Source organism: Podarcis gaigeae (genome assembly GCF_964106915.1).
Source record: "Podarcis gaigeae genome assembly, chromosome: 13".
Classification (NCBI taxonomy): Eukaryota; Metazoa; Chordata; class Lepidosauria; order Squamata; family Lacertidae; genus Podarcis; species Podarcis gaigeae.
The window spans coordinates 43,350,671-43,598,958 of NC_139689.1; the positions used below are offsets into that span (position 1 = coordinate 43,350,671).

General features: G+C 43.0%; 3 protein-coding genes and 2 long non-coding RNA genes across 19 annotated transcripts; 1 reads left to right on the plus strand and 4 right to left on the minus strand.

Annotated features, from left to right (window-relative positions):
* Positions 1 to 103,469: 103,469 nt before the first annotated feature.
* Positions 103,470 to 209,191, minus strand: LOC310829900 (ankyrin repeat domain-containing protein 17). 7 transcript variants are annotated; one of them, XM_083708910.1, is made up of 34 exons: positions 208,475 to 209,191; positions 169,926 to 170,079; positions 168,434 to 168,590; positions 164,262 to 164,409; positions 161,328 to 161,475; positions 155,866 to 156,099; positions 153,698 to 153,792; positions 151,187 to 151,424; positions 149,793 to 149,984; positions 149,431 to 149,540; positions 145,331 to 145,418; positions 144,578 to 144,705; positions 143,561 to 143,704; positions 138,757 to 138,859; positions 136,169 to 136,927; positions 133,299 to 133,447; positions 132,400 to 132,511; positions 131,381 to 131,526; positions 129,671 to 129,813; positions 128,194 to 128,407; positions 126,544 to 126,719; positions 124,831 to 124,993; positions 124,248 to 124,343; positions 122,935 to 123,051; positions 119,843 to 120,014; positions 117,070 to 117,166; positions 115,165 to 115,320; positions 113,722 to 113,871; positions 110,559 to 112,195; positions 108,467 to 108,664; positions 106,960 to 107,211; positions 105,995 to 106,173; positions 105,356 to 105,520; positions 103,470 to 104,055 (listed from the first exon to the last, which is right to left on the minus strand). In XM_083708910.1, exons 1-34 carry the CDS (start codon positions 208,877 to 208,879, stop codon positions 103,996 to 103,998), a joined length of 7,485 nt encoding a protein of 2,494 aa, XP_083565036.1. In that variant the 5' UTR covers positions 208,880 to 209,191; the 3' UTR covers positions 103,470 to 103,995. The 7 variants fall into 7 exon arrangements, with proteins under 7 accessions (XP_083565036.1, XP_083565033.1, XP_083565034.1 ...); XM_083708907.1 differs by having other exon boundaries at positions 117,070 to 117,517; XM_083708908.1 differs by having other exon boundaries at positions 117,070 to 117,517; positions 133,299 to 133,444; positions 208,475 to 209,094.
* Positions 191,070 to 191,496, minus strand: LOC310830364. Its single transcript, XR_014557635.1, has 2 exons — positions 191,425 to 191,496; positions 191,070 to 191,196 (listed from the first exon to the last, which is right to left on the minus strand). It is a non-coding gene; the product is annotated as an uncharacterized lncRNA (long non-coding RNA).
* An 11,453-nt stretch (positions 209,192 to 220,644) lies between the features above and the next one.
* CCDC122 (coiled-coil domain containing 122) lies at positions 220,645 to 230,202 on the minus strand. Of its 7 annotated transcripts, none has more exons than XM_083709868.1 (5): positions 230,179 to 230,202; positions 227,661 to 227,776; positions 224,439 to 224,819; positions 222,564 to 222,680; positions 220,645 to 221,581 (listed from the first exon to the last, which is right to left on the minus strand). In XM_083709868.1, the coding sequence occupies exons 2-5, from the start codon at positions 227,772 to 227,774 to the stop codon at positions 221,432 to 221,434; spliced, it is 762 nt and encodes a 253-aa protein (XP_083565994.1). In that variant the 5' UTR covers positions 227,775 to 227,776; positions 230,179 to 230,202; the 3' UTR covers positions 220,645 to 221,431. The 7 variants fall into 7 exon arrangements, with proteins under 7 accessions (XP_083565994.1, XP_083565991.1, XP_083565992.1 ...); XM_083709865.1 differs by lacking the exon at positions 230,179 to 230,202 and adding an exon at positions 229,746 to 229,919; XM_083709866.1 differs by lacking the exon at positions 230,179 to 230,202 and adding an exon at positions 229,597 to 229,712.
* Positions 230,200 to 242,393, plus strand: LACC1 (laccase domain containing 1). Of its 3 annotated transcripts, none has more exons than XM_083709637.1 (6): positions 230,200 to 230,218; positions 234,606 to 235,209; positions 236,662 to 236,843; positions 238,156 to 238,321; positions 239,909 to 240,134; positions 241,843 to 242,393. In XM_083709637.1, exons 2-6 carry the CDS (start codon positions 234,654 to 234,656, stop codon positions 242,015 to 242,017), a joined length of 1,305 nt encoding a protein of 434 aa, XP_083565763.1. In that variant the 5' UTR covers positions 230,200 to 230,218; positions 234,606 to 234,653; the 3' UTR covers positions 242,018 to 242,393. The 3 variants fall into 3 exon arrangements, with proteins under 3 accessions (XP_083565763.1, XP_083565761.1, XP_083565762.1); XM_083709635.1 differs by lacking the exon at positions 230,200 to 230,218 and adding an exon at positions 230,638 to 230,993; XM_083709636.1 differs by lacking the exon at positions 230,200 to 230,218 and adding an exon at positions 232,538 to 232,651.
* LOC310830304 lies at positions 238,152 to 239,882 on the minus strand. The gene is made up of 3 exons (XR_014557563.1): positions 239,818 to 239,882; positions 239,607 to 239,685; positions 238,152 to 238,288 (listed from the first exon to the last, which is right to left on the minus strand). It is a non-coding gene; the product is annotated as an uncharacterized lncRNA (long non-coding RNA).
* Positions 242,394 to 248,288: the final 5,895 nt, after the last annotated feature.

Here is a 248,288-nt window from a genome sequence, read left to right on the forward strand (position 1 = left end):
TCTTTTTCCGCCGGGTAGGTTGTTGATGGCTGATTTCTTGTCCTGTGATAAAAAGCCTTCTGTTTCGACCGCCAAAAATTTCAGGGAGGCATTTGCAAGCGTTTGGCACCATTTTTGAGTGAATTGCCAAAAGTCAGATTTTTTCTGAAATTGTGACCCCGGGGCTTAGGGATTTTTCAAAAAAATCTTTTTCCGCTGGTTAACTTGTTGAGGGCTGTTTTCTTATCCTGTGATAAAAAGCCTTCTGTTTCGACCGCCAAAAATTTCAGGGAGGCATTTGCAAGCGTCTGGCACCATTTTTTAGTGAATTGCCAAAAGTCAGATTTTTTCTGAAATTGTGACCCCGGGGCTTAGGGATTTTTCAAAAAAATCTTTTTCCGCCGGTTAAGTTGCTGAGGGCTGATTTCTTGTCCTGTGATAAAAAGCCTTCCGTTTCGACCGCCAAAGCTTTCAGGGGATCATTTGCAAGCTTTTGGCACCATTTTTGAGTGAATTGCCAAAAGTCAGATTTTTTCTGAAATTGTGACCCCGGGGCTTAGGGATTTTTTCAAAAAAATCTTTTTCTGCCGGTTTAGTTGCTGAGGGTTGATTTCTTGTCTTGTGATAAAAAGCCTTCTGTTTTGACCGCCAAACATTTCAGGGGATCATTTGCAAGCTTTTGGCACCATTTTTGAGTGAATTGCCAAAAGTCAGATTTTTTCTGAAATTGTGACCCCGGGGCTTAGGGATTTTTTCAAAAAAATCTTTTTCTGCCGGTTTAGTTGCTGAGGGTTGATTTCTTGTCTTGTGATAAAAAGCCTTCTGTTTTGACCGCCAAACATTTCAGGGGAGCATTTGCAAGCGTTTGGCACCATTTTTGAGTGAATTACCAAAAGTCAGATTTTTTCTGAAATTGTGACCCCGGGGCTTAGGCATTTTTCAAAAAAATCTTTTTCCGCCGGGTAGGTTGTTGATGGCTGATTTCTTGTCCTGTGATAAAAAGCCTTCTGTTTCGACCGCCAAAAATTTCAGGGAGGCATTTGCAAGCGTTTGGCACCATTTTTGAGTGAATTGCCAAAAGTTAGATTTTTTCTGAAATTGTGACCCCGGGGCTTAGGGATTTTTTCAAAAAAATCTTTTTCTGCCGGTTTAGTTGCTGAGGGTTGATTTCTTGTCTTGTGATAAAAAGCCTTCTGTTTTGACCGCCAAACATTTCAGGGGAGCATTTGCAAGCGTTTGGCACCATTTTTGAGTGAATTGCCAAAAGTCAGATTTTTTCTGAAATTGTGACCCCGGGGCTTAGGGATTTTTCAAAAAAATATTTTTCCGCTGGTTAACTTGTTGAGGGCTGTTTTCTTGTAATGTGATAAAAAAACCTTCTGTTTTCATCACCAAAGTTTTCAGGGGATCATTTGCAAGCGTTTGGCACCATTTTTGAGTGAATTGCCAGAAGTCAGATTTTTTCTGAAATTGTGACCCCGGGGCTTAGGGATTTTTCAAAAAAATCTTTTTCCGCTGGTTAACTTGTTGAGGGCTGTTTTCTTGTAATGTGATAAAAAAAACCTTCTGTTTTCATCACCAAAGTTTTCAGGGGATCATTTGCAAGCGTTTGGCACCATTTTTGAGTGAATTGCCAAAAGTCAGATTTTTTCTGAAATTGTGACCCCAGGGCTTAGGGATTTTTCAAAAAAATCTTTTTCCGCCGGGTAGGTTGTTGATGGCTGATTTCTTGTCCTGTGATAAAAAGCCTTCTGTTTCGACCGCCAAAAATTTCAGGGAGGCATTTGCAAGCGTTTGGCACCATTTTTGAGTGAATTGCCAAAAGTCAGATTTTTTCTGAAATTGTGACCCCGGGGCTTAGGGATTTTTCAAAAAAATCTTTTTCTGCCGGTTAAGTTGCTGAGGGCTCATTTCTTGTCCAGTGATAAAAAGTCTTCCGTTTCGACATCCAAACATTTCAGGGGGGCATTTGCAAGCGTTTGGCACCATTTTTGAGTGAATTGCCAAAAGTCAGATTTTTTCTGAAATTGTGACCCCGGGGCTTAGGGATTTTTTCAAAAATATCTTTTTCCACCGGTTAACTTTCTGAGGGCTGATTTCTTGTCCTGTGATAAAAAGCCTTCTGTTTTGACCGCCAAAAATTTCAGGGGGGCATTTGCAAGAGTTTGGCACCATTTTTGAGTGAATTGCCAAAAGTCAGATTTTTGCTGAAATTGTGACCCCGGGGCTTAGGCATTTTTCAAAAAAATCTTTTTCCGCCGGTTAAGTTGCTGAGGGCTGATTTCTTGTCCTGTGATAAAAAGCCTTCTGTTTCGACCGCCAAAGCTTTCAGGGGATCATTTGCAAGAGTTTGGCACCATTTTTGAGTGAATTGCCAAAAGTCAGATTTTTTCTGAAATTGTGACCCTGGGGCTTAGGGATTTTTTCAAAAAAATCTTTTTCTGCCGGTTTAGTTGCTGAGGGTTGATTTCTTGTCTTGTGATAAAAAGCCTTCTGTTTTGACCGCCAAACATTTCAGGGGAGCATTTGCAAGCGTTTGGCACCATTTTTGAGTGAATTGCCAAAAGTCAGATTTTTTCTGAAATTGTGACCCCGGGGCTTAGGGATTTTTCAAAAAAATCTTTTTCCGCTGGTTAACTTGTTGAGGGCTGTTTTCTTGTAATGTGATAAAAAAACCTTCTGTTTTCATCACCAAAGTTTTCAGGGGATCATTTGCAAGCGTTTGGCACCATTTTTGAGTGAATTGCCAGAAGTCAGATTTTTTCTGAAATTGTGACCCCGGGGCTTAGGGATTTTTTCAAAAAAATCTTTTTCTGCCGGTTTAGTTGCTGAGGGTTGATTTCTTGTCTTGTGATAAAAAGCCTTCTGTTTTGACCGCCAAACATTTCAGGGGAGCATTTGCAAGCGTTTGGCACCATTTTTGAGTGAATTGCCAAAAGTCAGATTTTTTCTGAAATTGTGACCCCGGGGCTTAGGGATTTTTCAAAAAAATCTTTTTCCGCTGGTTAACTTGTTGAGGGCTGTTTTCTTGTAATGTGATAAAAAAACCTTCTGTTTTCATCAACAAAGTTTTCAGGGGATCATTTGCAAGCGTTTGGCACCATTTTTGAGTGAATTGCCAAAAGTCAGATTTTTTCTGAAATTGTGACCCCGGGGCTTAGGGATTTTTCAAAAAAATCTTTTTCCGCCGGGTAGGTTGTTGATGGCTGATTTCTTGTCCTGTGATAAAAAGCCTTCTGTTTCGACCGCCAAAAATTTCAGGGAGGCATTTGCAAGCGTTTGGCACCATTTTTGAGTGAATTGCCAAAAGTCAGATTTTTTCTGAAATTGTGACCCCGGGGCTTAGGGATTTTTCAAAAAAATCTTTTTCCGCCGGGTAGGTTGTTGAGGGCTGATTTCTTGTCCTGTGATAAAAAGCCTTCTGTTTCCATCGCCAAAGCTTTCAGGGAAGCATTTTCAACCTGTTGGCACCATTTTTGAGTGAATTGCCAAAAGTCAGATTTTTGCTGAAATTGTGACCCCGGGGCTTAGGCATTTTTCAAAAAAATCTTTTTCCGCCGGTTAAGTTGCTGAGGGCTGATTTCTTGTCCTGTGATAAAAAGCCTTCTGTTTCGACAGCCAAACCTTTCAGGGGAGCATTTGCAAGCGTTTGGCACCATTTTTGAGTGAATTGCCAAAAGTCAGATTTTTTCTGAAATTGTGACCCCGGGGCTTAGGGATTTTTTCAAAAAAATCTTTTTCTGCCGGTTTAGTTGCTGAGGGTTGATTTCTTGTCTTGTGATAAAAAGCCTTCTGTTTTGACCGCCAAACATTTCAGGGGAGCATTTGCAAGCGTTTGGCACCATTTTTGAGTGAATTGCCAAAAGTCAGATTTTTTCTGAAATTGTGACCCCGGGGCTTAGGGATTTTTCAAAAAAATCTTTTTCCGCTGGTTAACTTGTTGAGGGCTGTTTTCTTGTAATGTGATAAAAAAAACCTTCTGTTTTCATCACCAAATTTTTCAGGGGATCATTTGCAAGCGTTTGGCACCATTTTTGAGTGAATTGCCAGAAGTCAGATTTTTTCTGAAATTGTGACCCCGGGGCTTAGGGATTTTTTCAAAAAAATCTTTTTCTGCCGGTTTAGTTGCTGAGGGTTGATTTCTTGTCTTGTGATAAAAAGCCTTCTGTTTTGACCGCCAAACATTTCAGGGGAGCATTTGCAAGCGTTTGGCACCATTTTTGAGTGAATTGCCAAAAGTCAGATTTTTTCTGAAATTGTGACCCCGGGGCTTAGGGATTTTTCAAAAAAATCTTTTTCCGCTGGTTAACTTGTTGAGGGCTGTTTTCTTGTAATGTGATAAAAAAACCTTCTGTTTTCATCAACAAAGTTTTCAGGGGATCATTTGCAAGCGTTTGGCACCATTTTTGAGTGAATTGCCAAAAGTCAGATTTTTTCTGAAATTGTGACCCCGGGGCTTAGGGATTTTTCAAAAAAATCTTTTTCCGCCGGGTAGGTTGTTGATGGCTGATTTCTTGTCCTGTGATAAAAAGCCTTCTGTTTCGACCGCCAAAAATTTCAGGGAGGCATTTGCAAGCGTTTGGCACCATTTTTGAGTGAATTGCCAAAAGTCAGATTTTTTCTGAAATTGTGACCCCGGGGCTTAGGGATTTTTCAAAAAAATCTTTTTCCGCCGGGTAGGTTGTTGATGGCTGATTTCTTGTCCTGTGATAAAAAGCCTTATGTTTCCATCGCCAAAGCTTTCAGGGGAGCATTTTCACCCTGTTGGCACCATTTTTGAGTGAATTGCCAAAAGTCAGATTTTTTCTGAAATTGTGACCCCGGGGCTTAGGGATTTTTCAAAAAAATCTTTTTCCGCCGGGTAGGTTGTTGATGGCTGATTTCTTGTCCTGTGATAAAAAGCCTTCTGTTTCGACCGCCAAAAATTTCAGGGAGGCATTTGCAAGCGTTTGGCACCATTTTTGAGTGAATTGCCAAAAGTCAGATTTTTTCTGAAATTGTGACCCCGGGGCTTAGGGATTTTTCAAAAAAATCTTTTTCCGCCGGGTAGGTTGTTGAGGGCTGATTTCTTGTCCTGTGATAAAAAGCCTTCTGTTTCCATCGCCAAAGCTTTCAGGGAAGCATTTTCAACCTGTTGGCACCATTTTTGAGTGAATTGCCAAAAGTCAGATTTTTGCTGAAATTGTGACCCCGGGGCTTAGGCATTTTTCAAAAAAATCTTTTTCCGCCGGTTAAGTTGCTGAGGGCTGATTTCTTGTCCTGTGATAAAAAGCCTTCTGTTTCGACAGCCAAACCTTTCAGGGGAGCATTTGCAAGCGTTTGGCACCATTTTTGAGTGAATTGCCAAAAGTCAGATTTTTTCTGAAATTGTGACCCCGGGGCTTAGGGATTTTTTCAAAAAAATCTTTTTCTGCCGGTTTAGTTGCTGAGGGTTGATTTCTTGTCTTGTGATAAAAAGCCTTCTGTTTTGACCGCCAAACATTTCAGGGGAGCATTTGCAAGCGTTTGGCACCATTTTTGAGTGAATTGCCAAAAGTCAGATTTTTTCTGAAATTGTGACCCCGGGGCTTAGGGATTTTTCAAAAAAATCTTTTTCCGCTGGTTAACTTGTTGAGGGCTGTTTTCTTGTAATGTGATAAAAAAAACCTTCTGTTTTCATCACCAAATTTTTCAGGGGATCATTTGCAAGCGTTTGGCACCATTTTTGAGTGAATTGCCAGAAGTCAGATTTTTTCTGAAATTGTGACCCCGGGGCTTAGGGATTTTTTCAAAAAAATCTTTTTCTGCCGGTTTAGTTGCTGAGGGTTGATTTCTTGTCTTGTGATAAAAAGCCTTCTGTTTTGACCGCCAAACATTTCAGGGGAGCATTTGCAAGCGTTTGGCACCATTTTTGAGTGAATTGCCAAAAGTCAGATTTTTTCTGAAATTGTGACCCCGGGGCTTAGGGATTTTTCAAAAAAATCTTTTTCCGCTGGTTAACTTGTTGAGGGCTGTTTTCTTGTAATGTGATAAAAAAACCTTCTGTTTTCATCAACAAAGTTTTCAGGGGATCATTTGCAAGCGTTTGGCACCATTTTTGAGTGAATTGCCAAAAGTCAGATTTTTTCTGAAATTGTGACCCCGGGGCTTAGGGATTTTTCAAAAAAATCTTTTTCCGCCGGGTAGGTTGTTGATGGCTGATTTCTTGTCCTGTGATAAAAAGCCTTCTGTTTCGACCGCCAAAAATTTCAGGGAGGCATTTGCAAGCGTTTGGCACCATTTTTGAGTGAATTGCCAAAAGTCAGATTTTTTCTGAAATTGTGACCCCGGGGCTTAGGGATTTTTCAAAAAAATCTTTTTCCGCCGGGTAGGTTGTTGATGGCTGATTTCTTGTCCTGTGATAAAAAGCCTTATGTTTCCATCGCCAAAGCTTTCAGGGGAGCATTTTCACCCTGTTGGCACCATTTTTGAGTGAATTGCCAAAAGTCAGATTTTTTCTGAAATTGTGACCCCGGGGCTTAGGGATTTTTTCAAAAAAATCTTTTTCTGCCGGTTTAGTTGCTGAGGGTTGATTTCTTGTCTTGTGATAAAAAGCCTTCTGTTTTGACCGCCAAACATTTCAGGGGAGCATTTGCAAGCGTTTGGCACCATTTTTGAGTGAATTGCCAAAAGTCAGATTTTTTCTGAAATTGTGACCCCGGGGCTTAGGGATTTTTCAAAAAAATCTTTTTCCGCTGGTTAACTTGTTGAGGGCTGTTTTCTTGTAATGTGATAAAAAAACCTTCTGTTTTCATCAACAAAGTTTTCAGGGGATCATTTGCAAGCGTTTGGCACCATTTTTGAGTGAATTGCCAAAAGTCAGATTTTTTCTGAAATTGTGACCCCGGGGCTTAGGGATTTTTCAAAAAAATCTTTTTCCGCCGGGTAGGTTGTTGATGGCTGATTTCTTGTCCTGTGATAAAAAGCCTTCCGTTTCGACCGCCAAAGCTTTCAGGGGATCATTTGCAAGCTTTTGGCACCATTTTTGAGTGAATTGCCAAAAGTCAGATTTTTTCTGAAATTGTGACCCCGGGGCTTAGGGATTTTTTCAAAAAAATCGTTTTCTGCCGGTTTAGTTGCTGAGGGTTGATTTCTTGTCTTGTGATAAAAAGCCTTCTGTTTTGACCGCCAAACATTTCAGGGGAGCATTTGCAAGCGTTTGGCACCATTTTTGAGTGAATTGCCAAAAGTCAGATTTTTTCTGAAATTGTGACCCCGGGGCTTAGGGATTTTTCAAAAAAATCTTTTTCCGCTGGTTAACTTGTTGAGGGCTGTTTTCTTGTAATGTGATAAAAAAACCTTCTGTTTTCATCACCAAAGTTTTCAGGGGATCATTTGCAAGCGTTTGGCACCATTTTTGAGTGAATTGCCAGAAGTCAGATTTTTTCTGAAATTGTGACCCCGGGGCTTAGGGATTTTTTCAAAAAAATCTTTTTCTGCCGGTTTAGTTGCTGAGGGTTGATTTCTTGTCTTGTGATAAAAAGCCTTCTGTTTTGACCGCCAAACATTTCAGGGGAGCATTTGCAAGCGTTTGGCACCATTTTTGAGTGAATTGCCAAAAGTCAGATTTTTTCTGAAATTGTGACCCCGGGGCTTAGGGATTTTTCAAAAAAATCTTTTTCCGCTGGTTAACTTGTTGAGGGCTGTTTTCTTGTAATGTGATAAAAAAACCTTCTGTTTTCATCAACAAAGTTTTCAGGGGATCATTTGCAAGCGTTTGGCACCATTTTTGAGTGAATTGCCAAAAGTCAGATTTTTTCTGAAATTGTGACCCCGGGGCTTAGGGATTTTTCAAAAAAATCTTTTTCCGCCGGGTAGGTTGTTGATGGCTCATTTCTTGTCCTGTAATAAAAAGCCTTCTGTTTCGACCGCCAAAAATTTCAGGGAGGCATTTGCAAGCGTTTGGCACCATTTTTGAGTGAATTGCCAAAAGTCAGATTTTTTCTGAAATTGTGACCCCGGGGCTTAGGGATTTTTCAAAAAAATCTTTTTCCGCCGGGTAGGTTGTTGAGGGCTGATTTCTTGTCCTGTGATAAAAAGCCTTCTGTTTCCATCGCCAAAGCTTTCAGGGGAGCATTTTCAACCTGTTGGCACCATTTTTGAGTGAATTGCCAAAAGTCAGATTTTTGCTGAAATTGTGACCCCGGGGCTTAGGCATTTTTCAAAAAAATCTTTTTCCGCCGGCTAAGTTGCTGAGGGCTGATTTCTTGTCCTGTGATAAAAAGCCTTCTGTTTCGACAGCCAAACCTTTCAGGGGAGCATTTGGAAGCGTTTGGCACCATTTTTGAGTGAATTGCCAAAAGTCAGATTTTTTCTGAAATTGTGACCCCGGGGCTTAGGGATTTTTCAAAAAAATCTTTTTCCGCCGGTTAAGTTGCTGAGGGCTGATTTCTTGTCCTGTGATAAAAAGCCTTCCGTTTCGACCGCCAAAGCTTTCAGGGGATCATTTGCAAGCTTTTGGCACCATTTTTGAGTGAATTGCCAAAAGTCAGATTTTTTCTGAAATTGTGACCCCGGGGCTTAGGGATTTTTTCAAAAAAATCTTTTTCTGCCGGTTTAGTTGCTGAGGGTTGATTTCTTGTCTTGTGATAAAAAGCCTTCTGTTTTGACCGCCAAACATTTCAGGGGAGCATTTGCAAGTGTTTGGCACCATTTTTGAGTGAATTGCCAAAAGTCAGATTTTTTTCTGAAATTGTGACCCCGGGGCTTAGGGATTTTTCAAAAAAATCTTTTTCCGCTGGTTAACTTGTTGAGGGCTGTTTTCTTGTAATGTGATAAAAAAACCTTCTGTTTTCATCACCAAAGTTTTCAGGGGATCATTTGCAAGCATTTGGCACCATTTTTGAGTGAATTGCCAGAAGTCAGATTTTTTCTGAAATTGTGACCCCGGGGCTTAGGGATTTTTTCAAAAAAATCTTTTTCTGCCGGTTTAGTTGCTGAGGGTTGATTTCTTTTCTTGTGATAAAAAGCCTTCTGTTTTGACCGCCAAACATTTCAGGGGAGCATTTGCAAGCGTTTGGCACCATTTTTGAGTGAATTGCCAAAAGTCAGATTTTTTCTGAAATTGTGACCCCGGGGCTTAGGGATTTTTCAAAAAAATCTTTTTCCGCTGGTTAACTTGTTGAGGGCTGTTTTCTTGTAATGTGATAAAAAAACCTTCTGTTTTCATCAACAAAGTTTTCAGGGGATCATTTGCAAGCGTCTGGCACCATTTTTAAGTGAATTGCCAAAAGTCAGATTTTTTCTGAAATTGTGACCCCGGGGCTTAGGGATTTTTCAAAAAAATCTTTTTCCGCCGGTTAAGTTGCTGAGGGCTGATTTCTTGTCCTGTGATAAAAAGCCTTCTGTTTCCATCGCCAAAGCTTTCAGGGGAGCATTTTCAACCTGTTGGCACCATTTTTGAGTGAATTGCCAAAAGTCAGATTTTTGCTGAAATTGTGACCCCGGGGCTTAGGCATTTTTCAAAAAAATCTTTTTCCGCCGGTTAAGTTGCTGAGGGCTGATTTCTTGTCCTGTGATAAAAAGCCTTCTGTTTCGACAGCCAAACCTTTCAGGGGAGCATTTGCAAGCGTTTGGCACCATTTTTGAGTGAATTGCCAAAAGTCAGATTTTTTCTGAAATTGTGACCCCGGGGCTTAGGGATTTTTCAAAAAAATCTTTTTCCACTGGTTAAGTTGCTGAGGGCTGATTTCTTGTCCTGTGATAAAAAGCCTTCTGTTTCGACAGCCAAAGCTTTCAGGGGAGCATTTGCAAGCTTTTGGCACCATTTTTGAGTGAATTGCCAGAAGTCAGATTTTTTCTGAAATTGTGACCCCGGGGCTTAGGGATTTTTCAAAAAAATCTTTTTCCGCTGGTTAACTTGTTGAGGGCTGTTTTCTTGTAATGTGATAAAAAAACCTTCTGTTTTCATCACCAAAGTTTTCAGGGGATCAATTGCAAGCGTTTGGCACCATTTTTGAGTGAATTGCCAGAAGTCAGATTTTTTCTGAAATTGTGACCCCGGGGCTTAGGGATTTTTCAAAAAAATCTTTTTCCGCCGGTTAAGTTGCTGAGGGCTGATTTCTTGTCCTGTGATAAAAAGCCTTCTGTTTCCATCGCCAAAGCTTTCAGGGGAGCATTTTCAACCTGTTGGCACCATTTTTGAGTGAATTGCCAAAAGTCAGATTTTTGCTGAAATTGTGACCCCGGGGCTTAGGCATTTTTCAAAAAAATCTTTTTCCGCCGGTTAAGTTGCTGAGGGCTGATTTCTTGTCCTGTGATAAAAAGCCTTCTGTTTCGACAGCCAAACCTTTCAGGGGAGCATTTGCAAGCGTTTGGCACCATTTTTGAGTGAATTGCCAAAAGTCAGATTTTTTCTGAAATTGTGACCCCGGGGCTTAGGGATTTTTCAAAAAAATCTTTTTCCACTGGTTAAGTTGCTGAGGGCTGATTTCTTGTCCTGTGATAAAAAGCCTTCTGTTTCGACAGCCAAAGCTTTCAGGGGAGCATTTGCAAGCTTTTGGCACCATTTTTGAGTGAATTGCCAGAAGTCAGATTTTTTCTGAAATTGTGACCCCGGGGCTTAGGGATTTTTCAAAAAAATCTTTTTCCGCTGGTTAACTTGTTGAGGGCTGTTTTCTTGTAATGTGATAAAAAAACCTTCTGTTTTCATCACCAAAGTTTTCAGGGGATCATTTGCAAGCGTTTGGCACCATTTTTGAGTGAATTGCCAGAAGTCAGATTTTTTCTGAAATTGTGACCCCGGGGCTTAGGGATTTTTCAAAAAAATCTTTTTCCGCCGGGTAGGTTGTTGAGGGCTGATTTCTTGTCCTGTGATAAAAAGCCTTCTGTTTCGACCGCCAAAAATTTCAGGGAGGCATTTGCAAGCGTTTGGCACCATTTTTGAGTGAATTGCCAAAAGTCAGATTTTTTCTGAAATTGTGACCCCGGGGCTTAGGGATTTTTCAAAAAAATCTTTTTCCACTGGTTAAGTTGCTGAGGGCTGATTTCTTGTCCTGTGATAAAAAGCCTTCCGTTTCGACAGCCAAAGCTTTCAGGGGAGCATTTGCAAGCTTTTGGCACCATTTTTGAGTGAATTGCCAAAAGTCAGATTTTTTCTGAAATTGTGACCCCGGGGCTTAGGGATTTTTTCAAAAAAATCTTTTTCTGCCGGTTTAGTTGCTGAGGGTTGATTTCTTGTCTTGTGATAAAAAGCCTTCTGTTTTGACCGCCAAACATTTCAGGGGAGCATTTGCAAGCGTTTGGCACCATTTTTGAGTGAATTGCCAAAAGTCAGATTTTTTCTGAAATTGTGACCCCGGGGCTTAGGGATTTTTCAAAAAAATCTTTTTCCGCTGGTTAACTTGTTGAGGGCTGTTTTCTTGTAATGTGATAAAAAAACCTTCTGTTTTCATCAACAAAGTTTTCAGGGGATCATTTGCAAGCGTTTGGCACCATTTTTGAGTGAATTGCCAAAAGTCAGATTTTTTCTGAAATTGTGACCCCGGGGCTTAGGGATTTTTCAAAAAAATCTTTTTCCGCCGGGTAGGTTGTTGATGGCTGATTTCTTGTCCTGTGATAAAAAGCCTTCTGTTTCGACCGCCAAAAATTTCAGGGAGGCATTTGCAAGCGTTTGGCACCATTTTTGAGTGAATTGCCAAAAGTCAGATTTTTTCTGAAATTGTGACCCCGGGGCTTAGGGATTTTTCAAAAAAATCTTTTTCCGCCGGGTAGGTTGTTGATGGCTGATTTCTTGTCCTGTGATAAAAAGCCTTATGTTTCCATCGCCAAAGCTTTCAGGGGAGCATTTTCAACCTGTTGGCACCATTTTTGAGTGAATTGCCAAAAGTCAGATTTTTTCTGAAATTGTGACCCCGGGGCTTAGGGATTTTTCAAAAAAATCTTTTTCTGCCGGTTTAGTTGCTGAGGGCTGATTTCTTGTCCAGTGATAAAAAGCCTTCCGTTTCGACATCCAAACATTTCAGGGGAGCATTTGCAAGCGTTTGGCACCAATTCTGAGTGAATTGGCAAACGTCAGATTTTTGCTGAAATTGTGACCCCGGGGCTTAGGGATTTTTTCAAAAATATCTTTTTCCACCGGTTAACTTTCTGAGGGCTGATTTCTTGTCCTGTGATAAAAAGCCTTCTGTTTCGACCGCCAAAAATTTCAGGGGGGCATTTGCAAGAGTTTGGCACCAATTTTGAGTGAATTGCCAAAAGTCAGATTTTTGCTGAAATTGTGACCCCGGGGCTTAGGGATTTTTCAAAAAAATCTTTTTCCGCCGGGTAGGTTGTTGATGGCTGATTTCTTGTCCTGTGATAAAAAGCCTTCTGTTTCGACCGCCAAAAATTTCAGGGAGGCATTTGCAAGCGTTTGGCACCATTTTTGAGTGAATTGCCAAAAGTCAGATTTTTGCTGAAATTGTGACCCCGGGGCTTAGGGATTTTTCAAAAAAATCTTTTTCCGCCGGTTAAGTTGCTGAGGGCTGATTTCTTGTCCTGTGATAAAAAGCCTTCCGTTTCGACCGCCAAAGCTTTCAGGGGATCATTTGCAAGCTTTTGGCACCATTTTTGAGTGAATTGCCAAAAGTCAGATTTTTTCTGAAATTGTGACCCCGGGGCTTAGGGATTTTTTCAAAAAAATCTTTTTCTGCCGGTTTAGTTGCTGAGGGTTGATTTCTTGTCTTGTGATAAAAAGCCTTCTGTTTTGACCGCCAAACATTTCAGGGGAGCATTTGCAAGCGTTTGGCACCATTTTTGAGTGAATTGCCAAAAGTCAGATTTTTTCTGAAATTGTGACCCCGGGGCTTAGGGATTTTTCAAAAAAATCTTTTTCCGCTGGTTAACTTGTTGAGGGCTGTTTTCTTGTAATGTGATAAAAAAACCTTCTGTTTTCATCAACAAAGTTTTCAGGGGATCATTTGCAAGCGTCTGGCACCATTTTTGAGTGAATTGCCAAAAGTCAGATTTTTTCTGAAATTGTGACCCCGGGGCTTAGGGATTTTTCAAAAAAATCTTTTTCCGCCGGTTAAGTTGCTGAGGGCTGATTTCTTGTCCTGTGATAAAAAGCCTTCTGTTTCCATCGCCAAAGCTTTCAGGGGAGCATTTTCAACCTGTTGGCACCATTTTTGAGTGAATTGCCAAAAGTCAGATTTTTGCTGAAATTGTGACCCCGGGGCTTAGGCATTTTTCAAAAAAATCTTTTTCCGCCGGTTAAGTTGCTGAGGGCTGATTTCTTGTCCTGTGATAAAAAGCCTTCTGTTTCGACAGCCAAACCTTTCAGGGGAGCATTTGCAAGCGTTTGGCACCATTTTTGAGTGAATTGCCAAAAGTCAGATTTTTTCTGAAATTGTGACCCCGGGGCTTAGGGATTTTTCAAAAAAATCTTTTTCCACTGGTTAAGTTGCTGAGGGCTGATTTCTTGTCCTGTGATAAAAAGCCTTCTGTTTCGACAGCCAAAGCTTTCAGGGGAGCATTTGCAAGCTTTTGGCACCATTTTTGAGTGAATTGCCAGAAGTCAGATTTTTTCTGAAATTGTGACCCCGGGGCTTAGGGATTTTTCAAAAAAATCTTTTTCCGCTGGTTAACTTGTTGAGGGCTGTTTTCTTGTAATGTGATAAAAAAACCTTCTGTTTTCATCACCAAAGTTTTCAGGGGATCATTTGCAAGCGTTTGGCACCATTTTTGAGTGAATTGCCAGAAGTCAGATTTTTTCTGAAATTGTGACCCCGGGGCTTAGGGATTTTTCAAAAAAATCTTTTTCCGCCGGGTAGGTTGTTGATGGCTGATTTCTTGTCCTGTGATAAAAAGCCTTCTGTTTCGACCGCCAAAAATTTCAGGGAGGCATTTGCAAGCGTTTGGCACCATTTTTGAGTGAATTGCCAAAAGTCAGATTTTTTCTGAAATTGTGACCCCGGGGCTTAGGGATTTTTCAAAAAAATCTTTTTCCACTGGTTAAGTTGCTGAGGGCTGATTTCTTGTCCTGTGATAAAAAGCCTTCCGTTTCGACAGCCAAAGCTTTCAGGGGAGCATTTGCAAGCTTTTGGCACCATTTTTGAGTGAATTGCCAAAAGTCAGATTTTTTCTGAAATTGTGACCCCGGGGCTTAGGGATTTTTCAAAAAAATCTTTTTCTGCCGGTTTAGTTGCTGAGGGCTGATTTCTTGTCCAGTGATAAAAAGCCTTCCGTTTCGACATCCAAACATTTCAGGGGAGCATTTGCAAGCGTTTGGCACCAATTCTGAGTGAATTGGCAAACGTCAGATTTTTGCTGAAATTGTGACCCCGGGGCTTAGGGATTTTTTCAAAAATATCTTTTTCCACCGGTTAACTTTCTGAGGGCTGATTTCTTGTCCTGTGATAAAAAGCCTTCTGTTTCGACCGCCAAAAATTTCAGGGGGGCATTTGCAAGAGTTTGGCACCATTTTTGAGTGAATTGCCAAAAGTCAGATTTTTGCTGAAATTGTGACCCCAGGGCTTAGGGATTTTTTCAAAAAAATCTTTTTCTGCCGGTTTAGTTGCTGAGGGTTGATTTCTTGTCTTGTGATAAAAAGCCTTCTGTTTTGACCGCCAAACATTTCAGGGGAGCATTTGCAAGCGTTTGGCACCATTTTTGAGTGAATTGCCAAAAGTCAGATTTTTTCTGAAATTGTGACCCCGGGGCTTAGGGATTTTTCAAAAAAATCTTTTTCCGCTGGTTAACTTGTTGAGGGCTGTTTTCTTGTAATGTGATAAAAAAACCTTCTGTTTTCATCAACAAAGTTTTCAGGGGATCATTTGCAAGCGTTTGGCACCATTTTTGAGTGAATTGCCAAAAGTCAGATTTTTTCTGAAATTGTGACCCCGGGGCTTAGGGATTTTTCAAAAAAATCTTTTTCCGCCGGGTAGGTTGTTGATGGCTGATTTCTTGTCCTGTGATAAAAAGCCTTCTGTTTCGACCGCCAAAAATTTCAGGGAGGCATTTGCAAGCGTTTGGCACCATTTTTGAGTGAATTGCCAAAAGTCAGATTTTTTCTGAAATTGTGACCCCGGGGCTTAGGGATTTTTCAAAAAAATCTTTTTCCGCCGGGTAGGTTGTTGATGGCTGATTTCTTGTCCTGTGATAAAAAGCCTTATGTTTCCATCGCCAAAGCTTTCAGGGGAGCATTTTCAACCTGTTGGCACCATTTTTGAGTGAATTGCCAAAAGTCAGATTTTTTCTGAAATTGTGACCCCGGGGCTTAGGGATTTTTCAAAAAAATCTTTTTCTGCCGGTTTAGTTGCTGAGGGCTGATTTCTTGTCCAGTGATAAAAAGCCTTCCGTTTCGACATCCAAACATTTCAGGGGAGCATTTGCAAGCGTTTGGCACCAATTCTGAGTGAATTGGCAAACGTCAGATTTTTGCTGAAATTGTGACCCCGGGGCTTAGGGATTTTTTCAAAAATATCTTTTTCCACCGGTTAACTTTCTGAGGGCTGATTTCTTGTCCTGTGATAAAAAGCCTTCTGTTTCGACCGCCAAAAATTTCAGGGGGGCATTTGCAAGAGTTTGGCACCAATTTTGAGTGAATTGCCAAAAGTCAGATTTTTGCTGAAATTGTGACCCCGGGGCTTAGGGATTTTTCAAAAAAATCTTTTTCCGCCGGGTAGGTTGTTGATGGCTGATTTCTTGTCCTGTGATAAAAAGCCTTCTGTTTCGACCGCCAAAAATTTCAGGGAGGCATTTGCAAGCGTTTGGCACCATTTTTGAGTGAATTGCCAAAAGTCAGATTTTTTCTGAAATTGTGACCCCGGGGCTTAGGCATTTTTCAAAAAAATCTTTTTCCGCCGGTTAAGTTGCTGAGGGCTGATTTCTTGTCCTGTGATAAAAAGCCTTCTGTTTCGACAGCCAAACCTTTCAGGGGAGCATTTGCAAGCGTTTGGCACCATTTTTGAGTGAATTGCCAAAAGTCAGATTTTTTCTGAAATTGTGACCCCGGGGCTTAGGGATTTTTCAAAAAAATCTTTTTCCGCCGGTTAAGTTGCTGAGGGCTGATTTCTTGTCCTGTGATAAAAAGCCTTCCGTTTCGACCGCCAAAGCTTTCAGGGGATCATTTGCAAGCTTTTGGCACCATTTTTGAGTGAATTGCCAAAAGTCAGATTTTTTCTGAAATTGTGACCCCGGGGCTTAGGGATTTTTTCAAAAAAATCTTTTTCTGCCGGTTTAGTTGCTGAGGGTTGATTTCTTGTCTTGTGATAAAAAGCCTTCTGTTTTGACCGCCAAACATTTCAGGGGAGCATTTGCAAGCGTTTGGCACCATTTTTGAGTGAATTGCCAAAAGTCAGATTTTTTCTGAAATTGTGACCCCGGGGCTTAGGGATTTTTCAAAAAAATCTTTTTCCGCTGGTTAACTTGTTGAGGGCTGTTTTCTTGTAATGTGATAAAAAAACCTTCTGTTTTCATCACCAAAGTTTTCAGGGGATCATTTGCAAGCGTTTGGCACCATTTTTGAGTGAATTGCCAGAAGTCAGATTTTTTCTGAAATTGTGACCCCGGGGCTTAGGGATTTTTTCAAAAAAATCTTTCTCTGCCGGTTTAGTTGCTGAGGGTTGATTTCTTGTCTTGTGATAAAAAGCCTTCTGTTTTGACCGCCAAACATTTCAGGGGAGCATTTGCAAGCGTTTGGCACCATTTTTGAGTGAATTGCCAAAAGTCAGATTTTTTCTGAAATTGTGACCCCGGGGCTTAGGGATTTTTCAAAAAAATCTTTTTCCGCTGGTTAACTTGTTGAGGGCTGTTTTCTTGTAATGTGATAAAAAAACCTTCTGTTTTCATCAACAAAGTTTTCAGGGGATCATTTGCAAGCGTTTGGCACCATTTTTGAGTGAATTGCCAAAAGTCAGATTTTTTCTGAAATTGTGACCCCGGGGCTTAGGGATTTTTCAAAAAAATCTTTTTCCGCCGGGTAGGTTGTTGATGGCTGATTTCTTGTCCTGTGATAAAAAGCCTTCTGTTTCGACCGCCAAAAATTTCAGGGAGGCATTTGCAAGCGTTTGGCACCATTTTTGAGTGAATTGCCAAAAGTCAGATTTTTTCTGAAATTGTGACCCCGGGGCTTAGGGATTTTTCAAAAAAATCTTTTTCCGCCGGGTAGGTTGTTGAGGGCTGATTTCTTGTCCTGTGATAAAAAGCCTTCTGTTTCCATCGCCAAAGCTTTCAGGGGAGCATTTTCAACCTGTTGGCACCATTTTTGAGTGAATTGCCAAAAGTCAGATTTTTGCTGAAATTGTGACCCCGGGGCTTAGGCATTTTTCAAAAAAATCTTTTTCCGCCGGTTAAGTTGCTGAGGGCTGATTTCTTGTCCTGTGATAAAAAGCCTTCTGTTTCGACAGCCAAACCTTTCAGGGGAGCATTTGCAAGCATTTGGCACCATTTTTGAGTGAATTGCCAAAAGTCAGATTTTTTCTGAAATTGTGACCCCGGGGCTTAGGGATTTTTCAAAAAAATCTTTTTCCGCCGGTTAAGTTGCTGAGGGCTGATTTCTTGTCCTGTGATAAAAAGCCTTCCGTTTCGACCGCCAAAGCTTTCAGGGGATCATTTGCAAGCTTTTGGCACCATTTTTGAGTGAATTGCCAAAAGTCAGATTTTTTCTGAAATTGTGACCCCGGGGCTTAGGGATTTTTTCAAAAAAATCTTTTTCTGCCGGTTTAGTTGCTGAGGGTTGATTTCTTGTCTTGTGATAAAAAGCCTTCTGTTTTGACCGCCAAACATTTCAGGGGAGCATTTGCAAGCGTTTGGCACCATTTTTGAGTGAATTGCCAAAAGTCAGATTTTTTCTGAAATTGTGACCCCGGGGCTTAGGGATTTTTCAAAAAAATCTTTTTCCGCTGGTTAACTTGTTGAGGGCTGTTTTCTTGTAATGTGATAAAAAAACCTTCTGTTTTCATCACCAAAGTTTTCAGGGGATCATTTGCAAGCGTTTGGCACCATTTTTGAGTGAATTGCCAGAAGTCAGATTTTTTCTGAAATTGTGACCCCGGGGCTTAGGGATTTTTTCAAAAAAATCTTTTTCTGCCGGTTTAGTTGCTGAGGGTTGATTTCTTGTCTTGTGATAAAAAGCCTTCTGTTTTGACCGCCAAACATTTCAGGGGAGCATTTGCAAGCGTTTGGCACCATTTTTGAGTGAATTGCCAAAAGTCAGATTTTTTCTGAAATTGTGACCCCGGGGCTTAGGGATTTTTCAAAAAAATCTTTTTCCGCTGGTTAACTTGTTGAGGGCTGTTTTCTTGTAATGTGATAAAAAAACCTTCTGTTTTCATCAACAAAGTTTTCAGGGGATCATTTGCAAGCGTTTGGCACCATTTTTGAGTGAATTGCCAAAAGTCAGATTTTTTCTGAAATTGTGACCCCGGGGCTTAGGGATTTTTCAAAAAAATCTTTTTCCGCCGGGTAGGTTGTTGATGGCTGATTTCTTGTCCTGTGATAAAAAGCCTTCTGTTTCGACCGCCAAAAATTTCAGGGAGGCATTTGCAAGAGTTTGGCACCATTTTTGAGTGAATTGCCAAAAGTCAGATTTTTCTGAAACTGTGACCCCGGGGCTTAGGGATTTTTCAAAAAAATCTTTTTCCGCCGGGTAGGTTGTTGATGGCTGATTTCTTGTCCTGTGATAAAAAGCCTTCTGTTTCGACCGCCAAAAATTTCAGGGAGGCATTTGCAAGCGTTTGGCACCATTTTTGAGTGAATTGCCAAAAGTCAGATTTTTTTCTGAAATTGTGACCCCGGGGCTTAGGGATTTTTCAAAAAAATCTTTTTCCGCTGGTTAACTTGTTGAGGGCTGTTTTCTTGTCCTGTGATAAAAAGCCTTCTGTTTCGACCGCCAAAAATTTCAGGGAGGCATTTGCAAGCGTTTGGCAGCATTCTTGAGTGAATTGCCAAAAGTCAGATTTTTTCTGAAATTGTGACCCCGGGGCTTAGGGATTTTTCAAAAAAAACTTTTTCCGCTGGTTAACTTGTTGAGGGCTGTTTTCTTGTCCTGTGATAAAAAGCCTTCTGTTTCGACCGCCAAAAATTTCAGGGGGGCATTGGCAAGAGTTTGGCACCATTTTTGAGTGAATTGCCAAAAGTCAGATTTTTGCTGAAATTGTGACCCCGGGGCTTAGGGATTTTTCAAAAAAATCTTTTTCCGCCGGGTAGGTTGTTGATGGCTGATTTCTTGTCCTGTGATAAAAAGCCTTCTGTTTCGACCGCCAAAAATTTCAGGGAGGCATTTGCAAGCGTTTGGCACCATTTTTGAGTGAATTGCCAAAAGTCAGATTTTTTCTGAAATTGTGACCCCGGGGCTTAGGGATTTTTCAAAAAAATCTTTTTCCGCTGGTTAAGTTGCTGAGGGCTGATTTCTTGTCCTGTGATAAAAAGCCTTCTGTTTCGACCGCCAAAGCTTTCAGGGGATCATTTGCAAGCTTTTGGCACCATTTTTGAGTGAATTGCCAAAAGTCAGATTTTTTCTGAAATTGTGACCCCGGGGCTTAGGGATTTTTTCAAAAAAATCGTTTTCTGCCGGTTTAGTTGCTGAGGGTTGATTTCTTGTCTTGTGATAAAAAGCCTTCTGTTTTGACCGCCAAACATTTCAGGGGAGCATTTGCAAGCGTTTGGCACCATTTTTGAGTGAATTGCCAAAAGTCAGATTTTTTCTGAAATTGTGACCCCGGGGCTTAGGGATTTTTCAAAAAAATCTTTTTCCGCTGGTTAACTTGTTGAGGGCTGTTTTCTTGTAATGTGATAAAAAAACCTTCTGTTTTCATCACCAAAGTTTTCAGGGGATCATTTGCAAGCGTTTGGCACCATTTTTGAGTGAATTGCCAGAAGTCAGATTTTTTCTGAAATTGTGACCCCGGGGCTTAGGGATTTTTTCAAAAAAATCTTTTTCTGCCGGTTTAGTTGCTGAGGGTTGATTTCTTGTCTTGTGATAAAAAGCCTTCTGTTTTGACCGCCAAACATTTCAGGGGATCATTTGCAAGCGTTTGGCACCATTTTTGAGTGAATTGCCAAAAGTCAGATTTTTTCTGAAATTGTGACCCCGGGGCTTAGGGATTTTTCAAAAAAATCTTTTTCCGCTGGTTAACTTGTTGAGGGCTGTTTTCTTGTAATGTGATAAAAAAACCTTCTGTTTTCATCAACAAAGTTTTCAGGGGATCATTTGCAAGCGTTTGGCACCATTTTTGAGTGAATTGCCAAAAGTCAGATTTTTTCTGAAATTGTGACCCCGGGGCTTAGGGATTTTTCAAAAAAATCTTTTTCCGCCGGGTAGGTTGTTGATGGCTGATTTCTTGTCCTGTGATAAAAAGCCTTCTGTTTCGACCGCCAAAAATTTCAGGGAGGCATTTGCAAGAGTTTGGCACCATTTTTGAGTGAATTGCCAAAAGTCAGATTTTTTCTGAAATTGTGACCCCGGGGCTTAGGGATTTTTCAAAAAAATCTTTTTCCGCCGGGTAGGTTGTTGATGGCTGATTTCTTGTCCTGTGATAAAAAGCCTTCTGTTTCGACCGCCAAAAATTTCAGGGAGGGATTTGCAAGCGTTTGGCACCATTTTTGAGTGAATTGCCAAAAGTCAGATTTTTTCTGAAATTGTGACCCCGGGGCTTAGGGATTTTTCAAAAAAATCTTTTTCCGCCGGGTAGGTTGTTGATGGCTGATTTCTTGTCCTGTGATAAAAAGCCTTATGTTTCCATCGCCAAAGCTTTCAGGGGAGCATTTTCAACCTGTTGGCACCATTTTTGAGTGAATTGCCAAAAGTCAGATTTTTTCTGAAATTGTGACCCCGGGGCTTAGGGATTTTTCAAAAAAATCTTTTTCTGCCGGTTTAGTTGCTGAGGGCTGATTTCTTGTCCAGTGATAAAAAGCCTTCCGTTTCGACATCCAAACATTTCAGGGGAGCATTTGCAAGCGTTTGGCACCAATTCTGAGTGAATTTGCAAACGTCAGATTTTTGCTGAAATTGTGACCCCGGGGCTTAGGGATTTTTTCAAAAATATCTTTTTCCACCGGTTAACTTTCTGAGGGCTGATTTCTTGTCCTGTGATAAAAAGCCTTCTGTTTCGACCGCCAAAAATTTCAGGGGGGCATTTGCAAGAGTTTGGCACCATTTTTGAGTGAATTGCCAAAAGTCAGATTTTTGCTGAAATTGTGACCCCAGGGCTTAGGGATTTTTCAAAAAAATCTTTTTCCGCCGGGTAGGTTGTTGATGGCTGATTTCTTGTCCTGTGATAAAAAGCCTTCTGTTTCGACCGCCAAAAATTTCAGGGAGGCATTTGCAAGCGTTTGGCACCATTTTTGAGTGAATTGCCAAAAGTCAGATTTTTTTCTGAAATTGTGACCCCGGGGCTTAGGGATTTTTCAAAAAAATCTTTTTCCGCTGGTTAACTTGTTGAGGGCTGTTTTCTTGTCCTGTGATAAAAAGCCTTCTGTTTCGACCGCCAAAAATTTCAGGGAGGCATTTGCAAGCGTCTGGCACCATTTTTGAGTGAATTGCCAAAAGTCAGATTTTTTCTGAAATTGTGACCCCGGGGCTTAGGGATTTTTCAAAAAAATCTTTTTCCGCCGGTTAAGTTGTTGAGGGCTGATTTCTTGTCCTGTGATAAAAAGCCTTCTGTTTCCATCGCCAAAGCTTTCAGGGGAGCATTTTCAACCTGTTGGCACCATTTTTGAGTGAATTGCCAAAAGTCAGATTTTTGCTGAAATTGTGACCCCGGGGCTTAGGGATTTTTTCAAAAAAATCTTTTTCCGCCGAGTAGGTTGTTGATGGCTGATTTCTTGTCCTGTGATAAAAAGCCTTCTGTTTCGACCGCCAAAAATTTCAGGGAGGCATTTGCAAGCGTTTGGCACCATTTTTGAGTGAATTGCCAAAAGTCAGATTTTTTCTGAAATTGTGACCCCGGGGCTTAGGGATTTTTCAAAAAAATCTTTTTCCGCTGGTTAACTTGTTGAGGGCTGTTTTCTTGTAATGTGATAAAAAAACCTTCTGTTTTCATCACCAAAAATTTCAGGGAGGCATTTGCAAGAGTTTGGCACCATTTTTGAGTGAATTGCCAAAAGTCAGATTTTTTCTGAAATTGTGACCCCGGGGCTTAGGGATTTTTCAAAAAAATCTTTTTCCGCCGGGTAGGTTGTTGATGGCTGATTTCTTGTCCTGTGATAAAAAGCCTTCTGTTTCGACCGCCAAAAATTTCAGGGAGGCATTTGCAAGCGTTTGGCACCATTTTTGAGTGAATTGCCAAAAGTCAGATTTTTTCTGAAATTGTGACCCCGGGGCTTAGGGATTTTTCAAAAAAATCTTTTTCCGCTGGTTAAGTTGCTGAGGGCTGATTTCTTGTCCTGTGATAAAAAGCCTTCTGTTTCGACCGCCAAAGCTTTCAGGGGATCATTTGCAAGCTTTTGGCACCATTTTTGAGTGAATTGCCAAAAGTCAGATTTTTTCTGAAATTGTGACCCCGGGGCTTAGGGATTTTTTCAAAAAAATCGTTTTCTGCCGGTTTAGTTGCTGAGGGTTGATTTCTTGTCTTGTGATAAAAAGCCTTCTGTTTTGACCGCCAAACATTTCAGGGGAGCATTTGCAAGCGTTTGGCACCATTTTTGAGTGAATTGCCAAAAGTCAGATTTTTTCTGAAATTGTGACCCCGGGGCTTAGGGATTTTTCAAAAAAATCTTTTTCCGCTGGTTAACTTGTTGAGGGCTGTTTTCTTGTAATGTGATAAAAAAACCTTCTGTTTTCATCACCAAAGTTTTCAGGGGATCATTTGCAAGCGTTTGGCACCATTTTTGAGTGAATTGCCAGAAGTCAGATTTTTTCTGAAATTGTGACCCCGGGGCTTAGGGATTTTTTCAAAAAAATCTTTTTCTGCCGGTTTAGTTGCTGAGGGTTGATTTCTTGTCTTGTGATAAAAAGCCTTCTGTTTTGACCGCCAAACATTTCAGGGGATCATTTGCAAGCGTTTGGCACCATTTTTGAGTGAATTGCCAAAAGTCAGATTTTTTCTGAAATTGTGACCCCGGGGCTTAGGGATTTTTCAAAAAAATCTTTTTCCGCTGGTTAACTTGTTGAGGGCTGTTTTCTTGTAATGTGATAAAAAAACCTTCTGTTTTCATCAACAAAGTTTTCAGGGGATCATTTGCAAGCGTTTGGCACCATTTTTGAGTGAATTGCCAAAAGTCAGATTTTTTCTGAAATTGTGACCCCGGGGCTTAGGGATTTTTCAAAAAAATCTTTTTCCGCCGGGTAGGTTGTTGATGGCTGATTTCTTGTCCTGTGATAAAAAGCCTTCTGTTTCGACCGCCAAAAATTTCAGGGAGGCATTTGCAAGAGTTTGGCACCATTTTTGAGTGAATTGCCAAAAGTCAGATTTTTTCTGAAATTGTGACCCCGGGGCTTAGGGATTTTTCAAAAAAATCTTTTTCCGCCGGGTAGGTTGTTGATGGCTGATTTCTTGTCCTGTGATAAAAAGCCTTCTGTTTCGACCGCCAAAAATTTCAGGGAGGCATTTGCAAGCGTTTGGCACCATTTTTGAGTGAATTGCCAAAAGTCAGATTTTTTCTGAAATTGTGACCCCGGGGCTTAGGGATTTTTCAAAAAAATCTTTTTCCGCCGGGTAGGTTGTTGATGGCTGATTTCTTGTCCTGTGATAAAAAGCCTTATGTTTCCATCGCCAAAGCTTTCAGGGGAGCATTTTCAACCTGTTGGCACCATTTTTGAGTGAATTGCCAAAAGTCAGATTTTTTCTGAAATTGTGACCCCGGGGCTTAGGGATTTTTCAAAAAAATCTTTTTCTGCCGGTTTAGTTGCTGAGGGCTGATTTCTTGTCCAGTGATAAAAAGCCTTCCGTTTCGACATCCAAACATTTCAGGGGAGCATTTGCAAGCGTTTGGCACCAATTCTGAGTGAATTTGCAAACGTCAGATTTTTGCTGAAATTGTGACCCCGGGGCTTAGGGATTTTTTCAAAAATATCTTTTTCCACCGGTTAACTTTCTGAGGGCTGATTTCTTGTCCTGTGATAAAAAGCCTTCTGTTTCGACCGCCAAAAATTTCAGGGGGGCATTTGCAAGAGTTTGGCACCATTTTTGAGTGAATTGCCAAAAGTCAGATTTTTGCTGAAATTGTGACCCCAGGGCTTAGGGATTTTTCAAAAAAATCTTTTTCCGCCGGGTAGGTTGTTGATGGCTGATTTCTTGTCCTGTGATAAAAAGCCTTCTGTTTCGACCGCCAAAAATTTCAGGGAGGCATTTGCAAGCGTTTGGCACCATTTTTGAGTGAATTGCCAAAAGTCAGATTTTTTTCTGAAATTGTGACCCCGGGGCTTAGGGATTTTTCAAAAAAATCTTTTTCCGCTGGTTAACTTGTTGAGGGCTGTTTTCTTGTCCTGTGATAAAAAGCCTTCTGTTTCGACCGCCAAAAATTTCAGGGAGGCATTTGCAAGCGTTTGGCAGCATTCTTGAGTGAATTGCCAAAAGTCAGATTTTTTCTGAAATTGTGACCCCGGGGCTTAGGGATTTTTCAAAAAAAACTTTTTCCGCTGGTTAACTTGTTGAGGGCTGTTTTCTTGTCCTGTGATAAAAAGCCTTCTGTTTCGACCGCCAAAAATTTCAGGGGGGCATTTGCAAGAGTTTGGCACCATTTTTGAGTGAATTGCCAAAAGTCAGATTTTTGCTGAAATTGTGACCCCGGGGCTTAGGGATTTTTCAAAAAAATCTTTTTCCGCCGGGTAGGTTGTTGATGGCTGATTTCTTGTCCTGTGATAAAAAGCCTTCTGTTTCGACCGCCAAAAATTTCAGGGAGGCATTTGCAAGCGTTTGGCACCATTTTTGAGTGAATTGCCAAAAGTCAGATTTTTTCTGAAATTGTGACCCCGGGGCTTAGGGATTTTTCAAAAAAATCTTTTTCCGCTGGTTAAGTTGCTGAGGGCTGATTTCTTGTCCTGTGATAAAAAGCCTTCTGTTTCGACCGCCAAAGCTTTCAGGGGATCATTTGCAAGCTTTTGGCACCATTTTTGAGTGAATTGCCAAAAGTCAGATTTTTTCTGAAATTGTGACCCCGGGGCTTAGGGATTTTTTCAAAAAAATCGTTTTCTGCCGGTTTAGTTGCTGAGGGTTGATTTCTTGTCTTGTGATAAAAAGCCTTCTGTTTTGACCGCCAAACATTTCAGGGGAGCATTTGCAAGCGTTTGGCACCATTTTTGAGTGAATTGCCAAAAGTCAGATTTTTTCTGAAATTGTGACCCCGGGGCTTAGGGATTTTTCAAAAAAATCTTTTTCCGCTGGTTAACTTGTTGAGGGCTGTTTTCTTGTAATGTGATAAAAAAACCTTCTGTTTTCATCACCAAAGTTTTCAGGGGATCATTTGCAAGCGTTTGGCACCATTTTTGAGTGAATTGCCAGAAGTCAGATTTTTTCTGAAATTGTGACCCCGGGGCTTAGGGATTTTTTCAAAAAAATCTTTTTCTGCCGGTTTAGTTGCTGAGGGTTGATTTCTTGTCTTGTGATAAAAAGCCTTCTGTTTTGACCGCCAAACATTTCAGGGGATCATTTGCAAGCGTTTGGCACCATTTTTGAGTGAATTGCCAAAAGTCAGATTTTTTCTGAAATTGTGACCCCGGGGCTTAGGGATTTTTCAAAAAAATCTTTTTCCGCTGGTTAACTTGTTGAGGGCTGTTTTCTTGTAATGTGATAAAAAAACCTTCTGTTTTCATCAACAAAGTTTTCAGGGGATCATTTGCAAGCGTTTGGCACCATTTTTGAGTGAATTGCCAAAAGTCAGATTTTTTCTGAAATTGTGACCCCGGGGCTTAGGGATTTTTCAAAAAAATCTTTTTCCGCCGGGTAGGTTGTTGATGGCTGATTTCTTGTCCTGTGATAAAAAGCCTTCTGTTTCGACCGCCAAAAATTTCAGGGAGGCATTTGCAAGCGTTTGGCACCATTTTTGAGTGAATTGCCAAAAGTCAGATTTTTTCTGAAATTGTGACCCCGGGGCTTAGGGATTTTTCAAAAAAATCTTTTTCCGCCGGGTAGGTTGTTGATGGCTGATTTCTTGTCCTGTGATAAAAAGCCTTCTGTTTCGACCGCCAAAAATTTCAGGGAGGCATTTGCAAGCGTTTGGCACCATTTTTGAGTGAATTGCCAAAAGTCAGATTTTTTCTGAAATTGTGACCCCGGGGCTTAGGGATTTTTCAAAAAAATCTTTTTCCGCTGGTTAACTTGTTGAGGGCTGTTTTCTTGTAATGTGATAAAAAAACCTTCTGTTTTCATCACCAAAGTTTTCAGGGGATCATTTGCAAGCGTTTGGCACCATTTTTGAGTGAATTGCCAGAAGTCAGATTTTTTCTGAAATTGTGACCCCGGGGCTTAGGGATTTTTTCAAAAAAATCTTTTTCTGCCGGTTTAGTTGCTGAGGGTTGATTTCTTGTCTTGTGATAAAAAGCCTTCTGTTTTGACCGCCAAACATTTCAGGGGATCATTTGCAAGCGTTTGGCACCATTTTTGAGTGAATTGCCAAAAGTCAGATTTTTTCTGAAATTGTGACCCCGGGGCTTAGGGATTTTTCAAAAAAATCTTTTTCCGCTGGTTAACTTGTTGAGGGCTGTTTTCTTGTAATGTGATAAAAAAAACCTTCTGTTTTCATCAACAAAGTTTTCAGGGGATCATTTGCAAGCGTTTGGCACCATTTTTGAGTGAATTGCCAAAAGTCAGATTTTTTCTGAAATTGTGACCCCGGGGCTTAGGGATTTTTCAAAAAAATCTTTTTCCGCCGGGTAGGTTGTTGATGGCTGATTTCTTGTCCTGTGATAAAAAGCCTTATGTTTCGACCGCCAAAAATTTCAGGGAGGCATTTGCAAGCGTTTGGCACCATTTTTGAGTGAATTGCCAAAAGTCAGATTTTTTCTGAAATTGTGACCCCGGGGCTTAGGGATTTTTCAAAAAAATCTTTTTCCGCCGGGTAGGTTGTTGATGGCTGATTTCTTGTCCTGTGATAAAAAGCCTTATGTTTCCATTGCCAAAGCTTTCAGGGGAGCATTTTCAACCTGTTGGCACCATTTTTGAGTGAATTGCCAAAAGTCAGATTTTTTCTGAAATTGTGACCCCGGGGCTTAGGGATTTTTCAAAAAAATCTTTTTCTGCCGGTTTAGTTGCTGAGGGCTGATTTCTTGTCCAGTGATAAAAAGCCTTCCGTTTCGACATCCAAACATTTCAGGGGAGCATTTGCAAGCGTTTGGCACCAATTCTGAGTGAATTTGCAAACGTCAGATTTTTGCTGAAATTGTGACCCCGGGGCTTAGGGATTTTTTCAAAAATATCTTTTTCCACCGGTTAACTTTCTGAGGGCTGATTTCTTGTCCTGTGATAAAAAGCCTTCTGTTTCGACCGCCAAAAATTTCAGGGGGGCATTTGCAAGAGTTTGGCACCATTTTTGAGTGAATTGCCAAAAGTCAGATTTTTGCTGAAATTGTGACCCCAGGGCTTAGGGATTTTTCAAAAAAATCTTTTTCCGCCGGGTAGGTTGTTGATGGCTGATTTCTTGTCCTGTGATAAAAAGCCTTCTGTTTCGACCGCCAAAAATTTCAGGGAGGCATTTGCAAGCGTTTGGCACCATTTTTGAGTGAATTGCCAAAAGTCAGATTTTTTTCTGAAATTGTGACCCCGGGGCTTAGGGATTTTTCAAAAAAATCTTTTTCCGCTGGTTAACTTGTTGAGGGCTGTTTTCTTGTCCTGTGATAAAAAGCCTTCTGTTTCGACCGCCAAAAATTTCAGGGAGGCATTTGCAAGCGTCTGGCACCATTTTTGAGTGAATTGCCAAAAGTCAGATTTTTTCTGAAATTGTGACCCCGGGGCTTAGGGATTTTTCAAAAAAATCTTTTTCCGCCGGTTAAGTTGCTGAGGGCTGATTTCTTGTCCTGTGATAAAAAGCCTTCTGTTTCCATCGCCAAAGCTTTCAGGGGAGCATTTTCAACCTGTTGGCACCATTTTTGAGTGAATTGCCAAAAGTCAGATTTTTGCTGAAATTGTGACCCCGGGGCTTAGGCATTTTTCAAAAAAATCTTTTTCCGCCGGTTAAGTTGCTGAAGGCTGATTTCTTGTCCTGTGATAAAAAGCCTTCTGTTTCGACAGCCAAACCTTTCAGGGGAGCATTTGCAAGCGTTTGGCACCATTTTTGAGTGAATTGCCAAAAGTCAGATTTTTTCTGAAATTGTGACCCCGGGGCTTAGGGATTTTTCAAAAAAATCTTTTTCCGCTGGTTAAGTTGCTGAGGGCTGATTTCTTGTCCTGTGATAAAAAGCCTTCCGTTTCGACCGCCAAAGCTTTCAGGGGATCATTTGCAAGCTTTTGGCACCATTTTTGAGTGAATTGCCAAAAGTCAGATTTTTTCTGAAATTGTGACCCCGGGGCTTAGGGATTTTTTCAAAAAAATCTTTTTCTGCCGGTTTAGTTGCTGAGGGTTGATTTCTTGTCTTGTGATAAAAAGCCTTCTGTTTCGACCGCCAAACATTTCAGGGGAGCATTTGCAAGCGTTTGGCACCATTTTTGAGTGAATTGCCAAAAGTCAGATTTTTTCTGAAATTGTGACCCCGGGGCTTAGGGATTTTTCAAAAAAATCTTTTTCCGCTGGTTAACTTGTTGAGGGCTGTTTTCTTGTAATGTGATAAAAAAACCTTCTGTTTTCATCACCAAAGTATTCAGGGGATCATTTGCAAGCGTTTGGCACCATTTTTGAGTGAATTGCCAGAAGTCAGATTTTTTCTGAAATTGTGACCCCGGGGCTTAGGGATTTTTTCAAAAAAATCTTTTTCTGCCGGTTTAGTTGCTGAGGGTTGATTTCTTGTCTTGTGATAAAAAGCCTTCTGTTTTGACCGCCAAACATTTCAGGGGAGCATTTGCAAGCGTTTGGCACCATTTTTGAGTGAATTGCCAAAAGTCAGATTTTTTCTGAAATTGTGACCCCGGGGCTTAGGGATTTTTCAAAAAAATCTTTTTCCGCTGGTTAACTTGTTGAGGGCTGTTTTCTTGTAATGTGATAAAAAAACCTTCTGTTTTCATCACCAAAGTATTCAGGGGATCATTTGCAAGCGTTTGGCACCATTTTTGAGTGAATTGCCAGAAGTCAGATTTTTTCTGAAATTGTGACCCCGGGGCTTAGGGATTTTTTCAAAAAAATCTTTTTCTGCCGGTTTAGTTGCTGAGGGTTGATTTCTTGTCTTGTGATAAAAAGCCTTCTGTTTTGACCGCCAAACATTTCAGGGGAGCATTTGCAAGCGTTTGGCACCATTTTTGAGTGAATTGCCAAAAGTCAGATTTTTTCTGAAATTGTGACCCCGGGGCTTAGGGATTTTTTCAAAAATATCTTTTTCCACCGGTTAACTTTCTGAGGGCTGATTTCTTGTCCTGTGATAAAAAGCCTTCTGTTTCGACCGCCAAAAATTTCAGGGGGGCATTTGCAAGAGTTTGGCACCATTTTTGAGTGAATTGCCAAAAGTCAGATTTTTGCTGAAATTGTGACCCCAGGGCTTAGGGATTTTTCAAAAAAATCTTTTTCCGCCGGGTAGGTTGTTGATGGCTGATTTCTTGTCCTGTGATAAAAAGCCTTCTGTTTCGACCGCCAAAAATTTCAGGGAGGCATTTGCAAGCGTTTGGCACCATTTTTGAGTGAATTGCCAAAAGTCAGATTTTTTTCTGAAATTGTGACCCCGGGGCTTAGGGATTTTTCAAAAAAATCTTTTTCCGCTGGTTAACTTGTTGAGGGCTGCTTTCTTGTCCTGTGATAAAAAGCCTTCTGTTTCGACCGCCAAAAATTTCAGGGAGGCATTTGCAAGCGTTTGGAAGCATTCTTGAGTGAATTGCCAAAAGTCAGATTTTTTCTGAAATTGTGACCCCGGGGCTTAGGGATTTTTCAAAAAAAACTTTTTCCGCTGGTTAACTTGTTGAGGGCTGTTTTCTTGTCCTGTGATAAAAAGCCTTCTGTTTCGACCGCCAAAAATTTCAGGGGGGCATTTGCAAGAGTTTGGCACCATTTTTGAGTGAATTGCCAAAAGTCAGATTTTTGCTGAAATTGTGACCCCGGGGCTTAGGGATTTTTCAAAAAAATCTTTTTCCGCCGGGTAGGTTGTTGATGGCTGATTTCTTGTCCTGTGATAAAAAGCCTTCTGTTTCGACCGCCAAAAATTTCAGGGAGGCATTTGCAAGCGTTTGGCACCATTTTTGAGTGAATTGCCAAAAGTCAGATTTTTTCTGAAATTGTGACCCCGGGGCTTAGGGATTTTTCAAAAAAATCTTTTTCCGCTGGTTAAGTTGCTGAGGGCTGATTTCTTGTCCTGTGATAAAAAGCCTTCTGTTTCGACCGCCAAAGCTTTCAGGGGATCATTTGCAAGCTTTTGGCACCATTTTTGAGTGAATTGCCAAAAGTCAGATTTTTTCTGAAATTGTGACCCCGGGGCTTAGGGATTTTTTCAAAAAAATCGTTTTCTGCCGGTTTAGTTGCTGAGGGTTGATTTCTTGTCTTGTGATAAAAAGCCTTCTGTTTTGACCGCCAAACATTTCAGGGGAGCATTTGCAAGCGTTTGGCACCATTTTTGAGTGAATTGCCAAAAGTCAGATTTTTTCTGAAATTGTGACCCCGGGGCTTAGGGATTTTTCAAAAAAATCTTTTTCCGCTGGTTAACTTGTTGAGGGCTGTTTTCTTGTAATGTGATAAAAAAACCTTCTGTTTTCATCACCAAAGTTTTCAGGGGATCATTTGCAAGCGTTTGGCACCATTTTTGAGTGAATTGCCAGAAGTCAGATTTTTTCTGAAATTGTGACCCCGGGGCTTAGGGATTTTTTCAAAAAAATCTTTTTCTGCCGGTTTAGTTGCTGAGGGTTGATTTCTTGTCTTGTGATAAAAAGCCTTCTGTTTTGACCGCCAAACATTTCAGGGGATCATTTGCAAGCGTTTGGCACCATTTTTGAGTGAATTGCCAAAAGTCAGATTTTTTCTGAAATTGTGACCCCGGGGCTTAGGGATTTTTCAAAAAAATCTTTTTCCGCTGGTTAACTTGTTGAGGGCTGTTTTCTTGTAATGTGATAAAAAAACATTCTGTTTTCATCAACAAAGTTTTCAGGGGATCATTTGCAAGCGTTTGGCACCATTTTTGAGTGAATTGCCAAAAGTCAGATTTTTTCTGAAATTGTGACCCCGGGGCTTAGGGATTTTTCAAAAAAATCTTTTTCCGCCGGGTAGGTTGTTGATGGCTGATTTCTTGTCCTGTGATAAAAAGCCTTCTGTTTCGACCGCCAAAAATTTCAGGGAGGCATTTGCAAGAGTTTGGCACCATTTTTGAGTGAATTGCCAAAAGTCAGATTTTTTCTGAAATTGTGACCCCGGGGCTTAGGGATTTTTCAAAAAAATCTTTTTCTGCTGGTTAACTTGTTGAGGGCTGTTTTCTTGTAATGTGATAAAAAAAACCTTCTGTTTTCATCAACAAAGTTTTCAGGGGATCATTTGCAAGCGTTTGGCACCATTTTTGAGTGAATTGCCAAAAGTCAGATTTTTTCTGAAATTGTGACCCCGGGGCTTAGGGATTTTTCAAAAAAATCTTTTTCCGCCGGGTAGGTTGTTGATGGCTGATTTCTTGTCCTGTGATAAAAAGCCTTCTGTTTCGACCGCCAAAAATTTCAGGGAGGCATTTGCAAGAGTTTGGCACCATTTTTGAGTGAATTGCCAAAAGTCAGATTTTTTCTGAAATTGTGACCCCGGGGCTTAGGGATTTTTCAAAAAAATCTTTTTCCGCCGGGTAGGTTGTTGATGGCTGATTTCTTGTCCTGTGATAAAAAGCCTTCTGTTTCGACCGCCAAAAATTTCAGGGAGGCATTTGCAAGCGTTTGGCACCATTTTTGAGTGAATTGCCAAAAGTCAGATTTTTTCTGAAATTGTGACCCCGGGGCTTAGGGATTTTTCAAAAAAATCTTTTTCCGCCGGGTAGGTTGTTGATGGCTGATTTCTTGTCCTGTGATAAAAAGCCTTATGTTTCCATCGCCAAAGCTTTCAGGGGAGCATTTTCAACCTGTTGGCACCATTTTTGAGTGAATTGCCAAAAGTCAGATTTTTTCTGAAATTGTGACCCCGGGGCTTAGGGATTTTTCAAAAAAATCTTTTTCTGCCGGTTTAGTTGCTGAGGGCTGATTTCTTGTCCAGTGATAAAAAGCCTTCCGTTTCGACATCCAAACATTTCAGGGGAGCATTTGCAAGCGTTTGGCACCAATTCTGAGTGAATTTGCAAACGTCAGATTTTTGCTGAAATTGTGACCCCGGGGCTTAGGGATTTTTTCAAAAATATCTTTTTCCACCGGTTAACTTTCTGAGGGCTGATTTCTTGTCCTGTGATAAAAAGCCTTCTGTTTCGACCGCCAAAAATTTCAGGGGGGCATTTGCAAGAGTTTGGCACCATTTTTGAGTGAATTGCCAAAAGTCAGATTTTTGCTGAAATTGTGACCCCAGGGCTTAGGGATTTTTCAAAAAAATCTTTTTCCGCCGGGTAGGTTGTTGATGGCTGATTTCTTGTCCTGTGATAAAAAGCCTTCTGTTTCGACCGCCAAAAATTTCAGGGAGGCATTTGCAAGCGTTTGGCACCATTTTTGAGTGAATTGCCAAAAGTCAGATTTTTTTCTGAAATTGTGACCCCGGGGCTTAGGGATTTTTCAAAAAAATCTTTTTCCGCTGGTTAACTTGTTGAGGGCTGTTTTCTTGTCCTGTGATAAAAAGCCTTCTGTTTCGACCGCCAAAAATTTCAGGGAGGCATTTGCAAGCGTCTGGCACCATTTTTGAGTGAATTGCCAAAAGTCAGATTTTTTCTGAAATTGTGACCCCGGGGCTTAGGGATTTTTCAAAAAAATCTTTTTCCGCCGGTTAAGTTGCTGAGGGCTGATTTCTTGTCCTGTGATAAAAAGCCTTCTGTTTCCATCGCCAAAGCTTTCAGGGGAGCATTTTCAACCTGTTGGCACCATTTTTGAGTGAATTGCCAAAAGTCAGATTTTTGCTGAAATTGTGACCCCGGGGCTTAGGCATTTTTCAAAAAAATCTTTTTCCGCCGGTTAAGTTGCTGAAGGCTGATTTCTTGTCCTGTGATAAAAAGCCTTCTGTTTCGACAGCCAAACCTTTCAGGGGAGCATTTGCAAGCGTTTGGCACCATTTTTGAGTGAATTGCCAAAAGTCAGATTTTTTCTGAAATTGTGACCCCGGGGCTTAGGGATTTTTCAAAAAAATCTTTTTCCGCTGGTTAAGTTGCTGAGGGCTGATTTCTTGTCCTGTGATAAAAAGCCTTCCGTTTCGACCGCCAAAGCTTTCAGGGGATCATTTGCAAGCTTTTGGCACCATTTTTGAGTGAATTGCCAAAAGTCAGATTTTTTCTGAAATTGTGACCCCGGGGCTTAGGGATTTTTTCAAAAAAATCTTTTTCTGCCGGTTTAGTTGCTGAGGGTTGATTTCTTGTCTTGTGATAAAAAGCCTTCTGTTTCGACCGCCAAACATTTCAGGGGAGCATTTGCAAGCGTTTGGCACCATTTTTGAGTGAATTGCCAAAAGTCAGATTTTTTCTGAAATTGTGACCCCGGGGCTTAGGGATTTTTCAAAAAAATCTTTTTCCGCTGGTTAACTTGTTGAGGGCTGTTTTCTTGTAATGTGATAAAAAAACCTTCTGTTTTCATCACCAAAGTATTCAGGGGATCATTTGCAAGCGTTTGGCACCATTTTTGAGTGAATTGCCAGAAGTCAGATTTTTTCTGAAATTGTGACCCCGGGGCTTAGGGATTTTTTCAAAAAAATCTTTTTCTGCCGGTTTAGTTGCTGAGGGTTGATTTCTTGTCTTGTGATAAAAAGCCTTCTGTTTTGACCGCCAAACATTTCAGGGGAGCATTTGCAAGCGTTTGGCACCATTTTTGAGTGAATTGCCAAAAGTCAGATTTTTTCTGAAATTGTGACCCCGGGGCTTAGGGATTTTTCAAAAAAATCTTTTTCCGCTGGTTAACTTGTTGAGGGCTGTTTTCTTGTAATGTGATAAAAAAAACCTTCTGTTTTCATCACCAAAGTATTCAGGGGATCATTTGCAAGCGTTTGGCACCATTTTTGAGTGAATTGCCAGAAGTCAGATTTTTTCTGAAATTGTGACCCCGGGGCTTAGGGATTTTTTCAAAAAAATCTTTTTCTGCCGGTTTAGTTGCTGAGGGTTGATTTCTTGTCTTGTGATAAAAAGCCTTCTGTTTTGACCGCCAAACATTTCAGGGGAGCATTTGCAAGCGTTTGGCACCATTTTTGAGTGAATTGCCAAAAGTCAGATTTTTTCTGAAATTGTGACCCCGGGGCTTAGGGATTTTTTCAAAAATATCTTTTTCCACCGGTTAACTTTCTGAGGGCTGATTTCTTGTCCTGTGATAAAAAGCCTTCTGTTTCGACCGCCAAAAATTTCAGGGGGGCATTTGCAAGAGTTTGGCACCATTTTTGAGTGAATTGCCAAAAGTCAGATTTTTGCTGAAATTGTGACCCCAGGGCTTAGGGATTTTTCAAAAAAATCTTTTTCCGCCGGGTAGGTTGTTGATGGCTGATTTCTTGTCCTGTGATAAAAAGCCTTCTGTTTCGACCACCAAAAATTTCAGGGAGGCATTTGCAAGCGTTTGGCACCATTTTTGAGTGAATTGCCAAAAGTCAGATTTTTTTCTGAAATTGTGACCCCGGGGCTTAGGGATTTTTCAAAAAAATCTTTTTCCGCTGGTTAACTTGTTGAGGGCTGCTTTCTTGTCCTGTGATAAAAAGCCTTCTGTTTCGACCGCCAAAAATTTCAGGGAGGCATTTGCAAGCGTTTGGAAGCATTCTTGAGTGAATTGCCAAAAGTCAGATTTTTTCTGAAATTGTGACCCCGGGGCTTAGGGATTTTTCAAAAAAAACTTTTTCCGCTGGTTAACTTGTTGAGGGCTGTTTTCTTGTCCTGTGATAAAAAGCCTTCTGTTTCGACCGCCAAAAATTTCAGGGGGGCATTTGCAAGAGTTTGGCACCATTTTTGAGTGAATTGCCAAAAGTCAGATTTTTGCTGAAATTGTGACCCCGGGGCTTAGGGATTTTTCAAAAAAATCTTTTTCCGCCGGGTAGGTTGTTGATGGCTGATTTCTTGTCCTGTGATAAAAAGCCTTCTGTTTCGACCGCCAAAAATTTCAGGGAGGCATTTGCAAGCGTTTGGCACCATTTTTGAGTGAATTGCCAAAAGTCAGATTTTTTCTGAAATTGTGACCCCGGGGCTTAGGGATTTTTCAAAAAAATCTTTTTCCGCTGGTTAAGTTGCTGAGGGCTGATTTCTTGTCCTGTGATAAAAAGCCTTCTGTTTCGACCGCCAAAGCTTTCAGGGGATCATTTGCAAGCTTTTGGCACCATTTTTGAGTGAATTGCCAAAAGTCAGATTTTTTCTGAAATTGTGACCCCGGGGCTTAGGGATTTTTTCAAAAAAATCGTTTTCTGCCGGTTTAGTTGCTGAGGGTTGATTTCTTGTCTTGTGATAAAAAGCCTTCTGTTTTGACCGCCAAACATTTCAGGGGAGCATTTGCAAGCGTTTGGCACCATTTTTGAGTGAATTGCCAAAAGTCAGATTTTTTCTGAAATTGTGACCCCGGGGCTTAGGGATTTTTCAAAAAAATCTTTTTCCGCTGGTTAACTTGTTGAGGGCTGTTTTCTTGTAATGTGATAAAAAAACCTTCTGTTTTCATCACCAAAGTTTTCAGGGGATCATTTGCAAGCGTTTGGCACCATTTTTGAGTGAATTGCCAGAAGTCAGATTTTTTCTGAAATTGTGACCCCGGGGCTTAGGGATTTTTTCAAAAAAATCTTTTTCTGCCGGTTTAGTTGCTGAGGGTTGATTTCTTGTCTTGTGATAAAAAGCCTTCTGTTTTGACCGCCAAACATTTCAGGGGATCATTTGCAAGCGTTTGGCACCATTTTTGAGTGAATTGCCAAAAGTCAGATTTTTTCTGAAATTGTGACCCCGGGGCTTAGGGATTTTTCAAAAAAATCTTTTTCCGCTGGTTAACTTGTTGAGGGCTGTTTTCTTGTAATGTGATAAAAAAACCTTCTGTTTTCATCAACAAAGTTTTCAGGGGATCATTTGCAAGCGTTTGGCACCATTTTTGAGTGAATTGCCAAAAGTCAGATATTTTCTGAAATTGTGACCCCGGGGCTTAGGGATTTTTCAAAAAAATCTTTTTCCGCCGGGTAGGTTGTTGATGGCTGATTTCTTGTCCTGTGATAAAAAGCCTTCTGTTTCGACCGCCAAAAATTTCAGGGAGGCATTTGCAAGAGTTTGGCACCATTTTTGAGTGAATTGCCAAAAGTCAGATTTTTTCTGAAATTGTGACCCCGGGGCTTAGGGATTTTTCAAAAAAATCTTTTTCCGCCGGGTAGGTTGTTGATGGCTGATTTCTTGTCCTGTGATAAAAAGCCTTCTGTTTCGACCGCCAAAAATTTCAGGGAGGCATTTGCAAGCGTTTGGCACCATTTTTGAGTGAATTGCCAAAAGTCAGATTTTTTCTGAAATTGTGACCCCGGGGCTTAGGGATTTTTCAAAAAAATCTTTTTCCGCCGGGTAGGTTGTTGATGGCTGATTTCTTGTCCTGTGATAAAAAGCCTTATGTTTCCATCGCCAAAGCTTTCAGGGGAGCATTTTCAACCTGTTGGCACCATTTTTGAGTGAATTGCCAAAAGTCAGATTTTTTCTGAAATTGTGACCCCGGGGCTTAGGGATTTTTCAAAAAAATCTTTTTCTGCCGGTTTAGTTGCTGAGGGCTGATTTCTTGTCCAGTGATAAAAAGCCTTCCGTTTCGACATCCAAACATTTCAGGGGAGCATTTGCAAGCGTTTGGCACCAATTCTGAGTGAATTTGCAAACGTCAGATTTTTGCTGAAATTGTGACCCCGGGGCTTAGGGATTTTTTCAAAAATATCTTTTTCCACCGGTTAACTTTCTGAGGGCTGATTTCTTGTCCTGTGATAAAAAGCCTTCTGTTTCGACCGCCAAAAATTTCAGGGGGGCATTTGCAAGAGTTTGGCACCATTTTTGAGTGAATTGCCAAAAGTCAGATTTTTGCTGAAATTGTGACCCCAGGGCTTAGGGATTTTTCAAAAAAATCTTTTTCCGCCGGGTAGGTTGTTGATGGCTGATTTCTTGTCCTGTGATAAAAAGCCTTCTGTTTCGACCGCCAAAAATTTCAGGGAGGCATTTGCAAGCGTTTGGCACCATTTTTGAGTGAATTGCCAAAAGTCAGATTTTTTTCTGAAATTGTGACCCCGGGGCTTAGGGATTTTTCAAAAAAATCTTTTTCCGCTGGTTAACTTGTTGAGGGCTGTTTTCTTGTCCTGTGATAAAAAGCCTTCTGTTTCGACCGCCAAAAATTTCAGGGAGGCATTTGCAAGCGTCTGGCACCATTTTTGAGTGAATTGCCAAAAGTCAGATTTTTTCTGAAATTGTGACCCCGGGGCTTAGGGATTTTTCAAAAAAATCTTTTTCCGCCGGTTAAGTTGCTGAGGGCTGATTTCTTGTCCTGTGATAAAAAGCCTTCTGTTTCCATCGCCAAAGCTTTCAGGGGAGCATTTTCAACCTGTTGGCACCATTTTTGAGTGAATTGCCAAAAGTCAGATTTTTGCTGAAATTGTGACCCCGGGGCTTAGGCATTTTTCAAAAAAATCTTTTTCCGCCGGTTAAGTTGCTGAAGGCTGATTTCTTGTCCTGTGATAAAAAGCCTTCTGTTTCGACAGCCAAACCTTTCAGGGGAGCATTTGCAAGCGTTTGGCACCATTTTTGAGTGAATTGCCAAAAGTCAGATTTTTTCTGAAATTGTGACCCCGGGGCTTAGGGATTTTTCAAAAAAATCTTTTTCCGCTGGTTAAGTTGCTGAGGGCTGATTTCTTGTCCTGTGATAAAAAGCCTTCCGTTTCGACCGCCAAAGCTTTCAGGGGATCATTTGCAAGCTTTTGGCACCATTTTTGAGTGAATTGCCAAAAGTCAGATTTTTTCTGAAATTGTGACCCCGGGGCTTAGGGATTTTTTCAAAAAAATCTTTTTCTGCCGGTTTAGTTGCTGAGGGTTGATTTCTTGTCTTGTGATAAAAAGCCTTCTGTTTCGACCGCCAAACATTTCAGGGGAGCATTTGCAAGCGTTTGGCACCATTTTTGAGTGAATTGCCAAAAGTCAGATTTTTTCTGAAATTGTGACCCCGGGGCTTAGGGATTTTTCAAAAAAATCTTTTTCCGCTGGTTAACTTGTTGAGGGCTGTTTTCTTGTAATGTGATAAAAAAACCTTCTGTTTTCATCACCAAAGTATTCAGGGGATCATTTGCAAGCGTTTGGCACCATTTTTGAGTGAATTGCCAGAAGTCAGATTTTTTCTGAAATTGTGACCCCGGGGCTTAGGGATTTTTTCAAAAAAATCTTTTTCTGCCGGTTTAGTTGCTGAGGGTTGATTTCTTGTCTTGTGATAAAAAGCCTTCTGTTTTGACCGCCAAACATTTCAGGGGAGCATTTGCAAGCGTTTGGCACCATTTTTGAGTGAATTGCCAAAAGTCAGATTTTTTCTGAAATTGTGACCCCGGGGCTTAGGGATTTTTCAAAAAAATCTTTTTCCGCTGGTTAACTTGTTGAGGGCTGTTTTCTTGTAATGTGATAAAAAAACCTTCTGTTTTCATCAACAAAGTTTTCAGGGGATCATTTGCAAGCGTTTGGCACCATTTTTGAGTGAATTGCCAAAAGTCAGATTTTTGCTGAAATTGTGACCCCGGGGCTTAGGGATTTTTCAAAAAAATCTTTTTCCGCCGGGTAGGTTGTTGATGGCTGATTTCTTGTCCTGTGATAAAAAGCCTTCTGTTTCGACCGCCAAAAATTTCAGGGAGGCATTTGCAAGCGTTTGGCACCATTTTTGAGTGAATTGCCAAAAGTCAGATTTTTGCTGAAATTGTGACCACGGGGCTTAGGGATTTTTCAAAAAAATCTTTTTCCGCCGGTTAACTTGTTGAGGGCTGTTTTCTTGTAATGTGATAAAAAGCCTTCTGTTTCGACCGTCAAACATTTCAGGGGAGCATTTGCAAGAGTTTGGCACCATTTTTGAGTGAATTGCCAAAAGTCAGATTTTTTCTGAAATTGTGACCCCGGGGCTTAGGGATTTTTCAAAAAAAACTTTTTCCGCTGGTTAACTTGTTGAGGGCTGTTTTCTTGTCCTGTGATAAAAAGCCTTCTGTTTCGACCACCAAAAATTTCAGTGAGGCATTTGCAAGCGTCTGGCACCATTTTTGAGTGAATTGCCAAAAGTCAGATTTTTTCTGAAATTGTGACCCCGGGGCTTAGGGATTTTTCAAAAAAATCTTTTTCCGCTGGTTAACTTGTTGAGGGCTGTTTTCTTGTAATGTGATAAAAAAACCTTCTGTTTTCATCAACAAAGTTTTCAGGGGATCATTTGCAAGCGTTTGGCACCATTTTTGAGTGAATTGCCAAAAGTCAGATTTTTTCTGAAATTGTGACCCCGGGGCTTAGGGATTTTTTCAAAAAAATCTTTTTCTGCTGGTTTAGTTGCTGAGGGTTGATTTCTTGTCTTGTGATAAAAAGCCTTCTGTTTTGACCGCCAAACATTTCAGGGGAGCATTTGCAAGCGTTTGGCACCAATTCTGAGTGAATTGGCAAACGTCAGATTTTTGCTGAAATTGTGACTCCGGGGCTTAGGGATTTTTTCAAAAATATCTTTTTCCGCCGGTTAACTTTCTGAGGGCTGATTTCTTGTCCTGTGATAAAAAGCCTTCTGTTTCGACCGCCAAAAATTTCAGGGAGGCTTTTGCAAGAGTTTGGCACCATTTTTGAGTGAATTGCCAAAAGTCAGATTTTTTCTGAAATTGTGACCCCGGGGCTTAGGGATTTTTCAAAAAAATCTTTTTCCGCCGGGTAGGTTGTTGATGGCTGATTTCTTGTCCTGTGATAAAAAGCCTTCTGTTTCGACCGCCAAACATTTCAGGGAGGCCTTTGCAAGCGTTTGGCAGCATTCTTGAGTGAATTGCCAAAAGTCAGATTTTTTCTGAAATTGTGACCCCGGGGCTTAGGGATTTTTCAAAAAAATCTTTTTCCGCCGGTTAACTTTCTGAGGGCTGATTTCTTCTCCTGTGATAAAAAGCCTTCTGTTTCGACCGCCAAACATTTCAGGGGAGCATTTGCAAGCGTTTGGCACCATTTTTGAGTGAATTGCCAAAAGTCAGATTTTTTCTGAAATTGTGACCCCGGGACTTAGGGATTTTTCAAAAAAATCTATTTCCGCTGGTTAACTTGTTGAGGGCTGTTTTCTTGTAATGTGATAAAAAGCCTTCTGTTTCGACCGCCAAAAATTTCAGTGAGGCATTTGCAAGCGTCTGGAACCATTTTTTAGTGAATTGCGAAATGTCAGATTTTTTCTGAAATTGTGACCCCGGGGCTTAGGGATTTTTCAAAAAAATCTTTTTCCGCCGGTTAAGTTGCTGAGGGTTGATTTCTTGTCTTGTGATAAAAAGCCTTCTGTTTTGACCGCCAAACATTTCAGGGGAGCATTTTCAACCTGTTGGCACCATTTTTGAGTGAATTGCCAAAAGTCAGATTTTTTCTGAAATTGTGACCCCGGGGCTTAGGGATTTTTCAAAAAAACCTTTTTCCTCCGGTTAACTTTCGGAGGCCTGATTTCTTGTCCTGTGATAAGAAGTCTTCTGTTTCCATCGCCAAAGCTTTCAGGGGAGCATTTGCAAGCGTTTGGCACCATTTTTGATTGAATTGCCAAAAGTCAGATTTTTTCTGAAATTGTGACCCCGGGGCTTAGGGATTTTTCAAAAAAATCTTTTTCCGCTGTTTAACTTGTTGAGGGCTGTTTTCTTGTAATGTGATAAAAAAAACCTTCTGTTTTCATCGCCAAAGTTTTCAGGGGATCATTTGCAAGCGTTTGGCACCATTTTTGAGTGAATTGCCAAAAGTCAGATTTTTTCTGAAATTGTGACCCCGGGGCTTAGGGATCTTTCAAAAAAATCTTTTTCTGCCGGTTAAGTTGCTGAGGGCTGATTTCTTGTCCAGTGATAAAAAGCCTTCCATTTCGACAGCCAAACATTTCAGGGGAGCGTTTGCAACGTTTGGCACCATTTCTGAGTGAATTGGCAAACGTCAGATTTTTGCTGAAATTGTGACCCCGGGGCTTAGGGATTTTTTCAAAAAAATCTTTTTCTGCCGGTTTAGTTGCTGAGGGTTGATTTCTTGTCTTGTGATAAAAAGCCTTCTGTTTTGACCGCCAAACATTTCAGGGGAGCATTTGCAAGCGTTTGGCACCATTTTTGAGTGAATTGCCAAAAGTCAGATTTTTTCTGAAATTGTGACCCCGGGGCTTAGGGATTTTTCAAAAAAATCTTTTTCCGCCGGTTAACTTGTTGAGGGCTGTTTTCTTGTAATGTGATAAAAAGGCTTCTGTTTCCATCGCCAAAGCTTTCAGGGGAGCATTTTCAACCAGTTGGCACCATTTTTGAGTGAATTGCCAAAAGTCAGATTTTTGCTGAAATTGTGACCCCGGGCTTAGGGATTTTTCAAATAAATCTTTTTCCGCCGGTTAACTTGTTGAGGGCTGTTTTCTTGTAATGTGATAAAAAGCCTTCTGTTTCCATCGCCAAAGCTTTCAGGGGAGCATTTTCAACCGGTTGGCACCATTTTTGAGTGAATTGCCAAAAGTCAGATTTTTGCTGAAATTGTGACCCCGGGGCTTAGGGATTTTTCAAAAAAATCTTTTTCCGCCGGTTAACTTGTTGAGGGCTGTTTTCTTGTAATGTGATAAAAAGGCTTCTGTTTCCATCGCCAAAGCTTTCAGGGGAGCATTTTCAACCAGTTGGCACCATTTTTGAGTGAATTGCCAAAAGTCAGATTTTTGCTGAAATTGTGACCCCGGGCTTAGGGATTTTTCAAAAAAATCGTTTTCCGCCGGTTAAGTTGCTGAGGGTTGATTTCTTGTCTTGTGATAAAAAGCCTTCTGTTTCGACCGCCAAACATTTCAGCGGAGCATTTGCATGCGTTTGGCACCATTTTTGAGTGAATTGCCAAAAGTCAGATTTTTTCTGAAATTGTGACCCCGGGGCTTAGGGATTTTTCAAAAATATCTTTTTCCGCCGGTTAACTTTCTGAGGGCTGATTTCTTGTCCTGTGATAAAAAGCCATCTGTTTCGACAGCCAAACCTTTCAGGGGATCATTTGCAAGCGTTTGGCACCATTTTTGAGTGAATTGCCAAAAGTCAGATTTTTGCTGAAATTGTGACCCCGGTTCTTAGGGATTTTTCAAATAAATCTTTTTCCGCCGGTTAACTTGTTGAGGGCTGTGTTCTTGTCCTGTGATAAAAAGCCTTCTGTTTCCATCGCCAAAGCTTTCAGGGGAGCTTTTTCAACCGGTTGGCACCATTTTTGACTGAATTGCCAAAAGTCAGATTTTTGCTGAAATTGTGACTCCGGGGCTTAGGGATTTTTTCAAAAATATCTTTTTCCGCCGGTTAACTTTCTGAGGGCTGATTTCTTGTCGTGTGATAAAAAGCCTTCTGTTTCGACCGCCAAAAATTTCAGGGAGGCATTTGCAAGAGTATGGCACCATTTTTGAGTGAATTGCCAAAAGTCAGATTTTTGCTGAAATTGTGACCCCGGGGCTTAGGGATTTTTCAAAAAAATATTTTTCCGCTGGGTAGGTTGTTGATGGCTGATTTCTTGTCCTGTGATAAAAAGCTACTGTTTCGACCGCCAAAAATTTCAGGGAGGCATTTGCAAGCGTTTTGCACCATTTTTGAGTGAATTGCCAAAAGTCAGATTTTTTCTGAAATTGTGACCCCGGGGCTTAGGGATTTTTCAAAAAAATCTTTTTCCGCCGGGTAGGTTGTTGATGGATGATTTCTTGTCCTGTGATAAAAAGCCTTATGTTTCGACCGCCAAAAATTTCAGTGAGGCATTTGCAAGCGTCTGGCACCATTTTTGAGTGAATTGCCAAAAGTCAGATTTTTTCTGAAATTGTGACCCCGGGGCTTAGGGATTTTTCAAAAAAATCTTTTTCCGCCGGTTAAGTTGCTGAGGGCTGATTTCTTGTCCTGTGATAAAAAGCCTTCCGTTTCGACAGCCAAAGCTTTCAGGGGAGCATTTGCAAGCGTTTGGCACCATTTTTGAGTGAATTGCCAAAAGTCAGATTTTTTCTGAAATTGTGACCCCGGGGCTTAGGGATTTTTCAAAAAAATCTTTTTCCGCTGGTTAACTTGTTGAGGGCTGTTTTCTTGTAATGTGATAAAAAAACCTTCTGTTTTCATCACCAAAGTTTTCAGGGGATCATTTGCAAGCGTTTGGCACCATTTTTGAGTGAATTGCCAGAAGTCAGATTTTTTCTGAAATTGTGACCCCGGGGCTTAGGGATTTTTTCAAAAAAATCTTTTTCTGCCGGTTTAGTTGCTGAGGGTTGATTTCTTGTCTTGTGATAAAAAGCCTTCTGTTTTGACCGCCAAACATTTCAGGGGAGCATTTGCAAGCGTTTGGCACCATTTTTGAGTGAATTGCCAAAAGTCAGATTTTTTCTGAAATTGTGACCCCGGGGCTTAGGGATTTTTTCAAAAAAATCTTTTTCTGCCGGTTTAGTTGCTGAGGGTTGATTTCTTGTCTTGTGATAAAAAGCCTTCTGTTTCGACCGCCAAACATTTCAGGGGAGCATTTGCAAGCGTTTCGCACCATTTTTGAGTGAATTGCCAAAAGTCAGATTTTTTCTGAAATTGTGACCCCGGGGCTTAGGGATTTTTCAAAAAAATCTATTTCCGCTGGTTAACTTGTTGAGGGCTGTTTTCTTGTCCTGTGATAAAAAGCCTTCTGTTTCGACCGCCAAAAATTTCAGTGAGGCATTTGCAAGCGTCTGGCACCATTTTTTAGTGAATTGCGAAAAGTCAGATTTTTTCTGAAATTGTGACCCCGGGGCTTAGGGATTTTTCAAAAAAATCTTTTTCCGCCGGTTAAGTTGCTGAGGGCTGATTTCTTGTCCTGTGATAAAAAGCCTTCTGTTTCCATCGCCAAAGCTTTCAGGGGAGCATTTTCAACCTGTTGGCACCATTTTTGAGTGAATTGCGAAAAGTCAGATTTTTTCTGAAATTGTGACCCCGGGGCTTAGGGATTTTTCAAAAAAATCTTTTTCCGCCGGGTAGGTTGTTGATGGCTGTTTTCTTGTAATGTGATAAAAAAACACCTTCTGTTTTCATCGCCAAAGTTTTCAGGGGATCATTTGCAAGCGTTTGGCACCATTTTTGAGTGAATTGCCAAAAGTCAGATTTTTTCTGAAATTGTGACCCCGGGGCTTAGGGATCTTTCAAAAAAATCTTTTTCTGCCGGTTAAGTTGCTGAGGGCTGATTTCTTGTCCAGTGATAAAAAGCCTTCCATTTCGACAGCCAAACATTTCAGGGGAGCGTTTGCAACGTTTGGCACCATTTCTGAGTGAATTGGCAAACGTCAGATTTTTGCTGAAATTGTGACTCCGGGGCTTAGGGATTTGTTCAAAAAAATCTTTTTCCGCCGGTTAACTTTCTGAGGCCTATTTCTTGTCTTGTGATAAAAAGCCTTCTGTTTCGTCCACCAAAAATTTCAGGGAGGCATTAGCAAGCGTTTGGCAACATTTTTGAGTGAATTGCCAAAAGTCAGATTTTTGCTGAAATTGTGACCCCGGGGCTTAGGGATTTTTCAAAAAAATCTTTTTCCGCCAGTTAACTTGTTGAGGGCTGTTTTCTTGTAATGTGATAAAAAGGCTTCTGTTTCCATCGCCAAAGCTTTCAGGGGAGCATTTTCAACCAGTTGGCACCATTTTTGAGTGAATTGCCAAAAGTCAGATTTTTGCTGAAATTGTGACCCCGCGGCTTAGGGATTTTTCAAAAAAATCGTTTTCCGCCGGTTATGTTGCTGAGGGCTGATTTCTTGTCCTGTGATAAAAAGCCTTCCGTTTCGACAGCCAAACGTTTCAGGGGATCATTTGCAAGCTTTTGGCACCATTTTTGAGTGAATTGCCAAAAGTCAGATTTTTTCTGAAATTGTGACCCCGGGGCTTAGGGATTTTTCAGAAAAATCTTTTTCCGCCGGGTAGGTTGTTGATGGCTGATTTCTTGTCCTGTGATAAAAAGCCTTATGTTTCCATCGCCAAAGCTTTCAGGGGAGCATTTTCAACCTGTTGGCACCATTTTTGAGTGAATTGCCAAAAGTCAGATTTTTTCTGAAATTGTGACCCCGGGGCTTAGGGATTTTTTCAAAAAAATCTTTTTCTGCCGGTTTAGTTGCTGAGGGTTGATTTCTTGTCTTGTGATAAAAAGCCTTCTGTTTCGACCGCCAAACATTTCAGGGGAGCATTTGCAAGCGTTTGGCACCATTTTTGAGTGAATTGCCAAAAGTCAGATTTTTTCTGAAATTGTGACCCCGGGGCTTAGGGATTTTTTCAAAAAAATCTTTTTCTGCCGGTTTAGTTGCTGAGGGTTGATTTCTTGTCTTGTGATAAAAAGCCTTCTGTTTCGACCGCCAAACATTTCAGGGGAGCATTTGCAAGCGTTTCGCACCATTTTTGAGTGAATTGCCAAAAGTCAGATTTTTTCTGAAATTGTGACCCCGGGGCTTAGGGATTTTTCAAAAAAATCTATTTCCGCTGGTTAACTTGTTGAGGGCTGTTTTCTTGTCCTGTGATAAAAAGCCTTCTGTTTCGACCGCCAAAAATTTCAGTGAGGCATTTGCAAGCGTCTGGCACCATTTTTTAGTGAATTGCGAAAAGTCAGATTTTTTCTGAAATTGTGACCCCGGGGCTTAGGGATTTTTCAAAAAAATCTTTTTCCGCCGGTTAAGTTGCTGAGGGCTGATTTCTTGTCCTGTGATAAAAAGCCTTCTGTTTCCATCGCCAAAGCTTTCAGGGGAGCATTTTCAACCTGATGGCACCATTTTTGAGTGAATTGCGAAAAGTCAGATTTTTTCTGAAATTGTGACCCCGGGGCTTAGGGATTTTTCAAAAAAATCTTTTTCCGCCGGGTAGGTTGTTGATGGCTGTTTTCTTGTAATGTGATAAAAAAACACCTTCTGTTTTCATCGCCAAAGTTTTCAGGGGATCATTTGCAAGCGTTTGGCACCATTTTTGAGTGAATTGCCAAAAGTCAGATTTTTTCTGAAATTGTGACCCCGGGGCTTAGGGATCTTTCAAAAAAATCTTTTTCTGCCGGTTAAGTTGCTGAGGGCTGATTTCTTGTCCAGTGATAAAAAGCCTTCCATTTCGACAGCCAAACATTTCAGGGGAGCGTTTGCAACGTTTGGCACCATTTCTGAGTGAATTGGCAAACGTCAGATTTTTGCTGAAATTGTGACTCCGGGGCTTAGGGATTTGTTCAAAAAAATCTTTTTCCGCCGGTTAACTTTCTGAGGCCTATTTCTTGTCTTGTGATAAAAAGCCTTCTGTTTCGTCCACCAAAAATTTCAGGGAGGCATTAGCAAGCGTTTGGCAACATTTTTGAGTGAATTGCCAAAAGTCAGATTTTTGCTGAAATTGTGACCCCGGGGCTTAGGGATTTTTCAAAAAAATCTTTTTCCGCCAGTTAACTTGTTGAGGGCTGTTTTCTTGTAATGTGATAAAAAGGCTTCTGTTTCCATCGCCAAAGCTTTCAGGGGAGCATTTTCAACCAGTTGGCACCATTTTTGAGTGAATTGCCAAAAGTCAGATTTTTGCTGAAATTGTGACCCCGCGGCTTAGGGATTTTTCAAAAAAATCGTTTTCCGCCGGTTATGTTGCTGAGGGCTGATTTCTTGTCCTGTGATAAAAAGCCTTCCGTTTCGACAGCCAAACCTTTCAGGGGATCATTTGCAAGCTTTTGGCACCATTTTTGAGTGAATTGCCAAAAGTCAGATTTTTTCTGAAATTGTGACCCCGGGGCTTAGGGATTTTTCAGAAAAATCTTTTTCCGCCGGGTAGGTTGTTGATGGCTGATTTCTTGTCCTGTGATAAAAAGCCTTATGTTTCCATCGCCAAAGCTTTCAGGGGAGCATTTTCAACCTGTTGGCACCATTTTTGAGTGAATTGCCAAAAGTCAGATTTTTTCTGAAATTGTGACCCCGGGGCTTAGGGATTTTTTCAAAAAAATCTTTTTCTGCCGGTTTAGTTGCTGAGGGTTGATTTCTTGTCTTGTGATAAAAAGCCTTCTGTTTCGACCGCCAAACATTTCAGGGGAGCATTTGCAAGCGTTTGGCACCATTTTTGAGTGAATTGCCAAAAGTCAGATTTTTTCTGAAATTGTGACCCCGGGGCTTAGGGATTTTTTCAAAAAAATCTTTTTCTGCCGGTTTAGTTGCTGAGGGTTGATTTCTTGTCTTGTGATAAAAAGCCTTCTGTTTCGACCGCCAAACATTTCAGGGGAGCATTTGCAAGCGTTTGGCACCATTTTTGAGTGAATTGCCAAAAGTCAGATTTTTTCTGAAATTGTGACCCCGGGGCTTAGGGATTTTTCAAAAAAATCTATTTCCGCTGGTTAACTTGTTGAGGGCTGTTTTCTTGTCCTGTGATAAAAAGCCTTCTGTTTCGACCGCCAAAAATTTCAGTGAGGCATTTGCAAGCGTCTGGCACCATTTTTTAGTGAATTGCGAAAAGTCAGATTTTTTCTGAAATTGTGACCCCGGGGCTTAGGGATTTTTCAAAAAAATCTTTTTCCGCCGGTTAAGTTGCTGAGGGTTGATTTCTTGTCTTGTGATAAAAAGCCTTCTGTTTTGACCGCCAAACATTTCAGGGGAGCATTTTCAACCTGTTGGCACCATTTTTGAGTGAATTGCCAAAAGTCAAATTTTTTCTGAAATTGTGACCCCGGGGCTTAGGGATTTTTCAAAAAAACCATTTTCCTCCGGTTAACTTTCGGAGGCCTGATTTCTTGTCCTGTGATAAGAAGTCTTCTGTTTCCATCGCCAAAGCTTTCAGGGGAGCATTTGCAAGCGTTTGGCACCATTTTTGATTGAATTGCCAAAAGTCAGATTTTTTCTGAAATTGTGACCCCGGGGCTTAGGGATTTTTCAAAAAAATCTTTTTCCGCTGTTTAACTTGTTGAGGGCTGTTTTCTTGTAATGTGATAAAAAAAACCTTCTGTTTTCATCGCCAAAGTTTTCAGGGGATCATTTGCAAGCGTTTGGCACCATTTTTGAGTGAATTGCCAAAAGTCAGATTTTTTCTGAAATTGTGACCCCGGGGCTTAGGGATTTTTTCAAAAAAATCTTTTTCTGCCGGTTTAGTTGCTGAGGGTTGATTTCTTGTCTTGTGATAAAAAGCCTTCTGTTTTGACCGCCAAACATTTCAGGGGAGCATTTGCAAGCGTTTGGCACCATTTTTGATTGAATTGCCAAAAGTCAGATTTTTTCTGAAATTGTGACCCCGGGGCTTAGGGATTTTTCAAAAAAATCTTTTTCCGCTGTTTAACTTGTTGAGGGCTGTTTTCTTGTAATGTGATAAAAAAAACCTTCTGTTTTCATCGCCAAAGTTTTCAGGGGATCATTTGCAAGCGTTTGGCACCATTTTTGAGTGAATTGCCAAAAGTCAGATTTTTTCTGAAATTGTGACCCCGGGGCTTAGGGATCTTTCAAAAAAATCTTTTTCTGCCGGTTAAGTTGCTGAGGGCTGATTTCTTGTCCAGTGATAAAAAGCCTTCCATTTCGACAGACAAACATTTCAGGGGAGCGTTTGCAACGTTTGGCACCATTTCTGAGTGAATTGGCAAACGTCAGATTTTTGCTGAAATTGTGACTCCGGGGCTTAGGGATTTGTTCAAAAAAATCTTTTTCCGCCGGTTAACTTTCTGAGGCCTATTTCTTGTCTTGTGATAAAAAGCCTTCTGTTTCGTCCACCAAAAATTTCAGGGAGGCATTAGCAAGCGTTTGGCAACATTTTTGAGTGAATTGCCAAAAGTCAGATTTTTGCTGAAATTGTGACCCCGGGGCTTAGGGATTTTTCAAAAAAATCTTTTTCCGCCGGTTAACTTGTTGAGGGCTGTTTTCTTGTAATGTGATAAAAAGGCTTCTGTTTCCATCGCCAAAGCTTTCAGGGGAGCATTTTCAACCAGTTGGCACCATTTTTGAGTGAATTGCCAAAAGTCAGATTTTTGCTGAAATTGTGACCCCGGGCTTAGGGATTTTTCAAAAAAATCGTTTTCCGCCGGTTAAGTTGCTGAGGGTTGATTTCTTGTCTTGTGATAAAAAGCCTTCTGTTTCGACCGCCAAACATTTCAGCGGAGCATTTGCATGCGTTTGGCACCATTTTTGAGTGAATTGCCAAAAGTCAGATTTTTTCTGAAATTGTGACCCCGGGGCTTAGGGATTTTTCAAAAATATCTTTTTCCGCCGGTTAACTTTCTGAGGGCTGATTTCTTGTCCTGTGATAAAAAGCCATCTGTTTCGACAGCCAAACCTTTCAGGGGATCATTTGCAAGCGTTTGGCACCATTTTTGAGTGAATTGCCAAAAGTCAGATTTTTGCTGAAATTGTGACCCCGGTTCTTAGGGATTTTTCAAATAAATCTTTTTCCGCCGGTTAACTTGTTGAGGGCTGTGTTCTTGTCCTGTGATAAAAAGCCTTCTGTTTCCATCGCCAAAGCTTTCAGGGGAGCTTTTTCAACCGGTTGGCACCATTTTTGACTGAATTGCCAAAAGTCAGATTTTTGCTGAAATTGTGACTCCGGGGCTTAGGGATTTTTTCAAAAATATCTTTTTCCGCCGGTTAACTTTCTGAGGGCTGATTTCTTGTCCTGTGATAAAAAGCCTTCTGTTTCGACCGCCAAAAATTTCAGGGAGGCATTTGCAAGAGTATGGCACCATTTTTGAGTGAATTGCCAAAAGTCAGATTTTTGCTGAAATTGTGACCCCGGGGCTTAGGGATTTTTCAAAAAAATCTTTTTCCGCTGGGTAGGTTGTTGATGGCTGATTTCTTGTCCTGTGATAAAAAGCCTTCTGTTTCGACCGCCAAAAATTTCAGGGAGGCATTTGCAAGCGGTTTGCACCATTTTTGAGTGAATTGCCAAAAGTCAGATTTTTTCTGAAATTGTGACCCCGGGGCTTAGGGATTTTTCAAAAAAATCTTTTTCCGCCGGGTAGGTTGTTGATGGATGATTTCTTGTCCTGTGATAAAAAGCCTTCTGTTTCGACCGCCAAAAATTTCAGTGAGGCATTTGCAAGCGTCTGGCACCATTTTTGAGTGAATTGCCAAAAGTCAGATTTTTTCTGAAATTGTGACCCCGGGGCTTAGGGATTTTTCAAAAAAATCTTTTTCCGCTGGTTAACTTGTTGAGGGCTGTTTTCTTGTAATGTGATAAAAAAACCTTCTGTTTTCATCACCAAAGTTTTCAGGGGATCATTTGCAAGCGTTTGGCACCATTTTTGAGTGAATTGCCAGAAGTCAGATTTTTGCTGAAATTGTGACCCCGGGGCTTAGGGATTTTTCAAAAAAATCTTTTTCTGCCGGGTAGGTTGTTGATGGCTGATTTCTTGTCCTGTGATAAAAAGCCTTCTGTTTCGACCGCCAAAAATTTCAGGGAGGCATTTGCAAGCGTTTGGCACCATTTTTGAGTGAATTGCCAAAAGTCAGATTTTTTCTGAAATTGTGACCCCGGGGCTTAGGGATTTTTTCAAAAAAATCTTTGTCTGCCGATTTAGTTGCTGAGGGTTGATTTCTTGTCTTGTGATAAAAAGCCTTCTGTTTCGACCGCCAAACATTTCAGCGGAGCATTTGCATGCGTTTGGCACCATTTTTGAGTGAATTGCCAAAAGTCAGATTTTTTCTGAAATTGTGACCCCGGGGCTTAGGGATTTTTCAAAAATATCTTTTTCCGCCGGTTAACTTTCTGAGGGCTGATTTCTTGTCCTGTGATAAAAAGCCATCTGTTTCGACAGCCAAACCTTTCAGGGGATCATTTGCAAGCGTTTGGCACCATTTTTGAGTGAATTGCCAAAAGTCAGATTTTTGCTGAAATTGTGACCCCGGTTCTTAGGGATTTTTCAAATAAATCTTTTTCCGCCGGTTAACTTGTTGAGGGCTGTGTTCTTGTCCTGTGATAAAAAGCCTTCTGTTTCCATCGCCAAAGCTTTCAGGGGAGCTTTTTCAACCGGTTGGCACCATTTTTGACTGAATTGCCAAAAGTCAGATTTTTGCTGAAATTGTGACTCCGGGGCTTAGGGATTTTTTCAAAAATATCTTTTTCCGCCGGTTAACTTTCTGAGGGCTGATTTCTTGTCCTGTGATAAAAAGCCTTCTGTTTCGACCGCCAAAAATTTCAGGGAGGCATTTGCAAGAGTATGGCACCATTTTTGAGTGAATTGCCAAAAGTCAGATTTTTGCTGAAATTGTGACCCCGGGGCTTAGGGATTTTTCAAAAAAATCTTTTTCCGCTGGGTAGGTTGTTGATGGCTGATTTCTTGTCCTGTGATAAAAAGCCTTCTGTTTCGACCGCCAAAAATTTCAGGGAGGCATTTGCAAGCGTTTTGCACCATTTTTGAGTGAATTGCCAAAAGTCAGATTTTTTCTGAAATTGTGACCCCGGGGCTTAGGGATTTTTCAAAAAAATCTTTTTCTGCCGGTTAAGTTGCTGAGGGCTGATTTCTTGTCCAGTGATAAAAAGCCTTCCGTTTCGACATCCAAACATTTCAGGGGAGCATTTGCAAGCGTTTGGCACCAATTCTGAGTGAATTGGCAAACGTCAGATTTTTGCTGACATTGTGACTCCGGGGCTTAGGGATTTTTTCAAAAATATCTTTTTCCGCCGGTTAACTTTCTGAGGGCTGATTTCTTGTCCTGTGATAAAAAGCCTTCCGTTTCGACAGCCAAAGCTTTCAGGGGATCATTTGCAAGCTTTTGGCACCATTTTTGAGTGAATTGCCAAAAGTCAGATTTTTTCTGAAATTGTGACCCCGGGGCTTAGGGATTTTTCAAAAAAATCTTTTTCCGCCGGGTAGGTTGTTGATGGCTGATTTCTTGTCCTGTCATAAAAAGCCTTATGTTTCCATCGTCAAAGCTTTCAGGGGAGCATTTTCAACCTGTTGGCACCATTTTTGAGTGAATTGCCAAAAGTCAGATTTTTTCTGAAATTGTGACCCCGGGGCTTAGGGATTTTTTCAAAAAAATCTTTGTCTGCCGATTTAGTTGCTGAGGGTTGATTTCTTGTCTTGTGATAAAAAGCCTTCTGTTTCGACCGCCAAACATTTCAGGGGAGCATTTGCAAGCGTTTGGCACCATTTTTGAGTGAATTGCCAAAAGTCAGATTTTTTCTGAAATTGTGACCCCGGGGCTTAGGGATTTTTCAAAAAAATCTTTTTCCGCTGGTTAACTTGTTGAGGGCTGTTTTCTTGTAATGTGATAAAAAAACCTTCTGTTTTCATCACCAAAGTTTTCAGGGGATCATTTGCAAGCGTTTGGCACCATTTTTGAGTGAATTGCCAGAAGTCAGATTTTTTCTGAAATTGTGACCCCGGGGCTTAGGGATTTTTCAAAAAAATCTTTTTCTGCCGGTTAAGTTGCTGAGGGCTGATTTCTTGTCCAGTGATAAAAAGCCTTCTGTTTCGACCGCCAAAAATTTCAGGGAGGCATTTGCAAGAGTTTGACACCATTTTTGAGTGAATTGCCAAAAGTCAGATTTTTGCTGAAATTGTGACCCCGGGGCTTAGGGATTTTTCAAAAAAATCTTTTTCCGCCGGGTAGGTTGTTGATGGCTGATTTCTTGTCCTGTGATAAAAAGCCTTCTGTTTCGACCGCCAAAAATTTCAGGGAGGCATTTGCAAGCGTTTGGCACCATTTTTGAGTGAATTGCCAAAAGTCAGATTTTTTCTGAAATTGTGACCCCGGGGCTTAGGGATTTTTCAAAAAAATCTTTTTCCGCCGGGTAGGTTGTTGATGGCTGATTTCTTGTCCTGTGATAAAAAGCCTTCTGTTTCGACCGCCAAAAATTTCAGGGAGGCATTTGCAAGCGTTTGGCAGCATTCTTGAGTGAATTGCCAAAAGTCAGATTTTTTCTGAAATTGTGACCCTGGGGCTTAGGGATTTTTCAAAAAAAACTTTTTCCGCTGGTTAACTTGTTGAGGGCTGTTTTCTTGTCCTGTGATAAAAAGCCTTCTGTTGCGACAGCCAAAGCTTTCAGGGGAGCATTTGCAAGCGTTTGGCACCATTTTTGAGTGAATTGCCAAAAGTCAGATTTTTTCTGAAATTGTGACCCCGGGGCTTAGGGATTTTTCAAAAAAATCTTTTTCCGCCGGTTAAGTTGCTGAGGGCAGATTTCTTGTCCTGTGATAAAAAGCCTTCCGTTTCGACAGCCAAAGCTTTCAGGGGATCATTTGCAAGCTTTTGGCACCATTTTTGAGTGAATTGCCAAAAGTCAGATTTTTTCTGAAATTGTGACCCCGGGGCTTAGTGATTTTTTCAAAAAAATCTTTTTCTGCCGGTTTAGTTGCTGAGGGTTGATTTCTTGTCTTGTGATAAAAAGCCTTCTGTTTCGACCGCCAAACATTTCAGGGGAGCATTTGCAAGAGTTTGGCACCATTTTTGAGTGAATTGCCAGAAGTCAGATTTTTTCTGAAATTGTGACCCCGGGGCTTAGGGATTTTTTCAAAAAAATCTTTTTCTGCCGGTTTAGTTGCTGAGGGTTGATTTCTTGTCTTGTGATAAAAAGCCTTCTGTTTCGACCGCCAAACATTTCAGGGGAGCATTTGCAAGCGTTTGGCACCATTTTTGAGTGAATTGCCAAAAGTCAGATTTTTTCTGAAATTGTGACCCCGGGGCTTAGGGATTTTTCAAAAAAATCTTTTTCCGCTGGTTAACTTGTTGAGGGCTGTTTTCTTGTAATGTGATAAAAAAACCTTCTGTTTTCATCACCAAAGTTTTCAGGGGATCATTTGCAAGCGTTTGGCACCATTTTTGAGTGAATTGCCAGAAGTCAGATTTTTTCTGAAATTGTGACCCCGGGGCTTAGGGATTTTTTCAAAAAAATCTTTTTCTGCCGGTTTAGTTGCTGAGGGTTGATTTCTTGTCTTGTGATAAAAAGCCTTCTGTTTTGACCGCCAAACATTTCAGGGGAGCATTTGCAAGCGTTTGGCACCATTTTTGAGTGAATTGCCAAAAGTCAGATTTTTTCTGAAATTGTGACCCCGGGGCTTAGGGATTTTTTCAAAAAAATCTTTTTCTGCCGGTTTAGTTGCTGAGGGTTGATTTCTTGTCTTGTGATAAAAAGCCTTCTGTTTCGACCGCCAAACATTTCAGGGGAGCATTTGCAAGCGTTTCGCACCATTTTTGAGTGAATTGCCAAAAGTCAGATTTTTTCTGAAATTGTGACCCCGGGGCTTAGGGATTTTTCAAAAAAATCTATTTCCGCTGGTTAACTTGTTGAGGGCTGTTTTCTTGTCCTGTGATAAAAAGCCTTCTGTTTCGACCGCCAAAAATTTCAGTGAGGCATTTGCAAGCGTCTGGCACCATTTTTTAGTGAATTGCGAAAAGTCAGATTTTTTCTGAAATTGTGACCCCGGGGCTTAGGGATTTTTCAAAAAAATCTTTTTCCACCGGTTAAGTTGCTGAGGGTTGATTTCTTGTCTTGTGATAAAAAGCCTTCTGTTTTGACCGCCAAACATTTCAGGGGAGCATTTTCAACCTGTTGGCACCATTTTTGAGTGAATTGCCAAAAGTCAGATTTTTTCTGAAATTGTGACCCCGGGGCTTAGGGATTTTTCAAAAAAACCTTTTTCCTCCGGTTAACTTTCGGAGGCCTGATTTCTTGTCCTGTGATAAGAAGTCTTCTGTTTCCATCGCCAAAGCTTTCAGGGGAGCATTTGCAAGCGTTTGGCACCATTTTTGATTGAATTGCCAAAAGTCAGATTTTTTCTGAAATTGTGACCCCGGGGCTTAGGGATTTTTCAAAAAAATCTTTTTCCGCTGTTTAACTTGTTGAGGGCTGTTTTCTTGTAATGTGATAAAAAAAACCTTCTGTTTTCATCGCCAAAGTTTTCAGGGGATCATTTGCAAGCGTTTGGCACCATTTTTGAGTGAATTGCCAAAAGTCAGATTTTTTCTGAAATTGTGACCCCGGGGCTTAGGGATCTTTCAAAAAAATCTTTTTCTGCCGGTTAAGTTGCTGAGGGCTGATTTCTTGTCCAGTGATAAAAAGCCTTCCATTTCGACAGCCAAACATTTCAGGGGAGCGTTTGCAACGTTTGGCACCATTTCTGAGTGAATTGGCAAACGTCAGATTTTTGCTGAAATTGTGACCCCGGGGCTTAGGGATTTTTTCAAAAAAATCTTTGTCTGCCGATTTAGTTGCTGAGGGTTGATTTCTTGTCTTGTGATAAAAAGCCTTCTGTTTCGACCGCCAAACATTTCAGGGGAGCATTTGCAAGCGTTTGGCACCATTTTTGAGTGAATTGCCAAAAGTCAGATTTTTTCTGAAATTGTGACCCCGGGGCTTAGGGATTTTTCAAAAAAATCTTTTTCCGCTGGTTAACTTGTTGAGGGCTGTTTTCTTGTAATGTGATAAAAAAACCTTCTGTTTTCATCACCAAAGTTTTCAGGGGATCATTTGCAAGCGTTTGGCACCATTTTTGAGTGAATTGCCAGAAGTCAGATTTTTTCTGAAATTGTGACCCCGGGGCTTAGGGATTTTTCAAAAAAATCTTTTTCTGCCGGTTAAGTTGCTGAGGGCTGATTTCTTGTCCAGTGATAAAAAGCCTTCTGTTTCGACCGCCAAAAATTTCAGGGAGGCATTTGCAAGAGTTTGACACCATTTTTGAGTGAATTGCCAAAAGTCAGATTTTTGCTGAAATTGTGACCCCGGGGCTTAGGGATTTTTCAAAAAAATCTTTTTCCGCCGGGTAGGTTGTTGATGGCTGATTTCTTGTCCTGTGATAAAAAGCCTTCTGTTTCGACCGCCAAAAATTTCAGGGAGGCATTTGCAAGCGTTTGGCACCATTTTTGAGTGAATTGCCAAAAGTCAGATTTTTTCTGAAATTGTGACCCCGGGGCTTAGGGATTTTTCAAAAAAATCTTTTTCCGCCGGGTAGGTTGTTGATGGCTGATTTCTTGTCCTGTGATAAAAAGCCTTCTGTTTCGACCGCCAAAAATTTCAGGGAGGCATTTGCAAGCGTTTGGCAGCATTCTTGAGTGAATTGCCAAAAGTCAGATTTTTTCTGAAATTGTGACCCCGGGGCTTAGGGATTTTTCAAAAAAAACTTTTTCCGCTGGTTAACTTGTTGAGGGCTGTTTTCTTGTCCTGTGATAAAAAGCCTTCTGTTGCGACCGCCAAAAATTTCAGTGAGGCATTTGCAAGCGTCTGGCACCATTTTTGAGTGAATTGCCAAAAGTCAGATTTTTTCTGAAATTGTGACCCCGGGGCTTAGGGATTTTTCAAAAAAATCTTTTTCCGCCGGTTAAGTTGCTGAGGGCAGATTTCTTGTCCTGTGATAAAAAGCCTTCCGTTTCGACATCCAAAGCTTTCAGGGGATCATTTGCAAGCTTTTGGCACCATTTTTGAGTGAATTGCCAGAGGTCAGATTTTTTCTGAAATTGTGACCCCGGGGCTTAGGGATTTTTCAAAAAAATCTTTTTCCGCTGGTTAACTTGTTGAGGGCTGTTTTCTTGTAATGTGATAAAAAAACCTTCTGTTTTCATCACCAAAGTTTTCAGGGTTTCATTTGCAAGCGTTTGGCACCATTTTTGAGTGAATTGCCAGAGGTCAGATTTTTTCTGAAATTGTGACCCCGGGGCTTAGTGATTTTTTCAAAAAAATCTTTTTCTGCCGGTTTAGTTGCTGAGGGTTGATTTCTTGTCTTGTGATAAAAAGCCTTCTGTTTCGACCGCCAAACATTTCAGGGGAGCATTTGCAAGAGTTTGGCACCATTTTTGAGTGAATTGCCAGAAGTCAGATTTTTTCTGAAATTGTGACCCCGGGGCTTAGGGATTTTTTCAAAAAAATCTTTTTCTGCCGGTTTAGTTGCTGAGGGTTGATTTCTTGTCTTGTGATAAAAAGCCTTCTGTTTCGACCGCCAAACATTTCAGGGGAGCATTTGCAAGCGTTTGGCACCATTTTTGAGTGAATTGCCAAAAGTCAGATTTTTTCTGAAATTGTGACCCCGGGGCTTAGGGATTTTTCAAAAAAATCTATTTCCGCTGGTTAACTTGTTGAGGGCTGTTTTCTTGTAATGTGATAAAAAAACCTTCTGTTTTCATCACCAAAGTTTTCAGGGGATCATTTGCAAGCGTTTGGCACCATTTTTGAGTGAATTGCCAGAAGTCAGATTTTTTCTGAAATTGTGACCCCGGGGCTTAGGGATTTTTTCAAAAAAATCTTTTTCTGCCGGTTTAGTTGCTGAGGGTTGATTTCTTGTCTTGTGATAAAAAGCCTTCTGTTTTGACCGCCAAACATTTCAGGGGAGCATTTGCAAGCGTTTGGCACCATTTTTGAGTGAATTGCCAAAAGTCAGATTTTTTCTGAAATTGTGACCCCGGGGCTTAGGGATTTTTTCAAAAAAATCTTTTTCTGCCGGTTTAGTTGCTGAGGGTTGATTTCTTGTCTTGTGATAAAAAGCCTTCTGTTTCGACCGCCAAACATTTCAGGGGAGCATTTGCAAGCGTTTCGCACCATTTTTGAGTGAATTGCCAAAAGTCAGATTTTTTCTGAAATTGTGACCCCGGGGCTTAGGGATTTTTCAAAAAAATCTATTTCCGCTGGTTAACTTGTTGAGGGCTGTTTTCTTGTCCTGTGATAAAAAGCCTTCTGTTTCGACCGCCAAAAATTTCAGTGAGGCATTTGCAAGCGTCTGGCACCATTTTTTAGTGAATTGCGAAAAGTCAGATTTTTTCTGAAATTGTGACCCCGGGGCTTAGGGATTTTTCAAAAAAATCTTTTTCCGCCGGGTAGGTTGTTGATGGCTGATTTCTTGTCCTGTGATAAAAAGCCTTCTGTTTCGACCGCCAAAAATTTCAGGGAGGCATTTGCAAGCGTTTGGCACCATTTTTGAGTGAATTGCCAAAAGTCAGATATTTTCTGAAATTGTGACCCCGGGGCTTAGGGATTTTTCAAAAAAATCTTTTTCCGCCGGGTAGGTTGTTGATGGCTGATTTCTTGTCCTGTGATAAAAAGCCTTCTGTTTCGACCGCCAAAAATTTCAGGGAGGCATTTGCAAGCGTTTGGCAGCATTCTTGAGTGAATTGCCAAAAGTCAGATTTTTTCTGAAATTGTGACCCCGGGGCTTAGGGATTTTTCAAAAAAAACTTTTTCCGCTGGTTAACTTGTTGAGGGCTGTTTTCTTGTCCTGTGATAAAAAGCCTTCTGTTGCGACCGCCAAAAATTTCAGTGAGGCATTTGCAAGCGTCTGGCACCATTTTTGAGTGAATTGCCAAAAGTCAGATTTTTTCTGAAATTGTGACCCCGGGGCTTAGGGATTTTTCAAAAAAATCTTTTTCCGCCGGTTAAGTTGCTGAGGGCAGATTTCTTGTCCTGTGATAAAAAGCCTTCCGTTTCGACAGCCAAAGCTTTCAGGGGATCATTTGCAAGCTTTTGGCACCATTTTTGAGTGAATTGCCAGAGGTCAGATTTTTTCTGAAATTGTGACCCCGGGGCTTAGGGATTTTTCAAAAAAATCTTTTTCCGCTGGTTAACTTGTTGAGGGCTGTTTTCTTGTAATGTGATAAAAAAACCTTCTGTTTTCATCACCAAAGTTTTCAGGGTTTCATTTGCAAGCGTTTGGCACCATTTTTGAGTGAATTGCCAGAGGTCAGATTTTTTCTGAAATTGTGACCCCGGGGCTTAGGGATTTTTTCAAAAAAATCTTTTTCTGCCGGTTTAGTTGCTGAGGGTTGATTTCTTGTCTTGTGATAAAAAGCCTTCTGTTTCGACCGCCAAACATTTCAGGGGAGCATTTGCAAGCGTTTGGCACCATTTTTGAGTGAATTGCCAAAAGTCAGATTTTTTCTGAAATTGTGACCCCGGGGCTTAGGGATTTTTCAAAAAAATCTATTTCCGCTGGTTAACTTGTTGAGGGCTGTTTTCTTGTAATGTGATAAAAAAACCTTCTGTTTTCATCACCAAAGTTTTCAGGGGATCATTTGCAAGCGTTTGGCACCATTTTTGAGTGAATTGCCAGAAGTCAGATTTTTTCTGAAATTGTGACCCCGGGGCTTAGGGATTTTTTCAAAAAAATCTTTTTCTGCCGGTTTAGTTGCTGAGGGTTGATTTCTTGTCTTGTGATAAAAAGCCTTCTGTTTTGACCGCCAAACATTTCAGGGGAGCATTTGCAAGCGTTTGGCACCATTTTTGAGTGAATTGCCAAAAGTCAGATTTTTTCTGAAATTGTGACCCCGGGGCTTAGGGATTTTTTCAAAAAAATCTTTTTCTGCCGGTTTAGTTGCTGAGGGTTGATTTCTTGTCTTGTGATAAAAAGCCTTCTGTTTCGACCGCCAAACATTTCAGGGGAGCATTTGCAAGCGTTTCGCACCATTTTTGAGTGAATTGCCAAAAGTCAGATTTTTTCTGAAATTGTGACCCCGGGGCTTAGGGATTTTTCAAAAAAATCTATTTCCGCTGGTTAACTTGTTGAGGGCTGTTTTCTTGTCCTGTGATAAAAAGCCTTCTGTTTCGACCGCCAAAAATTTCAGTGAGGCATTTGCAAGCGTCTGGCACCATTTTTTAGTGAATTGCGAAAAGTCAGATTTTTTCTGAAATTGTGACCCCGGGGCTTAGGGATTTTTCAAAAAAATCTTTTTCCGCCGGTTAAGTTGCTGAGGGTTGATTTCTTGTCTTGTGATAAAAAGCCTTCTGTTTTGACCGCCAAACATTTCAGGGGAGCATTTTCAACCTGTTGGCACCATTTTTGAGTGAATTGCCAAAAGTCAGATTTTTTCTGAAATTGTGACCCCGGGGCTTAGGGATTTTTCAAAAAAACCTTTTTCCTCCGGTTAACTTTCGGAGGCCTGATTTCTTGTCCTGTGGTAAGAAGTCTTCTGTTTCCATCGCCAAAGCTTTCAGGGGAGCATTTGCAAGCGTTTGGCACCATTTTTGATTGAATTGCCAAAAGTCAGATTTTTTCTGAAATTGTGACCCCGGGGCTTAGGGATTTTTCAAAAAAATCTTTTTCCGCTGTTTAACTTGTTGAGGGCTGTTTTCTTGTAATGTGATAAAAAAAACCTTCTGTTTTCATCGCCAAAGTTTTCAGGGGATCATTTGCAAGCGTTTGGCACCATTTTTGAGTGAATTGCCAAAAGTCAGATTTTTTCTGAAATTGTGACCCCGGGGCTTAGGGATCTTTCAAAAAAATCTTTTTCTGCCGGTTAAGTTGCTGAGGGCTGATTTCTTGTCCAGTGATAAAAAGCCTTCCATTTCGACAGCCAAACATTTCAGGGGAGCGTTTGCAACGTTTGGCACCATTTCTGAGTGAATTGGCAAACGTCAGATTTTTGCTGAAATTGTGACCCCGGGGCTTAGGGATTTTTTCAAAAAAATCTTTTTCTGCCGGTTTAGTTGCTGAGGGTTGATTTCTTGTCTTGTGATAAAAAGCCTTCTGTTTTGACCGCCAAACATTTCAGGGGAGCATTTGCAAGCGTTTGGCACCATTTTTGAGTGAATTGCCAAAAGTCAGATTTTTTCTGAAATTGTGACCCCGGGGCTTAGGGATTTTTCAAAAAAATCTTTTTCCGCCGGTTAACTTGTTGAGGGCTGTTTTCTTGTAATGTGATAAAAAGGCTTCTGTTTCCATCGCCAAAGCTTTCAGGGGAGCATTTTCAACCAGTTGGCACCATTTTTGAGTGAATTGCCAAAAGTCAGATTTTTGCTGAAATTGTGACCCCGGGATTAGGGATTTTTCAAATAAATCTTTTTCCGCCGGTTAACTTGTTGAGGGCTGTTTTCTTGTAATGTGATAAAAAGCCTTCTGTTTCCATCGCCAAAGCTTTCAGGGGAGCATTTTCAACCGGTTGGCACCATTTTTGAGTGAATTGCCAAAAGTCAGATTTTTTCTGAAATTGTGACCCCGGGGCTTAGGGATCTTTCAAAAAAATCTTTTTCTGCCGGTTAAGTTGCTGAGGGCTGATTTCTTGTCCAGTGATAAAAAGCCTTCCATTTCGACAGCCAAACATTTCAGGGGAGCGTTTGCAACGTTTGGCACCATTTCTGAGTGAATTGGCAAACGTCAGATTTTTGCTGAAATTGTGACCCCGGGGCTTAGGGATTTTTTCAAAAAAATCTTTGTCTGCCGATTTAGTTGCTGAGGGTTGATTTCTTGTCTTGTGATAAAAAGCCTTCTGTTTCGACCGCCAAACATTTCAGGGGAGCATTTGCAAGCGTTTGGCACCATTTTTGAGTGAATTGCCAAAAGTCAGATTTTTTCTGAAATTGTGACCCCGGGGCTTAGGGATTTTTCAAAAAAATCTTTTTCCGCTGGTTAACTTGTTGAGGGCTGTTTTCTTGTAATGTGATAAAAAAACCTTCTGTTTTCATCACCAAAGTTTTCAGGGGATCATTTGCAAGCGTTTGGCACCATTTTTGAGTGAATTGCCAGAAGTCAGATTTTTTCTGAAATTGTGACCCCGGGGCTTAGGGATTTTTCAAAAAAATCTTTTTCTGCCGGTTAAGTTGCTGAGGGCTGATTTCTTGTCCAGTGATAAAAAGCCTTCTGTTTCGACCGCCAAAAATTTCAGGGAGGCATTTGCAAGAGTTTGACACCATTTTTGAGTGAATTGCCAAAAGTCAGATTTTTGCTGAAATTGTGACCCCGGGGCTTAGGGATTTTTCAAAAAAATCTTTTTCCGCCGGGTAGGTTGTTGATGGCTGATTTCTTGTCCTGTGATAAAAAGCCTTCTGTTTCGACCGCCAAAAATTTCAGGGAGGCATTTGCAAGCGTTTGGCACCATTTTTGAGTGAATTGCCAAAAGTCAGATTTTTTCTGAAATTGTGACCCCGGGGCTTAGGGATTTTTCAAAAAAATCTTTTTCCGCCGGGTAGGTTGTTGATGGCTGATTTCTTGTCCTGTGATAAAAAGCCTTCTGTTTCGACCGCCAAAAATTTCAGGGAGGCATTTGCAAGCGTTTGGCAGCATTCTTGAGTGAATTGCCAAAAGTCAGATTTTTTCTGAAATTGTGACCCCGGGGCTTAGGGATTTTTCAAAAAAAACTTTTTCCGCTGGTTAACTTGTTGAGGGCTGTTTTCTTGTCCTGTGATAAAAAGCCTTCTGTTGCGACCGCCAAAAATTTCAGTGAGGCATTTGCAAGCGTCTGGCACCATTTTTGAGTGAATTGCCAAAAGTCAGATTTTTTCTGAAATTGTGACCCCGGGGCTTAGGGATTTTTCAAAAAAATCTTTTTCCGCCGGTTAAGTTGCTGAGGGCAGATTTCTTGTCCTGTGATAAAAAGCCTTCCGTTTCGACAGCCAAAGCTTTCAGGGGATCATTTGCAAGCTTTTGGCACCATTTTTGAGTGAATTGCCAGAGGTCAGATTTTTTCTGAAATTGTGACCCCGGGGCTTAGGGATTTTTCAAAAAAATCTTTTTCCGCTGGTTAACTTGTTGAGGGCTGTTTTCTTGTAATGTGATAAAAAAACCTTCTGTTTTCATCACCAAAGTTTTCAGGGTTTCATTTGCAAGCGTTTGGCACCATTTTTGAGTGAATTGCCAGAGGTCAGATTTTTTCTGAAATTGTGACCCCGGGGCTTAGTGATTTTTTCAAAAAAATCTTTTTCTGCCGGTTTAGTTGCTGAGGGTTGATTTCTTGTCTTGTGATAAAAAGCCTTCTGTTTCGACCGCCAAACATTTCAGGGGAGCATTTGCAAGAGTTTGGCACCATTTTTGAGTGAATTGCCAGAAGTCAGATTTTTTCTGAAATTGTGACCCCGGGGCTTAGGGATTTTTTCAAAAAAATCTTTTTCTGCCGGTTTAGTTGCTGAGGGTTGATTTCTTGTCTTGTGATAAAAAGCCTTCTGTTTCGACCGCCAAACATTTCAGGGGAGCATTTGCAAGCGTTTGGCACCATTTTTGAGTGAATTGCCAAAAGTCAGATTTTTTCTGAAATTGTGACCCCGGGGCTTAGGGATTTTTCAAAAAAATCTATTTCCGCTGGTTAACTTGTTGAGGGCTGTTTTCTTGTAATGTGATAAAAAAACCTTCTGTTTTCATCACCAAAGTTTTCAGGGGATCATTTGCAAGCGTTTGGCACCATTTTTGAGTGAATTGCCAGAAGTCAGATTTTTTCTGAAATTGTGACCCCGGGGCTTAGGGATTTTTTCAAAAAAATCTTTTTCTGCCGGTTTAGTTGCTGAGGGTTGATTTCTTGTCTTGTGATAAAAAGCCTTCTGTTTTGACCGCCAAACATTTCAGGGGAGCATTTGCAAGCGTTTGGCACCATTTTTGAGTGAATTGCCAAAAGTCAGATTTTTTCTGAAATTGTGACCCCGGGGCTTAGGGATTTTTTCAAAAAAATCTTTTTCTGCCGGTTTAGTTGCTGAGGGTTGATTTCTTGTCTTGTGATAAAAAGCCTTCTGTTTCGACCGCCAAACATTTCAGGGGAGCATTTGCAAGCGTTTCGCACCATTTTTGAGTGAATTGCCAAAAGTCAGATTTTTTCTGAAATTGTGACCCCGGGGCTTAGGGATTTTTCAAAAAAATCTATTTCCGCTGGTTAACTTGTTGAGGGCTGTTTTCTTGTCCTGTGATAAAAAGCCTTCTGTTTCGACCGCCAAAAATTTCAGTGAGGCATTTGCAAGCGTCTGGCACCATTTTTTAGTGAATTGCGAAAAGTCAGATTTTTTCTGAAATTGTGACCCCGGGGCTTAGGGATTTTTCAAAAAAATCTTTTTCCGCCGGGTAGGTTGTTGATGGCTGATTTCTTGTCCTGTGATAAAAAGCCTTCTGTTTCGACCGCCAAAAATTTCAGGGAGGCATTTGCAAGCGTTTGGCACCATTTTTGAGTGAATTGCCAAAAGTCAGATATTTTCTGAAATTGTGACCCCGGGGCTTAGGGATTTTTCAAAAAAATCTTTTTCCGCCGGGTAGGTTGTTGATGGCTGATTTCTTGTCCTGTGATAAAAAGCCTTCTGTTTCGACCGCCAAAAATTTCAGGGAGGCATTTGCAAGCGTTTGGCAGCATTCTTGAGTGAATTGCCAAAAGTCAGATTTTTTCTGAAATTGTGACCCCGGGGCTTAGGGATTTTTCAAAAAAAACTTTTTCCGCTGGTTAACTTGTTGAGGGCTGTTTTCTTGTCCTGTGATAAAAAGCCTTCTGTTGCGACCGCCAAAAATTTCAGTGAGGCATTTGCAAGCGTCTGGCACCATTTTTGAGTGAATTGCCAAAAGTCAGATTTTTTCTGAAATTGTGACCCCGGGGCTTAGGGATTTTTCAAAAAAATCTTTTTCCGCCGGTTAAGTTGCTGAGGGCAGATTTCTTGTCCTGTGATAAAAAGCCTTCCGTTTCGACAGCCAAAGCTTTCAGGGGATCATTTGCAAGCTTTTGGCACCATTTTTGAGTGAATTGCCAGAGGTCAGATTTTTTCTGAAATTGTGACCCCGGGGCTTAGGGATTTTTCAAAAAAATCTTTTTCCGCTGGTTAACTTGTTGAGGGCTGTTTTCTTGTAATGTGATAAAAAAACCTTCTGTTTTCATCACCAAAGTTTTCAGGGTTTCATTTGCAAGCGTTTGGCACCATTTTTGAGTGAATTGCCAGAGGTCAGATTTTTTCTGAAATTGTGACCCCGGGGCTTAGGGATTTTTTCAAAAAAATCTTTTTCTGCCGGTTTAGTTGCTGAGGGTTGATTTCTTGTCTTGTGATAAAAAGCCTTCTGTTTCGACCGCCAAACATTTCAGGGGAGCATTTGCAAGCGTTTGGCACCATTTTTGAGTGAATTGCCAAAAGTCAGATTTTTTCTGAAATTGTGACCCCGGGGCTTAGGGATTTTTCAAAAAAATCTATTTCCGCTGGTTAACTTGTTGAGGGCTGTTTTCTTGTAATGTGATAAAAAAACCTTCTGTTTTCATCACCAAAGTTTTCAGGGGATCATTTGCAAGCGTTTGGCACCATTTTTGAGTGAATTGCCAGAAGTCAGATTTTTTCTGAAATTGTGACCCCGGGGCTTAGGGATTTTTTCAAAAAAATCTTTTTCTGCCGGTTTAGTTGCTGAGGGTTGATTTCTTGTCTTGTGATAAAAAGCCTTCTGTTTTGACCGCCAAACATTTCAGGGGAGCATTTGCAAGCGTTTGGCACCATTTTTGAGTGAATTGCCAAAAGTCAGATTTTTTCTGAAATTGTGACCCCGGGGCTTAGGGATTTTTTCAAAAAAATCTTTTTCTGCCGGTTTAGTTGCTGAGGGTTGATTTCTTGTCTTGTGATAAAAAGCCTTCTGTTTCGACCGCCAAACATTTCAGGGGAGCATTTGCAAGCGTTTCGCACCATTTTTGAGTGAATTGCCAAAAGTCAGATTTTTTCTGAAATTGTGACCCCGGGGCTTAGGGATTTTTCAAAAAAATCTATTTCCGCTGGTTAACTTGTTGAGGGCTGTTTTCTTGTCCTGTGATAAAAAGCCTTCTGTTTCGACCGCCAAAAATTTCAGTGAGGCATTTGCAAGCGTCTGGCACCATTTTTTAGTGAATTGCGAAAAGTCAGATTTTTTCTGAAATTGTGACCCCGGGGCTTAGGGATTTTTCAAAAAAATCTTTTTCCGCCGGTTAAGTTGCTGAGGGTTGATTTCTTGTCTTGTGATAAAAAGCCTTCTGTTTTGACCGCCAAACATTTCAGGGGAGCATTTTCAACCTGTTGGCACCATTTTTGAGTGAATTGCCAAAAGTCAGATTTTTTCTGAAATTGTGACCCCGGGGCTTAGGGATTTTTCAAAAAAACCTTTTTCCTCCGGTTAACTTTCGGAGGCCTGATTTCTTGTCCTGTGGTAAGAAGTCTTCTGTTTCCATCGCCAAAGCTTTCAGGGGAGCATTTGCAAGCGTTTGGCACCATTTTTGATTGAATTGCCAAAAGTCAGATTTTTTCTGAAATTGTGACCCCGGGGCTTAGGGATTTTTCAAAAAAATCTTTTTCCGCTGTTTAACTTGTTGAGGGCTGTTTTCTTGTAATGTGATAAAAAAAACCTTCTGTTTTCATCGCCAAAGTTTTCAGGGGATCATTTGCAAGCGTTTGGCACCATTTTTGAGTGAATTGCCAAAAGTCAGATTTTTTCTGAAATTGTGACCCCGGGGCTTAGGGATCTTTCAAAAAAATCTTTTTCTGCCGGTTAAGTTGCTGAGGGCTGATTTCTTGTCCAGTGATAAAAAGCCTTCCATTTCGACAGCCAAACATTTCAGGGGAGCGTTTGCAACGTTTGGCACCATTTCTGAGTGAATTGGCAAACGTCAGATTTTTGCTGAAATTGTGACCCCGGGGCTTAGGGATTTTTTCAAAAAAATCTTTTTCTGCCGGTTTAGTTGCTGAGGGTTGATTTCTTGTCTTGTGATAAAAAGCCTTCTGTTTTGACCGCCAAACATTTCAGGGGAGCATTTGCAAGCGTTTGGCACCATTTTTGAGTGAATTGCCAAAAGTCAGATTTTTTCTGAAATTGTGACCCCGGGGCTTAGGGATTTTTCAAAAAAATCTTTTTCCGCCGGTTAACTTGTTGAGGGCTGTTTTCTTGTAATGTGATAAAAAGGCTTCTGTTTCCATCGCCAAAGCTTTCAGGGGAGCATTTTCAACCAGTTGGCACCATTTTTGAGTGAATTGCCAAAAGTCAGATTTTTGCTGAAATTGTGACCCCGGGATTAGGGATTTTTCAAATAAATCTTTTTCCGCCGGTTAACTTGTTGAGGGCTGTTTTCTTGTAATGTGATAAAAAGCCTTCTGTTTCCATCGCCAAAGCTTTCAGGGGAGCATTTTCAACCGGTTGGCACCATTTTTGAGTGAATTGCCAAAAGTCAGATTTTTGCTGAAATTGTGACCCCGGGGCTTAGGGATTTTTCAAAAAAATCTTTTTCCGCCGGTTAACTTGTTGAGGGCTGTTTTCTTGTAATGTGATAAAAAGGCTTCTGTTTCCATCGCCAAAGCTTTCAGGGGAGCATTTTCAACCAGTTGGCACCATTTTTGAGTGAATTGCCAAAAGTCAGATTTTTGCTGAAATTGTGACCCCGGGCTTAGGGATTTTTCAAAAAAATCGTTTTCCGCCGGTTAAGTTGCTGAGGGTTGATTTCTTGTCTTGTGATAAAAAGCCTTCTGTTTCGACCGCCAAACATTTCAGCGGAGCATTTGCATGCGTTTGGCACCATTTTTGAGTGAATTGCCAAAAGTCAGATTTTTTCTGAAATTGTGACCCCGGGGCTTAGGGATTTTTCAAAAATATCTTTTTCCGCCGGTTAACTTTCTGAGGGCTGATTTCTTGTCCTGTGATAAAAAGCCATCTGTTTCGACAGCCAAACCTTTCAGGGGATCATTTGCAAGCGTTTGGCACCATTTTTGAGTGAATTGCCAAAAGTCAGATTTTTGCTGAAATTGTGACCCCGGTTCTTAGGGATTTTTCAAATAAATCTTTTTCCGCCGGTTAACTTGTTGAGGGCTGTGTTCTTGTCCTGTGATAAAAAGCCTTCTGTTTCCATCGCCAAAGCTTTCAGGGGAGCTTTTTCAACCGGTTGGCACCATTTTTGACTGAATTGCCAAAAGTCAGATTTTTGCTGAAATTGTGACTCCGGGGCTTAGGGATTTTTTCAAAAATATCTTTTTCCGCCGGTTAACTTTCTGAGGGCTGATTTCTTGTCGTGTGATAAAAAGCCTTCTGTTTCGACCGCCAAAAATTTCAGGGAGGCATTTGCAAGAGTATGGCACCATTTTTGAGTGAATTGCCAAAAGTCAGATTTTTGCTGAAATTGTGACCCCGGGGCTTAGGGATTTTTCAAAAAAATATTTTTCCGCTGGGTAGGTTGTTGATGGCTGATTTCTTGTCCTGTGATAAAAAGCTACTGTTTCGACCGCCAAAAATTTCAGGGAGGCATTTGCAAGCGTTTTGCACCATTTTTGAGTGAATTGCCAAAAGTCAGATTTTTTCTGAAATTGTGACCCCGGGGCTTAGGGATTTTTCAAAAAAATCTTTTTCCGCCGGGTAGGTTGTTGATGGATGATTTCTTGTCCTGTGATAAAAAGCCTTATGTTTCGAACGCCAAAAATTTCAGTGAGGCATTTGCAAGCGTCTGGCACCATTTTTGAGTGAATTGCCAAAAGTCAGATTTTTTCTGAAATTGTGACCCCGGGGCTTAGGGATTTTTCAAAAAAATCTTTTTCCGCCGGTTAAGTTGCTGAGGGCTGATTTCTTGTCCTGTGATAAAAAGCCTTCCGTTTCGACAGCCAAAGCTTTCAGGGGAGCATTTGCAAGCGTTTGGCACCATTTTTGAGTGAATTGCCAAAAGTCAGATTTTTTCTGAAATTGTGACCCCGGGGCTTAGGGATTTTTCAAAAAAATCTTTTTCCGCTGGTTAACTTGTTGAGGGCTGTTTTCTTGTAATGTGATAAAAAAACCTTCTGTTTTCATCACCAAAGTTTTCAGGGGATCATTTGCAAGCGTTTGGCACCATTTTTGAGTGAATTGCCAGAAGTCAGATTTTTTCTGAAATTGTGACCCCGGGGCTTAGGGATTTTTTCAAAAAAATCTTTTTCTGCCGGTTTAGTTGCTGAGGGTTGATTTCTTGTCTTGTGATAAAAAGCCTTCTGTTTTGACCGCCAAACATTTCAGGGGAGCATTTGCAAGCGTTTGGCACCATTTTTGAGTGAATTGCCAAAAGTCAGATTTTTTCTGAAATTGTGACCCCGGGGCTTAGGGATTTTTTCAAAAAAATCTTTTTCTGCCGGTTTAGTTGCTGAGGGTTGATTTCTTGTCTTGTGATAAAAAGCCTTCTGTTTCGACCGCCAAACATTTCAGGGGAGCATTTGCAAGCGTTTGGCACCATTTTTGAGTGAATTGCCAAAAGTCAGATTTTTTCTGAAATTGTGACCCCGGGGCTTAGGGATTTTTCAAAAAAATCTATTTCCGCTGGTTAACTTGTTGAGGGCTGTTTTCTTGTCCTGTGATAAAAAGCCTTCTGTTTCGACCGCCAAAAATTTCAGTGAGGCATTTGCAAGCGTCTGGCACCATTTTTTAGTGAATTGCGAAAAGTCAGATTTTTTCTGAAATTGTGACCCCGGGGCTTAGGGATTTTTCAAAAAAATCTTTTTCCGCCGGTTAAGTTGCTGAGGGCTGATTTCTTGTCCTGTGATAAAAAGCCTTCTGTTTCCATCGCCAAAGCTTTCAGGGGAGCATTTTCAACCTGTTGGCACCATTTTTGAGTGAATTGCGAAAAGTCAGATTTTTTCTGAAATTGTGACCCCGGGGCTTAGGGATTTTTCAAAAAAATCTATTTCCGCTGGTTAACTTGTTGAGGGCTGTTTTCTTGTAATGTGATAAAAAAACCTTCTGTTTTCATCACCAAAGTTTTCAGGGGATCATTTGCAAGCGTTTGGCACCATTTTTGAGTGAATTGCCAGAAGTCAGATTTTTTCTGAAATTGTGACCCCGGGGCTTAGGGATTTTTTCAAAAAAATCTTTTTCTGCCGGTTTAGTTGCTGAGGGTTGATTTCTTGTCTTGTGATAAAAAGCCTTCTGTTTTGACCGCCAAACATTTCAGGGGAGCATTTGCAAGCGTTTGGCACCATTTTTGAGTGAATTGCCAAAAGTCAGATTTTTTCTGAAATTGTGACCCCGGGGCTTAGGGATTTTTTCAAAAAAATCTTTTTCTGCCGGTTTAGTTGCTGAGGGTTGATTTCTTGTCTTGTGATAAAAAGCCTTCTGTTTCGACCGCCAAACATTTCAGGGGAGCATTTGCAAGCGTTTGGCACCATTTTTGAGTGAATTGCCAAAAGTCAGATTTTTTCTGAAATTGTGACCCCGGGGCTTAGGGATTTTTCAAAAAAATCTATTTCCGCTGGTTAACTTGTTGAGGGCTGTTTTCTTGTCCTGTGATAAAAAGCCTTCTGTTTCGACCGCCAAAAATTTCAGTGAGGCATTTGCAAGCGTCTGGCACCATTTTTTAGTGAATTGCGAAAAGTCAGATTTTTTCTGAAATTGTGACCCCGGGGCTTAGGGATTTTTCAAAAAAATCTTTTTCCGCCGGTTAAGTTGCTGAGGGCTGATTTCTTGTCCTGTGATAAAAAGCCTTCTGTTTCCATCGCCAAAGCTTTCAGGGGAGCATTTTCAACCTGTTGGCACCATTTTTGAGTGAATTGCGAAAAGTCAGATTTTTTCTGAAATTGTGACCCCGGGGCTTAGGGATTTTTCAAAAAAATCTATTTCCGCTGGTTAACTTGTTGAGGGCTGTTTTCTTGTAATGTGATAAAAAAACCTTCTGTTTTCATCACCAAAGTTTTCAGGGGATCATTTGCAAGCGTTTGGCACCATTTTTGAGTGAATTGCCAGAAGTCAGATTTTTTCTGAAATTGTGACCCCGGGGCTTAGGGATTTTTTCAAAAAAATCTTTTTCTGCCGGTTTAGTTGCTGAGGGTTGATTTCTTGTCTTGTGATAAAAAGCCTTCTGTTTTGACCGCCAAACATTTCAGGGGAGCATTTGCAAGCGTTTGGCACCATTTTTGAGTGAATTGCCAAAAGTCAGATTTTTGCTGAAATTGTGACCCCGGTTCTTAGGGATTTTTCAAATAAATCTTTTTCCGCCGGTTAACTTGTTGAGGGCTGTGTTCTTGTCCTGTGATAAAAAGCCTTCTGTTTCCATCGCCAAAGCTTTCAGGGGAACTTTTTCAACCGGTTGGCACCATTTTTGACTGAATTGCCAAAAGTCAGATTTTTGCTGAAATTGTGACTCCGGGGCTTAGGGATTTTTTCAAAAATATCTTTTTCCGCCGGTTAACTTTCTGAGGGCTGATTTCTTGTCGTGTGATAAAAAGCCTTCTGTTTCGACCGCCAAAAATTTCAGGGAGGCATTTGCAAGAGTATGGCACCATTTTTGAGTGAATTGCCAAAAGTCAGATTTTTGCTGAAATTGTGACCCCGGGGCTTAGGGATTTTTCAAAAAAATATTTTTCCGCTGGGTAGGTTGTTGATGGCTGATTTCTTGTCCTGTGATAAAAAGCTACTGTTTCGACCGCCAAAAATTTCAGGGAGGCATTTGCAAGCGTTTTGCACCATTTTTGAGTGAATTGCCAAAAGTCAGATTTTTTCTGAAATTGTGACCCCGGGGCTTAGGGATTTTTCAAAAAAATCTTTTTCCGCCGGGTAGGTTGTTGATGGATGATTTCTTGTCCTGTGATAAAAAGCCTTATGTTTCGAACGCCAAAAATTTCAGTGAGGCATTTGCAAGCGTCTGGCACCATTTTTGAGTGAATTGCCAAAAGTCAGATTTTTTCTGAAATTGTGACCCCGGGGCTTAGGGATTTTTCAAAAAAATCTTTTTCCGCCGGTTAAGTTGCTGAGGGCTGATTTCTTGTCCTGTGATAAAAAGCCTTCCGTTTCGACAGCCAAAGCTTTCAGGGGAGCATTTGCAAGCGTTTGGCACCATTTTTGAGTGAATTGCCAAAAGTCAGATTTTTTCTGAAATTGTGACCCCGGGGCTTAGGGATTTTTCAAAAAAATCTTTTTCCGCTGGTTAACTTGTTGAGGGCTGTTTTCTTGTAATGTGATAAAAAAACCTTCTGTTTTCATCACCAAAGTTTTCAGGGGATCATTTGCAAGCGTTTGGCACCATTTTTGAGTGAATTGCCAGAAGTCAGATTTTTTCTGAAATTGTGACCCCGGGGCTTAGGGATTTTTTCAAAAAAATCTTTTTCTGCCGGTTTAGTTGCTGAGGGTTGATTTCTTGTCTTGTGATAAAAAGCCTTCTGTTTTGACCGCCAAACATTTCAGGGGAGCATTTGCAAGCGTTTGGCACCATTTTTGAGTGAATTGCCAAAAGTCAGATTTTTTCTGAAATTGTGACCCCGGGGCTTAGGGATTTTTTCAAAAAAATCTTTTTCTGCCGGTTTAGTTGCTGAGGGTTGATTTCTTGTCTTGTGATAAAAAGCCTTCTGTTTCGACCGCCAAACATTTCAGGGGAGCATTTGCAAGCGTTTGGCACCATTTTTGAGTGAATTGCCAAAAGTCAGATTTTTTCTGAAATTGTGACCCCGGGGCTTAGGGATTTTTCAAAAAAATCTATTTCCGCTGGTTAACTTGTTGAGGGCTGTTTTCTTGTCCTGTGATAAAAAGCCTTCTGTTTCGACCGCCAAAAATTTCAGTGAGGCATTTGCAAGCGTCTGGCACCATTTTTTAGTGAATTGCGAAAAGTCAGATTTTTTCTGAAATTGTGACCCCGGGGCTTAGGGATTTTTCAAAAAAATCTTTTTCCGCCGGTTAAGTTGCTGAGGGCTGATTTCTTGTCCTGTGATAAAAAGCCTTCTGTTTCCATCGCCAAAGCTTTCAGGGGAGCATTTTCAACCTGTTGGCACCATTTTTGAGTGAATTGCGAAAAGTCAGATTTTTTCTGAAATTGTGACCCCGGGGCTTAGGGATTTTTCAAAAAAATCTTTTTCCGCTGGTTAACTTGTTGAGGGCTGTTTTCTTGTAATGTGATAAAAAAACCTTCTGTTTTCATCACCAAAGTTTTCAGGGGATCATTTGCAAGCGTTTGGCACCATTTTTGAGTGAATTGCCAGAAGTCAGATTTTTTCTGAAATTGTGACCCCGGGGCTTAGGGATTTTTTCAAAAAAATCTTTTTCTGCCGGTTTAGTTGCTGAGGGTTGATTTCTTGTCTTGTGATAAAAAGCCTTCTGTTTTGACCGCCAAACATTTCAGGGGAGCATTTGCAAGCGTTTGGCACCATTTTTGAGTGAATTGCCAAAAGTCAGATTTTTTCTGAAATTGTGCCCCCGGGGCTTAGGGATTTTTTCAAAAAAATCTTTTTCTGCCGGTTTAGTTGCTGAGGGTTGATTTCTTGTCTTGTGATAAAAAGCCTTCTGTTTCGACCGCCAAACATTTCAGGGGAGCATTTGCAAGCGTTTGGCACCATTTTTGAGTGAATTGCCAAAAGTCAGATTTTTTCTGAAATTGTGACCCCGGGGCTTAGGGATTTTTCAAAAAAATCTATTTCCGCTGGTTAACTTGTTGAGGGCTGTTTTCTTGTCCTGTGATAAAAAGCCTTCTGTTTCGACCGCCAAAAATTTCAGTGAGGCATTTGCAAGCGTCTGGCACCATTTTTTAGTGAATTGCGAAAAGTCAGAATTTTTCTGAAATTGTGACCCCGGGGCTTAGGGATTTTTCAAAAAAATCTTTTTCCGCCGGTTAAGTTGCTGAGGGCTGATTTCTTGTCCTGTGATAAAAAGCCTTCTGTTTCCATCGCCAAAGCTTTCAGGGGAGCATTTTCAACCTGTTGGCACCATTTTTGAGTGAATTGCGAAAAGTCAGATTTTTTCTGAAATTGTGACCCCGGGGCTTAGGGATTTTTCAAAAAAATCTATTTCCGCTGGTTAACTTGTTGAGGGCTGTTTTCTTGTAATGTGATAAAAAAACCTTCTGTTTTCATCACCAAAGTTTTCAGGGGATCATTTGCAAGCGTTTGGCACCATTTTTGAGTGAATTGCCAGAAGTCAGATTTTTTCTGAAATTGTGACCCCGGGGCTTAGGGATTTTTTCAAAAAAATCTTTTTCTGCCGGTTTAGTTGCTGAGGGTTGATTTCTTGTCTTGTGATAAAAAGCCTTCTGTTTTGACCGCCAAACATTTCAGGGGAGCATTTGCAAGCGTTTGGCACCATTTTTGAGTGAATTGCCAAAAGTCAGATTTTTTCTGAAATTGTGCCCCCGGGGCTTAGGGATTTTTTCAAAAAAATCTTTATCTGCCGGTTTAGTTGCTGAGGGTTGATTTCTTGTCTTGTGATAAAAAGCCTTCTGTTTCGACCGCCAAACATTTCAGGGGAGCATTTGCAAGCGTTTGGCACCATTTTTGAGTGAATTGCCAAAAGTCAGATTTTTTCTGAAATTGTGACCCCGGGGCTTAGGGATTTTTCAAAAAAATCTATTTCCGCTGGTTAACTTGTTGAGGGCTGTTTTCTTGTCCTGTGATAAAAAGCCTTCTGTTTCGACCGCCAAAAATTTCAGTGAGGCATTTGCAAGCGTCTGGCACCATTTTTTAGTGAATTGCGAAAAGTCAGATTTTTTCTGAAATTGTGACCCCGGGGCTTAGGGATTTTTCAAAAAAATCTTTTTCCGCCGGTTAAGTTGCTGAGGGCTGATTTCTTGTCCTGTGATAAAAAGCCTTCTGTTTCCATCGCCAAAGCTTTCAGGGGAGCATTTTCAACCTGTTGGCACCATTTTTGAGTGAATTGCGAAAAGTCAGATTTTTTCTGAAATTGTGACCCCGGGGCTTAGGGATTTTTCAAAAAAATCTATTTCCGCTGGTTAACTTGTTGAGGGCTGTTTTCTTGTAATGTGATAAAAAAACCTTCTGTTTTCATCACCAAAGTTTTCAGGGGATCATTTGCAAGCGTTTGGCACCATTTTTGAGTGAATTGCCAGAAGTCAGATTTTTTCTGAAATTGTGACCCCGGGGCTTAGGGATTTTTTCAAAAAAATCTTTTTCTGCCGGTTTAGTTGCTGAGGGTTGATTTCTTGTCTTGTGATAAAAAGCCTTCTGTTTCGACCGCCAAACATTTCAGGGGAGCATTTGCAAGCGTTTCGCACCATTTTTGAGTGAATTGCCAAAAGTCAGATTTTTTCTGAAATTGTGACCCCGGGGCTTAGGGATTTTTCAAAAAAATCTATTTCCGCTGGTTAACTTGTTGAGGGCTGTTTTCTTGTCCTGTGATAAAAAGCCTTCTGTTTCGACCGCCAAAAATTTCAGTGAGGCATTTGCAAGCGTCTGGCACCATTTTTTAGTGAATTGCGAAAAGTCAGATTTTTTCTGAAATTGTGACCCCGGGGCTTAGGGATTTTTCAAAAAAATCTTTTTCCGCCGGTTAAGTTGCTGAGGGTTGATTTCTTGTCTTGTGATAAAAAGCCTTCTGTTTTGACCGCCAAACATTTCAGGGGAGCATTTTCAACCTGTTGGCACCATTTTTGAGTGAATTGCCAAAAGTCAGATTTTTTCTGAAATTGTGACCCCGGGGCTTAGGGATTTTTCAAAAAAACCTTTTTCCTCCGGTTAACTTTCGGAGGCCTGATTTCTTGTCCTGTGATAAGAAGTCTTCTGTTTCCATCGCCAAAGCTTTCAGGGGAGCATTTGCAAGCGTTTGGCACCATTTTTGATTGAATTGCCAAAAGTCAGATTTTTTCTGAAATTGTGACCCCGGGGCTTAGGGATTTTTCAAAAAAATCTTTTTCCGCTGTTTAACTTGTTGAGGGCTGTTTTCTTGTAATGTGATAAAAAAAACCTTCTGTTTTCATCGCCAAAGTTTTCAGGGGATCATTTGCAAGCGTTTGGCACCATTTTTGAGTGAATTGCCAAAAGTCAGATTTTTTCTGAAATTGTGACCCCGGGGCTTAGGGATCTTTCAAAAAAATCTTTTTCTGCCGGTTAAGTTGCTGAGGGCTGATTTCTTGTCCAGTGATAAAAAGCCTTCCATTTCGACAGCCAAACATTTCAGGGGAGCGTTTGCAACGTTTGGCACCATTTCTGAGTGAATTGGCAAACGTCAGATTTTTGCTGAAATTGTGACCCCGGGGCTTAGGGATTTTTTCAAAAAAATCTTTTTCTGCCGGTTTAGTTGCTGAGGGTTGATTTCTTGTCTTGTGATAAAAAGCCTTCTGTTTTGACCGCCAAACATTTCAGGGGAGCATTTGCAAGCGTTTGGCACCATTTTTGAGTGAATTGCCAAAAGTCAGATTTTTTCTGAAATTGTGACCCCGGGGCTTAGGGATTTTTCAAAAAAATCTTTTTCCGCCGGTTAACTTGTTGAGGGCTGTTTTCTTGTAATGTGATAAAAAGGCTTCTGTTTCCATCGCCAAAGCTTTCAGGGGAGCATTTTCAACCAGTTGGCACCATTTTTGAGTGAATTGCCAAAAGTCAGATTTTTGCTGAAATTGTGACCCCGGGCTTAGGGATTTTTCAAATAAATCTTTTTCCGCCGGTTAACTTGTTGAGGGCTGTTTTCTTGTAATGTGATAAAAAGCCTTCTGTTTCCATCGCCAAAGCTTTCAGGGGAGCATTTTCAACCGGTTGGCACCATTTTTGAGTGAATTGCCAAAAGTCAGATTTTTGCTGAAATTGTGACCCCGGGGCTTAGGGATTTTTCAAAAAAATCTTTTTCCGCCGGTTAACTTGTTGAGGGCTGTTTTCTTGTAATGTGATAAAAAGGCTTCTGTTTCCATCGCCAAAGCTTTCAGGGGAGCATTTTCAACCAGTTGGCACCATTTTTGAGTGAATTGCCAAAAGTCAGATTTTTGCTGAAATTGTGACCCCGGGCTTAGGGATTTTTCAAAAAAATCGTTTTCCGCCGGTTAAGTTGCTGAGGGTTGATTTCTTGTCTTGTGATAAAAAGCCTTCTGTTTCGACCGCCAAACATTTCAGCGGAGCATTTGCATGCGTTTGGCACCATTTTTGAGTGAATTGCCAAAAGTCAGATTTTTTCTGAAATTGTGACCCCGGGGCTTAGGGATTTTTCAAAAATATCTTTTTCCGCCGGTTAACTTTCTGAGGGCTGATTTCTTGTCCTGTGATAAAAAGCCATCTGTTTCGACAGCCAAACCTTTCAGGGGATCATTTGCAAGCGTTTGGCACCATTTTTGAGTGAATTGCCAAAAGTCAGATTTTTGCTGAAATTGTGACCCCGGTTCTTAGGGATTTTTCAAATAAATCTTTTTCCGCCGGTTAACTTGTTGAGGGCTGTGTTCTTGTCCTGTGATAAAAAGCCTTCTGTTTCCATCGCCAAAGCTTTCAGGGGAGCTTTTTCAACCGGTTGGCACCATTTTTGACTGAATTGCCAAAAGTCAGATTTTTGCTGAAATTGTGACTCCGGGGCTTAGGGATTTTTTCAAAAATATCTTTTTCCGCCGGTTAACTTTCTGAGGGCTGATTTCTTGTCGTGTGATAAAAAGCCTTCTGTTTCGACCGCCAAAAATTTCAGGGAGGCATTTGCAAGAGTATGGCACCATTTTTGAGTGAATTGCCAAAAGTCAGATTTTTGCTGAAATTGTGACCCCGGGGCTTAGGGATTTTTCAAAAAAATATTTTTCCGCTGGGTAGGTTGTTGATGGCTGATTTCTTGTCCTGTGATAAAAAGCTACTGTTTCGACCGCCAAAAATTTCAGGGAGGCATTTGCAAGCGTTTTGCACCATTTTTGAGTGAATTGCCAAAAGTCAGATTTTTTCTGAAATTGTGACCCCGGGGCTTAGGGATTTTTCAAAAAAATCTTTTTCCGCCGGGTAGGTTGTTGATGGATGATTTCTTGTCCTGTGATAAAAAGCCTTATGTTTCGAACGCCAAAAATTTCAGTGAGGCATTTGCAAGCGTCTGGCACCATTTTTGAGTGAATTGCCAAAAGTCAGATTTTTTCTGAAATTGTGACCCCGGGCCTTAGGGATTTTTCAAAAAAATCTTTTTCCGCCGGTTAAGTTGCTGAGGGCTGATTTCTTGTCCTGTGATAAAAAGCCTTCCGTTTCGACAGCCAAAGCTTTCAGGGGAGCATTTGCAAGCGTTTGGCACCATTTTTGAGTGAATTGCCAAAAGTCAGATTTTTTCTGAAATTGTGACCCCGGGGCTTAGGGATTTTTCAAAAAAATCTTTTTCCGCTGGTTAACTTGTTGAGGGCTGTTTTCTTGTAATGTGATAAAAAAACCTTCTGTTTTCATCACCAAAGTTTTCAGGGGATCATTTGCAAGCGTTTGGCACCATTTTTGAGTGAATTGCCAAAAGTCAGATTTTTTCTGAAATTGTGACCCCGGGGCTTAGGGATTTTTCAAAAAAATCTATTTCCGCTGGTTAACTTGTTGAGGGCTGTTTTCTTGTCCTGTGATAAAAAGCCTTCTGTTTCGACCGCCAAAAATTTCAGTGAGGCATTTGCAAGCGTCTGGCACCATTTTTTAGTGAATTGCGAAAAGTCAGATTTTTTCTGAAATTGTGACCCCGGGGCTTAGGGATTTTTCAAAAAAATCTTTTTCCGCCGGTTAAGTTGCTGAGGGTTGATTTCTTGTCCTGTGATAAAAAGCCTTCTGTTTCCATCGCCAAAGCTTTCAGGGGAGCATTTTCAACCTGTTGGCACCATTTTTGAGTGAATTGCGAAAAGTCAGATTTTTTCTGAAATTGTGACCCCGGGGCTTAGGGATTTTTCAAAAAAATCTTTTTCCGCCGGGTAGGTTGTTGATGGCTGTTTTCTTGTAATGTGATAAAAAAAACCTTCTGTTTTCATCGCCAAAGTTTTCAGGGGATCATTTGCAAGCGTTTGGCACCATTTTTGAGTGAATTGCCAAAAGTCAGATTTTTTCTGAAATTGTGACCCCGGGGCTTAGGGATCTTTCAAAAAAATCTTTTTCTGCCGGTTAAGTTGCTGAGGGCTGATTTCTTGTCCAGTGATAAAAAGCCTTCCATTTCGACAGCCAAACATTTCAGGGGAGCGTTTGCAACGTTTGGCACCATTTCTGAGTGAATTGGCAAACGTCAGATTTTTGCTGAAATTGTGACTCCGGGGCTTAGGGATTTGTTCAAAAAAATCTTTTTCCGCCGGTTAACTTTCTGAGGCCTATTTCTTGTCTTGTGATAAAAAGCCTTCTGTTTCGTCCACCAAAAATTTCAGGGAGGCATTAGCAAGCGTTTGGCAACATTTTTGAGTGAATTGCCAAAAGTCAGATTTTTGCTGAAATTGTGACCCCGGGGCTTAGGGATTTTTCAAAAAAATCTTTTTCCGCCGGTTAACTTGTTGAGGGCTGTTTTCTTGTAATGTGATAAAAAGGCTTCTGTTTCCATCGCCAAAGCTTTCAGGGGAGCATTTTCAACCAGTTGGCACCATTTTTGAGTGAATTGCCAAAAGTCAGATTTTTGCTGAAATTGTGACCCCGCGGCTTAGGGATTTTTCAAAAAAATCGTTTTCCGCCGGTTATGTTGCTGAGGGCTGATTTCTTGTCCTGTGATAAAAAGCCTTCCGTTTCGACAGCCAAACCTTTCAGGGGATCATTTGCAAGCTTTTGGCACCATTTTTGAGTGAATTGCCAAAAGTCAGATATTTTCTGAAATTGTGACCCCGGGGCTTAGGGATTTTTCAGAAAAATCTTTTTCCGCCGGGTAGGTTGTTGATGGCTGATTTCTTGTCCTGTGATAAAAAGCCTTATGTTTCCATCGCCAAAGCTTTCAGGGGAGCATTTTCAACCTGTTGGCACCATTTTTGAGTGAATTGCCAAAAGTCAGATTTTTTCTGAAATTGTGACCCCGGGGCTTAGGGATTTTTTCAAAAAAATCTTTTTCTGCCGGTTTAGTTGCTGAGGGTTGATTTCTTGTCTTGTGATAAAAAGCCTTCTGTTTCGACTGCCAAACATTTCAGGGGAGCATTTGCAAGCGTTTGGCACCATTTTTGAGTGAATTGCCAAAAGTCAGATTTTTTCTGAAATTGTGACCCCGGGGCTTAGGGATTTTTCAAAAAAATCTATTTCCGCTGGTTAACTTGTTGAGGGCTGTTTTCTTGTCCTGTGATAAAAAGCCTTCTGTTTCGACCGCCAAAAATTTCAGTGAGGCATTTGCAAGCGTCTGGCACCATTTTTTAGTGAATTGCGAAAAGTCAGATTTTTTCTGAAATTGTGACCCCGGGGCTTAGGGATTTTTCAAAAAAATCTTTTTCCGCCGGTTAAGTTGCTGAGGGTTGATTTCTTGTCTTGTGATAAAAAGCCTTCTGTTTTGACCGCCAAACATTTCAGGGGAGCATTTTCAACCTGTTGGCACCATTTTTGAGTGAATTGCCAAAAGTCAAATTTTTTCTGAAATTGTGACCCCGGGGCTTAGGGATTTTTCAAAAAAACCATTTTCCTCCGGTTAACTTTCGGAGGCCTGATTTCTTGTCCTGTGATAAGAAGTCTTCTGTTTCCATCGCCAAAGCTTTCAGGGGAGCATTTGCAAGCGTTTGGCACCATTTTTGATTGAATTGCCAAAAGTCAGATTTTTTCTGAAATTGTGACCCCGGGGCTTAGGGATTTTTCAAAAAAATCTTTTTCCGCTGTTTAACTTGTTGAGGGCTGTTTTCTTGTAATGTGATAAAAAAAACCTTCTGTTTTCATCGCCAAAGTTTTCAGGGGATCATTTGCAAGCGTTTGGCACCATTTTTGAGTGAATTGCCAAAAGTCAGATTTTTTCTGAAATTGTGACCCCGGGGCTTAGGGATCTTTCAAAAAAATCTTTTTCTGCCGGTTAAGTTGCTGAGGGCTGATTTCTTGTCCAGTGATAAAAAGCCTTCCATTTCGACAGCCAAACATTTCAGGGGAGCGTTTGCAACGTTTGGCACCATTTCTGAGTGAATTGGCAAACGTCAGATTTTTGCTGAAATTGTGACTCCGGGGCTTAGGGATTTGTTCAAAAAAATCTTTTTCCGCCGGTTAACTTTCTGAGGCCTATTTCTTGTCTTGTGATAAAAAGCCTTCTGTTTCGTCCACCAAAAATTTCAGGGAGGCATTAGCAAGCGTTTGGCAACATTTTTGAGTGAATTGCCAAAAGTCAGATTTTTGCTGAAATTGTGACCCCGGGGCTTAGGGATTTTTCAAAAAAATCTTTTTCCGCCGGTTAACTTGTTGAGGGCTGTTTTCTTGTAATGTGATAAAAAGGCTTCTGTTTCCATCGCCAAAGCTTTCAGGGGAGCATTTTCAACCAGTTGGCACCATTTTTGAGTGAATTGCCAAAAGTCAGATTTTTGCTGAAATTGTGACCCCGGGCTTAGGGATTTTTCAAAAAAATCGTTTTCCGCCGGTTAAGTTGCTGAGGGTTGATTTCTTGTCTTGTGATAAAAAGCCTTCTGTTTCGACCGCCAAACATTTCAGCGGAGCATTTGCATGCGTTTGGCACCATTTTTGAGTGAATTGCCAAAAGTCAGATTTTTTCTGAAATTGTGACCCCGGGGCTTAGGGATTTTTCAAAAATATCTTTTTCCGCCGGTTAACTTTCTGAGGGCTGATTTCTTGTCCTGTGATAAAAAGCCATCTGTTTCGACAGCCAAACCTTTCAGGGGATCATTTGCAAGCGTTTGGCACCATTTTTGAGTGAATTGCCAAAAGTCAGATTTTTGCTGAAATTGTGACCCCGGTTCTTAGGGATTTTTCAAATAAATCTTTTTCCGCCGGTTAACTTGTTGAGGGCTGTGTTCTTGTCCTGTGATAAAAAGCCTTCTGTTTCCATCGCCAAAGCTTTCAGGGGAGCTTTTTCAACCGGTTGGCACCATTTTTGACTGAATTGCCAAAAGTCAGATTTTTGCTGAAATTGTGACTCCGGGGCTTAGGGATTTTTTCAAAAATATCTTTTTCCGCCGGTTAACTTTCTGAGGGCTGATTTCTTGTCCTGTGATAAAAAGCCTTCTGTTTCGACCGCCAAAAATTTCAGGGAGGCATTTGCAAGAGTATGGCACCATTTTTGAGTGAATTGCCAAAAGTCAGATTTTTGCTGAAATTGTGACCCCGGGGCTTAGGGATTTTTCAAAAAAATCTTTTTCCGCTGGGTAGGTTGTTGATGGCTGATTTCTTGTCCTGTGATAAAAAGCCTTCTGTTTCGACCGCCAAAAATTTCAGGGAGGCATTTGCAAGCGTTTTGCACCATTTTTGAGTGAATTGCCAAAAGTCAGATTTTTTCTGAAATTGTGACCCCGGGGCTTAGGGATTTTTCAAAAAAATCTTTTTCCGCCGGGTAGGTTGTTGATGGATGATTTCTTGTCCTGTGATAAAAAGCCTTCTGTTTCGACCGCCAAAAATTTCAGTGAGGCATTTGCAAGCGTCTGGCACCATTTTTGAGTGAATTGCCAAAAGTCAGATTTTTTCTGAAATTGTGACCCCGGGGCTTAGGGATTTTTCAAAAAAATCTTTTTCCGCCGGTTAAGTTGCTGAGGGCTGATTTCTTGTCCTGTGATAAAAAGCCTTCCGTTTCGACAGCCAAAGCTTTCAGGGGAGCATTTGCAAGCGTTTGGCACCATTTTTGAGTGAATTGCCAAAAGTCAGATTTTTTCTGAAATTGTGACCCCGGGGCTTAGGGATTTTTCAAAAAAATCTTTTTCCGCTGGTTAACTTGTTGAGGGCTGTTTTCTTGTAATGTGATAAAAAAACCTTCTGTTTTCATCACCAAAGTTTTCAGGGGATCATTTGCAAGCATTTGGCACCATTTTTGAGTGAATTGCCAGAAGTCAGATTTTTTCTGAAATTGTGACCCCGGGGCTTAGGGATTTTTTCAAAAAAATCTTTTTCTGCCGGTTTAGTTGCTGAGGGTTGATTTCTTGTCTTGTGATAAAAAGCCTTCTGTTTTGACCGCCAAACATTTCAGGGGAGCATTTGCAAGCGTTTGGCACCATTTTTGAGTGAATTGCCAAAAGTCAGATTTTTTCTGAAATTGTGACCCCGGGGCTTAGGGATTTTTTCAAAAAACTCTTTTTCTGCCGGTTTAGTTGCTGAGGGTTGATTTCTTGTCTTGTGATAAAAAGCCTTCTGTTTCGACCGCCAAACATTTCAGGGGAGCATTTGCAAGCGTTTGGCACCATTTTTGAGTGAATTGCCAAAAGTCAGATTTTTTCTGAAATTGTGACCCCGGGGCTTAGGGATTTTTCAAAAAAATCTATTTCCGCTGGTTAACTTGTTGAGGGCTGTTTTCTTGTCCTGTGATAAAAAGCCTTCTGTTTCGACCGCCAAAAATTTCAGTGAGGCATTTGCAAGCGTCTGGCACCATTTTTTAGTGAATTGCGAAAAGTCAGATTTTTTCTGAAATTGTGACCCCGGGGCTTAGGGATTTTTCAAAAAAATCTTTTTCCGCCGGTTAAGTTGCTGAGGGCTGATTTCTTGTCCTGTGATAAAAAGCCTTCTGTTTCCATCGCCAAAGCTTTCAGGTGAGCATTTTCAACCTGTTGGCACCATTTTTGAGTGAATTGCGAAAAGTCAGATTTTTTCTGAAATTGTGACCCCGGGGCTTAGGGATTTTTCAAAAAAATCTTTTTCCGCCGGGTAGGTTGTTGATGGATGTTTTCTTGTAATGTGATAAAAAAAACCTTCTGTTTTCATCGCCAAAGTTTTCAGGGGATCATTTGCAAGCGTTTGGCACCATTTTTGAGTGAATTGCCAAAAGTCAGATTTTTTCTGAAATTGTGACCCCGGGGCTTAGGGATCTTTCAAAAAAATCTTTTTCTGCCGGTTAAGTTGCTGAGGGCTGATTTCTTGTCCAGTGATAAAAAGCCTTCCATTTCGACAGCCAAACATTTCAGGGGAGCGTTTGCAACGTTTGGCACCATTTCTGAGTGAATTGGCAAACGTCAGATTTTTGCTGAAATTGTGACTCCGGGGCTTAGGGATTTGTTCAAAAAAATCTTTTTCCGCCGGTTAACTTTCTGAGGCCTATTTCTTGTCTTGTGATAAAAAGCCTTCTGTTTCGTCCACCAAAAATTTCAGGGAGGCATTAGCAAGCGTTTGGCAACATTTTTGAGTGAATTGCCAAAAGTCAGATTTTTGCTGAAATTGTGACCCCGGGGCTTAGGGATTTTTCAAAAAAATCTTTTTCCGCCGGTTAACTTGTTGAGGGCTGTTTTCTTGTAATGTGATAAAAAGGCTTCTGTTTCCATCGCCAAAGCTTTCAGGGGAGCATTTTCAACCAGTTGGCACCATTTTTTAGTGAATTGCGAAAAGTCAGATTTTTGCTGAAATTGTGACCCCGGGGCTTAGGGATTTTTCAAAAAAATCGTTTTCCGCCGGTTATGTTGCTGAGGGCTGATTTCTTGTCCTGTGATAAAAAGCCTTCCGTTTCGACAGCCAAACCTTTCAGGGGATCATTTGCAAGCTTTTCGCACCATTTTTGAGTGAATTGACAAAAGTCAGATTTTTTCTGAAATTGTGACCCCGGGGCTTAGGGATTTTTCAAAAAAATCTTTTTCCGCCGGGTAGGTTGTTGATGGCTGATTTCTTGTCCTGTGATAAAAAGCCTTATGTTTCCATCGCCAAAGCTTTCAGGGGAGCATTTTCAACCTGTTGGCACCATTTTTGAGTGAATTGCCAAAAGTCAGATTTTTTCTGAAATTGTGACCCCGGGGCTTAGGGATTTTTCAAAAAAATCTTTTTCTGCCGGTTTAGTTGCTGAGGGTTGATTTCTTGTCTTGTGATAAAAAGCCTTCTGTTTCGACCGCCAAACATTTCAGGGGAGCATTTGCAAGCGTTTGGCACCATTTTTGAGTGAATTGCCAAAAGTCAGATTTTTTCTGAAATTGTGACCCCGGGGCTTAGGGATTTTTCAAAAAAATCTATTTCCGCTGGTTAACTTGTTGAGGGCTGTTTTCTTGTCCTGTGATAAAAAGCCTTCTGTTTCGACCGCCAAAAATTTCAGTGAGGCATTTGCAAGCGTCTGGCACCATTTTTTAGTGAATTGCGAAAAGTCAGATTTTTTCTGAAATTGTGACCCCGGGGCTTAGGGATTTTTCAAAAAAATCTTTTTCCGCCGGTTAAGTTGCTGAGGGCTGATTTCTTGTCCTGTGATAAAAAGCCTTCTGTTTCCATCGCCAAAGCTTTCAGGGGAGCATTTTCAACCTGTTGGCACCATTTTTGAGTGAATTGCGAAAAGTCAGATTTTTTCTGAAATTGTGACCCCGGGGCTTAGGGATTTTTCAAAAAAATCTTTTTCCGCCGGGTAGGTTGTTGATGGCTGTTTTCTTGTAATGTGATAAAAAAAACCTTCTGTTTTCATCGCCAAAGTTTTCAGGGGATCATTTGCAAGCGTTTGGCACCATTTTTGAGTGAATTGCCAAAAGTCAGATTTTTTCTGAAATTGTGACCCCGGGGCTTAGGGATCTTTCAAAAAAATCTTTTTCTGCCGGTTAAGTTGCTGAGGGCTGATTTCTTGTCCAGTGATAAAAAGCCTTCCATTTCGACAGCCAAACATTTCAGGGGAGCGTTTGCAACGTTTGGCACCATTTCTGAGTGAATTGGCAAACGTCAGATTTTTGCTGAAATTGTGACCCCGGGGCTTAGGGATTTGTTCAAAAAAATCTTTTTCCGCCGGTTAACTTTCTGAGGCCTATTTCTTGTCTTGTGATAAAAAGCCTTCTGTTTCGTCCACCAAAAATTTCAGGGAGGCATTAGCAAGCGTTTGGCAACATTTTTGAGTGAATTGCCAAAAGTCAGATTTTTGCTGAAATTGTGACCCCGGGGCTTAGGGATTTTTCAAAAAAATCTTTTTCGGCCGGTTAAGTTGCTGAGGGCTGATTTCTTGTCCTGTGATAAAAAGCCTTCCGTTTCGACAGCCAAAGCTTTCAGGGGATCATTTGCAAGCTTTTGGCACCATTTTTGAGTGAATTGCCAAAAGTCAGATTTTTTCTGAAATTGTGACCCCGGGGCTTAGGGATTTTTCAAAAAAATCTTTTTCCGCTGGTTAACTTGTTGAGGGCTGTTTTCTTGTAATGTGATAAAAAAACCTTCTGTTTTCATCACCAAAGTTTTCAGGGGATCATTTGCAAGCGTTTGGCACCATTTTTGAGTGAATTGCCAGAAGTCAGATTTTTTCTGAAATTGTGACCCCGGGGCTTAGGGATTTTTCAAAAAAATCTTTTTCTGCCGGTTAAGTTGCTGAGGGCTGATTTCTTGTCCAGTGATAAAAAGCCTTCTGTTTCGACCGCCAAAAATTTCAGGGAGGCATTTGCAAGAGTTTGACACCATTTTTGAGTGAATTGCCAAAAGTCAGATTTTTGCTGAAATTGTGACCCCGGGGCTTAGGGATTTTTCAAAAAAATCTTTTTCCGCCGGGTAGGTTGTTGATGGCTGATTTCTTGTCCTGTGATAAAAAGCCTTCTGTTTCGACCGCCAAAAATTTCAGGGAGGCATTTGCAAGCGTTTGGCACCATTTTTGAGTGAATTGCCAAAAGTCAGATTTTTTCTGAAATTGTGACCCCGGGGCTTAGGGATTTTTCAAAAAAATCTTTTTCCGCCGGGTAGGTTGTTGATGGCTGATTTCTTGTCCTGTGATAAAAAGCCTTCTGTTTCGACCGCCAAAAATTTCAGGGAGGCATTTGCAAGCGTTTGGCAGCATTCTTGAGTGAATTGCCAAAAGTCAGATTTTTTCTGAAATTGTGACCCCGGGGCTTAGGGATTTTTCAAAAAAAACTTTTTCCGCTGGTTAACTTGTTGAGGGCTGTTTTCTTGTCCTGTGATAAAAAGCCTTCTGTTTCGACCGCCAAACATTTCAGGGGAGCATTTGCAAGCGTTTTACACCATTTTTGAGTGAATTGCCAAAAGTCAGATTTTTTCTGAAATTGTGACCCCGGGGCTTAGGGATTTTTCAAAAAAATCTTTTTCCGCCGGGTAGGTTGTTGATGGATGATTTCTTGTCCTGTGATAAAAAGCCTTCTGTTTCGACCGCCAAAAATTTCAGTGAGGCATTTGCAAGCGTCTGGCACCATTTTTGAGTGAATTGCCAAAAGTCAGATTTTTTCTGAAATTGTGACCCCGGGGCTTAGGGATTTTTCAAAAAAATCTTTTTCCGCCGGTTAAGTTGCTGAGGGCTGATTTCTTGTCCTGTGATAAAAAGCCTTCCGTTTCGACAGCCAAAGCTTTCAGGGGAGCATTTGCAAGCGTTTGGCACCATTTTTGAGTGAATTGCCAAAAGTCAGATTTTTTCTGAAATTGTGACCCCGGGGCTTAGGGATTTTTCAAAAAAATCTTTTTCCGCTGGTTAACTTGTTGAGGGCTGTTTTCTTGTAATGTGATAAAAAAACCTTCTGTTTTCATCACCAAAGTTTTCAGGGGAGCATTTGCAAGCGTTTGGCACCATTTTTGAGTGAATTGCCAAAAGTCAGATTTTTTCTGAAATTGTGACCCCGGGGCTTAGGGATTTTTCAAAAAAATCTTTTTCCGCTGGTTAACTTGTTGAGGGCTTTTTTCTTGTAATGTGATAAAAAAACCTTCTGTTTTCATCACCAAAGTTTTCAGGGGATCATTTGCAAGCGTTTGGCACCATTTTTGAGTGAATTGCCAAAAGTCAGATTTTTGCTGAAATTGTGACCCCGGTTCTTAGGGATTTTTCAAATAAATCTTTTTCCACCGGTTAACTTGTTGAGGGCTGTGTTCTTGTCCTGTGATAAAAAGCCTTCTGTTTCCATCGCCAAAGCTTTCAGGGGAGCATTTTCAACCGGTTGGCACCATTTTTGAGTGAATTGCGAAAAGTCAGATTTTTTCTGAAATTGTGACCCCGGGGCTTAGGGATTTTTCAAAAAAATCTTTTTCCGCCGGGTAGGTTGTTGATGGCTGTTTTCTTGTAATGTGATAAAAAAAACCTTCTGTTTTCATCGCCAAAGTTTTCAGGGGATCATTTGCAAGCGTTTGGCACCATTTTTGAGTGAATTGCCAAAAGTCAGATTTTTTCTGAAATTGTGACCCCGGGGCTTAGGGATCTTTCAAAAAAATCTTTTTCTGCCGGTTAAGTTGCTGAGGGCTGATTTCTTGTCCAGTGATAAAAAGCCTTCCATTTCGACAGCCAAACATTTCAGGGGAGCGTTTGCAACGTTTGGCACCATTTCTGAGTGAATTGGCAAACGTCAGATTTTTGCTGAAATTGTGACCCCGGGGCTTAGGGATTTGTTCAAAAAAATCTTTTTCCGCCGGTTAACTTTCTGAGGCCTATTTCTTGTCTTGTGATAAAAAGCCTTCTGTTTCGTCCACCAAAAATTTCAGGGAGGCATTAGCAAGCGTTTGGCAACATTTTTGAGTGAATTGCCAAAAGTCAGATTTTTGCTGAAATTGTGACCCCGGGGCTTAGGGATTTTTCAAAAAAATCTTTTTCCGCCGGTTAAGTTGCTGAGGGCTGATTTCTTGTCCTGTGATAAAAAGCCTTCCGTTTCGACAGCCAAAGCTTTCAGGGGATCATTTGCAAGCTTTTGGCACCATTTTTGAGTGAATTGCCAAAAGTCAGATTTTTTCTGAAATTGTGACCCCGGGGCTTAGGGATTTTTCAAAAAAATCTTTTTCCGCTGGTTAACTTGTTGAGGGCTGTTTTCTTGTAATGTGATAAAAAAACCTTCTGTTTTCATCACCAAAGTTTTCAGGGGATCATTTGCAAGCGTTTGGCACCATTTTTGAGTGAATTGCCAGAAGTCAGATTTTTTCTGAAATTGTGACCCCGGGGCTTAGGGATTTTTCAAAAAAATCTTTTTCTGCCGGTTAAGTTGCTGAGGGCTGATTTCTTGTCCAGTGATAAAAAGCCTTCTGTTTCGACCGCCAAAAATTTCAGGGAGGCATTTGCAAGAGTTTGACACCATTTTTGAGTGAATTGCCAAAAGTCAGATTTTTGCTGAAATTGTGACCCCGGGGCTTAGGGATTTTTCAAAAAAATCTTTTTCCGCCGGGTAGGTTGTTGATGGCTGATTTCTTGTCCTGTGATAAAAAGCCTTCTGTTTCGACCGCCAAAAATTTCAGGGAGGCATTTGCAAGCGTTTGGCACCATTTTTGAGTGAATTGCCAAAAGTCAGATTTTTTCTGAAATTGTGACCCCGGGGCTTAGGGATTTTTCAAAAAAATCTTTTTCCGCCGGGTAGGTTGTTGATGGCTGATTTCTTGTCCTGTGATAAAAAGCCTTCTGTTTCGACCGCCAAAAATTTCAGGGAGGCATTTGCAAGCGTTTGGCAGCATTCTTGAGTGAATTGCCAAAAGTCAGATTTTTTCTGAAATTGTGACCCCGGGGCTTAGGGATTTTTCAAAAAAAACTTTTTCCGCTGGTTAACTTGTTGAGGGCTGTTTTCTTGTCCTGTGATAAAAAGCCTTCTGTTTCGACCGCCAAACATTTCAGGGGAGCATTTGCAAGCGTTTTACACCATTTTTGAGTGAATTGCCAAAAGTCAGATTTTTTCTGAAATTGTGACCCCGGGGCTTAGGGATTTTTCAAAAAAATCTTTTTCCGCCGGGTAGGTTGTTGATGGATGATTTCTTGTCCTGTGATAAAAAGCCTTCTGTTTCGACCGCCAAAAATTTCAGTGAGGCATTTGCAAGCGTCTGGCACCATTTTTGAGTGAATTGCCAAAAGTCAGATTTTTTCTGAAATTGTGACCCCGGGGCTTAGGGATTTTTCAAAAAAATCTTTTTCCGCCGGTTAAGTTGCTGAGGGCTGATTTCTTGTCCTGTGATAAAAAGCCTTCCGTTTCGACAGCCAAAGCTTTCAGGGGAGCATTTGCAAGCGTTTGGCACCATTTTTGAGTGAATTGCCAAAAGTCAGATTTTTTCTGAAATTGTGACCCCGGGGCTTAGGGATTTTTCAAAAAAATCTTTTTCCGCCGGTTAAGTTGCTGAGGGCTGATTTCTTGTCCTGTGATAAAAAGCCTTCCGTTTCGACAGCCAAAGCTTTCAGGGGAGCATTTGCAAGCGTTTGGCACCATTTTTGAGTGAATTGCCAAAAGTCAGATTTTTTCTGAAATTATGACCCCGGGGCTTAGGGATTTTTCAAAAAAATCTTTTTCCGCTGGTTAACTTGTTGAGGGCTGTTTTCTTGTAATGTGATAAAAAAACCTTCTGTTTTCATCACCAAAGTTTTCAGGGGATCATTTGCAAGCGTTTGGCACCATTTTTGAGTGAATTGCCAAAAGTCAGATTTTTGCTGAAATTGTGACCCCGGTTCTTAGGGATTTTTCAAATAAATCTTTTTCCACCGGTTAACTTGTTGAGGGCTGTGTTCTTGTCCTGTGATAAAAAGCCTTCTGTTTCCATCGCCAAAGCTTTCAGGGGAGCATTTTCAACCGGTTGGCACCATTTTTGAGTGAATTGCGAAAAGTCAGATTTTTTCTGAAATTGTGACCCCGGGGCTTAGGGATTTTTCAAAAAAATCTTTTTCCGCCGGGTAGGTTGTTGATGGCTGTTTTCTTGTAATGTGATAAAAAAAACCTTCTGTTTTCATCGCCAAAGTTTTCAGGGGATCATTTGCAAGCGTTTGGCACCATTTTTGAGTGAATTGCCAAAAGTCAGATTTTTTCTGAAATTGTGACCCCGGGGCTTAGGGATCTTTCAAAAAAATCTTTTTCTGCCGGTTAAGTTGCTGAGGGCTGATTTCTTGTCCAGTGATAAAAAGCCTTCCATTTCGACAGCCAAACATTTCAGGGGAGCGTTTGCAACGTTTGGCACCATTTCTGAGTGAATTGGCAAACGTCAGATTTTTGCTGAAATTGTGACCCCGGGGCTTAGGGATTTGTTCAAAAAAATCTTTTTCCGCCGGTTAACTTTCTGAGGCCTATTTCTTGTCTTGTGATAAAAAGCATTCTGTTTCGTCCACCAAAAATTTCAGGGAGGCATTAGCAAGCGTTTGGCAACATTTTTGAGTGAATTGCCAAAAGTCAGATTTTTGCTGAAATTGTGACCCCGGGGCTTAGGGATTTTTCAAAAAAATCTTTTTCCGCCGGTTAAGTTGCTGAGGGCTGATTTCTTGTCCTGTGATAAAAAGCCTTCCGTTTCGACAGCCAAAGCTTTCAGGGGATCATTTGCAAGCTTTTGGCACCATTTTTGAGTGAATTGCCAAAAGTCAGATTTTTTCTGAAATTGTGACCCCGGGGCTTAGGGATTTTTCAAAAAAATCTTTTTCCGCTGGTTAACTTGTTGAGGGCTGTTTTCTTGTAATGTGATAAAAAAACCTTCTGTTTTCATCACCAAAGTTTTCAGGGGATCATTTGCAAGCGTTTGGCACCATTTTTGAGTGAATTGCCAGAAGTCAGATTTTTTCTGAAATTGTGACCCCGGGGCTTAGGGATTTTTCAAAAAAATCTTTTTCTGCCGGTTAAGTTGCTGAGGGCTGATTTCTTGTCCAGTGATAAAAAGCCTTCTGTTTCGACCGCCAAAAATTTCAGGGAGGCATTTGCAAGAGTTTGACACCATTTTTGAGTGAATTGCCAAAAGTCAGATTTTTGCTGAAATTGTGACCCCGGGGCTTAGGGATTTTTCAAAAAAATCTTTTTCCGCCGGGTAGGTTGTTGATGGCTGATTTCTTGTCCTGTGATAAAAAGCCTTCTGTTTCGACCGCCAAAAATTTCAGGGAGGCATTTGCAAGCGTTTGGCACCATTTTTGAGTGAATTGCCAAAAGTCAGATTTTTTCTGAAATTGTGACCCCGGGGCTTAGGGATTTTTCAAAAAAATCTTTTTCCGCCGGGTAGGTTGTTGATGGCTGATTTCTTGTCCTGTGATAAAAAGCCTTCTGTTTCGACCGCCAAAAATTTCAGGGAGGCATTTGCAAGCGTTTGGCAGCATTCTTGAGTGAATTGCCAAAAGTCAGATTTTTTCTGAAATTGTGACCCCGGGGCTTAGGGATTTTTCAAAAAAAACTTTTTCCGCTGGTTAACTTGTTGAGGGCTGTTTTCTTGTCCTGTGATAAAAAGCCTTCTGTTTCGACCGCCAAACATTTCAGGGGAGCATTTGCAAGCGTTTTGCACCATTTTTGAGTGAATTGCCAAAAGTCAGATTTTTTCTGAAATTGTGACCCCGGGGCTTAGGGATTTTTCAAAAAAATCTTTTTCCGCCGGGTAGGTTGTTGATGGATGATTTCTTGTCCTGTGATAAAAAGCCTTCTGTTTCGACCGCCAAAAATTTCAGTGAGGCATTTGCAAGCGTCTGGCACCATTTTTGAGTGAATTGCCAAAAGTCAGATTTTTTCTGAAATTGTGACCCCGGGGCTTAGGGATTTTTCAAAAAAATCTTTTTCCGCCGGTTAAGTTGCTGAGGGCTGATTTCTTGTCCTGTGATAAAAAGCCTTCCGTTTCGACAGCCAAAGCTTTCAGGGGAGCATTTGCAAGCGTTTGGCACCATTTTTGAGTGAATTGCCAAAAGTCAGATTTTTTCTGAAATTGTGACCCCGGGGCTTAGGGATTTTTCAAAAAAATCTTTTTCCGCTGGTTAACTTGTTGAGGGCTGTTTTCTTGTAATGTGATAAAAAAACCTTCTGTTTTCATCACCAAAGTTTTCAGGGGAGCATTTGCAAGCGTTTGGCACCATTTTTGAGTGAATTGCCAAAAGTCAGATTTTTTCTGAAATTGTGACCCCGGGGCTTAGGGATTTTTCAAAAAAATCTTTTTCCGCTGGTTAACTTGTTGAGGGCTGTGTTCTTGTCCTGTGATAAAAAGCCTTCTGTTTCCATCGCCAAAGCTTTCAGGGGAGCATTTTCAACCGGTTGGCACCATTTTTCACTGAATTGCCAAAAGTCAGATTTTTGCTGAAATTGTGACTCCGGGGCTTAGGGATTTTTTCTAAAATATCTTTTTCCGCCGGTTATCTTTCTGAGGGCTGATTTCTTGTCCTGTGATAAAAAGCCTTCTGTTTCGACCGCCAAAAATTTCAGGGAGGCATTTGCAAGAGTTTGGCACCATTTTTGAGTGAATTGCCAAAAGTCAGATTTTTGCTGAAATTGTGACCCCGGGCTTAGGGATTTTTCAAAAAAATCGTTTTCCGCCGGTTAAGTTGCTGAGGGTTGATTTCTTGTCTTGTGCTAAAAAGCCTTCTGTTTCGACCGCCAAACATTTCAGCGGAGCATTTGCATGCGTTTGGCACCATTTTTGAGTGAATTGCCAAAAGTCAGATTTTTTCTGAAATTGTGACTCCGGGGCTTAGGGATTTTTCAAAAAAAATCTTTTGCCGCCGGGTAGGTTGTTGATGGCTGATTTCTTGTCCTGTGATAAAAAGCCTTCTGTTTCGACCGCCAAACATTTCAGGGGAGCATTTGCAAGAGTTTGGCACCATTTCTGAGTGAATTGGGAAACGTCAGATTTTTGCTGAAATTGTGACTCCGGGGCTTAGGGATTTTTTCAAAAAAATCTTTTTCCGCCGGTTAACTTTCTGAGGGCTGATTTCTTGTCCTGTGATAAAAAGCCTTCTGTTTCGACATCAAAACCTTTCTGGGGAGCATTTACAAGTATTTGGCACCATTTTTGAGTGAATTGCCAAAAGTCAGGTTTTTTTCTGAAATTGTGACCCCGGGGATTAGGGATTTTTCAAAAAAATCTTTTTCCGCCTGTTAACTTGTTGAGGGCTGTTTTCTTGTAATGTGATAAAAAGCCTTCTGTTTCCATCGCCAAAGCTTTCAGGGGAGCATTTGCACCCAGTTGGCACCATTTTTGAGTGAATTGCCTAAAGTCAGATTTTTGCTGAAATTGTGACCCCGGGGCTTAGGGATTTTTCAAAAAAATCTTTTTCCGCCGGTTAAGTTGCTGAGGGTTGATTTCTTGTCTTGTGATAAAAAGCCTTCTGTTTCGACTGCCAAACATATCAGGGGAGCATTTGCAAGCGTTTGGCACCATTTTTGAGTGAATTGCCAAAAGTCAGATTTTTTCTGAAATTGTGACCCCGGTTCTTAGGGATTTTTCAAAAAAATCTTTTTCTGCTGGTTAACTTGTTGAGGGGTGTTTTCTTGTAATGTGATAAAAAAACCTTCTGTTTTCATCGCCAAACCTTTCAGGGGATCATTTGCAAGCGTTTGGCACCATTTTCGAGTGAATTGCCAAACGTCAGATTTTTGCTGAAATTGTTACCCCGGGGCTTAGGGATTTTTCAGAAAAATCTTTTTCCGCCGGTTAACTTTCTGAGGTCTGATCTCTTGTCCAGTTAAAAAAAAGCCTTCCGTTTCGACAGCCAAACATTTCAGGGGAGCATTTGCAAGCGTTTGGCACCATTTCTGAGTGAATTGGCAAACGTCAGATTTTTGCTGAAATTGTGACTCCGGGGCTTAGGGATTTTTCAAAAAAATCTTTTTCTGCCGGTTAACTTGTTGAGGGCTGTTTTCTTGTAATGTGATAAAAAGCCGCCTGTTTCCATCGCCAAAGCTTTCAGGGGAGCATTTGCAAGCGTTTGGCACCATTTTTGAGTGAATTGCCAAAAGTCAGATTTTTTCTGAAATTGTGACCCCGGGGCTTAGGGATTTTTCAAAAAAATCTTTTTCTGCCGGTTTAATTCCTGAGGGCTGATTTATTGTCCTATGATAAAAAGCCTTCTGTTTCGACAGCCAAACCTTTCAGGGGATCATTTGCAAGCGTTTGCCACCGTTTTTGAGTGAATTGCCAAAAAGTCAGATTTTTTCTGAAATTGTGACCCCGGGGCTTAGGGATTTTTCAAAAAAATCTTTTTCAGCTGGTTAACTTGTTGAGCGCTGTTTTCTTGTAATGTGATAAAAAGCCTTATGTTTCCATCGCCAAAGATTTCAGGGGAGCATTTTCAACCTGTTGGCACCATTTTTGAGTGAATTGCCAAAAGTCAGATTTTTTCTGAAATTGTGACCCCGGGGCTTAGGGATTTTTTCAAAAAAATCTTTTTCTGCCGGTTTAGTTGCTGAGGGTTGATTTCTTGTCTTGTGATAAAAAGCCTTCTGTTTCGACCGCCAAACATTTCAGGGGAGCATTTGCAAGCGTTTGGCACCATTTTTGAGTGAATTGCCAAAAGTCAGATTTTTTCTGAAATTGTGACCCCGGGGCTTAGGGATTTTTCAAAAAAATCTTTTTCCGCTGGTTAACTTGTTGAGGGCTGTTTTCTTGTAATGTGATAAAAAGCCTTCTGTTTCCATCGCCAAAGCTTTCAGGGGAGCTTTTTCAACCGGTTGGCACCATTTTTGAGTGAATTGCCAAAAGTCAGATTTTTGCTGAAATTGTGACTCCGGGGCTTAGGGATTTTTTCAAAAAAATCTTTTTACCCCGGTTAACTTTCTGAGGGCTGATTTCTTGTCCTGTGATAAAAAGCCTTCTGTTTCGACCGCCAAAAATTTCAGGGAGGCATTTGCAAGCGTTTGGCACCATTTTTGAGTGAATTGCCAAAAGTCAGGTTTTTTTCTGAAATTGTGACCCCGGGGATTAGGGATTTTTCAAAAAAATCTTTTTCCGCCGGTTAACTTGTTGAGGGCTGTTTTCTTGTAATGTGATAAAAAGCCTTCTGTTTCCATCGCCAAAGCTTTCAGGGGAGCATTTGCAACCAGTTGGCACCATTTTTGAGTGAATTGCCTAAAGTCAGATTTTTGCTGAAATTGTGACCCCGGGGCTTAGGGATTTTTCAAAAAAATCTTTTTCCGCCGGTTAAGTTGCTGAGGGTTGATTTCTTGTCCTGTGATAAAAAGCCTTCTGTTTCGACTGCCAAACATATCAGGGGAGCATTTGCAAGCGTTTGGCACCATTTTTGAGTGAATTGCCAAAAGTCAGATTTTTTCTGAAATTGTGACCCCGGTTCTTAGGGATTTTTCAAAAAAATCTTTTTCTGCTGGTTAACTTGTTGAGGGGTGTTTTCTTGTAATGTGATAAAAAAACCTTCTGTTTTCATCGCCAAACCTTTCAGGGGATCATTTGCAAGCGTTTGGCACCATTTTCGGGTGAATTGCCAAAAGTCAGATTTTTGCTGAAATTGTTACCCCGGGGCTTAGGGATTTTTCAGAAAAATCTTTTTCCGCCAGTTAACTTTCTGAGGGCTGATCTCTTGTCCTGTGATAAAAAGCCTTCTGTTTCGACAGCCAAACCTTTCAGGGGATCATTTGCAAGTGTTTGGCACCATTTCTGAGTGAATTGGCAAACGTCAGATTTTTGCTGAAATTGTTACCCCGGGGCTTAGGGATTTTTCAGAAAAATCTTTTTCCGCCGGTTAACTTTCTGAGGTCTGATCTCTTGTCCAGTGATAAAAAGCCTTCCGTTTCGACAGCCAAACATTTCAGGGGAGCATTTGCAAGCGTTTGGCACCATTTCTGAGTGAATTGGCAAACGTCAGATTTTTGCTGAAATTGTGACTCCGGGGCTTAGGGATTTTTCCAAAAAAATCTTTTTCCGCCGGTTTACTTTCTGAGGGCTGATCTCTTGTCCTGTGATAAAAAGCCTTCTGTTTCGACAGCCAAACCTTTCAGGGGATCATTTGCAATCGGTTGGCACCATTTTTGAGTGAATTGCCAAAAGTCAGATTTTTGCTGAAATTGTGACCCCGGGGCTTAGGGATTTTTCAAAAAAATCTTTTTCCGCCGGTTAACTTGTTGAAGGCTGTTTTCTTGTAATGTGATAAAAAGCCGCTTGTTTTCATCGCCAAAGCTTTCAGGGGAGCATTTGCAAGCGTTTGGCACCATTTTTGAGTGAATTGCCAAAAGTCAGATTTTTTCTTAAATTGTGACCTGGGGCTTAGGGATTTTTCAAAAAAATCTTTTTCCGCCGGTTTACTTTCTGAGGGCTGATCTCTTGTCCTGTGATAAAAAGCCTTCTGTTTCGACAGCCAAACCTTTCAGGGGATCATTTGCAAGCGTTTGGCACCATTTTTGAGTGAATTGCCAAAAGTCAGATTTTTGCTGAAATTGTGACCCCGGTTCTTAGGGATTTTTCAAATAAATCTTTTTCCGCCGGTTAACTTGTTGAGGGCTGTTTTCTTGTAATGTGATAAAAAGCCTTCTGTTTCCATCGCCAAAGCTTTCAGGGGAGCATTTTCAACCGGTTGGCACCATTTTTGAGTGAATTGCCAAAAGTCAGATTTTTGCTGAAATTGTGACCCCGGGGCTTAGGGATTTTTCAAAAAAATCTTTTTCCGCCGGTTAACTTGTTGAGGGCTGTTTTCTTGTAATGGGTTAAAAGCCTTCTGTTTCCATCGCCAAAGCTTTCAGGCGATCATTTGCAAGCGTTTGGCACCATTTTGGAGTGAAATGCCAAAAGTCAGATTTTTGCTGAAATTGTGACCCCGGGGTTTAGGGATTTTTCAATAAAATCTTTTTCCGCCGGATAAGTTGCTGAGGGCTGATTTCTTGTCCTGTGATAAAAAGCCTTCTGTTTCCATCGCCAAAGCTTTCAGGGGAGCATTTGCAAGGGTTTGGCACCATTTTTGAGTGAATTGCCAAAAGTCAGATATTTACTGAACTTGTGACCCTGGGGTTTAGGGATTTTTTCAAAAAAATCTTTTTCCGCTGGTTAAGTTGCTGAGGGCTGATTTCTAGTCCTGTGATAAAAACCCTTCTGTTTTGACTGCTAAACCTTTCAGGGAGCATTTGCAAGGGTTTGGCACCATTTTTAAGAGAATTGCCAAAAGTCAGATTTTTGCTGAAATTGTGACCCCGAGGTTTAGGGATTTTTTCAAAAAAATCTTTTTTTGGGGGGGTGCTGTGCTCTCACACAGGTCATGTGACTCGCGCAGAAGCACATGCATGGGACATGTTGGAGGGTATGGTGGCACCATTCACACACACCAAAACGTACTTCTGAAAATGTTGATATCTCCATGGTATATCAACATTTTCAGAAGTACGGTTTCCATGGCTTCAGTGGCGTAGCGTGGGGGGTGCAGGGGGGGCCGGCCGCACTGGGCGCAAATTCTGGGGATTAGGGTTAGGGGGCACAAATCCACAGGTTAGGGGGCGCAAATCCACAGGTTAGGGGGCGCAAATTACTTGCCTTGCCCCGGATGCTGACAACCCACGCTACGCCACTGCATGGCTTGGCTTTTGAAACAGGGAGGTCCGCAGCACTTAGCTAATTGGGGACCAGTTAACTAAAGCATTAATGTATCTAGGCTTGGGAACAGAAAGTGGCCTTCCCAAGTTGTGTTTCTCTTTCACTTTTCTGCTTTGCCAGCAAGAAGGATGCTGCAGAAAAGGATCGAGGTTAAGCTTGCCATCTTGTCTTCTTTATGGGAAGAATAAAACATTCTCTACAACAAAAGCATCACTGTGACTATGACTCAGTAGAACTTACGGTAACTTTTCCAGTGGACCACCTCTTTGGCTCGCTTCCTCAATCACCTGCCCTCGCTCCCAATTTGCAGGTTAGGCTCTGGCCTTGCTATGGACTTTGGTTGGTCGCCTTGGTTGTCCGAGGGGCCTGGTAGGAATTTTTCCATTTGGCAGATTGGCACTGGCCACTTAGTTTTCGCCTACCTGGTAGCAATCGTCACAACTTTGATAGGGTTGCAATTAGGCATTGTTTGACCTTGTGTGGGGGAGGGGAGGTGTGGCCATCACTTTCCCCTCCATGCTTAAGGGTATTTCGCTAAAGGAACCTGGGAGTGTTGATCTAGTCTGAAACCCGGCTGGGGGCTAAGGCCTTGACACAACCCCGACGGGAACACCAGGGGGAGCTTGAGTTGGTACACATCGACAGGGCTCCCCCTACCAGTGGCTTACCCTTACTTCCTGCACAATGGGCAGGAGTCAGATATAGTCGGGTCCAATCAATGCCTAAGCCAATACCACTCACATTCTGTAATTCAATAAAGTTGTGGCCAAAATTTGCTCAATAACATAAACCTAATATTTGTGTCCTGGTGTGAGTTATTTCCCAACGAGGGGGTGGCTGCGGGGTCTCGACATGCAAGCTGCTGTTTCAATTATCATCACAAATCCAATAGGGGGTGTTCCTCTCTCAGCCTCAGCTCACTGTATGCCCAAGGTGGAATTGTTGCTGGCATCTGTTTCGAGAGAGAACAGAGTGCATTTCCGGGGGTGAAGCCAAACTGCTGTGTTAGCAGCTCTGAAGTGACATGCCTGGGCAGTGTGTCTGGAGATCCTGGGCTGATGCGGTCCAAAGGAAAGCAGAGGAATAGGTTTGACACCAGCTTGGCTGCTAAAATTGCCAGAAGGATGCAAGATGCCATCCAACCATCTTAGGGACTCCAGATTTGTGTTGGGTTTACTCCTTATCGACTTTTGATATCCCGCAAAGCAGCAGAGGTTTGGGACCATTTCCCCCCTCTTCCTAGACAGGCCACCTCCCCAGGTTGACCAGCCTTACCTGCCCCTCACTTCCCTCTGCAACACGAAACTGCCTGCTTGACCGCCAGACCCACGTTTGACCTCATTCACTCAATCTGCCAGAGCTCGTCTTTGCATACAGGGGAAGTCCCTAACTCACCAAGGGTTTAAGACCCATCAACTAACCTCACCAGGTTTAGCTGGCCAGCTGAAGCCCTTCCCAGGGTGTGGCTGCTGTCACATACTGACCGTTTCTAGGAGCCACAGGCGAGAGCTGCGTGCAGGGTGGTGTTCAAAGGTGGACAAACTACCCAGCTCTTAAAATACAGTGGACGCTCAGGTTGCAAAAGTGATCTGGGCGGGAGGCACGTTCACAAACCGCAGCACTGCGTCTGTGCACATGCAGGTTGCGATTCGGCACTTCGGTGCTGGTTTTGACCTTTAAAGCCCTTCACGACCTAGGATACTCCTACCTACGGGACCGCCTCTCCCGGTATGCCCCACGGAGGATCTTAAGGTCCATAAATAGCAACACCCTAGTGGTCCCGGGCCCTAAGGAAGTTAGATTAGCCTCAACCAGAGCCAGGGCCTTTTCAACACTGGCTCCAGCCTGGTGGAGCGCTCTGCCTCATGAGACCAGGGCCCTGCGGGATCTGATTTCTTTCCGCAGGGCCTGTAAGACAGAGTTGTTCCGCCTGGCCTTTGGCTTGGAGTCAATTTGATTCCCTCCCCCTCTTTCTTTTTTCCTTTCTCCTCCTGTGATGAGGCTGCATTTTAATGTTTTAATGTTGTATTTAACCTTCTTTTTAAGTAGTATTTCAATCAAGTTGTTTTTATTATTGGTTGTTAGCTGCCCTGAGCCCGGCCTTGGCTGGGGAGGGCGGGGTATAAATTAAATTTATTATTATTATTCTGCACATGCGGAAAGCGTGATTTAGCGCGTCTGCACATGCGCGACTGCCAAACCTGGAAGTAAGGTGTTCCGGTACTTCCAGGTTTCAGCGTGTCCGTAACCCAAAGAAACGCGACCTGAAGTGTCTGTAACCCGAGGTATGAATGTACAGCCTTTCCTCCCATCTCAGCAAGCAGAGTCAAGGAAGCTAAAGCTTCCCATTCTGGCATGTCGATATTGCAATAATCCCAGTGTCCTGCTGACTGGAGCTGGAAAAAAAATCTTAAGTACCTGTCACCAGTCAGCTAGTCAGGGGAGGCCAATGATGGGATCTCAGGAATCGCAATACGCCTGCTCCTCAGCTGCTGCCAGTACCAACCCTGAGATGTGCAGGACGGCTGCCAGGGACCGCATGTGGAATGCCAGTATGTGTTATACAACTTTCGTGAGATTGTTCTTACATGATGTAGGCAATCGGTACACTTTAGTCTGTATAAATAGTATTACTTCACGTGGTTCTCTCCCGCTACGAATTGTGTTGAGCAGCGGTTAATAACAAGTTAACATGGGAAACGCAGAAGTGGAAACTGTAAGAACACGGTTGTGGACGTGGATCGAAAGAACTGTGCAACTCATTCCAAGAGCCCAAGGGAGGTTTTGACTTGTGTTTCTTGAACAGCAGGCTCCCAGCCTCTGCAGTTTGTGGTATGTTTATGTCTGCCATTCAAAATGGAGAAAGCTAAAAACTCACCCCGTCATGCTCAAGTCCCTTAGGTACAGAGAAAACAGCAGGTTAGAGACTGCATGTGGTCTGAAATGCACTTCAGCACACTAGGATTTTAAGGTGCCTGGGTGGGTTTATGAAGCAAGTTCAACCACATTTAGCGTGCTGAGATTTTAAGGAGTGAATTTGGGGCGCCTCTTTCATACACTGAAACAAAACAAATTAAAAATACACCACATCAGCCCTAAATCACATGGGGGAGGGGATTCTGCTTGTACACAGTTCTTGTATGTTATAAATGAATATGTTTTAAAAAATAGAGAAGACCTAGAAGGTCTCAGAGGAGGATGTTCCTTGTTTTTATTGGTCAAGTACGCATTACATTTGAAATATAAAAAAGTGTTCCAAAAATGTTGCTAATACAGACTTCTATCACACCCCCACCCCACCCCAAATATTTTGTTCAACAAGCCTCATCCAGGAAACAAGACACGGGGCGTTGTTCTCCTATTAACAGTTTTGCTTTCAAGTCAATAAAATACAGATAGCTTTAATAAGAAACCACATCCTAAGAAATTAAGCTCAGCGGATTCTGACAATATAGTTTTGTTGTAATAAATACTGAGCATCGACTCCAAACTGAAGGATTATTTCACGTGAGCAGAAATAATCCTAGTTAGTTGTGGAGAGGCATTTTGCATACACTAAAGGGGAGTGGTGTTATATAAAATACTTGAATAGCTTTACTCCCCCCTCCTACGTAGTAAAGTGCTGAAAATTAGTTTCTCTTCCTCTCCTTTCCACCAGTGGCTGTTTGGTTAAGTTAGGCATTCATTTTGCTTCAACCAATTTCAGACATATCAGTAGGAATAGTACATGACAATGGGAAGGTTATTTTTATTTTATTTTAAGAGCACCAACAGAGGGCATGTACACAGATGAACTGGTATTTATTCACAAGCCTCTCAACATCTTTTAAGTTGCATTTAGAAGGCTGCAGGGTTCTTTGGGAAAAGAATTGTTCTTGCTGGCCTTACAGGTGAAGCAAGCATTTTAGAGCTCGAGTTTTGTAGCTGAGAAATTGAGCTGGTTTAGGTAATCTGAGATTTCCATTCATCCAAATCTTGAGTTAGAGCCACTACCTCTGTATGAGAGAGGGCTAATCTGAGTGCCAGTGTAACATTAAAACAGACTTTCAGTTCACTTTCTTCAAACTAGCAAAGGAAAGAGACAATGGACTGTTTGTATCCTAACATGCAATACTAAACATGATTAATAGATCAGTTTATAAATTTTAAAATACACATCACACATTCACAGACATATCAGTTATATGTAGGGTCTTCCGTTAAGATAATGGGCGTCACCAGTTGCCGCAGGCACTTCTAAAATCCCCTCTAGAGCTAAACAGCTTCTTTCTTAATTGGAACGCTGATGCTTTCATGCCATCCAGCTTTCTAGGTGAGGCAAGTAACTAAAGATGGCCACGTTATTAATCTTAGATTGGAATCTTGCAAATCAATACAACTGAGCAACGAAGCCATTTCATTTCAGAATAGATCGTTTTCTTGGCCTAGTAGCCCAAGGTCTTCTGAAGAATGCTTGTATTTGGGACACGCCCGATAGTGAAGTTCCATTAGCAGATGATGCTCATCCAGTCTTCAAAAGTTGCTAGCCTGCAAAACGTTTCACTAGCCTGCTAAGAGTACAGTAACCTGGGGTCTCGTCCACTCAATCTGCCCCGAGTCTGTATTTACATGCAGGGTGAATCGGAAGTCTCCAGCTCTCCTTCACCAGCTTGCTTGACTTCTACGCTGTGGTGAAGGAAGGGGATTTCCTTCCTCTGCGGCTACCAAAGAAACCAAGCAGACAGGTGGAGGGAGGAATAGAAAGAGCTGCCCCTTGTCCACCAGTCTCCTTACTCACCTGCATGGAATCCCTGGTTGCTTATGGCTACCCAGCAAGTTGCTGAATACATGGCTGCTCGCTTCACTGTATTTATTTAAAGAATTAATGAAACTCACTTGAAAATAGATTTTAGGGGCAGGGCGCATAAGAATTTAAAATCCACAATGCAATGTTAAGACATGAATTAAAGGAAAAAGCAACAAAATTGAGAGGAAAAGAACTATTCAGCCAGCTGAAAGCAAGCATTTTAAATGCCTGGGCAAATAGAATCGTTTGAACCAGAAAGAATACTGTGTTGGTGCTACCACTCCTTGCAGGAGAATTTCAAATTCAGGGTGCCACCACCAAGAAGGCCCTCTCTTTTGTGCATGCATAGCGTTGTCCTCCTATAGATGGAACACAGGGAAGGACCTCTCCTCTGACAATCTGAATACACAGGAAAGTTGATATGGAAAGAGACGCTTGTTCTGAAATCTGGGCTCTGAGTGGTTTAGGTAACCACCAGTACCTTGAATTGGGCTTGCTAGCACATAGGCAGCTTATATAGTTCCTTCCCAGCTGACGTGGCTTCTGCACAGTTTGCAGGGCCATTCCCACACATAATACATTATGCAGCAATCCAGCCTGTGTTATCAAAGCACGGACGACTGTGGCTAGGCTACACCTGTTCTAGAAAGGTTGCAGCTGACCACTTGGGCCTCGAGTGACAGCAATGAGATCAAGGAGCACACCCAATCTATGCACCTCCTCCTTCAGGGGGAGCTATCTGTAAAAGGACATATGGCAACAACAATGGATGACAAGAGAAAGCAATGGAGGACTTTGCTCAAACCCACCTTAGGGCATCCTTCACCAGGCTTTATAAACCCACCTTTGGAGGAGATCAGTTAGAGGAGATCTCTGCAGAGCTGCAAAATCACTTAAAAGAACAGCAAAGCTTATTGATGAAAGAAAAAAAAATAGCTTAGAAAGCGCCTACCAGTAGTTGAGATGAGAGATTTGTGTTTGTGTGTTGTGTTGCTCAGTGTTTGTAAAGGAGCAGGGGAACTAATTCCTCATATTTCTGTTACAAAATTAAACAAAACAATACTGAATCGATGTCAAATTCTGTAGTATAAAACTGTGGGGCACCCCACAAATAATGCCCAATTTTATGCTGTATTTAAAATTACACAAGTAGAAAAAAAAGTTATGCTTATTAATAGTTTAATGTATGAAGGAAACATCCAGACTGCTGTATATGTAGATACATCTGTCACATTAAGTAGAGCCTGACATACTGAAAAAATTTACTTTCTGCGTAGCCATTTCTGTTATGTAAACAATTGTACATTTATTTGCCATTCTAAAACTTCGGGATCAAGTTTACATAATTTTGCTAAATTTCTGTGTATGCCCAGAAGCAGCTTACAGTACTAAAAACCAACCAGCCAAAGAACAGCTTCAACAGAAAGTTATGTCCCAAAAATTAATAATAATCAAAGGGGAAAGAAAAATGAAACTAAGAGAGGCTAAGTGGAACCATATGACGGCAGGGAATGGGCAGTCACAATGTTCACAGAAAAGGGTCAGTTAGTACGCTCCTCTGCAAAAAGCCTACATCAGTCCAACCTATCAGAAGAATGATCTGAGAGACGAGGAAAACGGTGCTGCCATGTGCATTCTCCTCCAAGCTGAAAGGAAATCTCCGGGCGATCCGAAGAGAACTCCCCCACTCAACCCAGCTGGTTCATATGCACACTGTTCATATGGGGTGTCCACGTTCCAGTCCATACCTGAAGAAGAGGAGGAGCGGTGGGGTTAAGCTATGCAGAACCAGCTGTTAGGGTTTTATACCGCCTGGCTCTGTATTTCAAGGACAAACTACTGTACGTATCTCAATTTACTTTTATTTTTAACCCTGTGTGAAATAATCTTAGCGTGTGTACAACTATACTTGTAAACTGCAAACTGCTCAGAACCCTATTTCGGCATTTAGTGGAATATAGAAGAAGAAGAAGAAGAAGAAGAAGAAGAAGAAGAAGAAGAAGAAGAAGAAGAAGAAGAAGAAGAATAGTAGTAGTAGTAGTAGTAGTATGGATTTGATATCCCGCTTTATCTTTTTTTATTATTTTTTTAAATATATATTTATTAAGATTTTTAAACATAAATGCAAATATAATGAACAATGTAGCATATGTCATAACATAATTTCTTAACTTCTTTGGACTCCCTCACGTCTCCCGCTCCCACTTGCATCATTGTCAATTCTTGCCCGCAATTTATCATCTTGTTTACATTCTTAGGTCCCATTCATTTAGACTATAATCTAATAATTCTCCCAAAGGTTTATAATTTTTCTTCAATCTCACTTATCATCCTAATTGCATCTAATTTAGTGGTGGTCAATTATTTATGATCTAGCCTCCCTCTTAACATTCAACCAAATTACAGTGCTTTTTTAAGTAAATCTTAAATTTCTTCCAATCTTCTTCAACCTTCTCTTCTCCCAGGTCTCGGATTCTGCCGGTCATCTCGGCTAGTTCCATATAGTCTATCAGTTGCATCTGCCACTCTCCCAGTGTGGGTAGATTGATATCCCGCTTTATCACTACCCTAAGGAGTCTCAAAGCGGCTAACATTCTCCTTTCCCTTCCTCCCTCACAACACTCTGTGAGGTGAGTGGGGCTGAGAGACTTCAGAGAAGTGTGACTGGCCCAATGTCACCCAGCAGCTGCATGTGGAGGAGCGGAGACAAGAAACCGGTTCCCCAGATTACGAGTCCACCGCTCTTAACCACTACACCACACTGGCAGTTTTGGAACTCACAAGAGCATATTTTAAAAGTCTAACAGCCTACATTTCCATGCTTTACTTTGCTGCGTATTTTGCCATTTAAAATCTCTGCTGGGGTTATTTCACCAAAGAATACTTGCCCCTAACTTGGATCTTGGCATTTAACATTCTCCTGTTATACCTAATCCCCCCCCCCCCCGCCCTTAGCCAATCAACACTTTTAACTTGGAAAAAGAGGTGGAATTTGTTGTTGTAATTTGAAAGTTATCAGCACATTGACTACGCAACCCGCAAGCTTACCGTCTGAGGGCCATTATTCTCTGTGGAATTTGAAACCATCTTTATAAGTGAGTTCCAAGATGGGTCAGCAGCATGAGGTCCATTGAATATAGGCCCCCCAGTACCATCTGCAATGGGTGCGACAGGAGGAATCATTGCGTTCCCATACACTGAGAAAGGCATGCCCTGTAAGGGGAAAAAGAGCTAGTTGTTCAACATGCTTTATATTTCTACAGTCACAATAAACATCATTTCATCTCTCAAATTTCGAAAAGTGTATGCGTTTTCATCCCAATTATAAATTCAACATACTTAATCTGCCAAAGAAATTTGTTTCACAACTTCTCTTGTGAAATGATTTTGAATTAATCGTTTTGAATTAATAGTTCTGCGTGTGTCAAGGTGGCCCAAATGTGGCTCCCAGGTCCATTTAAGGAAGTAACTAGGAACAGTCAGGCAAACTGATACTTGCGCACCCTCTGGCTATAAAGAGGTTTATAATACAAGGCCCACCAAAAACTACTAAAAAGGAATGACAAAGGCAATGCAAGCTCCGATACAAAAAGCAAAGTGTGATGTAGCTTTTAAACAGGGTATGCATATTATAAAGCTTCTATGTCTGAGTTTCTAGCAAAAAAACAGTAACATTTGGATCGTTACCCCAACTTTAGGAAATTCCATGTATCCAGCAGGGACATGCTGATGGAATGTACCGGAAGGAGTTACAATTCCTGTGCTGTCTCTCTCCATTGTTTGATGTTGCGAGAATACACCTGGATCAGACATTGGCCTGTGGATCATATGGTTCCCCATTCCACTGTGACACCAATCTACTTTATCTGGCAAGAAAGAAATGGGGATTACCCATTAGTAGCACGCTTTAACCTAAATTATTCCGTTGAGGTAGTAGCAGTTAACGTCCTGAACACTTGGCAGAACCATCTAAACACGAAGTACAGAGCCAGATTGGTCATCGGAAAGATAAGGTATACTTAGCGGCAGCTTCATGGTGAGACTAAAAATAAATTATGTTCTTAAAGCAGGATTAAATCATTTGTGAACTTTAAATTAGTCAATTCATGAACAATGATGCAATGCAGATTTGTCCAGGCTACCATTTGTAGTGGGAATGTTATTTCTGCATTTTAAGTTGTCCTAATCAATTGTCTTTTTAGGACAATTAGGACGCGGGTGGCACTGTGGTCTAAACCACAGAGCCTAGGGCTTGCCGATCGGAAGGTTGGCGGTTCGAATCCCCGCGACGGGGTGAGCTCCCGTTGCTCAGTCCCTGCTCCTGCCAACCTAGCAGTTCGAAAGCACGTCAAAGTGCAAGTAGATAAATAGGTACCACTCTGGTGGGAAGGTAAACGGTGTTTCCGTGCGCTGCTCTGGTTCGCCAGAAGTGGCTTAGTCATGCTGGCCATATGACCCGGAAGCTGTCTGCGGACAAACACCAGCTCCCTCAGCCTATAGAGCGAGATGAGCGCGCAACCCCAGAGTTGTCCGCGACTGGACCTAACGGTTAGGGGTACCCTTTACCTTAACCCAATCAATTGTCTTAGTTCTCCTCTAATAGAAAATCAGAAGATGATAAACAAGTATGTCTGTTCAGGGGCAATACATACCAGCTTGGTTTCCTCCTATCCCTTCAAAAGACCATATACCACTGTGCCCCACTGGAGTGGCCAAGTTGCTCCCTATAACAGAGGGTGTAGATGTTCCAGTTTGTCTGATACGTGCAGAACGCTCTGTTCCAATTGGGACAGGGACCTTTCTGTCCTGAGAGACATTGCTGGGTTTTTCTGACCCCAGGGAAACAGAGGAAGGGGTTGGAGATGGTGCTCGAACTCCAGCAGACACTGGCTGAGCAGGTGGTTCTGGAGGAAAACAAATATTTAAACGAGTTACAGACATCCATCCTAGTATTTAAAGGCAATATGACGGCATTCAAAAATACTCTCTCTACACCAGTCTCAGCAGAAGTAGCAATGCAAGCTCAGGAAATTTCATGACTTGTTAAAACAGCATTAGCTACAAAAAGCCTATGAGAGGTTTGCCACATTGAGCCAGTAGTTTAAACCTTTTCTAACAGGCTTTCTATAATCAACGTACAATGGAATGAATTTTTGTCAGCTGCAAAAAAATCACTGCCAGGGTTATCAGAACTCAATATATTAAAAAGTGATTACTTAGGATATAATGGTCCTTTTTGCAAGTCATATTAAGCCACAGTTAAAAATGAACTGTGGTTTAATGTGAATGCTCAGTGTGCTGTACATACTTGACGAAACGTTCTCTCTGCTCTACTCCTGCTGCTTGAAAACAAGGCAGGGTCTGGCTTGTTGTGATGTTTCTAGTTTGTTTCCTGCAAACAAATCAGGAGTAGTAAGCCGAGAACTTGAATACTGCTCAAGGTTTGTTTGGAGAGAAATTCATGAGCCAGGGTTTGCACATCAGATCTGCAATGTTTTTATTATTATTATTATTATTATTATTATTATTATTATTATTATTATTATCATCATTATTATTAACTGACCCAGACCCTGCAATGAGCATCTCAGGCCCTTCTTCACAAGAGGTCAGGAGGGTGGCAACATGAGAACAGGCCTTTTCTGTAGTGGCTCCCCGTTTGTGGACTGCTTTCCCCAAGGAGGCTTGTCTGGCACCTTCATTACATATATTTAGACACCAGGCAAAAACATTTCTGTACAATCAGGACTTTGGCTGATTAAAATTCTATGGCCTTTTAAATGTGTTTTTTTGGGGGGGTTATTAGTCTCTTTTTGCTTATTATGCATTTTGTGTTCTCATTTTGTATTTTTATTTTGTGAACCGCTCTGTAATTTTGGGATGAAGGGTGATTTAATAATAATAATTAATAATAATAATGGTTTTCTGCTGCAGCACCAGCTGAGCTACAGTGCATGAGACTTTGGTCTATAATTAGGCACATAGCATTAGCGCTTCATAGCAATGGATTAGAAAGAAGTACTTGGAACAAAGCAGAGCAGATCTCCCCGAAAAGGCAACCATCCCACTCTTCCCTGCATCATCCAATTCAGAAGTTGGAACACCCAGAGTTATATTACAGCAACAAAATAGTGTGGTTGTTGTTTTTTAACAGCTTACCATTTGATGCAGAGGAACATGGAGGCAATAGGTTCAGTGGAGAAAAATGCTGTCTGTTAAAATTAGCAGCTGCCGGCGCTCCCCCAAGGGCTGTTCCTGGTGCATATACTTGACTGCTTGAAAGGTTCGAGGCAAAGGTACCCAAGTGCGCAGAAGGTGGTGTTACAGAACCATATGGTGAATCCATACTGACAATACCTATAGAATGATGCGCAAAACGTCAGTACTTTCTGGGAAAATAGCAGCATTCAAAGGAGGGGGTGTAGGGAAGGGACTAAACTTTTGCATCCTGTACAGTTTGCCTCCAGTTTGGATTAAAATAGTTATTCTCTTCTATGGAGCCTGGAAAACTAATTTGTTCCAGACTGCTTTTCTGTAGCCTATGTTTTTATGGCACTGATTCCTGAGACTATGTGCTTCCTTATAATACTGTATTCTTATGGTTTGACCATTCAGATATATCTCAATGGATCAGTGATTCTATTTGAAATTAGACAAGATGCTCAGTAACCCACATTTAAAATCATCTCTTTGAAAATTACACCTCCAGCATACTTTCAAACAATCTGCCTTATCATCTCATGAAGCACAGCACCAATGGGTTATAATTTTGTTCTCATTTTTAATCCACATCCATTTCCATTTGTTTTCCCCCTTCATTCTACACTGAAGCCTCTTTTGCCAGTATCAAGTTGCTCTATAAAGTATAAAAAAACTGCCTATGTTTTGGAGAAAATATGTTATGCAAGCCAAAATCAAGGCATCTGTCAAAATGTCTTAATAATGTTTGCATGGCAGACATGGGGGGAAAGGGCAGTAGAGCAAGTGGTCTCCTGTTTCCAGCTGGGCTACAGGAGAGAGAACCACTCAGCAGCCAAGTTGTTGGACTGATGTGCCCTTGCTGTCCAGTCGGAAGAAGTGGAGATAAATTTTCTATGCCAAGCCTGCCAGCTATGTGCAGAGCAGCTGACTCTGAGAATTCCATCCCAGATTCCCTACAAAAATAAAAATGCATCTTTGACTTTGGAAGTGTGTAGAGAGGGAAGGGATGATTTTAAAGGGTTGGGAAAAAGTGGGGGTGCAGGGGAAACCAAAAGTCAGGAGAAGATGGGAACCTCAAGGGTCTCCAGGTGACCACGGCATCTCCCCCACCACCAAACTGGGCTACTCTGGTCTACAGAGCTCACCCCGTCTTTCAACCAAGAGAAGGGCCCATGCTGGAATGTGGCAACTGCATTCTGGCCATGGATGAGTATAGATAGGAGACTGCACAACCTGAATCTATTCTTGTAAGATGCAAAGAATGCTTGTACAATCTCCCAATTCACTCCTCCATCTATTTTCGCTGTAGATGATCCTCAGTGGGATGACCCATGTCCGGATCAAAATCTAGCATCTGAAGAACTGAATCAAAAAGAAGTGACAAGGCAAGTTCTAGGGGAAACTGAGAGATTGCAAACAAGTCACCTGCCCCAGTTGGCATCCAAAATTCTGTGTCGGTTAACCTAGCAACTGTTTTGTTTAAATTGGGGAAAATAAATCATTATTTAAAAAACCATAGATGCATGAAGCTTACAGAACAACAAGCCTTTCTGGGGAAGAATCACAGCATGCCTGGTATAAAGGGAGGTTCTACCGTGCCAAGCTTTTACTTTGAGAATGTTAACAAGCATATTAATAGATGTGATCCAGTCAACACTATATACCTGGATTTTCAATAAGCTTTTGACAAAATCCCTTACCAAGGGCCCCTAAATAAATTTGGAACATTGTGGTTTCCCTATGGATTAGTAACTGGTAATGGAAAGAGAAAAAGGAACCACGGAAATCTCCCAAGGATCTGAACTGGGACTGGTGCTATTTAACTTGTTCATAACTGGACTAGAGTCAGCAGCGGGGTGACCAAATTTACCAATGAAACCAAGACAATGAATGGACAGCAAAACAGCAGGCGAGGCTCAAGGGTTAAGTGTAAAGATATGCATGTTGGGGCAACCCCCATCCCCCCCACCCCGCCCAACTGCACACACACAGATGGAGCAATCAGACCCGAAGATCACTTTATCCTTGCGGAATATAAAGAAATATTCACCTGAGGGACTCGGAGCTGGTCTCTGAAGTGGGGGCCTAAAACCTGGGGCTTTGGAAGTATCTAACTGGTGCAATGGATCCGAGTTTGGCAGAAATGAAGACTTCCCAGACAGAATGGATTCCGGCGCTGCCTGAGACGACAAGACAGATCCACCCCAGAAGCCGTGAGCAGAGGCAGGGCCGTTCTCAAACAGTGTGCTGAAGGGCCCAAACGGCAAAGCAGCGCTGAAATTGGGAGCCATGGGCTTGTTTGCCGGATGGACAGAATTCTGAGAGACACTTTGCGTACTTAAGGTAGAAGGAAGTTGCACTGAAGAAGGAACACTGTGGGGTCTTTTGATGTGGCTGATATTGAGGACGGCAACCGAAGAACTCTGAACGGGAGCGGAATTCTTGTGCACGGGGTTCGCCCCATGGGATGGCAGCCTGATCGCGGGGCTTTCCATTTTAGCTGGCGGAGACGGCTGAGCAGATCCCGCTGATGCCTGAGGCAAGAGATAGTTTGCTGGCGTACTAGCAGGCGCAACTACCGGGGCAGCGGAACTCGCACTTGCTAAGTTTGGAGGCACGGCCATTCGGGGATCTTGTGACGGAACCTGAGGCTGCTGCAGAGGTGGCCTTGCTTCCTGGGAAACAGACCCGAGCGTCTGCGGCTGAGCAAGATGCTCCGATGGAATCCCAGCAGAGCCGCTATTCGCCTGCCTGTTGCTGGTCAGATTTGCTGCTTCCGCTGCTGGGGGGCTACTGACATCCTGGTCCGAGGAGGGCACCCCTTTGCTGGGAGAACTCGCGACACATTCTGAAGGACTGCTTCTGGAAACCCGGGCTGGCGGTGAAGGGGAGGAAGTGGACGACACAGGGTGGTGCTCTTTGGCAGTAGGAAAAGGGTAGGTGGCGTTGGTGGGCGTTGTGCTGTTGTTGCTGGCCGTGGTTGCAATGGTGGTGGTGCTGGATGTCTTGACCACGGTGACAAAGAGCTGCCTTCGGACGGAAGGGGAGCTGGGGCTGCCATTTGCAGGAGGAACAGGCACAGCAGACACGGCCGGACTTGTGGTGGCCGTTGGGCTGGGAGCCGACGAACCCGCCGAATTCACCTGAGAACCGCTGCTGTTCTGACTATTATGGCGAGGCACCGTGTGAGGCTTAGGTGAGTTAGTAGCTTTTGCAGGGCTCAGAGGCCGAACGGGGAAAGGACCCCAGGTGGACTGAGCCGGCGGGAAAGTCCCTCCAAAGTGGGTCATGGGTAACCTCGGCGGACGGATCTGCTGGAAAGTCTGAGCAGCCAGCAAGGCGTGTGCAAACTGGGGAGGAGGGTAGGCCAGCGGCAGAGAAACTGGAAACCCAGGCCGCACGTTATTCACTGGGTTCTTGACTGCTTTATGCGTCGGTGCCGAAGGGAGGACAGGCACGGAAAGCGCTGTGGCCATCTGAGACGAGGAGGAGATTGCGACGGTGGTCACCTTGCTGCCAGCGACGGAATTGTGGGTAGTCGTGGGGCTGGCGTGCGTCCCTGTTTTGGGATAGGCCGCAGAGCTTCTCAAACGGTTCTTTGGAATGAGTTCGTCGATTTCTTTGTCGGGATCCTTGATCAGAGCGTTGATGAGCTGTGTTGCTTGTCTTGTTGATTCCGTGCCTCCCCTGCAAGAGAATAATAGAATTGTAGAGTTGGAAGGGACCCCAAGGGGCATCTAGTCCACCCCAACCCCTGCAATCTCTTGGCCAACATGGGGGTCAAACCCTGAGATTAAGAGTCATGCTCTACTGACTTGAGCTATCCTTCAGGTCTAGACACATCCTTCGGGAATAAATGCATGAAGACCATTTCTTCATTCGTGGATAAGCTTAATAAGAAATATTTCCCCTTTTCCGGCCTAGGAACCTCGTACCTACCTGACCACCTCTCCCTGTATGCCCCACGGAGAGCCTCAAGGTCCATAAATAGCAACACCCTAGTGGTCCTGGGCCCTAAGGAAGTTAGATTAGCCTCAACCAGAGACAAGGCCTTCTCAACACTGGCCCCGGCCTGGTGGATCGCTCTGTCTCATGAGACCAGGGCCCTGCGGGATCTGATTTCTTTCCGCAGGGCCTGTAAGACAGAGTTGTTCCTCCTGGCCTTTGGCTTAGAATCAGTTTGATTCCCTCCCCCCTTTCTTCTTCCTTTCTCCTCCTGTGAAGAGGCTGAATCCTAATGTTTTAATGTTGTATCTTAATCTTTTAAATTGTATTTTAATCAACTTGTTTTTATTACTGGTTGTTAGCCGCTCTGAGCCCGGTCTTGGCTGGAGAGGGCGGGGTATAAATACAAATTTATTATTATTTATTATTATTATTTTTAGAAAAATGCATGTAAGTGTAAAAACCTTCGCATGAATGAAATTTAGTGGTTTTATGATGCAATGGTTGAATACACAACCGTTCCCTCGGACAGCAAGGTTAGGTGGTTTGGTGCAGGCCGGACTGATTCAATTTTTAAAATGTTAATGTTTCAGCTGCAACTCAGCCTCTGAGAAACAAAAGTGGGGTGTCAGCATATATCTGAGTAAAAATAAAAATAAAAATTGAAAAGCTTGAGGAGGATTGAGCATGCTCAGTGGCTTCCAGAAGCTACAAAACAGGTGGAATAGGAAAAAGCAGACTAAGTGGCTGGGGAGAATAAATGGGCCTGACAGACTTATAGAATCTTGGGAGAGAATATGAATGGCTGGCTGCATTTTAATTGTTTTAATGTTGTATTTTAATCTTGTTTTTAAGTTGTATTCATTCAACTCGTTTTTATTATTGGTTGTTAGCCGCCCTGAGCCCGGTCTTGGCTAGGGAGGGTGGGGTATAAATAATTTTTATTATTATTATTATTGTTATTGGAGTTCTGAACAGGACCAACCCTGCTGGAGGGTAAGGAATCACTGAGACATTCTGATTCATACAAGTCCCATGTATGTTTACAGCTCTGAAGTTGTTGGGGTGGTGTTGTTTTTTTAAAAAAGTAATCAAGCAGTATATAAATTGAAGTAGTACATAAATTGTATAAAATGAATAAAGAAATGTCCATTTAACAGAAATTAGTTTGAAATCTGTTTCCTATATAAACTGAATGGCAAATTAATATGGTGTCCTCCAAACCAATTCAGTAACTTAAGGTAAACAGTGCCTGGATAGGAACTTACCTTATTGTTATGATTCTGTCCCCCGTTTTGTCTTTCTGCTTATCAATGTCTATATGCGCGCCAGTAAACTCTCGGATAGCGTTGATGTTGCAACCCCCTCTTCCAATTACTCTGGAAATGACAGTTGATGGAACAGAAACCTTCTTTGATCTAAGAGACAGAGAAAATTACGGCAATCGGGTAGAACAGATTTAGTATAGTATACTTGTATCATACTTAAAAGTTTGGTAGCGCATGGTCGGAAGCAAGTATGTATGATGCAATGAGATGCGCCAGCGGCTTGTAAGCTTTGTAACACGTGTGCCATGCCTGAAATCAAAGAGGCCCAAAGGCTGGCTATGAATGCGATCCAACGTAGCACAGGCAGGTGTCTGCTTCCGCAACTGGGCTTCTTCTTTCTCTCCTCTCCCCTTTAGTTCCCTGCACCCCACCAAATCCGCTCTGGGGAGTGGGGATCGGGGTGAAAGAAACTGGAAGTCCCATTGCGCAAGCAAGACATCAATAGAATTCACCCTATATTTAGTGGTGAAGAAAGGCATTCTTACGAAACATTCTCCTGTCCCTCCACCTTTCAAATGTAAAAACAGAAAAGCTAATACAGTGGACCCTCGAGTTACATACCGCTCTGGATACGTAACTTTCGGGTTGCGAACACGGCAAACCCAGAAGTGTATACCTCCGGGTTTTGCTGTGCGCATGCACACAGAAGCACTCGATCATGCCATGCGTGTGCGCAGAAGCAGCACCTCCAGCTACAGACTTTTCAGGTTAAGTACGGACCCCTGAAACAAATTTAATTCGTATGCGGAGGGTCCCCTGTACATGGCCTTTGGAGACTGTGGTTAGAAAGCTTTGGTAGTGGTGCCCGCCCTGTGGAACACCCTCCCAGCAGATGTCAAGGCAATAAACAACTATTTTACTTTTAAAAGACATCTGAAGGCAGCCCTCTTTGGGGAAGTTTTTAATGTCTAATGCTGTATTGTTTTTAATATTCAGTTGGAAGCCGCCCAGAGTGGCTGGGGAAACCCAGCCGGATGGGCGGGGTATAAATAATAATAATAATTAATAATAATAATAATAATAATTAGCTGAAACAAAGCACTGAAGAACTCTGCTAACAGTTGTAGCTGTGAAAGTGTCCCAAGTCTACACAAAAAGCTGAAGAATGAGGAGAAAGAGAAAAAGAAAACAGGAAGACACTAGCATGGGGAATGTATTCCTATCCTGCTTCTCAGGTGCTGGCACCGAAAGCAGGCTCTAATGCTATCTCTTGGAAGTTACAGACTTTGACGACCAAGGAATGAAACTGCCATACCATGACTAATTTTGCCAGCAATGCAAAGCATGGTTTAAAGTAAAATATTCAAAGCAGGGACTAGGGGTGGGTGGATGGATGAAGTAGAGAATCACTGGCAATTACCACCATCACGGAATTGGACTTACCTTCTTACAACCTCCTTCCATCCTTCCTCCCTCTTCTGACCACGTTTAGGGCTAGCTAAGGTCAATTTTCCATTAGGAGAAGACAGCGGCGATGGAGAAGGTTTTGTGCAAGTAGATAAGGAATTGCCAGTTACTTCGCTAATAACTTCTGACAACCTTTCAGAGGAAAGGGGGAGGGGAGGGGAGGAAAAAGAGTGCTTGTTAACGTAACTCTCATGAGAAAAACGTAAAAGACAAATGCAGAGACTCTCGTTCAGCCCTTTAATAACATCTTTAGTATTAGAATATTAAATTTAACACCGTGCTAAAGAGTAAACTGATCAATCATAGACAAAGTACACTTGGCTTTTGTGTGCTTGGTTTTGTTTGTAAGCCTGTTTAGAATAAAAGACATTTGGATATAAATGAGGATGAATCTCAGTATCCCAAGATTCACAGTGGGGGGGAAATGAGGCAGACAAAGAACAGCGCCATAGCAATCTATACTAGCAAGACATAAGAAAGTTTTCCACTTGCATTTCATGCAAACCTTTGCTTGAAATGCACCTAGCAACTGATAATCAAAGTCCATTCATATGTAAAAACACAAGCGGTGGAATGCAACTGAGTGCTACCTTCATCACAATCTAACTCAAAATTGGGCCTTTCCCTCTTCATCAGCAGAAATGGGCCGTCTGAAGGCAGAAGTAAAATCTTAAAGGGGAAAAGGTGCATGCACTTGGATAGTCCAGGATGTGGAAACTGTCACAGGACTCTCTTGATTTCAATGTTTGAATGTAGCCCGATTTTCAGCAGTGATTCTGGGATTCTGCTGTGGGGATAGGATCTTGAAAAGCTCCCACCTATGATTTTGGTCTTCTGTTACTATGGTCTCCAATTAAGCAACTTAGAACTAAGCCAAATTAGTTTGGCCACTCAAAATACCTATTGATTATGCTATTTTATCTGCTGCTTCACACGGTCAGTTCTACTGGCATCGTATATTCTGGTTTGTTCTTAATAATTCTGATAAACCACTTTGAGTACCAAAGTTGGAAGAAAGGCAGCAGAGACTTTTCAACAAAATAAAAAGTACCGTATTTTTCACTCCATAAGACGCACCTGGCCATAAGACGCACCTAGTTTTTAGAGGGGGAATGCAAGAAAAAAAATATTCTTTAAAGGGAGCGCTGAGCAGAGCCTGTATGCATCCCAGGCTCTGCTCAGCACTCCCTTTCCCATCACTGATGGGCTGCCCTTCTCCCTCCTTGGGGAAAAGCCCCCAAGAGCTGCACACAAGCTCCACGGGCTCTTTAAAGGGAGCGAGGTTCTTGGGGGCTTTTCCGGGAGGTAGGGGAAGAGACTGAGGGGCTAAGCCAGAAGCTAGAACAGTGAGAGGGATCGCTGCACAACAATCCCCCTTGCTGTTCTGGCTTCTGGGGTAGCTGCGCAGCCTGCATTTGCTCCATAAGACGCACACACATTTCACCTTACTTTTTAGGAGGGAAAAAGTGTGTCTTATAGAGCGAAAAAGACGGTAAATACCGTATTTTTTGCTCTATAAGACTCACTTTTTCCCTCTTAAAAAGTAATGGGAAATGTTGTGTGCGTCTTATGGAGCAAACGCAGGCTGCGCAGCTACCCCAGAAGCCAGAACAGGAAGAGGGGTTGCTGCTTTTTGCTGCGCAGCAATCCCTCTTGCTGTTCTGGCTTGTGAGATTCAGTATATTTTTTTCCTTGTTTTCCTCCTCCAAAAACTAGGTGCGTCTTATGGTCTAGTGCGTCTTATAGAGCGAAAAATACAGTAATAATTTCACAGTTCTGGTCCATGAGGTAACACTTGGGGGAAGAAGATGGAAGCGTTGAGAACATCCCAAGAGATGAGATTACAACTTGTGTGTGTGTGCAAAAGCTAAAGTAGCTTACTTGACTGAAGATTTCCCAGAAACTGCTTTTCGCTCTTCTTTTGGGAAAGTGACCAGCACCGACGGCTGCTTCTTGTTGCTCTGAGCATGAGTGACTGCTGTGGAAGAAAGACTGTCACTCTTGTGGCTGCTGTTACTATTGCTGCTTTCATCACTACAGCTGGAAATCCTCATGTTGTCACTATCACCACTTTCACTGGTACTGCTGCTTTTGGATTCGCCATTTATTTTCTCTGGTTGAGAATAGGAGATGGGGAGCTGATCATCAAAGATGATCTGAACAGTATCCTGGCCAATTTTGTTTCTCCTGCTTTTCCTCTTAGAGCTGCTCGTAGTGACAGTATTGTTTCTTTTGCCATGGGTACCTGCCAAAGTTGTCCATGTTGCAGATATACCTATGGTGGTCGTTGTGGTAGCACTGGGTGGTTCTGTTAGGATCCCTGGCTCATCTAATTGAGAACGAGAAGAAGAATTGACTAAAGTCCACAGTAATCATCTTGCCTGAACAGGTTTTTACTATGCTACTGGCCCATGAAGATCAATGCAAGTCACTTATACAGTACAAACATCCTCTGATACTACTTCATATTTCAAACCTATTTACCTAGTGCATATGGCCTAACACAGGGGATGCAGGTGGCGCTGTGGGTTAAAGCCTCAGCGCCTAGGACTTGCCGATCGAAAGGTCGGCGGTTCGAATCCCTGCGGCGGGGTGCGCTCCCGCTGCTCGGTCCCAGCGCCTGCCAACCTAGCAGTTCGAAAGCACCTCCGGGTGCAAGTAGATAAATAGGGACCGCTTACCAGCAGGAAGGTAAACGGCGTTTCCGTGTGCGGCTCTGGCTCGCCAGATGCAGCTTTGTCACGCTGGCCACGTGACCCGGAAGTGTCTCCGGACAGCGCTGGCCCCTGGCCTCTTGAGTGAGATGGGCGCACAACCCCAGAGTCTGTCAAGACTGGCCCCTACGGGCAGGGGTACCTTTACCTTTACCTTTATGGCCTAACACACACACACACACACAAAATAAAATTCTAAAAGCAGTTTAAATTAATTTACAATTGTAATTTACACATATCCAGGGAACTGGAACACCTGGGTTTAGGGACTGATTGATAAGATAACTTTCCACGTGAAGAGGGTTTCGAAGGATTAAGCTCTTACAGCAACCTATGGAAAAGCGGACAGTCATATCTGAATGGCCTGGGATAAGGGGATTCCAAACACTCTCCATTAGAAACATGCTTACATGGGCACAAATGATTATTTGCATAGGGGGATAATGACATACTGGAATAAGCCACAATGTGTTCACATAAGCAATTTTAGTTAAGTGTTCACAATTGAGAAAGGCTGATTCCTACTTTGATATGCTCTAAGGCAGGCATAGGCAAACTTGGCCCTCCAGATGTTTTGGGACTACAACTCCCATCATCCCCAGCCAACAGGACCAGTGGTCAGGGATGATGGGAGTTGTAGTCCCAAAAATATCTGGAGGGCCAAGTTTGCCTATGCCTGCTCTAAGGGATACCTTCCAGAGGCATAGCCATGTTAGTTGCTTTCAGCAAACAGCAACAACTCAAAAAGTCTCATGGCACAAATTTATTATGGCAACTCACGACATTATTTTGTCCATCTGATAAATCTGTGACATAATAAATGTGTATTTATTATGCCATGAGTCTCTTGTTTTTATAATAAATGCTTATATACTAATATGCAAGTTGAGAACCAACTATAATTAGGACTGAACAGTGAAGAAATGCCTATCACGTTCTGCCTATTGGCCTTTGTATGCAACCTCTTCAAAACCACTCACAAAAAATCATGAAACAACTTCCACAAGTTCAAGGAGTCTCCACACTTATTTTACTTCAAGCAACAACTTTGAGTGCCTTGCGGCAAACTGCTGTTTAGAGAGAGGTTCGATCAGAATTAGACAGATGATTTGGAGGATCAGCTGCTCACAAGGTAGCCAAATGCCCCAATGGGAACTCAATTTATTTGTGTGGACCTAAGCAGCTAATTGGATCCCAACCCAGGTGGTTTATCCAAAAGCTCATGAAAGGCAATGTTTCCGCCACTGCACGTGTCAAGAATGGTAAAAGGTAAAGGTAAAAGTACCCCTGACTATTAGGTCCAGTCGTGGCCGACTCTGGGGTTGCGGTGCTCATCTCGCTTTATTGGCCGAGGGAGCTGGCGTACAGCTTCTGGGTCATGTGGCCAGCATGACTAAGCCGCTCCTGGCAAACCAGAGCAGCGCACGGAAACGCCGTTTACCTTCCCGCCGGTACCTATTTATCTACTTGCACTTTGACGTGCTTTCAAACTGCTAGGTTGGCAGGAGCAGTTGCAGGGATTCGAACCACCGACCTTCTGATCGGCAAGTCCTAGGCTCTGTGGTTTAACCCACAGCGCCACCTGCGTCCCTTGTCAAGAGTGGTAGTCCTTTGCAAAACCAACAAACAAAAAACCCTCCCCTAGTGAAATGCTTATTATGACGGTTGAAAGGAAAAATCCAGTTTCAGCAGATAAACTATGTAACTTGACTGCCATTTATCTTTATCCCATGATTTTAACACTGATCTATCCTATTTTCTTCAATAATTTGTAATTATTTCCAATTGAATATATTCAAGCTGACAGGATTTAATGATTTAACATTCGGTTGTGTTTCAGAGGAGAGATGCTGAAAATGGAAGAACAGCCATCTTTTGTGTTTTTTAGACAACTGCTGAAACCTGCTCTGAGCCCATGGGGGTACAAATCAAATACCTACCTTCAGCTTTTAGTTTTTCCTTTTCTTGAGCAGCTTGCAGTTCAAAATTCTCTTTGTTTTTTGCCTCTATTTCTTCCAGCTTCCTCCTTTGCTCTTCTTTTTTCTTCCTTCTCTTCTCCTTCCTTTTCTCTCTTTTAGCAGCTAATGCCAGCCTTCTGCTTTCTTCCCGTAGCTGTAAGTCAAATTCATTCAACAGTGATGAAAGGAAACTGCCAAAAGGAAACGGCACCTTGGGCAGATAAGGCTGTACAGCTTAGCATTGGGATTCGAGGACCCGATCCCCGCTTGGGGAATAAAGACACGTGGACACAGAATGTAAGGTTAATGGGTAAGGTAAAGGCCACAACTTTATTGATTACAGCATGTGAGAAGGTATTGGCTTAGGCATTGGACCACGGAACATTAGACTCCACCCACTCGTAGAGGGGTGAGTCTGAGGAGGGGTTAAGCACCAGTAGGGGAAGCCTGCTGATGCTAATCCAACTATAGGCTCTCTTCCTGATGTCACCGAGGGTCGTGCCATGGCCCCCCACCACACGGGGGGGGGGAATGGGGCTTTTGGAGGTGTTTTTTTACTGCCCCAGTGTTTTTAATACCCTGGTGCTTCCAATTTTTTAAAAAGGCAAATTGCGGGAGAAGATGCAGCAGTCAGTCACTCTCTCACTCTCTCCAAGGACCCATGCTAGCTAACACACATAGTCACAAAGCACACACACTAGCAACACAAAGTTGCTCTGCCCACACAATCAAGCGATCAGAGTGGCCAAACCTCGTGGCAAGTACTTCCCAGGCTTCTGCTGACCGCAACGAGGACAACCCTGTTGACTCGGAGAAAATGTGTGTGCAATGGTGGGGATGGCTGGCGGGGCTGCGTTTGAGCAGCAAGCCACGCCCCCGCCGAGCTTTCCTATTGGGTGCCCAACCGGGGAGGGGCGTGGCACGCCAGCCCTGGAGTTGAAGCAGGGGGCAGAGCGCCCCCTGCATGACGCAGGAATCGTCTCCCGATCACAACCCCTTCCCTTCCTGGGAGGAGGAAAGGCTTTAGGAAGAGACTGCATGCTGTGCAGCAGTCTCAGCTGGTTACTAATAAGAATACCTAGCCTTCCAAGAGTTCTAAACTAGTTCCCAACATTGTGGGAAGGCTGAGGTTGTGGGAAGAGAAACTTTAGAATCCTAGAATCATAGAGTTGGAAGAGACCACAAGGGCCATCGAGTCCAACCCCCTGCCAAGCAGGAAACACCATCAGAGCACTCCTGACATATGGTTGTCAAGCCTCTGCTTAAAGACCTCCAAAGAAGGAGACTCCACCACACTCCTTGGCAGCAAATTCCACTGTCAAACAGCTCTTACTGTCAGGAAGTTCTTCCTAATGTTTAGGTGGAATCTTCTTTCTTGTAGTTTGGATCCATTGCTCCATGTCCGCTTCTCTGGAGCAGCAGAAAACAACCTTTCTCCCTCCTCTATGTGACATCCTTTTATATATTTGAACATGGCTATCATATCACCCCTTAACCTCCTCTTCTCCAGGCTAAACATGCCCAGCTCCCTTAGCCGTTCCTCATAAGGCATCGTTTCCAGGCCTTTGACCATTTTGGTTGCCCTCCTCTGGACACATTTCAGTTTGTCAGTGTCCTTCTTGAACTGTGGTGCCCAGAACTGGACACAGTACTCCAGGTGAGGTCTGACCAGAGCAGAATACAGTGGCACTATTACTTCCCTTGATCTAGATGCTATACCCCAAGCCCACTGTCATAGGCCCAAGATGAAGTGGCTAATTTGATCATCCTGCATCCAGACCAAGTGGAAGCCAGCAGAGGGGAAATATTATGGCCTTGAATCAAGCTTTGTGGGAAAGCTGTCCATCAATGAGTCCACAGAAGCTGGGATTGCTCGACTGGTAAAGCACGAGATTTTTAATCAGAAGGTCACAGGTTCTCAAGACCCGCATTGGGCAAAAGATTCCTGCATTGCAGGGGGTTGGACTAGATGGCCCTCGTGGTCCCTTCCAACTCTACAGTTCTGTGATTCTATTGGAAGAGCCTCTCAAGTTTGAACATAAAGGCTTTCCACTCATGGAAGAGGTTGAACCTCTGGCCCCACGGTGTATTCAGGGTGATTATTTCAGCTGGGAATTAAACATTTTGGCAACTTTTCCTTTTCAGGGAGAGAGTAGGGTAAGGTTACCAGTTTTTTTTCAATGAATCCGGGACCTAAATACTACACGTTCGGGACATTGATGCTGAAGTGATGGCAGTGGCAGAGGGGCGGCCACCGCCTTGACCTCAACTGCCACGTTTCCCTTTCCTCCGAGGCTTCTATCTCCTTTCTCCATGAGCCTGGGCAGCCCCTGAGTTCTTTGGTGGTGGTGGGGCAGCGGCGGCACGATGGGTCAGGCATGGAAGATGGAGGAGGGCCGAGAGCAGCGGCAGCGGCTAGGCTCCCTTCCCATCAGAGCAGCCCCAATCCCATTCCTACTTGCGTGCAAGCAGGAGGGGGCAGGGATCCCTCAGCTGGGAAGGGGGGCTTCCCCTTGCCTAACTGAGAGATCCCTGCCCACTCCTGCTTGCACGCAAGCTCTGATAGGCAGCGTGAAGCCTCCCTTCACAGCTGAGAGACCCCCGCCCCGTCCTGTTTGCATGCAAGTAGGAATTAGGTGGCTGCTCCAATAGGCAGCATGAAACCTCCCTTCACAGCTTAACTGCTGGGGTCAGGGAAGGTGGGCAGCCCAGAAGCTGCATCTTAGAGCCCCTGCACCACCATCATATAGGGACTTCCAAGCAGCTCCTGAAGCCAGCCAGAGCCAACTGCTCTGGGCTGATGAGACTGCTGCGTTTCCCGGGGGCATTAAATGAAATCCAGGGACATTCCAGGGATGAAATTTGTCCGGGGACTTTTTCGCAAATCCGGGGACTGTCCCCGGGAAACGGGGATGTCTGGTAACCCTACATTAGGGGGATTCCTCAACTCCACAAGGAGTGTTTTTTGATGGCTAATTTTTTTCCTATTCTTGCATGCCCTGCCTTGAGCAACTACAGAAAACCAGCCTATAAAGTGTTTTAAAGTGGAAATCTGAACTTGCAGCGTTACTTACCTTCTCCAAATCCAACTCCTCTAAAAGAATGCTTGCATTCTTGTTTGCTTCAGCAGCCTGCCTGTCTTTGGCTTGAACAATTGATTCTATACAGAGGTGGCACTTCTTCAGCATTTCCTGCGAGGACAATGCAAAAAGAACATCATTTCTGAACTGGCACAAGTAGTTGAACAAATAATGGATGTACCAGCCTCAAACACTGCAATAAGGGAACTGACAGGGAGCGTGAGGGGCTCATTGTGGCCTACAAAGGAAGGGAGGCTGCTTAACGAACAGGCAAGAGTGCAAAAATGAAAGGAATGGATTGGAAGGCTCCTGTGGCATTAAAGGGGCTGAACTGTTAATGACTGTGGATATGCTGTGTCTCCTCATGTAAGAATGGGAGGATGGCTGGAGAGGAGACAAACAAGAGAGCACATTGTGAGAGGGATTTTATTCTGCCAGTAAAAGCTAAAGGGTTGTAATTGCTTTGGGAAGGTTGTGTGGAATGGCAAATGCCACAGGGACAGAATTCTCCAGAGTGGGAGTCAAGAGATTCCAAATGGCAAAACAGGATTCAGAACTGCTCTAGTATTGAAAAAAGTTTGGCTGGGGGGAAAGACTGTATATAGGCACTGGAACCAAGGAAAGGACTTCTTATGCCGAGACCAGATATGAATATATTAAGAAAAAGTGGGAAGGGAGAGGAGCTTTGCAACCTTTGGCTAATTAAATTATTGATGACCTTTTAAACTGTGTGAGAGTGTGGGGTGTCATTGTTTTGTATTTTTGTGTTTTTATATTGTAAACTTTCCTGGAATCCTTGGATGAAGGGTGGCACAGAAATTTAATAATGGTAACTTTGGTCTGCATTTTATTCCCCCCCCCCCTCCTGTGGTATTTTATTGTGTAACATACTTTGGGATTAGGAAGGTTAAATATTTAAACACACTAAAACAAAAAATAGTGTGCTCTTGAATGAAGCCATACAACTGAATTGGGAGTGTAAAGTCAGAGAAAAATACCGTATTTTTCGCTCTATAAGACGCACTAGACCACAAGATGCACCTAGTTTTTGGAAGAGGAAAACAAGAAAAAAAATATTCTGAATCTCAGAAGCCAGAACAGCAAGAGGGATCACTGCGCAGTGAAAGCAGCAATCCCTCTTGCTATTCTGGCTTCTGGGATACCTGCGCAGCCTGCATTCGCTCCATAAGACGCACACACATTTCCCCTTACTTTTTAGGAGGGAAAAAGTGAGTCTTATAAAGCAAAAAATGCGGTAGTCTGTCCAATGCTGTTCAGGGTCAAGATGTGCAGCACATTATTCTTACCTTGTCAGTAACTGTTGCTATGTATCTCATACATTCTGAATCTGATGGGAACTGGTTGACTTCTTTTACTAGGTAGCGTACAACTTTCACATGACCCTAAGAATGAAGGTTTCCAGCATTAGTCCCTTTCACATGAAGGCAGGCTGCACATTGAAATGCATTTAAGTGAAATAACTAAACTATAAAAGACAATTCAGTGAAAAGAGTAACTGCAGCAACCTCAATTCCCCAAAGCAGCAGAAGCTCAGAAGCATACAAAAATTGCCAACCTGTGAAGCTAGGGAAGGAAAAACTCCCATTTTCTTTAATAAAGCAAGGCATTTGAAAATACTCTGAGATACAGAAAAACAGAGAGGGCAGCTTATTCAATTGCAATATTGCACACACTGCCAATATGTTGTTTTTTGCAACGGTTATATAAGTCTCCCCCCTGAAAACTGCAAGCTATGGGAAGCATAACAAGTCCATTTCTTAAATTTCTGCCATGCACTGTGTGGGTGATGCAGTTATATTTCCAAATTCATGCTGCAACAAATTAGTTCTTTTTTATCAAGAGGGTTCAAAGCAAAAGCTTTCACTCTACCTTTCGAAAGGCTGCCATCAGCGGGGTTATCTTTCTGTTATCAGCAGCATCTACATCTGCTCCGGCTTGAACTAGCAACTGGACAACATCTAAATGACCACCGTTTGCAGCAAGCCATAATGGAGTATTTCCTTTTTTGTTCCGGACATCGATGTGAGCTCCCCTACAAAAAAAATCAAAAAGCCTGATGAAAATACTGAATGCATATTTTACCATTTAAAACACACCCAAAAAAAATTTGAACTGAAGGACTGGTTATTGCTACTGGCTTTAGAAAGGTGGTAAAAGTTGGAGGGAGAACTTCTAGAGAACATCACCTGCTCTTCATAAAACCATTTCTAAACAACTCTGAAATACCGTATTTTTCGCTCTATAGGGCGCACCGGACCATAGGGCACATTGGGGGGGGGAATACCCCCCCCCAGCCCCAAGAGCAAAGAAGCCAAGACCTGTCTTGGCTTCCTCTTTAGCCACGCACAACCTCTCCAGCTGGGAGAGGCTGCGCGCGGCTTTGGCAGAAGCCAAGACAGCTAGCAGGATGGATCCCGCTCGCTGTCATGGCTTCCTTTTTAGCCGCGGGGCTGGGCCGGGGGAAGCCCAAGCTGCCCAGCGCCCTAGGTCAGTGTTTTTCAACCACTGTTCCGTGGCACACTAGTGTGCCGCGAGATGTTGCCTGGTGTGCCGTGGGAAAAATTGAAAAATTCAAAAGATTTAAAAATAAAGTATTTTATAATTTTTCATATTTCTGTTTACTTACTATTTCATAATAAAGTAATTATAAAATACTTTCTTTGTGTTTATTTGATTCCTATTCAAGAGAATTACTTTATATATAGTCAATATAGGCACAGAGTTAATTTTTTTAACATTTTCTAATGGTGGTGTGCCTCATGATTTTTTTCATGAAACAAGTGTGCCTTTGCCCAAAAAAGGTTGAAAAACACTGCCCTAGGTACGCAGCGCTGTGCTCCCCGGGCTTCGGGTTGCAATCCGCAAGCCTTCGAAGTCCGGCGGGCACTCCTGCCGCGCTCCGAAGGCTTGCGGATAGCTTCCTGAAGCCTGCATTTGCTCCATAGGATGCACACACATTTCCCCTTCATTTTTGGAGGAGAAAAAGTGCGTCCTATAGAGTGAAAAATACGGTAGTTCATTTCTGAAACATGAACTCCTGGCATCTGCACACCTATCTTAACAGATGCCATTTTCTTCCTATATAATAAAAATGTAATGCTGCCATCATGCAGCTAACATAGGAGGACTTCTAGTGCCACATCAGAACTAGAATTTCCTGCTTTGCTCTATGGTAGTGCCTCTGGAATTTGAATTATGGAATTACCACTCAAGAATGGAACATTATGCCAGACCTTCAATGAAGATGCACAATTTAAAGCACACACAGTTGTTTCCTGAAAAATTCACCAATCGAAACTTTCTCATCAGACCAACTCTTCTACTCTTAACAAAAAAAATTCCTTCCAGTAGCACCTTAAAGACCAACTAAGTCAGTTCTTGGTATGAGCTTTCATGTGCATGCACACTTCTTCAGATACACGGCTACCTATCTTCTACTCTTATAAGTGCAACTTCTGTGTGGGATCAACGAAACTCATTAGTAAACACCCATAGATAGCGTATCAGGATCCTAGAGCCAGTGACATTCTTCGTAACCTAGGCCTCTTGATCCTCCACTTCTAATCATTTCAAATATGGTACCTGCTAATAAGCAGCTCACAGAACTTGTAATGCCCTTTGTCTGCTGCAATGGTCAGAGCTGTGTCTCTTGAAGAAGGGACTGGCGGAGCGTTTACATCTGCACCTTTGTCTAGAAGAACTCTGCCTACTTCCGCATATCCACCAGAGGCAGCTTCCATTAAGGGTGTCAGGCCGGTCTAGGTCAAGAATACATTAGAAACGTGTGAAAATCTATGGCTGCAAGAAGGCAACAATCATTTCTGGTTTATAGAGTATCAGTGACCACTGTTAACTCATAATCAATCATCATAATAATCATAATAATCGTAATAATAATACAATAATTTATTATTTATACCCCGCTCATCTGGCTGAGTTTCCGCAGCCACTCTGGGAGGCTTCCAACAAAATATTAAAATACAATAGCCTGTTAAACATTAAAAAGCTTCCCTAAACAGGGCTGCCTTCAGATGTCTTCTAAAAGTCTGGTAGTTGTTTTTCTCTTTGACATCTGATGGGAGGGCGTTCCACAGGGCGGGCGCCACTACCGAGAAGGCCCTCTGCCTGGTTCCCGGTAACTTGGCTTCTCGCAGCGAGGGAACCGCCAGAAGGCCCTCGGAGCTGGACCTCAGTGTCCGGGCAGAACAATGGGGGTGGAGACGCTCCTTCAGGTATACTTCTCCTTCAGGTATGTTTATTATCAGGCACACTCTACTGCACGGAATATTCAACTATTAACAGCTGAATGAAGAGAGAGCCAACAGATTCATCACTTTATACCCATTCCACTTCTCACCAAATAGAATGTGTTGGGAATAAAGAACTCCCTCCTTTTACTTAGTTTTTAAAACTCACTCCCTCATCCACATCAAACCTGTTTCATCTTTCATAGTGATGATTTAAAACAGAAGCAAAGGACTACAAACCACATGTGCTCCTCGAATGGATGAATAACAACTCCAGAAAGGGCCATCAACAGTCTGAGATAACTACTGGGGCAACCCCAACTTCCCTGGGGCTGCTTAAGGCAAGTCTGTGGGTCTTGAGGAAAGGCTTAAGAGAAGAAACACAGGCGAGGGAGCTAGAGCCAGCATCAACTCCTGAAATTTGCCTGAAAATATTCTGTCCCATTTTTCCATGTTAGGATTTTGCCTAGTACAGTGGTACCTCGGGTTACATACGCTTCAGGTTACACACTCCACTAACCCAGAAATAGTGCTTCAGGTTAAGAACTTTGCTTCAGGATAAGAACAGAAATCGGGCTCCGGCAGCGCGGCGGCAGCTAAAGTGGTGCTTCAGGTTAAGAACAGTTTCAGGTTAAGAACGGACCTCTGGAACGAATTAAGTACTTAACCCGAGGTACCACTGTAAACCTCTTTGGGTGCCTTGCCAGAAGGGCAGTATATAAATGTAATAAATAAATAAGCATGATGAATTTTTTTGCTGTATTTAATAAGCGTATATTCCACCTTTTGCAAAGTTACTCGCAAGGCAGTGAGGAACGATATAAAGTCAACACTCTGATGAAGCAAAAAAAATTTGTTGACCCTGATGGTGGACATGGAACGGCTGTGTACATTCAAGATTGAGCAGACAAGCACCTGGAGTGTGAAAAGTAATGGAAGTACTAACAAATTTAAGCTGAAGACATTTCAACCAAGATCTTCCTACCTTAGCTCTGTGCTCAACATTAGCTTTTCTATCGAGGAGAAGGCTAACCACTTCGGTTCTTCCTTGGAAACAGGCCAGTGTCAGGGCAGTATTCCTATTGGTCTCTATCTGTGCATTAATATCAGAACCCATGTCCAACAGCAGCTTAACAGCAGCAGTATGACCATTCATGGCTGCCAACATTAATGGAGAGATGCCCAGCTTGCTACCAGTTCTGGAAACAAATGAACACAGGTTACATTTTAACTTTATATGGCATGGTGATTTTAAAATTCACATTTACCTATTTCTGTAATATGAAAGTCCACGTACATATGAACCTATAGGTGCCTGTAGACCTCTAAATGGGAGCTGCAGAGGCCGTATACAGTGGACACTTGGATTACGTTACCTTCGGGTAACATAACTTTCGGGTTGCGAACGCGGCAAACCCAGAAGTGTATACCTCCGGGTTTCTGCGCATGTGCAGAAGCGCTCTATCACGCCGTGCACAGAAGCAGCGCATCTAGATGAGGACTTTTCGGGGTATGTACGGACCCCCAGAATGAATTAAGTTCATATCCGGAGGGTCCACTGTACCTGTAAGTGTAATTAGTTATGGTTAGCACCCATTAGTTTAAACACATTTTGTAAATTTACAAGCCAATAATCAGATTTACAAGCCAATATCATAATCATTTCAAGAGCTTTTAATTCAGTTCCTCTTTGGATTTGTTATACAGCAGATTGCTCTCTGTATGTTTATATTTAAGTTTCTAGTTTAGCTATGTCTTTGATCAGTAAGGGGCATGTTTCCTTCCTTCCTTCCTTCCTTCCTTCCTTCCTTTCTTTCTTTCTTTCTTTCTTTCTTTCTTTCTTTCTTTCTTTCTTTCTGTAACAGCATCCACTGATGAATTCTCCCCAGATGGCTGCTTTTAGAGTTTCCCAAAGCAAAGGCTCAGGAAACTGGATAGGATTGCTATGCACAAAAACCTCTCCTATCTATTGCTTCAGACTATCAACTATTTCTCTTCACTGGAGAAGGAGAGGATTCAATCTTCAAGTAGGATCCCTTCACAGTTCATCATTGAGCTGTAAAATGGTAAATAGTGGGTTGTCATATGAAATCAAGGTAAGACTCATAGAAGATGCTTTGACATGACTAGATATGGTGGAGGGAGCATAACAAGGAATCGATTCTGTTACAGGACACATAGCTGCTGGAGAGAAAAAGAGAAATCTATCTCAATAGGATTCAACAGGCACTAGAAGTCCACTAAATTATATTGCAGCAACAGGGCCACCAGGGCACCTGGTCTGGGCATAGATGCCAGCCGTAATTTGCTCTGTTTCTCTTTCTTTGGATCAAGAGCTCAGTCTAAAGCTTCTCTCGGTATGAGATGGGTCCTCCTGGAACCCTGTTGTGAACCTAGGGTAGAATGGAAGAACATAACAAGAAACAAGAGCACCATGAAATAAGATTAGAAAGAGAACTTGCCTTGAATTGATCTCTGCACCGGCATTCAACAGTATTTTGATGATGTTCACATAACCACCAGAAGCAGCTAAGCTTAAAGGGGTGTAGTCAGAAACATTTCTGTGCTCTTTATTTGCCCCTCTAGCTAACAGAAGCTCCACCACCTGAATTGTTGTAAAAATACGAATAGTTACCTTCGAGAAATGATTATCACTCCCTTCCTGAACACAGAACTGCAGTCAGAGGCCCCTCGGGCAGCAGCGTGGAAATGGAGGCTTATTGCAATCTCTGGGTTACCCCAGGTAGAACACACAATTCTGCTCACGTGGCTCAGAGAGAATGTATGGTTATGTGCCATGCTAGTGATATTAAGCCGTGGTATAAACACTTATAAGATCTGCTTTAACCATGCAAGATGATTATACATTGACTTGGGGCTGTAATGGCACTGCATATACAACTGGTGCCTAAATTAAAAAGGTAAAGGTAAAGGTACCCCTGCCCGTAGGGGCCAGTCTTGACAGACTCTGGGGTTGTGCGCCCATCTCACTCAAGAGGCCAGGGGCCAGCGCTGTCCGGAGACACTTCCGGGTCACGTGGCCAGCGTGACAAAGCTGCATCTGGCGAGCCAGAGCCGCACACGGAAACGCCGTTTACCTTCCCGCTGGTAAGTGGTCCCTATTTATCTACTTGCACCTGGAGGTGCTTTCGAACTGCTAGGTTGGCAGGCGCTGGGACCGAGCAGCGGGAGCGCACCCCGCCGCAGGGATTCGAACCGCCGACCTTTCGATCGGCAAGTCCTAGGTGCTGAGGCTTTAACCCACAGCGCCACCTGCGTCCCAGGTGCCTAAAGTAGATATCGTTTATTCATATGTCACAGCAGCTTTGCTACTTAACATAGAAACACAGAGGAAGCTTCCCAAATATATGTTCCATAAGGTAAATGGGGGCAGAGAACCCTGATTTGAAATCAGTAGTGTCACTTGTTGGATTAGATGACCCTTGTGGTCCCATCCAGCTCTGAAGTTGTATGATTTTATATACATGGAGCTAGTCATAAAATTCTTTGGATAACTACTACCATTTTACCTAGTAAACACCCTTGTTGTTTTCTGGCCCTTTGGGGTACCAAGGAAAATCTGAGTAAACAGAGAAGACTTGACAAACTCCTAACCCGGTTCTACCTTAGATATCTTAAGTCACAGTTACAGTATTAAAAAGATGCCAATAGCAGTAATAATAATGAAAAAGAAGACATCTACTAGAGGGTGGTCTTTAGGTAACTTAAAACAACCTACCAAGTTGCTGAAAACAAGAACCATTGTAATTTGCACAATCAAATAAACAACATAAAACAGTAGATTACACTGGTTATAAAATATGGCTAGCAAAAAATTACTACTGTTAATAAATATTACGTGTCCAGGGCTGAGCTGGCATTTTAATACTGCACCTCAGTTTGGAAGTAACAGTTTGGGAGACACATGTTTAACATTAGCCTTCACGAGCCTGGAGGTCATGTGCTCTCCCCTCCCCTCTGGTACAGCAGTGATGAGATGATCAGAAACACCTATTTTTAAATTGATTAGAATTCTGTAAATTCTAACTGGAAACAGCTGAACAAGCTTTCACGGAGTGTGTTCAGACTCAAGGATTAGAGTTATATGACAAGCATTAATCACAGTGAAAGGCTTTCAGTTAGTACGCAGCAATGGGTACTGTTTACTTCACCTCCTGTCTTCCTCCAGAACAAGCTAAAGATAATGGGGTGTCCTTGGTTCTCTCAGACTGAGCTTCAATATCTGCACCGTTATCCAACAAGATCTCAACAACACCGACATGACCAGCTGTAGCAGCCAAAATAAGGGGGGTAAATCCTGGAAGGGGAAAATAGGCACCGCTCAAGGATTTTTGACTTGCACCCATTTCTAAGATAACAACGAATTTTAACAGGAAACCAAAACAACAGGACACCTGGAATGAAATTAATTTTGCAGGTGGAAAATGTTATCTACAGCAGAAACACACATTAGCTGGAGGAGGATCTCCTTCCACAGGAATATAATAATAAATAATCATATTTTTTAATTTGTACCCCACCCTTCCCGGTTTAAAAACCAGGCTCAGGGCGGCTAACAGCAAATATAAAACATTGATTAAAATGTAACTTAAAAACAGCATAGAATACAACATAAAATGCAGCATCAATATCAATAAAATTCTAAAATTCAGGGGTCATTTTTTTGGGGGGGGGACCCCAGTTAAGTAGACACTGAATGATCACCAGGGCTAAGTGGCCAAGTTGGTCCTACTAGGGCCAGCAAGGAGGTGTGTTAACAAGAATTTTAATGTGGGGTCCCAGAAAGGGTTTCTTCATAGAAGAGGAAAGGGAAAAAATTCAAATTGAAGGCCAGGAGGAATAGCTCTGTTTTACAGGCCCTGCGGAAGGAGATCAAGTCCTGCAGGGCCCTAGTCTCGTGGGACAGAGCATTCCACCAAGTCGGAGCCGTCACTGAAAAAGCCCTGGCCCTGGTGGAGGATAGCCTGGCTTCCTTAGGGCCCGGGACCTTGAAGCTATTATTTTTCATGGATGGACCTTAGGGTCCTCTGCGGGACATACCAGGAGAGGCAGTCCTGTAAGTACGAGAGTCCTAGGCCACATGGGGCTTTAAAGGTCAAAAACAGCATATGTTAATCTGTCACCTACAGAAAACTCTGTTTATACCATTACTTTATCAGCAGGCATGTACCTTTTTTGTCCCTGTGTTCAATATTAGCTCCCCGCTCTAGGAGCGTTTGCACCAGCTCTTCATGTCCACCAGCACATGCAAGGGTCAACGCAGTGTCATGGTTACTTTCAGTCTGGAAGACAAAGGCCATTTCAACACGTTAATGGCTTTCCTTATACTTTGTGAAGGAAATGTACATCATTTAACTACTACAACAACAAGCATCATTAAATGTGAAATATTATTGCCTGTAGAGTCTTTGGACGAGACGCTCTGCTTCTAAAGCTGCTTTGTAATAAACACAGTGCAATTTAGGAAATCCATCTAATTCAGTCTCTGATAAAGACTCACCAATTCAGGGAAGTTTTTAATGTGTGACATTTTTGTGTATTTTTGGTCTTTGTTGGAAGCCCCCCCCCCCCCCAGAGTGGCTGGGGAAACCCAGCCAGATGAGCGGGATACAAATAATAAATACAAATACAACAGATAATAAATTAAGAAATAAATTATTATTATTATTATTATTATTATTATTATTATTATTATTAAAACCGCGAGTCATACTTCCCAAAAATGTTCCTAATGTCTCCATGTCAAAAACAAAACACAAAAGCACAAGTCAGAACTGAGTAAATGCACATGCGCATTCCAGTTCCTATATCACAAGCTGTGATCTGATGCAACAAGGACACCCTGTGCTAAACACTGGGCTCGTGTTCTCCCATCTTCATGTGTATTAAGAGTTTTATCGAACAAACCCGGATTATTTTCTCTAACCATGGTTAGGTTCAAATCATAGCTCATGACATTCAGATGTAATAGGCAACTGTGCTTCGCTCAAAAACACAAGAAGCAGCTTTAAACTTCTTAGAACTGGAGGAGGAGTGAGTATGCAAGTCTATGGCTTGTTGCTGGCTTACCTGCGCATCAATATCTATGGCAGGGTAGACTGGTAGCATGGCTGAGGGAGAAATGATAGGGCTTGGAGCTGGTGTCTGAGGCTGGGAGACAGACGTCGCGATGCTGTGGGTAGGGGTGTTGGACACCGCAGATGCTCTTCCGCTCACTGCTATTGGAGAGAGAACAATTGTGCTCATTAGAAGTATGATTAGCTAGAACTTCTGAAAGTTTCTCAAAATGGTCTAATTAAAAGCTGCATGTTAGGCAAGATGGGAAAAGCGGTATTCCTTAGGCTGAATCAATCTCCAAAACATGCCAAGCTCTTGCCTTTCTTTCATTGGGGTAAAAACGTAGCCCAGAAGAGTCAGCTGTATGGGGGCAGATGACAGCATTTGGCCCTAATGAGAGCAGTCCAAAATTTAGCCTGTACCAATTTAATTCTTGTTTGGAATGTACTGCTATGTCGGATAAGAGTTGCTGAGAAATGGAAGGTTTGATAGAACAGAGGTTTGACATTTAAAAAATGGCTATCTGGGACTGGATTGTTAGAACCCAACAGCCATCCTCCAATCCCTCTTAAAATATATCTGCTTCTACCCAACAGTCTGAAAAACAAAAACCACAAAGCTACAATTATGTATGGATCAGAGTATTTAGTGAGAAGAACTATAGGGATTCCTTAACTCAGGGAACTATGCTCAAAATATTTGACCTAGGATAAGAAGGCACTGGCCCAGTTTGCATGTCATACAAAGTCATGCTTTAGTGAGAGAACCATATGTAGGAATTCTTGTAAGTCTTGGGCTCCTGCACTTCCTGCATGGCCAGGAGGACTACAACTGCTTTACTTTCACCTTTCTTAACAGTTTGATTGTTGTGGCATCCAGACCAGAGCCTCTTGTTTAAACTCTCATCAGTTTCAGAACAATCTGACTTCAAATCATGCTTTCTGAAGCTAGTTTAAGCTAACTATACTGTACTTATGCGAATCTAATGCGCCATCGAATCTAATGCACACCTCAATTTTCACAACCTTGAAACCAAAAAAGTATTTGCTATGTCAGTGGTGTTTTTCAAGGTTGCAATCGAATCTAAAGCGCCATCGTATCTTATGCACATCCTAATTTTCGCGATGAAATTTCGCCAAAAAAGGTGCACATTACATTCAAGTAAATGCGATAATTTGTTACAAACCATGATTCCTGGGTACAAACGACGTAAAGGGATTCAGGGAAAGCAGGGGGGGGAACCTGCCCAAATCCTGCTCCCAGAGAAGCCAAGGTTTAGGGTGACATGGGAACCAGTCCTTGAATTAAGTCAATTGTATTAAATATCTTTAAGAAGCTTCTCTCACCCAAAAAAATATCCAGGGGGAAATCAAAACCTTAAGAATTTGATGTCGAACAAGAAATAGCAAATTCAGAGTCAGAGCTCACATTATCTTTATTTTAATTGTCTTAGAAAACATTGATACACACTGAAACAAATCTTAACTGCCAGCAGATAATGAATTTTTTGAGCAAGTAAATTACCATGTTGTGGTCTCTCATACCTTTTATCCTATAATTAAGGTTAACATCTTTATGTATCAGTACATGGCTATAACTATGAGAGCACGGGGCAATAACACCACTAACTGCTCAAACTCAGATTCAATATGACTGATATCAAGAAACAAGCTGTCTACACACCAGAAGATGAAAATTACCAATATTCTATTAGTATCACCACAGAGCTTCTGAAAGGGTGCTAAACAACTTCTTTGTGTAAATGAAATTCCAACTCGCCCCTATACTTTAAAAAACAACCACCAAAAAACAGATTTCTGGCCAAGTCACGGACCAGTTGGAATATTTAAGGGCAAATAACCTAAGAGCCAGATGTGTGTCATAACTCTTTGGGTGGATTTGCCAAATGACCCAAATGAAGGTCTTCTAGATACATGTAATAAAGCCAGCTAAGGCTGCTGAAATGAAATGAAGGGCCTGTGGCAGATGCTAGCTTGACTTGCACAGTAAACTCTCTGGACTGCAGAGTGAAGCTACAATACTTGTAAATCGGTAAAATTTACAAATGGTAGCACAGATCATCTTTTAAAAGCCAGGTTAGGGTGACAACCCTATTTTAACTACTGCTATCTTTCTGCTTCTCGCGTGTTCAAAGGGTTGACCAAAAGATGTCTAGCTGTGAATGGCCAGATGAATCTGAACTGGCAACACCTATTCTGCTAAACCAAAACAACCATGAACTTAGGTTAACAAAGGAATGCCAGTTTAAACCCAGAGTCAATTTGCACAAATGGAGGTCCATGCAGAAAAGGCCTTCCTTGTTTAGCTCTGTTTATGCAATGGGGATGGAAGGGAATGGAGAACTCTGTTGCAGCCATGGAGCTCTGGAAGGAGCGCATTAATATGTCTAGATTGATCTTGGCTATGATCTCTTCAGAACATTACAGTGGAAGTAAAAAAAGTAAAAAATTGAATTTCTTATCCTAGTCCTCCTTCCCAAAGTAATGTTCTTCTATAATTCAAAGTGTTAATTCAAGTCAATTCAAAGTATTTTTCATGTATTTCAGAAACATGAATGGGCTGTAATTCAAAAGAGAAATTAATTCATGGGAGCGGGTAAGGAACACAGCATCCTTTATCAAGGCAAAAACCTCTGACTTCCGGAGCTTGGGACTAAAAGGGACAACGTAACTCGCCAAAAGCAAACTTAAATGTGAATGTTGGTTTCACTTCTATTTCAGGTAATTCTAAAATAAGGGGCCAAAACAACCCAGGCTTTGTAAAGCTGAAAGAAAATAAAAATGTTGGCATGCCTCAACTGCTTTTTTTTTTTTTTTTTTAAGCATACGACATTGCACTTGTATGTAACAAGTTATACACACCTGCCATGATGTCGTCCAGCGTGTCATTGAGGGTCTGGGCAGGGCTGGCTACCATTAACCCCTGCTGTGCGTCTGTCAGAATTCCTTGCCCCAGCCCTGTAAGTTGTGCTTGGCCCAATACTGGCTGTCCAACTATGACACCTTGCAGTTCTGTAAGATTTGCAATAGACCCTGGAGGTAAGGAACCCGCAGAAAGAGGCAAAGCTTGAGCCATTGCAAGAGGCTGGATTGGAGCGAAGCCCATCTGGGCCGCCGTTTGCTGGGGATCGTCTTTGAGCAAGTACGGGTCCACCTGTTGCAACCGTGCATAGTCTCCCTCGGTCAGCTGCTCTCCTACGCCAACGGGAGTCAGAAGTCCTAAGTGCTGACACGACTGTTGTTGCTGCTGCTGCTGCTGAAGTTGAATTCTCTGCGCTTTCACCTCCAGGTATTGCTTTTTCAGTTGCTGCTGGGTTTTCAGCTGCAGTTCCCGCTCTACTTTCTGCAGCTCCTCCAAGATTTTTTGCTTCTTCTGAATTTGCTCCTCTCTCGTTTTGTTCAGCTCCTCAATCTTCTCCTTGGTCAGCTGGTCGGCATGTGCCAGTTCCAAAGACTGCAGCTGGGCGTTCTTCTCTATGGCCTCCTTTATCCTTTGCTCCAACTCTGTCAGCTTGCCCTGAGCTTCCTCAACAATACTCTCTGGAGACTGATTGGCGATGTAACCTTGTACATCTGGGCTGTTTGGTTGCAAATGGTTGCTGGACTTTTGTTTGGAAGTGGCTGTGTGAAAGAGAAACCCCCCTCAGAACCAAATGGAAGTGCATGTGAACAGCATTCTCATTACAGACTTACTGATCAAGAAAGCACAAACACATTGCGGAATCCACAAAAGGTGAACTGTCTCTATGGGGAAAAGAGACATACCTATTTTTCTTCTGAGCATTTTATTGAGGGATTAAGATTGTAAACCAAAAGAGCTTGGTTGCTTCAGGGTACAGATATTGTACAATAGCTGTGCACTTCATATAAAAAGGGTACAAAACTGCAGTCAAGTGCTTTGCAACCTACTTGCCAGTCAAAGAACACACATGCGTTTAAATTGTAGGGTGCAGTCCATATGACCCCATTCCCATGTCCACACTACACCCCCAACCTTCCCGCATTGATTGGGGAGGGATGAAGGAAGAGGCTATGGACATTTGACTGAAAGTGCTTAGAATCTTCCTCGCGATCTGGAAACCTGCAGGACCGAGGTTCTCGGCAGCAGTGAGATACTAAGCATGTTCAAACCAAATGTGTGAAGAATTCCCATTCAGATCACCATACTCAATGTGGGAAGGATAGAAGTCGAGCAGGAAGGGATGCTGGAAGTGGGGCTGGCGTGAACATCGTTTAATGCAAAAACACATTCTTTGAATGCCTCTATGAAGTTTAAACACTATATTGGTACCTTAGTAAAAATGTTAGCTTGTTAGCGCGGGTGGAGCTGTGGGTTAAACCACAGAGCCTAGGACTTGCCGATCAGAAGGTCGGCGGTTTGAATCCCCGCGACGGGGTGGGCTCCCGTTGCTCGGTCCCTGCTCCTGCTAACCCAGCAGTTCGAAAGCACGTCAAAGTGCAAGTAGATAAATAGGTACCGCTCCAGTGGGAAGGTAAACCGTGTTTCCGTGCGCTGCTCTGGTTCGCCAGAAGCGGCTTAGTCATGCTGGCCACATGACCCGGAAGCTGTACGCCGGCTCCCTCGGCCAATAAAGCGAGATGAGCGCCGCAACCCCAGAGTCGTCTGCGACTGGACCTAATGGTCAGGGGTCCCTTTACCTTTTAACATTTGAGGGCTTGTGCACAGTGCCCAATCTTCAAAAATGGAAATCATTAAAAAACCCTACAGTGAGTACACTTCCATGTTCTACCGAAGAAGTGGCTTTGCACATGCCACCAATCTGAGTTTCCTGAACTGAAAAGCAAATAATCCCATCACTGCAGAATAATAACTGCTAGATTACAAGTCTTTTCATGGGTTGTTGTTTTTTTTTAACCAATTTGAGCAACATTACAGTGATTTAGCTGCAGATGCATCGCTAGGGACAGAGTTACGCTTTTATTTTAACACGCAAACAAAAACACAGTGTGAGTAAGATAGAAGGCAACATCCCCTCATCTGAATGCAAGCACCCCAGTTTCTAAATAAGTTGTTGACTCCTTTCTCCCAAATATAGGAGAGTTATTAACAATCCTTTACAGATAAGTGTATCTTAAAAAGGATAAATGTGTTAAAAATTATTTATTTTAATGACAACATTCAAAGTGCACGCATATCAAAATTTATCGGTGTAGTGCTAGCCAGAAATTCTGCCAGAACAATTGTAACATCACAATTATCTCTCAGTTGCACCACCATGAAAAATGTCTCCTTATTAATGTGAAAACCCAAGCCAGCAATTTAGCTAACTTATACATAAAGACGGATTTCCTGGAAAACATCTCGTAATAATTTTGTTTTCCACAAATACCCACTAGAGAAACTAGAGAGATGTTGAAGAATTGAAAGCAATCCTAACATTACACCTACAAAACGTATTTTACTGATAATCTATAGAGCTACAACTGACCTTTATTTCTGATGGGAAGGGTTGTGGCGACGTTGGCAGGGGGTTTGTCAGGCTCTTGGGGAGGGACGACCATGGGAAGTGCCTGCACTGGTACACGAGGAGCCTAGAACAGGGGACACTAAGGTTACATCCTTTGTTGTCCTACATGACCAAAACAAACTGTTCCAACGAAGTGGCATGTGTAAACATCTCTCAATTCATACAATAGACTCAGCACCAACAGTTACAGCTTCAGATGGCTTATGCTTTGATTTGTACTAACAGAAGTAGCTTTCCTAGTATAATGAAAATTGCTTTAAGACAAGTGTGAAGTCACAAAATTGTCCACATACTCATCTCAAGAGAATTAACTGGGTAAAAAGTACCACTGTGCCTACCTGAAAGGTAGATCTGCTTGTCCAATGTAGTATCACTGGGTCGGGTCTTATTGTGCCTCTAGCGGACGAAGGCAGGAGTAGCTTTTACAAAAAAATAGGCTGGCTCCTCTTCAGTTTTGCGTACTCAACAAGCATCAACAGTCCAGAACTGAAATTCGGAATATCATTAATCTATTTCTCACACCAAACCATTAACTGAAAGCTAAGTGCACAAAGAGAGTTGGGAAGAGGTGTTGCGGGCTATGCAAAAGCGTGGCCCCAGAGATGTTACACTAGACTAGCAGATCTACCCTTCAGGTAGGTACAATAGTACTATTTCGGTTGCTAGCGTAGCATCACTGGGTTGGGACGTACAAAAGATCACCCAGCTAGGGTGGGTTTCAATTGCAACAAGTTATTACGGTGGGAGAGCCTGTTATAAGACCCTCAACAAATGCCACTTCAGAGGAAGCAAAGGCATCCAACTTAAAAGTGCCTGGTGAACGTGCTTGGGGACGCTCAGGTCACTGCTCTGCATATTTCTAAGAAGGAGGCATTTGTAGAAAAAGCAGCAGAAGTTGCCGCTGCTCTCATGGAATGGGCGGTCGGTTGTTTGGGAACAGGCAGTTTCTGTGCTTTGTAGGACAGTGAAATGGATGCTTTTATCCATCTGGGAAGCATAGTTGGTGTCACCCTGTGCTCCAGGATGAAGTGGTGAAATGAGACAAAGAGGGAAGAAGTTTGTTGTATGTCCTTTGTATGGGCAATATATACCTTCAGTGTTGGGCAAACATTGAGGGAATGCCAAGCCTTCTCCAGGTTGCGTGACGGATTTGGGCAGAAGGTGGGCAAGATGACTTCTTATGGAAAATGAAACAGCCCCTTGGGAAGGAAGGTGGTACCCAACTGAATCACTCTGTCACTATAGAAGACACTGAGATGCCTTGCTACTGAAACGGCATTGATCTTGAAGACTCTGTGGGCTGTGGTGATGGAACCAGGAACAGGACATGAAAAGAGAGGATCTTCAATGGTACTTGTTTCAGTGGCTCAAAAGCTGGTCATTGGAGAGCTGAGAGCACTTTGTGAAGATTCCAGGAAGGAAAATGGTGAATAACTGGAGGGCTTTGGAGAACGGCTCCACAGAGCAAGTGTTTTACCAGTAAGTGGTCAGAGCGGGCATATATAGCCATGCCAGAATAGAATGATTTTAATATTTTGTTGGGAGCAGCCCAGGGTGGCTGGGGCGACCCAGTCAGATATTATTATTAATAATAATAATAATATTATAGAAGAAATGGCCACCACTTGTTGTTTAGGCGTATAAGTTTTGAGCCCTGGTTGAAGGCCTTCCTGTAGGAACACCAATAAGTCAGGGATGGAGGTGGTTTCCGCCGAAACTCACCTGTGCCTCAGCCATTTAAGAAAGGCCCTCCACATCATCTGGTAGATGTGGGTGAAGGGGTGTCGGGAGTGCACAATTGTGGAAATCAGTGAGAGCTCCTAGTTCTTCAGACATTGCCATTCAAATGCCAGGCAGTTAGGTATTGCTAGGCTGAGTCCAGATGCAGGACTGGTCCTTGTGAAATGAAGTCTGGTCTGGTTAGAAGTGTCCGTTGGGGGGTTTGTTCACTGCCAGGGTTAAGATCCCAATAGGAAGCCAACAGGATCAGCTGTGCCTCCCCCTGCCCCTGTAGTTTGCAAAGAACTCTGGGCAGAATCATTACTGGCAGGAAGGCATAGTGGAGACCCCAAGACCCAGGCTTCCACTCCTGGATCCTTGAACCTTGAGTAGCAGTAAGGAAGCTGGTAGTTCACCTTAGAGGCTAAGAGGTCTATATCTAATGGGCCTGGGACGTACTGAAAGTGCCGAAACAATGCATTGTGTAGCGTCCATTTCCCTGGGTTCAGTCTGGTGCGGTTCAACCAGTCAGTTTGTGTGTTGGACAGCCAGGACATGTGTTCCACTGAGAAGGAGTTCTCAAACCCAGAGCAGGAATAATGTTGTTTCCTGTTACCAATCCACTGCTTTGGTCCAGCCTTCCCTGTTGACATAGGAGCAAACACTTGGGTTGTCCGTTCTGATTAGAGACATGCTGTGGAAGAAGTGCTAAGTGGCCAGCCGTGCTAAAGTTCAAGCCAGTTGATGCTGTGTTGTGACTCAACAGGTGTCCAGTCCACCCGGACCAGTTGCTTCTCGCAATGTGCTCTCCAGCCCTGCAGGCTGGCAGTGTCTGATGTTATGGTTGTCTTTGGGGGAATCTCTAAATTGGGTTCCTTTTCAGAGGTTGCAATCCCTGCTCCAACAGCACATGGTCTCTCTTAGGCATGGAGGGACTGAGATGTAGCAGTGTTTGCTGTGAATGATCAACCACTGGAGTGGTCTCACTTGAAGCTTGGTCCACAGGGAGACTTGTGAGGCTGACATGCATAGGCCCAGGATACGAACCAATAACATGATGCCCATCCTTTTGGAAGATATAAGGAACGTGACTGCTGCCTTGATCTTGACGATCCTTTCAGAAGACAGGTGGCATTTATCAGTGCACAAAGATGTATGGGGAACTACATATGGAGGAAATGGCTCTTCCTGTCTGAGAGTTTGGAGGGTCCTCAAAATGCCATAAAGATGGCGGGCCACCTGGCTCATGGTTGGAGAATGGATGAGGAGGTTGTCTAAGTACTGGTAGTTGTGGTTGCCCTGTTGGTGGAGGTGAGCTACCAGGGCAACCATTATCTTCATGAAGACTCTTGAAAATGAGGCCAATCCAAACAGGAGTGCTATGAATTGGTAATGGTGCAGGTCAATGAAGAACTGGAGATACTTGTGGTACTTGGGATTACTAGGAAGATGCAGGTATGCATACTGTAAGTCTATGGATGTCATGAAGTTGTTGAGATGAAGGGACTGCTTGATGGGGGCTAGGGATTCCATTCAGAAAATTTTGATCACTCAGCAGTTGAGATCCTTCTGATCAAGTACTGCCTTCCAGGCTTTGTGGTCTTTTTTGGGAACTACAAAGAAGACTGAGTAGACACCTGATGAGTGTTCTTCTGAGGGTACTGGATCTATTGCTGACATATTGATCAGATGCTGTACACACACACACACACACACACACACACCCCAATCTGGTATGTAGAGGGTGAGGCAGGGTGAGTGATGAGATATCTGATGAATTCTTTGCAGCAACTGTAGATGATATTCAGAACCCACTGATCTGTCGTTGAGTGGTGCCAACTATGTATGAATACTTGAAAGCGACACACAAACACCCCTGAACTTTATCGCTGATGGAGCCTTTGGTGATTTTGAGGGTTCTTGGTGAAGGTTGGAGGTGCTGAACCTGTCCCCTGCTGTCCCTTCGAAGAAAAACATGTTGTTGTTTTGCCCTGTATTCCTTCATTCTGCCTTGCTGTCTGTAGCCTGCTTGTCCTCTTTTCCTGCCTGTCCACTGTTGTAGGCCCTTGAAAGTGCATGTTTTACATGAGGCCTTACCAAGCTGCGAGGCTCCATTATCATCCATTGGGGCTTTCTGTGGGGCCAAGACTGCCATCTCTCCATATAAGGGAGGATAAAAGCTCCAGTGGTGAAAGGAATGCCACACACAACTGCTATGGGGAAGCCATGGGCCCCCAAAGGCCCAATCTGGCCTGCTTGGGAGCGTTGGTGGGATGCTTTTGTGTCTTGGGAGTCTGGGCAAGGAACGGCCCATATCTTGACTAGTGCTGCCTGGACATGTCTCAAGGAATCCACCCCAGCTGAAGCTGCCTCCGTAAGGGCTGAAAATTAAAGCCTGTGGGGCGGTAGGTCTCAGTATATTGCCCCCACCCTACGGAGGACGATCCAATGCTCCTTGGGATGGGGAGACCATTCACTGCTTCGCCCAAACGAGAAAAAAATTGTAGACAGGCCGCTTGTCCCAGAAGCCAGGACGTGCAGAAGAGGGAAATGAAGGGTTCTATTTTTTTCTTATTTTTAGAAAATACAGAAAAAGAACCGTAAAAAGAGTGAATCACAGAAGAAGTAAATTGCCAAGCCAAGGTGAAGGATTAAGAGGAGCCAAAGGAGAATGTGACTGTTTTGTTGAAGGAGCAAAAGCTGAAGAGGGGCCAGCCTATTTCCTGTAAAAGATACTCCTGCCTTGGTCCACTAGAGGCGCAAGGAAGCCCAACCAAGTGATAAGCAAAATATTCTTTCCAAGCAAAGAGTCCTCTGTAATAGTTTTCTTGCAGATCTGGAAGGCAAGGAATAAACTACATCTAACAAAAGACGGCAGTATTTCCTTTGAATTTTAGCAGTTTCTCACTGAAGATTACCGGGACTTCTACAGTATCTGATGACTACAACACCTACTTTTCAGATGAGAGGCAATAAATTCATCACTAAGGAATTGACTCTAAAACATTTTTAAAGGGGGCAAGCATGCTGCCGCTTTAAATCTTACCCTATTTAAATCGTGAGATGGAGGAGTCAGCTGGGTGGACTCAGGCGGAGGAGCAGAAAGCAGATTGTTAGGGTAGTCCAACAGGTAACAAACCACACTGGTATGACCACCCTTAGCGGCTTCTATTAGCATGGTTGAACCATCCTGGAAAGAAATCATGGGTTAAAATAAGGAGCCACACTGAAAGACGTATTTTGGTTTTAAATTCTAAAAAAAAACCCCAAAAACGGTATGTTACATGATATCTAACATTTTACAAAACATTTAAATTGTTTTTAATTACTCCCAATGTTTAAAAGAGTAAATTTAACTAGTAGTTAATGAATTTATTTTGGCTCCCGCCCACACTTTAATCAGTTTTTGGCTTCCTTAAGCAAGATTCCCTGGCTGCCTGTAAATGGTGCAGTGGACAGAAAGTTTACTAGGAAGTTATATTCAGAGATGAATATAAAAATAGCATAACAACCAATTTTTTCCCTATGTTTCTTACAGATCCCCCCCAATATAAAAAAGTTAGAGGGAAACTTGATGCAAAACCCATTTGTGGATGAAAAATACCCAAACTGTATAATCAAGTCATTTTGATATATTCCCCACTGTTAAAGGTAAAGGGACCCCTGACAATTAGGTCCAGTCATGGCCGACTCTGGGGTTGTGGCACTCATCTCGCTTTACTGGCCAAGGGAACCGGCATACAGCTTCCAGGTCATGTGGCCAGCAGGACTAAGCCACTTCTGGCGAACCAGAGCAGTGCAAGGAAACACCGTTTACCTCCCCGCCGGAGTGGTACCTATTTATCTACTTGCACTTTGACGTGCTTTTGAACTGCTAGGTTGGCAGGAGCAGGGACCGAGCAACGGGAGCTCACCCTGTCACGGGGATTCGAACCGCCGAAGTTCTGATCAGCAAGTCCTAGGCTCTGGGGTTTAGACCACAGCACCACACACTGTTACACTGGTTTATTGCCCTAAAGCACAAACACACACTACAAAATATGGAAAGTAAAACACTGCATACCTTCAGTCTGTGCGTAGGATCAGCTCCATGAGCTAACAGCAACTCCACAACCGACAGGTGGCCTCCAGCACAGGCAAGTGACAATACTGTATGATCATTGTTAGCTGTGGTCCTATTCACATTTGCTCCTGACATAAAGAATAGAAAGAAGATGAAGAGCACTTTGTATTCTAAACTACACCTTTACTTCTAAGGTTAGAACCTTCCCATTGATCTCCTCCTATAAGGGGCTGGATTCCAATCTCATCCCTATCCCTGAAAAAACCCATATCGGTCTGTGGCGGCTCCTATACCATGACTATTTACTACCAAGGCTGCTTAAAAGTTGTACATTTCTTTGGAATTGCATGCTGTGTTGCAATATATTCACCACACTTGCACCCAAATCACATAACCAAGAAGCTTATCCCATTTTATTCTCACAACCACCCTATGAATAGTGATCTATCTACCCACTAAGCTTCAAGGCTAAGTGGAATTTGAACTCTTTTCCATTATTCAAGGCCACACTGGGTCATGTAAGTAACTGAAGGAGACGCAAGTCTGACATAGAAGAAAAAGCATGAGCATATACGACAATTTTTCTTCCTCAACTGAATTACAGGCAAGTGAAAGAAATTAATTTCACCCTTAATTTTTGGAAGACTCAAATCTATGAAATTATACTTTGCTCAATTGTGATTCTGTGAACTGCTGGGCTATTAAACAAACACCTGAAAATCCTTAAAAAGGTGAAACGTTATTCAAACTTACCCTTGCTAATTAAGAACTGAACAGTACAGACATGACCGGCTCTTGCAGCTTTCATTAAAGGAGTTCTTCCCCCTTCAGATTCATGTTCCTGGGGGAAAAGAGAAATAGAATCCAACTTGCAAATCAGAAATTCCTAGTTGTTGTTTTTTAAAAATGTTTTTCATGCAACCTCTATTTTTCAAAGTTGTTTTACCTAATAGTTATGCCCAAATTTCAAAGTGCAGTGTTTAATAATCCGTTCACTGCAACGGAAACTTTCTACGCTTTCAAAACTAAATTTGCTGGGTTAGATCAAGATTTGCCCCTTCACAAATGGAAGGGCTCCTTCTATTCATGGAAGCAACTGGGAACCAGTGGAGGCTCCCCACCAAAGGAAGGAAATAGAAGGAAATACCGTATTTTTCACTCTATAGGACGCACTTTTCTCCCTCTAAAAATGAAGGGGAAATGTGTGTGCGTCCTATGAAGCGAATGCAGGCTTTCACTGAAGCCTGGTGAGAGGCGTCAGTGCGCACCGACCCCTCTCGCTCTCTAGGCTTCAGGAAGCTATCCGCAAGCCTTCAGAGCGGGAGTGCCCGCCGCACTCCGAAGGCTTGCGGATAGCAGCCTGCATCCCGAAGCCCGGATAGCGCAGAGTTGGGCTCTCCGGGCTTTGGGCAACTATCCACAAGCCTTCTGAGCATGGCAGGAGTTCCCACTGGGCTCCAAATGCTTGCGGATAGCAGCCTGTTCTGGGGGCTGGGGTCGGGGGAAGCCCTATATTTGCGCCCTATGGGCCGGTGCACCCTATAGAGCAAAAAATACGGTAGATGGCAGTCTTCATTCATTCCTCCTCCCAGCCATCCAGAGCAGCTTTTCCTAGGGGAACAAGAGGCTCTAATTGGAAAGGAGGAATCAGTGACAGTCACACAGAAACATGCACTTCAATCAATACGAGCACAACTCTTTTGAGGGCAACTCTAGATTCATCACACTTACTCCATAAGAAAAATGTCTGAAAGACTGCATATAGTTCAATAAATGCAAAGAATAATTGGAACAACACACTATGGAAGGATATTAGGTTCTAAAAGTAACTCAGTACTTCCAATATACCTGCTGGAGCTGAACTTGAAAAGATTCAGGAAGGCAACCCAACAAATAAGTAGGTGGCCAACTACAAAGGCATCACCTTGGGGAAATGCAGATTGCAACAGAAACATAATTTCTAGATGGAATTACCAGATTTAAGAGCTTATTTAGCTGCTGCTTGGTCTAAGTACCCAGAGGGTCTCATCTATGCAGCCGCCACACCAGCAGGAAGAAGAGGGTTTCTTTTATTGCCTGCCAAAGCTAGTCAAAAGGAATGGGCTCCTATAAATCACTGCAGCTTTAGAACTGCTGGTGATGAAACCGACCAGAAAGGAAGTGTCAGGGTTTCAGAGACAGAGAGCGAGGGGGAAGGGTCCCAGGGTGATGAGGAGGAGGACGACAACGACACGAGGTTGTCTCAGAGTCCGTCAAGCGATTCGGAGGATTCCCAAAAGGGAGCCCCCCTGGCCAGGCCGAGGGGCGATAGAGGGGGAAGCAGTCAGAAGCAGGAGAGCGGAGGGGGAACCCCCAGTGGGAGTTGGAGATCGGGACCGGCTCCTCTGTCGGAACGGAGTGAAAGGGGTGGAGTTACCAGTGTGTCAGAAAGAGCAGAACAGGAAACAAAGGGGGGAAAGAGTTCGGAGCAAGACGTCCTGCCGGAAGGGGTGGAGAGTAGCACCGAGAGCAGCGTAACTGTCGAAAGGAAGGTCAGAGGCAACGTACGCGCGCCAAGTTCAAATGTGGAGGCGCGCGGAAGTGAGGAGAGTCCTGGGGAGGAGCCTGGTCCCAAAGCGCGAAGGAGGGGGGAGCAGGCGTCAGAGGACTCAGCCTCTGGGGAGTCCCGGAGGGGGGGAACACAGGGGGGCAGGAAGACCCTGCGGAAAAGGAAGGAGAGGAAAAGGTGGAGCAGTACAAGCCTCTTAAACTGGTGCAGAGGCGGGACGGATTCAGAGGGGACTTCTACGATCTAAGAGTAACAGATCCGGAGCCACGGAGCTTGGATGTAATGCCAACAATGTTCTTCAATAAAACCTTTTGTATATAACTTGGACTGGACTTTGGTCTCTTGTGAGCTGGGACCACGGGTGGCTCTGACAGGAGGCAACCCTAGACTTCACCCCAGAGTCATGAACAGGACTTTGGTATACTATAGTAGTGGTTTTATATAAAGATGCGATGAAATAAGCTTTGGCAGGAGCTTCTTCTTCTTCTTCTTCTTTAATTTTCAAATATCTTTATTGAAACTTAACATATATACATAATAACCAAAATTCCCAATGATTCCCTCACATAAAATATAATATCTAAATTACAACAGTTGCATAATTATACACTTAATTATAAAACCCATCACCCACCCTCTACTTCCACCCATCACCTACCCTCTACTTCCCTCCACAGCAATTTGAGTATATTTCTTTCTACCTTTTCCCCCTTGCATTCTATAATAAATTATTTTTGTTAAGTTCTGGTTTTTCTTTCTTTGTTTGTTTTGTTATTGCTTACATTTTTTATCCTAAGCCTATTAACATGTCATTTTTAGAACAGTATTTTGACATATAATCTTCAAAATACTTCCACTCCATTCTTAACTTTTGATTTGATTGATATCTTATAATTGAAGTTAATTTTGCCAATTCTATATACTCACTTAATTTACAAATCCACTCTTCCTTTGTTGGTATGTGGGCAGGAGCTTATTATATGTTCTCTCTACAGGACTGATCTAACAAGTTTCAGGATTGCCTAGGTATTTTGCTCCAAAAATTCAGGACGTGGTTCCCTGATCTGTGTCCTGTGATATTCACTCAGACACTGCACAATTCCCTGGAACCTTGGGAGCTTTCCCACAAATATATCTGAGCTGCGATTAGTGTTCAGACTCGGATGGAATATAACTGAAGGGGCAGTTGACACCAAGCATGCCAGTAATGTCTTTGCTTTCTGGGCAAGAATGACACTGTCAGGGCTACCATTATACATAGCGTGATGAAATCACACTTTAATAACCACGTATTCTCTGCAGAGCTGGTTCTGAAGTGTGGTCAGAAACTACAACTGGTTCAGAATGGAGCAGATCCTATGACACTTGTCCTGTAGAGGTCTTACGAGTTACCAGCTTTTTCTAGGCTCAATTTAAAGTGCCTTAAGATCTGCTGCGGAGGCTGGAAGAAAGTCTAGAGAAGAAGTGGGGAAAGGCCGAGTTGTTTATCCCCTTCTGCAGATCAAGCGGGGCTGTGATGTTACAACAGCACCGGTGGATTCATCTTTGCTTGCAAGGCTAGAAATAAAAGCCACACAGGCAAAAGCACAGCCCATGCACAGGGCTTTGCAAGCCCCTTTCATAGCGCTCTGCAAGTCCACCAGTCGGAGTCTTTTGGAGCACTGTGCCCAGGGTTTCAAAAGCCCCATAGGCCAGCTGATTGTCGAACTCCGTTACGTCAGGTACACAGGGCTTTGCAGTTGCCACCAATCAGCTGAGTGGCAGTTTCTGCATACCCACTTTCAGCTTAGCCATGTCCCTACCTGCCCCAAACCTGATATATCATGTCGGGTGTGGGGCGGGGTATGGAGTTTGGCAAAAATAGTCCAGCAGGCCTAATTAGCCCAACTGTGTTGAAGGCTCCCCACATCTGGTCTAGGGCTTTCTGAGCTGAAGCATCAACGTTTGAACTCTCTTCTCCAGGGAAGCATGTCTGCTTGATTAAGTCTTTAAAAATCTTATTAAGCATGCTTGCCTGTTGTTGTTGTTGTTGTTGTTGTTGTTGTTGTTGTTGAACCTTCCTTTTATGTCCCATTAGAAGCTGTAGCCCCCAGCATTGTATTTTTTAAAGTTTTTGTTAGTGGTGATCAGTTGTTCATTTTGTCTGATCGAATATGCAACTTTCCTCTAATCCGTTTACCGTAATTATACTTTGTTATTTGCCAGTACTTGGGAGAAGTGAGGGTTGGGATGGATCAATATAACCAAGTCCAATAGGGTCCTTACACAATGTAAAATAAGCTCAAAGCTTCTACTGGCAGCTTACCAGATCAGCGTCTGCTTGAAGCAACACATCTGCTACATCGGTATGGCCATTCTCACAGGCGTATGTCAGCGCTGTGTCTCCTGTTGCTGTTGTTGCATGCACGTTGGCTCCTGAAACAAGTACAATAAGCTTAGAAAATATACAAGTGCCTCATCCTCCAGCAAGACATTTCATCACATTTCAAAATAGCCAAGTATTAGGATGCTTGGTTACTATGTTCCAAAGCAACCACTTTACATATATTTGCATGGACTACCAAAACACACACAGCAGGGAAATACAGCCCCATGACAGTACTGCTTTAAAAATGGGTTTTCAATTATAAATATGAACAAATGTGTGCAAAGGGAACAATTCCATACCTGCAGCTAATAAGTATTTAACTAGCTCCAAGTGACCCTCCTGAGCAGCTTCCATCAAAGGCGTTGAGCAGCCAAGCTCTATATCAGCTCCCGCTTTGATAAGAAAATCAGCCACTTCCAGAAAGCCTCCACAGCACGCTAAAGTTAAGGCAGTTTCTTGGGTCTCTTCTGTCTGGGCATTGATGTTGGCTCCTTCCAGAAAGAAACATACCAATGGAAATTAAGCTTAGAAAACAGCACAGAAAGAGAGACAATATTTGTACACGGATATCAAGTCTTTTTCAAGATGAATTACTAAATCAATTAAGATAAATCTTCCTCAGGTTATTGAATGGTAGTTTTTCAAGATCTCATGATGGCCCCTTCTTTACAATTACAGTGGTACCTCGGGTTAAGTACTTAATTCGTTCCGGAGGTCCGTTCCTAACCTGAAACCGTTCTTAACCTGAGGTACCGCTTTAGTTAATGGGGCCTCCCACTGCGCGATTTCTGTTCTCATCCTGAGGTAAAGTTCTTAACCTGAGGTACTACTTCCAGGTGAACAGAGTCTGTAACCCGAAGTGTTTGTAACCTGAGGTGTTTGTAACCCAAGGTACCACTGGACTCCAGTATATGAGTCTGCCAAGTGCACCTATTAAGAGAATACAGACTTTCTAAGGTGACCTTCTAAGGAATGTATTTTCTGCTGTGATTGACATGTAAGGTATTAACAGAACTCATAGGAAGGTTGGCATTCTCTGGAGTCAACATGTTACATTTTAAAAAGGGAGCTTTTATATAATGTGCAGTATACGTTAAATAGGAAAAATGGGCAGAACAATTCGGTCTTGAAAAGATGCTTCCTAAAATATGCAGTTCAGGATATTCAGAAGTTTTCAGTGCCACTATTAGCGTATTTGTTACAGTCATACCTCATGTTACATTTGCTTCATGATACAGTGGTACCTCAGGTTAAGTATTTAATTCGTTCCGGAGGTCTGTTCTTAACCTGAAACTGTTCTTAACCTGAAGCACCACTTTAGCTAATGGGGCCTCCTGCTGCCGCCGCGCCGCCAGAACCCGATTTCTGTTCTTAACCTGAAGCAAAGTTCTTAACCTGAAGCACTATTTCTGGGTTAGCAGAGTGTGTAACCTGAAGCGTATATAACCTGAGATACCACTGTACATTTTTTCAAGTTGTGTCCCGCGGCGACCTGGAAGTACCAGAAAGGGTTACTTCCGGGTTTCACAGCTCGCGCATGTGCAGACGCGCAAAATGACGTCACACGCATAAGCAGTGAATCACGACCCGCGCATGCGCAGACGCGGGTTGCGTTCCTTTCAGGTTGTGAATGGGCCTCAAGGAACGGATCCCGTTCGCAACCAGAGGTACCACTGTATATTGTGACAGTTACCTTGACCTAGGAGTAATGCCACCATCTCCTCATGACCCTCTCGGGCTGCTTCCATCAATGGCGTGTAGCCTTCATCGTTCACCTCTTCCAGGTTGGCCCCTCGCTCTATTAATAAGGCAGCCAGCTCTACGTGTCCACCACAAGCTGCCAGAGTTAATGGAGACTCGAAGGAGTCAGCAGGCATGTTCACTTGGGCACCACTATCAAGGAGCAGCCTTGCAACTTCCACATGCCCATCCTAGAAAGCAAAAACAGACAAATAAAAGGTTAACTACGCAAGCTGTGGAGGAAGAACTTCTTCACTCCCACTAACTTATTTCACACCACTAAGTGAGGCATTTATACAAAGCTTTGGAAAGCACAGTTGGCAGACAGCGGCAAGTTCAGGTTTTCAGAAATTGTTGTTGGCATCCGTCTGTCTCAAGAAACAATGGAGAGCACCTCCGGGAGTGAAGTCAAATGGCCATGTTAGCCGCAGCAAAGTGACCTCTCTGGTGCGCAAGCCTGGGCAGTAGAGCCCTTGAGACTGACCCAGAAACTCCAGTGGGTGCAGAATGCCACAGCGAGACTCCTTACGGGGTCCTTGCCACGGGATCACATTCACCCGGTGCTATACCAGCTGCACTGGCTCCCGATGGAGTACTGGTTTTAACCTTTAAAACCCTATATGGCCTAGGACCCTCGTACCTACGGGACCACCTCTCCTGGTATGTCCCACAGAGGACCTTACAGTCTTCAGATAAAAACATCTTGGAGGTCCCGGGCCACAGGGAGGTTAGGCTGGCCTCAACCAGAGCCAGGGCTTTTTCGGCTGTGGCCCCGATCTGGTGGAACGCTCTGTCACAAGAGACTAGGGCCCTGTGGGACTTGACATCTTTCCGCAGGGCCTGCAAGACAGAGCTGTTCCACCAGGCCTTTGGCCAAGGCACAGTCTGACCCCCTCCTTTGGTAACCCTCACAGAACTCGAGCCCAAGGGTTGCCATTCATTTGATTTTGAATTGATTTTAGAATGAATTGATTTTAGAATGCTGTGTTACTTTTATTGTTGTTAGCGACTCTGAGCCCGGCTTTGGCTGGGGAGGGCGGGATATATATATATATATATATATATATATATATATATATATAAAATATCATTGAAAACCGGTTAGAAGCCCATATTGTGATATCAGTTTCATAATTTTTGACCTGGTAATATGGTGTCTGCATGCAAAAATCACAATATTGGAAAAACCGTGAAGCCAGCCAATGCATCTCTCAATTCCTGCAGCTCTTCTTAAAGGGGGAGGCGAATCACAAGAGCAGTTAAACAAAAAAGCAAGCAATTCTAAAAGCAGAAAGGGGGGGGGGGCTTCAGAGAGCAGTTTGCATAATTGCTTTCTAAAATGACCCCGACCCCCCCCCCCCCCCGTTAAACATTGCCGGACCAGTGTTTCAAAGACTGTGAGATGATCTTCAGAGAGCGGTTTGCCAAACCGTTCTCTGAAGCACTTCCCACCCTCCTTTAAAACGGGTTGGAGGTTTCTCTGAGCTGTGAAGGAATAGGGGAGGAGGGGGGAAAGTGTAAGGGGAAGGACGTGGCAAAAGGGTGGAGAGTTTGAGTTTTGAGTTTCACGCACAGTGAGAATTTAGCTCATGAATTTTAAAATTAGACCCCCCCCCCACTGTGGTTGTAGTTATATTTCATATTCATATTTCTTTCTGGGATTGTTTTTTCACGTGCTATGTGTTACGCATCCCGAGTCATGATCAGATGTACATTTATTGTAATATTGTCTTGTCTAACAAGTGCAAAAATTACTTGGGAACAGAACCTAGGCAGCACATCTCTACCCAGCCAGTAATAGTTTGAGTCCCACAAATGCGCTCTACGTGGGGCTACCTTTGAAGGTGACCCGGAAACTACAACTAATCCAGAATGCGGCAGCTAGACTGGTGACTGGGGGCAGCTGCCGAGACCACATAACACCGGTCTTGAAAGACCTACATTGGCTCCCAGTACGTTTCTGAGCACAATTCAAAGTGTTGGTGTTGACCTTTAAAGCCCTAAACGGCCTCGGCCCAGTATACCTGAAGGAGCGTCTCCACCCCCATCGTTCTGCCCAGACGCTGAAGTCCAGCACCAATGGCCTTCTGGCAGTTCCCTCATTGCGAGAAACAAACCTACAGGGAACCAGGCAGAGGGCCTTCTCGGTAGTAGCGCCTGCCCTGTGGAATGCCCTCCCACCAGATGTCAAAGAGATAAACAACTACCTGTCATTCAGAAGACATCTTAAGGCAGCCCTGTTCAGGGAAGTTTTAAATGTATGACATATTGGTGTATTTTTGGTCTTTGTGGAAGCCGCCCAGAGTGGCTGGGGAAACCCAGCCAGATGGGCGGGGTACAAATAATAAATTATTATTATTATATTATATTCCCCTCCTATCAATTTCGGGAGTAGCAGCTTTATACCAAAAATCAAAGCACAAAAGCAGGCTGATTTCTGGGCATCATATACTGTACTTCTTACCATGCATGCCTCCATTAATGCCGTGTGCATTTCATCTGTTTTATGCTCCTGGTCTGCACCTGCTTCCAGCAAAAATCTCACCATTTCTAAATGACCTGAAACACACACAAACACACATTTTAATAAAAGAAAACGCAGCAAAGATTTATTGGTATCCACTGATGATTTCAGAAAGAAATTATGTTCTCTTTAACGATGCAATCTGGGAGCACTTTTTTTGTGGGGGTAGGGGAGAGAAAGTGTTCGTATTGCTAAAAGCCAGGGGTGTCCAACAGGTTGATCGTGATGTTTTGGTTGATCACGGTCAATCTCTGACTCCCTTTCCTCTGTGTTGTTAAATCTGACTCCTGCCCTGCCCCCTCGTCCTGCCCTCCATTGTTATTAGAACTCAGGAAGGGAAGACGGAGATCCCTCTGTGTGGCTGTTTTAATCCATAGTGATGTTTTTGTGAGTGCCTTAACCCCAAACTCCCTTGCCTTCCTCCCCCCCCCCAAACGGAGCTCCCCTCCCCCCAAAAGCCTGCACCTTAACCCCCCAACCTTGAGCTGAAACCCTAAAAAAATTGGGGCAGATCACTGCCAGATTTTAATTCTGAAAGTAGATTGCAGTCTCTTGGGAGTTGGTCACCCCTGCTATAAGCCATGGAGAAACAGAAGAATACAAATCCAAATGAAATCTCTTGTTCTAAAATGTTAATTTCTATTTGCTCTTGAAACTACTAAAATCAAGGCAAGGTGGATGAACAATACCCAAAACAGTGGCTTTGTCCATATTGACACTCACTGAAATGCTGCAGTAAAAATAGCTTTCAAATCTCAAAAGTGAAACCAGGAACAAAACCTGGAAAAGTGAAAAAGATTGTATCCAACAATGTCGTCCTATCAGTGCTAGGGCTTCTGCCAGTGCAACAGGACTTCTTCTTCCTCTCCTAAAGAAAATCTGCCCTGAAGGGTTGGGCGATCCACCAGAACAGATTAGGCCAGGCATAGGCAAACTCCGGCCCTCCAGATGTTTGGGACTACAATTCCCATCATCCCTAGCTAACAGGACCAGTGGTCAGGGATGATGGGAATTGTAGTCCCTAAACATCTGGAGGGCTGGAGTTTGCCTATGCCTAGATTACGCTATGCACAGGGAGATGAGAGGGCATTCCATTGCACAGGTGTAAGTCCTTGCACTAACAGGATGACTTCACTGAAAAAAACTAAGAAAAGGACAAAGCATTCTTCCTTCGTGAGTCTTGCAGAAAGTGGGTTTTTTATAGCCTCAAATCTTTAGCTGTTTTCTTTCCATATTCTTTCCATATTTCACAGCTTAAAATTGAAATATTAATAATTTTAATATTAATAATCTGCTTTAGAAGTCCTCCACTGCTTCAACCTGTTTTCAGCCCTGGAAAGACCTGCACCTCACTCCTTAGCAGAAAAAAACAAAAGTATAGCATGACTACTGAACACTACACAATGTTCAATACAACAGCCCCTGTGATTTTGCAGCATGTTCCGGTACTGAACTTGTGTAATTTAAGTAGCTGGTTTTTTGGGGGGAGGGGGGCTGGGGAGTAATGAAAACTGCTGAACATCGAACAAAGCTAGGGCTGGATTAGGTCAAAAATTAAAACCATTTACAGTCTCTCTCACTTTATTAAAGGTAAAGGTAAAGGGACCCCTGACCATTAGGTCCAGTCCTGACCGACTCTGGGGTTGCGGCACTCATCTCGCTTTATTGGTCGAGGGAGCCAATACAGTACAGCTTCCGGGTCATGTGGCCAGCATGACTAAGCCGCTTCTGGCGAACCAGAGCCGCGCATGGAAACGCCGTTTACCTTCCTGCCAGAGCGGTACCTATTTATCTACTTGCACTTTGACGTGCTTTCGAACTGCCAGGTTGGCAGGAGCAGGGACCGAGCAACGGGAGCTCACCCCATCGTGGGGATTCGAACAGCCGACCTTCTGGCCAGCAAGTCCTAGGTTCTGTGGTTTAACCCACAGCGCCACCCGCGTCCCACTCTCACTTTATTAGTTTGAACCAAAAGTGCAGAAGCAAATGAGAATGGAGATCTCCAAATTCAATCCTAATAACGTAAGTTGACTGAGGGGCTTTGCAAGACCCGCAGAAGAGTGATGTCAGTTTTTTATCAATGAAAGGCTTTAGGTGAGATACTGTACCTTTATAGCAAGCCAGTGTTAGTGCGCTTTCCTTAAATTCATTGGAATGCGTATTGATTCCAGCTCCGTTTTCCAGCAGAACTCTGGCAACTTCCACATGCCCAGCGCTCCCAGCTTCCATGAGAGGAGTATGGCCATTTTCGTTATGGTCCTCAATACTAGCACCCGACTCCAACAGGGCCTTGACCACATCTACATAGCCTCCAGCGCAGGCATACGTGAGTGCCGTGTTCCCTAATTTCAGAAAAGAAAATACATTGAAGTCAGTTTGGATAATCCTCTCTTGTCCCCCAAATTCGCATTAGCCCTGGCCACTTGCTCCTATATTTCACGGAGCTTTCGTGAGAAAACAGGTGGTCTTGCAGCTAAGAAGCTGAGCTATGAGATTGAAAATCCTAAATTCCAATCTTTCCGCTCATTAGTGGTCCTGAGAAAGTCCACTCTCCCTCAGACCTCATGTGAGATAAGGAAATAATAATAATACTGCTGCCAAGAGAGGGGAGGTACGTGAAGGGCTTTGAACCCTTTAAACTGCAATATCAAAGATGAGCGTTTAATTGGCCTTTTTGAAAAAACACCGCCATACAACAAGAGTGTTATCCGGAGGTAACTTCTACGTGACCCAAGAATTCTGGATTGAAAAAAGCAACAATAGATCACTAATTCATCGGTGGCAGCACTGGCTTTCCTGAGAGTTTCAGGGTACTAATTATAAGCAAAGAAGCCCTTGCCACAGGGACAATCCTGCATTTCTGACATTCCCAACATGAATTGAGAATAGTCAAGGCGGCCCAGGGTTCAAATCTGACCCTGGCAGCCCAAAATCTTCTTGATAGTGGCACAGCCTTTTGTAAGATACTGCAAAATATCTGGCCTGGTGGAACGCTCTGCCTCATGAGACCAGGGCCCTGCAGGATTTGATTTCTTTCCGCAGGGCCTGTAAGACAGAGTTGTTCCGCCTGGCCTTTGGCTTGGAGCCAATTTGATTCCCTCCCTCCCTCTCTTTCTTTTTTCTTTTCCTTCTCCTCCTGCAATGAGGCTACATTTTAATATTTTAATGTTTCCATATTTTAATGTTGTATTTTAATTTTGTTTTTAAGTTGTAATCATTCAACTTGTTTTTATTATTGCTTGTAAGCCGCTCTGAGCCCAGCCTTGGCTGGGGAGGGCGGGGTATAAATAAAAATTATTATTATTATTATTAATATTATTAAAAAATTGTTGTTTTCAAGCAGGCCTTGGACACTGTATATTACTGTGAAGGTCTGACTGATGTATAAATGAGATGAAGTTTTATTGTTACTGTATTATAAGGGTTTTATTATTGATAATTCTATTTTAAGTCACTCTGAGCTTTCAGAGAAGTGAATAGTAAATGTATCCCAGTAATGTTAATAAACCGACTCTTGTTTTCATGATCATTTCTCTTAAACGTAAAGTGGTAGCAGGCATCCCCAAACTCGGCCCTCCAGATGTTTTGGGACTACAATTCCCATCATCCCTGACCACTGGTGCTGTTAGCTAGGGATGATGGGAGTTGTAGTCCCAAAACATTTGGAGGGCCGAGTTTGGGGGTGCCTGGTGGTAAAGTGTCCCAAATCTTGCCAAGCACATCTTGCCTCAGCCCCAGTTTTTTTATTCAACCCAAAGTTTTTGGAAGTGTTTGCTGGAAAAAGAACTAGTTATCAGAAATGAAAATTGATAGAGGACTAAGAAGAATTAGAGAACACCTTCCAGATAACTGGAGAAGGGTACACAGAAGGAAAATATGGCTTCTATCTTTGGGAAAATATGGAGTAAGTTGTACCAATGCAACCAAGTTTTCTTCTTTGAAAAAGAAAGCAAGTTGAAGGCCTTTAACCTAGTCCCACAAGACACCCTCTCAAGAAAGCTTGAGAAAAACAGACCAAAGGGAACCGTAACATGAAACGCTACTGGTTACAACAAATACAACGCAAAGGGTAACAACAAAGAGTCCAATAAGTGGTTTCAATTGTAAGTTAAGCTAGAAAAAAAGATAACTAGAGACATTTCACTATTTCTCATATGACAAAAAGACAACAGGAAGGAAACTACTGTATTTTTTGCTCTATAAGACTCACTTTTTCCCTCCAAAAAAGTAAGGGGAAATGTGTGTGCGTCTTATGGAGCGAATGCAGGCTGCACAGCTATCACAGAAGCCAGAACAGCGAGAGGGATTGCTACTTTCGCTGTGCAGCGATCCTTCTTATTGTTCTGGCTTCTGAGATTCAGAATATTTTTTTTTCTTGTTTTCCTCCTCCAAAAACTAGGTGCGTCTTATGGTCTCGTGCGCCTTATAGAGTGAAAAATACGGTAATCTGTGTGACATGAAGTGAATGCACATCTCACTTATTAAGAAAAATAATGTGAAGCACTGTAAATTTTCAGATAAAGCATGTGAATCTGGAGGTCACTGTTAACTCACTGTATGTAAACTATACGAAGCCGTTGAGCTGCTCAAAGTTTGGTTTTGGCTTCTTTTCAAGGTTAGTCTGCAAATGACGTACAGCCATGACTGTGTGGGATGAGTTCTAATGGGTAGGAGAGGAAATTCATTGCAATTTATCCCTCCATGCCCCCACATGTGTGGGTTAAACAGCGTTTCGAAATCCCATCCTTGGCAGCAAAATTAGAAGCACAGGAATTGGGCTGCAAAGCCTCCTTTCCAGCGAGTTAGTTCACCTAACGAAGAAAGCTGGCTTTCCCCTTCTTCGCCGCTTAACGAAGAATCAGACTACGACCGGTAAAGTAAATTTTAAAATAAGATTTACTTACTTTGTATTCGTGCAGCGGTTCACAGCCGCAGTAGCAGTGAAAGCTATGCAGGCAACATACTTATGTCTACAGTATAATCAGCTTCAGGCATGTGCCTGCAGCTGGAGCAAGCAGAGGCATGTCTGCATCTATCACCGGTCAGATGAAGAAAGAAGAACAGAAAGTACTCTCTGCTCCTCCTTCTCCAGGAGAGGAGGGGAAATGACACGACACTGAGCCCTCCCTAACAATTGTGTTTCCGTGGCCTGAGTATCTGCCTATCAGAAATACAGCCCCTCCTCATGCTAACTAGCAAGAATATGCATCTGAAAGGCTTGGCTGCTCATTTCCCACAGATTGGTTGGTTTCCTCCCTGGCATGGCAGCAGGAATGGGCAATGAGAAACTCAGGAACTTTTGAACAGTAGCCCCTAGCTTATGGTTACCAGATATCCCCGTTTCCCGGGGACAATCCCCAGATTTACAAATCTGTCCCCGGACAAAATCCGTCCCTGGAATGTCCCCGGATTTCATTTACTGTATTTTTCGCTCTATGAGACGCACCTTTTCCCTCCTAAAAAGTAAGGGGAAATGTGTGTGAGTCTTATGGAGCGAACGCAGGCTGCGCAGCTATCCCAGAAGCCAGAACAGCGAGAGGGATCAATGCACTCCCTCTCGCTGTTCTAACTTCTGGCTTAGTGGCGCTCTGTCCCTTCCCCCACCCAGCGGCATAGTGTGGGTTGTCAGCACCCGGGGCAAGGCAAGTAATTTGCGCCCCCTAACCCGGGGCAAGGCAAGTAATTTGCGCCCCCTAACCCCTAACCTGCCGCCGCTGCCAGCTTCTTCTTGCTGCTGCCTGGGCTGGTCGGGTGTGGTTCTCTCCCGCGCTCAGCGCTGTGCTGGGCGGCCGCTGCACTGTCCCTCCCCCAGATAGTCCCTCGCTCTCTGTCCGCACCACACGCCTGGCACCCACCCCCTCCACAGTGGGCCGCGACCCGGCGGCTCGGATCGGATTCGCACAGCCAGCACTGCAGTGAGAGTGAGTGAGCCAGGTAGGGGCAGAGAGCTGCGAGTGCGAGCGCCCCCCCCCGATGTTGCGCCCGGTGCGGCCGGCCCCCCCTGCACCCCCCACGCTACACCACTGCCCCCACCTCCTGGAAAAGCCCCCAAGAGCCGTGCTCACTTTAAAGTGCTGCGCGGGAGCTTTTCCCCAAGGAAGAAGAAGGCTGTCAGTGACGGGCTGCCCTTCTCCCTCCTTGGGGAAAAGCCTGCAAGCGCCGCACACACGCTCCACGTGAAAGGGAGCGCTGAGCAGAGCCTGTATGCATCCCATGGGATGCATACAGGCTCTGCTCAACGCTCCCTTTAAAGTATTTTCTTGCATCCCCCCTCTAAAAACTAGGTGTGTCTTATGGTCAGGTGCATCTTATGGAGCGAAAAATACGGTGACGTCCCTGGGTTTATATTTTAAGTGTTGTAGATTTATTAGTAGGGAATGAATGTTGTGTGATTAGTTCAATGGCACAAGACACATCATATGGGGACTTCTGGAGAGGCACAATGGTGGGCACCACAGCAGTGAGCAGCTCCTGAAGCCAGCCAGAGCCAGCCAGAGCTTCCGCCGCCACTGCCAAGGGGCAACTGGGGACACCCGGCGCAACAACTGGAGGAACCACTGACACACACACGACCCAAATTGAGCCGGGAGCGAGAGCACCCGCCCAGCAGCGCTCCCAGGCCAGGAAAACCCCAGAGCCGAGGCAGGGAGGAGGAGAGGAGAAGGAGAAGGAAGAGGAAGGACAAAAAAGAGGGGAGCCCCAACCTTGCTGCACTGCCACCACCGCTGAGGAGCAGAGGTAGGAGATCACCAGGAAGACAAGGACATGTGGCCGAGCCCAGGCCTGACCCAGTCTACTTCACAGCGGCTAGTGCTCCAAGAAAGAAGTGGGGGCTCAGAGGAAGGCCGCCCGACGGAGGAGACCAAAGAAGAGAAGATATTACTTCTTTTTTAAAAAAATAAATAAATACCTTTTTAAAAATACCCTTTTTTCGCTTTTCAAAAAAAAAAATTGTCCCCGGATTCCTTCTTTTTAAAATCTGGTAACCTTACCCTAGCTTGTATCTCATTCACACTGAGCCACAGATTAAACTAGTGCAAACGGGGCCAGTGTGTACCCTGATGTGATCACACAATGTCTGTTTTTTGTGTGTGCAGTTTTTGCAACAACAAAAAAGAGGAGGGCAAGGAATTGAAATTGAAAAGTTGCCAGCATCGGAACCAAAGTTGCCAGCTCTCCAGAGAAGCTGCTAGCATTCCTGCACATTCTTCACATCCCAACTTCACCTAGTTGTTTTGCACTGTTTTCTGCAAATCTTAAAAATAATGCCTTCTTGACCCAGATGAGGGAGAACAGTGCATTAAATTCCCTTCCCCTTTCTCTGCACTCACTTCTTTTTGAAACACCTCCTTGCTCCAGTGTGGCAACGTCTCTGTTGCCTGCACTCTAGTGCCAACCAATCGCTGCCAAAATTCTTCAGATTGGAGATAACTTAGCACTGAGGAAATTCCCCCAACTGGTATAATATTGAATAGCCAGCAAAATACTGAATTCCTTCATTTTAGAAATGCGGTACAGCTTCCAGGTTGCGACACGTTCCCTTTACATTTAATTGTAACACGTTCATTACCTGTTGAAGACTGTGCATTCACATCAGCGCCATGAGCTAGCAGCAGCTTGACCATTTTGACATGTCCTCCATTAGCAGCAGCCATTAAAGGTGTTACATCTCCTTTGATGCCTCTGTCTTCAACATTTGCATGCATTGCCAGGAGAACCTGTTGACAGAGAGAACAAAAAACTGGTGAGGTTGAAGAGACTGGTTCAGTTAGGTGCCGTTCTTGGGTGCTTACTGTGTCTTGTAAAATAATCTGTGCAAGAACCTTCAAAGCATAAAATGTACAGTAGGTATATATGGGTTCCATGATCACTGCAGATGGTGACTGCAGTTAGGAAATTAAAAGACGTCTGCTTCTTGTGAGAAAAGTGATGACAAACCTAGGCAGCATCTTAAAAAGCAGAAACCATGCTGACAAAGGTCCGTATAGTTAAAGCTATGGTTTTCCCAGTAGTGATGTATGGAAGTGAGAGCTGGACCATAAAGAAGGCTGATCGCCGAAGAATTGATGTTTTTGAATTATGGTGCTGGAGGAGACGCTTGAGAGTCCCATGGACTGCAAGAAGATCAAACCTCTCCATTCTGAAGGAAATCAGCCCTGAGTGCTCACTGGAAGGACAGATTGTGAAGCTGAGGCTCCAATACTTTGGCCACCTCATGAGAAGAGAAGACTCCCTGGAATAGACCCTGATGTTGGGAAAGATTGAGGGCACAAGGAGAAGGGGACGACAGAGGACGAGATGGTGGGACAGTGTTCTCGAAGCTACCAGCATGAGTCTGACCAAACTGTGGGAGGCAGTGGAAGACAGAAGTGCCTGGCGTGCTCTGGTCCATGGGGTCACAAAGAGTCGGACACAACTAAACGACAAGAAGGTATATTAGCATGTTTGTGCTTCAGTTATGCAGTGTTTTGGCTTCATTACGTTACACAAACTGTGTCCCAGGGAAGAAGGAGCAGCTGCTTGCAGTGTTTGCATCGCAGGAATGACAACATTATTAAAGTACAGTGGTGGTTTCCCCCACCCCCAGAAAGATCTAGACAAGCAATCCCACGGTTTCCTCTCCAATTTCCAACTTCTTTCCCATCCCATTCTATGGCTAATTCAGCGATGACTGGGTTACAGAAGATGAACTGGCTAGAGGGAAAGGTAACAGTATTTTAATATTCTTCTCCTTTATGGTGTGTGTGGGGGTAGGATCTAACAGCCTAAATGCTTTTGCAGTGAGCCCTCCATTCACTTGGTTGACATCTGTTGTGATCACCTCATTTGAGGGTTTCTGTACTGGAATTCCTGGGTTCAAATGTCATATTGATCCGTCAAGTGATTGAGTTCAATGGACTGTGACTGAACCTGGAATCCTAGGGGTAATGTTTGCCTGTGTGTGCGAAACTCCATTTCACACCCCAGGAGAAAGTCTTGACACAAGATCATTGTTCTAGTAGAGGTGAAGAAGAGACAGAGATAGGAAACAGTGACTCTACTCAAGCAAAGATGGTCAAAGCAATGTCCTTTAGAAGTTTCTTCACAGAATAAGAGTAGATCAGGAACCAACCTAAAGCAACTGGAGCCATCAGAATCTTAGAGAAATGATAATGTTAAAAATGAAGTCAACCTCCTTAAGATGGAAGAAGGAACTAAATGGAGGCAGAGGGTATTTTTTTCCCCAAAGAGGACTTTAAATAAATAAAGGAAAGAATTTTGAAAAATACAGCTAATTGTGAGAAAATGATTTCTTCAATCTACCACGTAGTGTGCTATCACACAAGTAACCTTGAGCACATTGTTATGTCTTTGCCAATACTGGCAATAAGCAGCCCTAGGAGACAAACAAGGTCTCTTCCCTCCCATGCTGCAGATTTGTGGGAAGCAATCGCAGTGGCCTCCACTTGTCCCTGAAGCTCAAGGACCGATTGCAAGGTTGCAGGGCAGGTGGCTGAAATGTCATTGAAGTCTGAAATTTCAAGAAAGACTAATTATTAAGGTGGAAGAGTTTGTATTCTGGGGTGCAGGGAAATCTACACTTTCCTCATGTTCTAATTAACTGAGGGCATCTCAGTTCATTCTCATCTCACTTAAATTCTAGCCCCCTTTAAGCTTAAAATCAGCTCAAATCAGTTTACAAAATGAAAGCAAAATGAACACAGTTAATCAAAAAAAGCCAGAAATCATAATATAACAAACATCCAGCCCACAAATCCAATAAAACTCCAAGTCTAACCTACTCTAAATGTAGGCGACGCTTTTGGAATATGCATTCTGTAACGGGCAGCTGAAGAACAGAGGGTGGTCAACTAGTCAACTGTAGTCTGGATTTGGTGCTCAAAGCAACTTTAATAATTTTATGGAGGCTCTCCGACATCTAATTTAGGGTGTGAGGAAAGAGAATTGATGCTTTTGAATTATGGTGCTAGAGGAGACTCCTGAGAGTCCCATGGACTGCAAGAAGATCAAACCTCTCCATTCTGAAGGAAATCAGCCCTGAGTGCTCACTGGAAGGACAGATTGTGAAGCTGAGGCTCCAATACTTTGGCCACCTCATGAGAAGAGAAGACTCCCTGGAAAAGACCCTGATGTTGGGAAAGATGGAGGGCACAAGGAGAAGGGGACAACAGAGGACGAGATGGTTGGACAGTGTTCTCGAAGCTGCCAGCATGAGTTTGACCAAACTGCGGGAGGCAGTGGAAGACAGGAGGGCCTGGCGTGCTCTGGTGCATGGGGTCACCAAGAGTCGGACACGACTAAACAACTAAACAACAACAAATATAGCAACAAACAGAACAATTCAGAAGTTTGCTATCCCTGCTCTTAAACACCAGTGAGCTTAACCATCTTAAGTGTAAAAATTAAAAATGCCCCCCTCCCTGTTCAAGATGGGTTATGAATCCAGAAAAGTCAAATGCCAGTGCTCTGTATTTTCTGCCAAAATAGAGCATAAGGTACAAACCTGAGCAAGTTCATAATATCCAGCTGAGCAAGCCAAACAAAGAAGACTTTCCCCTTCTTCAGTGTGCTCATTCACACTTCGCCCTTCAATTAGCAATTTTCGCACGGCATTTACATCACCTTCTGAACAAGCTTCTGCCAAGCTGCGGCTATAAAGAGAAAGAGGAAATTATAGTTATACACCAGTGCTTTGAAGTGGCATCAAATACAGTCCCCATCAAATACAGACCTGGCATGCCACCTGGATACACTGAAATGCAACAGGTAAGCCTTAAAAAGCAAAGGTGAGGATTACTATAGGAGGCATGGTGGTCATCACAATACTTGCCCCTGGTTCCTCCAAAATTAGCAATATAACTAGAGTGTAGGTTAACTTTACTCAATCTGCTGCCCTCCAGTAGCTTTCAATTAAAACTCCAATCATCTCTGACCTCTCATAATCTAATATAGTCATTTACACCAAGGTAAATCTGCTGGTGAACTAAGCAATCCACACAAACTTATTACCGTATTTTTCGCTCTATAGGACGCACTTTTCCCCCTTCAAAAATTAAGGGGAAATGTGTGTGCGTCCTATGGAGCGAATGCAGGCTCCTTGGCTTCAGCGATAGCAACGCGAAGCCTCCAAAGCGCAGAGGGAGTGCTTCCTTTGGAGGCTTCGTGTTGCTTTCGCTGAAGCCTGGAGAGCAGGTCGAAAGGAACCCGAAGCTTGCGGAGCCTAGCGGGAACTCCCGCCGCGCTCCAGAGGCTTCGGGTTGCCTTCACTGAAGCCTGGGGTAAGTGCGCACCGACCCCTCTCGCTCTCCAGGCTTCCAAGGTAGCCGCCTGAAGCCTCCAGAGCGCAGCGGGAACTCCCACTGCGCTCTGGAGGCTTTGGGTGAACGCACCTTGTTTCAGAGGGGGAGAACAAGAAAAAAAAAATCTCCCCCTCTCTGTGCAGCGCCCCTTCAGCGAAGCGGCAGGAGAAATGGAAGGGGATCCTAAGGTGCATCCTATAAAGCGAAAAACACAGTAATGGTGAAAATGGGGGGGGGGGGACATGAGGCTTAGAATATAAAAGCTACTTACTAAAAACACTATAATGCAAGTATTTTCGCCACCCTCTTCTATTTTAGGTAATTCGTATTCAAATATATGCCACATTAGGAAGGGCCATAGGAAGTTCTCTTACACTGAGACAGACCCTTGCTCCATCTAGCTCAGTATTGTCTCCAAGGCTTCAGGCAGGGGACATTCCAGGCTCTAGCTGAAGATGCCTGAGATTGAACCAAACCTGGAACCTTGCTTCACCACAGAGCTAGGGCCCTTCTAACTGTTAACTGTTTAAACCTAGCTCTTAGCTCAGACCCTTTCCTTAAAGGCTTCCTGCAGGAATTCTTTCAAAACACAATCTGAACTTTTAATATTTTTGTCCGAAGCAGATTTTGCAGGCACTGAAGAGGCAAATCATAAACTGTAAACGAGACAGGAAAATGAAGTCCAAGTAGTGTTTTTTATGCAGCACTCATCCACTGGATCTTTCAAGACAAGACAACACACTTTAGCAAAACAAAGTCTTGCATTATCTTTTCGGAGGAAAGGGTCTAGTACACAGGAAGACAAAGGAAAAGCTTGAATGAACATCTTGAAAAATATTCACAATAACTAGACCAATACTATTGGCTACAGTCTTGGAATCTTCAACAAAAGAAATTTTAAAATAGCAGAAATAGATCCTGCATGTGCAGCGATATACATATATATACACGTACACCGAGAGAGAGAGAGAGCGCGCGAGAGCACGCAATTCTATCATGTTAACAGTTTTAGGCCTGTGGATAGGGCTGGCAGTAGCAATCTTCACATACCGTATATACTTGAGTATAAGCCGACTTTTTCAGCACATTTTTTATGCTGAAAAAGCCCCCCTCGTCTTATACTTGAGGCGGGCGGCAGCGGCGGTGGAGGGATGAGCGGCCCGAAAGGAGTCCTTTCTCACCACTGGTCCTGCCACCGCCGCCCACCTCTCGCAAGGGCATGCACAGGAGCCGCTGTTGGGAGAGGTGCTGCGCTGCGCCTCTCCCAACCGTGGCTCCTATACCTGCTCTTGCGAGTGGCAGAGGCGGCAGAGGGATGAGTGGCCTGAAAGGAGCCCTTTTGGGCTGCTCCTTCCTCCTCCTCCACTGCCGCCACCACCAGGTTTGTGGTGTGGTGAACCGGCTTATACTCGAGTCAATAAGTTTTGCCAATTTTTTGTGCTAAAATTAGGTGCTTCGGCTTATACTCGAGTATATACCTCTGCCCCAAATGTACAAACATCTTCCTCCCTCAATTCTCAGCAATTTGCAGAGCACTTGGAGAGAGAGAGAGGTATTTCACTATGCCTGGTATGAAATATTAATCCTGCCTTTGCTGCCGAGTCCTGTGGCACATGCAGAGAACTTGGGGAAGAGAAAGGATTGTTCTCTCTCTTTATGCTGGGTTTTGCAGAATGCAGAAGCCATGAAAGCTATTTGCCAGAGGACATAAGAGTGGGCCTTGATGGTGACCCCAAACAATGCCTGACTATGAAGACATGCCAAAATTTGTGCACTCCTTCTTCTGGGGGTTGCAAGGTTATTCCAAAGTGCACTGCTTTCTCTTCCTTGAGATCCCTAGTGCAGTGTTTCCCAACCTTTTTTGGGCAAAGGCACACTTGTTTCATGAAAAAAATCTCGAGGCACACCACCATTAGAAAATGTTTAAAAAATTAACTCTGTGCCTATATTGACTATATATAAAGTAACTCTCTTTAATAGGAATCAAATAAACACAAATAAAGTATTTTATAATTACTTTATTATGAAATAGTAAGTAAACAGAAATATGAAAAATTATAAAATACTTTATTCAGTGAACCTGTGAGGGCCCGCCCTTTGCGGCAGCCGATTGGCTGCCGCCGTGGGCAGTGAATATTAATGATGTATCATTTTTGTGCTTCATGCTGTGGCCACAGACATGTGATCTGATGGTGAATTTGGGGTGACCCAATGCAAAAATCCTGAGAATCCCTGTGGATCCATGTTTTGTAACCACGTTTTTGCACCATTGCAGCCCCAGGCAACAGTGGGTGTGTGATTTTGGGGGGGCAGGCTGTAGCCATGGACATGCTATGTGATCTGATGGTGAATTTGGGGTGACCCAATGCAAAGATCCTGAGGATCCATGTGGATCCATGTTTTGTAACCACATTTTTGCACCACTGCAGCCCCAGGCAACAGTGGGTGCGTGATTTTTGGAGGGCAGGCTGTAGCCATGGACATGCTATGTGATCTGTTGGTGAATTTGGGGTGACCCAATGCAAAGATCCTGAGGATCCATGTGGATCCATGCTTTTAAACCACATTTTAAGTGGGGAGGGAAGGAAAAACACAGAACGGACAAGGAGCACGAGAGGGGTGTGCAGAGAAGCAGCTGGCTAAGAATGCAGGAGAGGGGTATAACGGGGAGGGAGGAAAGGAAGGCAAAAGTTTTCCCTCACCTACTCACCCAAGCCAGCCAGCTCGCACGCTCTCTCTCTCTCTCCCCCTCCTGCCTGCTTGCCTGGAGGGGAGGGGCTTTCCCTGCTCTTTGTTCCGTTTGAGCAAGCACAGCAAGGAAACAGAGGCGGGTGGGCAGTAAGACCCTGAGGCAAGTGCGGCTTGTGCTTGCTCAGCAGCTTCTTCACGGTGCTCCGCGGAACGGTGTTCTTCATCCCGCCGGCGGCGGCTCCCTCTCTTTCCTCTCAAGCAGAGCGGCCTTCCTGCTCCAGCCGCGCCTGCGCCTGAGGAGTTTCGAATCTACCGCCGCGCGCAGGGTGACGTCACGGCCGCCGCCGGGCCAATCCGCCTGCTCGGCCCCGCCTCCCTTCTTCTCGCCTCCCTCACGAGAGGAAGCGCCTCCCTCGCGCACGGCGGATGCAGCCTGAGCAGAGTCCCCTCTCGCTTAGAGCAGTGTTTCCCAAGCGGCACACGAGGCAACGTCTCGCGGCACACTAGTGTGCCGCGGAACACCGGTTGGGAAACACTGCCCTAGTGCCAAATGGATCAAGTAGGAAATAATATTTGTATTAATAATATGGGTAATTTAGCAGACACTTTCATTTCAACCATCGCAGAAACACAAGGAACAGCTGTCAAGACTGTTAGAACAGGCTCTGGAGAAGCAAACACTCACTTGTCCATCTGCCCTGAATTTGCTGTACTTTCAGCTCTCATTCGGGTGAGCGCAGCAGCAGCCTCATCTAACGCACAGCTGACCGAAGACGTCAATCTGCGAAGCACCTCGGGATCTGCAAAGGCCTTTCCATCAGCTGTGGATAATTTACCTATTCCTTTTGTTCCAGGATCAACAAGCCAGTGGATAAGCAGTTTTTGCACGGGAAAGAGAAGAAAAAAGACCATTTGAGCCCATACAAAATACTAGCAAAATACTAGTTTTATCATATCAGGAAAGGCCAACAAACTTTCAGCGGTGGAAATGTAGTGTGAAAATTCACCGGAGATCAATCTTTTGAGGATATTAAAAGTTACTAGTACATTCTTCCTGGCTTCAATGAGTTTATAGTTTCTTATTTCAGGTTACTACTGATCGCTACCAATCTTCGATTCTGACTTTTGAATCAGAAACCAGAATCTCCACACAACCAAATATGTATAGACCTAATGAGAAAGAAACTGACAGGTTGTGTTTATAGTGTTACTACAATCTCTCCTTTTATACACTGTTTCTAAATTTAAAATACATTTCCAAAGCAAATATCAAATCAATAAACTTAACATTTAAGATATAACAAAAAAGTCTGTCAACAGGCAGAAAATAAAACCAGCATTAGCAATTAAATGAATAGAACCTGCTCATAAAACAACATAAAACAGTTTATGCAAATGTTAAGCAGGTAAAAAACAAGTTTGTGCTTTGTTAAAAACCTAAAAACTCAAAAAGGCACTGGCAAATGTAAGGAAGTATCTAAATTAAGATCAATAGTGTTTGGCAGGCCTTTTCTGTTAGTGGTTCCCCATTTGTGGAATCCTCTCCCCAGGGAGGCTTGCCTGCAGCCTTCATTACATCTTTAGGCGCCAGGCAAAAACGTTTCTCTTCAACCAGGCATTCAGCTGATTAACATTCTATGGCTTTTTAAGTGTGTTTGTGGGAGGGGTTATTGGTTTGTTTTATTATGTATTTTGTGTTCTCATTTTGTATTTTTCTGTTGCGAATCACCTTGGGATCTACCAACAAATAGTGGTACATAAATAATAATATTAATAATGATAATAATGATAATGATGATGATGATGATGATGATAATAAACAACTATGGAATAGTTATTTGTTTGAACTTATTCAGTTGGACATTGTTGCAGTCATGTCACAGGAAACAACGTGGAAGGTCAAGTCCACCACGATAAGGAACAGATGGAACCCCTATCTTCAATGGATAAAAACTACTGGAACAAAAGAAATTCAGTGGAAACTAAAGACGCTATGCCCATGGCTAAGGATAATAGTTTGAACCCTTCCAATGGAAGGGGGGGAGGGAGGGAAAGGAAAAAATTGTACTGGAAATTTAAAATTGGAAGGAGATAATATAATGTATGTAAAAATCCCGAACTCGAATTAAACTAATAATAATAATAATAATAATAATAATAATAATAATAATATTTACCGGCAGCTTCCAGTAAGGCTTCTAACCTAGCTTGGGTTTCTGGATCTACTGTTCTTAGATCAGCACCATCAGCAGTACTCGACAGCAGCAATTTTGAAGCTGTCTCCAGCATTGGATTTTCCAGGTCATCCTGATCCAAAATAAAGGATTCCACCTAAAAGGAAGGAAAACGTTTTAACACATACTCTATTTGCAATGCTGTGACAAAAATCAAAAGACGCTGATGATGTCCTTCAGTATCTAATTGGCTATATTATAGTGTGAGAATAAATGGCAATACAAAGCATTCATACAGACAAGCTTCCAAAACACTGGCCTTATTTCACAGAGACCCTGAGAACCATCTGGTCCAACCCTCTGCAATGCAGGAATATGCAGTTGTCCCTTACAAGGATCAACCATACAAGCATGGCGTTATCGGAACCACGCTCCAACCAACTGGGCAATATTTATGAAAACAACAAAGTTAACCGCAATACTTATTATTTGTCTCTAAATTTATTGGTTTCTTTTGCACTCCTACCTAGAAACACCATGCACAGCTGCTTCTGAACACCCGGCTGACACGCCACTCCATCTCTAGCCTAACAAAAGTTTCCCATTAGTAAGGGACTTTAGTTATTGTGAGGAACGTGGGTGCCGCTGTGGGTTAAACCACAGAGCCTAGGAGTGGCCGATCAGAAGGTCGGCGGTTCGAATCCCCGCAACAGGGTGAGCTCCTGTTGCTCGGTCCCTGCTCCTGCCAACCTAGCAGTTCAAAAGCACCTCAAACTGCAAGTAGATAAATAGGTATCGCTCCAGCGGGAAGGTAAACGGTGTTTCCGTGTGCTGCTCTGGTTTGCCAGAAGCAGCTTAGTCATGCTGGCCACATGACCCGGAAGCTGTACGCCAGCTCCCTCAGCCAATAAAGCGAGATGAGCACCGCAACCCCAGAGTCGGCCTCGACTAGACCTAATGGTCAGGGGTCCCTTTACCTTTACCTTAGTCATTGTGAGCCATGATCTCATCAAAGTGTCTTAGATTAAGACTAATTGAATAATTGCAGGGCTCATCTCATCTTCTGCATCGTTTACTAGCTTATTTACACAATAAGGAGCAATGAAGTCCAAATGGGTTTACCATGTAGAGTAAGGGACACATACAGAAGTCAACACACACTAACAAACCCTAACTTCACATATCCATTGAAGGGGTCTGAACTGGCAGTTACTAAGCAGGAAAAAGATATGATGGTCATGGTGGATAGCCCATGTACAGCAGCCCATGTACAGTACATACTGTCCCATGTACAGCAGCCATGGGAAAGGGCAAATTTCATGCCAGGGATTGGGAATGAACACCCAACTGCTAATATTGTAAAGCTCTTGTACAAATTTCTGGCATAACCACAACTGTGTGCAGTTCTGGCTGCCCCCATCACAAAGAAGATGCTGTAGAGCTGGAAAGGGCATCTTGAAATGAGTTGGGAACATCTTTACAATAAGATAAAGCATTTCTGGCTTTTTGAAAGACAACTAATGCAAACTACAATGAAAGCTTGTAAATTATATATGGAGTGGAGGAAGCAGATAGAAACGTGTTTTCCCCCTTCTCTCATATTATACAATTCAAGCTCATTTTACAGATATCATTTCATCAGGAGGTCCCTTCTGCACAATGTAGGAACCAGGCCTTTAGTATGGTGGCACCTACAGTACTCCCTTCCAATACAGGAGCCATCTTTCCTACCCTTCCGGTGCCTCTTGCAGACTTTCCCTTACCAAAAAGCCTTTTAAGTGGAGACATTTATCGCACTCTGAATCTGCACTGGACCTGAATTGTTTTTATTTATGCTTTTCATTGTTAAAACATCCAAAAGTTATTTACGGGATGTGGTTCATAAATGAATAAAATCAGTAAAATAATCTCAGCCTGGGAATACTCTATTTAAAATATTCACTTCTGTATAAATTACCATTCAAGTAGAAATCACTTATTTTATAGGTCAATAAACATCGATTATGCTTCTTTCAGACACAGAGCTAAGTTCCATCAGCGCCAGTTCCATCTCATTCCACCAGCGCTAGGATTTTCCCTTGTGCAGCAGAACTCCCCCTGCACGCCCACTAAATCTGTCCTAGGGGTTTTCCGGAGCAGATTTTGGGAGGCTATAGGGTACATATAGGGGGGGGGGCAAAGTTCTTATTGTGGAAGCATAAATCCTTATCCTAAGTGAAGGAAGGCATCAGATATTACCCCTAGTATGCAACATCTCCATGAAACTGCTGGGAGAGATTATTCAAGGATTTGGAGTGAAGTGCAAATTAATAATAATAATAATAATAATAATAATAATAATAATAATAATAATAATAATAATAATAATAAATATATACACACACACACCGCCCATCTGGCTGGGTTTCCCCAGCCACTCTGGGCGGCTTCCAACAAAATATTAAAATACAGTAATCCATCAAATATTAAAAGCTTCCCCAAACACTCAGCTTTCTTTCAGGAGTCAGGTGAGGCAGTCAAAATGCTGAGTAACTACCTGGACTCAGTAATGGGCTGAATGAGGGCCAATAAACTGAAACTCAAAGTTGAGAAGATGGAGACTCTGTGGGTAGCTGATCTGCCCATCCAGGGAGATGTTGCTCAACCTGACCCAGATGAAACTGCACTCCCTATAAAAGGATCCAGATCACTGCCTGGCAGTACTCCGAGATCAAATTGCACCACCAGAGGACCAAGTAGTCACCTTGGCAAGGAATGCCTTTCAGCAGTTTATGGCCAGTGTGCCAGCCTCTCCTTCAAAGATACAATGGCCACGGCTGTAGGCTCTGGCAACATCTAGGATTTACTGCTGCAATGTGTGCTGTGGGGGGTGCAGCCTTTGAAGACTTCATAAGCTGCAGTTTGTTCAAAATACTGAGTCTGGTTGGCAGGAACATACCTAGTCAATTTTGAAAGGTTTCTAGACCATTTCCAAGCTCACCTCTGAAACCCTACGCTGCTTAGGACTCCTAAGGGCCGAAGCTGACAGCCAGTCAAGCCAAACACATCCTAGGGTTGAGATGAGCAGAAAGTGAACTGGGGAGAGGTTATCTGTCCCCCTCAGGTGAGCCCTGCTCCTTTGCATCTTCCCTCCTAGGGCGGCAATTGGGAGAAGACAACCCATTCATAGAACCCCTCCTCCACTGCAGGAAAAAGAGAGAGGTCCCAAGTCTAGGGTTTAAGTGCTCCTTCCACATCACCCTTACTGCTGATAGAAAGTAGTATTTGATGCAGGTAAATACTCCTGTACATGAAAGCTTATGTCATAATACATTCGCTAGTATTGAAGGTGCACTGGAATAGCAGGTAGCGTTTTGCAGTTTTGGGACATGAGGTGAGGGAAGAATCCTAGCAGGCTTGCTTCACAATCCACCAAAAGGTCCTGAAACAATTAGATACAGCAGACACTATTAACCAGACTATCAAATTTAACTTCCCTATTCCATCTACAAGTGGAATGTATTTCAGATGTGGCAAGTAATGGTGAGATAAGGTCTAACGTCCAGATCCTGTTAGAGACCTAGTTACCTAAGCTTAGAAAACATCACCTGGGAGATTTCAAGGTCTGTTCCAAGCTGAATGCTCAGTTACCACAGCAAGTACTGTCACTCTCATTGCCTTTGTGCGTTAGAACAGAATCTCATTGCCAAAGAAAGGCTTCCTGTGCAGGGAGGATGACAGCCTCAAAGATCAAGGTCATTTTCTTGGTAAGCTGTTTAAAGTAAAATAAAAAGGATCCCTGCTTTCATCTTCATAAAAGAAGGACCAGAAAGAAGACATGGCAGGGGTGCCTAAAGTGTTTTTTCTCTGTGCAGCTACAAAGGTAAAGGTAAAGGTACCCCTGCCCATACAGGCCAGTCTTGACAGACTGTGGGGTTGTGCGCCCATCTCACTTAAGAGGCCGGGGGCCAGCGCTGTCCGGAGACACTTCCGGGTCACGTGGCCAGCGTGACAAAGCTGCATCTGGCAAGCCAGCGCAGCACACGGAACGCCGTTTACCTTCCCGCTGGTAAGCGGTCCCTATTTATCTACTTGCACCCGGAGGTGCTTTCGAACTGCTAGGTTGGCAGGCGCTGGGACCGAGCAGCGGGAGCGCACCCCGCCGCGGGGATTCGAACCGCCAACCTTTCGATCGACAAGCCCTAGGCGCTGAGGCTTTAACCCACAGCGCCACCCACGTCCCCCATACAGCTACAAAACATGGACATAAATAAAAAACACGTTTCAACGACACTGTATGTACTAGCTTGGTTGGACCTGCTTCCTCACTCTTTGGAGAAATCACATAACAGGCCAAATCACTTGACACTGCACAACAGGAGATATAAGGTGCTTAACGGTAGCTTCCTCTTAACAGTGCAAATATAAAAAGTTGAAATACAAGGTAGATCAGGTTGCAAGCAACTGTGAATGGGGCAGCAGCACAGCACGTGCTCTGTGGACTCTCCTTTGGCAATCCCCATACAGTAGTGGTGCACTTAACCCAAAGCAGCAACCATGAGGTCTACCTGTTCTAAACTGGACAGGGCTTTAACCTCTCTTGTAGCCTGGCTGCTCCCTCTTAGGAAAAGGAAGAATGCGTACCTTCTCTCTCAGTAAAGGTAAAGGGACCCCTGACCGTTAGGTCCAGTCGCAAACAACTCTGGGGTTGCGGTGCTCATCTCGCTTTACTGGCTGAGGGAGCCGGCATACACCTTCCGGGTCATGTGGCCAGCATGACTAAGCCACTTCTGGCAAACCAGAGCAACACACGGAAACACCGTTTACCTTCCCGCCGGAGCGGTACCTATTTATCTACTTGCACTTTGACGTCCTTTCGAACTGCTAGGTTGGCAGGAGCAGGGACCGAGCAGCGGGAGCTCACCCCGTCGTGGGGATTCAAACCGCTGACCTTCTGATCAGCAAGCCCTAGGCTCTGTGGTTTAGACTCTCTTAACATGGGATCGGCTAGTGCTTCAAAAGCTGCAAGGAGGCTTGTTCTTCATTCTTTCCTGCCCCTGGAGGCAGCTATCCCTCTCCACAAGGCTTAAAGTTGGCGCTTAGTCTTATGATGCGACTGCTGTGCAAACAAATACAGCTTTAAATTAAGAACAGTGGGACGTGCGGCAGGGCAATATATAGCAGCTATCTTGTCTGCAGCTCCATGTGTCATTTCCTAAAAGTTTTCCCTTACCAACACCACCCTTTAGGGCAACGCCCAATTAAGACTAGAAAGGAAATAGCCTCTTGTACAGATTCTAGGAGGTAGTCCTGGTTGCTACGTGGGATGACCAAGACTGCTTTATCCACCCTTTCTGTGCTTCTAAGTGAGCACTCTGAACATATTGCATGGGATTGCTTCTGACCTTGTTGCTTTTAAAAAAAGGCAGTCACATGAAAGAGCCTTGTATTCGGCCCTCAGAGTGATCCCTGCTGAACAAAGCCTGCCTCTTAATACATAGTGCAGCATCAACTGTTTAGGACAGGAGTAGGGAACTGGATGCAGCCAGTGGACCAGATCCTGACCTCGCCAAACTTCCTGAGTCACACTGAGAGAGTGGCAGATCTCCATGACCTGACATCACCATGGCATCAGTTCAAGTGTTTTCTTTTACAGACCAGCCTGAATTGCAAACAAAATGTTCCTTTGCCCCCAGTTTGATTTCAAACCTTGCAGGCAAAGGAAGCAGCTGCCTACTATTGCAAAGCCCATTTTCTTTGCTGGGGTGGTGTGATTTCAAGTTGCATGCAAATGAACACCATTCCTTGGCAGGTAGGCTTTACCTTTTCATGTGCCCCACACGATAGGAGGTGTGAGACAACTGAGTGTGGTTTCAGGTAAATAGCTTTGCATGCAAAATTAGGTCCTTCTTGGGCACAATTTATTTTTCTGGGCCTTTGACAGGTAAAATGTATGTGATTTCTGTAGGACTACCTCCATTTGTTCATTCTTTGACTTGTTTTAAATTGTTTCGTTGAACTCCTTTGTCACTGGATTATACAGTTGTAACTAGGACCTTATGATGAAGTATGGGTAAGAAACAATTTTAATGAGCAAAGTATAGTGAAATCATCCCTCATCTATACAAGTTTATTTCCTTTAATACAGGATATTTTGTGACCTAAGTAAACACAAATCAAATTCTGCACCAAACACACCACATTTTGAACCCAAATATATGTTCATTAAGCAACATTCTGCAAATATCACGTTATGTATATAGGTCTTAAGATTTTACAATTTGGTACTAAACTTTTAAACAATTACTAACTAATGCAAAACAATTTATTTCTCAGAATGCATACAAATGTCATGCTTTATTCACTACTGCTGCTTTGTAAAATATGCACCTCACTTTTCTTTTGGCAATGATCAATGAAATGAATGTAAGTGAAAAAATGTGACTAGGGACGGGAGCACCTAGTCATACAAACTATCCCTAAGCAGAAAAGCTCCCATTCTTTTTTCAAAAGCCACCAACATTCTTACATGTATTTAAAGCTGAAAATATAATAGCTAGCTGGAATTCTCAGGAACCTTTGATTGTTGTCAGATTCTGACAGATTTTGCATAAACAGATTATTCAAGTAAATCTTAATGCAAAGAAGTGTGCACTGTCAACAACTGCTTTAGCACTAAAATCTGCATAGAAATTTGTGCCTCAACACTCAAATTTCTGCAACTGTGAGGGCAGCATATAAGTTTTATTGGGATTGTTAACGAAAACCCATAGGCTGCTATAAAAAGCCAGTGTAGGGTGGTTGAATGAAATATGCAACTTAGAAACCCCCTTAACTCCCCCAAATTATGCTACACAAATTTGATTCTCATGACAAAATCCAAAATGACAGTTGAGAAAACAAAGAGTTCTTTATATATTGTATATATAAATGTGGCTGGAATAATAGCTCTAACACAATAGTAAGCCCTGAACTGTATAATAGAGGGAAGTGTTTTGTCCAACTCAGATGGCACCACATTTCCTCACTAGAAGATGACAGAAGGGACTTAAGGAGGACCCCTTCTAATTAGCAAGGGTCTTCCTAACTGTCCCAACTCCCTGGTGGCACCTAATGCAAATTTTACAATTAAAAAGGTGTACAGACAAATATGTTCTAATTTTGTATCATGTACCCAGCATCCTTCTGGGGCCTAAAGGTAATTTGTTTCCATAGGTCTAAACCACTGGCCTTGTAAGGTGAGTCACACCAGGGCACAGTCATCAGAAAGTTACATCCTAAAAAGAAAAGGAGAAGGAGAAGAAGAGTGAAACCCATTTAAAAGACTGGGGTTGGAGGAAGGTCCCAGCCCTAAGACAACTTTAGATGATTGGCCTAGATCACAAGGATTTCTTTACCATTCTTAATGAGTGAGTTACTTGCATAGACTTCCAAAACACTGTTTTATAAATTAGAGGGGGGGTGCATTATAGAGGTATTGTTATAGTTAAATTAATGGTCTGATAAATGTGGTTTTTAAGAATAGAATTGGCATTAACAATACGAGGCAATACCAAGTGGACCAGCCATTTCTTGAGCAATGCCATTTAAGCCAAAGTTACATTCCAGTAAGGATTCCACAAATGCCGTGGTCGCAATCACAACAGAGACCATTCCTCCCTGCTCATGAGAGTGATCTTCCCTTCTTCTCTGACTTGAGTGAAATGAGGAGATAAGGATAAGGCACAGGCAGGCTTTAAAGTTTACTATTGTTTGTGCTGATTAGCTCACATTCACAAGGTGCATGAGAACATTTGTTCACTTATTTTATCTGTACTAATCAATTGGAAGAAACAGGGATTCCAGCTTAAAAATTAGTGCTGGGGGATGGAGTAGAATTCAGTTCTCTCTTTTGGTCTGCAAATCACTAAGAAAAACATCTTCAATTCTAATACTTCAGATTCCTGGTATCTGTGAGGTATTAAATACCAACAAATAAAAAATAAAATACAACCTCTATACTTCTCCCCCTACCTTGATGAGGCTCCTAGATTGGGTTAGTGATTTAAGATTTTTGAAGAAAATTCATTTGAAGTAATATAACTTATTTGCAAGATTGTTTAGCTTTCAAACATAAATGTATAGACTGTACTTCAGCTGGCTTAATAAAAGATATTGTTAACCAAATGTTCAACATATATTACAGATCCTATCCATGTTTACTCGGAAGTAAGCACTAGTGAGCTTAATAGTGCTTACTTCTGAATAAAATATGAACTGCAGTTTTAGAATGACATGGTGAAAAGTCCAAGCTTTTACTCAGATGGAATTTAAGAAGTGTTCTATGAATCAGGAGACCTGCCACAAATCCTTTTAAACAGTTTTTAAACAGTTAAAATCCTTTCAACTCACTGCTTTAAAATAACTTTTTTTAGGGCAATATTATCAACCAATAATTCATGTAAAACTTGCTCAACAGCTTACCAAATTATGGATTTTCTCAGCAGGCATTTAGAGTAAAGTGGCATGTGCTTGTGAAAGCATGACTGTACCATACATATCATGTGTCATGCAACCCGCCAAAGGAGAAATCCAATCATGAACTATCTTCACCATTATCAGCACGCTAAATGAATAATCCCATACGCTAAAAATAGTTTCATTATAAAATCCAGAGTACAGCTTTTCCAAACCACATGGCCAGAGAGTTTCAACAATCCATCTTGGAAAGAGTGCATATGATAAATAGACTCTCGTCTACGAAATCTCGTCCAACAAAAAATGTTAGTCATTCAGGGACTCTGCACTGAGAAACTGACAACTACAGTATGTCATTTTAGTAATAACATTGCTTGGTCAGGAAATTAAAACAGGCATCTAAATATCAAAACCCACACATGCACAGCTGTTTGGATTTTGAACCTAAAAACAAATTGTTTGAGAAACCTCTCAAAAGCTGTGAAATGAATCAAAGAATAAAAGTATATAGGCTTTTTCATGTGTTTATCACATTTATCAACTTAGATGAAGCCTGAGTTTACAAAATTCATCAGACTGAGTTATCTGCAGTATGCACATTTACCTGGAGAAAGTCCCACTGAACAGTGTTGGACTTTACTTCTGAACAAATATGCATAAGATTCACAGCATGCATTGCACAGCGTGGATTTAGCATCACAAAAAGAGCCTGGGGCAATGCCCACTAGGGTCTCAGTGTCCAAGAATGTACCCTCAGAATAAAGTACAGTCATTTCATTTCAAAAATCATTTAGATTCACCTAGACAAAGGATAGAATAATTTTATATTAGCCCACACTGATTGTATCCTAGTCCAGTAGTACAAAATGTGTATACTTAATATTAGGTAGACTGCCCCTAAAATGTTTCTCGTTTATTACAACAAAAACTGTTTTAACTAATTTGAAGAGTGTATCTGACATGTACAACTAACATTAAAACATGTCTTTTTCTGCTGATGCACCCACCCAAGGAAGCCATTTTTCATAACATATTATGGTTGTATCCAATCAGACTGAATTAATTCAATGGGTATACCCTGAGGAGGACTGGCTCTGGATACAACCCTTATCTCAAAACCACTTCTATAATATACAAAGATGTGACAATGAAGAACTGTATACTTAACATTTTAGCTCTAGAAATCAACCCACTAAGAACATTGTTCTCTCTAACCAACACAATGGTCTGTACATTAAGAAAAAAACATCCAGCTTATAATCGTCACTTACAGCAAGCAATAATTGGCTGTTTGTCTTAAAAGACACAATCAGTGTATCAAAAATAAAATAAAATTATGAGGCAATTTGTCTAGTAAAAAGGCAATGTAGGCCTACTAAATGTTGTAGCCACTTGCAAGGCTAGATTGGTGCTTTTGTTATTACATTTCATGAGAATTCAAATACAATTAATATGAATGAAAAATTAAGCATTCACATGCTCGTTTACTTGACTGTACTTCAGAAGCCAGCTGAAAAATCCAAAATTTGTTAAGAATCCCTCTACCAAACTCCATATTAAAGCGGATGCCCCCAAGATAATAATTTTTTATTAAGTGTTATGAATGCAACTTGCCTTATAGAAAGACAACTGTCTGCTTTGTTTGTGTATTAGGGCAAATTTCTGTGGGCATAAATAATCCCCAAATAAAATAACCAACTCCCTCATACTTCCTTCTTGCATTTCTAACATTAGGGCAGAACGGCTTGTTTTGACTACAAGGTTTAGTGTGTTCAGTTATGTGCTTCCCCTCTAGAAAGAACTTTCACATTCCAGCAAGGCAAAGCAGCAAGAAAGGTTTTGTCTTAATCAAAACAGACCTTCAGAAGCAACCTCCACTGCAAAACAAGGAGAGGTAGCTAGTGGTAGAAAATACATAAGCACTGCAACATGCCAGATCGGACCAGAAGTCCATCTAGAACAGTATCCTGTTTCATATACTTTGGCCAACCACATGCCTTTGCTAAGTCCACAAGTAGCCTCCTCCCACTGCTGCTCTCCAGCAACTGTCACTCCAGAGACATACTTCTTCTGAAACTGTAGGTTGCCTACAGCAGCCATAAAGGTAAAGGGTAAAGGGAACCCTGACCACTAGGTCCAGTCATAGCCGACTCTGGGGTTGCAGTGCTCATCTCGCTTTATTGGCCGAGGGAGCCAGTGTACAGCTTCCGGGTCATGTGGCCAGCATGACTAAGCCGCTTCTGGCAAACCAGAGCAGCGCACGGAAACACCGTTTACCTTCCCGCCAGAGCAGTATCTATTTATCTACTTGCACTTTGACGTGCTTTTGAACTGCTAGGTTGGCAGGAGCAGGGACCGAGCAGCGGGAGCTCACCCCGTCGCGGGGATTCAAACCGCCAACCTTCTGATCGGCAAGCCCTGGGTTCTGTGGTTTAACCCACAGCGCCACCTGCGTCCCTGCGACAGCAGCCATAGCTAGTAGCTATTGATCAACTTTGCCTTAAATCAGGGGTAGGCAAACTAAGGCCCGGGGGCTGGATCCGGCCCAATCGCCTTCTAAATCCAGCCCATGGAGGATCCGGGAATCACTGTGTTTTTACATGAGTAGAATGTTTCCTTTTATTTAAAATTCATCTCTGGGCTAGTTGTGGGGCACAGGAATTCATTCATTTTCCCCCTTCAAAATATAGTCTGGCCCCCCACAAGGTCTGAGGGACAGTGGACCAGCCCCCTGCTGAAAAAGTTTGCTGACCCCTGCCTTACATCCATAAACCATTCCCCTTTTACAGTCATCCTATCCAGCGGCTATCATTAACTGCTTTTGGCCAACTTTGAAGTCATGGAATCTGCATCTAGTCAAAGTCTTAAGATGGCATGCAGCAGGTCTGCCTTCAACCTTAGGCAAAGCATTGAGTGGATTACTCAAGTAGTAGTAGTAGTAGTAGTAGTAGTACTCTATTAGTAAAACTTGTACACTGCTTTTCATCCAAAGTTCTCAGGGCAGTTCACCCCATAAAAATACAAAAGTATCCAGGTTTTTTTCCTTTGAATTTTTTGAGGGCCCAAGAGAGTGGGGCCCTAAGCTATAGCTTGTTTAGCTTATATGTAAATCCAGCACTGAGCCCCACATATAACACATTGCAGTCATCTAACCTAGAGGTTACCAGAGCATAAGCAACACAAAATAGGCTACCCCTGTCCAGATAGGGGCACAGCTGGGCCACCAGTCAATGCTGATGAAAGACACTCCATGCCACTAAGACAAAAGCCTTCTCTGTCAACATTCTCCACACCATTTATAGTAGTTTTATTATCCGATTTATTCTAAGAAAAGTATAAACCACTCAACATTTTTAAAAATGCTGATGTACAAAAGAGAATGGCAAATAAAATAACCTAAAATCAATATAAAATGCAGTCTTTCCTCTATATCTAAAATAGCCAGCCCATGTTTCTAGCATGTGTTGAAACTTCTGTCATGCCCAACTTACCTTTCCCCCCACTAAACTAAGTCCCAAATGCTTTAACCTTAACTCATACTAAAGATGTTCCAACTCATTTCAGTTGTCCTTCTCAGCACTGACAATATCTTTTTTGTGGTGAGCAACCAGAATTGTACACAGTATTCTAAGTGTGGCTACACTACAGATTTCTATATGGGCATTACAATACAAGCAGTTTTATTTTCAACTTCTTTCACAATAATCCGCAGCATGAAATTTGCCTTTTTCCATGGCTGCTGCATGCTGGGTTACGGTTTTCAGTAAGCTCATGACCCCAAGATGCCCTTCCTGGCTCAACGCTACCAATTCATACCCCACCAGTGTATATGTGAAGTTTGGAATTTTTTTTGCCCCAATGTGCATTTCTTCACACTTACTGACACTGATCCTCCTTTGCCAGTTTTCATCCGATTTGGGGAGATCATTTTGGAGCTCTCTGCAGAGTGCTTGTGACATAATTTGGTGTCATCCTGGCTCACTGCTTGCCCATCATGCCAGATCATTTACAAACAAGTCAAAAGCATAGCTCCCCAGACAGATACATGGAGGATCCTACTTCTTACTCCCATCTATTGTGAAAACTCACAATCTACCACTATTTTCCACTTACTGTTACTTAACCAGTTACTAGGTTTAAAAGATGACCCCTTTCTACCTTTCAATTCAAAACTTCCAGGGGAGTTTTCAATAATAATGCTTTCCACCAATTTAACCATATTCAATGTTAAGCTGACCTGCAATTTCCTGGATCCTATAAAATGTTATAACAACTATTTTTAAAATTCTCTGACAGGGAATCCACTTTTTGTTAGAAGACCATCAATTTTAAACTCTAGTTCTTTCTGAACTCTCTGCTGAATGCCATCTAGTGAGCTGTTAACTTTTAGTTTGTTGATAAGCCCCAAAACCTCATCTCATCACCTCTGTTTGACTCAGTTCTTCAGCATTCCTGCCTTACATATTCCTCAGTGAAGAGATTCACAAATAATTCATTCAGCATTTCTGCAATCACCCTATTCTCTTTTAACATATCTTACACCTCTTTGTCTAATACTCTAACCTCCTCCCTGGCTGATTTCCTGCTTCTGATGTGCACCCAAAACCAGGAAGGACCAAAATTACATTCATCTAACTTACATTAACAGAGCAAAACAATTAATGGAAGTACCTCCTACTTGTTACACACAATTAAACCTATGGAACGTTACAAAAAAAACAAGCTTAAAAATGCAAGCTGACTAAAAATATAAATATAAATCTTCATAAATGCAAGTCAACCAACAGTTACTAAGCTAGGAGAGAACTGCAGGGGATGGGTTCTTGCTATAATTGCTCTGTCACCCATGCTTTTCCCACAAGGCATCTGACAGTCACTGATGTTTTTCACCTGTATACACTTCTCCCTCCCCATGGAGGGAGATTCAGACTGCCTTTACTGATTATCTGGTTATGGATTTTTCTGATTGTTTTATTTTACTGCTTGATTCTAATTCTCACACAGTTATTGTATTATATTGTTGTGGGTTAAAATACCAACATCTGCTTCAGGAGTCTTGCGGAATATTTTCAGAAAATAAAAATTATAATGCCAACCCAATATGTGGTGATAATCCAAGAGCAAGTACTTTGAAGCTGTCCTATATTTGTTACCTAAATCTTTAAATTAATTGTAAACTGGGAAGCAGTTTCATAACACAGTTGCTTCAATCTACCACAACAGTAGATGCACAGCTATGATGCTTACAAACATTTTAAAAACATGGAAACATCAACTGCTGTTTTGGAAACTGTAGACGGCATGTACAACTACAAGAGAAAAGCTAGCCATGCACAGGGCATTTAATTGTAATAGGGAAACTGCATACGAAAATGCTTTCCTACGTTCATTTTCCATGATTTCATCAAGTACATGCATTGCTAAAAAGTATTCCGTAGCAGCATGCTGAAGATGCACCTTTAGAAGTGAACTTCTAAAAAGTCTTGCTTGAGTCAGAAAGGCATTCAGCCATTGGTGTCTGACGACTGTGGGGTGGCGTGGACTATTTTACAGATTCAGATTGAGTAAAAAATTCAGATTAGTAAAAAAAAATAAAAATTACAGAAGCAGCTTTCATTCTCCAGATCACAGAGGCATAAAACTGCTGCTGCAGTGTCATCCCCAACCACAAAACACACTCTCGCTCAATTCCCATCTCTCTCTCTCACTCTCTCTCACACACAGACTCCAGAAAATGTTCATTGATCATGCAGCACTTTATAATGCGCAGTAGGCCTTTATCTCCTGCACTGCCTCCTCCCAGCTCAGCATTATTGTAACTGAGAATTCTATTAGTCGGCATGCTATAGACATATTAAAGGGGGGGGGAAACCCTGCCTGACCACCCGGCCAAGCTGTCATATTTAAGTAATAACTTGCAAGTCTGCAGTCACTGCACAGTGCATAGGCCATCACCTACTTAGTAAAGACACCGCTAAACAGCACCTCACCTTTAAAACGGCAGTCAAGATGTGGCCGTGTATTTTAATTGGTAATTAATTTTCAGTTGCAGTTGAATCGATGTCAAGACCAACGTTAAAAACAATTCTGCTCCCTCAAAACTGAAATACAATATATGTTTTCTTCCAAATAATTAAGTATGTCGGACTCAGAATCTAACATGATTATCTGCCGATTTGCAGCCCCACCTTCTAACGAGTTAATCTAAAGGTCACAAGCAGGCAGGCGTAATGTGAAATCCCGGACTCCTCTTTCTCCCTCCCTCCCCCCCCCTCTCCCCCCACTGCATATTCCACATCCACAATTTATAAACACTGAATGTTCCATTCTCGACTGATCTAGCTGCACTGCAAGTTAATCTTAGCACATCACACACGTAACAAGGACTCTGTGACTTGCCTTAAAGCACAGCGTCGCCCGAAAGGGACTTTTTAAAATTATCGGCTTTCAAATGCACCCTGCAATATGCAAAAAAAAGCAAGCCCTACCTCAAGGATGTCTTCTAAAACATACGCTTCCATTTCAGCCGCTGTCTCCACCATGTTTTATCAAACTGCCATGATTCTTACTGCACTATGATTAGATCACTGCCAGTAGGAACACTCCTCTGTGTCAGCAAGGGAACAGGAAATGGAATGTTCTATTATACCCCTCAAGCAGCTTTACTGCTGGCAAACCAGGGATCTACCAACAGAGCAGGGGGGACTCACTGGATATCTTTTTTTAAAGACACAGCTGCTCTTTTCTGGAAGCACACAAATCAAACACAAGTAGATTTATCTTATTTTGCAATATCCTTTTCTGGACGTGCGTTTGAATTGGAAATAAAAAGCCAACTCTTCTTCCTTTTTTTAAAAAAAAACCAAACCATCCTGGATTGCCATTTTTTAAAACTTAAATGCAATTCACCTGCACCCAAGAATCCTGCATGCTGTTCTGCTTAGCTCCGTCAGATATACCACAGAATGCCAGACACTGAACGAATCTGTGCTTAATAAATATCTGTGACAAATTTCCAATACTCTGCTCATCCATTACAGCAAACGATAGAAAATGCCTGAGTCTTCTAAAACATGAACATTCACGTGTTTACATGGGATAGTTCCCTTCCTAAGATTATTTCATACCTAACAGAAGCTGACCTACAGAATAATACAAACACCGCCTCTCTACAACAAACCTAACTAATCACAGAGCTTTATGTACTCTGCAGTGGAAAAGTTTAAAATTCTGTGCCCAGGCTATGCATTATTCCACAGTACGAAAAAGCAAGACTCAGTTGCATCATCTAGTAATAAGGGCTTATGAAGACAAAGTATATGCACTTCGCTAAGGGACTAAAAAAGCAAATATATTTCCTGAGAGATCTATTTAAGAGGCATCTGGTCAATCTACTGCCATTCCAGAATGCACATGAGATATTAGTACCACAGGTATCTTATATATGGCATACAGGTGAAAACTAGCTTCTTCTTTTCCTTACAATATTTCACTATTGTTTTATTGGGAAAGTTTGTTCAGTATTGAGGTATTTCTGACTGATGCCATGAAGTACGACATAATTTCTGAATCAGGAAAAATCCGTTTTCAGAAGTTCTGAAAAGAGGGGGGAAGACACAAGATAAGAGTCATTATTTATACAATGTCAGTCCCGATAGTGTTGAAGGACCCTTGATTTCCAACTCAGACTTAGCATAAATACGTACTTTACTTCATTGCCAGTAAGGTAAAGGGACCCCTGACCATTAGGTCCAGTCATGGCCGACTCTGGGGTTGCGGCGCTCATCTCGCTTTATTGGCCGAGGGAGCCGGCGTATAGCTTCCGGGTCATGTGGCCAGCATGACTAAGCCGCTTCTGGCAAACCAGAGCAGTGCACGGAAACGTCGTTTACCTTCCTGCCGGAGCGGTACCTATTTATCTACTTGCACTTTGACGTGCTTTCAAACTGCTAGGTTGGCAGGAGCAGGGACCGAACAACGGGAGCTCACCCCGTTGCTTGGATTCGAACCACCGACCTTCTGATCGGCAAGTCCTAGGCTCTGTGGTTTAACCCAGAGTGCCACCTGTGTCCCTTTATTGCCAGTACCATGCAAGAATATCCCAAAGTGAGCCTTCTCCATGCTGTCCTAACAGCTAACAGAACTTAAAGGTCAAGAGGCTGTTCCTGAAAAGAGGAACGAAACAGTCCCAAGGCTCACCTCCAGAATGCCAAAACAAGTGTCAAACAAGGCTACGTTCTGGAGGCTGTATGAAAAGTTCCTTCCTGCTGCCTAACCTTAGATCTACAGCCTCTAGCATTGCAACAGTTACAACACATTGACTTAGGAACACAGCCCTGCATTCTGAAAGCTATGAGGCAATTCTTCCTTCTAGACCTAGATTGCAATCCAATGCATGTTTATTTGGGTTATCCCAGGCTTAAAATCTGAAGCAGACAGAACCTGGGCATTTCCAGTCTCAGGTGCACCCATTCCGAAGGAAAGAGCAGAAAAGAAACTTGGAAAAGGATAGACTACTGAGAGGCAGGGAGCAGAGAGAAGAAGAGTTGAGATGAGCAACTGTAATATACAAGTCTCCATTAACAGCATTCTACAGAGTTAGGAAACAGAATAACCAAATTCATAAGGATTTCCATACTGTCTGAATGGCCATTTTCTGGATTTGAAGTAGGGTTGCATGCCTAGAAACACATTTAATTAACTTCTGCAACCTTTATCTTCTGGAAGCAATTTAAAGGGCACATATTTGTCAAGAATAATAATTGCATCAATGAGAGTTTAAAGCGTGGTTTGCTGCCAACACTTGCTAATTAGGATTGACATGATAGTTGCAACATCATTTTAAATACTCTTCTGTCCAATATTTACATGTATTGGAGGACGTGATCAATTTTTGTGGGAAAAGAAGGGGAAAATATTTGCTGCTATGAAAGAGATGCAGTTCTAACAAACATTTCACTGGATTCCACAGAGAATTATTGGGTTGTAGCCAATGTTAGTCCCTCTCAGAGTAGACCTATTGAAATTAACGATTTACTTGGGTCCATCACTTCTAATGGGCCTGCTCTGAGTAAAAGTTGAATATAATCCATCATTTCTATTTATAGGACATTTTGACCACTCAGTCCCTAAAGTAGCAAGGAGACTATGAGATATTGCATTGAGGAACAACACCGTGAGATAGGTACCTCATGTCAAGTCAAAGCATGAACCCTTCCCTCCCCAAATTCTGTCCATGGTCACTAACAAGTGATGTCTCAAATTTCCAGAGATAGGGTCCTAATTTATACCAGGTCTGAACACTTATCCATGTTTTGCCTTACGGTCAAGCCCTAGCTGGCAGAACCACCTGAGTCTCAGGTACAAAGCCTTCTCCATCACACTTCCCAAAGCAGAAATGCTGAGGATTACGAAAAACCTGGACCTTAGATGTTCATGGCACAGGTTCTATTTGTGAGTTGCTTGCAACTTGTTTTTACATGCCAACTTATCAGTAGCCTAATGCAGCCTTGCCATATGAAACTTGCCTGCACCCCTGGGGCAAGCAGCAATTGCATCAGGTGAACACCAAGTGGCAAACAAAACAGCTCTTCTCCTCTTGGCCTTGAAAAGAAATAAACCGGGAACAGTGAATAACTGGACGGTGATCTATATACCACCTTGTATTTAATACAGGGCAGCACTAAGGCTGCTGCGTATGCAAATTGAGACAGGAAAAAGTTCAAGAGAAGCGCCCCCTAGTCAATTTCACCATGGCAAGTGATCTCTTGAAGTGAGTGTGATGAGGAGTCACAGCCTTCTACTTTCGCTCAGGGCTAGGGAGGGAAAGTGCAACACCCCTGCAGTACTGAACCTAGGAGCACAGATCAGTTACAAAGAAAATCCTTGCCCTTGAGACTGGCAGCTCTGGTGGTGGGGGCACTCAGAATGCCCACCCATTCAGTGCCAATATTAAGGTCCAGGCATTTCCTCCAGCTCTGTAGACAAAGCTTGGGACTGCTCACTTTGACATCAAGCGCAGAGCACTGGAGAACTCAGATAGCCTACCCGCTTAACACAAAAATAAACTCTAACCTCTCTCTTTGGCTCTATGGAAAGAATCTGGGGGTACCTGACTGGATGCTAGACAGCCAGTGTTCCAACTTCCCCTGACTCCACACCGCAACAGCTTACTCAGGCTTAGACCTGAAGTAAAGGGATCATCCACACAGTTGAACAAACACGGAGATGGTCCACATTTCTTCCTTCTCCAGCTTCATACTTGTAGTGTGGGGAGGCAGTGTCCCTGACACTGTTCACGGGTGCAGTGTGAAGCCAAAGGGAAGGGGAAAGAAAGGTTCTGGCATCCACCAGTTTTGGCTGTACAACTAAGACCAGCCAAAATTTGTGGAGCCCTGTGTGACTATTTTAACTTGCCACTGCAATCATGCTTGTGCATAAACTTCAGTGTCCTTCTGCTTTAATGTTGACTAGCCCTTTTAAGGCAGCTGAAGGACAGAGAGATCTTCCCCTGTGTTCTGTCTCCTACTCTCTCTCTCTATATATATAAATATATGGACAATCAGCACAGGACTCTATCTGCTTTGTCACTTCCCAAGGATTGTGGGAAGTACCAGCAATGGACAGGAGAGCCTAGAGAAATAGCTCAGCAGTAGGACAACTGATTTGCAAGTTGAATATTACAGGTTCAATCCCAAACATCTCCAGGTATGGCTAGGAGAGACCCTAATCTGAAACTCTGGAAAGCTGCTATATACAACAAATGGTTCAATGGTATGACTCAGCATAAGGGAGATTCCTATGTTCCTCATTAAGTGCAAGACTGATATATTAAACAAGTTCACATGGTGTGAAACAGTCAAGAAAGGATTTTCTGACTTCACAAATAACAGCAAAACCATGGTTTAGTCATCAGGACCATGGCTCAGGCTTACATATTCTTTATTCCCTCCCTCACCTCTTGGTTTGAACAAACCATAGTTGGTCTCTAACACTGAACTAGAAAGCATAAAGCTATGGCTTCCAGTTCTGCATTGCAGGCCAACTGTGATTTGTGAAAACAAATGTAAATGGCAAACTGTAATTTACCTAACCAGTAAGGGAAAGGAGAGCATCTGAAGAGTGCAGATCTGAGGCACAGCCCTGAAACCATGGTTTTGCTATTTTAGGTGTACATTCTGCAGAGAAACCTGGGTTTACTGCTACTTATTGCACAAAATGGCCCTAAGAAGACGAGACCAAGTAGCACATATAAACCCAGCAAATCTTATATAAATTTATGCAAAAAGGATGCAACAGACACCATACCAGACTGGAATAGGCAGAACAAGATAGGGTGATGTAACCAGTGGGCCTCAGGCACCACCTTGCAAGACCAAACAAGCTAGCTGTTACAAGGCTGCATGGACATAAAGACACAGGGAGTCATTAAGTAATGAGCCCTACCTTCCCTTGCTATATTCTCACTGTACATCTAAGAGTGCAGAAGAGTGGAAAGCTCTCGTGCTAGAAGCAGCTCACATAGCACAGAACAAAGCAAGAGGAGAAGAAGAAAGCAGAATGGGCTGCCTGGCTTTTCCATCTCAGAACGAAATATTCTTATGTCTGTTCCTTGTGCAACTGAAGCATATACAGGACAAACAGGAAGACTTTACTGACTCTAGAGCCCAACCATAGGGGGCTGCTAAAAGACCAGAAACTTTTGCCTCTCCTCTCCTCGGGTGCGCCAACTCTATGGGGCTAAGGTGTGTTTGCCCACCAAGAAAATCTGTTGGAAGCGGGCAAAGGAGGCTGAGCACGGAGCCAAGAGTGATACAGCTTCAGTGACTGGCTCCACATAAACGTGAAAGAGGAGCCGCTGGCCACTGAAGCAGCACCACGCTGGGCTCTGCGCTCAGTCTCCTCCTGATTATATGATGCTGTGTGCTACATGCACATGACGTTACACACGCACATGATGAAGCATAATGTCACACACGTGTGATATGTGCCACCGCCCCCCAGTCTTGGACGCAAGTTAATGCCTCTGCCTCTCCTTGAAAATATTCCATTCCACATGCATGTTAGAAGGATGTTGGAATGAAGTTATGTGGTTTTAGCAGAAATGTTATAAAGGTTTAGGAAAAAACAGACTGTTAATTGGTGAAAGGAGGGAAAGTAAAGTTACATTATATTAAGATAAATTACAGGACAAAAATTGGAAAAGATGGAAAGGATTTGCTGAAATAGTTAACCGAACTAGAATACAAAAAAGGGAGGTGTGAGGAGGTCAATGAAACTAGCAAATGAAAGATAAGTTATGGGAAGATTCGCTGTGTTGTTTTTTTCTAATGGATTTTATTTTTCTGTGTTTTTTTTCCTCCTTTTTTTTTCCTTATTGTGATGTGATGTGTTGTTTTGTCTTTGTTTTTACTTTTTCTTTTTGTAACCTTTAAAACTTTAATAAATATTATTTTTTTAAAAAAAGAAAATATTCCATCCCATTCATTTTTTTTTTAGACTGCAAACCTGAGAGCAGAGGCTGTTATAGGTGACCTTTGAAAACTTCTCTTTGTTTTGGCTGAATTGTGGGATAACAATACTTTAAATAAAATAAATAAAATGATTATGATTAAGAATGAGTTGTAAGCTTTTTTAATATGTTCCTTCGGTCGCTGCTGCGAACAGTTTCAAAATTACTATAGACTGCAGGTTCTCCTGGAAATTGGGGGTGGGATGGGGGAGTTCAACACAACGTTGTTGGGTTTTTTTCCAGGTCATAACTGGAGCCAGGTAATTACATGTTTCCAACAAATGATACAGAGAACCCTGAGGTCTGTGAGATATTAAATCCAACATACTTCGTACAGTGGTACCTCAGGTTAAGTACTTAATTTGTTCCGGGGGTCCGTACTTAACCTGAAACTGTTCTTAACCTGAAGCACCACTTTAGCTAATGGGGCCTCCTGCTGCCACCGCACCGCCAGAGCACAATTTCTGTTCTCATCCTGAAGCAAAGTTCTTAACATGAAGCACTATTTCTGGGTTAGTGGAGTCTGTAACCTGAAGCATATGTAACCGGAGGTACCATTGTACATACAGTGGTACCTCTGGATGCGAACGGGATCCGTTCCAGAGCCCCATTCGCATCTTGAGTAGACTGCACGGGTCGCGTTTTGCCGCTTTTGTACATGCGCAGATCGTCATTTTGAGCGTCTTTGCATGCACGAGTGGCGAAACCCGGAAGTAACGCGTTCTGTTACTTCCAGGTCACCGCGGAGCATAACTTGAAAGCGCTCAACCTGAAGCATATTCAACCCGAGGTATGACTGTACTGTGTGCAAAAGAAAATGGTAACTAATTTAAAGCCAGTGTGGATGCCAAAACCAGCAACTACACACATTTCTCACCCCGTACCCAATCCTGCATCAATTATGTTTAAAGCAAAATGCATCATGGGACTTCATCCCTTAAGAATTCTGGATCAGGCAAATAGCCCAGTCCAGCGTTCTGTTCTCACAATGGCCATCCTGGTGGGAAACCTGCAAGCAGGACCTGAGTACCAGGGCCTTCTCCCCTCCTGCAGTTTCCAGCAACTATTTGCTACTCATCCAAGATGTCAGCTAACTTAGTCTTACAAATTGCTTGGCAATGAAAGTTGGTCCTCACCGCATTCTTCTCACTACAGCTACTATTACACTACCCTAGTCAAGCAGCTGTGCCATTGCCCCCACCCTTTGGCAGCACTATGGTGGCTACACATTATCTACTCAGATATTTTAAGGATCAGGGTCTCTTTCCTCTTTCCCTTTCCATATAAATCTCCACTAAAAGGAAGAACACATTGATTTATTAACTACAGGAGGAATTCAATAGGTACTAACTGCCTAGAATGGCAACGAAACCTTCACTGCGGGACAAGGAAAGACTTCCACCTTAGGACAGGGAGTTGAACTGAATGGACTAAGGCATTCACCCCAAATCTTAATGCGTAATTTTAAATAAAAAATAAAATAAAATGGGAGAACAGCATGGTAAAGGATTGGCAGAAACATGTCACTTCTGATGTCAGCTTCCCTCCACTATTTTAGTTAAATGCTTTATTTACATGTTTGTTTTGAGAATAAAACCTGAAGTTGTAACCATTCCGGAAGAGAAAGCAATTTTATCCATGATTTAAGTGTTTCTGTGAAAGACCAACAAAGCCGGGTGAACCATTATTTTTTTACTCAAGACATAAGTGTCATTTTTTACTTTACAGTGGAGCCTCCAGATACAAACTTAATTCAACCCGGGAGTCCGTAATCACCCCGCAAAGTCCGTATCCAGAGGTGCCACTTCTGTGCACAGGCAATAGAACGCTTCTGCGCATGCACGAAGAGCACTTCTGCACATGCGCATGGGGCGAACCCGGAAGAATACACTTCTGGGTTTGCCACATTCACAACCCAAAATTACATTACCCAAAGGTAACGGAACCCAAGGTACCACTGTATTTTTGTCAAGCTTGAGTATCATATGGGGTTCAACAGCACTTCTGAAATTATTAGTGCTGACCCGTACAACAGGCATAGGCAAACTCGCCCCTCCAGATGTTTGGGGACTACAACTCCCATCATCCCTAGCTAACAGGACCAGTGGTCAGGAATGATGGGAGTTGTAGTCTTAAAACATCTGGAGGGCTGAGTTTGCCTATGCCTGTGGTACAAGGTCAGCATGGAACCAAACTAAGAATCGTATTTGCTATTTTTATTTCTCTAGCTCCAAAGCAATGGAATATATTGACTTCATTCACTAAATAAATAGATGCTATTTATTACTCCAATCAAAGCAGTCTTGGCTCACTCTTATTGACTCTTTAAAGAAAGTACAGGGGTGGGGTCAGGGAGAAAAGCTGGGGGGGGGGAACTTCCTAAATATTTTCTCTATACAATGATGTCATTATCAGCATGTATACTAAAAGTGATTTTCAAATGCCTTTACTTATATGGCCATAATGCCAGCACCATGGTACTACAGCAAGTTTTCCGAATCTTGGGTCCACAGATGATGTTGGACTACAACTCCCATCAGCCCCAGCCAACATGATCAATGGTTGGAAATGATGGGTATTGTAGTCCAACAACATCTGGGGACCCAAGATTGAGAAAGGTTGTGTAACTGGAGGAATATATCAGCATGCTTTGGGAGGAGCGGTGGGAACAGAGGTTTGCCAAAGACAAATGTACGGGGGGGGGGGGGGGAGTGTTTAAAGAATAAATGTTCATGTTGAATGGGCACAGAATAGCCAAACGGAATAAACAGAACTATTTATTTACAACATTACTTACAACATCCTACCTCCAAGAAGCTCTGAGTGATACTCATAGGCTGTCCCCAACAACCGCCCCCATCCCTGCTTTTATCCTCCCATACCAGTGAAAGGTAAAAAGATAAAGCTAAAAGACCCCTGACAGCGAACGACTCTGGGGTTGCGGCGCTCATCTCGCTTTACTGGCCGAGGGAGCCGACGTTTGCCTGCAGACAGTTTTTCCGGGTCATGTGGCCAGCATGACTGAGCCGCTTCTGGTGAAACCAGAGCAGCGCACGGAAACGCTGTTTACCTTCCCGCCACAGTAGTACCTATTTATGTACTTGCACTTTGACATGCTTTCAAACTGCTAGGTTGGCAGGAGCTGGGACAGAGCAAAGGGAGCTCACCCCGTCGCGGGGATTCAAACCGCCGACCTTCTGACCGGCAAGTCCTAGGCTCTGTGGTTTACACCACTGCCCCACCCATGTCCAGTGAAAGGTAGGAAAGGCTTAAAGACAGCAGATGGCATTGAGCAACTAAAGGAGCTTCATGACTGATTATGAACTGGAATCCAGCCCAATAAGCTGAACCTCAATAGTTACAAATAGAGCTTTCTGTCCTCTTGACAGAAAGTGGGGCAAAAGGACAGAGCAACATAATTTTGTTGCCATCCAAGCTGTGCTGATGCAAAGGTGGTGGATCCAAGTTTCAAATGCAGAAACGTAAGTGATCATAGCACTGCTTCTGCATTTGAATAGATGCATCAGTTAGGGTTTGGTGTTCGAAAGGCAGTTTCATACATTGCAGAGAACAGAACATCTTCAGGTATTTAGCCAAGGAATGCAGTCTGGAATTCTGCCAAGGACATCCCTCCTGCAAAATGATGACAAAACCTCTGCACAACAGTGGCTCTGTACTCAGTGGCACAGCTGCAAATAAAACGTTTTAAATGTGTTGTAAGGTGCACAATACAAATGTGACAGTAGATGGCGACAGTGAGCTATGCAAAATTCAATGTATTTTTCACAGCGTTTTTTATGTATGTGTAGATTCCGCCTCTGACTCAGATTCCCACATCTTCTGCAGCATATGAAAGAAATAGTCTATGTTTGGAAAGACACCCAATGGGGGGGGGGGGAGGAGAGAAGCTGACATATGAAATGGTAGAAGCTTGTTTCAGTTTGGGCAAACCTTCAGACTTTAGAAGGTCGTGATAAACATGATGACAAATACAAAGAAAGAGAAACAGATAATGACAGTGTAAAAAAGGAGACTGATTAAATTTCATGTTGTGTTCATTGAAACTTATTTCTCCTCTTTTTCTCATCTCCTTTTATGTATGCTTGACACTGTAGAAAAGACATAATCATGTTCAGAATAAAAAATAAATGGTTTTACAATATTAGTGGTTTCTGTTTGTTTTTTAATTTTTTGCTTACTCCTTATTCACAGCCACAAGCAAATAGTTAAAGTTCAGCAGCCTGTAATTGTTATCTGAAATATTACATAGAAGAAAAAGGTGAGAAGAAACAGGATTTGCTGAACGCCTCCTTTACAGTCACAGTGCCAGAAACGCCACTGCCACGAAAAATGTAGGATCTTACATCTGCAGAACAATTCCTCAGCAAAGATATGCCAGCAGAAGAGTTTAAACAGTGCACTCATGGGCAACAGAGAAGTATAGTTACATCATTCCCTATGCCCCTTCAATCACACCATGTTCCTGTAAACAGTGCAACTTTACACCAGAACCTGGCACCAATAAGTTGCTGCCATCAACTTAAATGAAAGGGGAGAATTAAAACAGCCACTCGCATCAATAGTTGCCACAACAGAGCATAGGATGTAGTGCAATTCAGCACCCAATCAAAACACATCACCATCAATATATAAACCTCAAAAAGGAAGACCACAACTCAGATGATAAGAGTTTACGGAATGGGTTTTAATTCCCTGGCCTCATGTAGTTCACACTTCGAGTTTACAAGTGGGAACTCTGGCGATGTAAAACTATGAGGAAAGGGCGTTGTGCACAAAACAGAAGGTTTCCATAGCCCACATGGTTAATGTTCCTGAGCTGAGAACCCCACTGGATACACGCCTCAGGACCCCAGTCACAAACCCAACACCAAACTCCTTTCCCACAACTAAGAGTACCAGGAGAAGGCACCCAACACAGGTAAGCAAGGGAAGGGGAAAAGACACATTGCAAAATTTAACTGCTGGGACTGTCTTGTTTCCCCCACCTTGTTTGCTGTAACTGAACAATGGTGTGTTGTTTGAACTGACCCACTCCAAGACCAACAGCAAGGACCAGGATTCTCCTGGCTGTTTCTTTATGGGATTAGTAACCCATTAGTAATCCTTCAGGGCAGTTGCCTGTACCCTTGCAAGCTCCATGACAGGTCATGAAGCTGGTGCAATCAGGAAAACTACACCTACTATGTTGTTGTTGTTTAGTCGTGTCTGACTGTTCGTAACCCCATGGACCAGAGCATGCCAGGCACTCCTGTCTTCCACTGCCTCCCGCAGTTTGGTCAGACTCATGTTCGTAGCTTCAAGAACACTGTCCCACCATCTCATCCTCTGTCATCCCATTCTCCTTGTGCCCTCCATCTTTCCCAACATCAGGGTCTTTTCCAAGGAGTCTTCTCTTCTCAAGAGCTGGCCAAAGTATTGGAGCCTCAGCTTCAGGTTCTGTCCTTCCAGTGAACACTCAGGGCTAATTTCCTTAAGAATGGATAGGTTTCATCTTCTTGCAGTCCATGGGACTCTCAAGAGTCTCCTCCAGCACCAGAATTCAAAAGCATCCACCCTTCGGCGATCAGCCTTCTTTATGGTCCAGCTCTCACTTCCATACATCACTACTGGGAAAACCTACTCTGCTGCCAAACCACTGTCCCAAGCACAAAAGGGTTGCTGGGGTGGCCAGTCAGCAACCCTATGCACATTTCTTTGCCTTTCAGAATCTCTTCCATTCAGGATCCTGATCAATGAAGGCCATGGCATCATCATATATGTTATCTCTTTGTTGCTAGGGTATGGAAGATAACTAGGGTGATCTCACTTCAGCTGGCTTCAGAATGGGACGGTGGCGGGCGGGGGGGAGAGATGAGTGATATATCTCTCCCCTCCCCTGCGTAATATTAGTACAGAACTGCTCTGCAAGTTTCATACTTCTAAGTTTTAAATAAATGTTATGCCATTTCTATTGGTCCCAAATGAAGGTTTTTCGTAGTGTGATGCAAAAAAATAAAAGTGATTAACAGGGCAATGCTATACTTGTACCCAATGGGGTAAATGGGTCTTAGCCGGAAGTAAGTATGAATAAGATTGCTGCCTAAATTCTTCTATTAATAATTGTGTAACAAAGAACACAAAAGTTAATGCTATTAAGCAGTGTTTTTTTTAAAAAAAATATATACTGTGTTTTTCCATATATAACATGGAAAAATGGGGGAGAGATTGCCAAGAGTTGTTGAGCTTTTGGGGGGGGTTGCTGCTCACCCGCCTTATCGCAGCAACGAATCCCCCACCCAATTGCCACAGCAGCCAATCACCAGCAGTCACTAATCACCCATCAAATCACCGCTTACAATCTCCTATTCGCAGGTGCAACCAATGGCCAGTCCACCCTCTGCAATATCCATGTATAAGACAACCCACAATTTTTATTTTTATTTTTTTAAATAAAAAGGCATCATCTTATACATGGTAAGGTAAAGGTAAAGGTATCCCTGACCATTAGGGTCCAGTCACAGATGACTCTGGGGTTGTATGCTCATCTTGCTTTACTGGCCGTGGGAGCTGGCATTTGTCCGCAGACAGCTTCCAGGTCATGGGACCAGCATGACTAAGCTGCTTCTGGCGAACCAGAGCAGCACATGGAAATGCCATTTACCTTCCCGCCGGAGCAGTACCTATTTATCTACTTCCACTTTGATGTGCTTTCGAACTGCTAGGTGGGCAGGAGCTGGGACCGAGCAACGGGAGCTCACCCTGTAGCGGGGATTCGAACCGCGACCTTCTGATCGGCAAGCCCTAGGCTCAGTGGTTTAGACCACAGCGTCACCCGCGTCCCATCCTTATACACGGTGAAATGCAGTATATGGATGACAGACAATAAGAAATAACTGGTCATGCTAGATACAGATATTCAGTGTGATATTCCCCACATAATGGAATAAGGAGGATATTAAAGCAAAACAAACTAAGATCTCTAAAATAAAAAAGCAGCATCAATATCACTACTGAAATTATCTCAGGCTAAGGTCAAAGGCAATTTTGTTATACAATGTGAGTGTAAGAGGATGGGGAAAGTAGGTGGCAATGTCACCTCTAAGAAAGTGAGAAAATTATTAAGAAGTTCTGACAGGCAATACTTGAGGTATTTGGTCATGAAGACTTTGGAACATGCAAATAACTGTGCTTTTATGTTTCATTAATAGTTCATTTGCCCAGTGAATTACTAAAATAGTGTGCATTAGATCTAACAGAGAGATCCAAGAAAATTCTGTTCCCTTGGCTACAAAACATTGCAGGTGCCTTAAACTATAAATGTGATCCTACCCCTTGAAACTCTTTCAGACTGAATTTATTCCAGTTGGAGAGATAAAGCTACACATAGTGGCACAAGGCTTATAACTTATTAACCTAAATAAGAGGCACAGCATAGATTATACATAGGGTAGTTTGCTCCATTCTCCTTTTTCTTTGGAGGGGAACCACACTAGAACCCAGTTTGAATAACAATAGGAACCATGAAGAGCAATGCATTGGGTTGATTGACCAAACTCAACAAGTACTCACTAATGGGTCCTCATCATCCTGGAAAAAGGGGACAAATGGCGGGCTGCAGGGTTATGTCCTAGGCTCATTGTTGCTCAATGTCTTTGTAAATAACTTGGATGAAGAAACTGAGGAGATGCTCACTGAATCTGCAGGTGACACCAAAGTGGGAGGGGCAGCTATTGCTACCAGAAAGGGGGGGACAGGAATCGGGATTCAAGATGACCGTAACAGATTGGAGAACTTGACCAAAACTAACAAAATATTTTTCAATAGGGACAAATGTAATGTTCGATACTTAGGGAGAAAGAACCAGCAGCATCATGAGATAGGGAACATCCGGGTTGCCAGTGGTACATGTGAAAAGAGAACAAGCTTAAAATGAGTTAGTAGTGTGATGCTGCGGCAGCAAAAGAAGAAGAAGAAGAAGAAGAAGAAGAAGAAGAAGAAGAAGAAGAAGAAGAAGAAGAAGAAGCAGCAGCAGCAGCAGCAGCAGCAGCAGCAGCAGCAGCTAATGCTATTCTAGGTTGCATCAACAGAAGTATAGTGTCTTAATAGTCCCAATGTATTCTGCCTTTGTGAGATCACATCTGGAGTCCTGTGTCCACAATTTAAGAAGGATATTGACAAGCTGGAAAATGTGCAGAGGAGGGCGACCAAGATGATCAAGGATCTGGAAACCAAGCCTTATGACGAATGGTTGAGGGAGTTGGGTATGTTTAGCCTGAAAAAGAGGAGACTGAGAGGAGAAAGGATAACCATTTCAAGGGCTATCACATGGAAGATGGAGCAGGCTTGTTTTCTCCTGCTCTGGAGGTTAGGACCCAAACCAATGGTTTCAAGCTATAAGGAGATTTGAACTAAACATCAGGAAAAACATTCTGATGGCAAAATCTGATAGCAGAACAGACTCCCTTGGAAGGTGATGGACTCTCCTTCCTTGGAGATTTTTAAACAGAGGTAAGATAGCCATCTGTCATGGATGCTTCAGCTGAGATTTCTGCATTGCAGGGGGTTGGACTAGATCCCCTCTAACTCTACAATTCTATGGTTCTATCTTTGTATCAAGGCTAAACCAAAGGCAACAGTCTGCAGTGACCAGGAGGCGATAACCAGGGGTCACGGGATCAAGACAGCAGTCAGGACCTATAAGTTAGAACTAGAAAAAAGGCTAGAAGGATGAAATCAGGACTGACCAATAACTAGGAAAACACTAAAACTCAGGAAGACCTTGCTGCTCTGGCAAGACTCAACTGAAAAAGGAAGTCCTCTTATACTCTTTGACGCCCAGCAATAATCCAATGGTCAACATGGGTGGACAGTTAGTTTGAAACCTGAAGGTATATCATTGACAAGTTGCAACTTGTGGTTCAAAGGTCAGATTCAGCTGTTCCTGCAATATAATGGCAAGAAATAATAAAGTTCTGTGTTCCACAAGACAGAGGTGCTCCAGGGCAATAAAATTTAGAGCAGGGGGTAGGATTCAACCTGTGCTAGATAGCATAAAATTTCCATTGTATCGTGGGTATACTCTTGGACCCACAGGCGTGCCTAGAAGCACAGATGTCAATGATGGCCAGGGGTCGATTTGCACATCTTATGCTAATGCATGAACTATGCCCATTCCTTAAGGCTAAGCTGACAATCAACCTTAGTTACATCTTGACAGCGTTATAACAACATACTACGTGGAATTGCTCTTGAAAATCATTTGGAAACTTCAGCTGGTCCATAACACTACTGATCAACTGCTAATCCAAACCAGTTACTAGGACATATCTCATATGGGGGGGGGGACACTTTATTGATAGCTACACCCAGGCTCTGTGACACACTTCCTTCCAGTGTTCAAAATTCCACCGGCCGTGTTGCTACTGTCGCAGGTCCAAATGCAACTGACATCTCCGACGAGTCAGCTGACTTGTGCACAGCAAAAGTTGTCTCTTTAGCCTTGGATTGGGTCCAGCAGTCGTCCCACTTTTGTTTTTGAGGGCAGCAAGTGATGAAAATCCCATCTCGTACAAATATTTGAAAAAATAAAACATGTTTTCCCCATCATCATCAAAACCAGCACTGCATTATGAAAATCGTGGGGTCTAGGGCCTTGTTAGCCTTTTGGTAATTCAGTCCTCCATCATCATATCAAGGAAAGTAAGGCAGGGGCTGACTACAGATATATTTGACTGTGCAGCAGCCTTTCCACAAGCCACCCAAATGGAATTCACAGACCACAGTTTAAAAACCTCTGCCTTAGTCAAGAGTTAATACCATTTCCATTTCCATTTCCACTGTGTGTGTTTCTCCTTCTTGCATAATGGGACAAGTGAACTGTTGTAAAAACAAGCTAGTCAAGCAATGTAGTTGAGGTCATAGAATCATAGGATTGTAGAAATGTAGTATTGGAAGGGACCCTGAGGTTCATCTAGTCCCAACCCCCCTGGTGAATAGATATTCCATTGTGGTGACTGAAACCTAGGTTTAAGGTGCCATTCTGCATCTAGCTCATATATCTGAGTTTCTAATACTGCTTCCTTCCTTTAGAGCAGTGTTTCCAAACCTTGGGCCTCCAGCTGTTTTTGAACTACAATTCCCATCATACCTGACCACTGGTCTTGCTAGCTAGGGATGATGGGAGCTGTAGTCCAAAAACAGCTGGAGGCCCAAGGTTGGGAAACACTGCTTTAGAGGCCCATCTGACCCCTTCTTTGATGGAATTCCTTCAGCCTGTAAAGTCTCCTTTGTTCAAATAAGCTGTTCACCTAAGTTAATGTGCCTCCCAATGCTGAGTGATAGATTATATCTCTCAGGGTTTTTTAGCTGCTTTGTTGTTCAATTGCTTCTTTTATCAGCTTTGTTTTTGATACTATCTGTATAAAAAAGTATAGTGCATAGTGGACATGATGTAGAGTGGTACCTCCGGTTGCGAACAGGATCCATTCCAGAGGTCTGGCCGCATCCCGAGGAATTTGCAACTGGAGGACCACTTCTGTGCATGGTGCGTAGAACGCTTCTGTACACGCTCACGCAGTGAAACCCAGAAAAATACTTCCAGGTTTGAATCCCGAAGTTTACGTATCCAGAGGGATACATAAGTGGAGGTACAACTGTATAATTATTTCAATAGTATATAATAGAACAATTTTCATGGGGAGGGAAAATGTGGCTAATAATAGCCACATTGGCTTGAGGGAAGTTCACGCAAAGGTATTTTCCTTTATCTATAAAGAGATGTCTAGATATGATTGGTGCCAGAAAATCTAACAAGAAGCAGTTATGAAACCAAAAAAATGGCAGTGTATAACTACAGATTTATAAAAGATGCAGGTCCAGTACTCTGTCCAGCTTCCTGGTTGACTTGGATGTGCCACTTCCTAAGGGTCCTTGCAAAACCATGGTAAGCAAAGCTTATGCATGCAGCTGAACAGCAGATTCATTTTGGGATGGGGGATAAAGAGGGCTAATAAACAAGGCCCATCTTTGCTGCAATCTGAGCTGTGTTCTGGATGGGTGGTTTGCCCCCTAGAATATTCAAACTACCAAGCAGCAGAAAATAATTTTTCCATGGAAATACACCTGGAGGGAGGAGCAACACAGCTGGAGTAGCTGCTTTAGTAATCAAAGTCACTACATATATCTGCCCTGCATGTCTCTAAGACCTCCCCACCCACCCCCTTCTCCTAGCATCTTTGTTAACAGAAGTGCATTATATAGTCACAAAGGAAATAGCTTGCTCTGTGGTGCCCATCTCCAAACTGCCCTCCCTAAGGAGACACATCACGTGTTGACATATCACCTTTCTGACACCAGATTAATACTTTCTTACTTGTACTAGTGACTGCTAGGTTGTCTTTTGATTTGGTTTTTCCACAATCTTGCATTTCTGTTGTACATACAGTGATACCTCGGGTTAAGTACTTAATTTGTTCCGGAGGTCTGTTCTTAACCTGAAACTGTTCTTAACCTGAAGGACCACTTTAGCTAATGGGGCCTCCTGCTGCCGCCACACTGCCAGAGCATGATTTCTGTTCTCATCCTGAACCAAAGTTCTTAACCCAAGGTACTACTTCTGGGTTAGCGGAGTCTGTAACCTGAAGCGTATGAAACCCAAGGTACCACTATATTGTTTTAACACTTTTATATGCCACCCTGAAATCTTTCCAATGAAGAGTAATTAAGAAATTTTAGGTAAGCAATAAAATTACAGTTAAACAAATATGATGGATTTTCCCACTGTTTCCACCAGGCAACTGTCGCTTCTACCATGTGGTTGACCTTCCTCCAAAAAAAGTGTCAAAAGGAATTAGGTAGTCTAGTCTTCACACAGCAGAATGATCAATCTATATTTTGACATAGGTCTAGAGCAGATATTGCGACAAAAACTTGTCACTTCAGAACGTGTTGTTTGTGAAGGTGAGAAAGAGAGTAATATGCTAGCCTATGTCACATGCTCTCTCAAGAACGACAAGTCCCAAGACCCTTGCATCCTGATGGCATTTCCTGTGCACAGGCGGGAGCCAACAGAGTATGACAGCTAACTGGCAGCAGGAGGGAGAAACAGGCAGCATAATAATCAGGAACAATTAGATCACAGGAACAATAAGAGTCAGTGCTGCTGGTAAGGTTTACAGACCATAGAAAATGTGAGTAAACAAGATAGGCCTCTGGTCTCTAGGCTCCACAGAAAAAAAAATGATAGTAGATCCCAAGACGAACAGTGTCTAAAGCAATTTTGTAAGAATAATATATGCATGTCCCAAACTGCCACATTTGGCTATAAGTACAGTTCAGGCAGTGGAAAACGTAAGAGAGTCTAAGCAAAGAAAAGAAACTAAAAAGACAATTATCAAAACATCCTAGTGGTTCTTCCCTCAACCTGCAGTGAAGATTTCTTGGCATTTCAATTGCCACCCTCAAAAAATTCCAGAATTGCAGCAATGGTGGCCTCATGGAGCAACACATCAACTGCAACCAGTGACCAAAATATGGGCCGTCATGACCACAGGCATTATAATAGTGATTCCATAAACATCAATTTTTCCATTGCATTTGGATGCACCTTGTAAAAGAATGCAGGATGAATGCAGAAAAGTTGGAGGAGGAACCTGAATGACTTCTGTGAGACACTATTGTATATGAACACTAGAGAAATCATAGGTTTGTTGATGCAGTCGTCCAAGGCCACATCAGTAGTGCTGTGCATCTAATATAAGTCATCACACTAGGAAGGAAGCTCCTGCACACTTAAGATTCTCATAGATGAAAATCAGGAGCCTGACTGGGAGATGTATACCATCCATGGGAAATGAATACGACAGAAGATTTAGATCATTCTGTATAGACTGATACTCACAGTGTAACAAAATAGTTTTAACTGTGTTTTCATTTGGAACTACTGCTAGCAATAGCTTGATAGAAACGTAAACTGTTTCTCTTTGGTTTTGGAAGCTGCCGGAGATAAATTACTACCAGTTTTAATAATGTTTCAGAACATTTAATAGCACCTGGTTTTAAGTTTCAGTCCACAGAACTCCTATCTTTCCTGTAGAACCTATTCGCAAAATAGTTGAATAGTTGTTGTTGTTGTTTAGTCGTTTAGTCGTGTCCGACTCTTCGTGACCCCATGGACCAGAGCACACCAGGCACTTCTGTCTTCCGCTGCCTCCCGCAGTTTGGTCAGACTCATGTTTGTAGCTTCGAAGACACTATCCAACCGTCTCGTCCTCTGTCGTCCCCTTCTCCTTGTGCCCTCCATCTTTCCCAACATCAGGGTCTTTTCCAAGGAGTCTTCTCTTCTCATGAGGTGGCCAAAGTATTGGAGCCTCAGCTTCAGGATCTGTCCTTCCAGTGAGCACTCAGGGCTGATTTCCTTAAGAATGGATCATTTTGATCTTGCAGTCCATGGGACTCTCAAGAGTCTCCTCCAGCACCATAATTCAAAAACATCAATTCTTCAGCGATCAGCCTTCTTTATGGTCCAGCTCTCACTTCCATACATCACTACTGGGGAAACCATAGCTTTTACTATATGGATCTTTGTTGGCAAGGTGATGTCTCTACTTTTTAAGATGCTGTCTAGGTTTGTCATTGCTTTCCTCCCAAGAAGCAGGCACCTTCATGGATCACTGCCTTGCCGTGGCGAAGGGGCTTGAAGAACTCAGAGAAGCTATGAACTATGCCGAGCAGGGCACCCAAGATGAACAGGTCATAGGGGAGAGTTTTGACCAAACGTGATCCACCTGGAGGAGGAACCGGCAAGCCACTCCAGTATCCCTGCCAAGAAAACTCCATGGACAAAGACAACAGGCATATAAAAGTTGAATAGTACTCCTTCTGTATTCCGCAGCAGGTGTCCTGTGTTTAAAACAAACACCTACAGGGTAGGATATTTCTCCTCTCAAGTTTCTAAAAGGGAGTCAAGAGCAAAAGAAACCTAGCTAAAACAAACAGAGCTATTTTAAGGCCATACAGAATGTTTTTTCACTACAAATGCTACAGTTGCACAGATTTAAGAAAACCATGCATTAATGCCAAATGCTTCCTACCTTAAATTTCTAACAAAGCAATACAGCATAGATATATTGTGGCCTTCCCAGCAGCTGAATACTGAAGTATTCACCAAGTGCACATTTCAATGGGGTCGAGGACAAAAACATGCAGTTGACATCATGCCGTCACATTCATCACATAGGTAGACTGACTTGGGAATACATTATAGCTTCTCTGCCAATGGCATTGAGTTGACCATGAGCACTCTCTCAGTCGAACCTACTTCACAACATGTCAAGAGGCTGAAATGCTCGTCCAAGTTACATGGAGGAAAACTGAGATGCACATGTATGAAAAGAATTAATGTGGCTGCCCAAAAACTTCTTAAAAACTGCATTGGATGTAGAACAAAGCAGCCTACCTCCCATGATGTACTGTAGATCCACTTCATGGTGGATTATTGAACAAAATATCACTACCCACCTTGTAGCAGCCTCTCACATAGCCATTGGGGAGAATAAAAATTGCTTCCAGGGTGACCAAGCAGGGGAACTCTGCTAAGGCTGGTCTGTTTTTCTTTTAGGCCATGAATGCTTCCACAGATGTGCGTGGTTGGCCAACTATTGTTTATGTCAGACAGAAACAGGTCAGTACTGAATTATACAGTATATCCCTAAGAAGTGTGGGCTTTCCATATCATAGATACTGTCTTCTTCCCACAATTCCCATTGGGAATTAGCTTTCTTGACTGCATTCTTCGCACAAAAATTAAACGGTGTCCCACATTCCTCTGTCCTATCCACCAAAATCTACAATTCCATCAAATCCATGTCAGCAAGATTCTGATAGGTTAGGAAATTGATTTCCTTGGAAGCTGACAATACTGCCCCTGTAATCAATCTCAAATCTTAACCTATGTTCCCTTTCCTGCCTTTTAAAGTCTAATCTCAATATTTATTTCATAACCAGCATTGGGGGTGAGGTTCCAGGGATTGTGTGTAAAGTCAAAATTACATTTAGCCAGAACAATCCGAGAAGTGCCCCTGCACAACCATCCCTACCATTTTGGAGTTGATGCGCCAAGCTAGCATCACACACACACCCCCACGCTGGGCTCTGGGAACCTCACAGTGTCCACACAGAACCTTTCCAGAGCTTGGTAAGCAAGGCAGAGAGCTTAAAGGTGCTTTCAGTGCCGGCAAAGTGCTTTTAAGCTCTTGACGTTTAATTTGTGCAGTCACAACCAGCTGGCCGCCAAGCGTGTAAAGCTGTGATCACGCAAGTTATATGTGTGCAAGATGCGAGTCAGATGTACCTGTCTTGTCTGAATTAAGCCTCAGCTTCTTAGCCCACATCCATTAATATACACAGGAACTCTGGTTTCCTTGCTATTCTATGGAAAGGAGCCAAGTATCATCCACATATAGAATATGGCATATTCTTCTCACACACTGATTTAAGTCGGATATGCTTTAAAGGCTTTCTTCTTCAGGGAATGAGCTAGCCAGTGAGGGAAGAACTTCATTGTATTAACTGTTCATGAATCATATGAACAAATCTATGCTAAATTATACATGGCCTGTATTTCTATTATATAAATAGCCACACCTTGGTTTTAAAAAAAGCTAATGATGCTCAACACAATATATTCCCACCAGCATGCTGCTTGCATTTATTTAAATTATATGTATGTTTTTATGCACTTCTTTATATGGCTCAAGAGTCAATTGCACATATAAAAATCAAATTGGTGGGAGACTCACAACTTCAGAGACATCAAACTTTTAAATATATTAAGTAGTTATGGGTTTTGTAGCACACCAATCAAGCATGCATCAATTGGTCAAAACAGAGGAGATGCCTACAGATAAGAATTACCTCCATTGAGTTTTAAAATATGGAGGCATTGCAACCACACTTACCTGGAATTATCTGCAATCTGAACCAACTGGATTTATGATTAGAATCAGGTTAGAATCATGCTGTAAGGCTGGAACTATATGGATTCATACTATGAAATTAATCTCATAAAAAAGCAAACAGCCATGCCTAAGACAGAAGGCAACAGGGGCTGAACAACCAGCACCTAAAGCAGGGATAGGAACCGGTGGCTCTTCAGATGTTGTTGAGTTACAACTCGCATCAGCCCCAGGCACCACGGACAGCAGTCAGGGATGATGGGAGTTGTAGTTTACACGGAAGCGCATGCCACGCAAGTACAAAAGACAGCTCTTGAGAATAGTCTGAGATGCCTATGTCTTTGTTGGCACCCATCAGTCTCAAGAGACAATGGAGTGCACCACCAGGGGTGATGTTAAATGTTGCATTAGCAGCTCCCCGGGTGCAAGCCTGGGCAGTGTGTCCTGGGCTGGCCAGATGACCCCCTTCTCATTCTCAATGATGTGGTCCAAAGGAAAGCAGAGCAATACGTTTGGCACCAGCTTGGTTGCTGGAGTTGCTGGCAGGGAGCATACAAGGCACCATCCAACTGTCTTAGGGCTTCCACTCTGGATTTGTGTAGGGTTTACTTCTTAGCCTTTTCTTCTCCTGAAGATATTCCTCCAGGCAGCAGCGCTTTAGGATCAGAATTTTCCTTCTCCTAGATAAGTTGAAGAGCCCCATCTGCCCCTTGCTTCCCTCTACAGCACATGCAGAAACTGCCTTAGTTTAGGAGGCAGCAGATAAGAAACTAGCTTTCGAAATAAAAACTGATAGAGAAAGCATCTAACACACCTAGCAAGCAGGCCTCTCTCACATTGCCTCCAGGAGCCTTAGGCACGTTTCTAGCTCAAAGAGCCCTTTTCCTTTCCCCCAGCCCATAGCAGAGGCCACTCAATTTACTGACCCACTCCAGGAGAAAGCAAGAAACATGTGCAAGTGGCTGCAACCATTCTCATGGATCAAAAACCCAACAGATCCCAGCAGGGCCTTGTCCTGAAGAAGCACTTCCAAGATCATTGCAGCCTGTAAGACTCCCACCGGGGGTGATGACAGCTGTGGTTTGAAGCTTGCCACAGTGCAGCACAGCTTCTGCCGGGACATTTGTTTTGGGGAGAGTGGTGGCGGCAGCAACAGCTCCAAGCCCTGCTGCCAGCTTTGGGGTGCAAACCGGATTCAGGCCGCGTGGGCCCCATATCAACCCTCCCCAGTCCAGATCGACCCCGACTCATGCTCTCTGACTCCCCCCCCCCCCCCAGGCAACATGAACTTCCTGACTGTCAAGTAGACTGGTGGGTTTGGTCCCTACACGGAGCAAAAAGACTCCTGCATTGCAGGGGGTTGGGCTAGATGACCCTGGGGGGCCCCTTCCAACTTTACAATTCCACGATCCTCCTCAGGGAGGCGGGAAGCAGGGCTGAAGAAGCCCAACGGGGCAGATGCCTCCGCCTTGCTGCGCTCTCCTTCCACCCGGGCAAAAAAACAAGGTTATGAAACCAGATCAGAGGCGGGGGGGGGGGGGAGGTTGGTTTGGAGAGGCTCCCCTCTCCCCGCCCCGGAGACCCATTCAGGGAGGAGGGGGGGCAAGAGGCAGAGGTGACCCCCCCGGCTACCCCCCCCACCCAACACCCACCTCAGACACTTCCTCCTCCTCCTCTTCCTCGTCGTCGTCCTCGTCGTCTTCCTCTTCCTCCTCCTCATCTTCCTCCTCCTCCTCCTCCTCCTCCTCGTCGTCGTCGTCCTCTTCCTCGCTGCTCTCGCTGCTGCTGCTGTGGCCGCCGACGCCGCTTTCCCCGCCCGGCGGTTGCGGCTGCTGCTGAGGCGGCGGCTGCTGCCTCCGACGACGCCGGGTCCAGCTCCGCTTGGCCGGCGGCGGCTGAGGCGGCTGCTGCCCGTGAGGCGGCGGCGGCGGAGGCGCCTCGCCGCTGAGGAGAAGCAGGTCGCACACCCTCGCCAGCCCTTCGGGGTCCCCCTCGCACCCGCCGCCCTTCACCTCCGCCTGGGCGGCAGCCGCCAGAGGAGGCGGCGGAGGCTCCATGGTCGCCCGCGCCGTCTCGCAGCCGGTCACCTTCTGGAGCCGTCGCGGTGGAAGTGGCGGAGGTGGGAGCGGGGAGGGAGGCGGAGGAGCAGCTCTCGCGAGACCCGCAGGCCAGCGCCACGGCCCGACCCGGCTCGCTCCGGCGCCGCCCGCCCTCAGGCTTGCCGTCAGGACTGGGCCCGCCCCCGACGCGTCGCTTCCGCGCAAGCGCAGAGGCCCTCGGCCGCGGCCGGAACGAGCTCTGAACACCACAGGGAATGGGGGGGGGGGTTGTTGTGCTTTAGGTCACCTTCTGCGCTTGCGCCGAGGTTTGGGTTTCCGGGTGGCGGTTCGTGCGTCATCGCCCTGCGCCCTTTCCGCGCGGGTTGGTGTCTGCGTGCGAGAAGCGCAGCGCTGGGGAAGCTCTGAGTTGTCAGTCTGGGGTTGCCGCCTGTCTTGTATAATACAGGGTGGTCCTGTTTTTCCATGTAAAATATTTCGTCCTGTATTGATACAGTTTTGTCCTGTGTTTCAGGTCTTCTCTCTCTCTCCCTTTCTGCCTATATATATATATATATATATATTTGTGTGTGTGTATATATATATGTGTGTGTGTGTGTATATATATATGTATGTCTATATATATATGTATATATGTGTGTGTGTGTGTATGTATATATACACACATATAAATATGTATATATATGTGTGTGTGTGTGTATATATATATACACACATATATAAATATGTATATATGTGTGTGTTTATATATGTATATATATATGTGTGTGTGTGTGTATATATACACGTGTGTGTGTGTGTGTGTGTGTGTGTGTATGTATAAGTTTTTCCAGTAGCGTCTTAGCAACAATTTATATACGAAGTCTATATATATATATATATATGCAGGTTTTGGTGTCCTCGGGTGTCTTCCCGTGTAAAAGTTGGGGTGTCTAGGCGACGTTTCGACGAGGTCTCACTCGTCATCTTCAGGCTGGTGCTTTCGGCTTCTTGTTACTGGAACAGAGCGGGATCTCAATGTTTGAGTTCCTATAAATACTGTAGAGGGGGTGTGGTGTCTAGCCTCCAATGTTCTGGGCAGAGAGGAAGTTCCTAGGCTAGTGTGCCTTTTCTTCTTTTGTTCCTTAATTACTTGAGAGATACCTTGAGTGATTTCTTGAGTGATATCCTGAGTACCACTTAGGTGGGTCATTAGGTGTGGATTAGTTGCTAAAGTCTTTGTGTCTTGACCTCTTGAACTTTGTGAAGAGTTTTCCTGAGAAGATGGCTGTATTGCACTTAGTTGTGCTTTGGCTTGGCTTCGTGTATAGGGGCGAGCTGTGGTTTTGTGGCTTGTGTCAGCCAGATCTGTGTAGGGATTGCAGGGGGGTGCAGCATCCGGAGGTGCCACCATGGATTGGCTACTGGATGGTGTCAGTAATTCATCTGTGGAGAGGGTCTGGGTTTGGGTCTGGTGTGGTTGATTGGTGTTGGCGTTCTGTGTGCCTCTGGATCTGGTGTCAGTTTTTGTGGAGAGGGCTAATTTCCAGATGTCTGGCAAGCGGGATGTGTCGTCACGCTTGTTCATGTTGTGAGGGTGTTTCTCTATCTCGATGGCTTCCATGATTATTCTCTTGTGGTGATGTTCCGTGTTAAAGAGCAATTTGGAATCTGCAAAATTAATTTCGTGTCCTGTTTCTTTCATGTGTTGGAAAAGAGAGGAAGTTTTTTCTTCTTTTTTGACGGCATTCTTGTGTTCTGCGATACGTGCATTTATTCGTCTGTTTGTTTGTCCAATGTACGTGGCTGGGCAGACTTTGCAGGGTATTTCATAGATCCCTTGGTTTTCCAACTGGATTTTATCCTTGGGGTTTCTGAGGATATTGGCTATTTTTTGGTTGGTGCAAAAGACTCTCATCTCCAGAACCAAACGCCTGGCTGACAAAGACCACTTGACAACTGAGTTACAGAATCTCTCAAATGTGTTAATTGCCAATGGATACCAGCAAAACAGGATTACGAAGCTAATCCAAAAGGAAACACCCCCCAAAAACCAAGACACAGAAGAAAACAATGGCATGGCCCTCCTTCCTTATATCAAGGGCACTACAGATAAAATTAGCAAAATCCTCCATAAACACAATATCAAAACAGCCTTTTGCACCAACCAAAAAATAGCCAATATCCTCAGAAACCCCAAGGATAAAATCCAGTTGGAAAACCAAGGGATCTATGAAATACCCTGCAAAGTCTGCCCAGCCACGTACATTGGACAAACAAACAGACGAATAAATGCACGTATCGCAGAACACAAGAATGCCGTCAAAAAAGAAGAAAAAACTTCCTCTCTTTTCCAACACATGAAAGAAACAGGACACGAAATTAATTTTGCAGATTCCAAATTGCTCTTTAACACGGAACATCACCACAAGAGAATAATCATGGAAGCCATCGAGATAGAGAAACACCCTCACAACATGAACAAGCGTGACGACACATCCCGCTTGCCAGACATCTGGAAATTAGCCCTCTCCACAAAAACTGACACCAGATCCAGAGGCACACAGAACGCCAACACCAATCAACCACACCAGACCCAAACCCAGACCCTCTCCACAGATGAATTACTGACACCATCCAGTAGCCAATCCATGGTGGCACCTCCGGATGCTGCACCCCCCTGCAATCCCTACACAGATCTGGCTGACACAAGCCACAAAACCACAGCTCGCCCCTATACACGAAGCCAAGCCAAAGCACAACTAAGTGCAATACAGCCATCTTCTCAGGAAAACTCTTCACAAAGTTCAAGAGGTCAAGACACAAAGACTTTAGCAACTAATCCACACCTAATGACCCACCTAAGTGGTACTCAGGATATCACTCAAGAAATCACTCAAGGTATCTCTCAAGTAATTAAGGAACAAAAGAAGAAAAGGCACACTAGCCTAGGAACTTCCTCTCTGCCCAGAACATTGGAGGCTAGACACCACACCCCCTCTACAGTATTTATAGGAACTCAAACATTGAGATCCCGCTCTGTTCCAGTAACAAGAAGCCGAAAGCACCAGCCTGAAGATGACGAGTGAGACCTCGTCGAAACGTCGCCTAGACACCCCAACTTTTACACGGGAAGACACCCGAGGACACCAAAACCTGCATTCCTGTACCCGTGAAAATCTACGAAAGCAAATATATATATATATATATATATGCCCTGTGTCCAGGGCAGCTGTTTACCAGCTCCATCTGGTACGCAGGCTGAGTCCCTACCCGCCCGCGGACTGCCTCGCCAGAGTAGTGCATGCTCTGTTTATCTCCCGCTTGAACTACTGCAAGGCGCTCTACGTGGGGCTACCTTTGAAGGTCACCCGGAAACTACAACTAATCCAGAACGCGGCAACCAGACTGGTGACTGGGAGTGGCCGCCGAGACCACATAACACCAGTGCTGAAAGACCTACATTGGCTCCCAGTACGTTTCCGAGCACAATTCAAAGTGTTGGTGCTGACCTTTAAAGCCCTAAACGGCCTCAGTCCAGTATATCTGAAGGAGCGTTTCCACCCCCATCATTCTGCCCGGACACTGAGGTCCAGTGCAGAGGGCCTTCTGACAGTTCCCTGACTGCGAGAAGTGAGCTTACAGGGAACCAGGCAGAGGGCCTTCTGGGTAGTGGTGCCCACCCTTTGGAACACCCATCAGATGTTAAGGAAATAAAGAACTATCTGACTTTTAGAAGACATCTGAAGGCAACTATGTATCGGGAAATTTTTAATGTCTAATGTTTTTAATGTCTAACTATTTTTTATGTCCTGTAAGCCGCCCAGGGTGACTGAGGAAACCCAGCCAGATGGGTGGGGTATAAATAATAAAATTATTAGTATTAGTATTAGTATTAGTATTATTCAATCCCTGGATCCAGCATGTGCTACAATCTAGTTTTCTGTGAGGTGATAGCCTGGGTGATGAGCCATTAGGGGGGGATTAAGGAGCTTGGTATAAGATGGCAAACGGATGTGGGGCCCTCAACAGATAAAGCCAGAGTAGAAAGTGTGTCTATGATGTAAACTAGAAGTAAAGCAGCAAGCTGGAGACACAAGTCTGAGCAAGTTTGATGTGTGCTTGAATCCAATGCTGTGGCTATGGGAGAAAGAAGACTCTTTGGGGGGTTAATACAGTGGTACCTCTGGTTAAGTACTTAACTCATTCCGGAGGTCCGTTCTTAACCTGAAACTGTTCTTAACCTGATGCACCACTTTAGCTAATGAGGCTTGCCGCGCTGCCACTGCGCGATTTCTGTTCTCATCCTGAAGCAAAGTTCTTAACCCGAGGTACTATTTCTGGGTTAGCGGAGTCTGTAACCTGAAGCGTCTGTAACCTGAAGCGTATGTAACCCGAGGTACCACTGTACTGTGAACCCCTCCATCATAGGCTCAGGTTATATGTGTGTAAATAAACCATATATCCTAAAGCACATCATTTTCAAAAGGAAACACTAGCCCTGGGGTAAGCTCCTGGAACCTTTGTAATCTTCAAGGTACGTTGCCGTACGATTCTATAAAGGATCATATATAATCTTTAAATGATATATATTGACAAGTAAAAAGTTGAGGGTCAAAGGTGGTTTCTTCCAGCTGAGCTAGTTAATTACCTGTCCTTATGAGTTTAGGGACGCAGGTGGCGCTGTGGGTTAAAGCCTCAGCGCCTAGGACTTGCCGATCGAAAGGTCGGCGGTTCGAATCCCTGCGGCGGGGTGCGCTCCCGCTGCTCGGTCCCAGCGCCTGCCAACCTAGCAGTTCGAAAGCACCTCCGGGTGCAAGTAGATAAATAGGGACCGCTTACCAGCGGGAAGGTAAACGGCGTTTCCGTGTGCGGCTCTGGCTCGCCAGATGCAGCTTTGTCATGCTGGCCACGTGACCCGGAAGTGTCTCCGGACAGCGCTGGCCCCTGGCCTCTTGAGTGAGATGGGCACACAACCCCAGAGTCTGTCAAGACTGGCCCGTACGGGCAGGGGTACCTTTACCTTTACCTATGAGTTTTGGAGGAAGACAGTCTCTTTAAAAGAAGGGGAAGTTCTCAGCAAAACAGCAGGTGAGCCATCCAGTGTTTGCAATCTTCAAAGCAAATAAAATTCTTGCTGTGGCACATCCATGTAGTGGCTCAAAAAATGAATGTTGAGGACTACATCCCAGTCTTAACACACACACAAGAATATAGGAACGTACGAAGAGCCCTGCTGGATCAGGCCAAGGGCCCATCTACAGTGGCCAACCAGATGCCTGTGGGAAACTAGTAAGCAGAACATGAGCACAAGAGCATAAATATATGCCTAGCTGGGTACTTTGGGTTGTTACTTATTTATGTTTGTGTGTGTTTTTGCTTTGAAAGCACACAGCCGCTAGAGATCAGTGTTGTGATCCAGATGCTCAAAAGCAGGGAACTTAGCAGGAAAGCTCACTGGAAGTAGTATTTGGCAGTGGAATTGTTCATTAAATCTTCTTTTCATATAAAACTTGGGCTTTGTACACCCTCAGAGAGGTCTGGGCACAGTGGCTTAAGGCTTGCTGGGAACTGTAACTCTGTGAGAGGGAAAACTACAGTCCCCAGAATTCTTTGAGGGAAAGAATGGGCTTCAAATGGGCTTTAAAAGTGTACACATGAACACTCCATTCAGCTGGGTCTCTTTGTATTATTGAGAAAGCAGCCATGTTTACTGAAGTGTTTTGGATGCTCATTCCCTGAAGTGTTTTGGATGCTCATTCCCTGAAGTGTTTTGGATGCTCATTCATTTCTAGCCCACGAGATCTTTAGTTGTGCTGGCTTCCCGTAGAACATGTACGATGCTACCACTGGGCAAAGCGAGCGTGCTGTGGCAAGCCCCACCCTTACTATGCTGGATCTTTATAGAGGCTGCATGGATAGACGTACAAGCCAAGGAGCTCTGAAGCTGCCAATGCATGTTTGGGCATGGTTGGTATTCTGGCTCAGCGAGTTGTCTAAGCCGTTTTTATAATGGTTGTTGCTAAATATTTTTACTAGAAGAATAAAAATATTTTGGGTGCTAGGGACAGCATGGCCCAAAGAAATACTGAGGCACATTAATGACATATTCTTGTAAGTACGCAAGGGGAATCACAAACAAAACAATACACCGCAGAGCGAACAGGGCAGAGAAGTTAGCTTCACGCAGGTATAGTCTCTGATTGCTAGGGGAAACCTGGAGAGCAGGGTACTTAAGATGGCTGTAAGGAGGCTGGGATAGATGCGGGTGGCGCTGCAGGTTAAACCACAGAGCCTAGGACTTGCCGATCAGAAGGTCGGTGGTTCAAATCCCCGCAACGGGGTGAGCTCCCGTTGTTCGGTCCCTGCTCCTGCCAACCTAGCAGTTCAAAAGCACGTCAAAAAAGTGCAAGTAGATAAATAGGCACCGCTCCGGTGGGAAGGTAAACAGTGTTTCCGTGCACTGCTCTGGTTTGCCAGAAGCGGCTTAGTCCTGCTGGCCACATGACCCGGAAGCTGTACGCCGGCTCCCTCGGCCAATAAAGCGAGATGAGCGCCGCAACCCCAGAGTCAGCCACTAATGGACCCTTTACCTTTAAGGAGGCTGGGACTTTCAGTCTCAGCAACTGATCCATGGGGCAAGACCTACTGGACATGAGCTGCTGACCTCCTTAGGCCTGACATTCCGCCAATTCTGTACAAATCGTACTCTTCCTAATAAAGAGTTAACTCCAACTTGCACAGTGTGATTTACTGCCTGTTCTTTCCTGAAAGGAGGTAATGCCACCAGTGTTTGGAACACTGGGGCAGTTGCAGCACCTTTATCCCAGCAAAGATCAGCCTAGCCCCAGCTGCATGAGAATACCTGGATATAACTTGTCCTTTTCCCCCCACTTGTTAACCTGAAGGCAGGGCCTGTCTCTCATTTTTTTGCATTGATGTGAGCCGCTGTAGGAGACACTATTTGTCTGGAAAGGAGGATAAAATTACAGTTAATTAACTTAAATTAAACAGCCCTTGGTGTGCGGACGATACTGCTTGGAATCAAGTATGAAGCTTTGAGAAGCGTGACTCATGTGGGTAGCTGGCCTCTAGCTAATGATGAATCAAAATCCAAACATGTTGGGATAGATAATTGCAACACTTTCTTCACCCCGAATTTGCTGGCAAGCAATAATGCCCTCCCCTCTGTTTGTAGTCCTATTTGTAAAACATGGAAAGGGTAAATGGGGAGCTGGGGGCAAATTTACTGAATTGCTGAAATTTACCAGAGTGCTTAATGCTCTGTTTTGTTGGCAGTGGCAACAGAAGTGCAGACGCAACAGAATAGCAACAGAAGTTGTTTGGAAGCGCATGGGAGGGGACTGACTGCTGTAATAAAAGGAGCGCTGTTCCCCATCACCACTAAAATCGCTTCAGAATGGGGCTTTCTTCAAAATCTAAAATGGTGACTCACATAGCTGTCAACCGTCTCTTATTTGGCGGGAAACTCCCTTATCCCAGCGCCGTGTCCCGTTGCTGTCCCTTATTGATGATGTCCCTTAAATTTCCCAGGTTTCTAAGGAAGCAGCTCCTCTCCCTCCCTCCCTCCCTCCCTGCCGGCCAGGGAGGAGGGAGGCTCCAACTGTGTTGCTTGGCTGTGTTGCTCACCCAAGAAGGAGTCTAAGAACGACTGGGGGGGGGGGAGCTTGCATGCCTTGTGCCAATCAAATCGGCCGCATTGCCTGGGGACTCGCCTTTGCTCAGCGCTTCCCAGCGGAGAGGTGACGGTGGTTTTCCTTGCTGCATCCCCTTTGCTGGGTTGCTGCGCTGTGGGAACCACCGCTTGAGGCTTCGTTTGGCTACTGGCTGGGCTTTCTGCCTTTGGCTTGGAGGGGCTCAGAAGTTGAACATACCTGTGCTTGGAAAATCCCTTATTTTGGCTGCTGATCCTTTATTTTTGAGGCTCTTGGTCCCTTATTTTCAAATCTGTAAGTTGACAGCTATGGACTATCATAACAAGAAAACTTTGGGAACTCTGGTCAGCGCCCCTCTAAAATCTGCAAGGGGCCCTCCACCCTAAAAGTGAAACAAGAGAGAGAGCTTGCCCCTTCTTAGATCTTCTCCCCAAATACAGGATTTGAAAGAACAGCAAACACTGCACTTCATAAATTACGACATAGTTGTACACAGAGCCATCTTGCTTCCATTAGTGATATTGCTGAAGTTCATAGATGGAGGCCTTTGAACATGAACTTGGCTAGCACATAATGCTCTCAGGAACATTACAAAGCATGCACGGCATGTCCTGCGAGTTCTACTTTGGATTTCATAATGATATGAACCTCCCTCTCCTCCCCCAAGCTTCCTAAATACTCAGATGCCCTGGGAAAATTAAACTTCCAAGGATGCTTGGGCCTTGGGCCCTACCATTCCTGACATTCCACTACTCCAGCTGCTGGCAGATAAATGTGAAGAAAACATGCACGTGTTGGTGGGTTTTGTGGAGGCGGGTTGGGTTAGGCATTGACATGCTGTCGCAATCCTCATTATGTCATCAGGAGTGCAACAGATTTCAAAGCTGGAAATGTGAAATAGATATTCCACTTTTAATAGCTGTGTGGTTTGCTGAGTCCAATCCTGAATCAAATTGAGAATTCTCTCAGTACAGGTACCATTGGGGCTGCTCATTCTGCAAATGTCACAGCTTCATAGTCCTTAATTTAGCCAGCCTATCAAGTGCCACTTTGTTTCATTGAAAGATGTGTAGATCTGTATTTGAAATTATGAGGCATAGCTGTCAAGTGTCCCTTATTTGAAGGGGCAGTCCCTTATTCCAGCACCATGTCCCGCTGCTGTCCCTTATTGATGGATGTCCCTTAAATGATGTCCCTTAAATTTCAAAGGAAGCAGCTCCTCTCCCTCCCTCCCTGCCGGCCAGGGAGGAGGGAGGCTCCAACTCTGTTGCTTGGCTGTGTTGCTCACCCAATAAGAAGTCTAAGAACGACTGGGGGGTGGAGCTTGCATGCCTTGTGTGTGGCTAGTTAATGCAAGCTGAGGGTTTTTTTGAATGCTGGACGCCATTTTGTTGCACGTGCTGCTGCAAACTTTGCAGTGCAAAGCCAGGCCGGGGAGCCATCTTAAGTTGAGGCTGCATAGGCCTTGTGGTGCATGTGATTCAGATTCTATTCAGTTCAACCTCTGATTACAAAGTTGGTTGGACAGTGTTCTCGAAGCTACCAGCATGAGTTTGACCAGACTGCAGGAGGACAGGAAAACTGGAGTGCCTGGAACAGGTGAGGCTGCAGGTCCCTTATTTTGGCTGCTGGTCCCTTATTTTCAAGGCTGCTGGTCCCTTATTTTCAAATCTGTAAGATGACAGCTATGTTATGAGGTGTACTGTTGGATTTAATGCATGTTGTTGTTGTTGTTGTTCTCCTCAATTTCTTACCCATCCTTCACCATAAGATCCCAGGGCCCTTTCACCTGACCCATTCGATGTTGTCATCTGGAGCCCAGGCAGTGCCCAGTTTCAAATCACATTCCAGCTGTGAGCTAACTGGATAGTCTAAGTCGTCATTCTAGAACTGCACTAATTATATCAAGCCAAGCTTGATTCACTCAGGCATTGTGGCTTGTCAGGATCATGGCGGTTCCAAACCCTTAGCAACAAAATTGGTGAGTTGTGAAACCACTGCTAGGCCACCACATGTGGCTGGTAGAATGCTTTCAGCCTGGTGAGTCACATATCCTGTGCAGATGTGCACTGCTCTCTCAACAAGAACTCCCACAAGAAAAAAGACCAGCGTTGTCCAAAAATGCATCTGTGCAGGCATAACTTTTCCACAAGGTGGAGTCACAGACTGATTTATTACTAAGGTTTAGTCCTCACTGCAAGAGAAGGAACCACCTATAGGTCAGCTCTCCCTACCTGGCAGATTTTTCACTCTATTAGACGCACCGGACGATAGGACGCACTTAGTTTTTAGAGGGGGAATGCAAGGAAAAAAGTATTCTTTAAAGGGAGCCCAGCCAAGAGAGGCTGCGCGCTGCTAAGCCATAAGCCAAGACAGCCAACGGCATCGATCCCGCTCGCTGTCCTGGCTTCCTCTTTATCCCCTGCCTGGGAGAGGCTGCGTGCGGCTAAGGCTCCCCCAAGAGCTGCACTCCCTTTAAAGAGCGCGTGGAGTGTGTCTGTGGCTCTTGGGGGCTTTTCCCCGAGGAGGGAAAAGCCCCAAGTGAGCCGCACACACGCTCCACGCAGCTCTTTAAAGGGAGCGCTGAGCAGAGCCTCCCACCTGCATTCACTCCATAAGACGCACATGCATTTCCCCTTACTTTTTAGGAGGGGAAAAGTGCATCTTATAGAGCGAAAAATACGGTACAACTCCCCTCATCCCTGATCCTTGGCTGTGCTAATTGGGGCTGATGAAGACCAAAACATCTAGAGGGACCCAGTTTGCCGGAGGCTGTCCTAAATAAGCACTTGGGACTTCCAGCTGGTTTCAATGGTCCATAAGCATTCTCAATGGACCTGCAGGCAGAGTAAACTCACGATATAATTTAAGTCTTATATCTTTTGGTTGTCCCACCCACGCACCCAGCCTGGACTTATAGGCTTTAAACTTTTGTTTAGAAATTATGTTAAAATGGATGCTACTTTTATATAGTTGCTGCTTTTAGTGCCTTTTAATGCATTAGTAATCTTTATGGCATTTTATAATATTCTATTGGAAGCCAACGTAACAATGCATTTGAAGAACAGGGAATAAATAGATAAAATATTGAGAACAGGGGCATGGGAAGAGGGTGACCTGAAAGTGGGGGAATATTGACATCAGTCCCTTGTCATGGTCAGAGCGGTGGTGTTATGTACTGAGTTGAATAGGATCCAAAAGGCAGCAGTCTGATTGGTCCTAGAACAATAGGATCCAGAATGCATTAGTCTGATTGGTCCACAGGAGCCACCCAATCAAGCTGCAGGTGGAAGGGAATCCGCAACCTGATTGGCCTACAGGAGAATCCCAGAATTAGCCAATCACGTGGGGCCCATTGTGTAAATAATGAATATAAGGCAGACATTCTGGGGGAACTCCATTCCTCCTCATCACTATGAGCTGAGTAAAAAGCATGAAATCCACTCTCGACTCCGAGTATATCTTAGGTTCACTGTCTGCCTCTTCCATGTGGGAGAGATTGCATGCAGTGGAGATCCTTGGCATGAAATCCTTGGAGATCCTTTCTGCTTTGAACTAGTAGGATTTACATTCTAAAGATGCAGTGAAGTTGCTGCTAGGTCAGATGGCTTTAAAAAGAGGCAAGAGGCATGCAGACATGGTGGTGGGTTGCGGTGAGGTGGGCGGTCCTAGCAAGAGCTGTTAGATGGCATAACTGAAATAGAGCCCCCAACTTCAGGGGCAGTCTACCTCTGAATACCAGATGGGGACACCATTTTCTGGTTCACCTCAGGTGGCAGAATGTCTTGGGCCAGTCCTGCCTTGCACCAAACAAAAGGATAAGCTGCATAGCTTGGAAGAAAAACCCTTTCAAAAATTTTATTCCACTTTTTAAAGGTTCTTTGGCATTTAGTTAGCCCTTACATAGAGAGTAGTGCAAAACTTCACAGTCCAGGCAGCATCTCTCAAACAGCCTCTGTTATACAGGGCCTAAAACTTATGTGGTTGAAAAATATGTTTGATAGACTGAACCACATGAAAAATATTTTAGAGTGTCCCAGCTACAGTAATGAAATATTTTACAGACATGAGTGTCCCAGCTACAGTAATGAAACAGGGAACCCCCTCATATTCCATTCTGCTTAAGTCTTCTTTTAATACTGGATTGGCAAAGAAACAGGTAGTAACAATTCAGTCCCTCAGAAGGGAAACAGAAAGTAACAGATTCTTCAGAGATACTGGAACCCCAAATATTTAAGTGCAGGTCCTCCTATCTAATGCCTATAACAACACCTCTGTCCTCTTTTTCTTCAGAGAAGGGGCAAGTTTGAGTACCAAACGGTAGTACTACCATGCACCAGTTTGTCCCATAGTGTTCCAAACATATAATAACCCTCATGGTTCAGTTACATGCATTTGTGTATAAACTGTATACACAATTTCAGTGATTTTGCTGAGATTTAAGGTAAACATCCTTAAGATTGCAGCCATGCACTTCACCTTTTTTGTCCATCCGGATGAATTAAATATTTTGCTTTATGGATTTCCCAGATTCAGACTAGGTATAGCTTTGCATGTCACAGAATTACCCCAGAATCAGATCTATCTGGTGGTGTCTTTAAACTATATTTGTGGGGCCTAAATTCAATTAGCACAACCAAATTTTATAAGAACAGCAAATCAGAGAGTAAAATCAGAGAGTGGTATTAACTTCTGTTTTCCCCCTAATTCAATGCTTCTCTGCATCACAGTGACTCCTGTGTAGGTAACCAGTGCATTTGTAACTGGGGAAAAGACAGTATCAGAAAGAAAACGTTGAGGAGATAGGAAAGCTCCATGAAGGGTAAGTATAAGACAAACTTAACAGTTTGTTACATAAAGAGAGCAGACCATATCCTTAAAATGAGCATATAGTCTATCAATCAGTTGCTTCGAGGAGATTCCTTAGTTCTGCCACTTTTTCTTCCATTTGCTGAAGGTTACAGTGCCGCTGTCTTTTGCTGGATTGAAATTTGTTCACTTGACAATGCAAACGCTTTAGTATAGCTTCATATCTTTTATTCTGCACCTGTTACAATAAGAATAAACACAGCTGAGAAATGCTTGAGCACAACAGACGTATAGCAAACAGATATAAGGTCACAAAGGTTTTTTAGGATGGATGCAGTTCTCTCCCACAGTGGGTTTTATTTCTGAGTTGACATGTATGGGATTAAATACTGCCCCTTCCATCATCTCTAACCATTGGTCATTCTGACTGTGTAGTGAGAAAGACCATGAGGCCAGAAGAGAGATAGAGTGGGTGTTGTCAGCATATTGCTAGCAGACTACTCCAAAACTTCACACTGAGTGGACAAGGCAGGCTCCTGTTGGACTTCACAGAAAGGTCTTGAGATACCTACCACAACTTTTGGGAGCTTCATTAAAATCTCTTTGCATGCCGTTATTAAACCCTCATTTGAATTGCTCATGTTATCTATTATTATTATTATTATTATTATTATTATTATTATTATTATTATTATTTCCTGCCCTTCCCCAGAAGGTCTCAGGGCAGGTTACAGCAATATAAGCAGTGTGGAGAGGACCCACACACAAGGTTTGTTTGACTCACCAATGTACCATTTTAGGAATCAATATGTTGTAGTCATTTGCGCAAAGATCAATTAGCTCCTCTATGTGCTGGTCTATAGCACACAGTGAAACAGAGGACACAACCATCAGGGTCTTCGTTGAGAGTCAGTAAGACCCAAATATTCACAATATTGGTACCCAACATTTGATTCTGTAACATAGCAATATTTTCCCAGCTCATCATGTGCTTCTGATACAAATTGTCAAGCAAGTGGCTCATGTGACAAATAATAAATAACAATAAACAGAATATTATAACTATTCCACATTGCAATAAAGTAAAATACCAGCTTTTGTTGTTCTGTGTTTGTGGAACGGAGGGATTTTTCAAAAATGTATAAGCTTTAGAATTAAGAGTTCTTTTTCTAGAAGACATGAACCACAACACATATTCTATTCTAATGACTGAAAATCACCTGAATTTCTTTTTGAAGCCTAGCGTGCACATTTCTTTCATCTCTAAGTGCATTTTCCTTTCCACTGATAGCTTCTTTCAATGCATTAATTTCAGCTTCCAAATATGCGATTTCATCCTACAGATAGATTAAAGAATATGAAAATATTTTTATGTTCACAGATCTTTTTGGAATTTAAATGACAATTGGGATTGTTTCAAGATTCAGTGCTAGAAGTTTTAAGTAAATGCCAAAATGGAATCTAAATAGTAATTGGCAAATGAACAACAACAAAAGGAGAAATGAAAAACAAAATAAACATAGAATGGGTAGGATAAATGAGCCTCACATGGTCTCCCAAGATCAACTGGCTCTTAAAAGTAATACCCAAATTTCATCAGAATCAGAACTTTGACTTTCAAGCATGCAATAATGTGCTTAGCAACTAACGTAGTTTTCCATGTCCAAGCATGTTGATTCTTAGACCCAAACTAGATGTGAAAGAGGAGATCCATAATTGGACCTCCCAATATTTTCTCTTTGTTTTAAAGCTGTTATGGGGTGCTCCTAATCTCATAACCTAAGCAGCTCTGAAGAGCATTTAACCCTAATTCATTTCCTGATCAAAATGACACCCAATGCTACTCCTACAGAAAGTGTCATCACTTGAGGTCAGATTGCAGCAACAGGACATTATAAGTACAGTTACTACTTCTCACAGCTGAAGCCTTGGGTACTGTTGCTATTCCTGATTTCTTCATTGACTTGGACATGTCTGTGGTACCCATGCAGGACATGTATATTGAAATTAGTTAAGCAGTTTTAATTTTTGCTTTAGATATGCTCTGTATAGTTCATACTTTGTTCCTACTGTTCATTTCACACTGCTAAGTCACCAGTTGGCTATTTACACGTGCTGTTGCTTTGGGCTACTTCTACAACACCCAAACACATACACTGACATACACAGAGAAGTGTCCAGAACAGCTGTCTACTAGCTCCACCTGCTATGCCGGCTGAGACCCTACCTGCCTGTGCACTGTCTCGCCAGAGTGGTAGGGTACCTCTAGATACTAATGGGATCCGTTCCGGAGCCCTGTTCGCATCTAGAAGCAAACGTAACTAGCAACGGCACGTCTGCGCACGTGCGTGTTGCTTTTCGATGCTTCTGCTCATGTGCGTGACGTTATTTTGAGCGTCTGCGCATGCACAAGCGGTGAAACCCGGAAGAAACGCGCTCCGTTACTTCCGGGTTGCTGCGGAGCGCAACTCGAACGCACTCAACTTGAAGCGTATTCAACCCGAGGTATGACTGTACACTCTTGGACTACTGCACTGCGCTCTATGTGGGACTACGTTTGAAGGTGAGTCAGAAGCTACAACGAATCCAGAATGCGGCAGCTGGACTGGTGGCTGGGAGCGGCCGCTAGGACCATATAATTCCAGTCCTGAAAGACCTACACTGGCTCCCAGTGCGTTTCTGAGCACAATTCAAAGTGTTGGTGCTGACCTTTAAAGCCCTAAATGGTCTCGGCCCAGTATACCTGAAGGAATGTCTCCACCTCCATCCTTCAGCCCAGACACTGAGGTCGAGCTCCCGGGCTTTCTGGTGGCTCCGTCACTGTGTAAAGTTACAGGGGACGAGGCAGAGGGCCTTCTCAGTAGTAGCACCCACCCTGTGGAATGCCCTCCCCCCAGATGTCAAGGAGAATTGTTGCAAACAGTAGCATTTGGTCACAAATGTAGAGAATGGTGAGTAACAGCGCTTACCTCCTTGTGAACAAAGTATTAGGCTAGGTCCCAGTCAGATACATAAAGAAAACACAATTTTACATAGAAGATAACAAAGGTGAGAAAGCCAATTAATTGGACCTGAGATTGGTTAGTAGTATTTACCGGTACTTCTGGATTCTGAAGAACAGACATTAATTCCTCCTTGTTTGTAATCATCTCTTTGACCGCAGTTCTTTTCTTAGTGAGCTCAGTCATGAGTGGCAATTTGTTTTCTGCCTCCACAAAGTGGTCTCTGTGAGCAGCCATTTTTGCATAGTAGGCACTGTTTCTTTGAAGCATCAGTTTATACTCTTCCTGCAGTGTTTCCGTATCAAATGCAAGCTTTAGATTCTCAACATACAAGGCTGTGATCTGAACCTCCAAATTTTCACAGTGATCTTTTGTACTTATTATGGCTTCATCTTGATGATACATTTGCCTTTCTGTTGCCTTTCTGTCTGCCATAACAAGTTTCATTTGTGCCTCAAGATCCTGAAGCTGAGTCTATGGAAAAATATAGTAATATACAGTGAAAAGTTAATACTTTTGGTGGATAGCATTAAATTATTTATATAATGGTGTAATTGCTTGAGGTTTAGTTAACTAGTTATTTTAATTTATTTAAAAGAAAACAAAATTGTGAAAGCATTATAATTAGTAGTATAAAAATTTATAGCACTGTAAAAAAGTACATATGACTTTGCTTTATCTCGAAATTTGGCTTTCTAATTTATTAAATTGAAAAGAATAATTTTATTGTTTTGCTGTTGGCCTTTCCTGATTAAAATGATCTGTGATGTTGTCACAATACCCAATCAACATGACAAGTTCTGTACACTCAAGGGAAGTTTGGAATTGTCTTCCTCAAACAGCATCTGCCTCCCCTCCCCTACTACATGACAAGACTTCTCTTCTAGGTAGCCTGAATGACTCTAGGAAGGTAATTTATTCCAGTCCTTGGCTGAGAAGCCACAAAATGTGTGCGCACACATGCCGATAGGAGAAAAAACTATCTTCACCTGCCCACACTTGTTCGAATTGACTTTTATACTGCAGATCATCTAATTGTTGTTATTTTAATAAATAAAAACTTTCCACCAATTTGCTGTATTTCAAGTCTTCTTCTAGGGTGCTGGGGCAAGGAGACTGCAAGAAATCATAAGACTTTTCCCACTTCTCTTTAGGGCAGAAGAAATACGACATATCCTTGTGCCTGAACTAATGTACGCAGGAAGAGAGAGAGAGTCCAAGGAACTGGGGCAAATAGTGTTAACAAGAGGTGAGGTTTCAGGCCTTAATGGCAAAAGAAATCTGACAAGTTGGTGGGTCCAAGTAACACCCACCCAATAATTCTTAAAGAACTCAAATGTGAAATTGCTGCTCTTCTAAGAAAAAAAATATGTAACTTGTCCCTAAAATCATCCTCCATATGGTACAGACAACTCTGTTGTTGTTGTTTAGTCATGTCCGACTCTTCGTGACTCCATGGACCAGAGCACGCCAGGCACTCCTGTCTTCCACTGTCTCCCACAGTTTGGTCAAACTCCTGTTTATAGCTTCAAGAACACTGTCCAACCATCTCGTCCTCTGTCATCCTCTTCCCCTTGTGCCCTCCATCTTTCCCAACATCAGGGTCTTTTCTAGGGAGTCTTCTCTTCCCATGAGGTGGCCAAAGTCTTGGAGCCTCAGCTTCAGGATCTGTCCTTCCAATGAGCACTCAGGGCTGATTTCCTTCAGAATGGAGAGGTTTGATCTTCTTGCAGTCCATGGGACTCTCAAGAGTCTCCTCCAGCACCATAATTCAAAAGCATCAATTCTTCGGTGATCAGCCTTCTTTATGGTCCAGCTCTCACTTCCATACATCACTACTAGGAAGACCATAGCTTCAACTATAAGGACCTTTGTTGGCAAGGTGATGTCTCTGAGGTAAATGCTGTAGTGCTATATAGCCTTGGCAGAGCCGTCTTTCCCATAGGGCTTAGTGGTGCGTTGCGCCAGGGCGCAGGCCTCTCAGGGGCGCCCCAGCAAGTGGGGAGCTATGCAGCTTTGCCGGCGGCCTCCCCTTTCCTTGCATGCCTGCCAGCTGCGCCCCGCCAACCATAAGGCTGGCAGGTGTGCAGTTTCCCTCTGAAGCCTCCTCGGGAGAAGAGTGATCCCCACAGAGGCTTAGGATGGAAGCTGCACCCCGCCAACCATATGGCTGATGGGCACGCAGCTTCCCTCCCAATACGCGGAGGCTTGGGAGGGGCGCAACTTCACACCGAAGCCTCTGCAGGGATCACTCTCCCACAGCGGCATGGGGGAGAGTTGCGTCCCCACCCCAGATGGCTGGCAGTGCGCAGCTCCGGCCACCCCAACACTATCCGTGGTAATTTGGGGGTACTGGGCAGATATTTGCACCCCTGCATTGCATCTGCTAAAGACGGCCCTGAGCCTTGGGCCTTGCATGCATCCTAAGGGCATCTCCTTGGCCACTTTGAGAACAGGATGCTGGCTTGATCCAGGAGGCTCTTCTTATGAGCTTATGTTAATTCCCTATTTATGGTTGGGTTTGACACAACCAGATCAAAGTGTGTTTGATCATACAGAACTACAGTGGTACCTCTGGTTACGTACTTAATTCGTTCCGGAGGTCCGTTCTTAACCTGAAACTGTTCTTAACCTGAAGCACCACTTTAGCTAATGGGGTCTCTTGCTGCTGCCGCACCGCCGGAGCACGATTTCTGTTCTCATCCTGAAGCAAAGTTCTTAATCCAAGGTACTATTTCTGGGTTAGCGGAGTCTGTAACCTGAAGTGTATGTAACCTGAAGCATATGTAACCTGAGGTACCACTGTAATTTCAATTGGATGAGTCCTAAAAACTGCCCTCTCGCACAATTCTTGACTAAGCCACATATTTGAACTGAAACTGAGCAGAGTTTCAGGATGGCATTTCCTTTTATGCAAGTGTTATTTTCTAAAAGTCATATTAAAGGTAAAGGTAAAGGTAAAGGGAGCCCTGACCATTAGGTTCAGTCGTGACCGACTCTGGGGTTGCAGTGCTCATCTTGCTTTATTGGCCGAGGGAGCCGGCGTACAGCTTCCGGGTCATGTGGCCAGCATGATTAAGCTGCTTCTGGCGAACCAGAGAAGCACACGGAAACACCGTTTACCTTCCCGCCGGAGCGGTACCTATTTATCTACTTGCACTTTGACATGCTTTCGAACTAGGTTGGCAGGAACAGGGACCGAGCAATGGGAGCTCACCCCGTCACGGGGATTCGAACCGCCAACCTTCTGATCGGCAAATCCTAGGCTCTGTGGTTTAACCCACAGTGCCACCCACGTCCCAAAAGTCATATTACCTGCAACCTAATAAGGACAGCCTTGTTGCTTTCTATTTCAGAGGCTTGGGCATGTTGCTGTTCTGCTATTTGCTGCACAGCTTCATCTAACAACGATGAACTTGGATTAGCCATGCCTAAAAGAAGAAGAAAAGACAGAAAGAATTGGAGAGAAGCAGCTTTGAAAACTACATCTAACATAAAAAGGTAAAGGTAAAGGACCCCTGAAAGTTAAGTCGAGTCGCGAATGACTCTGGGGTTGCGGCACTCATCTCGCTTTACTGGCCGAGGGAGCCGACGTTTGTCTGCAGACAGTTTTTCCGGATCATGTGGCCAGCATGACTAAGCCAGCGAAACCAGATCAGTGCACAGAAATGCTGTTTACCTTCCCGTCAGACCAGTACCTATTTATCTACTTGCACTTTGAGGTGCTTTCGAACTGCTAGGTTGGCAGGAGCTGGGACCGAGCAACGGGAGCTCACCCTGTTGCGGGGATTCAAACCGCCGACCTTCCGACCGGCAAGCCCAAGGCTCAGTGGTTTACACCACAGCGCCACCCGCGTCCCTACATGTAACATACGTCCCGCTATTTGAAGAGCTGCTTTGAAATTTGAGTTCATACAAGTAGGGTCCTGTGAATAAATGTTAAATATTCACATATTTTAGTATGATATGGAAAGTATGTTCTATTGTATCCAAAAAGCAGCTTGCCCAACTCATCTTTCTCTTCCTGTCCTCCTCCCTGTAGCCCTACACTCTGAAAACCCTCTCCAGAAGAAATCCCTTTGCAGAGGGAAGATGCTAAGGCATGTCTGTATACACACCAGACATTGTGCACATTCAGCGCACATTTTCCCTTCAGAGAATTCTGGGTACTGTAGTTTGTTAAGGTTTGCTGGTAATTGTAACTCTTTGAGGGTTTAACTACAGTACCCAGAATTATTTGAGGCAGAGAAATGAACTTCAAACAAGCTTTAAAGGTATTGTGCATATGCACACAAAGTTGCCTTTTCCTTGCAGAAATCTTAGGAACACATTATTTTTCTTGAAAAAATGGGGTTGGATCCCAAAGTGTACATTTCTGTAAAGTGCACATTTTTAGAGGCTCCTTTGATTGCTTATCCCTTCCTCCATTTTGTTCTGAAACTTTCCAGAATCATCTCTGTCAAATAAATTGCATTATTATTTTGCCATTGTTTTGTCTTCTAAATGTTAATTTCATAATTTTATATTATCAAGTTAGCTAAAATAGCAAATATAATGATAGGATATCCACTGAGAGATTCAAAATAATGAATGCAAATAGAAATTACTTTTCAATATTAAATAGATTTTCAATGCCTGTCCAAGACTATTTGAACTAGACCTTAGATAAGATAGTTCACAATCTGTATGACAGCAGAAGTATTATGTGTGTGAGTTTTCTTCAGTTTCTGTGTGGGAATATGATTCCCTCACAACAGAATAGTACTTGGCAAGACCTTCTCTGTAAACTGAAAAATAGCTTATCATCGAAAACTGATGGACTGAGGAGAAGGAAAAAAGAATTTATTCCACAAAGATTTCCTCAAGTCAGTTATTGAGGAGACTAGACAGGAAAAAATGGTGGCAAAACCACAGAAAAGAGTTGACTCAGTTAATGACATCTATTTAGAAATAAAAATGCATGCCATTTATTTCAGAGGCAAAGAGGTTCAGCCAATGCAGTGTCAAAAAACCTGACAATTTTATCTGTCTCTTGGTGACCACATGTTATACATGCTTACTCTTATCCTCATAAAATGAAGCCCTCGATAAATGTAAAGAGCAGCCAATTGAGGCCTGTGGCAGTTTAAATTTAATCACAAAACCTCGTATTTTTCCCAATGTGGCCTCTTCCTCCCCTTTTTCTTGGGCCTATAGGCTCAGTTAATATCTTTTCTTTTTTCAAAAATTTTGGCTCAGTTAATATCTTAACATGTTCCTCTTCCACCCCAAATTCAGCAAAAATCAGTAATATGTTGCCACGGCTGTTCAAAAGATGCCGCTTCAAATGGGCCCAGGTGGGTCCGTTTCAAGAGATTAACAGCTCGCCTTTTCAGCGATCAGTTAAAATGGTGCTTTTACCTCAGGCTGTTACTTAGTGGCTTGCTTATTTATTTATTTATTTATTTAACTGAATTTATATACCATCCTAGACCAGGAGGTCTCAGGGCGCTTCAACAGAATAAAATCAGAATATAAAACCACAAAATATGTAATCAAAATAAAAAAACAACCCAATAACCCCCCACTCCCCACAAGAAAACCCCACAAAGAGTATAGGATGTACACAGTGTTGTTTTTTCCGGAGGGGGGGACGCAGGGGGACTTCCCACCGGAGTGGTACCTATTTATCTACTTGCACCTTGACGTGCTTTCAAACCCGACCTTCTGATCGGCAAGCCCTAGGCTCTGTGGTTTAACCCACAGCGCCACCCGCATCCCTACCCTATGTATAGAAATGAGCAAACCAGTGATATTTTAGGGAGCAGGCTAGCATGTGGGGCCCATGACTTACATCATAGGAGCCTACACAACACAAAACTATGTATGTATGGGTTTTTTTTTTTATCTTATATTTTGGAAATGTACATCCAGTTGTTTTTTTCCCCTTTAATTTTTTTGGGAGGGCCCCAAGAGAGTGGGACGCTAAGCAATAGCTTGTTTAGCTTATACCTAAAATCTGGCACTGGAACAACAAACCAACAAGTCCTATTAAATTAATTTCTGCGTTTGCTGGGGAAGCCCAGCAAATAATAATAATAATAATAATAATAATAATAATAATAATAATAATAATAATAATTATTGGCGCAGCTCCTCGAGGAACCGCTGGGGGCGCCCTCCGACCGGGATGCCCCACTGGGAAGGAGAGGGGCTGGCCCTCCTTCTCCAGCTGAGCGCCCGGGGGCGCCAGCATTTGCAGAGCAGTTGTTCCAGGCTTCAAAAACGAAAAGGGTGGGGTTTTTTTCGGTTTCCCCCCCCTGTGTGTGTTTTGCCCGAATTGCACAAGGTCCCCGAGGCTCCCTCCTTTTTGCAACGCTCTTCCCGGTGGGCTGCGGGCTGCATCTCTGCCTTCCTCTCCGGGGAGAAGTGCGGATCTGCTCGCCGCCCTTTTGGGAAGCGAAGTCCTGCTCTTCTGGTCCAGCCGCTTGGCGGAAATTAATTGGGTTAGCGCCTCCCTGCGCAGACTTTGGAATTCCCCCGGGCCTTTGCAATCTGGCATTTTCAGGAAGTGGCTTTTGCATTCTCACGTTATACCAAGCGAAGTGGGCGCAGCTTGCAGCGCAGCGCGGATACTTCGGGGAAGTGCAAACTGTTTTCTCCCGATCGGTAAGTAAAGGCATCAGTTTCCTATCGGGGGCTGTTATATTAATTTAATATAAATTAATGGCTTTATTTATATACTCTTTTCAGTTCTTAGTTCCCTTGAACGTGCCATTGATACTGAGATCCTAGTTGTGTTTAAGATTGCAGCCATGCATCCTATTTTTTAAAATATGTTTTTATCGAACGATTTTAACGAACAAATTATCAATCAACATAACCATTTACATTCCCCCCTTTTTTTCCTCCCCCCCCCCGACTTCCCTCAGTTCGCCTCCCTGGTTTCTTTGCACATATTATCCTCTGCATATTATAAAATTGTACATATCGTTGCCTTATCTATCATATATTCAACTGATAACTTTGTGGATGTTTCTTCCAAACCTGCCAAAGAGTCCAAATCGTGTTGTTGTCTTTTTAGATAATTTGTAAAAAGGTTCCTTGAGGTCACGGTTGTCCTTATTACGCAGTTTGTATGTCAACTCAGCCAATTCCTCATAGCTCATCAATTTTTCTTGCCACTGTTCTTTCACTGGGATTTCCTCATTCTTCCATCCTTGCGCTAACAAGACTCTTGCCGCTGTTGTAGCGTACATAAATAGATTCTTTTTTCCCAGTTTTAAAATTGATTTTCCATATTTATTATTATTCCATATTTATAAACAGACAAACAAACATAAATCTTAAGTGTAATAATTCCACTTTTCTTTACATTCTTTAAATTGTTGGATGACCTTGACTCCCCCAAGCTGAGTTTCAATGAATATCATTGTAACAGTTTTCCAAAACTATTTTCTCATATAATTTACTTAGTCAATTAACATCTTTCTTTCTTTTCATTTTTACTTTAGACATATTATTCTATAGCATATTTAAATCCTAGGCCTATCTGGTACAGTGGTACCTTGAGTTACATACACTTCAGGTTACATACATTTCAGGTTACAGACTCCGCTAACCCAGAAATATTACCTCGGGTTAACAACTTTGCTTCAGGATGAGAACAGAAATCGCACACCAGTGGCGCAGCAGCAGCAGGAGGCCCCATTAGCTAAAGTGGTGCTTCAGGTTAAGAACAGTTTCAGGTTAAGAACGGACCTCCGGAACAAATTAAGTACGTAACCAGAGGTACCATTGTACTTGCAAGTATTTCTACTTAGGTTATCTTAGCATATTTAGCTAAATAGTCTTTAAATTTCTTCCGTTCCTGCTGATACTCCTCCTCCTTCTGGTCACGGACTCTTCTGGTCAGGTCGGCTAGCTCGCAAAAGTCCAACATCTTCATCTGCCATTCCTCCACTGTTGGCACTTCTTGTGTTTTCCAATTTTTAGCCAGCAAGATTCTTTGTTGTTTTTTTTGGCAGGTCTTGTCTGCAACTATGCATCCTATCTATGCTCCCCCCCCGCACTGGTTGTTTCTGGTGGGAGCAGGATCTTATAATGCACATACAATGACAGCCCTAGTAGACTTCACATTCGGATCCTAAACATAATTTCTTAAAAATTATATTCCGTTCAAGTTAGGTCTGTTTTAGCTTTTTGAATTTTTCTATTCCTTTCCTCAGTAGAAAAGGGTGCTTATCCTAGCAAATATGCACACAGCTTGATCGCATCATGTATCCCTGCAAGTAAGCCCCACTGAAATTAATGGGATTTACTCCCAGGTAAGCAGCAGGCAGGGGACGCAGGTGGCGCTGTGGGTTAAAGCCTCAGCGCCTAGGACTTGCCGATCGAAAGGTCGGCGGTTCGAATCCCTGCGGCGGGGTGCGCTCCCGCTGCTCGGTCCCAGCGCCTGCCAACCTAGCAGTTCGAAAGCACCTCCGGGTGCAAGTAGATAAATAGGGACCGCTTACTAGCGGGAAGGTAAACGGCGTTTCCGTGTGCTGCGCTGGCTCGCCAGAACAGCGATGTCACGCTGGCCACGTGACCCGGAAGTGTCTCCGGACAGCGCTGGCCCCTGGCCTCTTAAGTGAGATGGGCGCACAACCCCAGAGTCTGGCAAGACTGGCCCGTACGGGCAGGGGTACCTTTACCTTTACCTTTAAGCAGCAGGCATACTATTTAGCCTTTGAGTTTTTCAATTTATTCTTTATTTACTTTTTTTTTTAATGTACTAGTTGATTGTAACAAAACCTCTCAGAGGTTTACAGAAAATTTTAAAATTACCAATAAAACCAGTTAAATGGAATGGAGTACTCAGGATGAAACGGTGAAATCTGCTATGATAAAATGGGAACAAGATGTTGGACATAACATTATGTTGGCTGACTGGGAACAGTTATGGACCACAGGTATGAAATTTACGGCATGCAATGCCTTAAGAGAGAATATTATGAAAATGATATACAGGTGGTACATGACACCAGTCAAGCTTGCAAAAATTTACCATCTGCCCTATAACAAATGTTGGAAATGTAAAGAAAATGAAGGTACATTCTTTCACCTTTGGTGGACGTGCCCAAAGATTAAGGCTTTCTGGGAGATGATATATAATGAAATGAAAAAGGTGTTTAAATATACCTTCCTGAAGAAACCAGAGGCCTTTCTCCTGGGCATGGTCGGCCAATTGGTGTTAAAGAAGGATAGAACTTTTTAAATGTATGCCACAACAGCAGCAAGAATACTCATCGCAAAGTATTGGAAGACGCAAGATCTACCCACCCGGGAAGAATGGCAGATGAAGGTGATGGACTATATGGAACTGGGGGAAATGACTGGCAGAATCTGAGACCAGGAAAAAGAGTTGGTGGAAGAAGGTTGGAAGAAATTTAAAGACTACTTAGATAAATACTGTAAAATTAAAGAATGTTAGAATGATGTCGGAATGAAGTTAAGTGGTTTTGGCAGCAATGTTATAAAGGAGTATGTAAAAATGGATTGTTATTAGGTGAGAATGTAAAGTTATAATACATTAAGGTAAAGGATTAAGATAAAAACAAGGAGGGAAAGGATTTGCTGAATTAACTAATTGAACTGGAATACAAAAAAAGGGAGGTGTGAGGAGGTCAGGGAAACAAGCAAATGAAATATAAGACATGAAAAGAGTGATTTGTTTTTAACTGTTTTTTATTTTTTGTATTTTGTATTTTTTCTCTGTATTTTTGTATTTTTTCTTTTCTTCTTTTTCCTTTCTTCTCTTTCCTATTTTGTAACTTTTTTTGTAACCTTTTTTGAAACTTTAATAAATATCTTTTTTTTAAAAAAAAAAAAAACCCAGTTAAAACCTAGCAATTAAAAACATTTTAAAGACAAAATCTGCCATAAACTAAAAATAGAATGAAATGCTTCAACATCCGCATGTCTGGATAAAGTTGCCTAAACAAAAAGATTTCACCACAAACCTCTGCATTAACAATATCTGTTCCTTTTATTAAGCTTCGTAAGAGAGTCCTTCAGTGTAGTTGAAGGATCTGATTCAGACTTTTCCCTTCTAAAGTCCTTGGCGGGTCTCGAAATATGATAAAACTTTGCTCTGGACTCAGTGATTGACTGCTGCTGTTTTCTGTGTCATCGGATTGTGAATCCCTTTCTGGATTGTTCATTTTATCCGCTTGATCCGCCAGAATAAAGGATAATTCTCTTTGATAAAGCATTCTCTTACTCTTTTCCCTCCACCAGCCAGCCGATCACCCCACATTTGACATCATCAAGTGTTGTCCATAGAATATGGCAAAGGCAGTCTTGATTGATTTGTGCATCTTTGGACCCAGGTCGTGGAATAACTGGACCCAGGCATCGGTGATCAGAACATTAGAAACTCTTGGGGACAACTACCCTGTTTACCTTATGTGTTGCCAAACCTTTGGAAGTGAAGGGAATTGTGGAGATGTATTTCACACAGCAATACAAGGCTTTCACGGTCCAGGGAAACAACTTGAGGTTGTGTGTGCCAAAAATACAGTTGCTGTCTTATACACCATTAAACAAAAACTCGATGAAAAAGACATCGGCACTGTTAAAGTAATTGTGCCGGCGCAAAGAAAACCGTTAATGAGAGAGTACGTGAATCAACTTTTTACTAGTGTTTACCAGTTTGAGTTTAAAGATTTTCAGATGAACTGTGAAGAAAAGAACCTCAGAAAATCTGCAGAACTGCAAGGTGAATTAATGCCACTTACAGACCAAGACAGAGAAACGATCCAAACTGAGATAACGATATTTTTGAAGAGCCTTCCTAGTCTGAAAGGGGAACTTACCATTCTCAAATCTTCATTGATCCCAGGTAACATAAATATGTGCAAGAATCCTATTATTAGTACTGCAGTCCTTTTCTTTTTTTTCAAATGTCCCTTTTTCCTGTTCAGTACCTGGTATGATCCTGGTTGTGCTTGGGGGGGGGGGGGGACAGACTTCTGAATGGTAAAGGTAAAGGTAAAGGTACCCCTGCCCGTACGGGCCAGTCTTGACAGACTCTGGGGTTGTGCGCCCATCTCACTCAAGAGGCCAGGGGCCAGCGCTGTCCGGAGACACTTCCGGGTCACGTGGCCAGCGTGACATCGCTGCTCTGGCGAGCCAGAGCCGCACACGGAAACGCTGTTACCTTCCCGCTGGTAAGCGGTCCCTATTTATCTACTTGCACCCGGAGGTGCTTTCGAACTGCTAGGTTGGCAGGCGCTGGGACCGAGCAGCGGGAGCGCACCCCGCCGCAGGGATTCGAACCGCCGACCTTTCGATCGGCAAGTCCTAGGCGCTGAGGCTTTAACCCTGGCTCTGAATGTTAGGCTCCACCAAAAAAAGCAAGCATGTCTACTTAGTTGAAGCATTCAATAAAAAATAATCGTTTGGTTCTTAAATGCACATTCATTAGAAAAACAGCTTTTGTTCATATTCATGACTGTGCGTGAACTTCAATCTATCCTCAACCACCAGGACTTTCTGCCCCAGTAATCGTACATTTTTTTTTGCCTACTATTCTTAGCAATAGTTAGGATTTTTGCATAATTTTCTGTGTTTGGGCAAAAACTGCTATGGATAGAGATAAAATGCAACAGGAGGCACTACGTTCTGAGTATACAAAAAGGGTGGCAAAGGTCATGAGAAGAAGCCTGATTCAAAATTTTGCATTTTCTTTAGTCTTCCATCTGGACAAAATAATGGAGAGTGATGAGTGAATTTTGAGCTGGAATTTTTACTGGCAGGTTGGAGTTACAGTGGTACCTCGGGTTACATATGCTTCAGGTTACATACGCTTCAGGTTACAGACTCCGCTAACCCAAAAATAGTGCTTCAGGTTAAGAACTTTGCTTCAGGTTGAGAATAGAACTTGTGCTCCGGCAGCGCGGCAGCAGCAGGAGGCCCCATTAGCTAAAATGGTGCTACAGGTTAAGAACAGTTTCAGGTTAAGTATGGACCTCCGGAACGAATTAAGTAGTTAACCCGAGGTACCACTGTATCTGTAACTGGTTTTAAACCAGATTGTTTGTTAGAGAGATGGGAAGAGATTTGGAGACTTAAGATCTGCTGCAGGTTTGGGTTCAGTGAATCTCAAGCGGTTCCCAGTGCAGCCAGACCATGCTTGCTTAATTCCCTCATCCTCAGCTCATCCAGAGTTATGCCAGCCTATCTCCCCCATCCCAGCTTTATGCCAAATTCTTACTCCCCTGAAGCATATTTTGGGTGACACTAGGCCTGCATAACCATGATTTCCCTCCCCACTTCTTGTTCTTTTCGCTAGATCCTATCTTTCTCCATGGATTCACTACAAGAACGGGGGGCATCTCCTATATACCGACGTTGAGCTCTTTCAATCTCTTCAGTAGTTCCAAAAGACGTGACCCACCCATTGTGGTTAAGGAAAACCTTCGCAGGCTAGCTGCTGCTGCTGGATTCAACCCTGATGCATATCATAGGGTAAAGGTAAGGCAAATAAAACTGAAACTGGGGGAGGACTTTTAAGGGGGAAATACTCAGTTTGACTTCTTCTGTTTATGTTTTTCTTAAAGGCAAAGGCATTCAGGGTCACAACAACCCATGACACAGCTTTTTAAGATCTCCACCAAGAGCCTCAAACATCTGATTTAATCCTTTTCCAGAAATTTTTCCTGGTTATCAAACCCTTAGAGTTCTAAATGAGTGATGGGAAGCAGTCTCTCTTCAGGGTGGGGCATTTATCCCTGCAGGATGCAACTTAGGGGGTCATCGCAGCCCCTCAGATACATGCCATTCACAGCATTTGTATGAGAATCAAATAATTGTTGAGTTGGAAGGGACACTGGGGGTCATCTAGTCCAACCCCCTGCATTGCAGGAATCTTTTGCCCAACGTGGGGCTCAAACCCACAACCCTGAGATTAAGCATCTCGTGCTCTACCAGCTGAACTATCCCAGGTATTTGACGCAGTTAACACAAAATAACCCACATGTAATCATGGTAATAACATTGATAAAGTGGAATGGTTCTTTAGACTTCTCGTGAAACAGAAAAAAAACGATAACGCCCCAGACTGCTTCTTGCCTGGTAAGCCTTTAAAAGATCTGAGAACTCATCATCCTGTCTCGGTGACAGCAGTCCTTGTGTTCAAACGCCCTTCTGCCTAGAATGCCACTGAACAGAACTACCGTATTTTTCGCTCTATAAGACGCACCAGACCACAAGACGCACCTAGTTTTTGGAGGAGGAAAAGAAGAGAAAAAAATTCTGAATCTCAGAAGCCAGAATAGCAAGAGGGATCGCTGTGCAGTGAAAGCAGCAATCCCTCTTGCTGTTCTGGCTTCTAGGATAGCTGCGCAGCCTGCATTCGCTCCATAAGACGCACACACATTTCCCCTTACTTTTTAGGAGGGAAAAAGTGAGTCTTATACAGCAAAAAATACGGTAAATGGGTTTAGAAAATAAATGGCTGGCTGCCCCTGAAAGGGTTAATTTATTGATTAAAATTGAAAGTGGAGAAGCTAAGCAAATCTCCTCAGGGAAGGAATTTCAAAGTATTGACACCACCACCATACCTGAGATGGTGGTGGTTCAACACCGAAGGACTTCTGAAGAATACGCAGTAAGCAGTCCTTGAAATATTCTGGCTGCAGACCATTCAAGGCTTCGGAAGTCAATTGTGTCACTTTGACTTGCTCAATATTGCTAGGCAGAAGTGTTGCCTCAGGAAATACAGGAGCAAAAGAGCACTCCTAACTTCAGTTTTTCAGATTGCCTTGTCTTCTCTTGGTGTTAACAGGTCAACCACGCCAGTAATGTTTGGGTCATGGGAAAGGCCGAGCCAGATAACTACGATGGGATAGTAACTAACCAGAAAGGTGTTACACTCGCTGCCCCTGGAGCAGACTGCATCCCTGTGCTTTTCGCTGATCCTGTCAAGAAAGCATGTGGTGCTGCTCATTCAGGTAACACGACCCTTTTTTTTGCTTTGCAAAGGTCAAGAAACCCACTGGACAACCGTCATTCCTTTTATGCATTTCTCTGTTTCTACTCTGGCCCTGCCCTGAGTGTGCTTTCTTGCTCTGATTTTTCCCGTCAGTCCCCACCCCATCCTTCATTCCATTCACCATATTTTTCGCTCTATAGGACGCACCCGACCATAGGACGCACCTTGTTTTAGAGGGGGAGAATAAGAAAAAAAAATTCTCCCCTTCTCTGCGCAGCACCCCTTCAGCGAAGCAGCAGGAGAAACAGAGCCCCTTCCATTTCTCCTCCCGCTTAGCTGAAGGGGTGCTGCGCCTTAGCTGAAGGGGCACCTACCCTTCAGCGAAAGGAACCTGAAGCCTCCGGAGTGCAGCGGGAGCTCCCGCTGCTCTCCGGAGGCTTCAGGCAGCTATCTTTGAAGCCTGGAGAGCGAGAGGGGTCAGTGCGCCTCTCGCTCTCCAGGCTTCAGCGAAAGCAACGCGAAACCTCCGGAGTGCGGCAGGAGCTCTCCCACTGCGCTTCGGAGGCTTTGCGTTGCTATCGCTGAAGCCAAGGAGCCTGCATTCGCTCCATAAAATGCACACACATTTCCCCTTAATTTTTGGTGGGAAAAATGCGTCTTATAGAGCGAAAAATACGGTAAATACAGGTATGGCTATCCTTGAATCGGTACCTTTTTGTTTTCAGTTCACTGTTTAATCCTGAATCTCTATTTATAGCATAACGTTTATACAGTCATACCTCGGGTTACAGATGCTTCGGGTTATGTGATTTCGGGTTGTGCACCACGCCAAACCTGCAAGTACTGGAATGGGTTACTTCTGGGTTTCGGTGCATGCGCAGAAGCGCTAAATCGCACTTTGCACATGCGCAGAAGTGCCGAATTGCGACCTGTGTGTGCACAGATGCGGCGCTGCGGGTCGCGGGCATTCTTCCCGCAAGGATCATGTTCACAACCCGAGCGTCCACTGTAATGCTATTTTCTAATGGACTGATGCAGCCAAAGATAAGACCCTTTGACTTTTCTGGGATTTAAAAATTATTTATCACTGGATTGTGTCATATCTTTAACCAGTTCAACTGAACAATCAAAATATAGTTATTTTATTTGTTGAATTTATATTCCACTCTTTCTCCCGAAGGAGGCCAGAATGACATGGGATGTGGGTCTACTCTTGGCAGTTTCCCATAGATATGACACAGCTGAGGCGCAACTGGGAATGTTGTGTGAATAAAAACCACTGACCTAAAAGTTCCAAAACTTACCTGCTTCTTTAGATGTTTGTCAGCAATGCAGACCATAGCGGCTAGCTTTCTGATTCTGTTGATTGCTGCTAGTTTCTGGCTTCATCATATATATAAATGTGGCAGAGACACTTAAAGAACAAATACTGTTGCTTCCATCATGCCTACTTTGACCCATCACCCCACACTTCCATGTCCTATTTTGCATGCTTACACCGATATAAAAGTTCACATACATTGAATGCAACTTTTGTAGGTTGGGTTTTCTTTTGCTTTTCAATTTTAAAAGCTGCAAGATTTCCTTTTCTTTCCTTGCTTCTAAGGTTGGCAAGGCACGTTGTTAGGAGTATCGATGGCTGTCGTTAACGCGATGGTAACTGAATACGGTTGCGACGTGAAGGATATCCTTGTGGTCCTGGGGCCGTCGGTTGGGCCCTGTTGCTTTAAACTGCCTCGGGAATCGGCAAAAAGTTTTCTTAGGATTGATCCCAAGTGTGTAAGACTTTATGAATTGTCAACCCCGTACGTTGACATCAGAAGAGCAACACGGTGAGCTTGGTTCTGCTTATTCTTAATTGGGAGAGTTCTTGGTGTTTAGCACATCACAATACCTCAAGGACCGCCTCTTTCCATATGAACCTACCCAGACCCTGAGATCATCTCGCTCCTTTGTGTGCCTCCTTGAGAAATGCGGAGGGTGGCAACATGAGAACGGGGCCTTCTCTGCAGTGGCTCCTTGTCCCTGGAATGCTCTCCCCAGGGAAGTTTGCCTGGCGCCTTCATTACACACCTTTAAAAAAGGTAAAGGGACCCCTGACCATTAGGTCCAGTTGTGGCTGACTCTGGGGTTGCGGCGCTCATCACGCTTTATTGGCCGAGGGAGCCGGCGTACAGCTTCCGGGTCATGTGGCCAGCATGACTAAGCCGCTTCTGGCGAACCAGAGCAGCGCACGGAAACACTGTTTACCTTCCCGCCGGAGTGGTACCTATTTATCTACTTGCACTTTGACGTGTTTTCAGACTGCTAGGTTGGCAGGAGCAGGGACCGAGCAACAGGAGCTCACCCCGTCGCAGGGATTCGAACCGCGACCTTCTGATCGGCAAGCCCAAGGCTCTGTGGTTTAACCCACAGGGCCACCCGCATCCCTTACACACCTTTAGGCACCTGGCGAAAACCTTCCTTTTTAACCAGGCCTTTGGTTGATGTGTTTGACATCCTATACTGTTTTAAAATGTGGCTCTTTTCGGGGAGGGGGGTGTTTTTGGGTTGTTGTTTTTTATTCTGATTATATATGTTGTGATTTTTTCCCTGTGACATCCGGGTATAAGGCAGTATATAAACTCAATAAAGAATAAGAATAACAACTGTGGAGCTGTGAAAAATTCACTCTGTCTGTTTTGCTCCCTTTTGGTTAATTGATCCCATTACAGAAGAAGAGGAGAGTGGGGCTCTTCGTCTCCCTGCCCACCCCTTTCCCCGCAGAAGCGGCCTTCTGCTTTCCTTTCACATGGCTGAATCAGGCCCCACAGGTTTAATCAGACGTGCAGCCAATGCCAATTCTGACTATCTGTACTATCTGCACCCAGTTTACTGTACGGTCCTCTAAGGAGGCCTTTCTCATCCACTGTCCTCTTTTCCAAAGAGCGTTGTTGGTAGCGATGGCCTTGGCTATCCATGCCAATGATCCTTTGATAGTATGTCCACCACTTAGGAGTCCCAAGGAATGCATAGCAGAAGGGGTGCTGCCACCGCTATGGAGCTTGTGGCAAAGCTTAGACTCTTAACTCTTCCTTTAGCATCATAGAGGAACCACAAGGATAATCCAGCCCCCTGCAATGCAGGAATATTTCAACCAAAGTGGGGCTCAAACCCACGATCCCAAGATTAAAAGTCAGGTTCTACTGGCTGAGCCATGATTGGTGGTCAGCATTTAATCTTGGCCTCTCTGGCAGTGAGGAGCATTGCACCCCTTTGCCACATTTGGGGGTGTTTTTGGAAGAAGCCAAAGGCCCCCACTATATACTCTCCCATATTACATGTTTAAGGTTACATGTTATCTTTATCATCCCCATTCTATAAATCAGAGCTTCCCAATTTTAAACACAATATATGTGGAAGAAGGTCTTGGGGCTTAGTGCCATATGAAAAGATTTTAACCCTAAGATATTGGAAGTAATATCTTGTGTATACATAATAACTACCCTCTAATAACTGTCCATTTAATAATCCATCATCCTTTTTTTTCTTCTTTATTAGTATTCTTCTGGAGACTGGAGGGGTTCTGCCTCAGAACATCCAGGATGACTCTGCAACAGACCAAAACCAAAATGTAACTTTCTGTACATCATGTTGCCCTGATAAATTCTATTCTCATGTCCGTGATGGTGAGAACTTTGGAACACAGATTGGCTTCATATCAATTAGAGACTGAGGGTTTATCTTCATATTTATGCAATAATCTGGTAGAAACTGTTGGGGCAAATTGATTATATTTACTGATACTGAGCTCTTCCTGTGGTCATCTATAGTTCCAAGCTGTCTATATAATATAATTACTTAGAAAAGGAGTCCTATTTATTTTGATTGGACTTAATTCCATCTAAGTGTTCTTAATCTTACACTACTAGTACAAAACATTGCAAATATCAGGGATATGTAAGTGTTTATAGTGTTGTATTTTTGCTTTAATGAACTTGTTTCTATGATGCACACTACTTGGAGATTTAAAAAAAAATTAAAAAGTTTACAAATGCTTTTAAATATATTTAAATTAATAAATAAATATGTGGCCTAAATGATACAGAAAACTCGTTTGGCTTTTAGTGTTTAGGTAAAGTTTGTGAGTTGTTTTTTACAGCTGTGTTCAGTATTCTTTGTCTGTCTGTTAGCACTTTGTTGTGTTTGTGTGTGTTGTGAATACACTGCACACAGCCTAGTACTGTATTATCATAGGCAGTCAGGTCCACAGCTATATTTTTTCTGACATTATTATTTATTGTTTCCAACTGCTTAAGCAGCCACCAGTCAGCAAGCAATACAACAACCTACCATATTTTTCGCTCCATAAGACAGACTTTTTTCCTCCTAAAAAGGGGAAATGTGAGTGCATCTTATGGAGCGAATGGCACTGCACAGAGAGGGAGAGCTGCACAGCGCCCCTTCAGCGAAGCGGGAGGAAGAACCGAGCCCCTTCCGTTCCTCCTCCCGCTTCGCAGGAGAGGCGCTGCACAGAGACAGTGGCCAGCACTGTGGCCACACAGTGGCCAGCTTGATGCCTGTGGGAAGCCCACAAGCAGTACATGAGCATCATAGCACCTCTAAAAACTAGGTGCGTCTTATGGTTGGGTGCATCTTATAGAGCGAAAAATACGGTAGTTGTGTGGTACACAATTTTATTCTTTTCTTATTGCAAAAACAACAACAAAAACTATTATTGTTGCCACCGAAACCTTGTGGGCTTATTAGTCAGCCTTCTGACTTCAGTACGATGTAAAAATTGGGGTTTGGCTTTTGCTGCCCAACTCCCCATGGGACCCTAAGTCCATGATCAGTCAGAGAAGAATGGATGGAAGCAGGATCCAGTGGAAAGCAAGGCAGATCTTTTATTGTTTTGCTGCAACAGAGTACCCTCCCCTCCTTCCAAGGCGTGAGAGACCCTGAACCAAAGTGTGCAGGAACCTTGAAAGACTTTTGTCAGGGAACTGCCATCGGAGCTAGAGGAGGAGGGAAGGCTCCAGAGGGATGCTGGAGAGGGTCCCAGTAGGGAGAGAGGCAGCCCATCTGCTGGGGAAGGAAATCAGCGTAACACCAGTGGAGAAGGGGGGCAGATGGGGGAATCGGAGAGGAGGCTCCAGGACTCTTCACCGGAGACCAGCGGGGAGAGCACGGGTCCTCCGCTGCCCACACCCTCCCTGCGCAGAAGACTTCCGCGCAGGGAGAGTAGGAGGAGACTTGGTGTCAAATAACTTCTTTGCTGGAAGAAGTTCAAGAAACGCCCACTGACGGATTCTGCCAGCGACTGAGACAGCCACGAAGTGAAGGGCTGTCCAGACAGAAAGGGTTCAACCAGGTAACCTAGCCAGGAGTGGCAGCAACTTACGCACGAGCAACCCCTAGAACCATTACAACTTTTGACATTGCCCAACCCCTTAGCCAAAGACCACCCCAAAATCATCATACATACATCACAGGAGGCAGTTTACAGCAGAAACCTCTGTATATAAGAAACCTCCAAAGGAGGAGAGTCCACCACCTTCTGAGGGCGTCTGAATTGATATCCCATCTTTTTCTCCAAGGAGCTCAAGATGACATACATAGTTCTCACCTTCTCGTTTAATCCCCACAACCTGGCTCCAGGTCACCCAGTTAGCTTCACAGCTTAATAAGGAGGTATTTGAACCCTAGTCTCTTCCAGGGTTTCCCCTTCTGAGAAACAGCCCTTCAGTTCACTCACAGAAGCTGCTCAGTTCTGCTCCTGCTGAGCAGACGCTGGTGGGTTTTGAAAAACAACACTGCAAGCCTTCTATGATGTCACAGTAGGGGGCTTGCAGGGGCTGGGCAACAGATGTTGGCATAAGTGTTACAGAAATCTTAAGGTGCACACATAGCAGACAAGAACCCTAGAGAAAAACCAGTCCTTCACCATTCAAAAATTATAAACTTTTCCCTGAAAAAAGGAACACTTTCTTCGAGTTCACAGAGCAATCCTGAGGCCATCTTGACCCTCTTTATGACCCCAGATATGTACTCTACAGTTGAAGGAAAAACCTTTCCCAATAGATCTTTTCACTTACAAATCCTTCCAAAGCTACAAACCTCTCACATAAATAGGGGTAAATCTGTGACAATCGATTCAAGAACTGAGGTATTTACCATTTCAAGGGAACGGCTCAGACTGGCCAGGAAAGGGCATCCAGCAGCATTTCCAGTATCATGAACAAGAGACAAGCCAGGAGACAAGACTGCCTCTTTCTGTGATGTATGTATGATGCTTGTTGGGTGGGCAGTGGTTTGTGGGATGTTTTCAACATATATAAAAACATAATAAAACATTAAACACTAAACAACTTCCCTATACAGGCCTGCCTTCAGATGTCTTGTAAAGGCTGTATACTTCGCTCCGTGGCTCAGGGGTCACATAATTCCATACCCTCCAACATTTTTCTGATGAAAATAGGGACGTCCTAAGGGAAAGTGGGACATTCTGGGGTCAAATCAGGAACCAAGATGGCTTCTGTAAATGCAGGACAGTCCCTGGAAAAGAGGGGCGCTTGGAGAGTCTACACCTCAGGAAGAAACTATGTAGAGACGGAGGGAAGCTCTGCCACGTCCTGGGGGACTCCAGCTAAGGTCCCAAGGCCAAGGTGGCTGAGGATGGATAACCAGCCTCTCCCGGAAGAAGGCCAGAAGGGCCAGGGAGCCCGGAGGTCCTCCTGGAGAATCAGGGGCTGCCCAAGGTGTGCCCCTTCAGCCGTTCCACTATTGTATTGTAAGGAACAGTAGCAACGTCTTCAGGTGCAAGGAGAGCCCGGGCGATTTCGAACGTCTCTCCACAGACGCTGAAGAATATCGCTCTCTTCTTGGTGTCTTCTTTGTTGGTGACCCCTTTGGCTTCTAGGAGGAAGGTGAAATGGGAGGCGTACGCTTCCCAGTCTCCTGGTGCTGGGTTGAACGGCGAGAAGCTGCTGTCGGTTGCCATTCTCAGTTCCTTGGGTCCCGGAGCTGAAGCCTGGATACACGGTACGAGGCAGCTGTGCGGCAGGTGGCGGTGCTGCGGTGCTGTGTGTGGCGGTCAGCTCAGCGTTATCCCACCTTCGTTGCCAATGAAATATACTCAGAGTCGAGAGTGGATTTCATGCTCTTTATTCAGCTCATAGTGGTGAGGACGAATGGAAGTTCCCCCAGAATGTCTGCCTTATATACATTATTTACACAGTGGGCCCCACGTGATTGGCTAATTCTGGGATTCTCCTGTAGGCCAATCAGGTTGCGGATTCCCTTCCACCTGGAGCTGGATTGGGTGGCTCCTGTGGACCAATCAGACTGCTGCCTTCTGGATCCTATTGTTCTAGGACCAATGAGACTGCTGCCTTTTGGATCCTATTCAACTTAGTACAGTGGTACCTCGAGTTACATATGCTTCAGGTTACATATGCTTCAGGTTATAGACTCCTCTAGCCCAGAAATAGTACCTTGGGTTAAGAACTTTGTTTCAGGATGAGAACGGAAATCGTGCTCTGGTGGCACGGCGGCAGCGGGAGGCCCCATTAGATAAAGTGGTGCTTCAGGTTAAGAACAGTTTCAGGTTAAGAACAGACCTCCGGAACGAATTAAGTACTTAACCTGAGGTACCACTGTACATAACACCTTCCAAAGATGGATTGGTTCCCTTTTGGGGGCACAGAGTCCGCAGCTCCCTCTGGGATGCCTTTGGTCACGTTTTTGAAGGCAAAAAAAATAAAATGTAAAAGCTTTTCCCCTCACCCTAAGCTGCTTGTCTCGCGCAGTCTACCTGGCTAGACACCTCGCACGTTTAGCCCGCGCCCTCCCTAGCTGGCTGATTGACGCTGCAGGCTAGCCAGTAGAGCTCATCAGCCAACAGGCTCTTCTGGGGTGGGCGGAGCTGCTGCCAATGGCTCCCACAGAAGCAGCCAAACCTTTCCAGGAGCAGCAGCCTCTGCTTGCAAAGCTCTCTCTCTCTTGACCTCTTGCTGGGGGGTCTCTGGGCTCCTTTCCACCTCTAGAATGGAGGCTGCAACGGAGGCCTTCGGACCTGGAGGGTTCTGTCCCTGAAACGGCCGGCATGAAGGGTGGCATACAAATTTAATAAATCATCACCTCCACCTGCCATTCCCTGGGCATGAAACCACCATAACCTTCCTATATTGGAGCTCCCAGGGGGATGAGGGGTTATGCGAAATCTGTTGGGATGTTGGAGGCCAAGCTCCATGAGGAAGAGAATTAGAATTTCTTATCTCTCCTTCCTTCCTTCCTTCCTTCCTTCCTTCCTTCCTTCCTTCCTTCTATTTTGGTTTCTAAATTTACCATCCTTCTGGCAGGCTTCAAGGACTTAACCCTTTCAAAGTCAGATTTGGGTAGGGAAACCTCGGTGCTCTGAATCGGAGGCACTCCATGCAAAATATCACCTCCCACATCAGCTCACAAAGTCACAAATGCTGCCGCCGCCGCCGCTGCTGCTCAAAGACATGTCGGCCACCATTGGGCTGCAGAATCAAGATTCTCTACTGTCCTCCAATGGGGTTCTCCTCTCTGTACCAACACTCCCCATCCCATTGTGATTGTGGAGGAGGACCTTGAAGCCCCCATCAGCGCAGGTAAGGGGGGAAAGAAACCACATTTTCATTTTGTACCGTTTTATTGGGGACGCAGGTGGCGTTTTGTTTTTGCTATTTTTTTGCGTTTTGGTTTGTGTGGCTTTTTTGGTTTTTTGACTGTGACTAGTTCTTCATTTTATGAGACAGACTTGTGCCTTTGCTTCTGTGAATTCATTTTTGTGACTTGTTTTTGGGACTGTGTGAAACCCAGTTCAGCTACTGGTTGATTGTGTGACTGCAGAAATGGATAAAAGCCCGCCATCCAAACTGACTATCATCAGTGCACGTAAGAAAAAAAAACATTTCAATTTTTTTCATCTAAAATACTGTCTTATTTATTTTATAGTACAGTACATTGATTATTGCCTTCATTTTATGGATCAATGGTCTTGTTAGACAGTAAATTGCTGTTTTAGGGGGTGTTTTTGTTTGTCTGGAACGGATCAATCCACTTTCCATTACTTTCAGTGGGAAAGTCCGCTTCAGGTTAAGAACGCTTCAGGTTAAGAAGGGACTTCCGGAACCAATTAAGTACTTAACCTGAGGTACCACTGGAAACACAGAGGAAGTTACCAACCAGTTATTCACAACAGAAAATATCATCTGGGAACCGCAGCTGACGACCTGCCAAGCTATCAACAACTGTGGACAAGGCAAACCAGGGACAGGTGATGCTAATGATGATGATGATGATGATGATGATGATGATGATGATGTTATTTCTATGCCACTCCTCTCCTCTGGGCCTCAGAGCTCCTCTTACCTTCAGAGTTCACTCTCATAATTGCTGATGGGAACACTTGGCTTGCCACGTATCTCACCCTCATCTGACAGGCATCCCTCTTGCAGGGCAATATAAGGCTTGCTTGCAAAGCAGCACTTTGTGACATCAGCTGGCAAACAGGGGCCGGGCTGCTGGGTTGCCAGGCAGCCGAATTAAGAAAAATAAAATCAGAGGGGTCAATGTGCTTGGCCTCCACCATGGGTCAGGCCAGAGGGTGCTGTTGGGTGTGTGGTTGTGCCTCCCCTGGTTCTGCATCTTGCTCCCCCGCCCCTTCCTTTGGCTGCTTGATGGTAGAGTTGGAAGGGATGCCAAGGGTCATCTAGTCCAACCCCCGGCAATGCCAGGATCCTGCCCACAGCCAGCCCTGCCTGGGCTCCAAACTCCGACCATCTCCTTACCAGCCAAATGCACAGACCCCTTGCAATTCTGCCTGGGCTGGAGAAAGGGGAGAGAGAAACGTTTTGCTCTCTGTCCCTCAGGACATGGATATGGGAGCCACACCATGCAGCCCTGACCATATCTCAAGGGCCGTCACAGGGAGGAAGCTTGTTTTCTCCTGCTCCAGAGGCCCTTAGGACCTGAAG

Bases quoted from the DNA above. Each gene is read 5' to 3' on its own strand.
- LOC310829900 (XM_083708907.1), bottom strand. From the start codon at position 208,879: ATGGAGCCTCCGCCGCCTCCTCTGGCGGCTGCCGCCCAGGCGGAGGTG. The intron at 107,212-108,466 runs GTAAGCTGTTAA...GTTTTCCTCCAG, and splicing joins ATGTTCCTCTGCATCAAATG to AACCACCTGCTCAGCCAGTG. The intron at 105,521-105,994 runs GTAACGATCCAA...TTCCCCTTACAG, and splicing joins TGGAATTTCCTAAAGTTGGG to GGCATGCCTTTCTCAGTGTA.
- CCDC122 (XM_083709863.1), bottom strand. From the start codon at position 227,840: ATGTTAGATGTAGTTTTCAAAGCTGCTTCTCTCCAATTCTTTCTGTCT. The intron at 224,820-227,660 runs GTAATATGACTT...ATTTTTCCATAG, and splicing joins CTGTCCTTATTAGGTTGCAG to ACTCAGCTTCAGGATCTTGA. The intron at 222,681-224,438 runs GTAAATACTACT...ATCTATCTGTAG, and splicing joins TTCAGAATCCAGAAGTACCG to GATGAAATCGCATATTTGGA.
- LACC1 (XM_083709637.1), top strand. From the start codon at position 234,654: ATGGCAAAGGCAGTCTTGATTGATTTGTGCATCTTTGGACCCAGGTCG. The intron at 236,844-238,155 runs GTAAGGCAAATA...TGGTGTTAACAG, and splicing joins ATGCATATCATAGGGTAAAG to GTCAACCACGCCAGTAATGT. The intron at 238,322-239,908 runs GTAACACGACCC...CTTGCTTCTAAG, and splicing joins ATGTGGTGCTGCTCATTCAG to GTTGGCAAGGCACGTTGTTA.